The sequence below is a fragment of the Xyrauchen texanus genome, chromosome 38 (assembly GCF_025860055.1).
Source record: "Xyrauchen texanus isolate HMW12.3.18 chromosome 38, RBS_HiC_50CHRs, whole genome shotgun sequence".
Taxonomy (NCBI): Eukaryota; Metazoa; Chordata; class Actinopteri; order Cypriniformes; family Catostomidae; genus Xyrauchen; species Xyrauchen texanus.
In genome coordinates this window covers 17,981,909-18,270,266 of record NC_068313.1, presented here as the reverse complement: position 1 = coordinate 18,270,266, position 288,358 = coordinate 17,981,909, and the positions used below count along the sequence as shown (strand labels likewise).

At 38.9% G+C, this 288,358-nt stretch overlaps 9 protein-coding genes and 1 non-coding gene across 17 annotated transcripts in view; 4 read left to right on the top strand and 6 right to left on the bottom strand.

Annotated features, from left to right (window-relative positions):
• Positions 1-7,997, top strand: part of LOC127631855 (protein phosphatase 1 regulatory subunit 14A-like) — a 13,755-nt gene extending 5,758 nt beyond the window's left edge. The window contains exons 2-4 of the mRNA XM_052110231.1: positions 3,989-4,069; positions 4,355-4,387; positions 5,293-7,997. Coding sequence (XP_051966191.1) covers positions 3,989-4,069; positions 4,355-4,387; positions 5,293-5,418 — 240 coding nt within the window. The 3' untranslated portion in view covers positions 5,419-7,997. The remainder of the gene's footprint in view (positions 1-3,988; positions 4,070-4,354; positions 4,388-5,292) is intronic.
• Positions 7,998-9,501: 1,504 nt separating this feature from the next.
• LOC127631878 (tumor necrosis factor alpha-induced protein 2-like) lies at positions 9,502-51,544 on the top strand. Of its 2 annotated transcripts, none has more exons than XM_052110269.1 (13): positions 9,502-9,657; positions 21,884-22,366; positions 22,890-23,110; positions 34,863-35,517; positions 36,469-36,583; positions 37,775-37,885; positions 38,530-38,630; positions 39,083-39,196; positions 39,789-39,924; positions 40,395-40,517; positions 44,779-44,934; positions 46,376-46,497; positions 50,146-51,544. In XM_052110269.1, the coding sequence occupies exons 2-13, from the start codon at positions 21,906-21,908 to the stop codon at positions 50,423-50,425; spliced, it is 2,595 nt and encodes an 864-aa protein (XP_051966229.1). In that variant the 5' UTR covers positions 9,502-9,657; positions 21,884-21,905; the 3' UTR covers positions 50,426-51,544. The 2 variants fall into 2 exon arrangements, with proteins under 2 accessions (XP_051966229.1, XP_051966228.1); XM_052110268.1 differs by lacking the exon at positions 9,502-9,657 and adding an exon at positions 16,484-16,630.
• Positions 51,545-60,346: 8,802 nt separating this feature from the next.
• LOC127631879 (mediator of RNA polymerase II transcription subunit 13-like) lies at positions 60,347-105,328 on the top strand. Its single transcript, XM_052110270.1, has 31 exons — positions 60,347-60,796; positions 60,936-61,032; positions 62,408-62,642; positions 67,133-67,301; positions 72,569-72,714; positions 79,080-79,277; positions 79,622-79,813; positions 80,281-80,440; positions 80,553-80,660; positions 81,262-81,963; positions 84,865-85,081; positions 85,185-85,215; positions 85,600-85,721; positions 86,098-86,182; positions 89,299-89,507; positions 89,615-89,814; positions 92,607-93,508; positions 96,608-96,775; positions 96,855-97,078; positions 97,182-97,368; positions 98,544-98,871; positions 99,213-99,423; positions 99,522-99,713; positions 100,197-100,420; positions 100,511-100,653; positions 100,736-100,894; positions 101,074-101,220; positions 101,353-101,513; positions 101,844-102,008; positions 102,188-102,288; positions 104,467-105,328. Exons 2-31 carry the CDS (start codon positions 60,964-60,966, stop codon positions 104,597-104,599), a joined length of 6,288 nt encoding a protein of 2,095 aa, XP_051966230.1. The 5' UTR covers positions 60,347-60,796; positions 60,936-60,963; the 3' UTR covers positions 104,600-105,328.
• A 40,529-nt stretch (positions 105,329-145,857) lies between these two features.
• LOC127631933 (autism susceptibility gene 2 protein homolog) lies at positions 145,858-165,005 on the top strand. Of its 3 annotated transcripts, none has more exons than XM_052110350.1 (12): positions 145,858-146,314; positions 157,445-157,745; positions 157,866-158,059; positions 158,189-158,233; positions 159,028-159,123; positions 159,835-159,906; positions 160,808-160,879; positions 160,990-161,131; positions 161,350-161,430; positions 162,434-162,517; positions 162,638-162,848; positions 163,768-165,005. In XM_052110350.1, the coding sequence occupies exons 2-12, from the start codon at positions 157,649-157,651 to the stop codon at positions 164,879-164,881; spliced, it is 2,208 nt and encodes a 735-aa protein (XP_051966310.1). In that variant the 5' UTR covers positions 145,858-146,314; positions 157,445-157,648; the 3' UTR covers positions 164,882-165,005. The 3 variants fall into 3 exon arrangements, with proteins under 3 accessions (XP_051966310.1, XP_051966308.1, XP_051966309.1); XM_052110348.1 differs by having other exon boundaries at positions 157,866-158,080; XM_052110349.1 differs by lacking the exon at positions 145,858-146,314 and adding an exon at positions 153,257-153,480 and having other exon boundaries at positions 157,866-158,080.
• A 1,833-nt stretch (positions 165,006-166,838) lies between these two features.
• On the bottom strand, positions 166,839-174,640 carry zgc:112083 (uncharacterized protein LOC550461 homolog). Its single transcript, XM_052110289.1, has 10 exons — positions 174,357-174,640; positions 173,212-173,368; positions 172,285-172,511; positions 172,080-172,191; positions 171,828-171,980; positions 169,167-169,241; positions 168,917-169,037; positions 168,680-168,818; positions 167,807-167,931; positions 166,839-167,692 (listed from the first exon to the last, which is right to left on the bottom strand). Exons 2-10 carry the CDS (start codon positions 173,360-173,362, stop codon positions 167,284-167,286), a joined length of 1,512 nt encoding a protein of 503 aa, XP_051966249.1. The 5' UTR covers positions 173,363-173,368; positions 174,357-174,640; the 3' UTR covers positions 166,839-167,283.
• A 1,596-nt stretch (positions 174,641-176,236) lies between these two features.
• On the bottom strand, positions 176,237-184,028 carry LOC127632009 (microtubule-associated protein 6-like). 2 transcript variants are annotated; one of them, XM_052110460.1, is made up of 4 exons: positions 182,953-184,028; positions 181,006-181,222; positions 180,027-180,066; positions 177,619-177,704 (listed from the first exon to the last, which is right to left on the bottom strand). In XM_052110460.1, the coding sequence occupies exons 1-3, from the start codon at positions 183,675-183,677 to the stop codon at positions 180,031-180,033; spliced, it is 978 nt and encodes a 325-aa protein (XP_051966420.1). In that variant the 5' UTR covers positions 183,678-184,028; the 3' UTR covers positions 177,619-177,704; positions 180,027-180,030. The 2 variants fall into 2 exon arrangements, with proteins under 2 accessions (XP_051966419.1, XP_051966420.1); XM_052110459.1 differs by lacking the exon at positions 180,027-180,066 and having other exon boundaries at positions 176,237-177,704.
• A 7,134-nt stretch (positions 184,029-191,162) lies between these two features.
• Positions 191,163-194,988, bottom strand: LOC127631786 (52 kDa repressor of the inhibitor of the protein kinase-like). The gene is made up of 5 exons (XM_052110128.1): positions 194,734-194,988; positions 194,080-194,200; positions 193,820-193,927; positions 193,495-193,531; positions 191,163-193,407 (listed from the first exon to the last, which is right to left on the bottom strand). The coding sequence occupies exons 1-5, from the start codon at positions 194,820-194,822 to the stop codon at positions 191,516-191,518; spliced, it is 2,247 nt and encodes a 748-aa protein (XP_051966088.1). The 5' UTR covers positions 194,823-194,988; the 3' UTR covers positions 191,163-191,515.
• A 344-nt stretch (positions 194,989-195,332) lies between these two features.
• On the bottom strand, positions 195,333-195,404 carry trnap-cgg (transfer RNA proline (anticodon CGG)). Its single transcript has one exon. It is a non-coding gene; the product is annotated as a tRNA-Pro (tRNA).
• A 217-nt stretch (positions 195,405-195,621) lies between these two features.
• On the bottom strand, positions 195,622-213,083 carry LOC127631823 (dual specificity tyrosine-phosphorylation-regulated kinase 1A-like). 3 transcript variants are annotated; one of them, XM_052110183.1, is made up of 11 exons: positions 212,401-213,083; positions 207,112-207,308; positions 206,814-206,906; positions 205,710-205,898; positions 205,176-205,323; positions 204,788-205,074; positions 204,543-204,689; positions 200,986-201,126; positions 200,482-200,785; positions 200,120-200,244; positions 195,622-199,177 (listed from the first exon to the last, which is right to left on the bottom strand). In XM_052110183.1, the coding sequence occupies exons 2-11, from the start codon at positions 207,229-207,231 to the stop codon at positions 198,581-198,583; spliced, it is 2,151 nt and encodes a 716-aa protein (XP_051966143.1). In that variant the 5' UTR covers positions 207,232-207,308; positions 212,401-213,083; the 3' UTR covers positions 195,622-198,580. The 3 variants fall into 3 exon arrangements, with proteins under 3 accessions (XP_051966143.1, XP_051966146.1, XP_051966144.1); XM_052110186.1 differs by having other exon boundaries at positions 195,622-199,174; XM_052110184.1 differs by lacking the exon at positions 212,401-213,083 and adding an exon at positions 211,711-211,808.
• A 5,613-nt stretch (positions 213,084-218,696) lies between these two features.
• Positions 218,697-267,508, bottom strand: LOC127631993 (CD166 antigen homolog A-like). 2 transcript variants are annotated; one of them, XM_052110437.1, is made up of 16 exons: positions 267,299-267,508; positions 237,194-237,300; positions 236,814-237,018; positions 236,611-236,675; positions 234,929-235,016; positions 234,643-234,816; positions 233,989-234,113; positions 233,779-233,911; positions 233,537-233,649; positions 233,317-233,446; positions 228,842-228,963; positions 226,633-226,765; positions 224,499-224,528; positions 224,053-224,170; positions 223,363-223,479; positions 218,697-219,956 (listed from the first exon to the last, which is right to left on the bottom strand). In XM_052110437.1, exons 1-15 carry the CDS (start codon positions 267,468-267,470, stop codon positions 223,383-223,385), a joined length of 1,812 nt encoding a protein of 603 aa, XP_051966397.1. In that variant the 5' UTR covers positions 267,471-267,508; the 3' UTR covers positions 218,697-219,956; positions 223,363-223,382. The 2 variants fall into 2 exon arrangements, with proteins under 2 accessions (XP_051966397.1, XP_051966398.1); XM_052110438.1 differs by having other exon boundaries at positions 223,363-223,476.
• Positions 267,509-288,358: the final 20,850 nt, after the last annotated feature.

Here is a 288,358-nt window from a genome sequence, read left to right as displayed (position 1 = left end):
CACGCTGTATGTCTCTGATCTTAACACATATAAAAACTTACACAAATGTGCATTTGAATCAGTTGTACAGCTGTTTTAAGGAATGTAAACTCTGCATAAGAAGAAAACAGACTATAGTAGCTACTGGCCTGGAGGGGACTGAATCACAACCCTGGGGGAGTCGGCTGATGCTAAACCATTTGGAGTGATTCATGCTTTCAGTAAAAGGTGAAAGTGTCCATGTTTTATCAGAAGCAGTTTACCACAAAGTAAAGCCCAGAGGTGTCAGAGATCATATTGTACATAATGATCAACAAAAATAGACTGATTAGCCAGAAATGTAACAGATTTAGATAAACAAGATCATATGCATGCAGTTGACACAGGATGTGTTCTTGAGTGCATCTGCACTGTTTAAATGGTTACTTTTGTATAAAATAAAAGATGTACTTTTTTTTTTTTTTTACAAGTATGGGTTAGGAAATTTCTAATTTTAGCATGTAAGAAAGTATATATCATTTTTATTAATAATGCATATTAACTCTCAACACAAAGCGCAGTTTGCTATTTTTCTGAGAAATAGGTTGTTGCACCAAGACATTTGAAAAAAATAAACATTCAACTCAGTTCCTGCATTTGCAGTTTGGAGATTCCACCAGCAGGTGGTAAATAAAAATGTCCAAACTATAAAAAATATAGTGGAACATCAGATTATGTCTCTGACAATCCAAGTTGTAGTAGCCGTTTCACATGAAACAAAAATGTATAAGATTTGTGTTAAACTATCTATAGGTCATGGTTTATTTTTCAATTATTATTATTACTATGTTTAAATTTACAGTTGTATGGTCTAATTTGTAAGTCTAAAGGTATACTTCCAGCTGTTGTCGTAGAGTGATTTTTAAGTCACTGCAAAAAGGGCCGGTAGAAGAAGTTGGAGAGAGTAAAAAGCGTGTCACTGTTATAGAAATATTCCTGACAATGTATAACGTAATTTATTCTTCTAATTCATTGTATACAGTCCATCTAGACTGCCAGCTTCTTATGAATGTGCTGTCTTGGTCTATATCGTTGATCAGCTATATTGTTGCTTGAGGGAATGAACTATATGAGAGGATGCAGACAGTGGAATAATAACCGGAGAAAACTTCAGAATTAAATTGCACTTAATCCAGCCATTTTGTATGTTGCAAATGCTTTATGCTTAAGACTTATGGCATAGCACTGCGCTTGATGCTAGCTCTCTTAAAATTGGGCCCACAGTGTTTACAGTTTTCAAGAAAATTAACTTATAAATGGATTACTTCAAGTTGTCGCTGCATATCAAGATGGGATAGGAGAAGGTATTTTAACACCAAAAAAGTTACGCACTTCAGCTTTAAATGTCATTTTTGTCCTCCACTGAATGTTAGCTTTAGGGTTGGGGTTTGGGTTAGGGGTTAGAGTTAATAAAATATGCTTTCCTACTGACTTTATAACATCATGTACAACAAAAAATACAACTCTCTTTTGGCACCACTCTGTGGACAATTTACCTGGAAAAATGGAGCTAACACATTCAGTACGTTCAACACTTTTTAGCTTCAACCACTGGGGGCAGTGATTTGAATTTCATTAAGCACAAACTGATTTCAGCAGCAGAACTTTCAACCTACTGTTGCTAAATTGACCGTGATATCTGTCTGAAAATGTGTCCTGTGTGAAGGGCCCCTTAGATGTTATTTTCATTATGGAATAATTATGTTATCAAATGTAATGAAGCAATAATGTCAACAACCCTATTTAGTGTACTACTTTTCATGTGAGTGTACACAATTGGTTGAACACAGTTCCTTTGCTTAACCACAAAATCTAAAGCAATGTCATAAACTTACAAACTTACTGAAAGGTTGCTCAGTGTGTGAGGGGGCATGGTTGTTTCACAGCATTTCAGTGGCATTTGGAGTTAAAAGAAAGGTCACTGATGCCCCTGTAGGGGTTTCGGCTTGGATCTTAGTCTGATTGACCTTTTGACAGGGTGGTGTTAGTTTCAGAATTTGTAAAGTTCTCCCACGCCAACTTTGTTCCCTATGGTTCTCCATAACTTATTAGGAAACGCTTTGGCTTGCTTGACCAGCATTGACCTGTAGTGTGGGTGTACTGTTTAATTTTGTAATTTGGAACTTACCACTAACAAGTGATAACATTCTGTAAATGTGAAATTAATTGATAAGTTTAGATTAAATACCACCACATTATATGACTCTGCTCTTGTTCTCACTTATTTGATTGTCTAATTTATATTATGACTTGTGGGAAAGTATTTTGTACAACCCCCTTTTTTTTTTTTTTTTTTATTCCCAAGAACTGCTGTTTCACTTGAAAATTGGCTTTATTCATCTGTATAATGTGCAAACATTAAAACTGAAACAGATGGCTGCATCTTTTCCAAATTCCAGATATTTGTTTCTTCTGTGAAATCACAGCACTACCCAAGACCAGTAAGTACAGAGGTTATCAAGAATGCAAATAAATGATTACCCGATCAAGCCAATTTGGTATGAAAATATGGTGACTGGTGTTATGCTTTCATTTCCCAAAAGGCTATTTTATGTCACTGGTGAGTGGAGGGTTTTAAGCAGGTTTGGCTTCTGTGAATGATTTACAAGAGGGTTCTGAAAATTGCCCTTGGCCTACTTTCAAGTTGAGTTAACCCAACTTAAGCCACAACAGAATGGAACATGAAGCCCAAATAATTTTCCAAACACAGATGAGCACGGTACAAATATTGTGTGGCAATTCTGCAAGTACACCAATTTCCAATAGACAAAATTAAATTTCCAGTGCTGCAAAGATTTATAATATATATGTTGTACATTTATAGATTTATAATTATAATACAGCCAGGCATTTATAATACATATGTATGTACCTAATGTTCAGTCAGCTTGTCATTAGCACAATATAAACCAAGGTAGGGTGATCAGGACCCTGACGCAAAATGGGGCTCCTGAAGTGGTTTAATCAGTTGGCCTAGCAAATTTGAACATTGCAACAATATCAAGATTAACAACAAGATTAATTTTGATATTATTAGGAAAATTATCATAGCTATTGTTGCTATGGACTAACACAATCATCGACAATGTAACATGTCTTCCTCTATTTTAAGTTCTCCCCCATCTTTGTGTTTCTTAAAGGTGCTTTGTTCTTCAGAGCAATGTTTTTGTTTTGTTTTTATGAGCTTCTAGCCATTTATCAACCGATTTATGTTCACCATTAAATGGTGAAAGACTCCAATGAAGTTTTTACTACAGTCTCTCTTGAATGCTCTGAATCGAGTATTCCAGAGAGACAGTTTAATAATGTGTTAATTGTGTATTGCTCGCAGCACATAAATACATTCATATATAAAGAATATTTTTGTTTTTATATATATATATATATATATATATATATATACACACACACACTATGTGCTGTGAGCAATATACCACAATCCAAGTAAAATGACACTGAGTTTTGACATCAATGTGTTGTTTGGTTAACACTATAGGTGTATTTTGTAGGGTAGGGAGGGACTAGTTCATCCCAACACAATAGATTAGTGTTGAGTGACAGCTGCCTGGCTAGTTTGACAGTTAGTTTGACCTAGTTTGACAGCTGCTGAGTAGAGCAGGAGACAATGCTTTGATTTTAGCTCTGTAAGACCAAACGAATGCATGCTGTGCCACCTTATGATTTCATGAAGTACTCATTTAGTATGACATCTAACCTTTACAGACCACTTGGCAAGAGATTCATTGATTTCTGTGGTGGGCAGTCAATCGAGAATACATTATGAATGTGCATTATTAATGCAAGAGTTAATTGTGTAACACACTCTTTGCACTATATGTGAAATGATGCATTAGAAATCACACCGACAGATGTAAACAAGTAAAGATGTTGTGGAAGGAGTGCACAGCAGAAATGAAAAGGAACTCTGTGATGTTTAAGAGTTATTGTTTGACTGTTTCTCTCCTCACAGGAAGATGAGATGCCTGAGGAAGTGAACATTGATGAGCTACTGGATCTACAGAGTGATGAAGAGCGGACAAAGAAGCTGCAGGTATCTGCTCTTTCAAACTGTTGTTTCTATGTTGAGGAAACTCTGCTGTAAAGACCAGCATTGCTCAGTGGTCACCAGTATGTTAGGTGTTGGATGCTTGTTTCCCATGCACCAGGCTTCTCAATTAGCTTAACCAGAAATATTTCCATGATCAACATGCATCAGAAAAAACAAGCAGAAAGTCTAAGCCATTCTTTTCAGCAGGGAAGAGAACCCTGTCTAACACTGTCCTGCTGCATTTTGTTAATTTGTTTATTCAATCTCTTGATTTTCTTTTTCTAACAGGACATCCTTAATACCTGCAGTAACAACACAGAAGTAAGTCAGCATACCTGTTTTTCGCTCCCTTTTTTCTCCTGTTCAACCTATCAATTTTTACACCCTGGGAAATACAGTAAATGTTACCACATTTAAAACAAAGCTGCACTGTCCTTTTCTACATAAAGCCAATCTTTAACAAAATAACCCCTACAGTTTCAGGTTTACTATAAACCGAGTGATTCACTGACACACTGAGGGAAATAGTGTTGATGAAAACTCGAAACTTGAAGTCCCTTTATCAAAACATGCTTTTATATGTGGAAGGAATTATACACATAAAGTTTCCCCTTTGTTAGCAGTAAAATTACAATTTCACCACTGAAGAACAAGTCACATTTCATCACATTTCATATGCTTCAACAACTGTGCCATCGTCCTCTGCTGCCCCCTGTTGTTAAAGTTGGTAAAAGTTGGTAGTGACTGGTCAATGCTTTAAAGAAATTCAGGTATTAATAGGTCAGTTAGTTGCATTGTTCTTACCCTGAACTGCCCTAAATGTCCAAATTGGTGATGATTTTTTTAATACATTAACAAGTTGTTGAAATGCAGGATTAAAGTAGAATAAAACTGGGCTGCACCTTTTCTGGAAGAATTTAGTTGCAAGCTACTGGATTGTTTTTCATCTGAATGGTTTCATTAACAGTCAAACAAAGCTCAAGTGTTAACCATAAAAATTCTAGAATGACCAGAATGAATGAAAATATTCACTGATAGAACTGTTTTGGTACTGATAAACTATTAAGATCACAACCAAAGAGTTCTACAGTATAATACCTGGAGAGAGATATATGTTGGCATTCCTGTGATTGCATACAACATTGTCTCATTCCAATGCTGAATCATGTCTATCATTAATACATTTTTTTCTCTGATAATCTGCTTTTCCTCCTCATCCTTACAAGGTCTTCATCACAGAGTTGGTGAATAAACTTCATGGCCTCCAGAAACAAGAGGATCTCCACAACAATGGGATTGAACATCCTCAGCTTCACATCTTCCCAGATCGCCAGGGATCCTCTGAAACTTAGAGACACAGAGCACCTTCCCAAATGAACACATACGTTACCTATGACTGGTCAGTTTCCTGTTTAAAACATGTTTAATACTGGACATCAGCAGTATATGTGCACAGAAAGGGAAATTTTCCAGCTATTTTTCACACTTTCATTCACTTAATCACCATTTTGCCTATATATTTTTAATAGCTTCCCGCTCTTAATTAATCTACAAACAAATATAGAAAAACAAAGTTTATCCGGTAAGAATTTATTCCTTGATGCGTACAAGCGAAGTGTGAAAACTGTTTCACAAATCACAAGCCCGAAGCCCAAAGCCGAAGCAACATGTGAGTCTGAGCTCCACCCCGTCAATCCTTAAGAATTTCCACAGAATCCCTCAACAGTGCAAATGAATGAGCATCTAAAGTCAGATTGTCAAATTCATCAGCCAATCAGATTGATTTATTTGTTCTTGGTGGTGTGATATTTAGGATATGTCCCGGTCGAGGCCTTCTAGCTGGCCTTGAGTGACGCAATCACGCCTTAAGTGATGTAATTTTAAGTGAAGAGTGCAAGATCTTGCTGACAGTTGGCTGTCACTGTCACATCACCATTGAGAAAGAGATCCTTATGGATTTAAGGATGCATGACTGTGTGATAGCTTAATTTATTAAACAGGAAAGAAGGACTGATTTTCACTTCAAGTAAATTGGTAAGTGTTTTTTGCATTCTTATAGCAACATCAGGAGTGTAAATAAAAAATTAGGCTGCTGGAGCATTCAGTGTCAGATCAAGTTTTGAAAAGTTGTGCTGCATTGCATTCAACTCAGAAAGTCGGATTTTACAACTTGATAAGGAAAAGTGCAATGGATGCATCTTTAAGTCATAATTACATCTTGTAGGCTCGTGCAGAAATTCTCAACATATTTCGCCGAGATGCAGGGGCATGATGTCACACAAACATGCCGACACTCAGGGAGATATACAAAGTAAGTGATAAACATTCACTTTATTAAGTAATATCGATAAATGAGTCTGTTTCCACATTACATGATATTAAAGCTTGTTTAACAAACGCCTGCAGAAACGGGTGTATAAAACATAATCTCTTTTGATAATCGTAAACCTGAAGCACAAATGCTAGTGCTGCAGCATTGTTTATCAGTTGGGTTGCTAGGAGACATCTCTAATGAGAGTCAAACACTGCTAAGCTAACGGGAGCGCTGCAGTTCTGAATATCGGGGAATGGATTATGGAGATATCAAGTAGGAATATCCCACATCCAACTTGAATGAAATGCAGCATAACCGTGTACCCTGATGAAACGAAATTAATTGCATGTGATAAGGTGTCATCCTTATTTAAATTTTTGTATGTATCGAAAAATGAGATGTACATCCCTTTCACACTGAAAAATGTGAAAGTGTATTTATTACCTTGAGGAGCTATTTCTACCTGATCTTACCTTCAGACATTTACTGTCAGTGGTGTGACCCAATATATTTATGTTTATTCAAAAATATTAAATCATTTATTTGACTCAAATTAAATCAGTTAAATTTATAAGTTACCACATGAAGTACATTTTTAGTTAAATTTAAGTATCAACGCATTTTTATAGTGATTGTTATCTCTTTTTATCTGTTATTTTTTCCGTCTTTAGCAGTTGTTCTTTTCAAGTGTCGACCCATGTGGACAGATTTTTATCATGGAGAATCTGTTGATTTTTAGATTATAATGACTAAGATACAGATTTGCCACAATCGGGCCAAAGATTGTTGTCACTGTGCTTTTTTTTATTACAAAATGGTTCTAATGATTCCCTGTTGTGATATTTATCTGTAGATGTTAGATTTTGTAGAATTAATTTTTTTTACAAAAACATTCTTGAATATCAGTGAATGTTTTGCTGTTTAGATTAACACTGTCAGCTTTATCCATTATGTATGTAGGACTTTTTGAAGGCTTGTTTTTAACCAAGGTGTTGTTAATCATTTCTTTTGCTGCTACTGTGTTAACTGCTCCAAGTTGAGATAACTAATAGTTAAACAACTGGTCAAAATAAACATTTCTATTTGATGAAAGTTATAAATTTTGAAGGAATTACCAAGCATTTATATTTTAGCGCTTTATTCTTTGGTATGCATCATGCACCATTATATTTGTATGTGCAACAGCTGTGTCAGCAATTTATCTTATTGTGTTTTTTTTTTAGTAACTGTTTTCAGTTTTTCTTGTTTGCAGTTCCGTATTTGTGACTCACATTCCAACAATAATGAATCAAATGTATTATATTTTAGTCAGCACACACTCATTTTAAAGGCTGAACATAATACTATTTAAAAAAAAAAAAAAACTTTTGCATGAGTATTTGAATCTCATTTGTGTTTTTTTTTTTTTTATATTCAATGGAACAAAAGTGGTGGTAACATGGATATTCAATTAATTTCTGAAGTAATAATGGGCTGTTTGTTATATTTTGTGGGGCCCTCCCATAAAAATGTAACCTGATTTCTTTCAAATAAAAGAATAGCATTCAAGCTAAGGGACACAGGAATAAATTATGCTGTGTAAATTATCATTGCCCATTTCATCGTTGTCAAATAAAATTATAAATCTACTGTATGTCTGCACTTAATTATTTTGTATATTGGTGCTTTCTGTGCATGAATTGAAATAGATTTTCCTTTTTGTTATATGCAGTTTAATGCTCCCTTTTAACAATCACGCACAAACTTCAGTTAGAATATCGATGGATCGATACGTTTTGCAATATTTAATATCAAACAGACCAAAACATCTTAAAATGCTTTAGATGTTCAACTATTTTATTGTAAAAAATCTGTAACAACTTTGATGTTAACAAAACACGGCATAACTGGAAAAATATGCTTCAATACTTGATCCAGCTATTTGTTTTCCCTCTAAATGCACATTCCTGTTGGATCTTGAGAGTATCTTTAGTGCATTCCTCTGAAAAAGACAGCAGTGGGCAGCAAAGCAACTGTCCATTTCAAGAGTACATTTTTTAGCTCTTTTAGTTTGTTACACAAGCTTGTAATGTGTAAGATTATTGTATATGCTTCACTTGGTTTACAAACCATTTATAATCACAATTGATTGCATTTGACCTTCTAATAAAGTTCAAATTCTTGAAAGATTCTCAGATTGACTAATTCAGCTGTAGTACTCAACTTTGTATTTTGAAAGACGGGAAAACATGAATGACGGATTTGAACTCTGCACCAGCACTGTAAGATAGTAAGTAGTATGCAAATGTTTGTAAATGTATGAAAACACATAGCTGTATCAGAGACAAGGGAACAAAGAAAGAAAACGAAATGCAAAAATGAAATAAAAAAAGAAATCATTATTTAGACTAGGCAAATCATTGTTTTTCAGCCTGAGCTGTGCAAATTCTTTGAAGCGGCAGAGTCACACTTATTTCTATGATGTAAACGATATAAATAGCACTTATTATTACTTTGGTGATCAAAGCCCTGCGTCTTTTGATCTATGAGTCCAATACAATGCTGCGTCTCGCTGTAAGAAAACAAACAAACTACCCCTTGCAGTGCAGGTGCACTCATTGACCCGGGCACACCAACCCGACTTGTCTGCCCTGCTTATTTCAACCATGTGTTTCTGTTGTAGTGGGAAAACACCTTCAGATGTGCAAGGCCTGTGATGAGGATTAGCATCAACAAACTCCCGCACAAAAGCAGACAGAAGACTCCCACACATTAACTCTGCCCCCATTCAGATCCACTTCCTTCATGCCACACATACCAGTGCTGACCAATCATGTTAATCACAAGCATATATACATATGAGATAAGGTGCCATCTTTTAACCAGTCAATAATGAAATAAACCAAAAATATGACAGTACACTGCAAGGGGAACACTTTACTGTATTCTATCCACGCCTCCTTAATTAGTGGAGTCATAGTGCCCATGACTCCAAAGGCCAAGGAGGTGGTGGGAGATGGTGGAAAGGAAAGGGGATGGCCAGCTTCCTGAGGAAAAAGCATCGTCTTTTGCACTCCAAAACAGCTCAGGAAGTGACCACAGCTAGCCCCAGGGATCAGACGTGCGTTCATTTGGAAGAAAGCATATGTATGGTCAGCTACTCCTTTACTTAGACACTTACAGCACTCATTGACAAGCAAACTCACTAACAGACATACAGTTTCAAAACCTCTGGGACACTGGGATGTCCCTACTCAGAGACATTTAGGGATTTACTATTGGTTCACCACCAGATAAGGTAAGAGGAAGTGTTTTTCTGTTTTTTCAAGACTTTCAGTCTTTTTATCTGCTTTGAATGTTCTGATCTGAACTAGGGTTTCGATGAAGGTTCAAATGTCATGGAAAAATGTTTTCTCCATGTGTTACTTCTCTTGGGAAAAGCAGGTTACTGATGTCTTAGTAACCTGAGTGGATGATGTTGTGTAGGTTGCTAGCACAGCAATGATATACATTAACACTAAGTATATTCTTGAATGTTTAAAGCTTTGCAGAAATTAACTCCTTAACACACCTCTCGATGAAAGGTGTAAAGCTGCTTTACCCACTGTTGATGGTTGTGAAATATGAGTAAGTACATCTGCCAGATATGTTTGGTCTGTGACATTTATGATGACACAATACATTTACTTCACATTAATATGTATTAATTCTTATCTAATCAGTTTTAATGGAATCCCTCACAAGATCATCCATGTTGTTTAATTGGACCTACTGTAGTATGACGTTCAAGCAATGGGATGGGATCTAATGTTTTTGCTGCATATAATAATAGTTCCACTGAATATTTTGTGTCTTAAAGCTTCTATTAACAGACAGCATCTTGGTTTGTCTTTTAAAAACATTCCTATATGCTTTTATTTTATACAAACGAACAAACAAATTAAATGAATGTTCTGGGTTCAAAAAAGTTAAGCACAATTAACAGCATTTTTGGCATAATGTTGATTTCCACAAAATATAATTTGGACTCATCCCTCGTTTACTGAAAAAAAAAGAAAAAATGTAGTTACAGTATACCACTTACAATGGAAGTAAATGGGGCTAGTTCATGCACGTTAAAATACATACTGTTTCAAAAGATGCAACATTACAGTATACATGTTAGCATGATATTAGTTTGATAAAATCACTTGCTAGTAATAAAAAATCAGTTATATCTGATTTTAAAACGTTGTTGTCATGACAACTAAACCCTGTTATTCCTGTACTTGAATATAATAATAAGCAGACAACGTTAGTAAATTTATCATATGTTTCTCCCACTAAAATCATGTTAACACATATAATGTTTACATCTTGTGGCTATACTTTTGAAATTATTTATTTAATTGTTTATGCCCCTTTTCTTAAGTGTCTTATTGTCACTTCAATTTTTGCTTTTTTCTTCATGAACAAGGGGTGAATTGAAAGTATTTTTTAAGGTAATCAACATCATGCCACAAATGCTCTTTATTAAGGTTAAATTGTATTGTATTGAACCCAGAACGTTCCTTTAATACCCTGGTTAAACTTGTTTGGATGGCCTGTTTTGCTGGTTTTATAGATCTTTGGGATGTTTTCAGCTGGTCAGGCTGGGAGACCAGCTTAAACCAGCTAAGACCAGCAAACTACCTTAGGCTGGTTGAAGCTGTTTTATTTTTCGAGCAGGACATACATTCATATAATACACAACTAAATATCTGATGACATTAAAGACAATTCGGATGACAGAAAGCTCAACTACTGCAATAACACAACCATAAACCATTTGAAAGACAAAGCCATGTCATTATCAATCTTTCCTCACGCCACAAATTGAGCTTCATGCGTACTGACAACCTCCTCCACAACCCTCTTAAATTAGCTTTAACCTGACCCACTCATTGTAAAAGGTTAGCCTTGTGACGTCCATCCAGTTCATTCCCACTAGCAGCTGTTCTTACTACGGTGAAACGGTATCAGGATGCTACCAACTAAAATGGGTGCAAATAAAGGATAACCCCTTGTTCCTCTGCTGGCATTCACCAGACAGGACAGTGTCAGTAAGGCTGTGTCAGATTGCTCGGTTTGGCTAGGGCTGCTGTTTTAGTGGCATGAAATGGAGCCCTTCTCTCAGTACAGACCCAGAGGGCTTTTCCTGTGGTCCGTAGTTGAGCACCATTGCATAATGCAGGCAGGGTATGATTGGAGCATCCACTGCTGACCCCTTGCTCAGGTGCCGGTAAGTGGTTGCATAATTGTGATGACAAACAGGGATGTGAATATGCCACTTTGGGAGAGAGACTGAGAATGATGTTTTTGTACTCGATTGACTGTGGGATTGTACAAGTAGCATTTAACAGAAATCTGAGCTCATTGAAAACATGGTTGTAATCACATTATGTCCTTATTTAAACAACATACATACCTGTAAACCACTACCCTAAAAACACTCAGTTTAAGTTAATGGGAAGTTGATGAAATGGTAGTTGATAAATAACACGCATCACATTGTTTTTGTTGTGATCTGTTGTATAATCATTTCTTAAAGGGGTAATTCACCCAAAAATTTAAATTATGTTGTCATTTACTCACCCTCATCTTGCTCTGAAACTGTGTGAGGTCCCATAGAAATCTGATGTGGCAAAATATAAAAAACACATAATATGCATGTTCATTTTTACTGATATAAAAAGGTCACATATTTGTACATAAATGCAACATATACTATTAAAGTTCTACAAAAAAATAAATTTTTGCAGTACTTTAATACAGTGTATGTTGCATTTATGTACAAATATGTATATATGTGTGTGTGTGTGTGTGTGTGTGTAAATATATATATATACATGTATATATATACATGTATATATATATGCACTGGCAGCCAAAAGTTTTGAATAATGTACAGATTTTACTCTCAAGGAAAGAAATTGGTACTTTTTTTCACCAAAGTGCATTCAACTGATCACAATGTATAATCAAGGACATGAATAATGTGAAAAATTACTATTACAATTAGAATTTTCTATTCAGAACTTCTTAAACTACTTCAAAGAGTTATCTTCAAAAAAATCCTCCACATGCAGCAATGACAGCTTTGCAGATCTTTGGCATTCCAGCTGTCAGTTTGTCCAGATACTCAGGTGACATTTCACCCCACACTTCCTGTAGCACTTGACGTAGATGTGGCTGTATTGTCGGGCACTTTTCACACACTTCACAGTCTAGCTGATCCCACAAAATCTCAATGGGTTCAGATCCATAACACTCAGTCTTTTGGCAATTTCAAGTATTATATAGCCTTCATTCCTCAAAACAATGATTGACTGATGAGTTTCTAGAGAAAGCGGTTTCTTTTTTGACATTTTTGACCTAATATTGACCTTAAGACATGCCAGTCTATTGCATACAACATTACAGACAATGTTACACTTCATTTAATGAACCAAACAGCTTTCAACTGTGTTTGATATAATGGCAAGTCATTTTCTAGTACCAAATTAGCAATTTAGCATGATTGCTCAAGGATAAGGTGTTGAGTGATGGCTGCTGGAAATGGGGCCTGTCTAGATTTGATAAAAAATAAAAATAGTGATAGTGCTGTTTTTTACATCAGTAATGTTCTGACTATATTTTGTGATCAGTTGGATGCCACTTTAGTGAATTAAAGTACCAATTTCAGAAACAGTAAAAATGTACTCAGTCACCAGGATGTTAACAATAGATTAATCATGTTTTCCAACTATTCCCTATTGTACAGTGTGATTTTATATATAGAAAACCCTAGGGATAGTTCACCCAAAAATGAAAATCATCTCATCATTTACTCACCCTCATGCCAGCCCAGATATATATGAGTTTCTTCCTTCTGCAGAACACAAATTATGATTTTCAGAGGAATATTTCAGCTCCATAGATCCATACAATGCAAATGAATGGGTGCCAAAAATTTGAAGCAAATTGCTCAAAGGCATCACAAAAGTAATCCATATGGCTCCAATAGTTAAATCAATATCTTCAGAGGTGAATTGATAGGTGTGGGTGAGAAACGACATTTAATCAATATTTAAGTCCTTTTTTGTTAGAAATTCTTCTCCCTGCCCAGTAGAGGGAGATGTGCACGATTAATGTAAATCACCAACAATACAAGTAGAATGTGAAAGTGACCTGTTTCTCACCCAAACCGATCATATCACTTCTGAAGATATTGATTTAATCACTGGAGTCTTATGGACAGTACCGCCGCTCCCTACACGCATACTATGCAGTCTGCGTAGGGCACCAACTCCTTAGAGGGGCACCAGAAAGTCCACTGGCTGCCCTACTTGCACGTTATACTTTATTCAAGGACCCGAAAGCAGTTGTGGAACACGGACAATTTCTTCATGCTCATATCACGCAAACTCTGCGTAGGGCATCAATTTGGCCAGTGGCGGTCCTGCTTATGGATTACATTTATGCTGACCTTTGTGATTTTTTTTGAGCTTCACAATATTTTGCACCCATTTACTTGCATTGTATGGACCAAAATTATTGTAAAAACCATAACTTGTGTTAAGCAGAAGAAAGAAAGGGTAAGTAAATGATGAGAGAATTTTCATTTTTGGGTGAAGTGTTTCTTTAAGACTTCAAGTGTGGACTTTAAAACAGGTCACATCAACAATTTACAAGAATCAATCTGAGAAACAAACAAAATGTTAACATCAAATTAAACGTATCAGATTGTCCTTTTGGCCCGCTTGAGGTGTTGGGAAATATCTGAAACAATGCCAAGGTGAACTTCTTGGGCAGAGCAAGAGCAAAGAATGCACCAGCAAACATACACAACAAAGACAAAGTTAATGTTATGTGGTACTATTTCCTGCTGCCCAGACCAAAAATTCACCCCAGTTTGGAGCTTCTCTCTCAATACAGTCCCTCTTTTAGCACTGGTCTTAGATGTGGCGCCATTTGTGGTTTCCTGATGCTCTTTTTGCCCCATGACAACCTACAGGAACAAGAGTGTGATGTCCTTGTTCTGTTTCAACTCTGATTGCATTCAGCTTATAATTGATTATCATGGAGGTCAAAGGGTACATGAGAAATTGTGTTCGGAAGATAAGTGAGCTGCAAAAGCAAAGAAATGCTGTACTCAAATTCTGACTCTTTACTATGAAAAGGCAAAGGCATGACATCTTGTAATCTTGTAAAATTTTGTCATCATGTATTCACCCTTATGTTGTTCCAAACCTGTATGACTCACTTTCCTCCGTGGAACACAAGAGATGTTAGATGGAATGTTAACTTTCAGTGAATGGGGACTGAGTTTAACGTTCACATCTCATTTTGCAAGCATTGTAAGAATAGGAGAGCTCGTCAGACATGTTAATTAATGCACTGCTTACTTTTTAAGTGGTCAAGGCTCAGATTTATATACTCTTCATAAAGATGATTTATCTAAGAAAAATAAATGATACAGTTAAATAACTGTGCAAATTTTTCGACCTCCACTAATGTCCCTGAGGCTGTGAGTCTAGCTGACGGGAGGGGTGACTCTCAAGTCAGTCCTTTGTTTATCCATCATCAAATAAACATTTTTCTACAGTTTATGATGTTATTGAAGGAAACAGATTTCATAATACATATGGCTGCCTGATTCATAAGAAAACAAGTGTTTGGAGAGACACAAGCTCCTCCAAAGTGCTTATTTGATTGCAATGTGCCCTCCTTGATGCACTCCAGGGAAATTTCTATTGTTTTTCAGCAGAAATTATATAAATTTGCCTGATTCCCCCTTAGTATATGTGCAACTTGATTGTTTTGTGAAAAATAAAAGGTTAACAAGGGGGAGAGAAATAATAAGAGTTGTGTGTCATAAGCAAATAATGAAAATAGTAGTATTTAATGACCACAAAATAATATGAGGTTTCTTAAATGGAAACCATTTGTGTCCCAGGGTGAGAACCCAAAGAATAAAAACTATCAATTAATTTTAATTAATAAAATATGTCAATAATTTATATAAACTTATATTCCAAACAGAACACTTGCATGACTGCACAAAGTGTATCAACATTTACTTACATTTTTGATAATTTAATTTATTAATTTAAACAATTATAATTGGGTTGATTCACCCAAAAATTTAAATTCTATCATCCCAGATGTGTATGACTTTGTTTAACACAAACTTTCACAGACTTTCTGCTAAACACAAACAAAGATTTTTAGAAGAACATCTCAGCTCTGTAGGTCTGTTCAATGTAAGTGAATGGTGGCCAGAACTTTGAAGCTCCTAAAAGGACAAAAAGGCAGCATAAGATATGTGTGGGTCAGTATATAAGTACTTTTTTACTATAAATGATCCTTCCCAGTAGGTGACGATATGCAAATTAATGCAAATTGCCAAAAACATAGTAAAAAGAAAGTAGAAGTGAAAGTGGAGATTTATAGTAAAAAAAAGGACGTAAATATTGATCTGTTTCTCACCCACACCTCATATCGCTTCTGAAGATATGGATTTAACCACTGGAGTCGTGTGAATTATGTTTATGCTGCCTTTATGTCCTTTTTTGACCTTCAAAGTTGTGTCCACCATTCACGAGCATTGTATGGACCTACAGAGCTGAAGTATCCTTCAAAAAACCTTCGATTGTATTCAGCAGAAGAAAGAAAGTCTTACACATCTGGGATAGCATCAGGGTGAGTAAATGAAGATAATTAAAAAAATGTGTTTTATTATCGCTTTAGTAAGCTTACATCCTACCAGAACACTTGTATAGAAAAGTCTTTTGCATTATTACATCCAAAATTATGTTGAGAGTTTAATTAATTTAAATAATTTTAAATAATAAACTTACATCCTACCAGAACACTTGTATAGCTCAGTCTCATACATTATTACATAAACTATATTTTTATATCAATGTTTACTATGCAATAATTATATATTGCACAAATAATAAAAAAAATAATTAATATTTAATTAGTTTTTAGAATCTTCTAAAATATTTTTTTCATCCATCAACTGGATGAATTTTGTGATTCAGTTTATTAACACTTGTGAGTGCAACTGAGTGCGTCTCTCTTGGACCAGCCCACTAAACAAAAGTAAAAGAGCTGACGGAGCTGAGCTATCATGTGCTGCTCTACGCACAGTCACAGTCGAGGCATAGATGACTGAGACTTTGCACAAAATATAATTTGAAAATATTTTATTTTATGATTTATCTTTTTCGTTCCTGACATGATGCCAGATCGCCATGGGCTCCGTAAGTTTATATTGCCTCTTTGTTATTACCCAGTGCTGAAACTTTCTGCTGTCTCATGAAATCTGTGCCTATGATAACCATGGTAAAAACGTAACAGCGCGGTGTACCCGTTTTTAATGTTCTGTCAGTGGGCGTTTGGTTTAGATCACTGCATTAGTTCAGTCTTTGTTTGGATGAATGAAGTAATGGGATACCTGTTATTATTTTTGGAGACTATGTCTAAAAAAGAAAAGGAAAACAAGTTTCAAACGCTTATTAATATTGTAGGCAATATCGTTTTTTTTTTGGTTTTGGTTTTTTTTTTTCAGAGGACAGGGACTTACTGTTCTTTAACTGAATATGTGAAAAGAAACTTATTCTAGATCTCATATGGGATCAATTAAACTAAATACAAAAGTCGGACACGACCAGCACTGTCCATTCAGTCCTTCAGACTAATCATACTTCAAATCAGTCTCTGTTACCTCGTCACATGATGCAAAAAATAAATTAAAAATAGAAAAAGAAAAAAGAAAGAATCTAGTTGACTTATTTTTCGTTCCTGCTTGTCAAGTAAAATCTTGTTCCTTCCTGTCTGTAAGAACTATTTCAGTTCACATAAAATCTAATAGGACCATTAAAAATTGGTCTCCTGTGCACAGTTAAAGATTTACTCGCACCGTACGCAAGAGTAAAATAATATGTCCTTTACAGAAGGGCATATTCCAATGTCAAGCTGGTTGACTAAGATTTGCTAATGCTAGGAATGTCAAAACAAGTATCTTGACCTTGCAGCACCCATGTAATTTTTGGTTTGATTGTCTTAGGTCATCTTTAATATGGTGGTGGTGAATGATGGCTTGAGGGGCATTTTTTACCACTTCCTGCCTATCATCTGTCTGTCTGTCTCTCTATCTAGACAGTAGATTTATTAACAGTATTTACAGTAGCTACAGTGACATTGCATTGTACTGTTATGTCTCAAGTCATTAAGTAGTTTATTTTTTCAAGTATTCCACCTTATACCAGAATTTACTTCAAAGGTTATTTATAATTCCAGTCCTACACATAGCTCCATGAAAAGTTCATATTTACTGATTATCTGTACTGGACCTGTTCTAGATCAAGTGGATCTGTATAACCCCATAACTTAAGCACTTAAACCTTGCCTTGGGAAATTTCATACTGAGGTTGCCTCGGGACCTCTAGCATTCCTGCACATTTTCTTTAACCAGAGCCTGAAACCCAAAGCCAACACAAGAGCAGTGCCTCTATCTGACAAATATTAAGAACAGCCCTCCAATATTTCAGTGCATCGCATTGACCATCCCTTTTAAGAGACTAAATGACTATAGACTTTGAACCTAACTGGCACTGAAGTGTGCAGTTCTGCATTGTTTTGAAATATACAGGAGGTACAGGTGAGATGGATTATGAATACTGGCTAGAGTGAGACTAAGCTGTTCTAAATTCCTCAAACTGTGAATTTGCACCCTGTAGTTCATTTTAAGAAGTTGTCTTTTTCTGACACTAACAAAAAGTACCAAAAGTATGATGCAATACCTTGTTTTTACATGGCACAATGATGCCATTTTTTTGGGATAGTACCATGGTAATACCATTATATTTGGACATGTACCATTGTAATGTCATGGTTTTTGCACATGCATCGTGGTAAAACCATGGTTTATGGACATGTACCATGGTAATACTATGGATTTAGGACATTTGCTATGATAATACCATGGTTTTTGGAAATGTACCATATAAATATCATGGTTTTAGGACATGTACTGTGGTAATATCATTGTTTGGAGACAGACATACTATGGATGGTAGTGGGGAGAAAAAGGATTTTAGCCCTCTCACACAAGTCGGAAATCTGCTGACCTGAGGATCTATGCCTACAGACCTCATGAGTCATGAGTGTTTATTATGGTAGCGACATATACTTGAGTGTGGAGTCCTGCATCTAAACCCTTTTGCAGGAAGGAGAGCGGCTGCAGCTGCCATCAAGCCCAGCGCTCACTGAAACAAACGCAATGGCAGGGTTCTCTGTAGCATGACTATTATCAAGGTTTAGAAAAATGGACTGAGCATGTTAGTTGGTAACAGGTTACAGTGTTGAGTTTGTTTCCAAAGACTGAAACTTGCTGACTGGCCACTACTCACTCAATGTCTAGTGGTCTTTGAGGCCTTGAGGTGTTAGCAGCAGCAGGTCGCTGTGCTTTCACATTTGTACCTTCAATTTAGCTATCAGCAACCAATCGCTGTGGTAACACGGACACCTCTAGACGACCTTAGCAAATCGAGCCAAGGGCAACTGAAGTGTAGGACCTTGAAATGGAATTCAATTCCTTTGACAGCAAATCTTAAGAATGGCCTGCGGCAAAGGGCATTTGCAAATATGCGTCTAAAAATGTATTTAGTCAAAAGTGACAGGGAAGCAGAGAGAACGTCAGAGGGAGTAAGACCATGGTAAGACTGTGGTTTTTGGACATGTACCATGGTAAAACAATGATTTTTCGACATGAACACTAACAATATCATGGTTTGGACATGTACCATGTTAATATGATGGTTTTTGGACATGTAATCTTCTTTTTCTTCTTTTGGCTTCTCCCGTTAGGGGTTGCCACAGTAGACCATCTGTGATCTGCATATTTGACTTGACACAGGTTTTGTTTTTGGACATATAATTATTTGGGGCATGTACAATGATGATACCATGGTTTATGACATGTACCATGGTAATACTGTGGTTTTTGGATATGTATGGTAATATCATGGTTTTTAGAGATGTACCATAGTAATACCATAGTTTTTGGACATGTACTCCGGTATTACTGTACCATGTTTTTTTTAGGACATGTACAATGGTTATACCGTGTACCATGGTTAACTTTAAAGTACCGTGTAGTACCGTGTAAGTACTATGGTACATGGTAATAGTGTTATATATCAAAGTACTATGATTTTACCCTGTGATACTGTACCTTGGCATTGCCATATACTTTACTGTGCCGTTGTACCACCTACTGTACATGTTTATATGCTCCTCTTCCTGATCTTGACCTCTCTGTTCATTTATCCAGTAAACTAATATGAAACTGCCACTGGCAGTAGTGTAGGGGACCTGTCCCTTTTGTCCCCTACCTGTATGAGACAGGAAGAGGAGTTGGTCTGGGAAAGCGGTAACATGGCTGTTATATCTCACCCAATGATCTAACCTGATGGTCCATATTGGCTCCACTGTAAGGTTTATAATTAGAGCTGGAATTTCAGTGGGAACATAATGCGAATGAATAGTAAATGTGGAGAACATGTGAGGTCTGTGTCAGAGAGGATGTTCAATATTATAAGCTGTCAGAATTAATTCACAGTAGACTTCTCATTTGTTTTGCTTTATATTAACTTATAACCCAAACTTAATAAACCACTATTAATCACATTTATGATTATGCTGTTGCACAACATTCTTTCACCTCCGCAATCTCTCTTTGTCAGCTATGTAAGTTTCCTTGTTGTCTAATAATTACATACTATCCCAGATGATTCAAAGTTGAAACAAGTTATTGGCCACTTCTGGTATGTTCCCTACCACATGTGACTAATCATGAAAGAATAAACCTCAAATGTGGCTTATCCATATGGAAAGATCATGCAGACATAATTATTTAAAAGAGGTAGGAAGCCACAAACAATAGAGGCTCTCTAGGAATTTTTAGCTTGTTAGCTGTTACACACTGAAATTGGTCTTCAGTTCCAAGCTACTCTATGGAAAATTACTTTGATCTCAGAAATGTTAATGTCATTTTTTTTAAATACAAAAGCTATTGTTGAAATGCCAAAATGCAGTTTTTATTGAGAGGAAAACTGGCTACTGTTGTAAAATTAACCTGAAGTTAATGATTCATTGTTGGTATGAGCATAGTTTCCCCCTGTTACGCACCCACATACACAAGCCCACAAATCAGCAAGCCGGAAGTGATTCAGCGCTGTTCCTATCTCCTTTTGTCACTGTCCATAAATATCCAAGGGGCTATTCTAGCCAAGACGCCTTTGAAAGTGGCAAACATATTTTCTGGAAATAGAACAGGGAGTTCCTCACAGTGAAGCCTCCTTTTGTTTACTTACACAAAATGTCTTCTATTTGGGTTTAACATTGGGCCTTGTAATAACGTGTCAAAGTTGTGCTCATCCTTCTGACTGTATGGGTCATTATTGCATCCCTATTAGTTTTAGGGTTCGCATGGTCATGGAAATCCTGGAAATATCAGGGGATTTTTAATTTTTGCTTTCCATGCCTGGAAAAGAAATGGAATATAATCAAATAAAACAATTATAATAAAAAGTCATGGAAATTTCTATTAAATCAGCTATATTGCTAGATATTCATCGGCTAGATATTGTTTAGTTGTCTCATTAGTTTACAGATTTTATCACTATGGAAATGAAAAAAATAAAATAAAAATAGTAATAAAATCATGGAATTTGATTGATCAAAATGTGTGGGAACCCTGGAGTATAGAAAATATTGAATTACAATTTAAATGTAGCCAGGTCCAACATTAAATTCCAATTCTTCAAGATCAAACATAGGGTGTGATCCTGATTCTACCCACCATAAAATGAGTAATCTATCATATAAAACTGTCAGAACTGTCTTATCTCTATTGTTTAATGCTGTTTGTCTTGGAGATACCTCTTGGGTTGAAGTATAATATTGATTACATAACACGTTCAATGCAAAGTGTCAGTAAAAAAAAAATCCGTTTTCGGTTTAGCCAAAATAAGACACTACCCTGCTGAAATAAACAACCTTAAACAGTCAAATGTGGTTAGCTGGTCTCCCAACCTGACCAAGCTGATATGGCTGATCTGTTTTGATGTTTGTTTGTTTGTTTGTTTTGCATTTTTCACCTTGGTCAGGCTTGGAGACAAGGGGGATCAGCTATGACCAGCAAATCCTCTGAAGCTAGTTTAAACTGGGTTTTTGTGCATGATATTCACTTAGATCTGGTTGCTCTATGTGCATTTTACAAGATAATGTCAGCTCTGCACACTGAATCATAAGGATGTAAAAGATCTCTAAAAATGTAAAAGCTCTTAGCAGCATTATTGATGAACGCCAGTGCATTGGCCTGTGTGGCAGTAATTTCTTGTTTGTATAGGCGGCATGCATCTGTATTGGTTTAGTCAGTTTACACAATACAACTGATAGTGTGAATGCTGATAGATATGCGTTTACTAACTGATTTATCTTTCTTCCAGCATATATCCTCCCAGAGCAAACATGCCAGTCCTTAAAAACCTCCCAGCTCGTCTGAAGGTGGGCAGGTTTAGTGTGGACTTGGAGACTACACGCAGCGAGCTGATTCTCAGAAAAATGAGCCTGAACCACAATCTATTTGAGGAGCCTGGCTCCGATGAGGACTGGCCCAGAAGCAATGGAGGCTCACTACTGGATGGGGGTGTGCCCCGAGACAGGAACCCATTTGAGGATGAGGAAGATGAAAATGAGGCTAATGAGGTGCGGCGTGGAGGATCAGGGAAAGGAAGCTCCATCAAAGGCACACTGGAACGCATGAAGGGTGTATCTCCACTCAAGACCCTGGGCAAGCTGGGCAAGAACCTACGCATGTCAGCCAGGAGCAAGGGCAGGGACACCCCCTCACCACATGTCTCTATAGGTTCAGCTTCACCTATGTCGAGGAAGAAAAAAAGCAGACGGAGTTCAGAGGGGAGCCTACTACGGTACGATGGGAGAGAAAGAAAGTGTGGTGCCCTCTGAAAACTAATGTCTGATTTCTGTGATGATTTTTTGCAGGCACAGTTGATGGTAAGAAGTGTGTAATTGGTCGTATGTCAAAATATTTTTTCCTATCCCAGCTTAATATGCAGAGACATCTAAAAGCCATTCATATGTGGACTTTTTGGATATGTAACACTGTGTCTCTGTGGACTATCAAGTCATTGTGCTGATTGAATATCCCAACCAGCTAGACAGCATCATTGGCTCAACCAGTTGGTGTGAGTTTGGAGTGGGACTTTGTGTTTGGCTGACCATTGGAACATAGAGAAAGCCTGCATGAAAACATCATTTCTTTTTGCAGTTTTGATTAGTGACACTAGTAGTGTAGAAATTGCACACTTCACCTTTGAAAATCATGGATTTCTAACTATACTAAAATTATAGATCATGATTTTTATGCTATTGATGATTTCTACATATCACAATAAACCTCTTATCAATTGTCCTTGTCTCTTCTTTCTATAGAATAGCAGGAAAGTGTAAAGATCACAAGGAGAGTTTGACCAATGGTGACCTGTGCTCAGAAACTGATGCTGACTCGACCAGTCGTCGACTCTCCTTCCTGAAGATGGTGGGCAAGGGCAAGATAAAGAGGGAGTCCTTGCAGGACCACTCATCATCACAAGGGCCTGAGGAAGAGCCAGTGGAGGAAGTGCCAGAAGTCACACCCAGGGAGCCACTCTCAGGTGCATACAAAGTTTCCTGTAAAGCTGAATTGATTATATGTTTTCTAATTTAGGGCAAAGTAATTTTCTCCCAGCAATAACTTTTGACAGTGGCATTCATCAGAAAATCATGCCTTGAATCCCCTCTCATAAACACAAGAGATCCGCTTTACCACCAGTGACTGATTTTATAGCATTAGAAACAAGCAACACAATAAATACAGTACTTTTTTATTTTATTTGTTTATATACTGTTAGTTCCAGCTTTTTTTAATCCATCCTATATATCAGTACAATTGTACAATTATAAAACCATCATAGCTTATTCTGTCATAATAGTATTTTTATTATGCGCTTTTTGTATATAAAAAAAAATGCAAAGGCAATTTAGATTTAAAATAGATTTTTTTGTTCTATGATTTATCTATTCAGTTCTTGTGTGCCATGAAATATAGAGTAAAAACAATATTTGTGCATTGTTTGTAATTTGTATGACTCATAATTGTATTACCATTGCAGAAATATACAGACAATTATCATAATATGTGGTAATGCTAAACGTTAATAACTAACATCTAAATATTTATAACGCTTAAATGACTTGTTCCCAAACTTTTGGCTCCATCTGTACAACTCTACATGCTTGACCTGCATCAGCATGGTACATGCAAGGCAGGAATTTGGACATGATAGCATGATCAAGTTTCAAGTTTTTTTTACTGAGAGACTAAGAGAGATAAGGTTCACAACTGGCAGCAACTTGTAGGCCTTGTTCAATAAATAAAGAATACATGGATGGTGCTGAGGGATGAGATTGGCTCACGTGATCTCTAGTTTCTTGGGACCTTCAACATAGCAAAGTCAATCACTAACATCACAGGAGCTGATTATAGTGTCACACCCATGTCTTCCATTGGTTGGAGAAACAGTTCCCAAACTCGAGGGATTGGTTTAGCCAATGATTATGAATTTGGTTATGAATAACTTACTTGTTGTTGTCTCTGCACGTTTAAAATTCCACTGGCGAACCCTTTTCCTTAGTGTTTCTTCAATCTAAAAAAGGTCTCCCAATGATACTTCCCAATTATTTTGCTGACAAACTGTAAGTGTTTTGTCATAAGAAAACATTGCTCCATCTGTTCTCAGCACATTCCAAAGTAACGCAGAGTGAATTAGAATCATAACACTTTCCTTATTTCATTCAGAAAGAGTCTAGTGTATTTAAAGAGTGTTGTCTAACATCTTAGCAATGAAGCGTTGAAAATAATTATAAGACATTAAAAACATTAAATGAGCAATTAATGCTTCAAAAATTATGTAAAGTCATGCATGCATGTATAGGTCTCTGCACATGCAAGAAAATCCAGAAAATGGAGCCAAGAAAATTTTTATTCAACAATATTTCTGAATTTGCATGACTCATAATTGTATTGCCATTGCATAAATATACAGACAATTATGATAAAATGTGGTAATGCTAAATATTAAAAACTAACATCTAAATATTTATAACGCTTAAATTACTTGTTCCCAAACTTTTGGCTCCATCTGTACAACTCTACTCTGTGCTTGACCTGCGTCAGCATGGTACATGCAAGGCAGGAATTTGGACATGATTGCATGCTCAAGTTTCAGGCTATTAAGTTTTTTTACTGAGAGACTAAGAGAGATAAGGTTCAAAACTGGCAGCAACTTGTAGGCCTTGTTCAATAAATAAAGAATACATGGACTGTACTGAGGGATGAGATTGGCTCACATGATCTGTAGTTTCTTAGGACCTTCAACATAGCAAAGTCAGTCACTAACGTCACAGGAGTTGATTGTTTTGCAAACATGTCTACAAGTATTAGCTGTTGCTGGTGCATTTGTTGATTTGACAACAGACTTCATACCATAGTGCAGGAATGCTCTGTCCTACTCCTGGAGCACAAGAAGTCTTCAGTTTCAACCCTGCTCTTACACAATTGCAGTCATTTTCAAGAAACACCAAGATTAACTGTGTAGTTGGGTTCAGATGTGTTTGATTACAGTTGCAGAGTAATATATACTATCCAAGATCAGGACTAAAATCCTGAGTTGCATGGATTTTTAACAGACTTTCGAAGCTTCTTTGCAGTAATCCGATGTATGTCAATATTTATCAAACACATACAGTAACATGCATGTTGCAGCCTGATCTCATTAAAATTATGTGACTTTGGTGATATTTTTCCAAAATGATAATATGTGGTTCATTAAACGTATCTCGGCAGTTTCGAGATGAAATGCCCACTCTGTTGCTCTAAAAGTAAATTACATTTTCTCTAAAACAGATGAGGTTTTGAAGGTTAATGCTGTATCAAGTTTTAAACTAACAAAACTTACCTCCCCACCCTAAACCTTAAACCTATTCCTAACCGATATTGGCATATAATGCAAATGTGATGTGAAGAACACAATTGCTGAAGCAACAAAGTAATTTTGGGGTGCTTCTATGACACGTTTGGGTCACGTGTCAACGCAAGTGCAACACTCTATCAGTTTAAATACAGCAACATTTTATAATGCTCGAAAAAGGTTGTAAATATAGTTGGTTATGTAATGCAAACATTAAAATAATCTATGAAATATATACACTATAATTACAGTGTTTATATGACTAGTCGTCATTATGGGTGGAACGGGTGGGAAATGTCACTACCACATTTGGCCTTTACTACTTTTGTCCCCACCAGTTTTAAAAACATCTCCAGTTCTTGAGCAGGAGTTTCTACTAAGTTCTTATGTAATAATTAGTGTGGCGATCCAGCACTGGAGTTTGTTATTTTTAAATGTCCCCTCCACTTTTTAAAACAAAGTGACGCCTATGATTAGATGTCATGAGATAGCATTATGTGAGGAACAGGGCGAAAGTAAGAACTGATAATCTGACATTTTATTTGTAAATTATGTGAAAGGGAATCTATTGGTGTTGTAGAACATCTAGTGTTCATTTCACCTGGAAACTGCAGCGACAAGTACAACGAGTCGCATTAAAGTCGTTTTGAGAAAAATGTTGATATATTAACATGGTTCTATGAAACCAGGTTGGCCTCTTCATATATGGTTTTAATTATAAAAATGGTCACATCCTTGTACATACTGCATATGTAACATTTATTTTGAAATACTACAGAAATTGCAATTTTATATACTGTAGGTGTAACATATATTTTCCCAAATAAAGGTGACATTTTAATATATATATATATATATATATATATATATATATATATATATATATATATATATATATATATGCCCAATTAGATTAACTATAATTTTATATATGTGTTCATATATGGTCATATATCAGATTTCTATATCTTACCACTATATGTGGGCCTCCTGGTCCCTGAAAAAAATATTTTCACCACACGGCTATCACATCTGAAACCATCAATCTTGTTCCCCTTGTGTAAATGCAGCATGGAACATGATAAAAGTGCAATCTGAGCAAAGGGGAACTGAATGTGCCCCACAGTTTCATGTTTGGTCATGTTTTTGCTTTGTTTCAGCAGGGGGGGACAAGTTTAGTGATTCTCACTGCTTTGCATGTCCCAGCTGACACAGCAATAAAGCACTTTTTGTGTATTTAGCCACATTATGTTGATGGGAAACCTTCTGGTGACCTGCAACTGTCAAGCGGGTGTCCAAGTTGTGCGTTCAGCAGTTCTCTGCTCTTTACAAATTTAGAAGATACCACAGGTCACTTTATATTCCATCTATAATTTAGGTGAAAAACTATTTTGTTCATATATTCAACATCTGATTAGTTCACCAAACACAATACACTGTTTAGTGGATGAGGGTCAATGAAAGTAGATGCCACATTATAGTTGACTATAAAGTTGAGTATAGTGTCACACCCATGTCTTCCATTGGTTGGATAAACAGTTCCCAAACTCGAGGGATTGGTTTAGCCAATGATTATGAATTTGGTTATGAATAACTTACTTGTTGTTGTCTCTGCACGTTTAAAATTCCACTGGCGAACCCTTTTCCTTAGTGTTTCTTCGATCTAAAAAAGGTCTCCCAATGATACTTCCCAATTATTTTGCTGACAAACTGTAAGTGTTTTGCCATAAGAAAACATTGCTCCATCTGTTCTCAGCACATTCCAAAGTAACGCAGAGTGAATCATAACAATTTCCTTATTTAATTCACAAGGACTCTAGTGTATTTAAAGAGTGTTGTCTAACATCTTAGCAATGAAGCATTGAAAATAATTATAAGACATTAGAAACATTAAATGAGCAATTAACGCTTCAAACATTATGTAAAGTCATGCATGCATGTATAGGTCTCTGCACATGCAAGAAAATCCAGAAAATGCAGCCAAGAACAGGATGTAAATGCAGTTTAATGGAGGGTGTTTCATTGGTCAACTGTCAACTACTGGAAAATCACATCAGATTAGCAACACTTGAGGAGGAGTAAGCAGGCAAAACATGTTGAATGACTTTACTTCCTGTGTTATGAATAGCTTTCTTGAGCACCTTGCTTTTCTAATTTTAGATTCCATAGATCAACACAGAGTTATTATTTAATATGAAGTGGGTGGAAGACCTCTCTTTATCAAACAACCTTTTATGAAATTGTTTAATTGATTTTGAATGATTGAAGACTAATAAAAATATATAAATTCCATCTAGTGTGCTATGTTAAGTGATAGTTCCTTAAAGGGACAGTTCACACAAAAATCTAATTCTGTCATTATTTACTCACCTTTATGTTGTTCCAAACCAGTATGACTTTCTCTCATCTATGGAACACATAAGGAGATGTTAGGCAGAACCGTCTCAGCCACCCTTTGCTTTCATTTCATCTTTTTTTTTTCCCATACAATTAAAGTGAATGGTGGCTGAGACTGAACATTCTGACTTTTGTGTTCCATGCAAGAAAGAAATTCATACTTGTTCAGAACAACATGAGGATAGAATTGTAATTTTTTTGAGTGAACTAGCCCTTTACAAAAAGATTGTCTTTTCCATTATGTCACAACAATATGAAGAAATGGTTCTTGGAACACAATGAATGTTGCAGCCAAGCCCCCACTGTTGCTTTGCTGTGAGTTCCGAGGGTAAAGTCTGGGTTACGTTCCAATGGCTGGTATCTATCAGGACACAATGCCTTCAATTGTCTTGTGGATCGGTAGAGCATCTGATAGTTAAGATGACATTTGATTGCATTAATAAAGAAGCCATATAGAAGGGCATTTACTTCTCATCCTAATGATTTACAGGCCTCACCAAATTACATCCTACAATTTCCAACCATAAACCATAAACTACAGCTGAGACACATTTAATGGTGGCCACCATGTAAATGGTGTCTGAGCAGAACACTTGCAAATAATACTGTGGCATGGGGACTTGGTCATGTGTCCTGCGGGAGAGAGAGAGCGGTACAGCTTGTCACCTGGTTCATAATTACCCCTAACCGCTCTCGCTGTCTCCCGCAGACCGACACATGACCACGTCCCCATGCCACAAATACATTTACGTTATGATAGAAAATATTCAGCCATGCCAACTGGCAAAGTCACTCATAAAAGGGAATAGCCAGCATTTCCACTTTATCCAGCTGTAGTCCAGCACTTGGCAAGATGATTTATTCATGCATGTCAAATAAACCACGTGTAAAGTGAGGGCAGGGTAGCACTCAGTATAAGGTGCTGTGCATGTTTTCCAAATGGTCCAGTTTAGATTTGTTCTCTTGAAAATGGCCATTTCCAAATAAATCAAGAAGGGAGTGGAACCATTCTGACCTGAGAAGGGCTCATGTCATGTCATATCTTTTCATCTCATTGAGCCTGGAGTTACTCATGAGGCTGAATGTTTTGTTTCTAATTTATTTTAAATGTGTCTTTTCAGTTTAGTTTAGATATTGTTAGCTCTCACTCTGTGATTGTTAGTTTTAGTTTCACGTTAATTTTTTCTAGTTTCAGTTTAGTTTAATATTTCATCTGTATATTTAGTTTTAATTTTACTATTATTATTTCAGAGCTGCAAAGGTAATATTTTAACTGATGTGATTTAAGGACTTATATACTCAAAAAATTATTATTACAATTAAAGAAATGAAAGATTTCATAATAAGTAATTCATAACAAGTAATCTTTAACAAAATAAAATAAAAACGTAATGTTTTCAGTTTCATTAATTAAAAAAAATTAAATAAGTATAAAATCACAATTAAATTTGATAGAATTTTTCATGGAATTAAAATGTGTAAATCTTTAAAAAAATTTGTACATATTTTTTTAGAGTAACGTTTTTATTTTCTCAGGGCCGTATAGTTATCGCTATCTACTGGCATTTTTATGTTTACTGGTTCAAATGTTATAATATACTGTGTAACAAAAACTACAATTAATCATTTCTAGTCACGTTTATTTAATTTAATTTAATTTTTTCAATTATGTTCACTTTTATTTTTATTTCAGTTAATAAAAAAAACTGACTTCACATTTCCAATTATTTTAGTTTTACTATAAAAAGTTTTTGTTTTAGTTTTCATTAATATAATAATTAACACTGGTGAAAACTAAATTTTAGCTGTGGACGGTGTGGACCACCAAGTATGGCTCGACCCATCTGTGCTGATATGGTTTTTTGTTGCATGGACAGGAAATAAAATCATCCTCTTCTTATTAGATATTTAATTTATGGGTAAAATATGTCTACTCTGCACATGCTAAGCATTAAACAAGGGAAATGGAAGAATGAGGTGCATAGGAAAAGGGGAAGTATCTGTGAGCTGCATTTTCTCAAGTTCTTTGGTTCCTTTGTGTTCCAGTTTGTCAGAAAATGTGGTGTTTTACTGTTCCTGAGGGATCTGACTCTGAAACACAGGGGGTTTATGGAGAATAGTCCTGGACCTGTTGCACAACATAGAATAGATCATATTTCATTACATTCTTAGAATCCTTGCTAATCTTTTCTCTGTAACGGGTGATTGGTGCTGCTGAGAGGTGTTGGTTGTGCAGGTGTGTTGAAATCTGTGTTAGCGGATATCTTGCTTAGTCAGATCTTTCCTGTTTAGATGGTTGTCAGTCCCCACCCCTTAAAATCTTTGCCAAAATCAAATGGTACACCTCCACTTGGAAGTGTTGGTGGGGTTATATGTGCAGAATATGTGTGCCCTGTATTGGGGAGTAACAGAATACATGTAACAGAATTTACATGTAACAGGATTCACAAGAAATATAAGTAATTGTATTCCACTACAGTTACAATTTAAATCATTGGTAATTAGAATACAGTTACATTCAAAAAGTATTTTGATTACTGAAGAGATTACTTTGCATTTTATTGTCATTTGTTTAATTTCATATTTAGTCCTTTCAGATGGAAAACATTTATACATATAAATGATGTGATCCAAAGTGCATTTGAACAGTGGTGAAACACTTTCTGATGATGTGTTACATTCATACGAGCAGACAGAGAGTACGTTTGAAGTTTGGAGCAGAAGAAACTGAAATAATCCTTGTGTAAATTGTCATGTGAACATGTATCTTTATATCTTATTCTTGATGAGAATCCTGAAAGCATGATCAATTTGCTTTATCTTGTTTTAGAAACAACACTGCATAAGATATTTAGGTTTTTCAGGGAATGTATTTTAACATGTCTATTTTGTCTTACTGTACTGGCAGAATTTTTATAGTCAAAAATCTACCAGTGCTGAAGAAGTAATCCAAAGTATTTAGATTGCGTTACTGACCTTGAGCAATCTAATGGAATACGTTACAAATTACATTTTACAGCATGTGTTCTGTAATCTGTAGTCGAATACATTTAAAAAGTAACCCTCACAACCCTGTGTGTGCCATACATACCCTAAAAAGGCAACTCCTCAATCCCTGTGGTTTTCATTAAGGAAGGGTGGTGACATGTCCATGCTTTAGTAAAGTATGCTCCACACCATGAATTTAGAGAGTGAGCCTCACTGGAAACAAAGAACTAGTGTTGTCTTCTGTACAGCTCAACTCAGCACTCATGGCAACATTCCACATTTTAATGACTGTGGGATAAACCATTTAAACTCCTCATGGCTTCCAACATCTGGGGCTTGAATCTCAATGTTGTTTAAGGGGAGATTTGACAGTTCTTTCACTTTTCAGACAGAATCTTATAGGGGTAAAACTTTTCGTCCCTCAAAATTGAGGGTCAACATTTGTCCAGTCTCAAAGCCACACAAATAAAATAGTGACCACCCAGCTGTCCATGGGTGAAGGACTTTTCACGTGAATGAGCACCAGAGGAAGTGACTCTAATGATTTTTTTTTTTTTTTTATCAAGAATAGGCATTCATTTTTCCACCTCATCCATGACTGTAATTGTGATAAGCTTGACGGTATTGTATTTTAAATTTAGATCTCCTTCCGATGGACTGGCACTCGGGCTGGTTTTATGTAACGGGCCTGAGAAGTGTGGGGGTCTTTCATGGCATAACTGGACAGTCCATCCTTAATAGGGATAGGGCAGATGAGTCAGGCGCCAGCCAAACACCCCCACATCCTTCCCTCTAAGAAGAGGTCAGGAAGTTGCAGGAAATAAATGGGCAAATCAGCACTGGATTGTCCCCTGACTGTCAGTTCAGTGTTCACGAGGGGAATTCAACAGCAGGGCCAGTTATTTTCACAGCTGATCTGTGACGTATCTTTATTATGTGTGAGAGATGGTAAAATGGTCAGAAAGAAAGCACAACGCCAAAACTGCTGGGGTGTTTTTTAGGTCCGTGCCATGTTAAAAAGAACTTCAGCTTTTAAAAATGTGTCTTGAGACTCTTGCTTTTTGTTCTATTTGCTGCAGTGCATTTTCTTTTGCAAGAACACTTGTGGTCTGAACTTGCTCTCAAGTTATTGTTATGTATGCTTTATGATCTAATCATTTTCTTGAGTCTAATATTAGTCTCAATGATTCATTAGCAGATCAGACTTAATCTAAATTAATTTAAGAAATCCTAAAAATCATAACCATCCTTAAAAATGTATCAAAAAAGGGTTGACATTTTATTGAAAAGTCATGGGTTTTCATTGGTCAAAAGTGTGGAAACCCTACAAATTCTAGACTCTTTCACAAGCAATAGAGCTTTATGAGCAATGTAATAGAAGCTTTACTTGATTTCAAACACAATGCTAAGCATACTGCGAGTTAGTCAGACCCCAGAGTAATGTTCTTAATGATTCCTTCTACTGTGACCATTGGACTCACACCCTAGATTAATGCTTTTTTTGGTTAACTTATAAAGATTTAAATGTTAGCTCAGAGTTCAATGAGCCATGAGAGCTTCCATTTCCTCATGTAACCATGGTGTGAACAGATACAGGCAAATAGAAGATTAAGATGTGTACACTGCCCTACAAAGGAAAAATGCAATAATTTTGGCAACACTGTATCCTTTTAATAATGGTAATTGTAATAATATTAACGAAATCCAGTGTAATATCAGTTGAAACGAAGATATTATGCTATGGGGCAGAGGGGCTACATAAGACAAAACATTTTGCGAAACACTGTTCTAAGAGACACGATTTCAGTCAAAACTCAGTTTTGAGAAAATGTGTACTTTTCTTTGTCCCACAACACCATAGATTTTAATTTGCTGTAGAGATTTAGTCTGGTATACCTTAAGATTCTAAATATACAGTATAAGGAAGAACTTGGTGACCTCTTCTCTTTCCTCAAGATTGTGTTAAAAACACATCAAACTCATGTCAAAACTTCAGTAATCAGATGAGATTATTAGGTGAAGTATATGTGTTCTTCTCAAAGGAGAGGACTGGAAATTATGACGAATGGGTGTGAGCACACAATGAGAGGAGGTCTGCTTTATCAAAGATTTCTTTGGAATTTAACGAAGTGCTCCTAGACATCAGAAACACTTGTGAGATCATCACAAACCATTGCAAACAGACTGCATTGGCAATCCATTTGACCATCTGGAAGATATAATGCATTTTGTGTTTTAGCTTTAAGAGTTTGAAATCTACTAATGAGGAATTGAATGGAATGGCCAAAAATAGGATGGGATAGCCAAAACAATGTTCCCATATTCATGGGAACAGTTAAAAAAGGTGATATTCTCTAGTGAATTTTGATGAAATAATTACAGCACTGAGCATAATGTATATAATGAATCTTTTTGGCTGTATTCAGATAAGATATATAAGAGGGTTGAACAAGTACATTTTGTTGTTAGTTTAGTTTCTATGCAGTGAAAATGTTTTGTGCTTCCCATTGATAAACTGTTAGAGCATGTTGCTAGCAATTGCTAGGTCAAGGGTTCGATTCCCAGAGAATGCATGTACTGCTTGAATGCACTGTATGGCACTTTGAATAAAATAATCTTCTAAATGCAAAATGTGCTTGGCTTAAAGCAGTCCCTGATGATCCCTTTCATAAGCACAAAAAACAAATTGGGAGGAAACCAACACTTCCCCAGATAGGCTGTGAACCATTGTCCCTATACAACATGAAGAAAGTGATACCTCCATGTGCTGCATATCAAGTGAAACTAGATGATGAGAACAATGAGAATCTCTTCAAAACTGAAAAATATCGTCAAAGAGGTCTTTGGATATCAAATCCATCAAAGGAAATCAATGTTTTTTGCTCTAACACATCGAAAGCACATAATCTATTAAGTGGTATGTGCTTTGTGTATCTATTTGTTTTACTGAGAGTCTGCAGTGTTATATTCAGCTATTGAAATCATTTGACTGTTTAGGTGGATTAATGATGGTTTGATTTGGGGAATTTCCATCCTGGTTCAGGCTGGTTTGTACTGGTTTTACTGAAGAAGAAAAAAGTGTATTTCTTTCTTAAATGATTAGCAGACATCCCAAGTCTCACGGAAGTTTCGGAAGTCTCCCGCGTATTGATAGCGGCTCCCTGATGCCCGCAAATTAGTTAAAATCTCCCGGAATCAAGAGCGAGCGAGCGAGCGAGCAAGAGCGGTTAGACTGTGCTCCAAACCGTGTAGCGCGCACGGCAGAGAGGGAGAGAGCGAGAGACCTTGCGTGTGTGTGTGTGAGTGTGTGCATCAAGAAGTGCATGTAAGACAGAGAGCATCCTGATTGGCCTGTTTCGGTAAGTCAACCAATCAATTGTCAGTGTGGGCGGGTTTTTATCTCTTCTCCCGAACCTATTTAATCAGGACATACAGGAGCGCCATGGCAGAGGGATAGTGCCCCAAAAAGCGAAAATATAAGACACATTTTACGCCAGACTACACGAAAGTGTACCCCTGTCTAATAAGAGTGAAACATAATGACAGTCTTGGACGCTGTACAGTTTGTAACAGTGACTTCAGCATTGCCCACGGCGGGTTAAATGATTGTAAAAGACATGTTGAGGTGAGTTAAACAAGTTTCATTTCATGTGCATATTATTCAGGCCGGCTAGTTACCTAGGCAAAAATAGTTATTTTATTCATTCATTGTTCTGTTAAACTGTATTTCGGTATACAAGTAATGGAAAATGCTAGTATCATAGCATTTGTGATCAATGCATAATGATAAAACCACTCAGAGGAAAAATCTTAAAGACTGGGAAAAGCATGTGCAGTTTTACCAGACATGGTGACTTGGATTTAAATCCTTTTGATAAAGGACAACCATATACATTATGAGATAACAGTATCCAAGGTGAAATTGTCTTGGTGAAAAAATGAAAAAATGAATTGGTGAAAGAGTCTCCTATGTGTAACTAATGGATAGCCTCTCTTTTCTGTGTTTTCTCAGTATTGGAGATCCTGCAGTTGGTGACGAAAAGAGACTTGTTTTTGGCCGACACTCACATCCTGGAGCTGGAGCAGGAGTGTCGGGAGGCCGAATCTCCATCATCAGGAGGCCCTGAGGCATTTAGCAGCCCCAGCAGCAAAGACAGCAGTCGGCGAAAAGCCAAAGATGTGGAGCTGCTGTATGAGGCCCTGCAGAAAGAGCTGTGGGATGTGGTGAGGGAGTCTCTGCGTTCCTCCACTGCTGGGCCCAATTTGGGCCTGGTGGTACAGGTGCTTCAGCAGGAGGAACAGGCCGATCGGGACTGGGCTCAGAACGAGGGAGCCGCTTCAGGAGGCCCACGGCCGAGGGAGTTCAAAAAACGCTGGAGGGAAGCAGTAGTCGAGTTGGCTGACGGAAGCTTACCCCAGCATGAAGAAGCCCAAGAGGGCGAGCTGGTGGCCTACCTGAATAAACTCAGGGTCCGGATGGTGGAGGATCTAGGGGCGGCTCGTCGTAATGTGGTGTCTGTGTATCCTGCAGAATATGACTCCTTCCAAGTGTACACACAGAGCTATCACCAGGCTGTTACACGTCGTCTACAAGCTATCACTAATGAAGATCTGCAGATCACTGATATATACTCTTTGCTAGACTGGCTTTACAACATTTATAACAGGTAAAAACATACAGTAACTAGATTTATCTAGAGTTGATTAATAAACACAACTTATTTTATCAAGTACAGTTAGTGCAAACACCTGGGTTTAAAGTCAACATGAAACTCTATTTAGAAACCCATTGTACTTTGGTAATATGACAAATTTCCGAGGGAAACAGAATATTCAGTATAAGGCGGGACTTAATTTTGTTAGGAATTTATTAGATCGTGAAAGTGGGCGTTCCATACCAGAAAGGCGACAGATCTCAATGAGTTTGCCGAATTAATGCCTAAATAGCTATTTGCCTATTGAATAAAATCATCTAATTGGCTAAGTGCTGCCTATGTAACATCAGAAGAAAAGGGAAGTAATTTCAGAGGTGTAGTAGGTTATTACATTTTAATTGAATATCACAAATCCTGCTGGAGAAAAAAAACAGCTTGTTTGCTGGTCTTAGATGGTCTCCCAGCTTGATCAGATTGGTCAGTTGGCTGGTCATCAGGCTATTAGCTATTAGGCTTAGGCCTGGGCTGGTTTAAGCAGGGGGGTTTTTCCAACATGGGAGAATAATTTTTTTATATTTGGAATAGTGTGCATCATTCACAATAAGACCAGGAACATGCATTTAGAGAGTAAATAGGGTTAGCTTTGAATTTGATTTTAACAAATAAAACTATGGCATTACACATTCTTATTTTGTACGTCTACAGTTAACAGTGTTTTTTTTTTCTGTTTTCATTATAATCATAGCTCATTGTTGTTGTTGAGTTGCACTTACTGTATTATCTTATCAAGCCACATATACAAACAGCAAAGCTAAAACAGACTATTATTAATAGCTTCTGGTTGATATGAGAGGTGAAACCCACTCTCATACCTCCCCATTCCTGTTCCTTCATAATTAAATGTTTCCTTATAAGTGAAGTCCAGACTCAGTTTGTGATTTGCTCTTCCTGTTGTTGCTGCAGGGATGTCCTTGGAACAGTCACCATAACAACACCCATTAACCTCTCACAGCTCGGTCCACTGCTGCCAGCGGAGAAAGTTGAAAAACTGGAGCTTGACTGCCTCAACTCTGTGAGGGTAAGAACTGAAATTCCCTGGCATAGTGAAAGTTGTTAGCTCCCAATTGTCGGTAATATAAATCCTCTGAATTCAAATCTCTAATTCAAGATCTGGGTAAAAATTAGTGGGGGGGTACGAAAACAAGAAGTTGTAGTAATTTAAAATTTTATTTGAAAACAAAATGTCAAATGAAAGGGAATGAAAAAGAATCTGATGGCACTGAAGGGGAAGCAATATTAATAGATAAACATCTGGACTTCTAAGCAGACAAATTTATGACTTGAGAAAGACAGACTTGAGGTCACTCAAGCCTTTTCCATGTACCTTGAAAGTGTGCAACAACGGCACATCCTGTTCACTAACAGAGATGGCTGGTCGTTGCAACCTGCACGGTCAATTAGTGTGCAGCATTTCAGGGTCAATGCTCGGTTTTCCTGTCTACAATGAGCACCACACAATAGGAGTCGCTCTGACAACATCTTTTTCCCTTTGCTAATTATGCAGCTTGAATGTATGTTCTCTAAGGTATGTGCTCACTGGTATGTTAGCCGACCCAGACTCCAGACATAATAAACCTTGTGCCCATACCTGAAAATTGTCTTGAAAATAATTAGTGTTATGACCGTTGTCAGATTTTTCAATGAATCGGTAAAGAGTGTGACTGTAGTAAAATGTGGACGTAGTAAAAGGCCCTAGATGAATGCCCCCTCTTTCTTCATATTTTTAAATTCATTAGTCGGTGGGTTGTCTGAATGACTAGTCGAATACTCTGTCTTGAGGAGGCCCTGTATTATTAAGCTGGTTTCGTGTTCACCTGATCCTGATTGGACATGTTTCTTAGGGAGCATTTACTACATAAGACACCTTCTCGCTTACAAAGAATGTAACAGAATGGAATAGAATGCAGGAGTTTCAAGAAACTTGATTGAAAGTAGGATTATTTTAAATGCACCATCCTAAAAACTCAAAGCTTGTGGTGGGACGCTCAAAAAATAGTGCAAGACACCTGATGTAAAGGCCAAAAACAACTTTATGATATTTCAAGAAGGTTTTATAGTGACAAAATCTAGATAAACTAATGATGTTACTAATCAACTAGCTTATTGATGAAAAACTAGTTGATTAGTCGACCATCGTGGCCCATCCCTATTTATAAGTGTGTGTGGAATGTATTAAGTTATAATGGTAAGTTGAGTTGTTGTTTTCCAGGGGAAAGTGACCACTGAGCTGTCTCAGTTTCTGGAGGAGGAGGAGAAGAGATGGCTGGATACCCTTAACATCGAAGAGTTTCAGATACCTCTGGCCCATACTGTTATTAAGGTTAGCCTTGTGCAACAGAACATTTATATACATTCAAGTTGGTTCGGGTTCATGCTCTAGGCTAGACATTATTAAAGCTATCACATGCTCTGACATCATATCTCAAGCACAAATATCACATGTTGCCTTCTCAATTTTCTCCGTTTTGATTTTGTGCATAAATGGCCCACTGTTACTTACAATCAGCAGCATTGCCAGCAGGTTATAGACACTAGGTCCATTGTCAGAAAGAAAGTATGATATGTCGAAAGACGTCCACGCACCTCTGTGTAATTCAGTGAGAAAATAGGCTCCTAGCTGGAACCAAAATAAATAAGCACATCCCATTGCGAGCCTGTTTCCATCACAGCATACTGTTTTTTCAGGCTCTGCATTGGCCCCTAGTGGCCGTGATGGGTAATGGCATATATGCTTAGAAAATACCCTGAATTACAAATGGGATAAATCAACCTCTGAAGGGCACTTCTAAGGGAGAACAATCAGGACAGTCATTCTGTAAGATTTCTTCAAACTGAATTTCCAATAAAAAGGACTTATTTCGGTAGATGAGAGGCAAATGTGCTAGTGTGGTCATGGACATGGACATGTTTACTTATGTAATATACTTTATGTAATATAATATTTTCTTGTGTTTTTTATTACAGAGGCTACAGGAAGACCTTGAAAGATCTGCCAGCATAAACCGACATTTGGGCTCACGAGTAGCTCAGTGCAGTCTCAATGGACTTGCAGATTTTTTATACAGGTAGGAATATATTACACAGTACATAGAGGATAATACAATTATACTAATAATTGTAGGCCTTTATTTAATCTCGATTTGACTTTAGACTGATGTATGTAAACGTGAACATATTAATCAGATTTTAGTTTCTGTTCATTGTCTGTCAATCCGCAACAGAACTGATTTTAAAATATAATTTTTTGTTTCAAAGTCTTTAAATGTATTGGCACCTTCCCGTCTCTCTGAACATTTGAGAGTATACACAAGGTCTCTAAGTTCAACTGATCAGTGAACTTTCTATTACTCAAATAAGATTTCAACCAATTGAGGGTAAGACAGTAGTGCAAAAGAGAGGGTCAGATGAGTCATAAATTGAGGATAAAATCTTTGATCTAATATTATCTTTTCCTTTATCTTAATAATGTATCATTCCATTATAAATCATACTCGCATCACTGTTTTGGTTTGCAAAGCTTTCAGAGAAAGGTGGAGATGTTCCATGAGGGGCTAGTGAGTGGGTTTGGAGAAAATGAAGACGGTTACATAGCCAAAACCATTGCCCTTGTCAACTGCTGTCCACCATTCAGGTGGGTTTCATAAAGGTTCTAATGACAATGCTTGCAAGACAACACTGTATTGATATTTCTTAGAGATTCGGGTTCTGGTTTGTCCTAAACCCCTAACCCTAAATATTAAACGTCTGCTATTAATTCAGCCTGAACTGCTATAATAATTTCAGCCATAGAGATGTGATCTGTTTTTCATTTTGTAAACTTTATGTTTTCAAAATTTTTTAAATCTCCTACTGTAATATTGTAAAAAAAAATCTAATTGTAATGTTTGTATACTGAATTTCAACTGGTCTTGTTTCTTACATCTCTTTGCATACTTGTTATTGGTCTTTCTTACATCTATTAGACCACCTTTAGCCACATTTACACTGCAAAGTTGGAACAGAAGCTGTTATGAGTTGATATACATTCACAGCTGACATAATGCGGCTCTGATGCAGCATTTCATTTACGCAGCCTAAAACCTAAGCTCATCTAAAATGTTCAAATGGCCCCCTACACAATTTTTTTCTGCCTTGCAAGCCCTGTTACTTCTTTCAGTAAATGCAAATCTAGTCAGTTTTCTGTTTTAGAATGTTAATTATGTACAGTATAATGGTGTGTTTAGGAGCTTTGTGGAGCGTTGCGGGCAGTGTGACCCCTCAACCAGCAAGGACTCCATTCGGAGAGCCAACACTGCTCTGGACAGGATAGTCAACTTGAGTGCGAGAGTGCTGAATGACAGAATTTTCGAACATATCAGGGTGAGGCTGCCACGAATCACCCCAGACTTCCTCAAATAGACATGTTTTGGTGTATGCACGCAGATACACTTGAAATAACTTATACTTGTCATGTAGCTCTGTCCAAGAATATAAAGAATATCTTATCAGCATTTCCCCTATGGGTTGTTCTCAGGGATGTTGTTTTGCACATGGTTACTCCTGGTCTGAGACACTAAAATAGCAGTAGTGAGAGAAAAACACTAGTGAATTAGATGTTTTTGGCTCGATGCCGAACACTTTTCAATGTTTGCTGTACTGACTGGCATTACCAGCCCTCATGGGCCACATAGTTTTGCTGCATCCTTTTTACCAATATGGGAATTTGACAGGAAGTTAGCTCTCTTGAAATCTAAATGATCTCACATCCTGAAGTGGGCAAATATAGTACATTACAGTGTGTACTCTTTGTGTCATTTCTAATCCAGTGGTTTCTGTCTCATCACATACAGCCCTTCTTTGATAAACTGATTAAAAAGAAATGGCTAAGCAACACAGAGCCTTTCGAGCAAATCGAAGGACACATAAAAGAGCACTTCAAGAAGTTTCGCAGGATGGACAATCCACCCTACGAGGTACACAAAGATCATTTCCATTTTTTCCCTCTACCAGATTATCATGTGCTTAAAAGCACCTTGCAATTTTAGGGAATACTGCTTAGTGAAATGCGTTTTGATGCTTTATCCCTTGTTATTACACAGCTTTCTGTAATACGTGTTTATTATTGATCAATTGTGTTATTTTGTGGTCAAATATCTAGTAAACTCTATCTACCAGTAAACTGTATAATTGACTATTGTCCCACACAACCTATTTCCTAACCTGAAAAAATGTGCTTCATGTGAAAACATCTAAATTAAATGGTTTTATTCAATCAAAAATATTATTTAGCATCAATGAATCAACAGGAATACAATAGGTTACACCAGTGCTTTCCAAACTGGGGTACGTAAGGTGACAATGGGGTTACGCGAATGACATTCTGAGATTTACCGGTCTTTCAATTTCATCACATATTTTTTCGTCAGCCCAGTGCTAGGTGACGTAGCTAAGTGATAGCAAGTAAAATACTTAAATGTTTTACCAGACTCGCACATGTCAGTCGTCCATGATTTTAGTTTATTTTTATGTATTTTTTTGCAGTTTAAAACTTAATTTGTATTTAAGGTTAGATGCATAGGGAGTTTTGATTCAGATGGTATAAGTTCATAAGCTTTGATGACAGGTGTCAGACATTCAGCAGCACCAAATAATTTCCATATTCACACGCAGTAATTTTCAATCAATTTGCTCGCAAGGTAGAGACCTTTTTTAACATTGTTGCATGATATTTTTTCAGCAAATGAGCTCAACCTTGCTAACATTGTCAAATCCCTTGAGCTGACCGCGCAATTGCACGGATACTTAATGCTCGAATTCGGCCGAATTACAGGCCGTACCTGCAAGGATCCACAATTCCAGACACAGAACCGAACTCTATTCTTGCATACTGCGAAGCGATGAGGGGGAGTTTTCAAGTTATGCAGTTAAATCATATCTAGCATTCCCATCTCAATCAGCAAGCCATTTATTCAGTATACGTATATGTTTAATATAACATGTACAAAACATTTACATTACATGAATTTTATCTATGCGTGAGAGCTGTGTTTCCCATGAAAGCTTGTCAGGTGTGCCGTGGAAAATGTTCAAATTCCAGTAAATAAATGCATGAAAAAAAAAATTTCAGGGATCCAAACTCCTCCCCTTATGGAGAAATTCACACTTTTGAAACCATAATCGCTCACGTTTGTGATTGTGAAGAGCAATGATTAATGTGCAAAAGTGAGTGATATTTATAGACGTCAAGGGTCTTTCACATGACTCTCGTCAGCGCTGCAGAATACATTGAAGTCTATGAAGTGACTTTACACCAGTGTTTCTCACACACACGTTTTTGCTTCACCAACAATGTATTTGAGAGTACTAAGCAACAACAAATATTTAAAAACTGTCCAAATTTGTGAAGAGACATTGAATGTCTCATAATTTCTTTGAATTAAATCTTACATTATCGTTTACGAATATCAGAGACCCCAGTTATTGAATTAATTTAAATTCACCAAGAAAACACTTAGATTAGATTAGAACTTTATTACTTTCTGCTGTCAAAGCAACTGCAAGCTTTTTTTTACTCTCTTCCAAATACATGTTTTCAATGTTTATTGTGCACACCTCCTGCTTTTTTACGTTGGAAACTCCTAAAATAGCCCCTTTGTGATGTTTTCTGCCTCCAGAACCAAATTAAAATTGCCACGAGAAGTCATCTGTCTGAGGCAAGACACAAAATCTAATGATAATTGCCTAAGCATCAGTCTCCCATGATGCGTGTGATTACACACAGGCGAGTTTAAGTCGATGTGGACCAAGAGGAAGGTTTGAGTTCTGTTCGGTTCATTTTTGACATGTTTGGTTTATATTTTAATCATATTTGTTTTTTGTAATATTTCGTTGTTCATATTTCGTGTTTTAGTGGCCTCCGCTGTCACTGCGGGGAAAAAAACATTCATCCGCTTCATGTGGTGTCTCTGTTGTTCATCTGTTCTCTTCCTAAATAAATAAATGCATAATCCGCTATATGCGTGTCCTGTAAATTCAGGATTAAAAATGGAAATGTGAATGAAAATAAAAGCTATTAAATGTCTTATTATCATTAAAATATGAAAATTTAAATGATGGGTAATAATAGATTATGACAGAATTGTTACGAACCTGTCCGTCAAAATGATGGACGATGAGAAAGTCTAATGCAAGCACTGTATGTGACTTGTTTTTTTTTTTGTTTTTTTTGCATAGCCGAATTTCAAACATTACAATTAAAGACGCTACTAAGATGGACAGAAAACATGGACAAGTTCTTGAAAATGAAAAATATTGACGATGGTTAGCTTATGTGGGATAGTGGTGTGCCGCCATATTTTTTAGTCGTAAAAGTGGGCCGTTGCAGAAAAATTTTTGGGAAACACTGCATTAGAGAGGGGTACACGAAAGGATGTTGAATGTTTGAAGGGGTACACCACTGTAAAAAGTTTGGGAACCACTGGGTTACACCAACAAAACTAATTTATAGGATTAGATCAGGCAGAAATAGCTCTTAAAGATCACAGTTGCAGTTTACCACTTTTTACAGTGTAACTTTGTAACTTTATCTCTCGTTTCACTCTGCAGATTTTTTTTCTTCTCAGATAATAAAATAATTGAAATTGAAATACATTTTTTCAAGTCCATTCTATTTATTTGGTAAGTTTAATTGGGATAATGTACAGTAAGCTGCTCATTATCGCACAATAAACCTCTTGAGAAAATGACAGTGCATTCATAAAGTATTCAGACCCCTTCATTTTTTCACATTTTGTTATGTTGCAGCCTTATGCTAAAATGCTTTAAATCAGTCTACACTCCATACCCCATAATGAGAAAGTACAAACCAGATTCTGAAATATCACATTGTATTGTATAGTATTCAGACCTTTGCTATGACACTTGAAATTTTGCTTGGGTGCATCCCATTTCTCTGGATCATCTTTGAGATGTTTCTACACTTTGAAGTCCACCTGTGGTAAATTCTTTGGACATGATTTATTGGACATGATTTGTAAGGGCAAACACCTGTCTATATAAGGTTTCACAACTGAAAATGTATATCAGAGCAAAAACCAAGCAATGGGGTCAAATGAACTGCCTGCAGAGCTCAGAGACAGGATTGTGTCGAGGCACAGATCTGGGGAAGGCTACAAAATAAAATTGGCTGCACTGAAGGTTCCCAAGTGCACAGTGACCACCATCATCCTTAAATGGAAGACATTTGGAACAACCAGGACTCTTCCTAGAGCTGGCCCAAACTGAGCAATTGGGGGAGAAGGGCCTTGGTAAGAGAGGTGACCAAGAACTCGATGGACACTTTGGGACACTTCAGACAGAAGCCTCTCCTCAGGGCAAAACACATGAAAGCCTGCTTGGATTTTGCTAAAAAGTTTTAAAGGACCCCTCTGTGAGAAACTAGATTCTCTGGTCTGAAGAAATGAAGATTGAACTGTTTGCCCTCAATTCCAAGCGTCATGTCTGGAGGAAACCAGGCACCACTCATCACCTGTGCAATACCTTCCCAGTGGTGAAGCATGGTGGTTATAGCATCATGCTGTAGGGGTGTTTTTTCAGTGGCAGGGACTGAGGGACTGGTCAGGGTTGAAGGAAAGCTGAACGCAACAAAATACAGAGATTTCCTTTAAGAAAACTTGGTCCAGAGTACTCAGGACCTCAAACTGAGCTGAAGGTTCACCTTCCAATAGGACAATGACACCAAGCACACAGCCAAGACAATGCAAGAGTGGCTTAGGGACAACTCTGTGAATGAATGGCCCAGCCAGAGCCTGGATTGAACCCAGTCAAACATCTCTGGAGAGACCTGAAAATGGCTCTCCACCAACAGTCCCCATCCAGCCTGACAGAGCTTGAGAGTAACAGCAGAGAAGAAAGGCTGAAATCGTTGTGTAAAACTTTTAGCATCATACCCAAATAGATTTGAGGCTGTAATTGCTACTAAATGTGCTTCAACTAAGTACTGAGTGGTCTGAATACTTATGTCAATGTGATTTTTCTGTATTTTTAATAAATTTGCAGTCATCAAAAATCTGGTTTTGGCTTTGTCATTATGGGGTATGGAGTGTAGACTGATGTGGGAAAAAAGCATTTTAGCACAAGGCTAAATACCAAGGCACATGTCAAAAAGTGACAAAAATGAACAGGTCTGAATACTTTCTGAATGCACTGTATCTCCTGCTTACTGTGTTCTCTTAGGTACTGGTGGTGGAGGTGCACCGGCGTGTGATGACAGAATATATCCGGGCCATCATGAGGGGCAGAATAATTTGCACATCACTCAAAATGAGAAAGAGAATGGCTGGCCGTCTCCGTGACGAGGGAAAGCATCTAAAAACTCTCTTTAAAGAGTTGGTGAGTCATTGATCAGGACATTCATTTTAAAATATTTTGTATAAGGGTAAATGTTTAAACCAAACATATGATATAAAAATATTAAATATATTAGATTTTAGTAATCAGAAGAGGTATATTTGAAATCATTTGACCTCATAAGCATAAAGTTATTTACATCACATGTTACAGTAATATAGACATTATTGGACATTTAGGCTTTTTGTAAGAAAAAAAAGATATTATTATTATTATTATTAGCCAATAAGGCCAAATTAAATTTTCCAATAAATTATTCCTGCTTTCATCATACTTAACAAGATGGCCTTTAATCACCCAAGAATCATCTACAGCATAACAACAACAACATACACAACAACAGTTTTTTGAATGTCCACAACAACTTTCAAACAAAGGGAAAGTTGAAATAATGGGCACCTCTGGAATGGCTATAGAGCCAGTTGGCCAAATAGGGCATCTTGATGACCTACCCAAACTCTCCTTTCCCCTATGTAGCATCCGCCTTTTGCTCCAGTTAAAACATCCGTTTGTCACCTCTGTGGACAACAGGATGCCTTTGTTTATGGAAGAACATTCTGGCCTGGGCCTTTGAAGTCATGACTTGCCTCTAAGTTCAAACTGGGAGTCAGGAAGACCTGCCTTGGTGTAATGGGCATAGATATTTAAACTCAATTGGAATAACATGTGCTCCTATACTTAATCCTCTAGGCATGTTTTTCCAGACATGAGGGTAAAAATAGCCTTTTCTATGGCTTGTGATTTTCATGGTGGGTTAAGCCCACTTTGCTTTCTGTACATTGCAGCAGGGTTGTCACGATACCAAAATGACAGTTGTCAATACCATTACAATTCAATTATATAATTGTATGGATATTAAGAAAGTACCGGTAAATTTAAACATTGGCATTTAGCTTTAAGGTATTTTTCAATTAAATAAGCATTGCTTTTTGTTTTTTATTAATATTATTACTTGATCAATATAAGCAACATCATAACAGGGGCAAGTATTAGAACATTATTGCAAAGTAAACCCGTTTTTTGTTCTGTCTGTTTATGTTCAACTAAGATAAACCAACTGTTATCATTAATACTGTTTTTACATTTACACTTTGTTTACAATAATGTGCGTGGTCACATTACCGCGAGAATGCTTATGAGCATTCAAAACTACAGCGCACAGGTACTTTGATGATTTGTTTTACTTTACTATCATCAATTTACTGAAGTATCAGTACTTTTGACATCTCGACATTAAAGTTTTTGAAAATGCAGCACATTTATTCGATTCTTTATTACCAGGCAGTTTTAATCTAAGCTTTCATCTACATGGTCCAGAAACGAATGTTTTCAGGGATTAGTCTCGGCATTGGAAGGATTTAGCTATCTGATTTTGATGCATGACAGGGATCTGATGTTGTCATGTCTGTTTGCACCCACACAGGAATCCTCTGCCTCGTGGCTTGACAGTGCTATTCCTCACTTATCAGAGATAATTCTCCTGGAGGACACTCCCTCCATCCAAATGGAAGTTGGCGTGCTGGTACGGGAATTCCCTGACATACGGTGAGTGTCTTGAGGGGCCGAATGTTGCACAGCTGGGATTCCTTGTAGCCCCTGATATGATAGAGGTCAAAAAGCAGAGAGCTCTGGTTATTTGACAAAACACAGTCATTGCCATCTATTCTGTTTTTACAGCAAAAGAGGGGCTTGTAAAAGCAAACAAGACCTTTGTGGTTTCCTGATTTTATGGGAGATTGTTTATTTATCCAAGATTCTCATGAAAGGTGTACAGTTGTTAAAATCTCGATTCAGACAAAGACAAAGAAAAAACACAGGCGTCCTGCCAGGGCTTGACCTTAAGCTTCATAGCTTAACCTAGAGAGGGCAGTTGCTTAATCAAGAGTCCTATAAGACTGTAGACTCCTGAAAGCTCTCTTTTGTACAATGTGTGCTAAATTGAGCTTGAAACTTCAAATGTGTGACCTAGGTGTAAGTAACTTCAAATGTGGTGTGGGCTCCATTGTTTTGCATTAGCAACATCTTTGGGTTTTAAACTGAAGAACACTTAAAATTCTGTCTATCTACAGTTCATATCTTCACAAATTATCTACAGTATAAAGACTGTCTTTGAATAAACAGGAGCCAGCTCTGGTAATTTGTTGAGTGAGCATTCTTTGCCTTTCAGTGCACAATTTAAACATGCTTGCAGCAATTTTGTAGGACATTTTAGCATGGGATGAGTATTGAGTATTAAAAAAACTAAAAAGTCCAGAATGTTAAGACTTTTTTGCATGTCTTGCATATTATTTAATAGATTTTGTAATTTAGTCTACTGAGCTACAAATGTGAATTATTAGATGCTTTATCTATCTACTGACAACAGACTCTTTAAGAAATCTTTCATGTTACATTTTAAGTACTGACCACTAGGGCTTGACATTAACATCCGGCTAATGTGGGTAAAAAAACAGCAGTGGTGATTAACTCCGTCACTCTTACTAGCCATTTTAGAGGGTGACTGTTTCAAGGTTTTCCCAGCATTGAAAATTCTTTGATTGTCAGGCTGGTGAAGCAAATTAAATTAATCTTGCATTCAGTGTTTTATAGCACTAAATATTATTCAGAAATGTTACTATTAGAAATTAGAAATTCCTATTAAATGTATTACGGCAAATCTATTAGACATAATTTGGTTGCACTTTATTTTACAGTACCTGTATTTTCAGTAATACTTACCCAAGAAAGTACTGAGTAATATTAGGTAACTACATTTACCTAATATGGGTTAGGGTTAGGGTTGGTGTTAGGTTTAGTGCCTAGTAATTACTGTAATTGTTGTAATTATATAGTACGTAAATGTAGAACAGTACTGTAAAGTAAAGTGCTACCCTTCATTTTTATTCCAACTGTGAAAATTGTAGTTAAAGTTTCTAAATGTGTTTAGGCTATTATTATTATTATTATTAAACAAATAGTATCATTTTTTAGAAAGACTATTTACATTCATTGGTCTATCAATGGTCTTACTTGTGGTAATGGCCTTATTATTACAATGGAAGAACTTTGGAGAACTTTCATAAGGGCAATGATTTGATTGTTTGTATGAAGTATGATTTTTAATAAATTGGTTTAAGGTCTGGACTTCCATAAATTATGGTCAAATTATTAACAAAGTTTTCCTGTTCTATCCTACTGCTGTTCTAACTGGTCATGTTTGTTTTCAGATATTCCAAGAGACTACTTAAACCATTAGGCCTGAGTCCTGCTAAACTCATATCATTCTCATTCAAATAAAATGTCCAAACAAATGCATGCATTTAAAATCTCCAGTTACCTTTATCAGTTTTTGTGAAGTGGGAGATTTTCTCAAGTAAACATTATGAGTGGCTAATGATTTTTGAACACCACTAGACACAGTGGCCGGTGAGCCAAAAAAATAATGGAAAAAAAAAACAAGACCCTATTACCATTTTAAACGTTCTAATATATATATATATATATATATATATATATATATATATATATATAACTATATACACTGGTGGCCAAAAGTATGGAGTAATGTACAGATTTAGCTGTTTCATACTTTAATTCACCAAAGTGGCATTCAACTGATCATAAAGTATAGTCAGGACAGTACTGATGTAAAAAAAACAGCACCATCACTATTTGAAAATTTTCATTTTTGATTAAATCTAGACAGGTCCCATCACTCAACAGCCATCACTCAACAGCTTATCCTTGAGTAATCATGATAAATTGCTAATATGGTACCTGAAAATCACTTGCCATCATATCAAACACAGTTGAAAGCTGTTTGATTCGTTAAATTAAGCTTAACATTGTCTTTGTGTTTGTTTTTGAGTTGCCACAATATGCAGTAGTCTGGCATGTCTTAAGGTCAAAAATGAATGAAGGCTATACAGTGCTTGAAATTGACAAAAAATGAAGATTTCAAACAAAGGTGTAACTACAGTCTTCAAAGACAAAGGACAACTGGCTCTAACATGGACAGAAAGAGATGTGGAAGTCCAGATGTACAACTAAACAAGAGTATAAGTACATCAGAGACTTCATGTGCACTGAAATCAATCACATTCTGCCAAATAAATGTCAAGCAACCTGATCTCCCATCAAACATTTTTGCATCAATTCAAATACATTTATCTTTCCCTATTGCGCTACTAAAAGAGTGTTGCACCAACAACCTCTGAGACACAGGTTCTTGTCCCATGGAAACCAGGAAGTAATTGCGTTCTCAGAAGGGAAAGCTGTCAACGCTGGTTGAATTAGCACTGGTTTACACACCAACACATTTCCCTCTGCTTACCTGCTGGAGCTGTGGGTGCACACACGACCATCTAACACATAATTTACATTCCCCGACAGTCATTATACACCTACAGAACTAACACACACAGACACAGGTTTTGCCTACGTATTTTATCTGTTTTTATTGTACGTATCTTTGTGTTCTTTGTTGCGAAGTGTCTGTCTTCTGGGTTCGTGGTTGCGTCGGCCAAATGGCACTAGACAGGAACTTACTGGTTCAGATGGTGTGTTTCGAAATGGGCAGGGTTTCCAGTATTTAAGAAGCCCTCCGTTCACTGAGAAAGTTGTCTCTGTTTGAACCTTGATGTGGAAGTCAGTGCGAGACTTTTTTTTAGAACTGTTTGTTTGTTTTGTTTTTGTATATACTGTATGTTTTTGTATATTGTCCTCAGTTTTTGAATTTAATCAGCACTGTGAATAAAACAGTCTACTACTAATTCTGCCTGACCGCGGAAAATGATGAACAGGCAGACAGCAATACTTATTGGCTAAGTCTGGTGAATGTTAATAAAGTGCCTGAAATCGTTTATAACACCTTTTAGATGGATGAATGTATTATTTCAGTTTGCTAGTGTTTTTGTTGTCCACTGGGTGACATTATGTTTAAGTAATTAGGAATGTTAGCAATGTTAGGTAAGTCAGGAGTCTGGGCAATCAGATATTGTTTTGGGATTTACTAAAGAAAGGCATTATTTTAAAGCTACAAAGGACTTGGACTCTCTGAAAACTATTTAATTTATTGCTCAAATCTGGCTTTAGTGGAAAGGCATCATAGCTAGATTTAGCCATTCTGCACTGTTATCATGACTCTGTACATTAATTTAATATGATGTCACATCAATCAAGAATAATTTTTTTTTGGTGTGTTTGTGCTTGTAGGAGGAAACATGTCTCTGCCATACTAAATATCCGTGGGATGACCCGACAAACAGAGAGGCAGGAGATCTTGAACATAGTGAAAGACATCGAGAACAGCGACAGCCTCATGCGGGTGTCTCGTGACAGGGCTCTTTTCGCTGAAGTGCCGGTGACATCAGAAGTGCATTGTCTAAATGTAGGTTTGAGCCGCATCGCCCTCACCGCCTCATCACTCTTCTCCAGCATGCGGACCCAGCGCAGGAGGACTCCAACCAGGGAAAACCAGGATGACATGCTGTAACCCAGGGCAAAAGCTCTTGAGACTCTCAGAAGGGTTCCTTATTAAGTCTTCCAGCACATACATGTATTGTGCACTGGAGCTCAGAACAGAGAACATGACAGCATTAGTTGGCATCACTACAGTCATTTTGCACAGCAAATTGTGGAAAGGCATGTTTGAAATATACAGTGTGTCCCGTTTCAGTGGAATTGAAAAATGTTATCTTCTGAAGATACTGTATAGTGCAAGTGTCATTGAACTCTATCACTGCACCGAAGGCAGAAGTGACATTAGGTAACCGTCTCTAAGAAATGTCGTAAAGTGCAGGAGTCACATGAGTGTTTGTTGTAAAAATCAACTACTGATCAAAACACTGTTCGGTTTTGAGAACTAAGAAATATATAAATTAGGAAGTAGGATGTTATTTTCCTCTGAATCATGTCTTGTCTCTCTTAACTTTTTGACAGTAATTGATTGGAATGAAATAATGTTTATTTTTAGTTGCACATGACTGAAGACTTTAAGGTACTATGCAATTGCAGTTGTCTTTGATCTTTCAAAAAATTATTGATAATATTTAAATGAATAGTTTCATGACCCAGTCATCTGTTATCTTGTCATAAATGATAAATGTATTTTGTAATTTGTCAAATATACCTGAAAGAAATTACAAGGGGCTATTCAAATTCCATAAGGCTTATTTATTGCACAAATAATCTCATACAACAGTAGCGAACAACAACAATAACCAACATAATAACTAAAACCAAAAATAAATTTGCCTTAGTTAGCCTAGTTGCTTTAAAGTATCTGGTCTATACACAAACTTAGTACTAGTTTTGGGAGGTTTTACCTTAAATATGAATGGACCAAGCTGAGGTTTTTGTATTTGCCATGCCAAAGAGTTAACCTTGTCTTTCCTCCAACTTTTCTTTTCAGCGTGCGTTTGATTAGTTAATGTTGATGTGTGAGCACCACGGCAAAGAATTGAAAGATACATTTCAGTAAACTTAAGGGTACTCTGCATGTATACTGTATATACACAAATACTTAAGTATGAACTTTGACATTAACTGATATTTTGGTTATAGGAAAAACTATTTTACAGTGTACATATATTGAATAACATATGAATAAATGGCAGAAAATCAGTTGTTTGCAATTCTGTTTTATTATTATTATTATTAAATCACAAGGGCACTTTTCAACCTCAGCAACTTCAAGATGACCAACCTATATCAAACAACTTTTAGCCTGTTAGAGGTCCAATATAATGAACTGAAAAGCAACTTTGAAAAATACAAATATAAAGATGGAATACAAATATTATCTACTTTTTTCAGATCATTTTTGTTAATATAACACAATAAGGTAGTCTTTCATTTCACATTTTTATATCTGTATTCAAAGCCAAGTCTGGTCTCTTTCTTTCAACGTTATGAAACTAATTTAAATTACATTGCATAAGATGCTTGAGGTGCATCAGTAAATTTGATTGAACTGTGTTCATTGAAGAAGTGCAGGTAAAGTGTCATAGAGAAAGTTCAGTTGGGCACAAATATAAAATTAGTTCATGAAATAAGTCTGCCAAAACACCTTTGTTACAGTTATTTACACTACTAAATCTGTGATAACAGTGAACACTTTCATAAAAACAAATACTGTCACGATGCAGGAGGAGGCAGACAATGGGTTGGATCCAAATGCAGTGTACTTTATTGTAAATCAAAGTGAGACAAAACAAACAGGAACAAATTAAATGACCACGATGGGTAAAACGACACTAAAACCTGGAAACACGGAAAACATGAAAGGTAGAACAGGCAGGATAAACATCAGGGGGAGCACGGAGACAGGCATCCACAAACATCAAAGACCGACAGGGGAATGGTGAAACAAACCGGGTTAAATACACAAACACAATGACGACTAAATGAGACACAGGTGAGACCAATGAAGAGTGCAGGCAGTGAGAGAGGCCAGGAATTGTGGGAATTGTAGTTTTATACACAGACAGTGAAACACGGGGCGGAAAACAAGGAAAACGTGACACGGAATTTGACGTGCTGAGTGAAACAGAAAACACGGACCGGACCAAAAGGAATGTGACATGGAATGTGACATGGAATGTGACAGGTGAAGCGGAGAACATAGGCCAGACAACACAGGAACGTGACATAGCCCCCCGTCAAAAGGACCGGATTCCAGACGGTCCTAAGAAACAACAGAATAGGAAAAATAAACAGAGGTTAAAGGAGAGGGGGCTGGACAAGGGTGAAAACAGACAGACCAGAGGGGCACAAGGGACACAAAGACAGACTAAGGAGGCACAAAGGAACACAGAGACAGACCAAGGAGGCACAAAGGAACACAGAGACAGACCAAGGAGGCACAAGGGACACAGAGACAGACCAAGGAGGTGGCCACAGGACAGGGACAGGTTCAGGAGGCCTGGGAGGCGGCCATAAGACAGGGACAGGTCTAGGAGGCCTGGGAGGCGGCCTCAAGACAGGGACAGGTCTAGGAGGCCTGGGAGGCGGCCTCAAGACGGGGACAGGTCTAGGAGGCCTGGGAGGCTCTGGAGTCCCTGGGGGCAGAGCCGTAGGAGGCTCGGGAGGCGGAGCCGTAGGAGGCTCAGGAGGCAGAGCCGTAGGAGGCTCAGGAGGCAGAGCCGTAGGAGGCTCAGGAGGCAGAGCCCTAGAAGGCTCAGGAGGCAGAGCCCTAGAAGGCTCAGGAGGCAGAGCCCTAGAAGGCTCAGGAGGCAGAGCCCTAGAAGGCTCTGGAGTCTCTGGGAGTAGAGCCGTAGGAGGCGGAGCCAAGGAAGGCCTAGGAGGCGGAGCCGAGGGAGGCTCGGGAGGCTCTGGAGTCTCGGGGTGCAGAGCTGTAGGAGGCTCGGGAGGCGGAGCTCTAGAAGGTTCTGGAGTCTCTGGGAGCAGAGCCATAGGAGGCTCTGGACACGGAGCCATAGGAGGCTCGGGGAGTAGAGCCGTAGGAGGCGGAGCCGAGGGAGGCTCTGGAGTCTCTGGGGGCAGAGCTGTAGGAGGCTCGGGAGGCGGAGCTCTAGAAGGTTCTGGAGTCTCTGGGAGCAGAGCCATAGGAGGCTCTAGAGGCGGAGCCGTAGGAGGCTCGGGGAGAAGAGCCCTAGGAGGCTCGGGAGGCGGAGCCGTGGAAGGCTCAGGAGGCTCTGGAGGCAGAGCCGTAGGAGGCGGAGCCGAGGAAGGCCTAGGAGGCGGAGCCGAGGGAGGCTCGAGAGGCTCTGGAGTCTCGGGGTGCAGAGCTGTAGGAGGCTCGGGCGGAGGCTGGGAGGCTCTAGAAGGTTCTGGAGTCTCTGGGAGCAGAGCCATAGGAGGCTCTGGAGACGGAGCCATAGGAGGCTCGGGGAGTAGAGCCGTAGGAGGCGGAGCCGAGGAAGGCCTAGGAGGCGGAGCCGAGGGAGGCTCTGGAGCCTCTTGGGGCAGAGCTGTAGGAGGCTCGAGGGGCAGAGCCCTGGAAGACTTGAGAGACTTGAGGGGTGGAGCCCGGGGAGGCTCGAGAGACTTGAGGGGCGGAGCCCTAGAAGGCTCGAGAGGCTTGAGAGGCGGAGCCCTGGAAGATTCGAGAGACTGGAGAGGCGGAGCCCTGGGAGGCTCGGGAAGCTCGAGAGGCGGAGCCCTGGGAGGCTCGGGAAGCTCGAGAGGCGGAGCCCTGGGAGGCTCGAGAGACTTGGGAGACGGAGCCCTGGGAGGCTCGAGAGACTTGGGAGACGGAGCCCTGGGAGGCTCGAGAGACTTGGGAGACGGAGCCCTGGGAGGCTCGAGAGACTTGGGAGACGGAGCCCTGGGAGGCTCGAGAGACTTGGGAGACGGAGCCCTGGGAGGCTCGAGAGACTTGGGAGACGGAGCCCTGGGAGGCTCGAGAGACTTGGGAGACGGAGCCCTGGGAGGCTCGAGAGACTTGGGAGACGGAGCCCTGGGAGGCTCGAGAGACTTGGGAGACGGAGCCCTGGGAGGCTCGAGAGACTTGGGAGACGGAGCCCTGGGAGGCTCGAGAGACTTGGGAGACGGAGCCCTGGGAGGCTCGGGGGAAGGAGCCCTGGAAGGCTCGAGAGACTGAGCTCTGGAAAGCTCGGGAGGCGGAGCTCTGGAAAGCTCGGAAGGGCGGAGCTCTGGAAAGCTCGGAAGGGCGGAGCTCTGGAAAGCTCGGGTACTGGCACTGGCTCTTGGACGGTCACAGCTACTGGCACTGGCTCTTGGACGGTCACGGCTACTGGCACTGGGACGGACGAGACCACAGGCGCTGGCTCAGGGACGGTCGAGGTTACAGGCGCTGGCTCAGGGACGGTCGAGGCTACAGGCGCTGGCTCAGGGACGGTCGAGGCTACAGGCGCTGGCTCAGGGACGGTCGAGGCTACAGGCGCTGGCTCAGGGACGGTCGAGGCTACAGGCGCTGGCTCAGGGACGGTCGAGGCTACAGGCGCTGGCTCAGGGACGGTCGAGGCTACAGGCGCTGGCTCAGGGACGGTCGAGGCTACAGGCGCTGGCTCAGGGACGGTCGAGGCTACAGGCGCTGGCTCAGGGACGGTCGAGGCTACAGGCGCTGGCTCAGGGACGGTCGAGGCTACAGGCGCTGGCTCAGGGACGGTCGAGGCTACAGGCGCTGGCTCAGGGACGGTCGAGGCTACAGGCGCTGGCTCAGGGACGGTCGAGGCTACAGGCGCTGGCTCAGGGACGGTCACGGCTACTGGCACTGGGACGGACGAGACCACAGGCGCTGGCTCAGGGACGGTCGAGGCTACAGGCGCTGGCTCAGGGACGGTCGAGGCTACAGGCGCTGGCTCGCTGACGTCGGAGGCTACAGGCGCTGGCTCGCTGACGTCGGAGGCTACAGGCGCTGGCTCGCTGAAGTCGGAGGCTACTGGCGCTGGCTCGCTGACGTCGGAGGCTACTGGCGCTGGCTCGCTGACGTCGGAGGCTACTGGCGCTGGCTCGCTGACGTCGGAGGCTAACGGCTCGCTGGCCGGGGCAGGCGTGGGCTCTGGCTCGCTGGCCGGGGCAGGCGTGGGCTCTGGCTCGCTGGCCGGGGCAGGCGTGGGCTCTGGCTCGCTGGCCGGGGCAGGCGTGGGCTCTGGCTCGCTGGCCGGGCAGGCGTGGGCTCTGGCTCGCTGGCCGGGCAGGCGAGGGCTCTGGCTCGCTGGCCGGGCAGGCGTGGGCTCTGGCTCGCTGGCCGTGGCAGGCGTGGGCTCTGGCTCGCTGGCCGTGGCAGGCGTGGGCTCTGGCTCGCTGGCCGTGGCAGGCGTGGGCTCAGGCTCGAAAACCGGGATCTTGAGGGGTGGTTCGGTCGGGCGCGAGTTTCTTTAGGACGAGACTCACGTACTCCTCCACGCGTGGTCTCCGGTTCTGGCGCTTCCCACCACTGGCCTGATGGTAACCCGATCCAGTAGATGGTCTTCAGGGAAGCGTCGTCGAACCCGGAGTAGATGGCGACCGTGAAGAAGAGACGTGAGTACTCGCAAACGGTCAGATCAGCCTGGGCCAGTTCGGTGAAAACCGGCTGCTGGATCCATTATTGGGTCGGTCTTTCTGTCACGATGCAGGAGGAGGCAGACAATGGGTTGGATCCAAATGCAGTGTACTTTATTGTAAATCAAAGTGAGACAAAACAAACAGGAACAAATTAAATGACCACGATGGGTAAAACGACACTAAAACCTGGAAACACGGAAAACATGAAAGGTAGAACAGGCAGGATAAACATCAGGGGGAGCACGGAGACAGGCATCCACAAACATCAAAGACCGACAGGGGGAATGGTGAAACAAACCGGGTTAAATACACAAACACAATGACGACTAAACGAGACACAGGTGAGACCAATGAAGAGTGCAGGCAGTGAGAGAGGCCAGGAATTGTGGGAATTGTAGTTTTATACACAGACAGTGAAACACGGGGCGGACAACAAGGAAAACGTGACATGGAATTTGACGTGCTGAGTGAAACAGAAAACACGGACCGGACCAAAAGGAATGTGACATGGAATGTGACATGGAATGTGATAGGTGAAACGGAGAACGTAGGCCAGACAACACAGGAACGTGACAAATACAAAAAATGACACAGATTGTAAAAGCTTCTTTTGCATTTCAAAAGAGATTAATTTATTTGTATGTAAAATAGTAATAATAGGCTTAACTATAGTAGCCATGTGGTTAACATGGGACATTTTGTAATGGATGTTTTGGTGAGTAGAAGTTAATCATCATTCATTGTGCCAAACAAGTGCAACAGTCAAACTCTTACACCGACTGTGTATTCCTGTGACTTGCTAGTGTCTTATTGTTACGTCACTTTAGCACACAATAACGTTGGTTACTTGTATTTTTTGGCAGCTGCTTTCCCTGATCCTAGGCTACTTTAATCATTTTAAGTAGGCATATAACATCTCTAGAAAGCTGGTTATCACTAATTGAATTATGACTTGCGTTAAAGTCGTTCTGCATGAATATGTTGAATGTCAGAGCCAACGAGTAGGGGTCAAAGTAGCAAATTATGAAACACACAAAAACACAAGTTTGTGTTACTTATTTAGACATGGCTGTTAGAATTAGAGAGGGGGAGTTTGACAGCACTTACCCATGAGTCTTTCAATAAGAATTTTAGAATAGTTCTTATTTAACAGGATGTGAACACCCCGACTTTCACTAAGAAAATCCATAAGCATTTACAACTGATGGTCTGATGAAAAGTCTGGCACGCTGCCCTCTGGAGGAGTTTCCACCTTCTATTTGTTTTTGACGTGTAACACATCTGTACACCAGATGGCGCGCTTCTCAAACATCTTGGGTGCATTCCATACGAAGGGCTCATCCCTATGCCCTAATCCCTTCAGAGGGTTTGCTCTCCAGATTTAGGAAAAAGGGGTAAAAGGCTCCCAAACTTGGGGTAAACAGCTCCCTCCCTTGAGGTAAATGACTCTCACACTTGGGGTAAAAGACTCCCACACATGGGGTAAATGGCTTCCTTGCTTAGGGTAAAAGGCTCCCACACTCGGGGTAAAGGACTCCCTCACTTGTGGTAAAAGGCTCCCTCGCTTGGGGTAAAAGGCTCCCTCACTTGGGGTAAAAGGCTCTCACACTTGGGGTAAATTGCTCCCAAACTTGCAGTTAAAGTCTCCCCCTCTTGGGGTAAAAGGCTCCCTCATTTGGGGTAAAAGGCACCCACACTTGCGGTTAAAGTCTCCCCCTCTTGGGGTAAAAGGCTCCCTCACTTGTGGTAAATGGCTCCCTCCCTTAAGGTAAAAGGCACTCACACTTGGGGTAAAAGGCTCCTTCACTTGGGGTAAAAGGCTCTCACCCTTGGGGTAAAAGGCTTCCACACTTAGTGCAAAAGGCTCCCACACTTGCAGTTAAAGTCTCCCCCTCTTGGGGTAAAAGGCTCCCTTCCTCGAGGTAAAAGGTGCTCACACTTGGGGTAAAAGGCTCCCTTCCTTGAGGTAAAAGGCTCTCACACTTGGGGTAAAAGGCTCCCTTCCTTGAGGTAAAAGGCTCTCACACTCGGGGTAAAAGTCTCCCTTCCTTGAGGTAAAAGGCTCTCACACTCGGGGTAAAAGGCTCCCTTCCTTGAGGTAAAAGGCTCTCACACTTGGGGTAAAAGTCTCCCTCACTTGGGGTGAAAGGTCCTAGGGGGTTCCAACTGATTTTGTGTAGATACCAGGGTAATAGATATAGGGCACAATTTGTAAACTAATGCAAATAATTTTGAGACAGCGAGATGGTTTATTGAGTAACAAATTAAGATGATGCTCAATAAAATAACTAATTCAGAAAAGTAAACAATTTCCTGTTAATTTCAAACACATTTGGCATTTAATTACATCTCAAGTATTCTATAAACAACCCAATATCTATGATTGGATGAGTCTGTGTGAGACCATTTTGAACATTTATCATAAAAAATCTATTTGCTCCACTTAAAAAAAACTAATGTGTTTAGTCCCAGGTACAGGGGGACTTTTTACTCCAAATACCATCCTTTCACTTATTGGACAGTTATTAATGGCCTTGAACAAAACTGAAAATGATAACTTATTATTTTGTATCAAAAGAAATGTGTTAATTTCAGGGATTTTCATTAACTACATAAATCTGCAACCTTTTAAAATATATATAATTTTTTTTATCAAAATGCCTCAAAATCAACCTTTAGACACGACATGCAAATATCTCAAGGATCAGGAAAGTTTTGCAGTTCACAGTGACAAACAGGTGGTTAGGAAAGTACGGTGGTAGTTTTTGTTGCTATTTAGTATTTTGGGAGAAAATAAAATCAGTGGAGCATAATAACATTCATATTCAACATTTTCATTTAATTTCCAATGTGTTTTAATCAGTCAAACGAACCCAAAGAAACAATAATGTATTTATTGTGCAAATAGCTGATTAGTTTTACCATTAGGTATTATGTTTGTGGTTCAGACACATGCATTAGATTACGAAATATTATTAAGCCTATTTTAAAAACTTTTTGTTTTCAATCCTTAATCATTGGATGAAACTGTATTGCTGTGATATTTATTGTGGTAGCACTTTATAATAAGGTTACATTTGTTAACATTAGTAAATGCATTAAGTATCATGGACTAACAATTTAACATTATGTATTATTCTTTGTAAATGTTAGTTCATAAAAAAACAATTGTTCATTGTCAGTTCATAGTGCATTACGTATGTTAACATATAGGCCTACGACTTTTGAACTTTTTAAGTGTTAGCATATGTTGAAATTAACATTAAATAAGATTAATAAAAGATGCAAAAGTATTGCTCATTGCTAGTTGATATTTATTAACTACTGTTAACAAATGTAACCTTATTTTAAAGTTTTCCCTTTATTGCTGTCTTATAGAGATATTATTGTAATTTATGATTATAGCAGATAATTATATAGCCTATATCATGTTGTTTTTGACCAGGCCTATATTGTATCATGATATATAAGATTATATTATAATATAATATCATACTATCATATATCAACAGTGTTGGGGAGTAACAGAATACATGTAATGGGATTACGTATTTAAAATACAAAATATAAGTAACTGTATTCTACTACAGTTACAATTGAAATCATTGTAATTAGAATACAGTTACATTCAAAAAGTATTTTGATTACTGAAGAGATTACTTTGCATTTTATTGTTGTTTGTTTCATTTAATATTTAGTCTTTAAGTTTGAAAACATTTATGCATATAAATGATGTGATCCAAAGTGCATTTGAACAGCGGTGAAACACTTTCTGATGATGTGTTACATTCATACGAGCAGACAGAGAATTAAGTTTGAAGCAGAAGAAATAGAAATAAACCTTGTGTGAATTGTCATGTGAACATGTATCATTATGCTAAGCTAAAATAAACACTTTCTCTTTAGTAAGACTTTTCACATTAGGACAAAAATCTTATTCTTGATGAGAAACCTGAAAGCATGATTTGTTTGCTTCATCTTAAGATATTTAGGTTTTTCAGAGACTGCACTGGCAGAATTTTAATAGACAATAATCTACCAGTGCTGAAGAAGTAATCCAAAGTATTTAGATTACATTACTGACATTTAATAATAAATACGTTACAAATTACATTTTACAGCATATATTCTGTAATCTGTAGTGGAATACATTTGAAAAAATAACCCTCCCAACCCTGTGTGTCAATAAATTGTTGTCATTATTTTAAATTAAGATGTGTGGATGGGGCACTGGCAAAACTGTTTTGATATTATTTAGATTTTTCTTTTTCTGTTTTAATGAGGAACGTCACATGACATATTACTGTAAAGACTCTTTCAAAATGCTTTCTCTGCCAAAAAGGTTAGGGAGTCGATTCCGCGGTATGAACTGCAGCATCGACTCCTTCCTCGATCGAGTCGGAGCCGAGTAGAGTAGAGTGTAGTGTAGTAGAGTTGTGTCCCTGTGGCCGCCATTAAAGGATGAGACCAATGTATTCAAACAAACCAGTGAGACACAGCTGAGCGCTGCACAGCCTTTCCCATTTTAATCGTACTTTTTAAATACGAAGCTTTTACATTTAATCGTCGGTTTCGCAAGACTTTACATCTGACCGCATTCGGGTAACGACTGTAATTAGAGAGGGTTGATTTGACTGAATTTTACACCTGAACTCTTCTGGCTTGAACTGTTTGTTGCTGCCTCGCTTAGCCCGTCAGTTAGCCTGACGTTAGGCTAGGCTAAAGGGGGAGGGCTAAATTTGCCTCCATACCTCCTAATATACGCTTCAAATTTTTTATATTTTTGAGATGTTTCGAATCTGAGGGAGAAATATATCGCACCGTGGATCATGGTAAAGACGTGGCGTTTTTCGTGCAGGAAGTTTTTAGCGGATTCTTTAACGCATTCCTGGTAAGTGAGTAACCTTTAGCAGAGCTAAGCTAATTAGCCCACAGGACGCAAACCCGTCCTGCTGATTGTGTCTGAACGAGTGCGAGAGGGAGACCTGGTCCAACACCTCCTCACATTATCTGTTCCCGGGATCTGATAGAGATGATGGCTCGCCGGACTGGGCTCTGATGATGAGTTCTTGTTTTGTACCCAACGGGGCGAGCCTGGAGGACTGCCACTCCAATCTATTCTGTCTGGTAAGAAATTAACTGAGTGTTTGTGCGTGAGGGCCAGAAGCCATTTTTAGCCGGTCAACCAGAGGCCTGTTGATCTTAATACCACCACTAACATCTACTGTCATGTTTAATGTACAGTAATGTTAGGCTTTTGTTTGTGTATTGTCCTGTGTATATCGCGATTGGTGCTTGAGGTATGGTTTCATTGTGTTGTTATTTAGGTCGTGTTGAAGTGTTAGCTTACATTGGTAAACACTTGGTGAAATAAATTGCCACCAACAAGCTGCGAGTGGGTGGCATGTCGTATCTCTAAGTATTTAAACAACTAAAAACGGCACTAAGGACAGAATGAATAAAAAACACTTGCACGTTTTAATGCATTTGTCAGGTACTTTAAATACAAAGTGTCGGATCCTTTCGTTTTCATTACGGATTTATCTTCTTGCCTGTATAACATTTGAACAGTATGATAACTGTTTTAAGAATGGACCTGTTAGCCGTTTAGCTCAATATTTGTGCATAATATTATATGTTAATCTCTCGTGAACTAGTGTAACTAGCTGTTTGGCTAAGTATTAGACTAGTAAAACTCACTGGCGTTACAGAACAAGTTTCGTTTGCAGTGGGAAGTTTGCGTTTGTAATCTGCGCAGTAATGTGCGATTAATTTCCTTATATTCGCACCAAATTTCATTCCTTCAATTCTTGGCTCTGGATTGATATGTAAACATTGAACCTAGTATTCATGACAAGTTTGCTGTGTCTGTCCATATTTCACTTCCTAGCTCCGTTCTCCAAAAGCTTGTTTATTTGGACATGGTGGATAAACTGCTCACATTACACTAATCCAGAAAATAAGTGATTAGAGAAACTGCAAACTTGTTTGAATTGGATGTCTGTCCCCTTTACATTTTGAAATGCTTCCATGACAGATTATGTTTGGATTTGTAATGTCATCCCAGCTTTGATTTGTTAATGGTTTGAGAAACAGTCAGTAATAGATGAAGCGTATCAGAAAAGTTTCCAGATGCTGCTCTAAAAGGCATGTTTGTTCAACATGTTGTTCAGAAGTAAATGCTGACAGTGATTTTAAAAATACATGTCGATTCATGATGTATATTATTTATGGGGATGGCTAGATGGCGTCATCTTGCATTAGTCACAGCAAAGCATTCTACCCTCACAACTCTCAAGCTTAAATTTGTCCAAGTTACAGAACTTAAGTTGTTTGGCTTTGTTTTGGCATATGCATGTCCATTTAACCTTCATCCCACAACAGTCAGTCTTGTTTTCTAGTGCATCTCAGTGCTGTTTAGTGGAGTCGTCACTTTATCACTAGTTGCTGAGCCATGCCACTTGATGGATTTTTCTAACACATTCTCTCTCTTTGCCTTCAGGCTGACCTCACAGGGATCAAATGGAAGTGCTTTGTGTGGCAGGGCCCCACCTCGTCCCCCATCCTCTTTCCAGTCACAGAGGAGGACCCCATACTGTGCAGCTTCAGTCGCTGCATGAAGTCGGACGTTCTGAGCGTGTGGCGGAGGCACCAGACCCCAGGTCGCCGGGAACTCTGGATCTTTTGGTGGGGAGACGACCCCAACTTTGCAGAGCTCGTCCACCATGAGCTATCATGTATGTCTTCTTTCTTTTTAAGCTGACATATGATTTCCAAGCCATAAGAGGTATGCATACAGAAAAAGAAACATTGTCAATATGTTTACATGCTTCATTATAATCGAGCTACAGACAATTCGGGGTGTAAACAAGCCAAAGAAGGACGGACTTCAGCTTGGGAAGTGACGTAGAACTAAAATCTAGCTTCTCAACAGTGAAACCAACACTACTGGCACAATGTGGGAAAACTTTTCAGCTCTATACATTTCTTACTAATTTTAAACTTAAGTTTTTGTGAAAAATCATATGTATGTTGCCCTTTAGCTGCAATAATATGAATGTAGTCTCCTCAAAAAAAAAAAAAAAAAAAGTACTTGTGTTCGCCACAATATCACTACCTCGTTTGAGTTGTGTTCAACTTCCGGGTTAAATGCGCGTTGCATATCACCTCCGTCTTTCGGAGCATGTGGATAACGCCAAGGCCATTTGTTGTCCAATTAACATGTATAAATGCTGGATAAAGCCAAGCTGCAATCGCATTATCTTGGTCTTTTTGTCTGTGTTCACAAAAACTATAGTGCTTACATGACATTTTAAAAGGTGAGTTATTGTTTTAGTCAGACAGAAATTGTGCTTTTAAAGTACATGTTAACTTGCTGTAATGCAGGGCTCAACAATAAGGAGGGCCTTCTAGCCTGGGGCCAGTGTGAGAGAGTTTTGGGCCAGTTGAAGGAACTCTCACTTGCCCCATCAGGCCAGTGCTTTTACTAAATCTTACATTGATTTATCATGTATATGTTTTTATGCCTTTGAAGCATAAAGACTTTAATTTGCATTGAACATTTTTGTATTGACTTTTAATTATTTAAACTTGGTTTTGTCTAAATTTTGCAGATAATTAAATGTGATGGTCTTAGAAACATCAGTAAGAATGGTTTGAAAAATTATAAACCAATCATTAAACTGATCTGGCACGTATACCGATCAGCCACAACATTAAATCAACATGCCTAATATTTTGTTTGTCACCCATGTGCCACCAAAACAGCGCCAACCCGCATCTCAGAATTGCATTCTGAAATGATATACTTGCCACAACAATTGTACAGAGCTGTTATCGGAGTTACTGTAGACTCTGAGTAAATTCTAGAGACTGTTGTACATGAAAATCCGAGGAGATCAGAAGTTACAGAACTACTCAAACCAGCCCGTCTGGCACCAACAATCATACCATAGTCCAAATCACTAAGATCAGATATTTTTTCCCCCATTCTGATATTTGATGTGAACAACTGCAGCTCCTGAACATGTCTGTATGATTTTATGCACTGCACTGCTGCCACACAATTGGCTGATTAGATGATTGTTGGTGCCAAGAGCTGAAATGATTAGTCGACGTTATCGACAACGTCGACAATAAAGCATTGTCGACAAAAATGTTCATTGTCGAATAGTCGTTTGAGCTAATTTAAAGTAACATGAGATCACTTTAAACTCTAATGATGAGAGCAGCACTGCAGCTCACAAATGACTTATGAGAGGAAGAATTACACGGATCACAGTCCAGACGAACTCGAAACTTTCCAAATAGCTTCAGGTGATGTAGATCGCAAAGTATGAGGGGATTATAATGCAAAAATACAAAGTAAATACAGAAGCACTCTTGTTGTGGAATAAGTGGAGCTGGAGCTGCCACTCCGATCCGCTGATGCAAAACTTGTATGTCGAGCATCTTTAAAGGAAACACCCCCGATGTTACATCTTAAATGCAGTTATATTTAGTGCCTTATAGCTTTAATTAAGTCCAAATAATACGGAAGTAGATCATGTAAATAACTACAATCTCTGAAACTGGCATTTCTCTGTGCAGTCAGCACCTCTTCTATGAGTTGTGTAATTGTCTCGATCTAAGTTGGAGAGATTGAAACTGCACCCATCTGAGGCACACACTGTCGCAGGAATGCTTGTCCCTCGATCATGCATGCTTGCTGCAGCTAGATTATAACGTGATGGCTCGTGACTTATTGAATCATAATAAATGTCACTGTGCATTTCTTATCGTGAAGAAAATTGGCAATACACAGCTTTATTAATAAGAGAGAGGGTTTTTTTTTGTGAGTTAAAGATGGATTGAAGTGAACCAAAAGGTGAGCGAGTCTTCGCCTCATTATACACTGCAACAAAATATGTTTATGATTTGGCTTGTTTTCCAATATAAATATGTAAAAGTCTTTTAAAACAAAAAACATTTACTTTAGCAGCTATACTGCAGAATAAAAAATCGTTATCTGTAAATGTTGAATATAATATTAAAAATACAAATATTTAAAATATCTAAAAATCCTTTAAAAAAGATGCATTCATCTGAGCAGCAGCATATAAGATATTTAGACTTGCTTTCAGAGAATAGGTCTTGAATATCAGTATATTTTGTCTTTACTGCACTCGCAGAAGTATAACCAAGTAAAAAATACTTATATTTATGATACGTCCTCTTAAAGCAAGTCTAAATATATTATATGTTTCTTCTCAAGAAAATGTATCTTGTTTGACAGATTGACATTTTTATTAATGGAAAACAAGACAAAAACACTTGATGACAATATTTTTTTACTGTGAATTTCTGTAATTTTCCCTTTAATTCAGTGAATGTCATTAACCCTTTCCCCGCCAAACACGGAATTTTCCGGGTTTTATGAAAAAACGCTTCCCCGCCAAACACGGAATTTTCCGGGTATCCGTGTTTTAGGTGGTATATGGTAAGGAAGACCCGCGCGCATGTTTTGAAAACTCTTTGATCAAAGAAACAGACTGCGATCATCTCAAACGTGAAGTGGAACACCATACTAATACTAAAGCACTTGTTTGATAAAAATGCCTTTTTCTCAGCTTTTTGTCCGAAATGTTGTTTTTGACAAAACCTACCTCTGTTCAAGTGGCAGTAAAAAAAGAACAAATGAAGATGAAAATAAAATCGTTTTTTTTGCCTAAAAGCAGAGGCTCAGATCTTTATTTTGATATATAGCATCTTCATATATTCATGGAAGAAAATATTCTGCGGGCCATTAAATTTTAGCGAAAATCGTCAAAAACCCTGGCGGTGGCTGGCAACTTTTTTTAAAAACGCTGGCGGGGAAAGAGTTAAGAGTTATTTTTAAAAGATTATTTTTTTTCCTCTTTATTGTTAGTAAGCACGTTTAATGAAAACTTAAGTCGGGACACAAGCAGAATAATCGGTTAAGAGCTAATGATTAATCGCTGCAATAATCGCAACGAAGAGTTGACCTCATCGTGGTCGCGATTAAGGGTTCTCGCTCTCAATGAAGCGTGGTAAGTTGTGCTGCAGGGATCGTGGAGAGTAGCATGAGCCTCCACGTGCTTCGAGTCTCCGTGGTGTCATGCACTGAGCCACATGATAAGATGCACGGATTGACTGTCTCAGAAGTGGAGGCAACTGAGACTTGTCCTTCACCACCTGGATAGAGGTGAGTAACCACGCCAGCATGAGGACCTACTAAGTAGTGGGAATTGGGCATTCCAAATTGGGGAAAAGGAGATTAAAAAAATGTATTAAAAATAAAAGCAGAAGGAAATCCTTACTGTTGAGCTTTGCGTTAATGGTCACGTTTTGTAGTCTAAGATGGTGTGGCAAAGCTTGAAATTGATACTAAATTTGTAGTGGCAAAATCAGTGGCTAGACTAGAGGTGTTTCCAGACATTAGTCACAGACTGGTTATTGAGATTACAGTTGCTGAGGTTTGGTAACTGCATTAATTGCAATTACATAACAGCAAAACCATTGAAGGATTTCATTGTATGTCTGAAGTCTCTTACAGGGGAAAGATCAGGCAGACACTCAACTTTGGTTCTGTTAGAGATCCAAGTCACTGACTTTGATATTCTCAACTTAGTTTCAGGCAAGGCTGCAAGCCATTGATATTTTCAGGACAAATAAAGCCTTCCTCAATATCTTAGCAGCTCTTTAGCAGCCATTTAATTCAGAGAAAGAAAGATACAGTGGATGAAATCCGCAGATTTAAAGTCCTAGCTTGTCCTACTGGAAGCCTTTTCATAAGATGTGACTTGGCTCAGTTCTGAGGAGAATAAACATCTGTTCTCATTCGACTTTTATTACCATAACAGCTCGGTCAATGAAAGACGAAGTGAGGTTAATTTGCAAGTTCTTCAAAAAAAAAATGTCCCCCCCCCCTATAAAATCGTTTTCTCTTGTCCAACAACAAACAGTCTTGAGAGGTCCAAGCTAAAGTTATTGCCAGTTTTCAAAGTATGATTTAATTGAATTTGTGCTGGTAAAATACAGATGTATGATGACAGAAGTCAGAGAGTCCTCACTGTTCTTCAATGCTGGCTATCCATTCTAATGGCCATTGCCATGGCTGTGGTATCCCAAGTTTAATTCTGTATTGATTGTATGCATTATAGTAATACTCGGGGCAGCCGAAGGTGAGTGTATGTGGACAGAGTACTGATCTCTCTCTGTGAAACAGGTAATGAAGACGGTACATGGGAGAGTGGCCTGACCTACGAGTGCCGAACGCTGCTCTTCAAAGCCATCCATAACCTGTTGGAGCGTTGCCTCATGAACCGTTCCTTCATTCGCATTGGCAAGTGGTTCGTCAAGCCCTATGAGAAAGATGAAAAGCCCATCAACAAAAGGTAAAATACTCATTATAAATCGAATGTGCAAATAGGTGTCTGATATCATTGCTGTTGGGGGTTTTGTACCATGTTTATATCACAACGATTACTTGGTGTTTTTTCATACCCAGCAATACGAATACATGCCGTAAGCTGCTGCATTTAACAACTTGATCCTCATTGTTTGTCGAGCCTACGAGTGACATCAGTCTGTTGGCATTCTTTCGCAGTGAAGAGCCCCTGTTTCTGGAAGCCAGCGCTTCTAACATGTAACCTCCCGGGGTATTCTGTTTGTTTGTGAGAGTTGTTCCAGAGCATGTCATCGTCCCAGTGTAGCTATTTCTAAGTGCCTGTCTTGAGTGAAACATTCTAATAATGTTGGGAGGAGCAATTGATGAGCTCCTACTAATTGTCTGTTTCATTTGAATAGATGTCACTGCTTCCCTCAGGGCAGAGGTGTTGTGGTATGTCTGTGGGTGGGAGGATATGGCTCCCTGCTGCGGGTGTGCTTTTGCTCGCTCAGGCTGTGGTGTCAGTTAAGGATGCAAGAGCTGGAAAGCATGGCTGCTTCCTCTGACTAAGGTTTAATGAAGAGCTTACACTCTCTCAAAACACTGACATTGCGGTTTTACATTAGGTAGGTCAACAGGAACCACCATTTCGCTTTCGCTTGTTTAGCTCTGCCTTAACTTGCAAAGATGTCAGAACTCCAAAGTTCTTACTAATAAATAAGCCCATATGGAATATGTAGACTTTTTATGCACTGATTTTGAGGGAAATTCTTTGCAATTCTGCGGAATGGTTTTCAATTGTGAAAATGATTTGTGTTAAATGTTGACTTCTGAACTCACATTAAAAGCTGAAAGCACAATCACATTTGGCAACATATTAAATAAATGACTAGGGATGAGAACTGTGAACTAGTTTTTTTCGGAACAGGTTCCATTTAAAAACAGTTCTGGAACCAAACGTTTTTATTATTTTGTAATAGGGCTGAACAATTAACTGAAATATAATCGCAATTGCAATATGTGTAAAAATAAAATCGCAATCTGACCCAGTGTGATTTTCTAACTGCGATTTAAATAAATAGTCTTAAAATGCTTCCTGCTGTTCTGCGCCTATGTGCACTGCTGTTTTGTCTGTAGTGGGTAGTGCTTTCTTAAATGCATCAAAACTGAATCAGTGTACTAAACGTGGTTTCAGAGCAGTTCTGTGCTCTATACACACACATTTTATCTATCTGGAGTGACAGATGTGCTCTGCATTTGGTGCAGTGTGCTAATGTGCACTGAGCGCATTATTTAAAGTGCCCCATAATTACTTGAATTGCACATTTGCGTAATTTCAAATACCTTTATATTTTGCTGCTACAATTTATTATAAACATTTAAAATAACCTCATGACTGTCAGTTTTGTGTGCAAGGCAGAGCATTTCATTGCATTAAAAGGCTTTTGTCAACTCGTCTACAAACAACAGAAACTTCCATCCCTTCAGTTTTCAAAACAGAAGCTTCAACCGAAAAGAAGTTTGAGGGTTGAACCACACTGCATAGTAAGTTAAGAAATTATTAAAGAAACAAATTACTATTGGCTGATAATTATAATAAAGTATTATAATATTAATGATTATAATTGTACAACAATAGATTTCTATAATCATTTCTTAACATTATTTTTCAACAAAATAATGATAAATAGTGATCTGACCCTTTCACAAATTGGACAGTGTTTGGCTCGTTGGTAAGGTCACACGTCCTCCTCCACGTGACGTGTGAACTTACCAACGAGCTTACATCATCCCTCTCATGAGCGCGTCACAGAGAAGTACGGAAGCGATCATTTGTAGTTAAAAAGTATTTAAGTATTGTTTTGTTTCTAAAAATAATCAATCGTTTGGGTTCAGAAGAACTTTATTTGTTGACTGGAGTTGTGTGGATTATTTTGATGCAAACTAAATATGCATTTTGGACTGTCAAAAAATGGAGTACAGTCACTTGCATTTTTTAAAGGAGGAGACCTGAAATGAAATCCTAAAAATCTTTAATTCTGTTTTGATGAAGAAAGAAAAAGATTAAAATAAATTAAGTAAAGAATAAATACAAATAAAATAAATGGCTAAATAAACATTAGTACTGTTTAGTATCAGTCAAATGCTAACTATTTTAATACTGCCAGTCAATTAGGGTCAGGTTGTAAAACAAGAAGCATTTACACCTGCCGAGTCTAGAGATAAACAGCGTTATTTTTAGCCTTCACGCATTGCACAACATTTGAGCGCTACTCCCGAACAACATCTCCAATGTAGATGCTTAATAGTTTGGTTCACTTATAATATGTGTTTAGAATGGATGCATTTGACCAGAATTTGAATAAGAAGCGAATTAAACTACTACTTGCCTACAAACAGACACATACAGGACTTCCTGGAGAGTTCAGAATGTCAAAATAAAAGCGTGAGGGTTTAAAAGTTCGCGATTTGAGATATCTTACTTTTATAATATATTATTATCATTTGTTTACAAATGATAATAATATTTAAGTTGAATGGGTTGCAAAAAATAACTGTGTGAATGAAAAGTGAGCTGATATCTTGCAACTAAATTGAACAAAAAAGAGATCTGAATCCTTTAAAGTCCAGATACATGTTTTAAAAAAAATCTACTGATGACTAGACTGGAATTACTGTTAATTTTGCAGCTACATTATCCAGTATACTAGTTAAAGTTTTTCTTAATAAGCTATACATTTATATTGAAATAATGTTTAGTTAGAGGTTTGTGTTTATTTGCATAATAAAGAGTACTCCCAATTAGTTCAACACAATAATGTAAAGATATTCTAAACGGATTAGGCAAAAAAACAACAACACTGGTACCGAATCGGGATCGGATGATACTGAGATTTCCGATATCGGCTCAGAAGACAAAAAGTAGTATCGGTGCATCCCTAAAAAATATATATATATATATATTTTACGTGAAGGAGAGAACAAAACAAATGTATTCACACACAGGATGTATTTTTCCCGGACAACAAAATACCCGACCGTTTGAGAATGCACAGATGAAGAAGGTTCTTTGCCAGAGAGATGTTGACAAATGTTGTAAAACCAAATTTCATAAAGTTAAACAACACACTTTTTAATTGCAGTTTCATTTTTGAATTTTTAGTTAAAGTAAATAAAAAATCAAGTTCAAATTTGAATTGAAGGTGTCTTGCTTTGTATAGGCTTAACCCTAACCCTGCTTTTCGAAAATGACCCCATAGTACTACCTAGCGTCCAACCAGTGGTAACCGGTCAGTTTGAACGTGAATAATTAATTACCGCATGGACCAGCCGTGTAAACAATCATGTCTGCCTGTCACTGACTGCGTGACTTTGCCACTTCTTGTGGAGATTTATTTTCCTCCGACCAATCAGAACTTGGTCGACAAAGACTCTTCTCATCAACTAACGTTTGGTCGACTATTAGGGGGCAGCCCTAGTTACCAAATTGTCATGGTCTTTACTTCAAGTGCTGCATATGTGGTGAGATCCAGGATTAGAGAGTTTATTTCCTGATGATAGGCTAAAATATAAGTGCATTGTGTTAGCCTAGATGGTGCAGCCAAATAATTTTTCACATTTGTATGCAGTAATTTTTACTTGTAAATGCAAGTGTAGAGCCCTGATGTGTAGAGTACACTTACTCACAAAGCAAATCGATGACCAGTTTGTGAGCAAATCCTTTTTTGTGTTCGTGCTTTTCAGTTAATTAGTCAAAATGTTTCTTAAATTGGTCTGAATGATTCACTAGCAAATCAGTCTGAATCATATTATATAAAAAAAAACATGGTTTCCAGAAATCACAAACAACTGGAAAAGTCAATGGATTTAGTATTTATAGGAATTTATTACAAATGTATAAAGTCAGACTGGAAATCTTTTGTCAAAAAGTGTGGGAACCCTGAAACGAACACACAAGGGGTGGGCAATGTGTAGAATGACAAGCATTTCAACTCGGCGGGTGCAGATTTTGTTGCATTGATAACAGTTTGCCACGATACTCAAAAGCGGAGTATTTCAGGTGCTTTTTGTTCTTTAACAATGTAGGTAGGTGCACTTGAATGCTGTTAGGTCACGTTGAGCACTGAATATGTAGGGCTGTGCACATGCTTTGAAGTGCCATCTGTCTGAGGGATTTGTAGTGGTTTTCTGGTGGCATGCCTTAATGACACTCTTAAGTGAGCTCAGTAGACATATGAGGAATTCAGACTCCCCCATCTCTCTCCCTCTCATTTGTGCCCACTGTGCATGAGGTGATTCTGGATACCCTGGTGTTACCGGGTTACACTGCTCTTACCATCACTTGATCCCTCCAACAAGCACATGATGCACACTTCTGTTTGCTTAAAGGCAAGAAGTTCTGTTTTTTGTGCAGGTGTCACTTAATATGAGTGGGCTACAGTGTTCAGGCATGCAAAGAGACATGCCTCAAAAGAGAGAAAGTCATGTCCTTTTTTGCATGTTAAATGTCATGTAAGAGATTAGTTTTTTTTTTCAGTTGGACAAACTGTCCCTGATGTTTGCTTAATGCATGAAGTTGATAGCTGCATGTGTGGTTACACTGTAACAGCTGTTTACTCTAGCCTGCGGGTCACACACTCACAGGTGTTAGGTTGTTAACTTAAAGAATTTGTACTACAAAACAAGCCGGAGTGTGTTTAGAATGTCACTATGCATTTAAGGACTTAATCAAACACTTAAAAAAAGCCCTAAAGTTGAAGTTGCATTCAGATCTCTTAACTGATTGCTTTTCACAGACCTGTGCATTTTCACTTAAATATGTTGTTGTTGTTGTTGTGTAACTTTTTAAATACTTTTATTTTCTTTCTCCTATCTTAGCTTAATATGCAACTAAAAGTAAGCCATTTGTTGGCTATTTTCCCATTAAAGTGCTTCTGCTTGAGCAATATTGACTGTACCAATGCCTTGGGTTTGTGGTGAGTTGAATGGCAGATGGGAGTGTTCAGGAAACATGTTTGTACAGTTGCATTTGGCTAGTGCCGTAGAAATTCCACATTTCATCTTTTAATAATGTCTATTATTCCTTGACTGTCTTCCTTCCTGGTCGAGGTTCAGCTTCTATGTCACAGTAAGGCAGTAAGCCTATAATCACACTGTATAACTTCAGCTGTCAACACATTATTCCCAGAGACCTCCAGGAAGTGTGCCACTTTCTCCCAGGCTGTGATTCCAGAACCTTTGAGTCATCCTCCATTTGTCCCCCTTTCTCTGCAGTGAACACCTGTCCTGCTCCTTCACGTTCTTTGTACATGGAGACAGTAATGTGTGTACCAGTGTGGAGATCAACCAGCACCAGTCTGTCTACCTGTTGAGTGAGGAACACCTGACTTTGGCCCAGCAAAGCAGCAGCTCAGTGCAAGGTAGGAGCATTGCAGATAGGAATGTGAAGTCTGTCTTGAACTTGCTTAACATGCTGTTGTAGTCTCAGCTTCAGACTGTCCGTAGACCCATCGGATGGATGTTGCATACAAAACTGGCAAGATCTTTTTTTAATAAAATGGATACAATCTGATTGGCTGGCACAATAATATTGATTAAGTTACTTGACTGGATGATCATTGAAGGTCACCAAGCAACATGTACATGACTCGTACTATACTATACACTATACCATTATTGGATATTGTGGCTTACACACAGGCCATGTTCTTCTAGTACAAAAGAGTAACGCGGGCAGAGTTTGCAACAATCATCCATCATTTATTGAATTTTAAAACATTTACAGGTGCTGTATTTTAAATGGAGATTAAAAACAAGCAATAAAACTAATGATAATCACACTCTTCAATTAAATTTTAACCATCTCTAGGCCAATGTGTGTCATAGGCATAACACATATAGTGTGGTAAGGCTGTCAAATTAAAATGTGAATATTCATTGAATTTATGATAAAAATAGAGCATTTGAATTTTGTCACACATCGATGATGACTAATATTATTGGGCTTAAACCGAGTCCAATGAATAATACAGAAAGCGGGTGTCTCAAGACGTGTTTTATAGGTTGAATTCATTTTAAATTGGCACAGCGTCTAACAAAAATGCATTGTTATAAGCTATAAAAGCAGAAAGACACGATGCAACGGTCAAAGATTTTCGTCTTGTGCATGCTTACGTAAAAATAGACGGATGCTTTTGGAGTGAATAGCACTCCAGAATTGGAGTTCTTTGGCAGTTGTCTCTTGACTACGCCTTGTTCTCTTATCAGTGTCTCGCTGCATTAGCATTAGAGGTACGCACATACATCTGTATTTAATGAAAAACACTGGTACATTTTCTCCTTTGGTTCCCTTTTCAGGCTTGTATGAACACTGCAATCACACTTGTATCCACACTGTACAATCGGTCCAAGACCAATTGCAAACTAACTCTTGAACAGTTCTCTTGTGGTGAGAATGCAGTCCGGACCAATGAACCAAACCATATTCCTATTAAAACATACCTGATGGGTCTGCAGAGAACAAATCTGTACACCAGCTCGTCACTGTAATTCATCATTAAAATGTGAATATATTAGACATAGTTGCGTGTTTAAATGTGCAGTATGTATGATTCAGATTCAGAAACCCTTGTTATTAATGATACCTGTGGCCGTTAAGTGAACTGCAGCCAGATACCTATTGCTCGTGCTTGCGCTCGTGCACACACTCCATAGGGGAAAACAATGACATAACGTACAAAGAGACTGGGTTGTGGCAGAACAGACTGGTAGGATGGTGTTAGCAAATTTTTGACTGATAAAAATGTGGTCTCACTCTTTCTGCTTGTATGTGTGTTTGTGTGCGGGCATGACGGAGAGAGAGAGAGAGAGAGAGAGCTCTGGGACTGTGAGAACAGGTATTTTTAATGCAGAAATTATGCAAAGCAACTAATGAAGGATAAAAATAAAACATTTTCCAACTCATCCATCAATGTGATGAATGTTTATTTGCGGAGCAATGTCTGACTGGAAGTTGACACTTGTACAGGTGTATAATTTTAACCGATATGTTGATGTTTGAGCTAAATCCCACAACAACGTACAAACATCCTGATCAATAAGGGATCAGTTTGCTTATTTGTCACTTTTATTAATACAGTTTTGGCCTGTTTTGAAATATTCGCCCTCATGTGAATGGAGACAACATTGATTTAAAAATCAGCTGTCTTGTAGATTTTCTTTCTGCTTCCTGAAATAATGTCTTTTAAATTCAAATATAATATAGTTGGTAATATTTCACTGAAAAATTGGAAATTAGTTTCTCAATCCTGATGACAGCCCTACTAACCGGCATCACTCTCCGTGTGTGCGGCTCTGTTTGTATGAGAGAGAGAGAGATTGTGAGCAAGCGCTGTCAGCCAAGTGACAGTGAGAAGATTTTTTTATACAAAATTAACTTATGCGCTATTAAAATAATGTTCCTCAACTCCTTTCATCCAACTTGCGCTTATCATAGGTGATTTTAGTTGGTTGAAATGCAGTTTGCATACAAGGCTAGATGCAATATGGAGTTTCTATTTGGATGTTATTATATAAGTTCATGAGTGTTAAATGGGTGACAGATGTCAATCGCACAAATGTAAATTTCCACACTCTTGCACAGAAATTTTCACTTGCATTTGCTTTTTCTGTAGAGCCCTGCCCAATATTGTTTTTTTTTTTTTTTTTCTACAGTATTGTATCAGATTTCACATTTACCTGCCCCTAAATGCCATTAATAAAATTAAAAAAAGCTGTGGTTGGTTGGTTTACATATTAGTCAGGCATCCCTTTCCTGTAAAAGACGCTTGGTGGTTCTTTGGCCATGAATATGCTGCAATGTGGACCAGTCTTTGTACTAATAGCCTAAGTCTGTCTATGTGAGAATAATGCTTTTGTAATGTAGCCCTGCCAATAATCCATTGCTAAACTTTTCATTTACATGTTTTGAATGGGAAAATTCTAGAAGTCACATTGCTTTGATGACTTGTATTTATTTTTTTGGCCATGAAGCACATGATGACAGTAGGCATAAGAGGACATTTTATAGTTTAGTGCTCAAAGTGAAAAAGTCCTTCCCTTTGTTCTGTTAACTTTTTTGTGATTTGTAGTTGCCTCTATGCAGTCAGACTGGTGGAAAACACATGTTTTCTTCCTCTGCTCAAGGGTTTACTAATGGAAGTCCTACATCATGTTAACACCTCTGAGACACTGCTTCTCTTGTGGTAGTCATTATCTCCGTGTAGCCCCACTGTGGCCCTGATGAGGTGTTTTCCAGATTCAGTACTTCTCCTGATTTCAGATTTGTTACATCACCACTGGTCTCTCCAGGGTGCTGAGTTCACAAGCTTGAGGCTTGCGTTCATGCTTGGAATAGTAGGTTTTATCCTGAACGTGATGTATCTGTATTTCTCTTCAGCCTGTTCTCTCATCTGTCTGAACCACATCAGTCCCTAACACACTTTTGTGTGTTCTTTCTTAATGAAATATTGACTGTTGGACTGGGTAAAAATAAAGATTTTCTTATTCATTGCATTCTTACTTTGAACAATCTTGATATTGATTCTTAAATCCCAAGATTGATCTTTTACTCAATTCACAACCCTCTACTACAGTGAGTAAGTCACTCGCATTTGGAACACATTTTGCAACTAAAATGTCTGTGATTAGCCACTGGCTGGTAAATATTCATATTTCACTCACCAGTGATTGTGTAGTACAGTGGGGGGGAAAGTTTAGCAGCGTTTTCAGAGTGGTTTGACTCGTTCCGCATGTGTCCAAAGTCGAAATACGTGCAATCCATTTGTCATTTGTAATGTCTCTTTTAGTACTCTTTATGTTCTTAACAGTTAGTTATCACCAACATGTCATTCTAATCATGCATAGCACAGATGAGGTAAAGCCCTTCGAGTCCTCTCTCATTAATATGTGCTCATTTAGAGATGCTCTTTACAGAACAGCTGGTTTTCTTAAAGAGACAGTACTGGTTTTTAGCACTTGTTCAACAAATCAATATAAATACTTGTAAATAGTAACAAATTATGCATGTATATAATAAACATGTAACAAAATATTAAAATATGATTTTGTACTTATTGATGGAATGCAGCGATTTGTTCATTTTTAAAATCCATACATCCTGTACATTTTCATAATGTACAGTTACAGTCCCCAGCAATTAACAGCATTATCTTGGAAAGGATTTCTTTGATTTTTAAGCAAAGTGAACATACCTAAAATATACCCATGTGAATCGACATCAAATCTAGCTCTAATCTTATCGAATCGAGAGCATGTGAATCAGAATCAAATCGGGAAAATGGTATCAATGCCCAGTCCTAAATTACAGTTATACACTTACTTGTTGCCCCATAGACTTCCATTGACACTTTTTTTTTTTAACAAATGTAATTGTAGTTGCAATGCCACAAATGCTGTCAATAGGGCTTAACTTGTATTTAAACAGAACTATTCCTATTCCATATTTCTCCTTTCTGCACAAACATTGTTTTTTCAGTACCAGTGATTACTAGCCCCTATATCTGAAATATTTTGTGCTGCGTTATAACTGGCTATGTGTAACTGATGGATTGTTTTTATTTCTTTATTCCAGTTTCCCTCACTGTAGTGGCTGAAGATTGACATTGGCATTGCTTATTCATAGGGCATGGTCTCAGTTGTCTGGCATGTGTTAGTTCATGAACACTCTCCCTGGGGGTGATCTAATGCTTATGTTAAACGTTTGTTATGTGCATCTGCAACGATGTTGAATGGCAAGTGCAACTGAGTCTTATTCCAATTAAAATAAACTTCATATTTTATTGTGTTTAGGCCTACTGCAGCCAAAAGTCAGTTTGAGTTAGGCTTAAAAGGATAGTTCACCCAAAATGATGTTTATGCTGACTGTATTTGATTTTTGGAGCTTAAAAAATCAGATCAACATTCACTTTCATTTTAAGGACCTAATGAGCTGAGATCATTTTAAAATTTTCTTCAAATGTGTTCTGGGGAGTCGCACATATCTAGGATATCATGAGGGTGAGTAATAGGGCTGCACGATATAAACAGTGAAACAAAGTCTTCTTCATATCCAAATGTTGCCATCCACCGTGTACCTGTTTTTGTCCATTTTGTGTCTGGATCTCAGCCCACTAATCATGAACATTAGTTTTTGAAACACAGTCAACTTGAATATTAGGGATGCTCCAATCAGGATTTTAAAATCTGACACCGATCTCCAATTTTCATCTCATCAATCGATGCTGATCATTTAACTTTTTATCAGCAGCTGTCAAAACTGGTTATATGTAAGTTTTCTGCTCAATGTCACTGTTAACTAAATGTCCCTGTTTCCTTCTGGATCCCTGTCCCCAACCATAGGTGTTGCCTAGTTTGTGCTGTCAAAAATAATGTTGGTTGATTGAATAATTCAGTATAAACAAAATATAATTTTAAAATATAAATGTAACTCTTTATTCTAGGCCTTAAAATCTAGTAGGCTTATGCAAACTATTCGTTACTGTATATAAGATATTCCTAAAGAATGAGGCTTAATGTCAGACTGAAGTTGAACTGATAACCCATAGGTGAAATAAAATTTTAAGTGAAAATTTTGGTTAGTTTGTCACCATTTCATGTAATTATTTTCATTCATTATATTTAATTTAGCAATGCATTATATTATAGTAACACAATATTTGATATATATTTATTATACGCATGTTCCTTTTAATTTTGTTGGATGTTGGTAATATTAGTTCCGCTTTTACTTGTTTCCGTGGGGAGTGTAATAAGTGCGACACGCTCTCTCGTGAGGTAAACAAATAACAGGAGAATGACGAGCGCATGTTTCTGGACTCTACAGGTGTTAATGTTAATGCTGTTTGCTCAGCAATCATTTAATAAAGATGTTTGAATTATACCCCATCTTGTATTCTGCGGTATTATTATGATACCAGTGCTTTGCAGAGACTGAGATGCTGCTACCGCAGATAATAAAAAAAACGCTTCACACGAAGTGCCAGTTTAATGTAAATAAAGTGTTTAGCGCATGTAAGCAAACCGAACCGAACTCTGAGCACTTCTGTTACTCCAAGCATGAGAGGGAGTTGTGGAGCACAGAACCGCTATGAAAACACTGTAACCTTGCACTAATTTAATATAGACTGGACTGACCGCAAATAAACTTTGAAGGGAGCAGACTATTTATTTAATTAAATCGCAGCCTTTGCAATTTAATAATCGCAAAAGGTCATATCGCGATTTCGATTTCATTTCGAATAATTGTGCAGCCCTAGTGAGTAAATAATGAGAGAATTTTCATTTTTGGGTGAACTATCCCTTTAATGGGAATTTACTGATAATATTGCCTGTACTTATTTTTCTCCTTGACCACAGTTCTGCAACACGCATCTCACACTCACAATATGCTTCATCAGATGATTATAAACCGCTAAATCTTACATGTTGACACATACAAAATATTCATTTAGCTCCAGTGATTGATTTGTCTTTAAAAGAGTATGCCCCTCTTTCCTTTTTTTTTCTTCTTTTTTTTCTTCTTCCTGTTTTAGATCTACTGTCTGTGAACGTACCAGTCTGAAATAATTAACACAGCTCTAGACTTTCATTTTATGGCTTACTTTGTAGCCCAAAGCATTGTTCTCATGTTACCACAAAGTGAACAGGGAGACTTTACCAGGAAGTATCACTCTTCTCATTACACTGACACTCACTAATATTTCATACACTGCCTGTTTTCCCCCAGTGATCCTCTCTCCATATGGTTTGAGTGGGACTCTAACAGGCCAGTCCTTCAAGCTCTCTGACCCACCAACCCAGAAGTTGATTGAAGAATGGAAGCAGTTCTATCCTATAGGCCCCAACACCAAGGATGTCACGGACGACAAGATGGATGACCTTGACTGGGAGGATGACTCCTTGGCTGCTGTTGAGGTTGTTGTTGGTAAGACTGAAACTCAATTTGCACATATTTTGGATTGTTTTATGATTGATGAGTTTTTATCTTAAATGGATAGTCAACACAAACATTTCACCATTTACTTCCTTCAGTGGAACACAAAAGGAGATTTTATGCAGAATCACACCTTTTTGACTGAGGCTGTCATTCTGTCTAACATCTCCTTTTGTGTTCCATGGAATAAAGAAAGATATATGGGTGTGGAACAACTTGAGGGTGAGAAATGATAACAGATTTTGTATTATTGGGAAAACTCACTTCATGCTATCTGTATTTTTTTCGCAATTAGTATCAATAGTAATTGGGATGTAATGCCTGTGGTTTTGCAGCTGGAGTTAGGATGGTGTATCCAGCCAGCCTGGTGCTGGTGGCCCAGTCGGACATCCCGGTTGTGGCTACAGTGAGCTCCTCTACCTCTGGTTCTTACTCGGGAGGTCAGCACAGTCACATGGCTCATGGAGATACTGCCATCTCTTCAGTCACCCTGACTCCTCCCACATCACCTGAGGAAGCCCAAGCAGGTACCAGCACAACCTTTTCCTTTATGAGTGCTCCAGGAAATATTCTAAAAACTAAGTCATTGGTAATTTTAATGGATACACTAAGTGCCTGCCAATTTTGTGTTGTAGAGATCAGACTTCAGTAAAGTCATCAGCATTTGCAAAACATTTAACTTTGGCAGTGTGACATAAAACAGAATATTCAATAGGAAAGTTAAGTTGGCGTGACTTGATGTTGTCCAATGGGATTTGATTGGATAGAAACATGTTAAGCTGTGATATTATTGCCTAAAATTATTTTTTTACCACCCACAGTGCCTTTCATGTTTAATGTTGTCTTTTAAGTAGCTATTAAAATTCCTTTTTCTTTTTGATGTCTCACACTGTTGTATAGTCAAACCATTTTAGAATTGCTATTGTATGCCAGTCTAAAGTCATTGGCACAGTCAGTCTTGTAAAATTATGATGGTGTTTTTTCACTGCTGCAGTCTCTCAGCCTACCCAGAAGTGGTTGAAACTTTCAGCGATGTCAGGAGGCTTTAGCATGGACAGCAGCAGTCATCACGGTGGCAAGATTCCCCGCCAGCTCGCCAGCCAGACAGTGGAGAGAGTCTGGCAGGAGTGCAATATTAACCGAGCCCAGAACAAGTATGTATAAAAACTGCTGCTTTTCAGCTTGACCAATCAGCCAAAACAAATTGCCCATCAGTGAGAAATTTATTGAGCAACTTCAGGTATTTATGTTGGTTTATTTTTACAGGAGAAAGTTCTCAAACATGTCCAATGGAGTAAGTGAAGAGGAAACCGACAACGCTTCTACATGGGAGTTTGTTGAGCCAACTCAAAGGACACAGTGCAGTTGCTCAAGGTGTGCAACAAGCTCTCAAAAGCAATGCGGTTTTAAAAAATGATACTCACCTGTGTAATGATTGATATCACTCTTCCATGGAACATAACAGGAGAAATGTAATGCCTCATAATTAAATATATAATTAAAGTAAATGGTGGCTCATGGCTGTCATGTTTCAAAAAGGATGCCATAAAACCCACTGGATAAGTAGTTGATAGAACATTTGCATGATCGATTTGTATGACAGACCAAAATTTAAGTCCTTATTCACTTTTAAACCAAATCATTGAATACACCAGTTCAAATATGGCGACTAGGGTGCAGCTCTGACGTCAGTAACATCAAACCTCACTATATCTTGATTGCCTCATGGCCAATCATCATGATGTCCGACCTGCGACAAAGTTGCCATATTTGATTTGAGCACTGCCAACGGGAGTTGACCAATGATTTGTTTTCAGAGTGAATGACAACTTAAATGTATATACCTTTTTCTACGTATGTTCTATGGAAGAAGTCTTTCTATATTAAAGTGAATATATAATGACAGAATTTTCATTTTAGGGTATATTAAATTAAAGCCAACTGATTAAATCTGAAGCTTTGCTTTTTGCTCCAGGCTTAAAAACCAGAAACAGCGGGCATGTAGCACCCCAGGGCACCCTCCATCTGCTGGCCAACCTTCTCAGCCCTCCACCAAACACAAGATGGCAGAGAAGCTGGAGAAGGGGGATAAGCAGCAGAAGAGGCCTCAGATGCCCTTTCATCACCGCAGCTCTCTGTGTGAGGAGCCGACCCTGGAGCAGGGAGATGGTGTTCACAGGCTTTGCCTTCAAAGTCATGAGGACAGCTGTTACCCCAGTCTCCACCATGCCGACATCACCGCCAGCAAGACTCCGATTCTGCACGGCACGGACGACGAGATGTCCGGTTCCCCTCAGCCCCCGCCGCTCAGTCCGCACCCTTGCAATCATGGAGATGAGGTGGCCGACGGCCTGAAAAATTCCTCTTCTCCCCTTAACCAACACTTCTACCCTCGTTCCACAGAGCCCTGCCTGGTACCCCAGAAACCCAGTGATGATTCTCAATTAGATCCACTGCCCTTACTCTATCCACCCCCATTTCCAGAGTCCCTGGAGCCCACTGTATACATTGGCTCTGCCATCAGCCCCAATGAGGACACAACACACAACCCCTGGAAGTACTTTAGGGTGCCTGTTGGGAGGAACACAGATTTTCACACGCCTCAACTTCCTGTGGTCATGCAGTTTGAAGATGGTAACAGGAGTGGAGGCCAGGACTGTATTGTGTCAATTACAGAGTGAGTATTCCAGCATTGTGCACTTAGGCTGGTCCCAAAAACTTGTAGGGAGCATTTTAAGGCCTAAAAGGATTTAAGGTATTGATAAATATAGTAAAAAATAAAAACTGTTTTACCCAAAATGTGAGTGCTATGTACAGGTGAAACTCGAAAAATTAGAATATCGTGCAAAAGTTCGTTAATTTCAGTAATTCAACTTAAAAGGTGAAACTAATATATTATATAGACTCATTACAAGCACAGTAAGATATTTCAAGCCTTTATTTGATATAATTTTGATGATTATGGCTTATGAGCTTATGAAAACCCCAAATTCAGAATCTCAGAAAATTTGAATATTGTGAAAAGGTTTAGTATTGTAGGCTCAAAGTGTCACACTCTAATCAGCTAAACACCTGCAAAGGGTTCCTGAACCTTTAAATGGTCTCTCAGTCTGGTTGAGTTGAATTCACAATCATGGGGAAGACTGCTGACCTGACAGTTGTGCAGAAAACCATCATCGACACCCTCCACAAGGAGGGAAAGCCTCAAAAGGTAATTGCAAAAGAAGTTGGATGTTCTCAAAGTGCTGTTTCAAAGCACATTAATAGAAAGTTAAGTGGAAGGGAAAAGTGTGGAAGAAAAAGGTGCACAAGCAGCAGGGATGACCTTAGCCTGGAGAGGATTGTCAGGAAAAGGCCATTCAAATGTGTGGGGGAGCTTCACAAGGAGTGGACTGAGGCTGGAGTTACTGCATCAAGAGCCACCACACACAGACGGGTCCTGGACATGGGCTTAAAATGTCGTATTCCTCTTGTCAAACCGCTCCTGAACAACAAACAACGTCAGAAGCGTCTTACCTGGGCTAAAGAAAAAAAGAACTGGTCTGTTGCTCAGTGGTCCAAAGTCCTCTTTTCTGATGAGAGCAAATTTTGCATCTCATTTGGAAACCGAGGTCCCAGAGTCTGGAGGAAGAATGGAGTGGCACACAATCCAAGATGCTTGAAGTCCAGTGTGAAGTTTCCACAGTCTATGTTGGTTTGGGGAGCCATGTCATCGGCTGGTGTTGGTCCACTGTGCTTTATTAAGTCCAGAGTCAACGCAGCCGTCTATCGGGACATTTTAGAGCACTTCATGCTTCCTTCAGCAGACAAGCTTTATGGAGATGCTGACTTCATTTTCCAGCAGGACTTGGCACCTGCCCACACTGCCAAAAGTACCAAAACCTGGTTCAATGACCATGGTATTACTGTGCTTGATTGGCCAGCAAACTCGCCTGACCTGAACCCCATAGAGAATCTATGGGGCATTGCCAAGAGAAAGATGAGAGACATGAGACCAAACAATGCAGAAGAGCTGAAGGCCGCTATTGAAGCATCTTGGTCTTCCATAACACCTCAGCAGTGCCACAGGCTGATAGCATCCATGCCACGCCGCATTGAGGCAGTAATTAATGCAAAAGGGGCCCAAACCAAGTACTGAGTACATATGCATGATTATACTTTTCAGAGGGCCGACATTTCTGTATTTAAAATCCTTTTTTTTTTATTGATTTCATGTAATATTCTAAGTTTCTGAGATTCTGAATTTGGGGTTTTCATAAGCTGTAAGCCATAATCATCAAAATTATATCAAATAAAGGCTTGAAATATCTTATTTAGCTTGTAATGAGTCTATATAATATATTAGTTTCACCTTTTAAGTTGAATTACTGAAATTAATGAACTTTTGCACGATATTCTAATTTTTCGAGTTTCACCTGTATACTTAAGCTCTTTGAGTATTGTATTATTCCTTTCATGTCACCTTTATTGAAATCAAATATGAGTAGAATTTTCTGTGCGCTGAAAACGAAGAGCCCAATTTAAATGGTGTGCCGAGTTGCTGACTATGTTGAGCATTCCAAATCACTCCCTTCCATTCAAGCTCCATTTCAGTTAGGATACTGCCTTAGAAGGCAGCTGCCTATGTAGGTAGGAGACATCTCACTAGGTTTTGGAACAGACCATGTGACAGTGTAGTAAATTACGTTGTACTTAAACAAAATACTAAGAGCATTTTTTACTTTGTGAAATGAAAAGTAAATGTTGTTTTTGTTGGCCTGGTAGTGGAACTGAATTCTAACAGTCTTGGCAGACAGAATGGCTTCTTAAGAAAAGCAGTTGAATCACTTCTCAAAACATGGCCTTGCCTTTTTGAAAAAGGAGGCTTTTAAACTTGCCTGAGAAATAGGTCAGTCTTTTAACATCTTGACTACAAGCTGTAAATGTAAAAGGGAGGTTACGCTTTTACAGAGAATGTTTATTTGGCCCCTTTGCAACTCATTTTGCTTCTCCGGTTATCGATCACATCAGGCACTTTTTTGAAAAGCTGCTTGATTTCCACACTGGTAATAGGTTAAAACATGTTTCCCACTAGTGGAAGGCGGCTGGCAGAGGGGCTAAATTGGACCCTGTTGTTTTTCCTGTATTGCAGTATGCTCTGACCTAGTGATGTTTTGCTTGGACTGATTAAAAAAGGAGGAGTCTGTAGTTATGACTTTTGTGAGTGTTAACTGCTCTTCAGGTTTTTTTCATTAAAAAAGATTTCACACCTGATGCTTTGATTTAGTGCCCGTGGCTGGCAGAGTCATCTTAGGGTTATAACCTATATTATAAATATTTGGCCAATTTCCAAATATGACCAATATGAAAATGTTGTTATTTTTATAATTTTTAAGTAATGCTTATGGTGCATAAATTACACACTTTACCTTTTGAGTTATTTCTTCATCTTCCTTGGAAATAATGCAGATACGAACCTGATAAAGGAACAAACATTCCTTTTTAATTTGTCATAAAATTACAGGTATGTTATTTACAAGGAAGACTTGCTCATTCCATAACGAGAGGTGTAACACGATGTGGGTGATTTGGTTTTCAGGAGAATGTCCTCTTCTAAAAGACCTCTGAAGGTATCAGAGGAACGGGTGAAGATGTACGAGCAGAAGAAGAATCAGTATCTCTCTGCAGCTGTGTGTGATGGAGACCAGGAGCAAGAATCTGATCCTTATGCTTTTGTGGAAGGAGATGAGGAGTTCACCTTCACTGATAAAGAGAAAAGGCCTGGAAACGAGAGGGAGACGGGGAAGAGAAATAAGGTCAGGCATTGCCAGTGATGCTCTTAGAACAAAAACTGTTCCTGCAGTGTGTTTGTTTTTTCCAAAGACAATTGTTATAATTTATTTATTTGTTTACGTTTAGAGGGATGATGGCAGTTTATCGTCTTCTGATGGTAAGTATTATTTCCTCGGTTGCATGCTATTAAGATAAAATACAGTATATGTTCAATGTTTATCATGTTACATTATGGTTATATTTGTTAACAATGAAATCATGCATGCTAATTTCTTATACTGCTAATGCATTTTGTTACATTTAAAAGTTCCATACTTCGTTAATGCTTTATGAACTAACAGTAGTATATTTATAAATAAATATTAACCATGATTAATAAAATTAAGAAGAATTTATTTTTTATTATTGTTAATGACACCTAAAGCATGAACTAATGGTTAGAAATAGAAATTTAAAGTGTTACCAATGTGTGATATTTATGCAATACATGATGAAATGTTTTTGGAGACCTTATAAATTGCCTTTGTCTGTTTGCTTGCAGAAGGTCAGGGTTCGGCTGGCAGTAAACCACTTCTCACCACTAGCTTGATCCATGAAACAGACCTTGCTGTGTCCATTAATGACCTGGACAACCTCTTCAACTCTGACGAGGATGAGCTCACGGTTAGTACTAGTGATGGGTAGATATAGTGATCAGATATGGCCGATAGATAGGACTCTCTGTGCACTGAGCACTTACTAAACTTCAGTATCATCTTCTGAATCATAGGTGTCTTTTTTTTTTTTTTTTCCTAAATACGTTTAGTATGCTGCACTAGGCATATAACCGTTCTTTAAAGCAACTATGATATGAGTATATGATCATATACATATCTGTGCCTTATTAAAGAACTCTCCAATTGTTTGTTGGATCTTCGGTCTCCTGCCTCATTAGAAAATCTCTTAGGTGGTCATAAAGTTCTTTATTTGCTGAACTAGGGAAATAGTAGAGCAATTAAAGTGAGCAGCCTTGTTTGTCTTTTTTTTGTACTCCAAACAGCCTGGGTCCAGGAGAGCTGCCGGAGGAACAGAGAGGAAATTTGGTGGGAAAGAAACGAAACCTGCAGTGCCAGACCCCCTGCCTTGTATGTGCCCCGCATCCTGAGCCCTGCTAATAGTTGCTTAACGTCTTTTTTTTTTTTTTTTTTTGTGCATAGTTTTTTGCATGAACTCTGCTTATACCCATTATTACTCATTTATTTTAGCTAAAGCCAGCACCACACTAGCAGACTCCAAACAACTAGATTTTTGCAGAGGGTGTCACATGTGGACTGTTTTGCTGATATCTTGCTCTCTTCAGTCAGAGTTACGACACACTTGCCAATACAAAATGGTGGAGGGGTGACAAACATACCAAATCTCCGCAGTTCTCTGAGTCCATATCACGTCGAGCTCGCCGAAATAAAAACAGGAGTATTTGTGTTAGTATAAACAATTGTAATAGAGTGATTTAGGTTGTTTTCCGACTTGATGCTTGCTTGATTTGTTCTGAAATGGGCTAAAATAGTTAGTATGTTGCATTTTCTTCATGGTTCAGTTTGCTTTCACAAGATTATATTTTAAAACAGACCAAAACTGCAAAAGTTCTGTTGTGGTCATTTTTATCCGACATTAGTTGCTTTTACAATATTTCTGCATTGAAAAATACCTCAGTCACAGATCTCTCTCCATCTTGCATCCGTGTTTTGATGATGAATTACAGTGACAAGCTGACCTATAGATTTCTTCTCCGTCCAGGTGGTCTCGGACCGATTGTTTTGGTGCGGATCCAAATGCGATTGCCGTGTTCAGATATGCCTACACAAACCAAACTAATTGAGAAAATCCACCAGGTTCCAAAACAAATGCTGCAAAGAACCAGGTGTGAAAACGCCTTAAGTGATTCATGTAACTTTACCTTATCAAAATGCGTGATTGTGTATTTATCCCATCGAGGCTTGCAGTAGAATGCGTATGTCCATATGAAGCTTTTAGTGAGTAAAGAAATTAGGTTCAATAATAACAGACTGTTGTGGCTCCACTTTCTGATGTCATTAGTCATTTTAGTGTGGAAAAACACTTGGTGACAAAATCACTATGGTTTACAATCAGGTTTTGCGATGATATGCAGCTGAGTGCAGTTAAAATGTTCAGATTAGCACCTTGGTGACAATGTTTTTTTGTTTTTGTTTTGTTTTTTCTTTTTTTTTCAAGCCACTATCTCCGCAATGAGTCCCGATGGTCAAGAGATTAACAACCTCTTGCTGATAGATGCTAGTGCGTGCTTTGTCTCCCTCTGCCTGGCTGCTGATTATGTTAAAGCTCACTCCTGAAAATCACTGGCAAAATCAGCTATTGTGGTGCCGGCTTAAGTAAAGATATTAACTGTAAGCATGTTGCTTTAGAATATGTAAATGTAAATTCATTTTGCTTTTCATTTTATATTTTAAATTCATTTAGTGCACAGGCTTGTGCTTATGGCATAACTAATACAACCGTGGCCAAAAGTAATTGACAGTGACCATACATTTTGTGCATAAGGTTTTCTGCTTCAGTTGTTGGGGTGTTGATTCTCATTGTTTCTAGATTATTGTGCAGAGTGATCAGATGCAATTTTAAATAATTGCAAAAAGCTTCATCGGCAACTTTATCACAAAAAAACTAATTTCACAGTTTTTTTGCCCCGGCACAAAATGACGAGCTAACATCATTTCACTAATCATATCTGCAGCACCTGGGAAAGTGTGAACGAGTACTAGTCAGATGAAATCACTCTATCATTCTGATTGGATTATAAGAGCAGACTGATTGCTATAAAATGAGGGAAGAAGTGCTTCCAATCATTGTGTTCTTGTTAGCAATGGTTACCTCTATAGAAAGACGTGCAGCCATCATTCCTTTGCATCAAAATGACCTCACATGCAAGGAAATTGCTGCAAAGAATATTGCACCTGAAAGAGCCATTTACTGGATCATCAGGAACTTCCAAGGAGAGAGGTTCAACTGCAGTGAAGAATGCTTCAGGACATTCCAGAATGTCCTGCAGGCACCAGGACAGTTTTCTCCTGAGGAGTAAGCTACTAAATCGTGTCACCACCAGTGCAGAGCTTGCTCAATATTGGCATCAGGTTAGTGTGAGTGCATCTGCATGCACAGTGAGGCAAAGACTTTTGGACAATGGCCTGGTGTCAAGAAGGGCAGCAAAGAAGCCACTTCTCTCCAAGAAAAACATCAAGGACAGACAGAAATTCTGAAGGAAGTACAAGGATTTGACAGCAGAAGACTGGTGCAAAGATATTTATTCTGATGAAGCCCCCTTCCAACTGTTTGGGACATCTGGAAAATCGATAGTCTGGAGAAGAAAAGGTGAATGCTACCATGAGTCCTGTGTCATGCCAACAGTAAAGCATCCTGAGACCATCCATGTGTGGGGTTGCTTTTCATCCAAGGGAGTGGGCACTCTCACAATTCTGGCCAAAAACACTGCCACGAATAAAGAATTGTATCAAAACGTCCTGCAAGAGCAACTTATCCCAACGATCCAGGATCAATTTGGTGATTATCCGTGCATTTTCCAGCATGATGGAGCACCATGTCACAAGACGAGAGTATTAATGAAGTGGCTCGGAGATCATTACATTGAAATATTGGATCTGTGGCCAGGCAACTCCTCTGATCTTAATCCCATAGAGAACCTGTGGTCAATCCTCAAAAGGCAAGTGGACGAGCAGAAGCCCACAAATTGTGATTAACTCAGAGCACTAATAAGGCAATAATGGATTGCCATCAGTCAGGATTTGGCCCAGAAGCTGATATCCAGCGTGCCAAAGTGAATTGCAGATGTTATGAAGAACAAGGGTCAAAACTGTAAATATTGGCTCTTTGCACATATTGAGTGTTTTTGCCAATAAAAGCCTTTAAAACGTATTAAATGCTTATCATTGTTTTCCAGTATACAATAGAAACATGTGAAAAAATAATCTACAAATACTGAAGCAGCAAACTTTGCAAAACACAAAATTTATGTCACTGCCAATACTTTTGGCCACGGCTGTATATTGTATATGAATCCAAGAGCTGCATGGCTTTTAACACGAGCAGTTAATGTTGCACAAGTTATCATGGACTGAGACTGTCAATGGCAAAAGGGAGCATCTGTTACCTATTTTTTCTATATAGTGCCAGAAGCCTGTTCCTTCATTGTGCTTGTTTGTTGATCTAGGCTCTGCAGACCTGCACCAGATGTTCCCAACCCCTCCATCTCTGGAGCCACACATCATGGGCTACTCCCCTATGAACATGGGCAGTAAAGAATATGGGAACATGGAGTCAGTGGCCGGACTGTCTTTTCTGGATGGTACTGCCATCAGTGGTAACTTCAAGATGGAGGTAGAGGAGGGTTTCTGCAGCCCCAAACCCGCAGAGATTAAGGTAGAACTATGCTGTGAATTCCTAGCAGTTACTCACATAATTTTGCTGTGAAAATTTATATTTGGTTACTCTTCTCATTTATCAATCTTTATTTATCATATTTGCAGGACTTTTCCTACGTGTTTAAGTCAGAGTCTTGCCAAGCGCTGATCGGCTGCTCCCTGTACGCCCCTCTGAAGATGCTGCCCAGCCAGTGTCTGCTTCCCGTCAAGCTGCCAGAGGAATGTGTGTACCGGCCCAGCTGGGCAGTCGGCAAACTGGAGATGATGCAGCCAATAGTGGGAATGAACTTCCTCACCAAGGACAGGTACTCCAGCCCAGAATTAATGCTTTGGAGCAGGGGATTTGTCTTCCTTACGAACAGATTTTTCATATCGGTCCGATGAGCCCGATCCAAATCTTATACTGTGTGTTATAGTCATTACTGTGAAGCTCCAAAAAAGATATTAAAGATCCATAAAAGCATCATTAAAGTAGTCCATATGACTTTTATTCAAAGTGTCTTGAAGACAAACAATAGCTCTGTGAATCGCAAATGGTTGCATTTGATAAGTAAATATTTTGTCTGAATGAGCAGCGCTTTTCAGTGAAATGCATGCTGCTCTGTTGACACTCAGCATGCGCTGCTGTTTTCAGCTCTCAGAGCAGCGAGCATCTCGGATGTAGATGCTCAATAGTATTAAAAGCATATTAAAATACTGTGAGTTAGACTACACACACACACACACACACACACACACACACTCTTAGGAATTTCTGGAGTGTTCCTACTGTCAAAATAAAAGCCAGAGTGTTTAAAAGTTAAGAAGGTTTGACTGAATATGTATATATTACTATTGTGTAATACATTTCTTGAAGTTATTATTATGTTTACAAATTATAACCACACTTGAGTTATATGGGTTTTAAAAAATATTTCTGTGAATGAAAAGTGGACTTTATCTTATTACAAATAAATGAACAAAAATAGATCTAAATCAAGTCCAGAGACAAGTTGATTAAAAAAGAAATTGCAAAGAGAGCTGGCATATATTCTGCTGGAGACTGCCATATAAATTACTGTTCATTTTGTTTCTGTATATCCAGAAGACTAGTTAACAATTAATTCAAGTGTTTTTCTTAAAAGGCTACACATTTATATTGATATAACATGTAGTTTGAGGTTTGCTTCTTTTCATATAAAAAGAGTACCCCCAGTCAGTTCCACACAATGAGGTTAAGGTATTTTATATTGATAAAGAAAAAACTACACTGGTGTCAGTTTGATATTAGCCGATACTGAGATTTTAGGTATCGGAATCGGATTGGTAGGAATCGGATCGATAGAGAAAAACTGGTACTCAGACAGTCTTGTCAGTAAATATAGCACATTTTCTTTTAAATTTATTTAGTGAGTTTTGAGTAAATCGGGTATAAATTAAGTGGTCGTTTACACTTTGGCTGTGTTTTATTTTCTTCATGAAACTGTGAAATATCAGCATTATATTGACCTCTGACCCACTGATCTCTAGTTATCGGATCCGTATCGGCCATTGAAAAATCAACCACTAGTCATAGGTTGACACAGGCATTGATTAATTTTAGCTTTCATTGGCTGGCTGGCATATATATGGAGGCTTAAAAGGCTTTTTAAAAGATTTATTAACCACATTTAGGAGGGGAGTCTTACATATGTTGCAGGTGGTGGTTGAAGTAAGTGGGTCAGGTTTTTAACAAGCACAGAACACATTCTTCTCTGCTGTTTGTGGTCCAAGCAGCTGTCAGCCTAAAATAGCCATTCAATATTAATGATAGTGCAGCCCTAATTGAGGAATGTGTCCACAGCATTGATGCCAGGCATACTCAACTATCAGGATTTTTACCTGTTTTAATGCAGCAATGTTTTTTTTGTCAGTTGTTTAAGAGTTTGGCTTGTAGTATTTGGACACTAAAAGGGTTAATTAACCCAAAAATGTATATTTTCTCATGATTTACTCGTCTTTAAGCCATCCCAGATGTGTGTGACTTCTTCAGCAGAACCAAAGTGAAGATTTCATAAGCAGATTTCAGTGTTGTTTGTCCATACAATGGGTGCCATCAGTCTGCTGGCTGTTTGATGGTACAAAAGGCTTATTTAGCCAGCATAAAAGTAACCGGTCGACTGGAGTTGTGTGGATTAGTGTCTTCTGTAGCAAACAGATAGGATGGTTTAAGAAACAAATCGATAATTAAAATGTTTTTAACTTCAAATTGATTCCTCTCAGCGCTGTATTACTGTTTGAAATGAACTAGCTCTCATGTGACATTCGTTCCTCTGTTGCGTACAAAGCACACCCTTCCAACTTCTCGATTGAATGTGCCATTGCGCTTACGTCACTGATTCGTCAACTGGCAGTTTTAATTATCGATTTTATTTTTTACACAAACCTATCGATTTGCTTCAGAAGACATTCATTGATTGAGTGGAGTCATGTGGATTACTTTTATGATGCCTACATATGCCTTTTGGACCATCAAACATCCAGCAGCCTGATGGCATGAATTGTATGGACAAACTGAGCTGAAATCTGCTTTATAAAATCTTCACTTCAGTTCTGCTGAAGTAGGAAAGTTATACACACCTGGGATGGCTTAAAGATGAGTAAATCATGAGATAATTTTCATTTTTGGGTTAACTAACCCTTTAAGCTACACTTATAAATTAAACATTATAATTGCGTAAGAAACAAAAAATCTATTTAGACTTTTAAAAAAAAAAATGTATTAACTTTTCTCAGCCATTTCTTTCAATTACATTTAACCAGCTGGTTCCAAGAATGTATGGATGTATGAAGTCAGTTCCCCTCAAGTTCACACAGGCATTGCTGCAGAGTAACTACACATATAATTCATTACATGAACACATATTCCACTAAGTTTGAAAACCAAAAAGTGTCCAAATAATTTTTGGCTGTCTTTTGAACAGTACATCTATTGTTTAATAATTTAAAACCTAGAAGACTTCTTTTTATGAAAAGCTTTTCTTGAAAGGTGTACTAGAGCTAATTTTTCTTAAAATGAATGCAACTTGGTTTGGTATTTTAGCCACTATATGTGACCGTTTCTTCTCTTCTTTCACAGTAACATCCCTAGTGTAGGAAGTACAGTTGAACAGGACCAGAGCTGCACCCCGCAGACACACACCTTCATGTCCAACAGCGCCCCACCCAGTAACAGCGGCGCTGGTATACTACCCTCCCCCGCTACCCCTCGATTCTCAGCGCCAACCCCACGAACTCCCCGGACCCCACGAACTCCCAGAGGCCCCGCCAGCGTCCAAGGCTCGCTAAAATACGAGAACTCCGACCTCTATTCTCCTGCCTCCACGCCCTCCACCTGTCGACCCCTAAATTCAGTGGAACCGGCCACCGTGCCCTCCATCCCCGAGGCACACAGCCTGTACGTCACGCTCATCCTCTCAGAGTCAGTTATGAATCTCTTCAAGGACTGTAACTTTGACAGCTGTTGTATCTGCGTCTGCAATATGAACATCAAAGGGGCCGATGTGGGCGTCTACATCACCGACCCCAACATGGACTCACAGTACTTCAACATGGACCCTTGCTCCTGCGGTTTTAGCGCAGTCATGAACCGCCGCTATGGAAACGGCGCTGGCCTCTTCCTGGAAGATGAGTTAGAAATCGTGGGCCAGGGCTCGGATGCCGCACGGGAAGCGGAAAAGCACTTTGAGGCTGTGCGTGCAACCTCGCTGCAGAGAGGGGTGGACCTTAAAGAGCAGGTCCCAGATGATCTTGTCCTTCTGTTGCAGGAACTGTGCACTAACCCTTTCTCCCCCATCATCTGGCCAGAGCATCTGGGCATCAGTCATAAACTCCCCATGCGCCTGGAGGAGAGGGACTATTTCAGTGACTGCTACTTGGCTCTGGAGCATGGCAGACAGTTCATGGATAACATGTCTGGAGGAAAGGTTGATGAGACACTTGTCAAGAGCTCCTCATTACATCACTGGGCCAAGCGAAATGGTGAGGCTAAAGGCCACAGTATACTTCAGTTGTCCGCGTTGCTGATTGCTCGACACACAGTATGCGTGACGGAAATTTCGTCATCAGCACAGTCCATGTGCAGCACAGATATTCTCGACACACGGGCAGTCCTCGTATGTGTGCATTGTCGACGCAAGCGCCTGCTGTTGATTGTACTAAAAGAGAACAAAGCAGTTGCAGTTGGCAGCATTCAGTTTAACTCTTGCCACACATTTATAACTGGTCTCCTGAATAATAACTAGGGATGCGCGCTATATCGTCGGCCGATATATGATTGTCCGATAACCAGAAAAATCTAAATATTATCATTGCGGCGATTAATGGAATTACCGGCAATAATTTGTAATGGTTTATTTGCTTGCGGCTGATAATCTCTGACTGCCTGCAGCTTCTTTCCTTCAGGCAGAGACTTGGGCAGCCGCAAGTGACAGTGCATGTTTGTACACACAACGTGTCAGACATTGAGTGCAGGTGAGAGTCAAGCTCATATCGCTCTGAGGATTATTTCAACTTCTCTGCACCTTATGTTGTTTTGGGGCTGGATTTAGTCATCTGCTGTAAGTAATGACATGCCATTTCCCATATTCTGTTTGTTTCATGAGGCAATAAACAGAAACATGTATGTTACATGGGGACAATCATTTTCATTCATGAAACAAACAGAATTTGAGAAATCGCACATCATTACTTACAGAACAGCATTGTGTTTAAAACAAGTCCAAATTCAAAACTAACACAGTTAATTTATCTTGAAATAATTCTCACAAAGTGACTCAAAGTTTTCTTGTAATTTGATCAGAATGATGTTTTTACCTATTCCCATTATGATTGTTGTGTTCACATTTAATAAGTTATACAGTGGAACTGTCACAGATGGGAGCTGTATTAATCATCTGTCAATTAAATGCGCATAAGCACAATGCCACACATACAGTGCATCCGGAAAGTATTCACACTGCTTCACTTTTTCCACATTTTGTTTTGTTACAGCCTTATTCCAAAATTTATTAAATTCATTATTTTCCTCAGAATTCTACAAACGATACGCCATAATGACAACGTGAAAGAAGTTTGTTTTAAATCTTTGCAAATTTATTAAAAATTAAAAAATAAGTCACATGTACATAAGTATTCACAGATTTTGCTCAATACTTTCTTGAAGCACCTTTGGCACCAATTACAGCCTCAAGTCTTTTTGAGTATGATTCTACAAGTTTGGCACACCTATTTTTGGGAATTTTCTCGCATTCTTCTTTGCAGGACCTCTCAAGCTCCCATCAGGTTGGATGGGGAGTGTCGGTGCACAGCCATTTTCAGATCTTAATACATTTTTAATCAATTGAGATGTTCAATCGGGTTCAAGTCTGGGCTCTGGCTGGGCCACTCAAGGACATTCACAGAGTTGTCCTTTATCTTGGCTGTGTGCTTAGGGTCGTTGTCCTGTTGGAAGATGAACCTTTGCCCTAGTCTGAGGTCCAGAGCACTCTGGAGCAGGTTTTCATCAAGGATGTCTCTGTATATTGCTGCATTCATCTTTCCCTCGATCCTGACTAGTCTCCCAGTTCCTGCTGCTGAAAAACATCCCCACAGCATGATGCTGCCACCACCATGTTTCACTGTAGGGATGGTTTTGGCCAGGTGATGAGCGGTGCCTGGATTCCTCCAGACATGATGCTTGCCATTCAGGCCAAAGTGTTCATTCTTTTGTATCTCATGGTCTCAGAGTCCTTCAGGTGCCTTTTGGCAAACTCCAGACGGGCTGTCATGTGCCTTTTACTGTGGAGTGGCTTCCGTCTGGCCCCTCTACCATACAGGCCTGATTGGTGGAGTGCTGCAGAGATGGTTGTTCTTTTGGAAGGTTCTCCTCTATCTACAGAGAAATGCTGGAGCTCTGTCAGAGTGACCATCGGGTTCTTGGTCACCTCCCTGACTAAGGCCCTTCTCCCCCGATCGCTCAGTTTGGCCGGGCGGCCAGCTCTAGGAAGAGTCCTGGTGGTTACAAACTTCCATTTACGGATGAAGGAGGCCACTGTGCTCATAGGGACTTTCAATTATGCAGAAATTTTTCTGTACCCATCTCCAGATCTGTGCCTCGATACAATCCTGCTTCGGAGGTCTACAGACAATTCCTTGGACTTCGTTTGTGCTCTGACATGCACCTTTAACTGTGGGACCTTATATAGACAGGTGTGTGCCTTTCCCATTGGAAACAGGATGCACCTGAGCTAAATTTTGAGTGTCATGGCAAAGGCTGTGAATACTTATGTACATGTGATTTTATTTTTTTCATTTTTGATTTCTAATAAATTTGCAAAGATTTCAAGCAAACTTCTTTCACATTGTCATTATGGGGTATTGTTTGTAGAATTATGAGGAAAATAATGAATGATTGTGTTTAATGTTTGTTCCATGCTGTTTATTGCCTCATTTAAGTTGAATACATTATTACATTAGTTAGATATTCATTATTCTCCCTTTGTGAGCAACTAATCAGTATTACTGTAAACACTCATAAAAATGGGCACCATACAATTTATGCGAGTGTATTGTCATTTATTTGTCATTGCAATCAGCATACATCTGTAATATAGGCACATTTCTGGTTATTAGAAATGTTATTAGCACCAAACCATAAATAGATGCAATTCTAAGCTTTTAAATGAGAAGCTTTGAATTAATTAGCTAGCAGTTCCAGGTTAAAGGATTGAAAATTATTATTATTTGTATTTTTTTATATCGGTTATTGGTATCAGCCACAATGAACTATATATTATCGGTTATCAATATTGTCCCAGAAATTCCATATTCCACAATTAGCATTTTTGGCTGGTCATATAATCTCAACACGGTGGCACTCGCAATTACAAAAGAGTCCACATTAAGTATTTTCAATGGAACAGTGTGATTGCAATTGCCACGAAGTTAGTGTCTACATTTATTTACTTGCTTGGAGTATGTTTCTAGTCTTTCAGACAAACCAGCTATTCATTGTTATTTGTTTAACAGTGTTTTGCAGTGATCTGTTGGATGACAATTCTCTGATATGCTCCTAAAACTTTACTCTCGTTGTCCTTTCAGCTTTCGATATAAGCATGCTGTTCTCCCAAGACGTGCTGAGGATGCTGCTGTCTCTGCAACCTGTCCTACAGGATGCCATTCAGAAGAAGAGGTCTGTTCGCTCATGGGGGGTCCAGGGCCCCCTCACCTGGCAGCAGTTCCACAAGATGGCTGGCAGGGGATCGTACGGTATGCTTAAGGGGAAATTTTTAAACTCTGCATTATACATTGGTGTTCAGTTATATAAATAATGCAATTATTTTCTTAGGCACTGATGAATCTCCAGAGCCTCTACCTATCCCCACCTTACTGGTGGGCTATGAGTATGACTTTGTGGTGCTGTCTCCTTTCGCTCTGCCTTACTGGGAGAAGCTTTTGCTGGACCCGTACAGCTCCCAGCGGGACATTGGATATATGGTGTTGTGTCCCGACAACGAAGCCCTGCTTAATGGAGCCAGGACTTTTTTCAGAGACTTGACTGCTGTATATGAGGTTGGAACACTTTGATGTGCACTGGTTTCTCTGAATTCACACACTTGAACAAAAATTGTTCATGGTAAATATTGAGAGATTGCGTTTTGTCATTTTTCTGTAGTCCTGTCGACTCGGTCAGCACAGGCCCATTGCCAAGTCTTACGCTGATGGCATTATGACTGTGAGTGATAGTGGATTCAAGCCTCTTGCAGATCAGCCTCTCAGTGACTGGCTCCCGAAAACCAACAACAGCAGTGAGGCTTTCAGCAAGCTCAGACTCTATGCTCAAGTGTGCCAAAATGACTTGGGTATGTTTACAGGACGACACTAATTTAAAGAGTTCGTTATCTAGTGTCATGCAGAAGCTTAAGTTGAAGTACGATTTTTTCTGTGCCATTACTGGTACCAAACAGAATTGCAAAAATAATGACCCCATCTGCTATTAAGCCAATTTTTTATAACAGATTGCAATTCCATTTGGTGCCATCAGAGCCACCTGTAAGATTAGAAAATAATCTTGAAATTTTGAATCTTTGTAGAAATATATATTTTTTTTTATAACTACACAACCAGGGCTGGTAGATTTGGCTAGTGGATAAAATTATCTTTATTTAATAAAAAATCCTCAATATCGATGATAAACATTTGAGTAATGTTCTCCATGACAGTCAGGTGTTGCTAAAAACGCAAGCAGTTCAGCAAAGTTATACATACAACTAGCTAACTGATTCACAGTCATGAAATCAGCCATGTTTTTGCTTGCTAGTTTGTATCTGGCAAAAGTGCAAGACTATCGACTGAACACAACAGCAACTCTGACATAAACACCATTGCTGTTCATTTATGTACTTTTTAGTTAAACTTGTTTTCGTGATCCACTAGTTTTGTTACACAGGCAAGTAAGTCTTTCAGTGGACATAATGAATTTTAGGCTTCAGCAATAATGATCAGTACAGGTCACTACATAGTTGACATAGGTCGGGCCAAAACCAAGAGGAAGAACATTGTTTCAGACTTAAAAATGAATGACTATGAGGAGAGTCAAACATCGGCTGAAGATGATGAAATTGTGGCGAAAAGTCACTTCTCATCAAGGATTAAATCCTAAACTAAATACTACTTGAACTCCTCACAGGGAAAAGCTACTTTTTAATTTGGAGTTTAATTTTAATCAAAGTTATCTTTTCATCTTTTGTTATCTTGAGGTCTAACAAACATTTAGCATGCATTTCCTTCCTCAATAACGGTATGAAATTTACATCATGGTAAATATCGAAATCAGATGATATGGGAAAAAACAAAACATTGTGATATTTTTGGCCATATCGCCCAACCCAATTGTTGCCATTGAATGCCGTAATAAACAGATTACAAGGACACAATGGTCCAACCTGGGATTAAGTATGTTATACAATGACACAATGATGATGACCAAAGGAACAGAATAGATGAGGATTCAATAATACTTGTTCTGTCTCTTTAGCTTCGTGTCTGGCATCCCAGTCCTTGGACAGCTCACTACTTTCCCAGCGAAACCCTACCAGCCCTTCACAATCTTCCAGCTCCAGCAACCCTGTCACAGCTACTCAGAACACCACCCCCACCACCAACACTAACTCAACTACCACCCCCACAACATCCACCTCCTCTTCCAGCTTTCAGGGCATAGGCACGTTGCCTTCTGTGAAACCCAATTCCATTCCTCCCTTTGGGGCTCAGGGCTTGCAGTCCAACCAGCAGAGCACAGGGACTCTGGGGGATGGCACGTCATCCACCAGTCAACCTCAGGTCCAGTCTGAGCCTGCAGAGAGGTACAGTATTAATATTTCCCCATAAATAGTGATATTTCAGCCACCTTGATATATTTGGCCATTTTAAGATTATCGGCATCTGCCGATAACTTTGCCCGATTGGCGAATTTACAGAAGTGGTCCTTCTGGCTAGTTTCAGTTCCAAAAACTACAAACAGCCTGGTCTGTAGTTCTTAAATATTTTAGTTAATTTTAAGAAAATAATTGGCCAAGTAAGTGTTCATTTATATTCTTACATTTTGCGTTCATCTTAGTTGCTATCATTACATTTGTATTGCATCATATCAGCCATCAGCTATCCAGCTTGTCAACCACTCATCTGTAATTTGTCTGCTTCACAGCACAATGGAAAGAGAGAAGGTGGGTGTGCCAACTGATGGAGACTCCCATGCTGTCACCTATCCACCTGCTATTGTGATCTACATTGTAAACCCCTTCAGCTATGAGGAGACAGGGACCAGTTCCAGTATGTGGACTCTTGGTCTCCTGCGTTGTTATCTGGAGATGCTTCAGTTTCTCCCTCCACACATCAGGAACGCCGTATATGTGCAAGTAAGACAGAATCAATCCGACAGTTGAGCGTTCTAAGTGTATAATTTAGAAACTCAAGAGTTGATTGGATCTAAACATGCTGCATTATATTTTACCAGATAATTCCCAGCCAGTACTTGCTGCAGCCAGTCTGGAGTGAGGAGCGGCACATTTACGCACAGCATCTGAAGTCTCTGGCTTTCTCAGTTTACACTCAGTGCAGGCGGCGTCTGCCAACCTCCACTAACGTCAAAACGCTAACCGGCTTTGGTCCTGGCCTGGCCATTGACAATGCACTAAAAAGCCCAGAGGTACAAAAAGTTATTTTAACAACCAACGATTAGGGCACTTGGGGTCAGAAAGACTTGAGAAATAATTGGGAGTTAATTGAGTGAAACAAAAGATCATGTGTTGGTCATATTTTACTCCCAGAAGCAAAATAAATTAATTTGTTTTGCATGATGTCAATGAAGCCTATTTTAGAACCATAAAGAAATGTTGCATTGTGGCATTATATTCATGATAGTAATAATTATCTATATTTAAATTATACTACATTAAATTAAAGGAATATTTCACCACATAATTAGAAAATGTGTCTAGTTGTTCTGAAAATATCACAATGCAACCCTAACACTTAATTTTCTCAATGCAAAACTCTAATCGAATTAAATTCAAATACACCTATACATTTTTATTAGAAGGTGGCATATGACTTGGATATGTTTACTAGAGATCCACAGATTTGGTTATTACACCTTAATATTTACCTCTTGGTCCTTGTTTCCCCACAGAGACCAGAGTGTTTACATCTCTATGCTCCGCCATTCATCCTTGCTCCAGTGAAAGACAAACAAACAGAGTTGGGAGAGACTTTCGGAGAAGCCGCTCAGAAATACAATGTACTGTTTGTGGCCTATTGCCTGTCACATGACCAGAGATGGCTCCTGGCCTCATGCACTGACCAGTACGGAGAGCTGCTTGAAACGTGCACCATCAGCATTGACGTACCCAACCGGTAAGTGCTTGGAGTTGATTTTTGAATGGCTAAGTTTGCTCAAGCCCAGGCCTCTCTGTATGACTGTGATGTTTGCGCCTATTCACACAGAGCTCGGCGTAAAAAGGGCTCTGCACGGCGACTGGGCCTTCAAAAACTGTGGGAATGGTGCCTGGGTCTTGTACAGATGACCTCACTGCCTTGGCGAATCGTGATTGGCCGGCTTGGAAGGATAGGTCATGGGGAGTTACAAGGTAAGTTTCGTTTTCCTTGAATTTTGTAATCATTCAAAGCATTTTGAGGCTTTGATCTAAAAGCTGTTTTTGCTCCTATCAGATTGGAGTATTTTGTTGAGTAGACGGAACCTGCAGTCTCTCAGCAGACGACTGAAGGAGATGTGCCGAATGTGTGGCATCTCTGCCGCTGACAGTCCCAGCATCCTCAGTACCTGTCTAGTTGCTATGGAGCCCCAGGCTTCCTTTGTCATCATGCCAGGTAATTCAAAAGTTTTTGTGCATTGGACCTGGACTGTTCCTGATCAGTGATGTGCACCTCATTTTAGATCTTTTTAAACATTTGTCCAAAAGCAAAGGCACTGTAAATGTTTGTTGCAAGTTCAGTTAAATAACAGAAAACCTGGTCACAATAACCCTCCTCTCTCTGTCTCTTTTTAGACTCTGTATCCACAGGCTCCGTGTTTGGCCGCAGCACAACCCTGAACATGCAAACGTCCCAGTTAAACACTCCTCAGGACACCTCTTGCACTCACATCCTTGTGTTCCCCACCTCTGCCGTCCTCCAGGCCTTTAATCCCATCAATGGTCAGACACTTTAAAATCCACATCATCAAGCATATCTAGCTGTATTTGAAGATCATTTAATCTCAAATATCTTAAATAGTGTGTTTATAGTGGACTTATCAAATGGTCTTTTGTTTCTCATTTTCATCACAGATGTCTCCGATGGAATGGGGGGCATGGATGGGTTTTTGGACTTGCTGTCAGAGAATGACCTGGTTGATCCTGATCTCATTAACATACTACCCAACTCTCCCACGACCTCCCCAGTTCATTCGCCAGGCTCACATTACCACCACGGAGGAGACGGCAGCAAGGTAAATTGATTCACTCTGCCCTAATGCAAAGATGATACAGCAAAAAACACTTCACAATTCACATTGCTTGAGCTAATGATGCTACGTCGAGCTAGTTCGGATGCTCAAACAGAGCAATGTTTTGATAACACCACAGACTGACAGTTTTAATACTTTTGGGGACAATTAGGCTACAAATGGCTAACTTTTAGTTGTCTCTGCATATTGAACTGGGATAAGAGAAACTATTTTAAAATTACATTAAAATTGTGTCACCTTTATGATGCATGGGAAATCTGAATCAGGTTCCACAAAGTAACCCTCTCATCATCTTTTTTTTCCCATCTACAGGGCCAGAGCACAGAGAGGATGGAGTCTCATGATGAGTCCCCCAACATCCTGCAGCAGCCAATGGCTCTGGGATACTTTGTGTCCACAGCTAAATCGGGTCCACTGCCTGACTGGTTCTGGTCCTCCTGCCCGCAGGCAAAGAACCAGTGTCCTCTCTTCCTGAAGGTGAGTGTCATATTTTCAGAAAACATCCTCTCCGTAGTAATAATCAGTTTCCCTTCAGAGAAATTACATTACAGGTTACATTATACAATCTGTGTTGGACAATAAAGCTAATCTAATCTATTAAACAGTGCTGTAAAGGTCATATGTAATGAATGTTACTCTCTCTGTCTCCCTGTCAGGCTTCTTTGCACCTTAATGTTTCCTCATTGCAGTCAGATGAGTTATATCACAGTAAACACACTCACCCTCTGGACTCCAGCCATACCTCAGATGTGCTCAGGTATCATCCATAGGCACCTGTCTATTTAATTTCTATTCATTTCAAGAATAAAGTGGTTATTTTTTTGTGTTTTTTTTGTAGCAGCTATCAACAGATTAAAATTATAAATCAATTAATCATTTGTTTTTGTTTTTCCCGATAGTGATTATTTTAAATGTTCTGAAATTATTTAAGGAATATGTATACTCTGGTTTAGAATTAGGGTCCTGAAACCCTGTCAGAGTGTAACTTTTGATAATGACCTGCTGGCTGTACATTCACATATATAAATATATACAGTAGTGGCCAAAAATATTATCACACTATTTAATATGTGCAAAGAAGGCATTGTTTATCCTTTTGATCTTTCATTAAAAAAAATATATCCTTTAACTGAAGTAAAACAATTGAAAGAGGGGAAATAACTCATTAAATATTTTCCTCCAAAACATATTGGCCACAATTATTGGCACCCCTAGAAATTCTTATGAGTAAAATATATCTGAAGTATAATGTTTCCATTTAATGTTTTTTATTTTTTTAGTAAACCTGGGTGACTGGGAATATTAAATTGTGTAGCCATAACTTCTTATTTCACATGGGTACAAATATGAGGCAACACACAGGCACAAATTCCCTTAATCATCAATCACAATGGAATAGACTAAAGAATATAGTTCTGATGTGCAGCAAAAGGTTGTTGAGCTTCACAAAATGGGAAGTAGCCAAAGCATTGAAAATACCCATTTCCACCATCATGGCAATAATTAAGAAGTTCCAATCAACTGAAGATATTACGAATTGGCCTTGAAAAGGACGTGTGTCTATATTGTCTCCAATATAGACACATGTCCTTAGATAAAAGGTTAGATTTTTGTCTAAAAATTTTTTTAATGAAAGATCAAAAGGCTATACAATGCAGATTCTTTTTTTCACAGCCTTCTTTGCGCATATTTACCAAGGGTGCATATATATATATATATATATATAATATAATGTAATATAATATATCTGGGCGAAAAAAAAAAAAAAAATGGACCATGCCCAAAATGAAAAACATTAAGATTTTGGTCAGGAAATTAGCAAGAATTAAACAAATGCCCTCCTGGTGCTCTACTGTGCTTCCATTTGCACATTAACTTTTGCTGTTTGGTAAAAAGCTTGAAACCGGGAATTTCACGTGTATGAAAAGGTAGAATCATGATAGTGATTAAAATCATTATGTGTTCAACATTAGGTGTTCAACATTTTCAAAATGTTTTTATTTTTTTTCTTAAAAGATTAGTCATTAGTTGGTGATTTGCCATACTTGATGCAGCCCACCAATTGCCTGATAACAAGCTCATTAAGAGAAGAGAATATTGCAAAAAGGCTTTCTTCCCACAACTGAAAAGTTGTTTTCAGCAAGACAATGCTCCTGCCCACACTGCAAAGACCACCAAGAAGTGGCTTGAGAACAAGTCCATCAGTCTTATGTTTTGGCCTGGTCAGAGTTCAGATTTTAACCATATAGTGAATATTTGTACTAATCAACTGTTTGAAGCCAACAACATTGAGTGGAACAACATGGACTCTTCCTATACCAAGTTACTTTATCTACTTGTTCAATTCTTGATCATTTCCTGACCATTGATTTGTGGTTAAGACCATTAAAAGCTTAATGTTTTGCCATTTTGGGCTTGGCACATTTGGTTTAGCCAAGGTGTGTGTGTGTATATATATATGTATGTATATATGTGTGTATATATATATATATATATATATATATATATATATATATATATATATATATATATATATATACACAAGCATATTGTGTGTGTGTACACACATACACAAGCATTGTGTGTGTGTGTGTGTGTGTGTGTGAGTGCACATACAGTGTATATATAAAGCAATCCATTACATTTATATATTCATATATAACTTAACTGTTTAGAAGGTCTTTCACCATCATTTAATGATAATCAAACCGAATAAAACTGTTGTAATATCAAATTAGGCAAATGTGTTAATTTAACAGTATTAAATATATTTAATACATAAGTAATCTTAAAATTTAACCCGTTGATTTCAGCAACCGTATTCTGTAGTTATCGTGTATTTCATTCAAACAGTGTCCATCGCAGTCTGTCTGAAAATATATTCCTTTCTGTTAAGCAAAAAACTGATTTGTTTCTTTTGTTGTTGTTGTTACAGATTTGTGCTGGAACAGTACAACGCCCTCTCGTGGCTGACGTGTGACCCAGCAACTCAGGACCGGCGCTCTTGTCTGCCTGTGCACTTTGTTGTGCTCAACCAAATGTATAACTTCATCATGAACATGCTTTAACTAACAAGGGGTTCTGTTGCCATGGTTTCACAGAACAGACCCCACTGAAACATCACTGCACTGCCGCAGCAGGCCTCCACACTGTGGACATGGCTTGACAAACCAACTTCAGTCAGACAGTGCACTTAAGACAATGCCAGGCTGCCCAGTTTATGCCAAGTGTCCATCTCATTACAAACGGAACCAGTCGATCTCAATTAATTTGGCCCGAAAGTTCAGTTTGGGTCAGGTTTTATCCATTTATTATTATTGAAATGCCTGCATTCATCTTATTTATTGTACGTTTTTAAATGTGTAATTTCTTAATCTTTTATATTATATAAACACAGGAAGCTGCATATTGCCTTCCCAATTAAATAAAAATGGTTTGTCATGTATGTAATTAATTGTCTTTATTACAGAACCGACAAGTGAATTTGCTGTAGGTTGCTTTTAGAGGAATATTTAGAGAAATATTTTCTCCACAATTTTTACTGTCACAGTGTACAGATAAAGTATACAGGAGCTCATGTTCTTACATTTGTGTGGCGTGGACTTTATGATAGGATGTAGCAACAAATTTCTGTACAGCAATTTAATGTGTTCAAATAAGAGGACAAGAGGTACATTGTCGGATTATATATTTTATATTACAGATTTAGAGAATTGTGTGTGTATATAAATGTGTACATACAATCGTGTGCCGCTATGGATGGTGCAGCCAATGTTTTAGGAATAAAGTGTGTAAAACCTGAAACCTGTGGCCCTCGTCATTCCGCATCTTCCTTGATTTCGAGCAAATATCTCAAAATAAAGACACCATATTGCAGGAGGTTTCATCATACTCTCCAGGTAAGATTAGCCCTCAAGGGAGGAATTGCAGTGTATTTATTCTGCTCAAATCCCTTTGAAACGATATGGTACAATTGTCATCAGGCCTGTTTATGTTAGTGGCTGCTTTGCATGATCGTTCATTTCCTGATGCAACTGAAGTGGAGGCTGAGGTTGGTTGCATAACATTAGCTGTTGTATTGTGCTTATAGTAATATTATTGTTGTTTATTGAGATCCCCAAGAGCACTGCATCTCTATCACCATCACCATTCTTGACATGATTATGGGACCTGGAGAATTAGTGTAACTTTTCTCCTGTCTGCAGATAAAATCTCTACTGGTGGGAAAATATATTTTGATTTGGTTTTAAATTTTGTCATCTGGAAATTTCTACTAAGAAAGATTACAGGTTAAAGGCACTGATACGTACTTAGATTACACACAGAATTACACGCAGAATGTGTGTGTAATGAGTCATGGTGTAAGATCTCAAAGTGAAAACAAACAGAACAGAACCAAAATAAAAATTGTGACAAGTTTATTCACATATGTAGGACTTGTGTTGTAGCATTAATTTGCAAGTAACTTGACAAGGTGTCAGCTAAATGAGTAAATCCTTCCAAAAATATATGCAACATGGTAATCATGTTGCATATATTTAATTAAAATACTTGCCAAAATACTTAATTAAATATAGTATGTACTTATATATAAAATATAACAAATGGTAGCTTTTGAAACAAACAATTTTAGCCTATTTTACAAACGTATGCATTTCAATTTCATAACAGAATTCAATCAAATAAAAACATATTATTTTGTTAAAGATTAGCCTACTCTAATTTTTTTAAATTAAAATGCGTAATATAAACATTTTTTGTGAAGAGATACTTTTTAAAAAAAAATTATAAATATATGTAGCCTATATGAATTTAATTGTATAGGAGTAACAATAACTGTTGTACCTTTGATATTTGCGAATTTTACCGTTACAGTCAACCGTTGCTATAAAATAGTTTAACCCTTACGAGAATTCGTCATAATTTAACTGTTATAAAACTGCAGCAACCATGGCTGTAGTATGAAAAAATGTCATGTTGCATATACCTCAACAAATTAACCATGTGTAACTATGATAAAACGGTAGTAAACAAACACGTTTTCCTGTATTACTACGAATACAATACAAATATCATAGTTCTAATATAGTTGCAAACCATGCTAATTATTGTGGTTACTATGGTTTTTCTACAAAACCATAATAGAACTATGATTACTGTAGTAAAATCATGTTCATTTTGTGGTTACTATGGTTTTATTACAAAGACCAGTGGTAGGGAATGACAAGCTATTTAAAAATGTAATACTTTCCATGTCCCTTAAGAGGCTCCGTAGTATTTCACATTTCTGTCATGTGATACCTGCGTAGCTACATTTGGACAGCAGGTGGGGCTGTTACGCTTTCATGAGATGCTTAATGAAGTATCAAAAGTATTTTCGCGTTTTCAGGCGGGAAAATCTCATCACATCCGTCTTCAAAGCAATGAAGTTACAACGAAAACGTATTTATATACATTTCTTCAAGTGTTTCAAACATTACTCTGTGAAAACCTATACATTATAATAGGCTATATTTTAGGGTTCAACTTTGTACTCATGAGTAATGACTTTCAACATTTCAACATGTTTTATGGCCAAGTAATTTTCAAACGTCATCAGTTGTTGAGTGTAGCGTTTTCTAACTTAACACTGCTGACAGTTGAGATGACCCGAGAGAGTGGAGGATATCGACTACTTGCCACTCAAGCATCCAGCAGATTCCTTGGACAAAACCTGTTAGGCCTTTAATAGCCGAGTTCATGGCCTTGTTTCAGGCCCAGGGGAAAATTACCTTTGGCTCTTTTCCATGCCAGGGTCTCTAAGATTGGACTGATAGCAGAGAAGGAGTAATCGGACTCCTATAATTGCCTGTCGGGGCTGACATTTGTAGTTAGGGGATCTGGGAAATGGGCCTCACCGACCACAGGATAACAAAGTCATCATTATCTGTGTGTAATGCACTGTTACCACGTTCGCAAAGGAATATGTTTCACTGCGTAATGTGAGGCACTTTGGAAATGAAGTAGCCTTCTAAATGTGATGGTAATGACTTCTACTACATAGAGGAAACATCTGGTAGTCTAAGTTCATTTCCATATTAAGTCTCCTTTATGAATGCTTTTCAATATCTACTCAAACGATGTCTCTCTTTTACCTCATTCCATTGCACAAATTGAAAGCGCACTTGAGGTGTCATTTTGCCGTCCTTCAAAATCGAAGCATGGCTTTCTGAGCCCTTACCCATCAAGGAAAGAAAGTGTTTTTCTCACCCCGAGCCATTGACATAACATCTGTGTTGGCATCATCTCGATTAGCGACCTCTGAATAGCTGTATCTGTCTATCGTATTTCAGCCCCATGTGACCTGGTGTTAAGTGTCTCAGGAAATTGCTCTGTCTCCCCACATCAGTCAAGCATAATGCTGGCATCATATTGCTGATGGAAAATGAATGGCAATAAAAAGAGGAGAAGAGGGCAAACGGGAAGCGGGGGGCTTTATTGAGGTTCACGTCTCTGGTGATGTGACCTGGCATGGCGACTGCCGCATCCGAGAGCTCCCTTGAAAGCTGATATTAGACTAATGACTGCCAGGCACGGACATGGGAATTTAATTAATTGCTTACAAATTTCTTGGGAGAAGAGATATAAGGGGAGACAGACTTAATATCATGAACTTGCTGTGCTGGAGGAGTGACATTTATAAAGGCCTGTGATTGCAGTTGCTTACAGAAAAGGAGGAATATACTAGATTTAACATTGCTGAAAAGATCTTTTAAGCGAATGCAAAAAATTATTGTATAATCTGCTTTGCATCTGAGCAGACCCAAAAGCTTTTAGCTCCTCTCTGAAAAATGAGGGAAACGCAGAATACCTTTCCTCACTATGTGTCACAGGAGCAAAATGTCATTGAATTTTTATGGAAGGAAATCATTGGTGCAGATGAAAGAGACAGGAAAGCATGATTAGCTCTGTTTCATTTGATCATAATGTAGCTGTCTGTCAAATCAATGTACAATTACAGGGTTGGGACTCTGAGAGGAGGCAGGTGGACTATTTGGATTGCCAACATGCTTGACAGTGGCCATTGTGTGTCAGATTTTAAAGAGATCCATCAGCTTCGAGGAAATTGTTAGAGAGTGCTAACATGTAGTTTTTTATGATGTCATCTACAACACCCCTCTCCCAAACAAGAGAATTTAAAGAAAATAAACAATACACAACTCAAGCTGTAGGAAATGTGGTTGCTGGATATGCTAAAAAAAATTTTTTATCTACCTCCCAGTGGATGAAAAAACCTCCCCCACTCTTTCCAGTAAATGGTAACTATTACAGTCAGATTAACGATTTTTGTCAGAAGGGGTGCTATATGATATCCATTTAGGTATGACCTCTGCTGTGCTAATCATGAACATGTATCTTCTATTCACTTGTGCTCAAGTTCTCATGCATAAATACCTTTAACAAGAATTGTGTTTTATTTATTAGGATTAGTGATCCACTGTTCTGCAGTGCAAAGACAATATCCAGTAACTGCACATTTTGTCAAAATTGAGTCTCTGAGATTATGATCTGTCCTGTGATCAGCATAGTTTCATGACATCTTCTAATAATTTGCTCCAGATGGCAAAATCGTAAGAAATTATATTACTTGGCTAGTTAAAAAGGATCGATATTTTAACCCATACAGACCAACTAATCAACAAACTGAATTTCAGATTGATTCAATACATACACCAAATGGTAGCACGCCTCCTTTCCAACACTATATTTTAAGAAAGAAAACATCTGTGAACAGATTAGGTTGCTCATTGCATAAATATTTATGCATTACAAATATCTGATGTGTGTCATTAACCTGTAATATGATTCTTTTTACTTGTGATCACACAGGAAGTCTGCATTTTGTTTCTGACAGTTGCAGTATCCTAGGTTCGGCAACATTATACCGACTTTCTGATAAGTGGTATCTACTAACCGACATTGTGGGGTGACTGGAAGTGTGTTGCATCAGCAGTGTGGGAGACTTGTGTTGCGATCATGCGTAATTGCATTTACATAATCAATGATGAGCTTGATGTTGATTTGTTATATTTTGAACATTATTTTACTCAACTGATTCCACAGGTTAAGGTTTGGGGTTTGGGTTGGTGGGGTTCAGTTTATAAAATAATCATTCCACTTCATAAAACAGCCTGTACAGCTGAAAAAAAAAAAAAACTTACTAACAACTTGCTTTTGGCACCCCTCCCTGGACATCACATTACACCCACAAAAAAGAGCTCACACGTGCCCATATGCCCAACAACACTTTCCGCTTTGGCCATTGGGGGTAGTGATTCAAATTTTGGTAAGCACAGACAAATTTTAGATAAAGAAATGTCAACCTACTGTTTTGGATTTCACTGTGATATCAGTCTGGTTCCAAATGCAATGTTTTTTTTATTTCCGTGTTACACGAAAGTTATTTTCCAAATAAAATCATGGTTATGTTTGGGTTAGGGGGTAAATTTAGGAAACATTTTAATACTTCACTTGTTGGTTTGCTTATTTTCTTCTATGGGAGTAAAAGTTGTAAGTTTTTGTACGAGCCAACTCTGCCATTTTGCACCATAATTACTATGAGACCAGGTTGCCTGTGACAGATGGTTTGTCTCAACTATGCTCAGATTCAGAGAAAACAAAGTGTTAAAATGACAGTAACTACAAAATCCACACTAAAACCATTTTTTCTCTCAGTTTCAGTGTTGTCGTAGTTACTGCATTTTGCTTTTGTAGGTCAGAAAAGCGAATGTTACATTTTTCTTCAGGTTGTATGAGTTTGGCTATACTATCCTTTCAGAGCAGTTGGTGGGGGAAGATCCATTAACCCCAGCTTGGTTTTAACAGATTAGGCAGGTCAGAAAGAGTGGAATTAGCTTCCCCAAGAGAACATCACAAGCCTCATCCAATTACTGCCTTATGTCTCATCAAATGAGATCCATGTGTAAACAGATACACTTTGAAGGTGTAGACTGAGCCAAGGTGTCCTAATGAGTCAAAACAGAGACCAGGATGACAAACGTGTGGATTTTGGTCACTTTTCAAAATCCGCTCGACTATGATTTAGCTATTTTGGTCCATATGAATGCAGGGGAAATACAGATTTTTGTTGTCCAGAAGATACAGAAGCATTGTATTTGCATTGTACTTTAGATTTGTCAATACTGTAGGTTTGAAGGATTCAGTCATTTTGATAGTTGTCAATTTGGACTCTAATGTGGTCTCATCTGGATTTCATTGTAAGTCCATAAACAGATGATGCTGGATATGTAGAAAAGGCCATCTGCTCATTGCAGGGCTCCACAGAGAAGATTTCATGGTTTCTCAGGATAATACTCTGTTGGAGACAATGCTTGAAGTGTTGCTGTGATCCCACATCACTCCCCCCTCGAACTAGGAGTTTGTAACCAGTTTGCAAAACCACTGCTAGAGAAAGCAACTATTTGTGTAATAAGCTCTTTTTAATCAAAACCTTGCAGTTCCTGAGATAAAACTCTTGTCTCAAATTTCCAGTGTGGCAACTAGCCCATGCCTCCTCTATACATTTATATACATATATTATTGTATGAGTGTATTGAACTGAAAATCTGTCTAAATAAATATTGTTCCAATCATGCCATATTTGCAGCATAAAATGTTAGCATGTTGAAATTGTATTTAAACACTCGCAAGACCCAAGTGCAGGTACATTAATTTATTATTGAAAATGACAGAATCCAGCTGAGAAGGAGATGATTAACTGGAACCACCCAAATCTGCTCATGGCTCGTGGAGATAAATGATGAGCCGAACCAGGTAGGCAAGCCCCTCCAATGACCAGCTGGCACAGAGAGACTGCCAAGTCAACTGGGTCTGGGAGGAGATTGAGGAGGCAGACACTGGCAGTAGAGAGGAAGAACAGGGTTAAAACTAAGGTAGGAAGCGAACGATCGCTAAGAAAACACAAACAGAAAAGACGGAGAGTGAACAATCGCTTGAGAAAATAATCAAACTGTTTCTTCTTATTACAAACAGGAGACTAGAACAGACTTTGCAATCTTGAGACAAAAAGCCGCACAGAGAGGAAAGATATACATGCCGCAGAATGACACACAGGTTAGAACAATCACACAAACGAGCCAGGCAACACGTGTGCCGGCAAGTGACAACTGTCAAACACAACAACATAATCAAAGTCCACGTGGCGACACACACACATGCAGAAGCAGACGATCCATCCAGAGCCCCAACAGTAATGGACAGACCGAGGACACTGCTACATAAGGTTCGAGCTCTAGAAATAATGGTGGCTCAAGAAATAATGGTGGCTGATACCCAACATTGCACTGAAATGGGAAGAGGCCCATAGATTATGCCGTCTGGGTGATATAAGCATACTCTATCCACTTGAGCTGCTTGCTTCAGGATGAGGGGTTCTTAGCGGCCACACAACAAAGCATCCCCTCTAAGCTTTGGTCTGACCATTGGTCTGGTGGCGGAACCGAGAGAACAAACTAACCGATGCCCCCAAATGCTGACAGAACTCCCTCCAGAACTGGAACACGAACTGAGGACCCCTGTTGGAGAACACATCCACCAGAATACCTTGAATGCAGAAGACACAATCCACGAGAGTGATAGCTGTCCCATGAGCTGAAGACAGCCCCGGATGCGGAATGAAATGGGCTGCCTTCGAGAACCTGTACACCACCGTTAGCACAATAGTATTGCCACGGGACACAGGAAGCCCCGTGACTTATTAAAATTTCCACCAGGGGATGGTTAGAGTGTTTACCCCAAGCACAAACGGAACAGCCCAACACAAAAAGTCATACGTCCTGTCCCATTTCTGGCCACCATAACTGATGCTGAAAAATGAATGGCCTCTTTGTGTCTCATACATGGATGACAGGCCACACTGAAAGAAAAACCCCACTGCAGGACAGAGGGGCGGACTGACTGTGACACAAATATATGACCCGCTTGTACTTCCTCCAGGATGTCGGTCCCTGAAGCGCTCTCCGAACTACTGACTCGACCACCCAGGACACAGCAGCCACCACACGGTGCTGAGGAATGACTGTGTTGGGAGGATCAGAGTGCCCAGAAATCTCATAAAGATGAGCGAGCACATCAGGTTTGACATTTCTAGATCCTGGCCAGTAGGAAATGGTAAAGTTAAATCTACCAAAAAAGAAAGCCCAGCGAGCATGTTGAGAATTTTATCTCTTGGCTGACCTGATGTATTTTTATGGTCAGTTCACACCAAGATAGGTGATTTATTTCACCCCAACCAGTGGCGGCACTCCTCCAAATCAAGCTTGACTGCCAGCAGCTCCCGGTCACCAACATCGTAGTTCCATTCTGCCAGTGTTAGGCAGTGCAAAAAGAAGGCACAGGGGTGAATAATGCCATCCTCGGATGAGCGCTGAGAGAGAACCAGACCAACGCCCACATCTGATGTGTTGACCTCCACCAACAATTAAAATATGGCCAGAGTAAACTTGATTTTGATTGCCTCAAAATTCTTCTGTGCTTGATCAGACCATAAACACCTGATGCGGGTGGAGGTCAGACTCATGAGAGGGGAAAAAATTGCATATGAAATGCCGGTAGAAATTGACGAACCTCATAAGCCTCTGCAAGGCTCTGTAGGACAAGGGGGCTGGCCAATTGGTGATGGTTCTTACCTTAGAAGATGGAACTCACATGTATCTGCCTTCACAAAGAGCTTGTTCTCTGGCAGCCTCTGCAGCACCCACCTTATGTGCACTATCTGTACCCGGATAGACAGGGAAAAAATCAAGATGGCCATGTTTTTTTTTTTCTAATACATTTTTTTTATTCATTCATAAAAAACAACAGAGAATAACACAACACATACACATTTAACCCCCACTAATATCCCTCCCCAATCACCAACCTCACACTAGCCCCCAACGAACACCCCTGTTGTCACATAAAATAATATATACATAAAAAAACCTCTCTCTCCCATCCCTTCCCCGAGAGTCCCCCCAAACTTCTAAATAATTACCCCGTTTTCTGAAAAACAAGTCCCCAAACCCCAGCCTTCTACTTGACACCTCCTCAAAGCTGCCATCCTCCCCATCTCCGCACACCACTATGGAAATTATAGCACTCTGTCCGACTTCCAACCCCTTAAAATAAGTTGTCTGCCAATCATGATACTGATCAGAACCCAATTTGTTATATGTTTGCCTCCCAAATTTATGACCGCCCCATCACCCAAAATACAAGTCTGGTGCAAAGTCAAATTTCGGCGCCCAAAAATGTCACACAAACAACTCTGAACCTTCAACCAAAAATGTTTAATATTAACACACCCCAAAAAGACATAGGTTGTGTCTCAAACTTCTGATTGGCATCGCCAGCAGGCAAGTGTGTCTTTAAGACAAGCCTATACAATCTAGATGGGTCCAATAAAATCTATGTAAAATCATGTATTGCATAAGGTGAACCCTTTATAGCATCTCTATATGCAGACTTGACATTTTTTCGAATCCTAGCCCTCACTCCCTCCTCCAATACTAAATTTAAATCTTTCTCCCATAATCTCTTGAGGAAAGTTCAAGCTCTGTCCCCCAGACTCTGAATTATCAGGGAGTAATACACAATACAGAGCAGGTGTCGCAGCTGTAAATACCTATAAAACTGAGATCTGGGAATCCAAAATGTTGAACCAAATTCTCAAAAGATCTCAACATTGCACTCTCATACAGGTCTCCGAGTGTATTAACCTCCCTCACAATCCACTCTGACCAGCAGAAAGGGAACTTATTAATACATAGGGAACTTATTAATACATTATTTAGGGTTCAGCCATATGCTTGAGGCAACATTTAAATACATGTCAGAATTAAACAATGTGGACACTTTTGCCCATACCAAGTGTAAATGCAAGATAACAGGGTGTAACTTAACTTATCCGATTTGTTTGATAGAATTGCAAAATAGGGGCAAGAATTTCCTGTTCAATATAAAACTAGGGAGGGGCTCTTTCAGGTAGAAGTGACCAATGAGCCAAATGTCTGAGACTGAATGCATGATAATAAAACAAAATCTTGTGTAGGCCTAGCCCACCTTTGGCAATCAGCCTTTGTAACTTATTGAATGTAATCTGGGATGCATACCATTCCAAATTATGGACCTCACTTTGCTATCAAATTGCTTGAAATAAGAGAGGGGGACATCTACAGGTAGAGATTGTAGAAGGTAGATGCATTTTGGAATACAATTCACTTTAATTACATGAACCTTCCCAATCATAATTAAATGTAATGAAGTCCACCTGCCCACATCGCTCAATAACCTTTTTATTAAGGAGTCAAAATGAACTAACTAAATCAGACAAATTTGCTGGGAATAAAATGCCCAAATACTTAATGCCCTGTTTAGGCTACTGGAAGGTGCCCGGCTGGAAAGCTGTTACTGGGCAGTACTCTGTCAGAGCCAAAGCTTTTGATTTAGACCAATTGACTCTGTATCCTGAGAACTTAGAAAAGGAATTCATAATTCTATGGAGGCAAGGCATAGATCTAATGGGGTCAGATACGAAAAATAAAATATAATCTGTGTAAAGCAAAAGCTTCTGCACCATACCTCCCACCACCACCCACCACTTCGCTTCTTATCGCAGCTGCTAATGGTTCCAGGGCAAGACAGAACAATAATGGGGAAAGAGGGCAGCTCTGCCGGGTGCCCCTATCCAGAGTAAAATAATCTGAAATGAATCAGTTTGTTTGTACCACCGCTACCGGTTGTCTATAAAGTAACTTAATCCATCCAATAAAAGTATTCCCAAACCCATATATTTCCAAAATCTTAAAAAGATAATCCCATTCTACCATATCAAACTCCTTTTCGGCATCAAGTGAGATGGCCTTGACTGGAGTCTGATCATTCGCCACTGACCACATAATATTGATGAAACGCCTAATGTTATCAGAAGAGCTGGGCCCTGAATAAACCCCACCTGATCTTTATGTATAAGGAATGTTATAACTTTACTTAATCGGTTATCCAGGATTTTTGACAATATTTTTACCTCTAGCTGGATCAGGGAAATTGGACGGTAACTCTTACACTCTTTGTCCTTTTTAAGGATCAGACTTATCCAGGCTTGAGTCATGGTTGGCAGAAGCTTTCCATTCTTTAATGATTCCGTATAATCTTCTAACAAAAGTGGAGCCAATTCTGTAGCATAAGATCTAAAAACTTCAGCGGAAAAACCATCTGGTACCTGTAGGCAAGGCCTTAAGTTCCTTGTCAAGGTCTTCCAAGGTTATTTCAGAATCAAGATAATTGTTTTGCTCAATCATCAGTTTAAGGAGTTCTAATGGTTCCATGAAGTTCCTAATATCTTCATCAGTAGATGAAGATGTGGAACAATAAAGATCAAGATAAAATTATTTAAAAGCATTATTAATATCAATGGAGGTTTCAATCAGGGAATGGTATAAAAAGACTCTCTCTGCTTTAGGTATATAGCCAAAAGCTTCCCTGCTTTGTCCCCAACTCAAAGTATGACTGTCTTGCCCTGAATAGCCAAAACTCCAACGTCCATGACAAAATAGTATTATATTTGCATTTCAATCGGGTCAATTCTCTGACACCATCAGCCAACATTCTGTGCTTCAGTTCTGTCTCTGCACTTTTAATATTCCCTTCCAACTCCACGAGTTCTCATGCTTTGGTTTTTTTGGTTAATGATGCACACTGTATGATCCGACCCCTAAGAACCACCTTATGTGCCTTCCAAGCCATGCCCACAGAGAACACTGAGGAGTTGGTCTCCATATAAACATTAATTTCAGCATTTAACATTTGTTGAAATTCAGGATTTTGCAAAAGGGATACATTAAAGCTCCAACTATATGATTTCTTTTTCTCTGTATGTGGTAACACCTCTAAACTCACCATGGTGTGATCTGAGACTAAGATGTTTCCAATTGAGCAATCGACTACAGATGAAATGAGGGACTTAGATACATTAAAAAAAAATTATCTGTAAGACCAAGATTTTTACATATCCTTTGAAGTGTCAATGTTGCTCTAGGGGGCTTGCACACTTTTGCTTCACTATGATCAAGGACTGAATCCATCAAAATATTAAAGTCTCCTCCCAATATTATATCATGAGGGGTGCCAGTGGCTTGCAACATCCCTTCAAGATCTATAAAAAAGCCCTGGTCATCAGCGTTAGGTGCGTAAATATTAGTCAAAACCAACCTTTACCCCTGAATTTCTGCTGAAACGATAATTACTCTAATTTATCTTTAATCTATTTGAGACATTTGAATTGTAGCTGTTTACTTGTGTGACTCCCCTGCTCTTACTTGAGCCAGCACTAAAGAAAACATGTTCGCCCCATATCTTACCAATTTTTCAGCTTCCTGCTGGGAAAGATGCTTTTCTTGAAGAAACACTATATCATATTTCTGGCGTTTAAGAAAATAAATAACCTTCTGTGGCAGGGCGGAGGGCGGGGCCGAGTCGTGATCCTATGCACCCGGTCCCGTATTAGGCTAATCAAGCCTCTGAGGTTTAAAAGAAGACACAAACACACACATGACGGACATGTCCGCTAACGATCTCTCTCTCCCGCACGACACCCTGCAGTCAGCCTTTAAACCTCAGAGGCTTGATTAGCCTAATACGGGACCGGGTGCGTAGGATCACGACCCGGCCCCGCCCTCCGCCCTGCCACACCTTCCTTCTTTTTATAGGGTGCCCCAACACACTCCACGTGGCTCTATATATATAATCCATGAGATAATCCACTCATATTAACATTTGACCTATTAGCAAAAATTTATTGTGTCAAAAACAATATTATAAAGACCACATTCCAACATTAGTGTAACAATCAAACCCTAGACTTCCCCCCGAACCAAACAAACAGAAAAAAGAAAAACGTGTGCATTAACCCCACACAGGACAGCGCCAACCGGCATCCATCCTGTGGAAGTGATCGATCAACGTATTACAGCCAGATCCTCCAAGTCTGCAACAACCTTCTCAAGCATTGCAGACATGCTCGCCAGTTGCCGCTGAATTTCTGTGGCCCTGTCTGGGGTATCAGCTTGAGCACGTAAGTGTCTTTTAATATCTCCAGAGCCTGAGGATAATTAATTCTTTGACATATTGTCTTCATAAATACAGTTAAGAATCAGGGTGTATCGAATCTCACCGGTTTATGACATAAAAAGTATTAAAAACTAGTATAGTGCGAAGAGCTCGCTGTTCACACGTCCAAACCTCACATGGTGCCACGTGACCCCTGTGGCCATGTTTAACACCATCTTCCACTCATCCCCCTTCTTGATCCTCACACAATGGTATGCATTGCAAAGTTCCAACTTTGTGAAAGTGGTCGCGTCCTGCAGCAATTTAATGGCCGAAGACATCAGAGGTAATGGGCACCATGTCATTCAGCCCCGATAATCGATATAGGGGCACAACAAACCGTCCTTCTCACCCACAAAGAAGAACCCTGCACCGTCCAGAGAAGAGGAAGGGTGTATGAGGCCAGCCATCAGCAACTCACTCATGTATTTCTTCATTGCCTCTCGCTCAGGAGCAGAAAGGGAGAAGAATCGCCTGCATATGCAGGAAGTGCCTGGGAGGAGGAGATCGATAGCACAGTCGCATGGGTGGTGAGGAGGTAGATATGCAGCCTGAGACATACTGAAGACTGCTCTCAGATCATAATACACTGCAGGAACCCCTGACAGATTGACCCGTACTCCTAAAACACACAAATAGAGGGAGAGACAGGAGACAGTGCAGATCATAGACAGTGGGAACAACAAAAGAGAGAGTTTTATTATTTGGAGTGCTTTAATTTTTTTTAAGGATGTTTTCTTTGGTTATCAACGGTTACCGTCAAGGGTGTGTGAAAAACAAGAATGAAAAGACTGACCTTGAACCTGCTTCGTTGTCTCCTGACTCCTCCATTGCCCACGAACTACAGGTGTTAAGACAGGTGTTATGGATAATTGTAAACCAAGTGACAAGGCTTACTACTCTCTCTCTCTCCCGCAGACCGACACATGACCATGCCCCCTACAATGAGTTAGACATTGTGGCACTCATCAGCCGTCCCCTGGTCTCTGGTGAGCGCCTGGCTTTTACTGGGCAGACGGAGGCGATGTGTTCCTCTCCTTCGCAGTGCACACACATACCCATACGATGCTAGCCTCGTTCTCCAGTCACGTGCCCACCCCGTAAGGTGCATGGTTACGTATGCCACCCTGGATGCTTCTGTCGGGAAGGAAGATGTCTAAAGAGAGAAAGCCAGTGAGCATTGTGACAAATGCTCCGGAGATGGTTCTGGGATGGGTAACAGCAGAGCAGATGTGGATGTTTCTGTGGCGGAGGAGAGACAAAGATCCATAACCTGGGTGGATAGTTCGGAGAGTGGGGCAACTACAGGCTTCATGTGATCTAGCCAGTAGCTCCAAATGATGTTCCAGTAATTCAGCCTGCTGGACAACTGTAGACTGAATGGGATTAGCACCTGCTGGGTCCATGATGGCTGGTTAATCTGTCATGAAACACTTGCAAGTCCCAAGTGCAGGTAAATTAATTTATTATTGAAAATTACAGAATCCAGCTGGAAAGGAGATGATTAACTGGAACCACCCACAGTGGCTAGAGATAAATGATGAGCCGAACCAGGTAGGCAAGCACCTCCAATGACTTGCTGGCCCAGAGAGAGTTAGACACTGCCAGGTCCAAGGGGTCTGGAAGATGGAGGAGGCAGACACTGGGCTGGCAGCAGAGAGCACAAACAGGGTTAAAACTAAGGTAGGATGCGGAAGATCACTAAGAAAACAAACAAAAAAGACAGAGAGCGGATAATCGCTCGAGAAAATTAGCAAACTATTTCTTCTTATTACAAACAGGAGAATGGAACAATGGAAAAAAAGCTACACAGATAGGAAAGATATACACTCTGCCGAATGGCACTCTGGTGAGAACAATCACACACACGAGCCTGCTTGCTGATTATCCAGACGTGATAACTATCAAACACAACAACATAAACAAAGTCCATGTTCACATGCAGAAGCAGACGATTCTTCCAGGGCCCAGACAAGATTCAATAATGCATTATAGACCCTCCCCCTCCCCCCCTCACTTTGGGTAGGTACAATTTTGAGAGATTGATGCTCATTCCAATAAAAAAGTATGAGAATCTCCAGAGCTGCAATATGACCACAAATGAATAGCGGTTTGCTGTAATCTGACCAAATGTATTAGAAAGATGTGCATGGTGGGGTGTTTGTCCTGTACTATCTCTCATTGATTGAGATAATGTTTTATCAGGTAACTGTCGGCCGTACAGCTCAAGCATCAATGTTATCTGAGACAGCAGTTTATTTTCTCATCCCTGTTATCCTCCCCCATTCGGCTTCACCTTGAGCTGACTGGCTAGCCAAGGAAACCTCAGTGATCTCTTTTGATGCTGGCTCCTTGGAGAGAGGTGAAATGAAAAAGTTACCCGCTTGAAACGGCCCTGATAAGACCTAATCAGCCATTGTGGTGACTTCCATTTAGTGCACGGTGTAACAAATCATCTGTCACTAAGCCCGTTTGCGACTCATGTCAGTCTCCATATTCCTCCAATGAACACATAATTTTCTCTGCCAGAGCTGGATTCATATCCCCTGTGAACACCTCCTGACAGGTTTGTTATCAGTCGGGCTGGCTGGCAAAACCCCAGGGAGATGGAGTGTAGCTATTAAAGGATGGGAATTGGAGTGTGTAAATGTCAAGTAAGCTGTCATCAGTGGATTTCATTGCTTCCACGGAAGTCAAAAGACATCAGCTCATATTCAGGGTGTTAAACACGGTGACAGTTCTCACCTGTCAGGAATAATTTGCAGACTCCATTTTGTGGCACTGATAAAATCGAGCAGACAGTCAGAATAATGCTGGGTTTCCTTTGTAAAGGACACCATCTTCGGTTCTGCAGCTAATATTCTGGGGCAGAAAAGAAGATTTCAAAAATACATGGAGTCATATTAATGCATCAACCATGACCAGCAGCCTTGGAAATTCTATACTCTGTCACCATTGTTTCTCTGTCTTCCTCTCAGTGAGAAGTTTTGAGATAATAAAGCCTTGCTTTCCACTACATTGAGCATGAGGAGCCCCTGCCACCAGCCATAAAGTTGATTGATGTAACTCACTGATTCCTGACCCAGCCTCTGCAGCAGTGCCTCACAAAAATGAGCAGAGATTAGGGTCAATTGTTTAATGAGAGTCAACCTCACCTCTGAGTAATTCCCATTCGGACCAATTTGACAATCGTAATCAACAACCAATTCCCATGTCTCTCTAAGAAAATACATGCATTGAAAGCTGTTGGTCTTTCATTTGACTTTTAAAATGAACTGACATTAAAATGTACTGTGACAGTTTAGGGAAAGGAGAGATCATCTTTTTTTTCTTCTTTATATACTGTATATAATGGCCCCAAAAAGGTATTTGGACACTTCAGCCACATTCATTATTTCATGTCATTCATTAGATAAGGAAATAACAAATGCAATTTATTGTAAACAAAGATAGAACAAGCTGACTTTTCAAGCAAAATATTTCACAAAAAGATGTTTGTAAGATATTTTTAATAGATAAAACATTAGATATTCTGTTCAAAATTAGGATAAATAGTATTTGGACACTTTCTGGTCATTAAATCAACAATGATGAGATATTTTATATAATACAAAGCTTTTGTTCTTTAGCCACACTCACACGGCCCACCTGTTGGCCAGTGACAGTTAACAGATTTAAAATGGGCATGTAATATGGCTTCTTTAGCACCTCCACATTCACCTACAGTCACTTAAATTGGTACGTATATAGTTCTCATACTTATAGTCATTAGCTTGCCCAATAGGAAGTCGGCCATTTTGGATTTTCTGAAAATCGCAGGCTCTGAACTTTTAAATATTCCTCCTAGGGGATTCATGTGACTGGCCTCAAATTTGTGCAACATTATGCCAAGACATTCTAGATGCTAAATTGCAAACTGATTTATTATATTTTGAACAGTGTTGCCATGGCGAGGCATTAAATTAATGGTGAAAAGTGTTCCATATCTTCTGTGTGCAATGTGTGATTTAGATCAAAATTGAGATATATGTTTAGTCTTGGAGACTAATTGATGGATGTTACTATTTTGGGCCAAGAAAATAGGGCCACCACCTGGCAGCAAGAGGTGTGGCTCTTACAACAGATTTTTAAAATAGTTCTTCTTATATTTACCCAAATTGCTTCAATAGTTTAGAATAATGTGAAATGCCAATTGCATGTGTCCACCTTGCATTTTTTTCTGAAAGACACTTGGTGGAAATGGGCCCATGGTGCTTGGGCCCATCATAGCTGCTTGCAGCTATTTGTTCTTTACAATGAAACATTCCAAAATTCTGAATGCAGTAAAGTACCTAAAATGTTCCGTTCCATTCTGTGTTTGCTTTATAATGCAGTGTATCTGTGCACAGTGATGGGACTGCCAGATGTTAAGCATCCCAAGGATGTTAGTGAAGCCAAGACTCATGCCGAGCCATCGCAGAATACAATTTGTTTCATTGTAACAGTATGCCAAGGCAGGCTCAGCAGTGGTCCTGTGTGGTTTATGCTCTCATATGTATGCAAGATCAGAATGAAGTGAGGCTTCGTCATACATAAAGTCCCTTTATGGTTTTGTAGAGAGACCTACGTAGTAACCGATATGCTTAAAAAAAGTATACACAACAAGCAAAAGGTAGATTTTGAATCTTGTCCCTGAAATCTTAACAGAAGAGGAGTGGAGGTTAGGAGAGGAGAGGTTGTTTCATGTCTCAGTGAGAAGATTTACTGTACCTTGGAAATGTGAAGTGTTTTCTTGCTTTCCGAGCTGGTAACAGGGAGCGAAGCTTTGAAGACCCCATGAGATCAAAAGTGGAGTCTTATGGCTCCATGTGTGTCCACTTTAAAGCTATCTATATCCTAGTGTACTAGTGTAATTTGACAGTCTTTCTCTTCCAAGAAAACATACCAAAAATATCATCAGTTCATCTTGCATTACGCAGATTTTCATCCAATCATATGCTTTCTAGAATGAGAACATCCTTCCCCATAAATCTGCATGCAACTATGGACCGTGGTGCTTTCTGAGGCGCAGGCCCCTATCTTAGGGCGCCCTACCCTTCACAAAGAAATGAGATCTTCCTGGAGCACTCGCTATCTTCTCCGTGTACGGTCGCCTTAACGCACTGGATGCCTCGCGGCGCCCGTCCCGCCACTCCGGGTTCGGGGATCTGAACCAGAGTCCTTTTCGATCAGCCGTGGGTGACGAAAGCCATTGCCTTTCCCTACCAAATGGCATTTGCCCAACCCTTAGGAATGACTGACCTATTTTCAACTGTTGTACACATGGAATATTTCTACTCTTCTGCCTTTAAAGCTGTCCTTTGAATACCAGCTACTACCACCAAGATCTACACCCAAGGTGACTCCACCTGTGCCCATGCCCAAGGCTTCCAGGCCAACATGGCAGCCCACCTACTCGTTGAATTTTAGCTTGGTTCATGAGAGTCTCGTCTGCTGGTGACAGCTGAGTAGCAAATTATGGTTCATGGCTAAAGTAACTAAAGCTTAATGGCTTAATGGGGGGGGGGGGTCCTTTTATGTGTCTCACCCAAGCTTCCTGGTTTAATAGGAAATGTCAACAGAGGAAAGAAAACTGCATCAAGTGATTTCATGTTTTTTTTTTATTAGCATTACATGTGATGCAGAAAATTTGAAGAACTACACATGGAATGTAACTAAATGAGTACCTGAAATAATACTTTGTCTCTTCTCTCTCCATCACGTCATCACATTTTCCTGTGCCTGAAATGGAGAACAGCTTCATAGCAGGGGAGCAGTTACCCACAACAGCCCAATTGATTCTTTCCGGTCAGAAACACAGACTGGGCTGGCAGTGTTTTCCTGATCTGTCTCTGCTTTCTCCATAATGTATGAGCTGCTGGAGAAGCCCTTCATTAGTCTCTGTTGGGCTGGTTGGGCAGGCCTGAGATGGCTCCCGGGGCAGTGTTGGACAGAGCTGTAAATTGGATGGCCTGCCCCTGCTGAGCCAGCAGCCAAATATGTGTGTGTGAATTAAGGAGTGTGTGCCAGAGAGCAGGCTGCAGCGTTTGAGCTCTGTAGGGAAGCTCATGGCTGTCAATTACTCTGCACCAATGGAGCCCCAGCGCTGGCACAGTGATGGGCCAGTTCAGCACTGCCATCATTTCCAGCTCTAGTGGACTTCCAGCCCTGCGCCATATGCACCCACTCAGGGGTATCTGTCTGTTCAGCATGGCAGGGCCCAGGGATGAGGAAGTAAATGGACCTTGAAATTGATATTGGGTGGTAGATCTCACAAACTCCTTTATTTTCTTCACAGGCGAAATTCAAAACTAATTTATGTAGGATTTTTGTAATTTCTTGTATGGAAATAGCAGCCTGTTATTACAGTAAATGATACATGATAATGGATACTATTCATCACCTGCTAGTTTCTTCTCTGTTATAAATGATCAGGAGATTCATTTTCCAAAGAGAAAGAGAATGACCACGGCACTATACCATTAACTGTCAGTTCAGCTGCATTTCAAGAGAGCTGTGCTCAAACAAAAAGTCCAGGCCAGCAGTCACTAATAAGTTTATTCAATGACATTATTCAGTGGCCTAATATAATATAATATAATATTTAAGCAATATCACACAAGCAAGAGTGCGATATGGCCCTACATCAGCACTGCTGTGATTCGGCCGTAAGTAATTACAGCAGTGCTGATGTAGGGCAATATAGCATGATTGTGAGTGTGATATTGCTTATATACAACAGTTCAATGAACAAGTACATTTAAAAAAAATTTGGAAAAACTGAGTACGGTCATAAAAAACACATTTGTGCATGGAACTACTTTATTACACGACCGATCAGAATCTGCAGTTGCTGGTTCAAAACAAATGATGCGTCAAAGCCTTCGTTAGTAATTAAAAAATGTGTGAGAGAGAGAGAGAGAGAGAGAGAGAGAGAGAGAGAGAGAGAGAGATGGAGTGTGTGCAATCAACTGTTGCTACACCCAATCAAAGATGCTGTCAGCTTTCTGACGGTCAGCTTTCTCAGTGGAAAATAGATGTCCAAGTGGGGGTATTCCTCTCTATTTCGCAGTAGCCGGTGCGTAAGAGTCATTCACTATAGAAACAGCGATGTCATCCGCCATTTTAAACAGTATGTATCCAGTGTGGAATCTCAGATAAAAGGTAAGCATTTGAGTTCTGTAATAAATCAGTCTGTTGTGTCCCTCAGAATGAACCTTAATCCTGAAGTTGTCCGTTTAAAGCCGTTTAAAGCTATTTCCTAGCGTTGGTAATGTATTAGTAATACAGCGATCACAGAGCGCAGTTCTATGTAAACAATGACTTACGGATTCACTTTACGTCACCAACTGGCTCATATTACACACAAAAATTATCTTTTGCCACCACCTGCTGGCTAACATATGTAATTTAAAAAATAAAGCCAGTAACTCCTAACAGATACACTTTAGTTTAGAACAGCATGAATGCAGAGCGGAGTGATACACACACAGTGAAGCGTCTGAGTGCTGATGCTGTCACACCATCAGTGCTCATGGAATGTCTCTCATCCAATTTGATTTGAGGACCGGAACTAACTGTGGTATATAATATAATATAATATAATATAATGTCTTTTATGCCAGCAATCTTATGTTTTATATAGGAAAAACAAATAAAGCAGAAATGGCTAATTGCTACCATTAATAATTAATTAATAAAACACAAAAATACATGTTTAATACTTGAAGGTATGTATTGGTATTTATAGCATTGCATTTTAAAACATAACCAATTCCTGATAACAAGTACCTGCATCAGTCTGTATTAATAGATGCAGTAGATAGGGAACATTTTCCAAGACAATTTTGTCAAAATTTAAATTTCATAATAGACGATTCTATGGAGATGGATAAATCAACACGTTGTATTACCGTTATGATTGTCTAAAATGTGAGTGAGGGCAAATTATTAAATCATTAAATCATTCAAGTCAAGCCATTTTATTTGTATAGCGCTTTTCACAAAACACATTGTTTCAATGCAGCTTTACAGAAAACCATGTTGTAATGTCTTAAATGTCTTAAGTTCCTATTGAGCAGTGTCATTGAAAAAACGTAATTAAAAGTCATGCCTTAAAATTTGTTGTCTTTAGTCCCCCCAGAGAGCAAGCCAAACTGGTGACTGTGGCAAGAAACTCAAAAAACTCCAGTCCAAACCTTTCTCTCTTTTTTTTTCACCAATTTGGAATGCCCAATTCCCAATGCGCTCAAAGTCGTGGTGGCGTGGTGACTCACCTTAATCCAGGTGGCAGAGGATGAATCTCAGTTGCCTACACATCTGAGACCCTCAATCCACTCACCTTATCACATGGCTTGTTGAGCGTGTTACCGCAGAGACATAGCACGTGTGGAGGCTTCACGCTATTCCAGCTACATCCATGCACAACTCACCACATGCCCCACTGAGAGCGAAAACCACATTATAGCAACCACGAGGAGGTTAACCATATGACTCTACCCTGCCTAGCAACCAGGCCAATTTGATTGCTTAAAAGACCTGGCTAAAGTCACTGAGCACACCCTGAATTCGAACTCATGACTACAGGGGTGGTAGTCAGTGTCTTTACTCGCTGAGCTACCCAGGATTCCCTTTAGCTTAGCTCTTAACCTTACTATACTGTTTGTCATTTTTGAGTGAAATCATTTTTTTTGGCAATACATACACACACAAACACACACTGGTGACACTATAACACACAGCAATTGTTTTTTTAATTTTGTCAAATAAAATCTATGCAAACCAGCCACTATGCAAAATACACACGTAAATTATGAAGTGAGACCATGACACACCAACAATGCAGCGCACACACATAAAACACTAAAATAAATGGGTAAGACTAACACAGCCAGTATGCATAATGCAGAACACACACAGACAGAGAGAGCGAGAGATAGATAGAGAGCGAGTCTGATCCTAATGTAAGAATGTTTACCTATTCCACTTTTCCACCAGTTTACCCTTAGGTACAGGAGCCTCCATATTCAGACAAAAAACTGCGTCTTTCTAACGTTAAAAATAAAAATACAAATAAATAAACTTTGACAAATAATTGTTTGATAATACCTTAATATATAGCCTAGTGCATAACTAAAATTGGCTTACATAGGCATTACATAGAACACTGCGACCATCTACTGGCTATTATTGTTATAACATGATTTTCAAGTCATGATATCTTTCTTTTTTCACCAGATGGCACCAGATTAGAAATTCTCATATTTTCTTCATGTTTCAACTAGGTTTTTACTGTAGTGAAGTTCATAAATTTGATAATATATTTGCTTATTTGCAATTTAAAATGAAAGGTGAAATAGAGAAATATATATGTAAATAAGAAAAAAAAAAAACATAAAACCCAAAAGAAATGCATTATATTTGTTTTAATTCAAGGAGGACGAAATTTTGTAAATTCATAAAAAAAGAAAAAAGTTGCATCTGTAATGTTTCTGGTCAAAAATGACCATGAACATTAATGTAAGTGGCTCTACTTGAACAGTCTTAAATGGTGGTGATCGTATCTGAACATAGAGAATTCAAGGACAGATAATGAATAGAAACAGTCAAATAAGATTTTCTAAGGTGTACGTATAAAGTAGATTTGACAGTTCAAAAACTGTCAATATTCACAAAGTTGCAAAAAGATGAATATAAACAGTCAAATAAGATTGTCCAAGGCGTATACAGCTGATTTGACAGTTCAAAAACTGTTAAGATTAACAAAGTAGCAAAAATAACATCATTATTTGCATTGCCATTAGCACTGTTCCATGAGATGGTGTTTGTATATATGGCTTCACAGCTAGATCAATTGTACTAAGCCACAAAACTACAATTTTGATATCAAGGGTCTTAAAAAAAATTATATACTGTATGACAAAGTGGAATACATTAGAAAAATTAGCTAGATACAAATAACAGATAGACAATGTAGTAAAACACAGAACACACACAGAGAGAGAGTGAGAGAGAGAGAGAGAGAGAGAGAGAGAGAATATTTGAATATTAGAGAGACTTTAAATAATTAATTACATTAAAAACTGAGTGCTAAACGGCAAACATTTGAACATGCCATTTCATGACTGATCCCTTTGTTGTGTAAATGCTATTTGCCTGAATGAGATAGATTTAAGTGCACAACCTTTCCTGTATATTTGCTTCTGTGTGACAGCCTGCACAAGTGAACTTAAGCATCCTGTAGGATGATGATTTCTCAGGTGGGTTTTTATCTGTGTTACACTGGAGGGCATTGTCACAGATGACATATCACCATCTCTGCGCTTCCATTTTTTTTGCTAGTAATTTAAATGTGCGGAGGGGCCTGTAATTTGTTCTTCATGGATAATATGACCCTTAGCGGAGCAAGATCATGGGTCGGCTGAAGTGATATTTTCTGGTAATGATGGTCATTCATCATTCGCAACGGCGTGGGTTTTGAGGCTAGCACATCATTGCCGTGTCGTCTGAGACTCGCTGCCATAAACAAGTAAGACATGAGCGCACTGTGGAGGGCTGTGCAATTTTTACGAGCTTATCCTGAGCCCTTGGTGGCTGGGGGGCTGAGCCTTTCACTGTCGTGGTGATTAATACCTCTGAAGTCCAATCATCTTTCTTCATGGTCTTCCACTGCTGGGGCACTACATTAGTGCTAGATGTCCTCAAGGTGATCTGCTGCAATCACTCTCACCATGTTCCAGTTGAGGATTGTCTAGAGTACTATGAAATGTAGAGAGTGCAAGTAGAGCGCTAGATTTTTAACTCCATAGTGAAATAGAGGTGGAAGGGTCGTATTGCTACTGAATGGCTAGTACTGCCTGTAAATAGTGTTGCAGGTTCACAAGCTCTAGAGGTTAAGTTATGGGTTGATCACCATCAGTGTGGCAGGGCGGAGGGCGGGGCCGGGTCGTGATTCTCCTCCCTGCCACAATCAGCCATTTATTATACCCTGCTTAGACCAGCATTGATTTCCAGAGACCAGGGTGTTTATTTGCTGGTTTGGTGCTATTATAGTTGGTAGATAAGCATAGCCATACAGTATATACTGTACATACATGCATATATGTATTAGTGATGCAACGGTACACAAAATGCATGGTTTGGTACGTACCTCGGTTTTGTGGTCATGGTTCAGCACGGTTTTGGTACAGCAGAGAAAACAAAGAATCTTTCTTTAAATTATGTACAGCCATGGCCAAAAGTATTGGCAGTGACATAAATGTTGTGTTTTGCAAAGTTTGCTGCTTCAATATTTGTAGATTCGTTTTTCACATGTTTCTATTGTATACTGGAAAACAATGATAAGCATTTAATACGTTTTAAAGGCTTTTATTGGCAAAAACACTCACACAATTTATGCAAAGAGTCAATATTTACAGTTTTGACCCTTGTTCTTCATAACCTCTGCAATTCGCTCTGGCATGCTGGATATCAGATTCTGGGCTAAATCCTGACTGATGGCAATCCATTCTTGCCTTATTAGTGCTCGGAGTTAATTACAATTTGTGGGCTTCTGCTTGTCCACTTGCCTTTTGAGGATTGACCACAGGTTCTCTATGGGATTAAGATCTGGGGAGTTTCCTGGCCACAGATCCAAAATTTCAATGTAATGATTTCCGAGCCACTTCATTATTACTTTTGCCTTGTGACATGGTGCTCCATCATGCTGGAAAATGCACGGATCATCACCAAATTGCTCCTGGATTGTTGGGATAAGTTGCTCTTGCAGGACGTTTTGATACAATTCTTTATTCATGGCAGTGTTTTTGGGCAGAATTGTGAGAGTGCCCACTCCCTTGGATGAAAAGCAACCCCACACATGGATGGTCTCAGGATGCTTTACTGTTGGCACGACACAGGACTCATGGTAGAATTCACCTTTTCTTCTCTGGACTATCGATTTTCCAGATGTCCCAAACAGTCCGAATGGGGCTTCATCAGAGAAAATATCTTTGCACCAGTCTTCTGCTGTCAAATCCTTGTACTTCCTGCAGAATTTCTGTCTGTACTTGATGTTTTTCTTGGAGAGAAGTGGCTTTTTTGCTGCCCTTCTTGACACCAGCCCATTGTCCAAAAGTCTTTGCCTCACTGTGCATGCAGATGCACTCACACTAACCTGATGCCAATATTGAGCAAGCTCTGTACTGGTGGTGACACGATTCTGTACCTGACTCCTCAGGAGGAGATGGTCCTGGCACTTGCTGGACACTCTGGGACATCCTGAAGCCTTCTTCACTGCAGTTGAACCTCTCTCCTTGAAGTTCTTGATGATCCAGTAAATGGTTCTTTCTGGTGCAATATTCTTTGCAGCAATTTCCTTACATGTGAGGCCATTTTGATGCAAAGCAATGATGGTGGCTGCACATCTTTCTATAGAGGTAACCATTGCTAACAAGAACACAATGATTGGAAGCACTTCTTCCCTCCTTTTATAGCAATCAGTCTGTTCTTATAATCCAATCAGAATGATAGAGTGATTTCATCTGACTAGTACTTATTCACACTTTCCCAGGTGCTGCTGATATGATTTGTGAAATGATGTTAGCTCGTCATTTTGTGCTCAAGTAAAATGCATCTGATCACTCTGCACAATAATCTAGAAACAATGTGAATCAACACCACAACAACTGAAGCAGAAAACTTTGCGAAACACAAAATGTATGTCACTGCCAATACATTTGGCCACGGCTGTATTTGGAAAACAGTGGCTGATGGGCAACAATTCTTATTGTGAAGGCTCATTTATACATGACTGCACTATTTCTTCATGAAATTACAATACAAATCTCTTTGTATTGAGTCTCTTATATGCACATTGTAGAAAAACCTAAATAATAATAAAAGTTTAAAAAGTGCAATTCAATTAATTGTAACAAAATTAAGACATTAGCAGTGCAGATTTCTGGGTCTTTTGCCTCTCAGCTCACCACATGTACTTATCACTCAATTGTCAATCTTTTTCAGGAAATCAGAATAGCTACATTATCAGAAGAGAGGGTGGATCTATTAGCATGGCCAATATCCCCTGCTGTTGAAATATTACTCCTATGGCGTTCGTTATCGCTTTAGATCTGTCTGAGCTTGCAACAAGAGGCTGCTTGAATGCCGTCATGAGACCAACTTGCACAGTCTGTTTATGCATTGCCCATAAGCTCAAGAGACACATGTGATGATGTCACTGCAAATCATCATGTTAGATGTGCTTCATGACACACCTAACTTCGGTGAAACAGAGCCAACACACAGCCTTCATCTTGTTCACTACTCGTTGCCCAGTATTACTGTAGTTTACTGCGAATCCATAATGCTTCAAAATGGTGGTGGGTCTTTAATCTCTGGTTATTTAAGTCTAACATATTTATATTTTGTTTAGTTTTATCAGAGTTGGGAAAAATAGCGAGCTAGCTATAGAAACTTCACGTGAACCGCAGTTTGTACTGTACCTTGTGGCGCTCTGTTCTGTTAAGTTTTGGTTCTTTGCGGTCCCGTGTTGCTCCGCAAAAGTTTTAAATTTTAGTTCTATGTGGTTTGTGTTGACTGTATATATGTATATAGCACTACTTTTTCTTAAAATTAGACTTAAATATGTGTATATATGGTATATATATATGTATATATATATATATATATATATATATATATATATATATATATATATATATATATATATATAAAAATATTCAGATAATTAAAATGCGTTACATTCTTGTGGCAGAAGAGTTAATCATTGATAAGACAATACAAAAAGCCTCTTTAGAATACAATGTATTGTTTACTATCATATTATTGATCATAAGTCAATCATTGGCATCCAGTTCACAGCAATCCATTTCACAAGTGAATCTGTCAATCAGTTCGAGATTTATTATGAGGGCTTGTTTAAGGACCCGTCAATGTACACCTGGATCAGACATCCTTGTGTAGTGTCTCGTGTGCGTTGCATCATAAACATAAAATGTTTAGGTCATTGTGTCAAGTTAAATATAGTTTAATACTTAATCTTTAAACACATCTTGAGATCCCTTAGATCACATTTGTGCTGCTTCAAGTGCTCTGAACGCAAGAACGTAACGCATATCTGTGTTGATCTGCCTACTGAAGTGTTTTCTTCACTGTATAAACTGCGTGTTGCTCATATAGATGAAATTTCACTTACTGCCCTCTGGAGTAAACAGGTGGTACTACAAGCTTGCATTTCTCAGGAATCTTCCTTATTATGGTCCATGTGCTTTGCGACTAATTGCATTATTTTTTGTAAAATTAATCGCACTTAATTAAAGCGTTAAATCGACAGCCCTAATATCACCTAAAGGATTATTAGGAACACCATACTAATACTGTGTTTGACCCCCTTTCGCCTTCAGAACTGCCTTAATTCTATGTGGCATTGATTCAACAAGGTGCTGAAAGCATTCTTTAGAAATGTTGGCCCATATTGATAGGATAGCATCTTGCAGTTGATGGAGATTTGTGGGATGCACATCCAGGGCACAAAGCTCCCGTTCCACCACATCCCAAAGATGCTCTATTGGGTTGAGATCTGGTGACTGTGGGGGCCATTTTAGTACAGTGAACTCATTGTCATGTTCAAGAAACCAATTTGAAATGATTCGAGCTTTGTGACATGGTGCATTATCCTGCTGGATGTAGCCATCAGAGGATGGGTACATGGTGACCATAAAGGGATGGACATGGTCAGAAACAATGCTCAGGTAGGCCGTGGCATTTAAACGATGCCCAATTGGCACTAAGGGGCCTAAAGTTTGCCAAGAAAACATCCCCCACATCATTACACCACCACCACCAGCCTGCACAGTGGTAACAAGGCATGATGGATCCATGTTCTCATTCTGTTTACGCCAAATTCTGACTCTACCATCTGAATGTCTCAACAGAAATCGAGACTCATTAGACCAGGCAACATTTTTCCAGTCTTCAACTGTCCAATTTTGGTGAGCTCTTGCAAATTGTAGCCTCTTTTTCCTATTTGTAGTGGAGATGAGTGGTACCCGGTGGGGTCTTCTGCTGTTGTAGCCCATCCGCTTCAAGGATATGTGTGTTGTGGCTTCACAAATGCTTTGCTGCATACCTCGGTTATAACGAGTGGTTATTTCAGGCAAAGTTGCTCTTCTATCAGCTTGAATCAGTCGGCCCATTCTCCTCTGACCTCTAGCATCAACAAGGCATTTTCGCCCACAGGACTGCCGCATACTGGATGTTTTTCCCTTTTCACACCATTCTTTGTAAACCCTAGAAATGGTTGTGCGTGAAAATCCCAGTAACTGAGCAGATTGTGAAATACTCAGACCGGCCCGTCTGGCACCAACAACCATGCCACGCTCAAAGTTGCTTAAATCACCTTTCTTTCCCATTCTGACATTCAGTTTGGAGTTCAGGAGATTGTCTTGACCAGGACCACACCCCTAAATGCATTGAAGCAACTGCCATGTGATTGGTTGATTAGATAATTGCATTAATGAGAAATTGAACAGGTGTTCCTAATAATCCTTTAGGTGAGTGTATATATATGGCGAATCCTCCGAGTAGGCAAGGGAGGCAATGTCTCAAAAATTCAGGTGAGCAATAATAAATGTAGTTCGGGTGACTACATAAATAAAACAAATAAAATATTACGAAACATGAGCTCAAACAACATGTGTAGCAGTCATATTTCTGCAGTCACCCAGCGGATAGTTTCAGAGGGAGGCTGCATCTCTCACGCCTTCCTTCATGAAAGGGTGTTCATAAAGCGTGTGGTGAATGGGAGGTGGGGTAACTGCCGATTATAGGCGATAAGTCACATGAGGGGAGACGTTGGCTCCAACCTTATAGCTCCATGGCTCCAACTAGCTGTAATTTGTTCAATACACTCTCAATCAATCAATGTGATAGGCTGCCTCTCATTCTCTCGTCCTCACAGCTGGGGCTAGTTGCATAAAACCATTTTAGGTATCACTTTATAATAATGGTCTGTCATTAATAGGTAATTATGCAGGAAATAATGCAGGATTAATGAGTAGTACCACATTAACACTTTAGTTACTACTATTAACTAATATGGAAACATGATTAACCAATCAATAAGTAATAGTGAACTGATGACTGTGGTAGTTCACTGTTAGGCAATCAGTAGTTACTAAATTAGATTTTCCTCATTGAGCACTATCAATTAACTATGGCTAATTTAAAATAACTACTAATGAATTACTCATCAAAACATTAACGTGTCAAAAACGTGAATGATTATGTTTTTATTGTGAACATGATCATGAAATGCACCTTCAGAGAAACATGCGCCTCACGTGTGTTCTTTGCTGGAATTAATTTATGAACATATCAGCTCTCTAAATCATGTCTGGTAGAGTATCATAGTCAGCTTACAGATGTATGTGCCCAACATGTGTATTCCTTGGGATATCTCTTCTGTTCATTACAAATTATTAACTTCGGCAGGTTTGATATTGCTGAAGGTCTTTTTAAAATAATTTAAAAAAAATTTTTTTTATTCATAGATACTGTAGGTCAATCTTACAATAAGTGTTTCATTTTATGTAAAGTGCTTTTTTTTCTGAGTAACTTAATGAATCCAATGAAAACAAAATAATGAGTGTCTGGTCCATCAAGCTTCTGATCCAATCAGGGTTCGCCATTTTCAATGCTCGCGCTGAAACTTGCAGCGCGAGCAGTGTGATTTTGCTCTGCCCTCCCGTCGATCCTCCTGTACGTGGTAAACTTAACATACATTGTGATCAGACCGAACATGTCCTGAAAGGAGGAAACATGACAAATTAATTTAATAAAAACTGTACGTATTTACAGAGTGGGCTGTCTAGGGCGGAAGTACACAAGTGGAATCGGCCTCATGCTGCACGCCGGTTTTCTCTGGTTTTGTGTTGAAGTCTTGTGGAGATCAACACACTTGTCCTTTATACATATAATTTTATAATTTTACTTTGTTAAGAGATAAGACTTTTAAAACATGTATTAACTGTGAGCACCAGCAATTAAAAGCATTATCCTGCTAAAGTCTTGTAGCCTATGCAATTCTGTTCAATGATTCATAATTTAATGCCAGAAAAAAGGGTTTTGAATGTCTGTAATTGTTTGTTAACCATTTGTGAATGTGTGTTAACCATCTGTTTGATTAAATGAATAAAATGTAGGAACAAACACTTCAGTATTCATCACTAACTGACAAGTAACACCTCAGTTACAATTAATGGTTTATAATGTGTTTCCCATTAGAATAATGGTCCAGATAACCTTTAACTCCCAAGGAAGGAAACAGTAAGATCTCCTTAATTAATAATGTGTTACCATGATCCTCAATTTAGAATAATGGTCCAGATCATTAGTAACTTCTTGACTCATTACTTCTGGGTTACCAGAATTATAAAAAAAAAAAGACCTTCAGCAATATCAAACATGCCGAAGATAATAATTTGTAATGAACAGAACAGATATCCCAAGGAATACATATGTTGGGCACATAGATATGTAAGCTGGCTATGATACTCTACCAGACACTGTTGTCATGATTTAGAGAGCTGATATGTTCATAAATTAATTCCAGCAAAGAACACACGTGAGGCACATGTTTAGTAACTATTGAATGCCTAACAGGGAACTATCTCAGTCATCGGTTCACTATTACTTACTGATTGGTTAATCATGTTTCCATATTAGTTAATAGTAGTAACTAAAGTGTTAATGTGGTACTACTCATTAACCCTGCATTATTTCCTGCATAATTACCTATTAATGACAGACCATTATTATAAAATGTTACCCTGTTTTAGACTAGTCTTACTAGTTAGACTTCTAAAATTTTGGTCTTCATTTTTTCAGTCAGTTGCATAAAAACTTGGATCGGCTAATTTAAGACCAAAATGTAAGGTCAAGGCCAATTTATTTATATAGCACATTTAAGAACAACTAGTGTAAACCAAAGTGCTGTACATATGCTAATAAAACAATAACAAGATACAGAAGAATAAAAGACTAATAAAAAAATAACACAAAAACAACTAAATGCAGATACTAAGACAGCACACACCTAGGCTAACTTTGGTTTACATTTTATGATGCCAGGGAAAATAACCTTCAGCTGAACCAGTGGGGGCTTCAGCTGAGGGCTGAATGGGGCTTTAGTTGAGACTTTGACTTCTATGATGGTAACAAAATGTCATGTGTTTTTTATTATTTGGTTAAAATCACTACATTTGTTTATTAGAATCAGTTTTGAAGCTCTGTAGTCCTCTAATAAGCAAATATTTTCAGTGAATGAAAACTGTATTGAGCATCCACTATCAGCCATTTTTAATTCTTAAAATTCCCACAATGCAGTGGGAATTAGACTGTCTTACTAAAGACAACTGTGATCTTGTTTTATGCAGCAGGCTTTCTATGGTGCCTTTAGCTAGTCAAAGTAATTGTTAGACACAGTCTGAAGTTAATGGCTATGTTTATGCAACCAACCCCTGGTCCCTGCCGATTGCTATGAATGGGACACAGACAACCGCACTTTCAGAGTGACATACTGTTTAGTTAGTTAGTGCTTTCTCTTAAAGGTACATATACGTCCTATCACGAACCCTGTGTTGTTTACCAAGTAGATGATGGATGATCCAAAAATAAGATTACTATAAAAATAATAGGTTAACGGATTAAATATCTATGAATTGAGGCAATTAAATAAATCATTATTATAAAACAATGCATATACTAGATGAGTCTTTGACTTGATTTAATAAATAGTGTTAATATAAACTTACAAAAATAAGTATTTCATGTTTATTTACAGTGTAAGTTAAAATGTATTTCATATGCCTTCCCATACAGAAATATGATACACTATATGGCAATTAACATATATAATGTTCATTTTGTTTGGGGATATACAGTATGTACAGAGCCTATACATATTTGATGATAATAAACTGTTAGAAGGAAAACATATAGCACAACACCCATTTTTAGTGTTTTATTATTATTTTATTACATTTATATGCAAAATATGTGACTTGTTATCTATTTTTATGCAGGCCTACTTTTTCATATCATATGTTATAATAATTCAGATTTCAGATTTGTATTGGTTTAACCTGAAAGCTGTTTAAATGTTAACTGGAACTGAAATAGGAATAAAAAAAAAATATGCCTCCACATTTCAAAAGTCCACCACACGCCACTGATACAGTATATATATATATACACACTCACCGAGCACTTTAGTAGGAACACCTGTTCACTCACATATTCATCCAATTATCTAATCAGCCAATCGTGTGGCAGCAGTGCAATGCATATAATCATGCAGATACGGGTCAGGAGTTTCAGATAATGTTCACATCAGCCATCAGAATGGGTACAAAATGTGATCTTAGAGATTTCAACCATGGCATGATTGTTGGATTGAGGATTTCTGTAATTGCTGACCTCCTGGGATTTTCACACACAACAGCCTCTATAATTTACTCAGAATGCTGCCAAAAACAAAAAACATCCAGTGCATGACAGTTCTGTGGATGGATGAGAGACAGATAATAGTAGTAGGATAATAATTTTAACATAAAAGTACAAAGAGGAAGAAAATGTGTTCCATTCTTTATTACTAACAAGAAGAGCTGCTTATTTCATTTTTAAAAAGTGTTTAAATATTACACAAATGAAATGAACATTAACTCTCACAGCAATGACAGTGCATGGCCAAAGTTTGTTAATTCAAACATTGTTAAAACAATGAGACATCAAGTTCATTTTAAGTGCATAAAACAATAGCAGCATTATGAACATCAATGGCCATGAAATCAACAGCAGCAACGTTGCTAGGTCAAAGCTTTCATCTAAAAACACTGAAACACTTTTAACCCTTACTGCTTACTGATAGTTCATCACCTATTCCAAAGATGAGGTGCAAGATATTATCTTTTGAACAGCAAGAATGTTTAAAAAAGAGAAGAATATTTGAGTTCCAACGAGTCACACAAAGAACAGTTGTGTCAAGTTTCACGCAGTGGACTCCACTGGATCAGCAGCAACAGTAGAGCGGTGGGCTTTGTTGGCACATTTTGTATTTGAACTAGTGTATGCCCTGCCGGTAGGATCCTTAGAGATGGCATCCACTAGAATAGGTCCTTTGAAGCAATTCATTTCAATGTGTGAGATGCACACTATTGGTGTAATTTCATTCTTAAAAATGAAATTATTTCTATAGATCCAGTGGTTAAATGCTGAGGTAGACCGCTCTATCTTCACCTAACTGGCTAGTAGCGAGTATGCAATACACACAACCCCCCTCCTCCTCTCTTCCGAAAACACTCGAAGATTTACCAAATATATATCAGCGGTGTGCTGATTTAGAATGAAAAATGGAAAAGATTGAAAAAAAAAACAATGATAAGGATGGTCAATAAATTACTAACAATTTACTGCTTTGTTAATATGTAATTATGTAATCTGTTAAAAGTAACTGTAGTCCTATTACAAGTATTGTAAAATGTAACAATCCAATTACAAGTACTTGATTTTTGAGTAATCTGATCATGACGTTGCTTGTTAATACCAGCTATCTCGTATAAGAATATTTAATGGACCAGAGAAAATTCCAGGGGAAAGGCCAATTTAGGCTAATATTGATTTTGTGCAAAATCCTATTGACAAATTTGTGAGTCTCATAATTGCTTTAAAATGCACAAACCTGTCAGAGTTTTTCATAATTATTTGTCGTTTTAAATTACATGAAAGAACCAGGTCAGGTTTCACAAATTTGGTACATAAATGCTAGTATGTGGGATCGATTGTCTGGTCTAAATGACTTCCCTTTAGACTTTAACAGACTTTGTAAATTAGTCATCAGAGTAACTGCAGCAAGTTATAAAAGCTGTTCACATTATTCTTCCAAAATTGCTGATAGAGAAGGCATGTAAACCACCCCCTGCCTCTCAATTTTGGAGACGAAAAGTAGCTTAAAACCTTAATTTTGAAAACCTTAATTTTGATGCAGACAGAGAAGAACAAATCTTCTAAAATAAGAGCAAAAACTGATTACAAATATTTTGATTACTTTAATGCCTGGGGCCAGATTCACAAAAATCTTCTAAAGAGTCAAAGTTCAACAAAGTTCTTAGGATAAATTATAAGTTCATAAGAAGCTATATATTTTGACGGTTAAACAAGAAAAGATAAGGTAATTTTTGGGCCAAACAAAATATTATTTAAAAAAAAGTAGTTTTGAGTAAAATAGTAGTAAAATAGAATTTTACTCTTTCGACTTTTTCGTGAATCTGGCCCCAGCTTCCTGCCTAATGGGGGCAATCCTGATTAGGTTTTGTTCGCTTTGTAAGTTCGATCTGAATCATTAATAATTAGTTATTCAGAATAATCTTGCAGAGTTTGTTCTGCATCCCATTTCTGTAAGTGTAGTTTCCTAAATCGTAAAATACAGCGAGAATTTTGTGATTAGGCTACGCTCCTAAAGAAAGCACTGGCTTTTGAGTTTGCCTTCACATAAACAAAGCTGAAGAAATGCACTTTGCCCCGTTTGATAGCTCTTTACCCACTCTCCTCCTCCATCTGCACTCATGACTGCTGTGGGAGCCCTGCGATTATGATGGAAATCTCACAAGCCATTACCATGAAGAGGCTGGGCCTGATGTAGACAGCTTAATGGACTCATTTGTAATTGGTAGGGGGCAATGGCTAAGCTACTGTGGCTTTTGTGTGATTGAGTGCAGAGGCATGCATGCAAATGTGACAAATGAATAGGAATTGAGCCTCTCAGGTTTTTGTGCGGCTTTCTCCGGCTCTCCATTCAGGCAGCGTGACCTTGAGAGGGAGAGCACTAGGTGTTAAGAATCATATAAAGAGGTGTTAACACTGGGGGTAGTGAACGGAAAGGGACAATTCAGGAAATCTAAAGTACAATATTCATTAGCTGCCATATAAATTGCTTTGGAAGGAAGCTGTTGTGCAAAGCTGTGAGGTACACATCGGTTATGAGCACTTCATAAGTGGCATCAGAATACTCCATGGGCCTATTTGCCCATCTGCTAACTGAGTATAAAAGGGCACTTAATGCACTTGCAGTTCAAAAGCGTATGTGCCAACTCTACTGAAGGCCTTCAATCAAATCTCAAAACCTTTCATTCAATGGAAAATTCTTAAGTCTAATTGTTAGAAACAATAGTGCTTGTCTACAGCTCAGTGATGATCACTGTGATTTTCCCATACAGATATCTGATTTATGGCGATATATGTAAATCATATGCTTATATAATGTGTTAAAAGTCACATACTTAAATAAATGCAACATATATTTTCTCATATTATAGTGGGAATTTAATTTGTACTGTGAATCGACATATGTAAGCTATCACATGAGCTTAGTATTGTTGATTTTATATTGGGGTTTATGAGACTTAGTTTAGTGTTTTCTCATTCACTGTGTGTAATTGTGGATGCTGTGTGTTTCTCTATGCCCGGTTAAGGTATTTTTTTGTATGGCATTGGGAAGAGAGCCTGTTCGCCACAGATGTCCAGGAAAATTTCACAAATGCCTCATTAATGAATGGCTCAACAAACTCTGGAGGTGGCCTCAGAGGCAGTTTTTTAATGAGCTGGGAACTCAAACACTGCCAAGGTTTACCTCGACCCTGCCTCTTGCACTCGGTTCAGTCGGAAGAGCAATTCAATTCAGGCCCACTGAAGCAGAGGGAATGGCCTCATGCTGATTTCTCTCTCGCGGCTCCAAAGGCAGGAATAATACACTTTTGTCACACGCATCCTGGGGAATTACAGAGCCTAATTTGATTAGAGGAGATTTGATTAACTGGAAAATGGGGATTTCACTAAAACTTTCACATGCTTAATTTATCCCTTGCCGGGCAGATGCAACATTGTGTCATCCGAATGAAAGGGCGTATGGGAACTCTATTCACTGGAAAGATGCTCTTTGAAATCCAAGACTATTGGTATTTTTCTATGGCTGTCACAAGTCAAATGCCTTTGATTATCTCTCCCTGGAAATAGCAGTGATTGTCATGCAAGTTTCTGTAAGCTGGCTTGCAAAGTGTACCTTTATCTGACAGCAAAACAGCCGGATGTGATTTTAGCAACTTCTCGCTGTGATCATATCTGTTTATGGGCTGAAAATTCAAGTCATTCTATTCCACGACCGAATGGGTTGCATTGAGATTATGTGTTTCATTTCAAGGCCAATTGGTTCTTAGTAATAGTCTCAGAAGGAACTTGCCATTACAGACCAGTGGTTATGGATGACAGAAGATGCTCCAGAGGGCAAGTATGGAGGAATCCATCCCCATTAAAAATGATCTAGTTAAATCAGCTTTCTCTCATAGGGCCATGGGCCAAACCTGCGCTTTGAAATTAATAGCCAGACTGGAGCTGAAGCGCTAGGGCATCAATTTACTTCTCCTTCAGACAGAAAATCAGTGAAAACAATCAGGCCACGTTTGCACTAATGACTTTGCCTTTGAGGCAAGTCTACAAGAATCTTTCTGTGTTAAAAAAAGACAGAAGGGTAAAACTTGCGTGTCTGTGTATGCTCATTCTTGATTTGATTTCTTAGATTTTTAGGGTGTTCAGGGGAGTGGCTAGAGCAGGGACAGAGTTATTATGTAGTATTTTGAAACAATGTTTTAGAATGGACTCAGTGGAATGAGTTATTACACAAATGACTCATTTGAGTAATTACATCTGACTCAGATGTTCTGCGTGTGATTTATTTTCTAAGATTAACACAAAGGAGTAAATCCCTGTTAAATGTTATCATCATCAATGTACTCTGTCAGCTGAGAGTATATGATTAAGATTATTTTAAATTACTTCAGCTGTGATGGCACTGTTGAAAATATTGCCTTTATGATTATTTCAGTGTCACGTTAATCTTGTATTAATCAGAATATGGCAGAAGATCGTGTGCAATCAACGTAAATCCACGCTGAACAAAGCAAATGTATTTTGGGGGAAATATGTTTGTTTGTATGTTTATGCTGTTCATATATTTTATTTGGTAATGAAAATATAAAAGCTAATAATTAATTTATTAATAATAATAATAATAATGTTAATTCAAATCAAAAGGAATACTTTTATCAAAACTATGTATTGTAGTTGCCTACCGCAGATATTAACATTAGAATGTTAGTTATTAAAACATAACTACAGTATATTTACACTTACTATAATATGTGGATAGTATGTTTGCAAGATACTGCAGTATACAATAAGTAAAATGTATATACATTAATATCAAATTGAATAAAATATACTTTCTATGGGTCTTAGTTATTGTATAAAAAAGAACTGTTCATGTTAGTTTTAACCTAGTAGCCACTCCTGAATGGAACCTGACTGTTAAATATCCATCAAATATTTTTATAAAATTAGGGTTATATATTAGGTTTTATATAAATATAGGGTTAGGCGATGATGATTAGAGTAAGGTCAAGTTTAGGGTTATGCTTGCAGTTCAGGTCAGGCTTACTTCTGGGGTTGAATCTTTGACTATATATTATTTCATGACTATGTATTAGTCATAGATATTACATTTTAACAATAGAGTCATAGATAATATATTTAACTATAGCGTTTGAGTGAGAATAGATATTAGAGATAGATTAAGAATTCATGACAAGAATATTGTTTTATTTTAAAACGCATTTAAAATGATCTGTTAGAAGAGAGAAAAGACAAGTTTAACATCTTAATGCATACATGTAACACACTAGCATACTCCTTTAAAACAGCTTTTATGTGAAAACTGAAAGTGTTTGATTTGAAATACCTCGGTGGTAATGTCAAATGCAGTAGTATTCTCAAACATATGCATGTTGCATGTCTGATTTAAACAAAATGCAGGACCTTTCTATCAAAAACTAGTCCATAAATCAGGACTTTGCTCATAATAGACATCAAACTACCACAGTCAGAATAAAAAATACAGCAATAAGACCCAGTTGAAAGTACATTCGCTGTTATTGGGAGCTTGTAAATTATGAAAAGAAAACCCCCTAATCTTGTGCTGTTTGATGATATTTGATGGCCTGCATATGATTTTGAGTCTCCTGGGGTAGCTCTGAATTAATTTTTCAAATCGAGCCCACATATCTGCCTCCAGTCCCACACATGAAAGCATTCTGTGGGGAGATTGAAGGTGTCACAGCCGCCTGTGTAGCCACCTGCATGTTCCTTTCATTTCTTTCGATGATCAGTGTCCCGGTGTGTCTCATCAGAAGAAGGAAGTTGAAACTGTTTTTCGCCGTTGTGCTGGCATGCCAAAGATCCACGTCCCACTGAGGAGTTGCAAATCACAGCTATATCCCAGTAGGAGGACCAACTTCAGCTTGAACAAGGCCTTGTTTTGTTCAGGGCCTGTGAAATGCAATTAGAAACCCCCTCAGGGCCGACAGGGGCAGTGACTGAATGAGACCTCCCTGCAGTCCTGGCGGGCTGTGGACTTTGAAGTCTTGTACTATATCCCCTAGAGAGCCCATCCCCGACTCTTCAGCAGGGCCACGGTTCAGAGAGGACACAGCATTAGCAGTGGAAGACATGAGGGCTGGAGGCAGACAAGGGCAGGGAGCTTTCATGCATTTCCTCCTCCCACAGGGGTGTTGACGGTTATAATAAATTATATGATATATCTGTTGTGATAATTTACCTGTCTTGTGATCTATCATCTTGCAATGCCCTTTTCCTGCTGACATTCACAACTCTCGGTTCGATGAGGTGGTCTGTGATTGGCTCATTTCAGTGATGGTGTGTGAATTAATTTACTCTAACATGGTGCTGTGAGAATTCCACAACACAGTGTGCATGGCATTAAACGAAAATTATTTACTCACCCAGGTTGTTCCAAACCCTTATGGCTTTCTTCCGTGGAACACAAAAGGAGTCATAATGTGTATAGCAGAATGTCCATGGTTTATATTTTGTCCTTTTTGAGGCTTGACCAGACTGACCACAGAGCTTGTTTACATGGACACCAGAGAGCTGATTATTGAGAGACAAAGACAGGAAAGCATCATTTGCATTTACATATACTGTGTTGTATGCATATACTTTACTCTTGTATGCAGATGCAGCACGGTCAGTAAGAAGCTTTATCCACAGCCACATAATTTCCCCGCAAAATGTGTAAACATGCTACTGACTTTATTTTCAGATATTCCAAAGTTGTTGCTGTGTTTGTTTCATGAACTTTCCATTGTGACCTGCAGCGGAATTGCGCTGCAATAGTGGGGTTTCCATCTTACTCCAAACTCCGCTATTCCCTCAATGTACTTGAGCATGTATATGCGGACGTTAGGGGCAGTAGTCGATATGTTAAAGTGGTTTGTGTAAGTTGTTATAGTTTATAGTGTGTGTGTGTGTGTGTGTGTTTGTGTGTGTGTGTGTGATCCCTTTTCCCAATGTACTCCAAGAAATGTTAAATTCTTTACGCTGTGCTGTGTTGTTGATGTGATGTAGCATTACATCCTTTGACGTTAATGACACCTCCTTATAGCTGTTCGTGCTTTTTACAAAAACTCAAATAAACTGTTCTTTTAAGTGCATGTAAACAGGGTCTCTGTGAATTTCAGCAACAGTAAATAGAAAATTCTTCAACTTAAATCGATCCGTGTTTACCACAATTAGAATCACCATCCTCCAGTGGCCAATGCGGGAAGTGTTGTTGAACGTGTAAGTTCAGTTTACCTGTGAAATGTCCACAGAGTGTTGCCAAAAGTGAGTTGTATTTTTAGTTTAAATATTTATTAAAGTCTACCCCCTAACCCAAAGCCCAACCCCAACCCTAAACCTAACCATCAGTAGAGTAAACATTTAATTCTAGAGTGAAAATGCAACCTCAGAACTGTGCAAACCATTTATTTTCTTTTTTTTTCAATTTCGAATGCCCATTTCCCACTGCTTACTTGGTCCTCATGGTGGCACGGTTACTAACCTCATTCCAGGTGGCATAGGACAAGTATCAGTTGCATCCGCTTCTGAGACCACCAATCCTTGCATCTTATCAGGTGGCTCGTTGTGCATGACACCACAGAGACTCACAGCATGTGGAGACTCATGCTACTCTCCGCGATCCACGCATAACTTACCACGCGCCCCACTGAGAGCGAGAACCCCTAATTACGACCACAAGGAGGTTATCCCGTGTGAGTACCCTCCCTAGCAACCGGGACAATTTGGTTGCATAGGAGACCTGGCTGGAGTCACTCAGCACACACTGGATTTGAACTCATGACTCCAGGGATGTAGTTAGCGTCAATACTCGCTGAGCTACAACCCCTGCGCAAACCATTTTAATGTAATGACTTTTTCCTGGTTCCCATGAAACCAGAGCCCGTGTCTTTGAGGCTAGCACTAGAGGGAAATGCATTCAGACTTAAATTGGTGCAGAAATGTGTGATGCATGGTGCATGTCAGTAATTCGTTGAATGGGCGTGATTTCAGGGTGCACAACTAGTCGATTTTCCATGTTATAATGTTGACTTGACATCCCCTGGTCCCCATATAGTTTCATTGAATTGAAAACGGCAGCTCAGACATTCTGCTATATTTCTCCTGTGACGTTTTATGGAAGAAAGTCATTTAGGTTTCAAACAACATGAGGGAGAATAAATGATGACAGAATTTAATTTTTTTTGTTTACTACCCCTTTAACATTTATTTGAAGCATTTATAATAAGCTGACAGGCACACATGCAACCAACATATTACATCATATTGTCCTTTTCTCGCCCTACAAAGGACCAGGGTGGCATACCAGCACAGCAGCATTAATTGGAACTGACACTGTCACCCAATGAAAGTGAAGTCTCATTTCAGTGTGAGGTGGAACCATCTCATCAGCATTCTGGACTTGTCCCCAGTCCCCTCTGGTTATTCTCAGCCTGTAATTAAGTGGATGGCCATAATCACTAGACTGTCTATATGTATGTGTTGAGGAGAGAGGAGTGTAGTAATTGTCCTGCCACTGGGGTGCTCAGTCTGGGTTCTCTCGGGGCCACAGGGAGACGAGGAGGGCGGTGTGGAGGCAGTGGGAGGGTCTGCTGAGGGAAGGAACAGAGGAATGCACAGATCGCAACTGAGGGATCATTCTTGGAGCAGAGCGGAGTGTAGAGAACAGGCACACAGACTCTGGAAAGGATCTCATGCTTTAAAGAGGGCATGACGTAATCTGTGATTTCACCTGGGTGGATTTGTGCTTAAACCTCCTGTTTGAAGGATATCATTGGATATAAATTCCTTTTCATCAAGAAGGATTGGTGAAAGATGGACATGGTAAACATCAATTGTACATCACCCGTGTGAAAAAACAAGACAACATTATCAAAGCTCCTTGAGGTACACTGTGATTCATATTTTAGGGTCTTTGTCCATGTAGCAAAGCAACTTTTAAGACAACACTCTTATGTACTAAAGCTGGAAGGATCCAAGTCTGAAAAGCTTTGGATAGTTAAAAAGACCACTTTTGGTTGTATTGAGTTTCTGGATTGCACCGAGAAAGACCAGAGAGTTTGTCATTCTCCTCTCCCATACATTCATCACTATTTTGGGTAAGTAAACCTCAAATGTCCTAATTAAATGTAATTTTACAAATGTAGGATTTGGTTGATTAATAGCATCCATTCATATAGCCTTTGATTTGTTTGCCTATTCATACTGTGAAATATAGATTGTGACAGTGCATAGAAGCACTTGAAAAATGACTTAATTAGTATCTGTAGAAAGTAGTTAAAAAATGTAACTCACAATAAAAATATTTATTTTCATTTTGCTCCAGTTTGTGCTTTGTTTTAATTTTTTACATATTAGATTTGCGTTTCCTGATGTTAACAACGGGTAGTGATTATTTCAGTCAGTGATTTCTTTGAAAGCATGGATCTTTAAAACAGCAGAGCCGCTTGTCATGTTTTGAATTGATAAAACAGTGCCCTCTTGTGGCTGATAATAGTATTATATATATATATACATATATATATATATATATATATATATATATATATATATATATATATATATATATATATATATATATATGACTTTCATTCTTCTGCAGAACAAAAGTCATTTAAAAAAAATATCTCAGCTCTGTTGGTTCATACAATGCAAGTGAATGATGGAAGAACTTTGAAGCATCAAAAAGCCTATAAATTCAGCATGAAAGTAATCCATATGACACCAGCTGTTAAAAAAGTTATTTTTTCTACAAATCTCCACTTTCACTTCCACATTCTTTATTTTTTTTAAAAAAAAATTGTTCATATTGCCACCTACTGGTTGGAGCTGGTCAAAAGTGGAGATTTATAGTAAAAAATTACATGTTGAGAAACATTGATCTTTTTCTTATCCACACCTATCATATCACTTCTGAAGACATGGACTTAACCACTGGAGTCGTATGGATTACTTTTTTGCAGCCTTATGTGCATTTTGGGCAAACTGTTCCTTTAAGCTCATTCAATAATGTCGATATAACCTCTCAAATTATAACAAATTCCATTGTTATTGTTCACATTACTGAATTTGCATTATCTTTGTTTATTTTCTTCCCTGGATGAGACTTGTTAAGCAAACATTAAATCTAACACCTCTGTACAGGTTTGATAGATTTTAACAGATAGTCATCCAAGGACAGCATCATTACCGCCAGCACATATTCCAAGGAGACAGTCTCTTCTGAGTGATCCTCAGAGAGTGAGCAGTTTTACATATATTTGGACTCCATAATTATAAATTATAAAAGAGAGCTCTTATGCATATGCTACAAATCAGGTGACTTAAAAAGCCCTAAACCCACTAACCCTTTAAAATTGCATTATGTTTGATCTCACCTTGTGCAATATATGTTGCACCTCTGTTTTGTTAGAAACCTACGGTATTTATATTTATTGGCAACCATAAAGTGCATTTAACTTAAGTGCATTTCTCTGGAAGTTGCTTGTTCTTCTATCAAGTAAACGTTCCAGATTTTAAAGCTTCTAAGCCTTTTATTTCTTTTGATATGCAGAAAAAGTTTGTGGCTTTTTCCCAGTCTAAAAATCTTTCTTGCATTGAAGACTTGCATTATCATACTGTAAAGGGATTAATGGAAACGAGGAGGAGAGAACCAGCTTGACGATATAAATAATAGTTTAATGAAGAACTAAACAAAAAGACAAACACACAAAGGTGTCGGACAGCTGCCCGTAAATCTCTCTCTGTCCCACTGCAGTCTCCAGTTGGCCTTTATCCCTCTCTCACACATACCATTACAGTTCTGCAATATGATGAACGGTGAAATAAAAGATAAAAACACTTTCCTTTGGCACTGAGCAGATGGCATGATGAGAAATACCTTGGATTGAGTACAAGGATGTAAAACACAATACCCTTTGAGCCAATTAGCCTCTTGATGACTTTGGAGGTGGGTGCGTTCGGGCCAAGTACGTGCTGGTAATCTTCCACATAATTGGATAATGGGGCCGGTCCCTCCACAGCCAGCCTGCTCGCCCAAAAACACTTTAACCTTGCTGATTTATTTACTTAAACGCTCACGGTCCTTGGATTTATTTTTCTTGGCACAGTTCACATTTATGTCATGAAGCATTAATGAAAACCATGAAAAATTCTCTCTTTGTCACTCATCACCATTCGTCTCATGCTGTTTTTGCTTCTTAATTGTGCTAGAATCTAATCAGAGGCACTTAAGAACTTAACCAGATTACATTTATAGAGTCACCAGCAATAGTTAATGGAATTTACATCTTTAAGTAAGAGCGGGTGCTTCGGATGCTCCTGTCTAACACATTTGTCAGCAGGGGCCAAGGTCTAGCCGCCAGCCCTGGGCTGCAGTCTCAGTGGACTGATGGGTAACAACCTTGGGTCAGCCTGCTGCTTTGTACAGGAGGCAACGTTCTTGGAGGTACTGATTATTATGTTTGAATAACAACAACATCTTCTAGACTTTACATAGTGATCATATGCTGCTGACTAAATGCTGGATAATCAAGGTGGATGCAGATGATGGAAAGATTCACCCAAAAATTAAAATCTTGTTATCACATATACTCACCCTCATGTTGTTCCAGACTTGCATGACTTACTTTCTTCTGTGGAACACACAAGGAGATATACTCAGTCACCATTCACTCTCACTGGAGAAAAAACATACAATGAAAGTGAATGTTGACTGAGGCTAATTTTCCGCCTAACATCCATTTTGTGTTCCATGGAAGAAAGAAAGTCATATGGGTTTGGAACAACATGAGGGGGAGTAAATAATGTCTAATTTTCTTTTTTCATTATTAAGAATCCCTTTATGTGCAAAAAGATTTTTGTTTTAGCACCACTTTTGAAAGAGGAGGATATTTTAAGACTTGTTATTTTGCTGAACTCCGCACTGTGGTTGACTTTTTTAAGTAATGGAAAGGATGCGAGCAGATAGTGCAACGATGTTTTGGAAGCCTATTAGACCTTAAGCCATCTTAATACAATTGAGTTAAAGGACGCTTGTCTCAATCACAGGGGATTAGACAGCTTTTATGGACGGTTTTGTTCTTCAGCATTGTGCCAAGTGCTTCTTGGAATTTAGTTTTTAATTAGACATCATCTCCTTGAATGACACATCATATTTGTAATTAGCTTTCTCTGGACGTGGGCATTTTTAGACCTGACACTAAAGCACAAATGACATTTGCAGACCTACAAAGTAAACTGTTAACAAAAAACATGGACACATGGACACGCTTCTGTTGTTGTGGTTGAGTGCTTATTATACTGACATGCTAATATTTATAACATTGGTTCTAAAATGATTTTGCTTCAGGGTTTTTTTTATTTACATTGGATAGTGGCGACCCAGCACAGTACAAAAATTGTAGGCCTAATAATATGACAAGGCTGAATCTGAAAATGTACAATTTTGTAAATGCATAAAACAGCAGAAGAGCATAACACACAGAACAAACACTAGGGCAAATATTGTGTTAACATTAGACATATGACCAAGTGTCTGATACCGAAGAGTTTGATGCAACCTGGTCTTTCAGAATCATGTTCACATACTTATATTTTTGCAAAATAATTTTTACAGGCTCGTTGTATGTATCACATCAGTTTCCTGGTTTATAAACACTACAGGTGCTAAAACTACAATGACCTTTATTCCCTTTAACACAAATCATGAATAAAAGGCCAGATTATTCATTCATAATCACTCATTTTCACCCTGCTCTTTGCACAATGGATAACATTATGACATCAAAACACTTTTACTTTAGCGCATGACTTGTAAAGCGATACTTTTAACATTTGCATTACATAACTAACTACATTGGGGCTGGGGTACAAGTCCTGAAGAGCGAGTGAGTCAACAAGCGAGTCAAAAGTGTCATAGAAACACCACAAAATTATGTTGCTTCAGTAATTGTGTTTTTCATGTCACATTTGCTTTATATGACACAATCGGTTTAGATTAGGTTTAAAGTTTAGGGTAGGGAGGTCAGTTTTGTTTTATGTTAAATTCGGTAAAGCATTAACTCTATTTTTCATCTCACATTTGTTTGTTTTTGTGACACTACTGGTTAGGTATAGGATTACGGTTTAGAATAGGGAGGTTTTGTTGATTTTGTCAACTGAATATGTATCTTGCTTCTAGCACACAGTGGACATGATGATACGTGTAAGGTCACATGTAATTTTCACGAGATCAAGCTGGTTTGATTGGAGTGTACAACAGTGTACATCAACAACAAAAGAAATGAGAAGCCTTTTAAAAGTTGATATCCTTGTTTATAGTGTCATTCTAACTATACACGATAAGATAATTAATACAATTTAAATAAATACAAATAATAAATTTTTTGCTTTTAGCATTGTTTATTCCTAGTTGTCCTCAACCCTATCAGAACACACCTGCAACTCATTTTTGGGTCACGGCCCACCCGTTGAGATCCACTGATTTAGAGCAAGCTTGCTTGAGGGTCATCTGTTTCCCTGACACTCGGCTGTCAAAGTTTGACTGCTTCCCTCACCACTCACTGTTGTAACTTGTCTCATCCAGGAATAACTATTCACTATTTGCAGAAAAGCTTTGGCTTAGCCCGCAGTTTTGGCTGAGGTGTGGTAACTGGCCGGTATAGATAGTTCTCCACATTCTTGTGATGCTTATGAAGCTATAGAGGGCTCAGAATGCATTTCACAGGCAGTATCACTGTAGCCACCTTCAAAGTTTAGTGAAACTATTCAAGGCCATAGTATAATCTGTTCATCCCTTGTCCAGTGCAGACATAGGGATACATGTTAGTGCATCAGAGTCTTTGGGATAGGCAGTCAGAACAGTGTTCACGTTGTTCCCGTTGTAACCCGAGCCGGGCCTGGCACAAGCGTTGGGGGAAAGTGTTTAGCTGGGATCGGCGTTGTTGAGAGATCAGCGAGACAGCTGTCTGTTAAGAGCTTTCAACACAACTCAAATAAACACCTTCGTCTATTCAACTTTTGAGCTCACATTGCTGTGTTTAAGGGATCGTTAACACAAAAATGTTAATTCTGTCATCATTTAGTCACCATTATGTTGTTCCAAAACTTTATGACCTTCTCACTTCCATAGAACACAAACAGAGGTATTAGGCGGAATCACAGCCTCAGTCACCATTCACTTTCATTGTTTTGGAAAAAGATGCATGATGAAAAGATGAAAGTGAACTGTGACTGAGGCTAACATTTTCCCAACATCTCTTTTCTCTTTCATATGGGTTCAGAACAACATGAGGATGAGTAAATCAGGACAGAAGTTTCAATTTGCCTGAAATATCCCATTAAGGCTTTAGCATAAGCACAGCTGATCCCAAGCTCCTTAATTATTCCTGAAGTTGATTTACAAGAGATCTATTATAGGTAAGGTTCTGAGTCTCTAGCGTCCTCCACGCTACTGATTGTTTTACTGGTGCACCGGGGGCTTGGTTTTCTCAGAAGCGGGAGTTACAACACATCCCATAAGCATCAGTGAACATTGTGTCTATGGCCGGCCTACATCCCCATCACTAATCCCCGACTGAGCGAAACCTGACCACTGAAAAATGAAATAGCTCAACGGCGAGCATTGCCACCCATTGTACTGACTGTGGGAGAACACAGTCTTTTTGCTCACAGCAATTTATACGTCCTTAGCTTGTGTCCTGAACTGCTCTTTCACATCATCCATTGTAAGGGGATTACTTTATAAAAACAAGAGATGAGTTGCTTAACTAAGGCTTTATTCTTTGTTCATGTGGATGACGAAATGAGGTTGTGAAGGGGGAATTGCACATTTATAAAAAACTTTTGGATTTAAAGCTTTAAAACTGAAGGGATGTGCAGGATATGGGGTGAATATGTTTACCGAAAAGACAATGAGATAATTAAAAATAATCCTTGTTATCCCAGAGATATGGTGCTTAATGTATGACCTGCGTGCGACATAGCACGAGGAAATATAGACATTATTTTTAATTTGTTGAGCGGAAATCATATACTCATCAGTGAAAAGTGTTACTTTTTGAAAGTAATGTAAAAGTAAATTACCCCCACCCCAAACCTAAACCTAACCATCAGTGGAGTAAAATATAATGTTAGTGGGAAAAATGCAACCTCTGAGACTGCTGACACAATGCACTTGGAAAGTAAACAGCCAATGACAATTGGCTAACAGCCTGTAAACAACTGGTGAACAGCCTGCAGCCAATGCAAAAACGTCTCATAGGAGATGGCGTTTGTCAGTGAGTCTGCATAATGTGGCCGATTCTAGGATACAGGAACTGTTGGAAACAACACTTCAAACTCCCTTGTGATCACGTTGGTAAGAGTATAAAAGAATTTGATAAGAAAAAGTTTGAGTTCACATTGGAATATGACTTTTTAAAGCAAACCTTTTTTGAAGCAAGATTTTCACTACAGCCAATGATGCCACTAGACATGCTTCTGTCACACACAACAGCTTCCTATCATGTTTACACACTCTATTGATTGGTTAAGTTTAGTTAAGGGGTTTGGGTTAGGGCATAATATTCAGAAGTATGTCCTTAACGCCTCGTGCGTAAAACATATGCATTAGACATCTGGGAATTTGTACAAGATGAAGTCGTACGAGTTTATGCGAACCAACTTGTAAATTCTGTAAAAAAATGTATGAGATCGAGTTGCTTCTTGTTCATTGAGAACATTGTAAAAAAAATAATATATATATATATATATATATATATATATATATATATATATATATATATATATATATATATATACAATTCTTACATGGCCAAATAAGAGTATTTATTTAGTGTAAATAAATCAAAATAAGAGTGAAAATCCTGTATATACACCACCCAACTGGCTTACTGATTTGATGTGTTAACTTAGAGTTGGGAGGTAGAGAGAGAGAGAGAGAGAGAGAGAGAGAGAGAGAGAGAGAGAGAGAGAGAGAGAGCAGCCAGGCATAAAGGAAGTGTTCGCTTAGTCTGTGTGATACCCAACACCACAGCCTGTGATCCCGCAGACAGACTGGCAAGTTGAGAATAGAGAGAGATACTGTTCCCCTGTGTCTTATTCAAGAGCTGTTGAACGCCTGCTGATTGCACCAGAGTGAACTTTGTCAACCTGGCACATTACAGCTGGCTGGGACTGACTGGAAAGGCTGTTTTTCAATGGATTCTATCACGATTCAAAGAAGTGGACATATTACAGTTGAGAAATATAGGGTTCTTAAGAGGTAGGAGTCTTTTTTATGATTTTTTTAAAACTTCAGTTTGAGTAATCCTAAAAATGTTCTGTTCTGACAGAATTACAATTATTGTTAATTTGTTTATTTACCCAAAGATTACAATTCTGTCATTGTTTACTCGCTCTCATATTATTCAAGCCCTGTAGAATCTCTTTCTTCCGTGGAACACAAGAGGAGAAATTTGAAGTATGTTGACGTTGCATTTTTTCTATACAATGAATAGGGAATAGGGCCATCAGTCCTTAACATTCTGCCTAACATTTTATTTTGTGTTCCATGGAAGTAAATAATGACAGAATTTTCATTTTTGGATGAAACATCCCTTTAAGGCTTGAATATAATTATTCATTGGATTATCACAATATATTCCTACATACACAGGTGAAAATCCAAATGCATTGTGTCGGCCACCACAACGTAGCCACACTGTGTTCACTGTATCAGAGATCAGACAAATGTCGCTAAGTGTCAGAGAGGTTCAGCCCAACAGATGCACCTTTAACTGAGTGGGCTTCATTCATAGCTAGCTAAAACATGTCAGCAGATAATAACAACTGTTTCACTCATTAAGTCATTTGCCAACTGGACCCAGCAAAAATGCACACAGTCCTTGATGCCACAGTATGATTTATTAGACATCTCCCGCCATCTGTGACTGACTATAAACCGCAGAGGGATCGCCACAGTAAACACAATCTGATTCGAAGATCATGGGCAGTATTTAAGAGGGCTTACCTGCACTCGGCCTGAGCCTCCCTTGTCTACTTTTGTGTGCACACAAAGCTTGCTCCAACTGCCCCTTCACAAGATTAAGAGCTTTCCCTGGCACCCTGTCAAGGACAAAATTTAAAGAACACGAGTGTTTAACCTCCAGCTAATCTTGTCTTTGTGAGAATGGAGGGATTAGGCCATTCTTTTCTGCATGCCTCGAAGGGTTAGGCCAGTAATGGGGTTGATGAATGACAAAAATGGCTTGGAGAAGGGAGCTGCCAACTGACATAGGAAGACAAATTTGCTGGTGGCCCGACAGCTCCAAACAGAGGCTTAGCCTAATTCCTGACCTGCATCATAATAGAGCATTACTGTGGTATGACACTAATTGAAAATAAGCAGTTTAAGCAAAATGATGGAAGAGTTTTTGAATATGAATATGGTGAAATTGCCCTGGCCAAACATTTGTATTTATTATGCTGGCATAAAATGCCAACATACTGTTCTACACTTAAGACTTAATACGGTTTTTCCACAATCTCTAAACAAAGACCAAAACTATTAAATGGAACTCTTCCTTGTGTTTTCAAGCTACATCCACAAAATTCAGCGCAGACTTCAAGACTATTCTGAATTAGGCTACGTCTACGTTAATCCAGATGCATTTGAAAACTGTGTTTACGTTTTTGAAACGCTCTCCGTCCACACTGCCTTTATTAAGCGTTTTCCAAAAGTTGCTCGTCCACACTGAAACGTATGAACACACTTAAATCATGTTACTACGCATGCGGAAAATCCATGTTGCATTTACCGTTGCCGGACACCCATTCTGAGTAAACTTCCCTTTGCCTTTGAAGGAACGCAATGTGATGGTTGTACAAAGTAACATTTATTTTTTAACAACACTATCAAAGTGAGGATCAAGTACAACAGCGCCGCTATAACACAGGTCATTGTTTTGGTTGGATAGATCACATGTCTGCGTCACATGACAACAAATACCTCATCAATTTCAGATATATCCGTTTTCACAGACCACACTACAATGTGAAAACAGCGTTTTCAAATTTAACCACTTTGGAGTGCGTTTTCAAAAAGCTCAGTTTTCGCGGACAAAAACGCTGTCTCAGTGTGGACGGAAGGCCAAAACGGAGAAAAAGATGCGTTTTCAAACGAAAAAGTATTAGTGTGGACAAGGCATTAAGCTCTTTTCGGATAGCAATTATTTTACATGGGGACGTGAGGCAGCATTTACAGGGGGTAGTCAGTGATTTTATTGCCGTCCAAATCTGAAATATCTGTGTTTTTCTCCCACCTTGAAGTATTCAAACACCAACTGTTAAAAAATTCAAAAGTAAACAAGACTATTCAAACTCCAACTGTCAAAAAAATCGAATGTATCAAGTACATCCGTCCGTCCGTCCGTCCGTCTGTCTGTCTTACTGCAAGGTCTGTTAAATCTTTAAACCTGAACTTTCAAGCCAGGCTTTGTCAAGCCAGCATCAAAGTGTGTCTTTTTAATTGTATTAAATTTATTATTACTTTAGTTTTTGGAAGTACTTAAGTTTTGTTTGTTTTTTCATTAGTACATGCTGTTCTTTGATTAAAATGGATGCAAATTAGGTTTAAATACCATTTGCATTATGATCCGAGGGCCTATTAAGGACTTTCTGGGCTTATTATTTAACTTTACATTATCTTTTTGTAGCTGGTCGAGCTATTGAGCTGTGCCATGTGGTCTAGATTGGGACTGTCTGTTCTCCTCTCTGGATACTTAGGAATTCAGCCAGCATTACATTTCATTATGAATTAATATTCCTCTTTGTACTTTAATAAAATATTGCCGTTTGGACACAATTTACCATCACAAGCACTAGTTCAGCAGTATTACATTATAATTTCAATTTCATATTTAATAAACAGGGGAACATTATATGCACTCCTAAATTCCTCCAGAGATAAGTACTGTTCCAAATGTTTAAATGACCCCTGAAACTGTCACACCTAGTTCAATACAAACAGCTTATCACAGGGGATTTGGAGATCAGCTTGGGCGAATAAGTTGCTCCTTGTGTTCCCTCCTCCACAGACCCCTGGTGTTCACGAAAGGAGGTCTACCCTCAGAGAAGCTAACAATCCATTATGTTGCTCTCAAAAGACCTTTCACTATAAAAACAGCAGGCACTGGAGAAAAGGCCGAAATTGACAGCTCGACACAAAAGAGATTTACTGCTTTGCTTTATGTGCATGAGTGCTGTTCAAAAGGAGGTAATTGCAGGTTGTATAGATGGGCGAATCCCCCAGGGGATTTCAGCCCTTCATCACATTTGCATTCACTATTAGCGCCCCCCCCTGGGAGGGACCAGTAAATGTCACTGTGAAACCAATGTCACCCATTACATCCTGCAGAATGGCAGCTGTTTAAAGCACGTGAAAAGGGTGATTCTGTAAAAAGAGAGATGTTTTGGTCTTTTATTTTGTTAGCTATGCTTTATGAGCTCTGCATTCCACATTTTGTCGTCTTTGCCTTGACTCCATCACTGCAACATGCTATGCCCTGTTTAAAAACATGTACTTATTGCCTTAGAACTCATTATCTTTCATTGCACATGTTATTTAAGTAAAATTAAAGGATTTATTTCTGGATTAAAGCCCTATACTGAATATTTTCCCAATTAGCCAGTCTTATTAATGATGCTTGCTAAGGCTACTACTATTGCTCAGACCTAGGTTTATGGATTTGAACAAACCCTAACCATAAGTATTAAACTTCAGTGCACAAACTGTCCCACACCAAATCATGTGGCTTGTTAAGGAGAGTGTCTACGCAATCAATCTGCCTGGTGGACGATAAAATTGGTAAAAATAAATCCAGTAAGATTACATTGAAAGAGGAACCGGAGTCATATCAAGGAACCAGAATATCATAAAGACTTGGTAGTGGACTCTCTTGTCTTGGAATAGTAAGCAAACACACAGAACACCACAGCAACCACATAGCAATGCTCTGGTAACCTCCCTGAACACTCTAGGATTGTGGTGGCAAGTTTTGCATGGCAAGCACCACTTACATATTCTACAGAAAATGCAAACTCTATGGAAATGTGCCCAAAGTAAAGAGAATTATAGTGACTACATCACTATTCAGTATGGCGTGGACTCAAATTATTGTGTCTTTATTAACATGGCTTTGTATCCTTTTTGTTAACTTAATTTATTTTTTGTTTTTTTTGTCTTCCAGATCTTGTTAATGTTGCCAATACCACAAATGCAACAGCATCAGATGACGGGCAGGATGCCTCAGGGAGAAGTTATTTAGAACCAAACCATCTTCCAAACCAGAACAAGTCTTGCACCTTTCAAAGCAGCTTACAAGAACTTACCAGAAGCACAAGCTAAAGAAGAGTAGAGCATTATAACCATCGTCTGCTCCAAACATCTCAATATGTTTGCCCCAACAACAGCCCTGCCTCCACCTTCACCCCTCTTAACAGGAAGTGCACTGCCTGTGCCTGGTGCGCCATCTACAGGCCCCTACATAGGTGTAGTAGCACCTCTTATCATTCCTTACATTGCCATACATTATGTTATGACTGTGTCTTATTTACATAGCGCATACTAACTATGCCATTTTCATGTGATTTCTGTTGTGGACTCTCTAGAGCAGGATATGCTGCGACAGGAGTTAAATTCTCGCTTCCTGGCCTCCCAGACTGTCGATCAAGGTGGCGCACTGGCCCCTCCAGCCTACCTGCGCACAGAGTTCCACCAGCACCAGCACACACATCAACACACACATCAGCATACCTTCACACCCTTTCCCCAATCCATCATATCCAGCCCAACAGCACCACTGGTGCGTAACCCTGCCAGACAAGTGAGGATGCTTGTTTATGCATTATGTTCGTAATACATGTTTGATTGAAACACTACTATTTACAAAGTGCAAAATTGCTAAGTGCAAATATTATTTTTTAATTTGCAGCTTGACAAATACCCAGCTAAAGTGGACACCTTTCAAAAACACAGTGTAAGTTACATCAGGAGTATATCCTGTGATTTGAGTGACATGGTCCCACTGGGTTACCACACTTTTTGACTAATACTTTTTACATTAATTATCCATGACCACTTTAGTTGTTTGTGATACTGGATTTAAAAAAATAATAATTTTATTCAGACTGCTTATAAATAATTCTGACTGACTGAACTAGTCTGAATTGAAAGATGTGACTCACATTAAGGACAATTTGCTCATAAAGTCGACATCATTATGCCTTGTGAGCAAGGTTTACTGTACACACTTAACACAAGAGCAAAATGTTGCTGATTAAATATTTAGTAAAGAGTAACTAGAAATTTCTATTTTCAGTATTGAAATGACCATAACCTTTCCATGATTTTTGAGATTCAATTCTATGAATTTTCAAGGCCTGGAAAACAATTTGAACATATTTTCATGTTTATTTCATTTCATAAGTTGACATAATTCAGCATTTATTATGTTTTTGATCATTAATAGTTTATTTTAAATGTATATATGATTTATATTTTATATCATTGTTAATTATATAAATAATATAATTATTATATAATATTATAATAATAATTAATAATAAACACATTAAATAATTAATCATTCTTATTTTTATCAGAATTTTGGCTAATGCTACGTCAATATTTTTGAATAGTTTGGTCGCTTCTCATGAACATTTGAGGTGAAAGTAGTTTGAGAATGTGTTTTAAAGGCCAGAAATATCCTGAATTGGCACAAACATTCTTTTCTCCTGAAAATAATGACATTTTTCTGCTGTTTCACTACAGTTGGTCCCATCCTATCCATCAGTAATGACTGGAATACCTCCAATGGTTCCACCTGCTGGACCATTCAGCTCTCTCCAGGGAGCTTTTCAACCCAAGGTTTGCCTGCCACTCCGTCTCTCAGCTTTCGTTTTTTTTTTTTGCCAATTGACAACATTGAAAGAAGGCTGTGAATAACTTGTTATTTCTTGAGATAAAAAAAAAGAAAAGAAAAGAAGAAAAGAAAAGAAAAGAAAGGTTCTTGCTGAGGTCCTGCAATATTGTTTGCCTGTTATTTGGAAAGCTTCATATTTTTTAAAAGACAAGGGCCGGATTCACTAAATGAAATGAAGAAAGTTCTTCTAGGAAAATTATACGTTTGAAAGAAAGTGCAATTCATGAAGAACATTAATAAGAACTTTTTAAGAAGTCTGTTCAGGAATATAAAATATTCCTACATTTTTTTTACATTTGAAAATTGAAGTTAACAAGAATATTTTTATTTATATTTTATTGAAGAATTTACTATATATTAAATCAAATGTAATTTAATGTTTTGTAAAACTGGCCCCTAAATGGAATAAGAAATAATAAACCTAGACACTTGAGTTCCAATCAGACTGATTGATAAGTCCAACCACACAATCACAATACACTTATATAACTGATCATACTGTATGTAATATATTATACTGTATGTTCTGAGATGTGCTGTGGACTATTAAGAAGTTTTTTGGATTTATGGTTATCATAAATATATATATTTAGAATGTAACATTTATTAACAATTTAAAATGGACCTAGTTTTCACACAGTCTTTTGTGTTTTCAGGCTTCCAACCCATTAGATGTGGTGCCAAGACCAGGATCCGTGCTACACCAACTTATACAGAAGGAGTCCAGAGTAAGCATTTGTTTAGCATCAGTTGCAAAGCTATGAAATGTGTCACAAGATGTGTCTCATGAAATATTTACAGCTGTTCGTCCGTCTTTGGGGAAAATATAATTAGTATCACTTATTGTAACAAATGTTTTAGCTTTTGGATCCCATGTGTCCTAAACCAAATGTAAGGTTCACATGTAACTGTTAAGCTGTTATAAAGAAATGTTCCGGGTTCAATACAAGTTAAACTCAATTGACAGCATTTGTGGCATGATGTTGATTTCCACAAACATTTATTTTAACTCGTCCCTCCTTTTCTTAAAAAAAAGAAAAAAAAAAAGAAGAAGCAAAAATGGAGGTTACAGGGAGGCACTAACAAGGAAAGTGAATAGGGCTAATATTTGGAGTATTACAAATTAGAAATGTGAAGCTAATAATTTTTTAAAAGCACTTACATTAATTGTTCTGTCAAAACGTAAGTATTATTTGAGCTGTAAAGTTGTTTAAACAAGTCTTTGTAGGGTTTGATCATATCATCATGGCAACAAAGTTGTAAAATTGGCTATATCTTTACATAGAAAAGGGTAGTAAGTGATTTTATCACACTAATATCATGTAACCCTAACACTTACAGTATATTGTTCATGTCTTTTGGCTACTCTTTTGAAACAGTATGTATTTTAACGTTCATGGTTTGGCCCCCATTCACTTCCATTGTAAGTGTCAGACAAATTTTCACTGTAATACAGATTTGAGCTTTTTTTAAAGAAAAGGAGGGACGAGTTAAATACATATTTGTGGTAATCAACATTATGCCACAAATGCTGTTGATTGAGCTTAACTTGTATTGAACCAGGAACATTCCTTTAAATTAACAGAATTCTTCCCCCATTTTTTTTTACCCCTGCTTTTTCTTGCTTAGAAACCTGGGAAGTGGTGTGCAATGCATGTCCACATTGCATGGCAGGTTTACCATTATCAGCAAAAAATAAAGGTATGTTAAAATCAAACCAATAGTTTTTAATTTAGCATTTTGACAGTTCAGTCTAAGTAATCTGTAACTAGGCCTAGGTTTAACCTTCCCATTTTACACTTGTGTTACAGAAACAGATGCAGACTGAGCCACATAAGCTAGACTTTAGGTTTAAGCCTGAGTTTCTGAATCGATCGTCTAGTTCGAACTTCCTGGGTTTGATACAGCAGCCACGTGACTTACCCCGACCCTCCACTGTCCTCTCCAATGCAGGTAAGGCTTAAAGCTTGTGTTACATCAGATGGCAGAACAAAGCTGCACCAACATTAATACATGTCAATGATCTCAGTGCTTTAGTGCTCCAAACCGCAAATGTTATAATAGCCATAAAAGTTGTATTAAATTACAATTAGAGTGGCTTTACTGATTGAAACAAGACAGTGCTTTTGTCAGCAGTTTGAGTTATTTTTTTCATCCATCTCTCTTGTTAGGCCCCACACATCCTTTAGGTTCACCCTATGGACCCTTATCGCACACCCCCAACATCCTCCACAGTCTAGTCCCCCATCACGGTAAGGCTTACTTCACTCATGAGATTATTAAATTCTGGCCCCAAAAATGTATTTGGACACTTATGATGCTCTTAAAAATGCACAAATTTCATTGCATTAGTCAAAATATATATTATATAAATAATAAATTGTTTATTTCCATATTATTGAACACTGGCCTGTCCAAAGCCATCCATTTTGCAATTGAATTCAGATGTCAATTGAATTGAAGTCAGAAGGACACTTTTGGATCGTCTCACTTTGGCTGCGTTGCATCATAAACACTGTATTTTTAAGGCGCAGCTACTTAAATGTAGTTTGAAACTTTGAAAAGCACGTCTAGGAACCCCTGCATTCAGAGTTGCACTCCATCAAGCTGAGAATAAAAATGGTTGACACTAGGTGACGTCCCTATGGGATACAAGAGGGAAAAGTCTACTCGGGCATGCCATACACTTTAAGTTCTCATTTAGAAAGTTACTAAGGGAAAAGTACCAGGACTGTTAATGGGAAAGGGACTATAGTTCTGGGATTTAATAGTAGCCAATCCTTTTGATGAAATGCTTTAGTTCTGCTTACTGTTCTGAAACAGGTGGTACATAAAAGGAATATTCCTTATTATAGTCATGATTAATTATCAAGGACATGATTAATCGCATACATTTTTTTTTTTTTGCATAATTTTTATTTTAAATAATTAATCTCACCAAATTAAAGCATTAAATCGACAGCCCTAGTTTAAGTGGATGTATGTTGTCAGTTCTCCTTAAATTCACACAGGTGTCCTTCATCACATTAACTATGAAAGTGTTTCACTAAGTCGGTCAACCAGAAAGGTTCCAAATACTTGTGAAACATTTTACATGAAAAATGAGCTTGTGCTATCTTTCTTTATATTTTGTTATCTAATGCAAAGACATTCATACAATTTCAAGTGTGGCTTAAGTGTCTAAATACTTTTACGGGCAACTGTACTAAATTAGTTCTCAAAATCTGAAACCATGTCTCTATTGTTGCTCTATAGAGTCTTCTAATAAGCCACTGTCCTTTGGAGGTCTAAGGACACTGAGTACATCTGCTTTTGGAGGACTAGGAAACCCAGCACTAAGTAAGGACATGTATACTGATTATACTGATATGCATGAAGATGCTTGTACAAAGATGTCTTTATTGATGTAGAGGTAAAATGCATTATTTGCTGACAATAATTACTCTCTGGCATCCAAAGCACCGAATGCAGCACATGGGACTAAAGATGGTAAAACGATTCCAACCCCAAATGGGCCACAGGAGCACTGGAACAGACTGCAACAGACCCCCTCATCTTTCCCCACACCCCTTCTGTGTCCAAAGACATCTGAATCTGAGAGAGCTCCATCTGTACCAGACAGAGCATCAAATAAGAGAGACTCTATAATCAACAAAGATGATCTGGAAAGGTTTGCAATCGCTATATTGTCACTGACACTGAGAATCAACCACTAGCATTCCCATCAATTTCAATGGCAGTTGCTCAGCTGGTGCATTCAGCCCAGAAAGACACAACATGGATGCTACCATCTTTGTGTAATGGACATTCAGTTCCATTTTTTATCTTAACCATTAACTCACCTGAGCCTAAATGAAATGTGACTGACCACACTATAGTAGAACACCTCACAGGACATTTAAACCCACAGTACATCTATTTGACACGGTTAAGAGCCCTCCAAAATTTGTTTCCAGTGAAACGTCTACTATAATATAATGAAAGGTTAGGCTAGGGTTAGTATAGGGGTCTGGGTTAGTAAGGATTTGTATAATATAATAGCTAAAACAGCAACATTTGATTGGCCATCAATGGAGAAAGATACTTATTGCCCGCATAATAGTGTAGTTAACGCATCTACCAGCAAGGACTAACTGCCAAACTAAGGTAGCATAAACACTAGAGTTTAAGTTTAGTCAGAGAATGCAACAAATGCATTAATTTCAATGGGGATGGTGCATTGCATTGATAGAGAAGAAAAATTCAAGGGTTCGCGATAGTGACTTTGCATCACACGAAACCAAGCATTTCAACTTTTCAACAGCCACAAGGCACGTACGCATCCGTTGATCAATGAGAATTTCAGAGACGTCTAGTTGTGCTTTTTCAGGAATCCAATTTGCTGTATTCCAGCTTGAAGCTTTCACGGCTGTTTCCATGCCTTCATAACATTGTTGACGCATTGCTATTCATCAAGTTTAGGCACCCAAACTCTCAAAAACCTTGAACCCCAGGATTTTGAAATGTTTTAAGAATGACATCAGTTGACATGATATTGATTACCAAACTAAATATTTAAATAATCTTTTCATTTCAATTATGCATTGCAGGGAACCAAAAGAGCCAAATGGGAAACATTTGTCCCCTATCAGAAAGAGTGCACTGGATAACAAACAATCAACAGCGTCCTTTAAAGGCCCTTCGCCAGATGAGCCAAAGGATGAGGACGAGGTGAGAGAGAAAACGCATGCAAAGGAGCCCCTGCAACAAACCCGAGGAACTGATGAACAGAGGCACAAAGAGATCCAAAGTTACAAAAGAGGAAAGGACGTGGAGAGTGAGCACCATGCCACTGAAGACAAACCTGCAGGAAAGGAGAGTTCATCACCAAAACAACATAGAGAAAATATTAAGCGACCAAGTAGTGATATTCAGCACTGGGAGCCAGCTGAGAAGAAGAGCAGAGTTGAGTATGAACCTCATGGAAAGACCAGCAAGGTGAAGGTCAAGGAGGAGAAGAGAGATGATCAGGACCAGGATGTTACAACCATTCAAAAGAGTGTGGAAAAACCCTGGCATGGTCCCAGAATGCCTGGTATGAACCCTTCACCTCTCTCAACTCTTCCTTTGCCTATTGGAATTGCCGGTGGACACCCCGGTCTTGACAGGACTAGGCTAGTCTCACCTTTCCTGGGAATGGGTCCATTCCCTGGAGCCGAGAGGCTGCCTTACTCCCCGCAACATTGGGAGACCATGCGAAACATCTACAGGGGATTAGACCTTCCTCGGAGAGACTCCATGGGCAAGGATCTCTTGATGAGAACTGACCCACTGCAACGTGCGATGATGGGCCACCCTTCTTACCCACGGGAGCCATTCCTGCAGTTCATGGCCCTGGAGCAGAGGAGTCAACTGGAGGAACGACAGCGTATGGCCTTCTTGAGGGAAGAGAGTGAGAGGAGCCGCCTGCTGGCCATGCATCATACTGCACTGGATCCTCACCTACCTCCACCAGGGGTTCTCAGGACAGCTTACATCAACACAGGGCTCCCACACGGCCCTCATTACGGTTCTCTCAGTAGGACTCTACATAATGCCTATGTGCATGCCCAACCACACCCACTTTTCCCAGTGCTGGCTGCACGGCCGGGGTCTCCGAGAAGGATGACCCCTCTTATAGAGAGACCTGCATTCCACCCACACAAAGACACTGAGGCTCGGTGAACTGAACAATATCTGGATTGACAGATTCGGCCTATATCAAGCACTTGATGTGTATTCATGAAATGTACAGTGGTGAAAGTCTTGAGATAATATTTCTTTTTTGTCAAAAAATATTAAAATTAATTCTGAGAAAACTTCCTTTTTGTTTACTGTTGACAATATTTCGGAGGATAATGGCTGTTAAATCACTGTACAAAGGATCAAATGTTTTCCAGCTAGAGCATGATAACTGTTTATAATGAAACGAACATATAGCACAAATAAATTAGATGGTAACAGTAACACTTTACAATAAGGCTGTATTAGTTTATATAAGTTAGCTACATAAGCCAACAAAAAGTAACAATGAATAATACTTTTACTCCACTTATTAATCTTGATTACTGTAAATTTCAACATATATTAATTTAAAAAATTACAAGTTTTATATGGTAGCATTAGTTAATGCATTAGAAACTAATATGAACCAGTTCTTGAATAAAACTAATATTAATCATGATTAATAAATGCAGTAAATATGTATAGTAGAATTCATTGTTTGTTTACTCAGTGTTAGCAAATAGAATTTTATTGTTAAAGGAATATTCCTGGTTCAATACAAGTTAAGCTCAATTGACAGCATTTGTGGCATAATGTTAATTACCACAAAATGCATTTCAACTCGTTCCTCTAAAGAAAACAAGCAAAAATCAAGGTTACAGTGAGGCACTTACATTGGAAGTTATTTTTGGATGGTTTACTTTAAAGGAAGAAATGTGAAGCTTAAAATTTATAAAAACACTTAAATTAATTCTTCTGTTAAAACTTGTGTATTATTTGAGATGTAAAGTTGTTTAAATTGTAATTTATAAAGTCTTTTAGGGTTTCACACATCGTCATGGCAACAGAGTTGTCAAATGAATATAACTTTTCACAGAAAAGGTTAGTAAATAATTTAAATTGCTCTAAAATCATGTTTACATGCATATCGTTTATGTCTTGTGGACTTTTGAAATATTACTATTTTAGCATTCAAAAATTTGCCCCATGCACTTCCATTGTAAGTACCTCACTAGAACCCAGACTTTTGCTTTTTTTTCTTTTAAGAAAAGGAGGGGTGGGTCAAAGTACATTTTTGTGCTAATCAATATTATGCCACAAATCCTGTTGATTGAGCTTTACTGGTATTGAACCCGGAACATTCCTTAAAGTGTTTCCAGGTTAACATTAACACATTTGGTATCGTAAACCAACAATGATCAATACTTTTTAGAGCATAATCATAAATATTCGTAAATGTAAAAAAAAAAAAAAAAAACATTAAATCTTGTAAACATTAATATATATAATGTTAAAAATGTATTAGTATATGTAGAAATGACCAAGAATGAATGTTATAAAAGTATTGCTCAGTTTTAGTTCTTGTTAACTATCAAGTTAACCAATAGACACAACATACACCGATCACCACAACAAAAACCACCTGCCTACAATTGTGTAGGTCCCCCTTGTGCCACCAAAACAGTGCCAACCCACATCTCAGAATAGCATTCTGAGATTATATACTTCTCACCACAGTTGTACAGAGCGGTTATCTGAGTTACCGTAGACTTCTGACAGTTCAAACCAGTCTGACCATTCTCTGTTTACCTCTCATCAACAAGATATTTCTATCCACAGAACTGATGCTCACTGGATGTTTCTGGCACGATTCTGAGTAAATTCTAGAGACTGTTGTGTGTGAAAATCCCAGGAGATCAGCAGTTACTGAAATACTGAAACCAGCCCGTCTGTGACTGCTTATCACATGCTATTCTGAGAAGCGGGTTGGCGCTGTTTTGGTGGCACAAGTGCGACCTACACAATATTAGGCAGGTGGTTTTAATATTGTGGTTAATCATTGTGTTCATAAGTTCATGAATTTAACTTTCTTGTAATCTGTTAGCCATTTACTCTCAAACACACTGTATTTTTCCAGATAATTTATTTTTACAAATTCTAAAAGCAAAAGTACATGTTTTTAAAAGAGTTAAAACATCAAAAATGAACATTGACTGTAAACTCAGTCAGTTCCCACTTTAACCTTATAAAGAAGAATGCTATGTGGAGCAGATTCCAGACAAAACATATTTCATTTAAATCTGTATTAGACACCTGAGATAATAAAAACAACTAAAACGTCAAATAAAACACTCAAAAGACAATGTCACTATCACCCTTTGAACGGTGCATATTAGTTTATAGAAACATTATAATGTTATCTAATAAAAGAGGAATCTATTCCACCTCTACAGAGGAATCCAGGATTCCAAGTGTTTTCTTAAACACATTATCTCCCTTTTCAGGGGTTCCTCTTATTACATGATAAAATGGTGTGCCTGCACTGTAAAACTGCATTAGATGGATATCTATGGCTACGCGGGTTACACCACATCCATTCCTAAACCTCTCGCCACTGCAGCTAGAGCTCTAACAGCTCCTGACGGCCCACTGTGCTGTCCCATTTCCTCTTGCTCCCCATTCACCTCAGTCACATTGTTCAACACACAATACACTGAAGTTTCATCCCCTTTAACTGCACTGCTGTCAGCCCCCTCCAATAGCTCTGAGGTTGAAGAGGATGAGGAAGGCGAGGAGGGGGAGGAAGAGTGTTGGGGAGTGCTGTTGCTGCTGTCGGGATGCAGCGAGGCCTCCTTGGAGTGAGCGGTTGATCCAGAGACTTTGCGAGGTGTGCGTTTTTCAGCCATGTTCTTTATCAACTCTTCTGTCACCTCCACAGTCTCGAAGCGCACCATGTTGAGTCGCAAGTATCCGTCTTCATCCTTCTTGTACCTGTAACACCATACCGACAATTGTCACTACATGAGGGCAAATGAATAGCTTGAAAGCAACACAGTTCTACTTCAAGATCACTTCAGTTTTACTTTTTTGTTGCCTTCAACATACCTAAAACGGGAGTGACCAGATGGCCATTTTAGTTGATGCTTCTTTCGAAGGTGGAGGGTGAGAGTGTAACACCAAGAGAAGGTCTTGTCACAAAGATGACACTTATACCTCGAGACCATGTTATCCTGTTACAGACATCAATATCAAGTTTTCTTTTTTTTACATAAATAACAAATACTGAAAATATTCCTTTGTTTCTCTATGGATAAAATGTTCTTGGTTAAATACTTTATAATAGTATTAAAAAATAATAATATTACATAAAAGTTATACTTCATTGACAGCATTTGTGGCATGTTGATCAATTTACATTTTAAAAATAATTGTGAATTGTTCCTCTAAAAAACTTTGAAAACAAACAGAACAGTTACAAGATAAAAAGCAATAAATTCATTAATAAAATAGAAACAAATTGAAGTAATAAAGTTAACATTTTTATTTATGCACAACAATTATTTAAAAATGATTTATTAAAAAATTTGCCATATTTCCATATCTCATATTTTGCACCTCAAAAAGATATATTTGGACAAACCAAAATGTGTTTTTATTAATAATTGATTAATTTTCTGGTTACGAATAAAATCCTGTGGGTGGAATTTGCTTCATTTTCCCCAGTGCTTTATGGAAAGATCACATAACCTTATCCATGCGCATATCATGGTCATAAAATGTCTTGTCAATAAACTTTTTAAACAAATTGTAGATTCATATTTTGGCCTGTGCACTTTCATTGTAAGTGCCAAAACAATGTTTTGTGGCAATCATCATTATGCCACAAATGCTGTTGATAGACCTTAACTTGCACAGAACCTGGAACGCTCCTTAAAATATCAAACAAAACTGAGGTAATAGTACCCTCTGCTGGCTGACCTCATGTACTCGCTTGTAGTGCTGGTTCATGGTGTGGGCCATGCGTGACGAGTAGCCACATCCCTCGACTGTGCAGTGGTAAGCTGCTCCCTCATTGTGGGTTTCCATGTGTCTCCGCAGATCATGCTGGTTCTTGAAGCTAAAATGGAAGAGGTGAACAAAGCAGAGTCATTGAAAAATAAGCAGTTTGTTCTTACTTTCATGTGTGTGGACAGCGTGCAAGCTCTGACCAGTCACCTGCTCTCACAGAAGTCACATGGGAAGGGCCTCTCATCGCAGTGACGGAATTTGATGTGGATCTTTAACGTGGAAAGGGACGGGCATGTCATGTCACAGAGAGGACACTTTATGTGATTCACTGCAAAACAAAAATCAAACAGTTAACTTATAGAATCTCATTTTAAAGCATCTGTTCGTGGAACAAATTTATATAGTTTTTCATTTCACATTGAAGTTTAAAAGTGTTTTAAACTCTAAGTGAACTCACCATGCTGACGAACATGATCTCGCAAAAGCCTCTCGTTGGCAAAGGCCTTGTCACAATGCCCACATGTGAGAGAATCTGTGATGGAAAAATGTATTCATTAAACAATGAACATAACTATTCACCCTCATGATTTACAAATCTTGGGTAGACATATTCTCGGCATCAGACAGCAAGTCCACAGACCGCCTGATGCATATTGTACACAGAAATGGCATGAGTCCCACAATCAAATTCCCAGTCTGCTATTAAGAGTTTGCAAGCACCATAAGATCCATAGTGTCCAATTCAGGACTTAAAGGCAATTTTAGTAGTCTTTTAGCCATGCTTTAATTCACATAAGGAGGTTTTAAGATTTTTTCAATTGAGACAAAAAATATTTTTAAAAATCACTGAAATGGAAAGGTTGCAGTAATCATAACAACCACAAGAGTTTTCAAATGTGGAAAAAAATCCTAAAATTTATTTTAAACTGTCTGCAATGTGGACTAGACCTTATGCCAATGGTTGAGATAGTTAACCCAAAAATCAAAATTCTCTCATCATTCATTCACCCTCATGATATCCCAAATTTGTATGACTTTCTTTCTTTAACAGAACAAACAAACATTTTTAGAAAAATATCTCAGCTCTGTAGGTCCTCACAAAGCAAGTGAAGGAAACATAAAAGTAACCCATAATACTCCATGTGGTTAAAGCCATATTTTCAGAAGTGATATGATATGTGTGGGTGAGAAACAGATAAATATTTAAGTCCTTTTTTATTCTAAATCTCAACTTTAACATTCAGATGTGAAAGTGAAACTGAAAAGGCACCACATGGGACTTTCAGATGTAAACGTGAAAGTGGAGATTTAGAGTAAAAAAGGACTTACATTTTGATGTTTCTCACCCACACCTATTATATTCAGTGTTGTAGTCGGGGACCATATGCATGTATATGCCCTATATATACACTTTTCCCCAGGTCTGTTTGCATATAATGACTTCTAAGGATCAATATTTGCGTATTCGCCATTATCAACCTTGAATCTGGACCACTTCCAGCTATTTTAGCGATACAAAAATACATTACACTACTTTATATTACAGGATGGCAATATATGTTGTCATATTATTATCATTAATTATGATTTTCATAAACTCATTGGTTTTGAACTTATATAGTTTTACTGTATATTGTATTTTGCCTTTGTTTTATCACACACTGAAGCACAGGGAGAATGAATGAGATCAGGTGCTGACAGGAAAGTCCTCCTCACTGTCTGACATGCCTCCACAAACTTTACAAACCCAAGAGAAACTGCTGAGCAAATGCTGCTTTAACTTTCTTTGCAGCAAAACTACATCTTGTTTCATCTTGGTAAAATAATAAATGCATTTAACTCTCGTGCTTGTCAGAGAGCATTCTCTCTTTTTTAGCAGTGTATAGTAAACAGACACGCGGATTAAGGAATTAAGGATTAATGTAAATTAAGGAATCATCCCATAATTAAGGGAAAAAAAATTGCGTTCCATATGAAATCCATCCGCGATGCGGTTTGTGCCATATTTTAAAGCCTCAAAACCAAAATGCTGAGAATGTTTCACAAATCGAGAGAAATGGACCCAGGTGTGAGAAATACACACACCTTTTGTGGGAGTTGTGTGAGATATCGGCTGGTTTTTCCACAGACACATGACCAAATATTTTCTTACATTTTCCTTGGGATAAACACTATTTACAGGCAAAACAACGCATACAAAGAGAAATACACTTCTTTCATGTTTGCCTTTTCGCTCCCTTTCTTCTTCCTGGTCGTTGTATTAAAATGTTTTTCATTTTAAGTTTAGCATTACATCCTCTCACTAACAGTCATTTGTGGTAAATGTGTAATTTTAACACTGATAGTGGAGGTTTTTTGTGTGTCCCTTGATTTATTTTGCACCCTGTTATGTCATGATACTATGACCTTTCATTGAAGATATACAGTGTTATGAAATAATATACACACTGGAGGTGGACATTAGCCGTTCTGCTAAATTATTTTGAGTTATTTAAAATTTGTAACTCTTTTTTTTTTTTCCTTTATTTTGTGGTGTTATGTGGTCAAGCATAAAATATCCACCATGTTATGGGAAGATAAATAAATGCAATTATTTATGTTAAAAAATAAAATCAACCTAAGTTTACAAATATGCTAAATCTCAATAACAGACCATGTAGTGGCTAATTTATCCACTGAATGTCCACTCTGTTATTGTCTGATGCTGTCCATTTAACTGGATGGACATCAGACTTTTTTTTAGTAATTTAGCTTGACCTGTATGACAAATAAAATATGGATTACTTTTATGTTTCCTTTATGTGATTTGTGATCGGTCAGGTCTGATCACCATTCACTTGCACTGTATGAACCTACAAAGCTGAGATATTGTTCTAAAGATCTCCGTTTGTGTTCAGCAGAAGACATTCACATCTGGGATGGCATGAGGGTGAGTAATGATGAGAGAATTTTCATTTTTGGGTGAATTGTCCCTTTAAAAGCCTTGCTAGACATCTACAATCTTGCCATGTAGCCTTTGGTTAACATATCATTAACATTACAGTTATTATATTCTTTGCATGGAAAATTTGTGGGAGTAATACAGAGAGTGGAGAAAAACTATCCAAAATATCCTGACCTTCTGGCTCTGCTTGTCTCTGGATATGATCAAAGAACTTGGTGTTGCTGGAGAACATACAGCCGCAGGTGGGGCAAGCGACCAGTCGCTCTTGTGTATGACTGCGCAGATGTTCACGTAGCCGGTACTTGATCTTGAAGAATGCATCACAGCCTACAAGGAAAATAAGCAGATGTCAATGATAAGAAGAGCCCCAAAGCTTGTTAAAAGTAGACAGAATATTAACATTCCTGGGTTGCTTAATTAGCCTACCTGACCAGCTGCAGAATAGAGCCTGCTGTCGATCAGGAAGTGGCTGAAGCTCGGTGCAGTGCGCATGCATGTCGACATGGCGGTAGAACCACTCCGGATTGTTAAATGAACTCTGGCAAAGCAAAACATTAGATAAGCGCATTATATAAGGTCTATATATCACTGAATGAGAGGTTAACACCTATGAGTGTCACTCCATACTAACATCACAGTGCTCCCATTGGCAGACAAATCCCTCCGAGACATCTAGTACAAGGTTGGTACTATGGAGATCCTGAGTGCAACTAGGCAGTTCGGGGTGGGATTCAAGAAGTTGAGTACCAATGTATTTCAGCTTGCTGTGGAAGATGTGGAAATGTGCATGAGCAACAAGCTCACTTTGGCTTCCCATTGCCAGGAACTCACAGCCCCTCCACAGACATGGATAATCCTCTAAAAAAAGAGGGAGAGAGAAATGTCTTTAAACACTGCCTGGCCAAAAAAAAAAAAGGTCACCGTTTGGATTTAAGATAGTGTTATGATCAGGGGTTGCTTCACTTGGTCAGGTCTAGGCTCAGCAAAGTTATGCAGCAATAAAGTGAAGTCAGCAGACTATCTGAATGACTAGGTTATCCTATCAATGGATTTTTTTCTTCCCTGATGGCATGGGCATATTCAAGGACGACAATGACAAGATTCATCAGGCTCATATTGTTAAAGATTGTTTTTCACACGTGACTTGGCCAGCACAGAGTCCTGACCTTAACCCTATTGAAAGTCTTTAGGATGTGCTGGAGAAGACTTTATGGAGTGGTTCGACTCTCCTGTCATCAATAGAAGATCTCGGCCAAAAATGTATGCAAATCTGGACGGAAATAAATGTTGTGACGTTGCATAAAGTTGTCGAAACAATGCCACGAAGAATGCACACCATAATCAAAGTTAAGGGTGGTCCAACTAAATATTAGTGTATGCAACTTTTTTTTTGGGACAGGCGGTGTATATATATATAAATTATATTATAAAATGCACTGCAATTTATACGCATTTCATGAACGCAATTCATATTCGTCCACTGAATTTTAAGTAGTAAGACTCATTTAATATTTCAGAAATATAATGCATGCATTATAATATCCAGTCAATCTCTTACCCAGCTCTTCCATGGCATCTCCATCCCCAAGATGCTCCTTGAGATGCAGAGACATATGGTCGCTCATCTCCTCCATGCTTTGACTCTTAAAAGTGCAAGATGCCCACTCACATGCCACCACAATTTTTGAGACACTTCTTTTTTTAGCCATCGTAACCTAGGGGAAGTCATGAAATGATGCACCTTAAGAGGACAGTTTTAAAAGAACAGTGTACCCTAAAATGTAAATTCTCTCATAATTTACTCTCCCTCATGCCATCCCAGATGTTTGGCTTTCTTTGTTCTGCTGAACAGTAACAACGATTTTTAGAAGAACATCTCAGCTCTGTAGGTCAATACAATGCAAGTGAATGGTGACCAGATCTTTGAAACTCCAAAGATCATATAAATGCAGCATAGAAGTAATCCATGTGACTCTAGTGGTTAAATCCATGTCTTCAGAAACGATATGATAGGTGGCGGTGATAAAGTGATCAATATTGAAGTACTTTTTTTAATCTAAATTCTCCTCCCTGCCCAGTAAGTGGTGATATGCACAAAGAATGTGAATCACTACAACAGAAAACAACAAGAATGTGAGAGTGAATATTTATATCTAAAAAATAATAATATTGATCTCACCCACACCTATCACATCAATTCAGAGACATGGATTTAACAACTAGAGTCATTTGGATTACTTCTATGCTGCATTTATATGATTTTGGAGCTTCAAAGTTCTGGCCACCATTCACTTCCATTGTATGGATCAACAGAGTTGAGATATTCTTCTAAAAATCTTTGTGTTCAGCAGAAAGAAAGGCATACACATCTGGGATGGCATGAGGGTGAGTAAATCAAGAGAATTTTCCTTTTTGGGTGAACTGTCTTTTTAACATCCAAGTTATTGTCTCTAGTTATGACAACATACTTGACACTTTGTAACAACGTACAGTAAGCCTATGTCAGCTCGGTTCGTGACAAGTAAATAAACAAATAAAGTCTCAAATAGTTAATGCGTCATCAGTTAACAAGAAGCCCAGAATGTAAACAAGAGCGAATGCAGGTGGTTTGCTGAAAAAAAACACAAGCTAATAAATGTCATAAAATATTTTCAGATATTTCTGCTCCGGACAGATCGTTTATAAATGATTAAATTCACTCACTCTGATGTTAATGAATCATAGGCAGGTTTGAATAGCAGCTGCTACTTCAGTTTCATCAACTGCTCGAGACTCAGCAGCGAGCACACAAATAAGACATCAATGTAAACGGAAAATCACGATGTATCATAAAAATAATGAGCAGCTGCGTGCTGTTTTGTAAAACTGTTACATCTTAAAAGAAATGATAAAAAAATAATAAAAATAAAAATCACACACACAACTTCATGTCCGTAGAGCGGGATGAGGGAACACACTTGAACGCGGGTGATTTGTTTCAGATGATGGAGTTGGTCACGACGTGTATTTCCGGGTCAGATACAAAATAAAAGTCCTGACTGTGCTAAGACAGTTTATTTTGTAGAAGGAAAAATACACTCTACTCTGACATTAATGGCAAATGGTCCTAATCACAGTATACGATTAATTTATTATGGAATATACCAGGGCTAAATGGACAAAATAGAAATCTGGTGAAATTACTTCGATGATTAGTTATATTTGTCCCGTTCAAAAGAAAAATAAACCTAAATGGCTCTGTAATGTTTTTTAAATTCTCTCATCATTTACTCAATCTCATCATGCCATCCCAGCTGTGTATGTATGACTTTCTTTCTTCAGCAGAATACAAACAGTTTTTTTTGTGTATTTTTTTATTTGTTTTATAAAACATCCAAAGATCCAAACAATGCATTTTTTAAATGCAAGAACTTTGTATATCCAAAAAGCACATATATCAAATATAAAGGTAATCCATAAAATCTAGTGGTTTAATCCTTCTCTTCTGAAGCGATCCAATCAGATTTGGGTGAGTACAGACCAAAATATAACTCTTTCTTTTCGCTGTGCTTCTTGACATTGCAGTCTCTACACAATCGTAATTTCAAGATCGATTACACTTCCTAGTGCTAGATGGCACTAGGATGTTTAATCGAACTTGAAATCATGATCGCAAGGAGACTTCTGTCAGTATTTATAGTAAAAACAGTGTTACATTTTGGTCTGTTCCTCACCCAAAATCGATTAGATGCCTTCAGAAGACATGGATTAAACCACTTGAGTCTTATGGAGTACTTTTATAATGCCTGTTTAACATTCACTTGCATTGTATGGCCCTAAAGAGCTGAGATATAAAACAATAAATAAAAAATCCTTGTTTGCACTCAGCAGAAAAAAAGAAATTCAAACACATCTGGGATGGCATGGGGGTGAGCAAAAGATTAACAATTTTTTGTTTTTGGTTGAATTATTCCTTAATAAATTGGACAATTCAAAGGAACTGTTTGTAATCTGAATCTTTATTATGGGCTTAAATGGATTAAAGAATGTAGCATCAGAGATTATTTTATACTGACATTTCAGCCCTCACCGATTTACCATATGAGAGAGCATTAATGGTCAACTCTGAACACAAGTTTTTCTTATCACACTGTCCCTCTTCATTTTCCCTTTCCAGCACCCAAGCCGTTTTCATGCACTAACTCATTGAGACCTGAATTATTTACTGAATTTTGTAAGGCTGACTGAACAGTGAGTCTGCCATGTTCTTTTTTGACATGCAAGGCCAGCACCACTACCACAATCATGATAGTTTTGGAGTATGTGTTTGAAAGCCCAATAGTACAATTTTACCAATAGCATGAGGGTAAATCATTTAAATATATTTATTTTGCATCTAAAAAAGCTTGTGGATCAGTATACATGGTAACCTCATGAATATATCCACATTATATATAATATGATGGAGAGATAATTAAATAAGACATACATTAAATATATATAAAAATAAACAACATGAAAGGGTACTGTGGCTTTAAATGTACAGACTACTGATAGGCTGTATAATTACAAGTAACAAACCACAAAACAAAGGTATTGCCTCAATGATTTTAATCATTTTCATTCAATGCAAGCTCACAACACAAGCACATCACACAGAATAACACTTGGTCATCTGATGGCCCTATATTGCTCAATATACAGGCACTACCGTTAATGGAAAGCATAGCTTGAGGATAGCACCTAGAGTGGTGTGTGCACAGCACGTGTTTAGGACAACCCATGAGGAGCACAGAACCAAGAGGCTGTATAATTTCACTGAAAGGGCTCCCACCCCTCTGGAGAGATTGGACCAGAATGATGATTCACATAGAGATGACAATGATGGGCATGCTTCTGTCTGCAAGAGCTTGTCAATCACACCTAATCCCAAAAGATGGACCTAAAATGCATGGTTAGCAGCTTTCTGCCCATTTCTATCATCAATTTTATATGTAAGGAAGGAAGGCAGTTTTAAATGTCTCATTACATAGCAAACAGATGGGATACCACATTTGGATGTCACTTCATTGAGAGCTGAGCAAGCTGAGCATAAATATGTTTTGATAGCATAATGCTCTACACTACAAGGAAACAATTACACTTCAAGAGAGACCAGGCCTCAAATTGTTAAAAAAAAACCCAGTTATGATTGCAGCTGATGTTGAAATAATTTTAATATCCCTTTTAATTTAGCTAAATTCTTAAACATAGTGCTGGAACTGTGCACTTGTTGGCTGGTCTAGAGTACTGTCGCACGATCTATAAACATGGAAAGTTAAGACTTCTTGTGTTCACTGTAGATTGAATGTGAGGAATACTAAATTGCTACAGTCAAAATGTGTGTATTCAACAGTGGTGAAAAAATATCTTAGTGTTTGAGCAATGCTAGTAGTGCATCTATTTTGGTGTGGTCCAAAGATTTCAAATAAAGCCCATATCACAAATGAGATTGCTTGAAAGAAAGGACCATTATTGATTGCAGTAAATATATATCAATGCAAGATAAAGCAAAAACCTTATCTTATATAAGGCTTATGGACATTTGCACAGAGGCAGCATGCAACAAGGTTCCATGAATTATTTTTGCCACAGAGAAAGCTGTTAATGCATATGAAAAGGGAGCAGACGCAGGGCCAAAGCATAGGTGGATTCATAATAGACTGGACACTCAAGGCAAATCAAACCGACAAGTCTTGATTCACTACAGTAATTAAGTTGATAAAGACACAGAAGGCAGGGCCATAAGAGTAAGGTAATGAACAAGGGCATGAGAGTCCTCTATTCTGTATCGTAGCCTCCACACACCCTATCACAAAAGTGCACTTAATCTTTTGCCTCGGCTAGTCTGTTGATCATTTCTTTGCTTTTCTTGGTGACCCCTCCCTCTGGCTTTGGCTCCTGGATGCCCACTGAGGTTTTCTTCTTGGCAGTTTGACTCCCAGTGATTTGCTTCTCCTTTGCTTTTTTCACTGTTTTGCTATGGCTTGTTTTCTTTTTTGGCTTGGACAGTGATACATGATGCCTCTCCACCTAAAGGAATAAAAAATTAGACATTTTGGCACATTATTCCAATCTGCAAAACAACACTTTTTCACAACACAATTTGTTTGCATAGGAATTTCATAAAATCCTTCAACATACGGGTCATTAAACAATGAATAAAATGTTCCTTAATCTTTTGGCATATACATGCTTACATGCTGTAAGTTTCAGAACTCAAAACTTCCTCTTTACTGCAAAAAAAAGAGCATTTGTTGACATCAAATCATTCTCTACTTCTCTGCACTGTGATGTCACACTGTGGTTGATATTTGCATCTTACCGCCTCCACAACAACATATAAACTTCACCTTATCACTTCCGTGGCCCCGCCCAGTAGTTGTGAGCAGTGAGATGTCAAGGAGGGAGAGCAGGTTAGTCAAGAGCAGAGAGCCAATCATAACAGAGGGCGTTTACTAGTTTACAAGTCTTAAGGGAGAAGAAGCACCAAAACATAATTTCTGACAGAGGATGTCGGAATGAGGGTGGAAAATTATCATGTTTCACTAATATATGACTGTTTTGTTGTGCAAAAAATAGTGTTTTTTACTAATATGTCTTATGACATGTCATGACCACTTTAAAGAGTTTTAAGCCATGGACCGAACCTTCCAGCTCCGAGGTGAATCACAAGATTCCAAACTTCGATTTGAAGCATTATACTTAGTTAACTTTACGTCTTTAATGAGGGAATGAACTACAATCTGACGAAGCACTGCGAATGACGTAAAATTGAAACAATGGGAATAAATAAAACTACAAATTTTAAGTTGGTTATAAATAAAAAAATATATATTTTAAGTTTATTGCAAAATATTCCAAAATATGCACATTTAAAGGTAAGTAGTTTGAGAGTATATGGGAGATCCCCTTGATTGCATCATTCACAGTGTGTGTTTACTTTTGCTGCAACTCTCAGACTGGTGGATCTTTCTCTTCAAGATCATGGGTAGTGAAGTTGTTCACCGGGAATTCCGCTTTTAAACACCTTTTTAAAACATGAAGTAGAACTAACACTTCAACTGGAGCAAATAACATTGATTAACGACCTCTGAGCTCACGGTAGGAAAAATATTTATGGGATTTTCACTTCCGTAACCTGTTTGTTGTGCTCTATTGAATATTCTCTATTTTCCATTTAAAGGCGAATAGTGTAATATCTAAGCCACTAAACGGAATTGCAAAAACAATAACTATTTTCTAAGTGTGTCCTGAACGCTCCCTCCTTCTTCCATTGTTTGCCCAAACAGGTAGTCCCAACCTACAAAAGCTGAGATAACAAAGTATTTTAACATTTAAAAAACTATTTTTACTCACACCATCTTTAACTGTTTCCTGTTTATCTTATTCATTATGTCATCATGTTGCCATATTGTCATATTTGGCTATTTGAACACAAATCTTTATGGTAAGCACTCTGAGCACCATATAACAAATATCAAATCTCGAAAAAGGGGTAATTTACAAACACAATCAGTGGGCCTGAAGTAAATACTGTACATCTAAACAAATAAAAAAAGATCATCAGAATAATTGGGAAAATGTGAATCATATTTCAATTAGTGTTGTGGCACCAAGTTAGTCTCTGATGACAGATATTTGTGTTAGGATGATATATTTGGGCCCTATGGAATGTCCAAAAAGCAGATGATATTTTCAACAAAAGATGGTTTGTTTTGCTTACTCAAAATAAGAGATGCAGTTAGTTTTTAGTGACAGCTTTATCTAAGCCAAGGCCTTTATGCAAACTAAATGTCATAAATATGTATATATGTACTGTATAACATAAAGTTTATAGCTATGTCAATGCCATTCCACTATTTTATGCACATATAAATTGTATAAATCTAATACCAGTTTAGCTGTACTTTAGGGCTATGGGGGATTTCTGCTATTTTGCAAGGTTACTGTAGCAGAAAAGTTGCCATGTTCTAGCAACTTTTGAGGTTCATTCAAATGTCTTGCACAACAGCATGATCACAGTGATCAATGAAAGGTTAGTTTTAATACTAATGGGGTGAAGCCCTATTAGTATCTTTTGGCACTCAACCACTTCTGCTCTTTCACAAAACAAAAGTGAATAACCTTGCATAAATCTTTTGCATTCAGTTACAATGGAAGCCAAATAGAGCCCCTCTTTATAGTGAAGATACTATTTTATTTCATGCAACAACAAAAAAGCATAGTGTTCGGCAAATCCTCATGGCGAGGATTTAATCAGAATTGGTCCCAGTGAGGATCTCTGTGATGATGCAATTATTGTATAGTGAAAAATTGAAGATCCATGCTTTCCAAAAGAAGCACTGAACACACCTGACTACAGAACAGAGCGGCTGTCACTGTCAGAACAGTCCTATAAGAGTGAGAGAGGGAGGGGCTACATCAACACATAACATGCACAATGTAAAATGTAATAAGTTGACATTACTTAAAAAGTGAGGAAACCAATTACCTTAAAAAAATCAAGTAAATATATTTATTTGGCTCAAGTTAAGTGGATTTTTCTAGTTCACTTTACTTGAGCCAATAAGTACATTTACTGCTAAGTATATTTACTAGATTTTTTAAGGCAATTGATTTACTCACTTTTTAAGTAAAGTCAACTTATTACAAAATGTTTCTATGCATGCACACTAACACATTTGGTAGCTGCACTCAGTAATTAAAGTTATTTGACTAGTATGTTTGAAATAGTGTAAGTTTGCATGAGATGAATAATCCAGTCATATCGGTAACTTAATAAGAGCTGTTTTATTTTAACTGGTGAGGGTTGCCTCATGAGTGACGCTATGTTGAGATCACAAGGACTGCTCCTTTTAGCCTCCTATTAGCAGAAACTTTCACTCAAATAATACATTTATTGCGGTTGACTGTGAATGTGGCATTTCTACAATAGCATTGATAACCTAAAACAAATTATTTTGCTTGATGCAATACATCCACGCCCTTAGGTATCATTATATGCCTAAGGCGACTGACATGTAGACTTGCGCCACATAAAAAACAAATTACTGAGTGCAATTTTTAATATGTTTCCTTCAAGAAGTGCTATTTATTTGAACTCTTTCACACTGCATTTTTATACCTCAGAATGAGTATTGAGTATTTAGGATTAAATCTCCAGTCTGACATTTTTCACTCATGAGTTGCAATTTTAACACACACTTGAATTCAAATTTTATCAACGCTGTAATTTCTGAAATTGTAAATACTATGGTAAAAATATAACTTTTCAATCTCACAAATTGTGAGATTAGCTATAGAACTGATGATCTGAACAAACATGCAGTACCTTGCTGGATTCTTTGCTAGGTTCACTATACAGGCTTCGTATCCGACGGCGATCAATCAGCTTGTTATCTGTGGCGTGAGGTTTGACCTGCTCGCCTTTATAGGTGGCACTGTAACTGGTCTCCAGCCTGGTCTTTTCCTCTACTAAGAGTTTGTACTGAGATTTTGCTTTGATGACTTTCACAGGTTTGACATCTGTGTAAGCCTTGAACTCCGTCCTGTGGAAACACACCAGTGATTTATTAAAGGAATAAACTTTTAGGCTACTAGAATTATACATACAGTACAGTGTTGGGCAGAAAACTTTTGAAATGTACTCTGGTACTGATTACAAATTACACAATTAAAATTGGAAACAGTAATGTAATCTTTTTGATTACACTTTTTAGGTAAAATTTGTACTTTTAGATAATATTATAATCTACATGTAGTCGTGTAATCTAATGTAAACAATGTAACAGTAATATGATTACACACATTATGTTTACAAGATTACGTGTAATCTATTTCGACCCAACTCTGTATACATGCAGAGTCATGTTTTGTGCTGCAATAACAATAGAAAGACCTATGCAGACAAAACAATAACAGACATTCGTCTACATCCAAAACAGCAAGGAGAGAGAGAATTCACAACCATGTTGCATTATATGCCTGACTCAGAGAACAGTTCTACTTACAGGCTCTGACCTGTTTCAAGAGATTAAAATCAAAATCGCCATTTTGACTCAACCAAAACTGACGTCTTGTGTCGAAAACAGGACAAACTAATTGGGACATTGGGCTGCATTTGTTGTTTTACAGCTGTATGGAGAGTGAGTGTGGACAATAGGGAAATACTCTGAAAATTCAGGAATGACTCAACATATTTCAGGGTAAATAAATAAATAAAAAAAGCCACAGACACCAAGAGGGAGGAAATGACATTACTTTGGTGTCTTGATATTTTTCTAAGACTTGATCTAAATTAACTTATTATCTTCTTCCTACTAAAGTTCACTGATTGCATTTTCATTTTATTTTACAGGTCTCAGTGGTTTTTTTCTCTCCATACAATGAAAATCAATGGGGTTCAGTAGTTCTGGATCCCATTGACCTTTATTGTATGGACAGAAAAAATGAAAACACACTTCAAAATATCTTCTTTTGTGTTCCGCAGTACAAAGTAATACTGGTTTGGAATGACATGAGTGTGATTAAATGATGACATAATTGTCATTTTTTTATACTAATGAAGTTCTTCTGAAATGGGGTTTTCAAACAGGGGTCTGGTCACCCCCAGGGGGCCACTAGGGGCTTATATGGGGTACACAGAACATTTCAGGAAATAAATGGGTATTATTACTTCTTCATGCTGCTTTCTAAAGACTGCAAATACATTTCTGCTGAATTATGAATGTGTTTCCTTAGGTTTATACTATACATGTAACATTTCTCTAATAGTGGGTATAAAAAATACATTGTCAACTAAATGCAATATAAATGGGTTTCCACATAATATTTTAAACCTTTCTTTTGGTTTTAGTACAATATCAATAAAGAAGTCAATAATTTAACTTTGCAAACAACATGTCTTTATATCACGCTTACTATTTTTTCCTCAGTCAGTATAAATGGGATTTAACATAGAAAATATTTAGCTGCCTTCATGGAGGGGGTCCCTCTCAAATTTGGCATCAAAAGGTTTGAAAACCCTTGGTTTAAGGGACCAAGAGTTTTTTTTACTTATTGATGATAAATTCATGGTACTCAGGAAATGCTTTGATTGCTAATATATTGGATTGATTAAGAATCATATAGTTTTGATACACACAAATGCTCAAATGATATGACTAGCAAATGTTATTGAATGAATTACATGCAATGCATAGCAATAAATAAACCAAATATACTTACAGACAATTTTGTGTGATTATTGACAATCATTAGACAAAATATCAGCATCTACCTATATGAGCTTCCAGATGTGACTTCTTGCTTTATTTGCCTGTTCAGTGCATCTGCTGCCGACCTCCTCTTTCCTTCCACTGCAACATCTGTCGGCCCTTGCTCCACTTTGACACACTCTGGGACATTTTCTTTCTTATCTAACTTCTTTCTCTTCTCTTTACTCTCTTTTTCATGCAGCTTCTCTTCAATTTCACATTTCTCCATGCCAGTTTCAACCCCAGAGGTGGCTTGCTCTTGTTTTGAGAACTTGCTTTCAGCTTTCACGGATGCAGCAGAAGTAGGAGTGGGTTTGGGAATCCATGGATGGTCTCCCCTTCTCGGAATGGGCCACGGTTTATAATCTTTCTGATACTGGGTTTTATTGTTGAAAGGGGTCTTGGATGGCTGATAATCGTTTCTGGGTTTACAGCTTCTCTCTGGACGCACACTCCAGGCTTTGAAATCCTCTCGCATCACAGAAGCGCTGGATCCGTCTTGAGATGCTGCTGATGCTGATGCTGCGGCTTTGGCCGACGCCTCCTGATGAGCGCTATGGGCAGGCTGGCTTTCAGCGGTGACTGGTGGCTTCTGTGAAATTAACGTTTTGGGTTGCGGGTGCAGATGTTGCACCTCGGCCACATCTGAATACTTAGTGAAAACCAAAGGCACTGCAATGTCACCTTTGTCCAGCTCACTCCAGAAGCGGTTGATGCAGCAAGCCCTGGTGATACAGGGCCATGCCATGATCGATAGCGACGAAGCGAAGGCTTGCGTTTGAGGAGAAACGATTCTGAAATGATCAATACAACGCTTCAAACCTCCTCTTTTATCACAACAGCGATGGTCTTCTCCTTTAAATGTATCTCGAGACGCGAAAGATGCGAGAAGTCCTTCGCGAGGCTCGCAGTTCCCTGTATCGTAACTCACGCGCTTGCGCACCGCTGTCAGCAGCGACCAAGTAATTTCAATGTAATTGTCTTATCTCAGTTACAAATGTAAGTCCTTAAAAGACACGATTCAGACGAGTTCATTTGACAGCTGTAAGAGAAAGACCGCATGCACCCCGGCTCTCGTGTCCTCAGAAAATGCCCGGGTCACCTGCAGCCGTCAGCGTTTAGCATCGGGTGGAGACGATTTAACCATTTAAAGACTGGCACATGTTGCATCACCCCAGTACTTCACAATTTTTTCCTACTGTTTGCAAAGGCTCAGTTTGCATTATTCATTTTAACAAAAATATTGCACACATACACAGCCAAAGCACATAATAATGGGTTTGTTCTATTGCACTGGTCCTCTGGAACTTCATTAAAATAATAATACAGATATTTGCATTAACTGCTGTTAAGGTTCATCATAAGAAAAGATCTTAAGAGTTTTTATAAAATAAACGGTGATAAAAAAAAATTCCATTTACTTTATTGTAACTTGTTGATGTGATGGTGGGTCTGTAATTTTTTAATTTTTTTAATTTATTTATTTTTTGTAATCAAATAGCATTCAACAGTCTTCATGATTTCAAAATGTAAATAACGTAATTGGTAAGGTTGTCTATTCTAGGTATATTGCAAAAACACAAGCTCAAGTTAAAATTCCATGTTAAATACTTCCACATACTGTACCTTATATATACCGTATGCATTTTGTTTTTGTAATATGGGGTGAGTGGACCCACTCTGCATTAAAAAGAGGCTACTTTGTCTTTTGTTTTGGCTGTGGTTACCTGTGGTGTAGTGCAATGATAGCAGTATGTCTTGTGCATGTGTGTTTTGTGTGATCAGCTCACTTGTCTGGTGATGCAAATGTGTTCTGCATCAAACTGGACATTGTATGGCACATTTTGAAGTAATGCATAACCCCAGTATATAGAAATATGACATAAAATTCATAAGTATATGATCAATAGACACAAAGCATCTGGTTCTGAATATTTTTGAGTATCTCTATTTAATAACTTGTTATATAAACTGATTTCAAAGCATATAGTCTCCTTAAACCCCCACAGTTCATGTTTTTTTCTCTCCTGACATTTTGGTACGTTTATTTATTTTGGTACGAGAGGGGCAGCATCAGAATTGGCTATATTTGGATACAAAAGTAATTCCAGAAGCAGACTTGAAACAAAAGTGAAAAGTGAGGGGAATCACTATTTGTGAAAACTCATCTCAGCCCTTAGGTGGCTGATGGAGTTTTTGGATGACAATTAAAGAGGACATAGGATTTGGTCTGATGCTCAGTATACTCAAGTTTCAACTCTTACTTTACAGAGATCATGTCCCTCAAAACTTCTCCCTCCCTCTAATCACTAAGACAGCAGGATGTTAAACCTTATGTTGTGTCCCATCATCATCTTTGAGGAATATTTCAAGATCTGCTTATCTTGTTATGTTTTGTTGGGGCTTGTTTTAATCGGGAGAGTCTGCTGTAAGTTATGATATGTCATTGTCTTTGTTAAATGTATGTTTCAGGAAGTTGTAAGGAAAAGAGTGACACTCCTGTTTATGTGTGTCTGTGGAAATGTCATTCACTAATACTCACTGCTGTTTGGATTCTGAGTGATACATATGTGCTCATTGCATTCTACCAATTAAGACATTTTCATTGATATATATAACACATGGCTATCTTATCTTTTTTATTAATATAATTTCTCTCTGAATTTAATTGTTGTGATAAATAGGATCAGCTATATGCATTGTAAAGTCCAGATTTGAAGCTTTGTTATTCATTTATAATGCAATTATTATTATTATTATTATATGGTTTTCTGCATGGCGTGCCCTCTACTGGCGTGGTAAACTCAGTTCATGTTATACTTCCAGTAAAAATAAATAAATAAATAATAATAATAATAAAATTATATATATATATATATATATATATATATATATATATATATATATATATACTCTCTCTCTCTCTCTCTCTCATATATATATAAGTTGACAAGTAGAGTATTTCCTCTTTTGAACCCCCATGCATATCATCACTCTCCCACCTCCGTGCTTCACTGTCGGGACTATGCATTCAATTTAAAATCTGCAATTGTCCCCAAATACTTCTATTCAGAGACAGTCTCAATATCCACCACCTGTATAGTTGTATGAGTGACAGGGGTTGCAGACCTTCCAAAATCTATCATCATGTATTTTGTCTGTATTTATGATCATACAACTACTTCTGCACCATGAAGAAAAATCAACCACCACCGGTCCATGAGACACCTCATCATCCTTCAAAAGACTTACAATGACAGGGTTTACAGGGTTCCAAATAAATGACAGACTTCATTCTGATTAAGTGCCCTCCATTTTCCCCCGCCAAAGACAGACCATTTCTGTTTCAAGAAAAATCAGCCATTTTCACAGTGCCACTAAGCGAGCATCACGTGTAGTGCCAACAACCAAAAAGAGTATGAAACAACGCAAGAAATCCAATGAGGATAGAGGAACCTCCGTTTGTGAGCCAAGTGCTTCTGCTTTGTTTGACGGGCCTGACGTGGATGCTCAATATAATGTTGATGACAATGCAGTTGGTTTCCAAAGGCCCTGTGTGGAGAGTGAGAGGGCTCAGATGATTGCTGAAATGGATCATCTAAGATGAGAGAGAGATGAAGCGAGAAGAGAGAGATGCTGCTAAGCAAAATTGGACAAAAGAGCACCTGAGTGCCAATGCAGTGAAAGTGAAGATACATGCCATGACTGGGCTCAGCTGGGCAGTTTTTTTTTCATGCTTACACGAGTATCTTGTCCAGTTCATTAAGCCAAAGAGGGTGTTCAAATTTCCCACTCAAGACCAGCTTTTCCTCACCTTACTGATCTGCACCAGAATCCATTCATGGCACTATTATGCCAAGTTTTGACACTCTACTGTACAGGGCATGTCCACAAGTTGACTAAACATGATGTATGCCAAGATCACCTTCCTCATCCACTGACCTGACAGGGAATGCATCTCAACTACTGAGCTGCCAGAGATGAAAGCAAAATTTCATCATCTTACATCATTGACTGCTTTGAGATTCATATTGAATACTCCAGGACACTAAAGGCAAGGTAAGTACAAATAAAAATAGAACTGTGAAATGTGCATGATGCTTATGATTAAAATTTTTCTACAGAAAATAAATTTGCATAGTCTGAAATGACTTGTTTTTTAACCCAGGCCCTATTTAAACATGGTCTGGCATGATGTTAACCAATACAGCCCATAATTTAACTAATTTGCTTTATTATAGAAAAACTTTGCTCTCCCCTCACCAGGCTCCAATCCAATAGGAAATAATTTGTATCCTCCAAAAGCTATGATACATGCCATATTTAAAACCTGGAAGTTCACAGCATAGGCTATAGTCAGATATGTATTAATATACTGTATTCTACTGAGGAAATGGTCACTAACTGTACACTTTATCAAACATTATAGTGAGTTTCATAGGCCAGATATGCATGTAACTGGACAACATTAATGGTACAAAGGTAACGTAATGTTTGATACAATGTACGGTTTACAACCATTACATTAGTAGAACATACAAATGACACGTCTCACTATATTGTGGGCTTACAATTTTAGAAAAAGATACGTATCATGGTTTTTAAATGCTTAACCACTTTCCCCACTTATTTGGTGAAAGGGTGCAATACAATGCTTAATTTCTCAGTGCAAAAGAGCTAGGTTAAATTATGGCCAGTCCACATCATGCCAGACAATGTAGATATAGGGCCAGAGTTAAAAAAAATTTGATCCATCTTTTTCCATCAGGGCAAAGACTTACACTATAAAAAATGGACAAAAGTGAAGAACTTCATTGCCTGTAGCCCAGCTGGAGGTATCACATTCCTCTCAAAATGTTGGGGTGGTAGAGCGTCTGATGTCAAGATCATCAGACAATCAAAAGTCATATCCCCACTGTACCACCAACATGGAGACCAGGTAACATAGACTATTTATTGATCTAAACCTCAGAAAATGAAAAAGTGCTGCATGCTTATGTACTCTAACATAGCTGCTTTGAATGAGTCAGGGTCCTTTATTTGGTCAAGCCTGATGAAGGTGCAAAGACATAGGTGCATATGTGCAATGATGTAGGTGCAATGATATTCTCCAGCAACGGTTTGTTTGGGCATATGACTGTGCATGCTCGTTTTCCTTTTTTAATGTGAATTTGTTGCCCAGCACACATTAAGTGATCCACATTCTTATACATGGTCCAAGCCCTCTCATTACTTAACAAAATATAAAAATCTGGCCATATCACATATTAGATTAAGCTTGAAGTGAATTCAAATATCAAATCTTTACAAATATTTTAAAAAATAATATGGAAGATATGTGTTATTAACATGTTCCAGATCTTGGCTGATCGGGGGTTTACCTTCAGGAGGACTTCACTCTTTTAGGTGTCAGTCTAATTACCCCAACGTTCACCAAAGGGAGGAAGCTGCTGTCTGGGAGAGAGGTTAAAGGATCCAGGGTGGATTCTCCCCTTTTTCTCCCCAATTTGGAATGCCCAATTCCCAATGCGCTCTAAGTCCTCTTAGTGGCATAATGACTCGCCTCAATCCAAGTAGCGGAGGACGACTATCAGTTGCCTCCACGTCTGAGACCATCATTTCGCGCATCTTATCACGTGACTTGTTAAGCGGATTACCACGGAGATGTAGTGTGTGTGGAGGCACTGCAACTTCCAGCTGAGAACCGTCTGGACTACGTCAAGCTAAAGACCGCTCTCCTACAACGGGCTGGCCAGAACCCCAAACAACACTGTCAGCGATTCCGTTCCCTCACCTTGAGCGACGCCGGTCACCCGTTCGCATTTGCCCAACAGCTCTGTGATGCCTGCTGTAGATGGATGCTGGCCAAGGAAGGGTGCAGCGTGGAGGATCTTATCAACCTGATGGTGCTGGAGCAGCTAACTGTTCGCCTGCCCCAAAGAACAGCGGAATGGGTCCAGTGCTATCACCCCAAGTTGGTGGATGACGCTGCCCAGCTGGCTGAAGCCCATAGGTTGAGGAAGCCTGGGCCGGACTGTCGGTGTTGCGAGGAGCCAGGTCACGTCCAAGACCAGCTTTCAGTGAGTTGGGATGTTGATTTGGGTCCCCGACATGCCACAGTCTGCCCCCAGTCGAGCAGGGATGTACAGGATACTGGTTAAAATGAATGGCCGAACATACCAAGCCCTGGTGGATTCGGGTTGTAATCAAACCTTGATCCACCACGTCTTGGATCATGACAGGGCTTTGGGTACAAAACACAAGATGATGGTGAGGTGTGTGCATGGGGATGTTCGCAAATTTCGGCGAGTAAAACATAGAGTGGAGGCTGCGGTTAATTCCCCCCTTACCCATCCACTGATTCTGGGAACCAATTGGCCAGGTTGCAAAAAGAGTTTGCGAATGTGTTTTCTCCTCTTCCTGGTCAGACTAACCTCATACAGCACCATATCGAGACCCCACCATGAGTGGTAGTGTGTAGTCGGCCATACCATGTACCCGAACACAAGAAAAAGGTGATTCATGACAAATTAGAGGCAATGTTTGAGATAGGGGTAATAGAAGAATTGCACAGCGATTGGGCAAGCCTGGTTGTTCTTGTACCTAAGAGTGACGGGTCAGTCCGATTCTGTGTTGATTTCCGGAAAGTCAACGCGGTGACTAAAAATGACGTGTACCCGATGCCCTGAATTGAAGAACTGGGTGTGGCTCAATTTTATTAAATACTGGATTTAACTAAGGGATATTGGCAGATACCCTTAACTCCATTATCTCGAGAAAAAACTGCCTTTTCCACACCGTTCGGATTACACCAATTCGTCACTCTTCTGTTCGGTTTGTTCGGGGCTCCCGCCACGTTCAAGCACTTAATGGATAAGATCCTCCAGCCACACGCTGCGTATGCCGCTGCCTACATAGATAATATCATTATAATAAGTAATGATTGGCAGAGGCATATGCAGCATCTGAGAGCTATCCTGAAGTCACTGAGGTGGGCGTAGCTCATGGCAAACACGAAAAATTAATTGGGCAGGTGGAAGTACGGTATCTGGGCTTCACTTGGGTCATGGGTTGGCAGGCCGGACATTGCCCGGGCCTGAGTCGGCTGGTGGGGGTCTGTGGAGCGGGACATGGTCATGTGTCTGTCACTGGGGTGAGATGAAGTGGCAAGGGCCATCAACTGGTGCTTAATGATACGTAATACGTGTGTTTCATTACAGTGATGATGGAGATGGGCTTGAAAAGGCCACCTAGAACAACAGTGTGAGGGAGAGTCAGAGACAGACCCACACCCAAATTTGCAAGCTGAAATGCCAATACTTTGTTTGTTTAGCTGAAAGGCCAATGCTTTGAGTGTGGAGCTGGAAACAAAAAGCTTGATTTACCTGGACTGCCACACCACTTTGTGCTTATTGTTGATTCCTCTACAGATGCCTATGGATTGTGGAATTTGACCCATACATATAAGGACTGTGTATATTTAGAATTATCCATATCTTATTTAATGATTTATAGCCCAGTGGTTTCCAGTTTAGTAAATAAGTGCAATACATGTTAAATGTGGAAATATGAAAACTCTATTGTTTTAAGCATGTCTTTAAAGCCTGGTTAAAAAATAAGTAAAATGCTCTGAATTATTTAAGCATGTGTTAAATGCAGAAAATGCTGTGGGCATGTATTTGGGGTGATGTTTGCTGAAGCATATAGGTAGGCTAATGCCCTGCTTGTACTTTCTTCTGACATTATCAAAATCAAATCAAATCAAATCTGATATTAACCTGTTAATCTGACATTAATTACATTTTTGTTTTTTCTTTTTATATAATATATGCCCCATCGACCCCCATATAACAAAAACACCATCAGAATAAAAACCCAAAATATATTTTTGTTTCCTGTGGTGATTATTTTCAACTGGCTACATTTGTATAAAAAATAACTAAATTTTCTTCGTGATAATAGTGTTAAATAAAGCTAATGTTAAATAGCATTGCTTCCTCATAACTTCCCCAAATGTAAGAGTTATAAGTTCCCATTTAACTCTGTTTTTTGGTGCAGAACTCAGGATTATATAGCACGTACCTGGCACAGTATGACACAGGTAAAACTGTATTCAGCAGAATTCCAATGCTTGGGGTTGACAGCAACATTGAATAACTTAACATTAGTAGTGTTTACCCACAACAGTACGTCCACGACAACACCAGGAAATGAAATCACAATTAAAGGACAACTTGCATTTTATTTACAATTTGAACTATGTCCATATTCGAACATGTCAAGTTCTTACAAAAGTCTGTAAATGTCGATTTAACAATCCACTGTCACACAAGACAGTCAGGCAAATAAAACAATGAACGACCCCTACTTTCAAGTAGACAGACACTTTTATGGTGAACATTTTTGAAGGTTCTCACAAATGTAAAAAATAGTACAATATTTCTCCATGGAAAAGTGATTCAATCAAGGACGCAAAGCAATTCAGAATACTTACAAAATAGAATGCAGAACAAGTTTTACAAAAGTTTTGAATAATACAGTTTTCTTCCAGTTCAAAGCAGTGTTGGAATCAATACTCTTTATGGGTTAATCATTCTCACTTTCTTCTGGGTAATTTTTAATGTAACACTGAACCATTTCTTCCAAGTCTGTTTTGATATGATAATTGATGTTTAGCACAGCCAGACTCTTACACCTCTGATTTACTGTGGTGTCTATGAGGTAAGCTTGCATGCGTTTATAAGCAGTTTCACCCAGACTTCCGACAAGCTTCTGCAGCGGCAACGTGGCTAAAATTTTCAGAAACGCATTAACGTTTGGGAAGAATTTAACATCAGAGTGCTGTAGGGTTTCATGAATGGTGCACGGCAGGCTCACTTCCTTGCTTCTGTGTTTCCATTTTATCCTCCAACAGTGAAGCTCAGCAGGCAAAGTGTCGGGATGGGGTAGATCACTCCTGTAGATATCCGCATGGGTCTCCTCTGAAGTATTGAACTTCATTTGTCCCATGACTTGCGGGACAAGAGACAAGCACTTGAGCGCCTTCAAATGATTCTCAGAGAAGATGTCCTGCACCTCCTGTGTGACATACTCAATAACTGGGAGTGTAAGGTATTCTTTAAAGAAAGACTCTGCCTGTATTTCCGTGGTTTCCACGGCCTGTTGCTTCCGGAGGAACAACCTTGGGACTTTTACTGGGACCTCCATTGCCGTGGCCAAATTGACAGCCTCTTCAAACCAGAATTCATGGTATACTTCAAGATTGTCCATTACCTCATGCAATGAATGCATTACTGCTGTTAGGCTGTTGGCAGCAAAAAATACATCAAGGGTTTCTCCTTGTAGGTTCTTGCCAAAAGCTCTTGTGAAAGATAGAGCGTTCTTCAATACAACCAACGTCACGACAAACTCAAAATCTGCCAGGGCTTCTGAAATGGCATAGGCTTCACTGATGATTTGGTCACTCCACTTTAGTTCTTCATTGTCGTGTATGCTGTCCATACAAAGCAGAAGTGGTTCCATCAAATCGACAGCCATCTCAAACACATTATGAAGCTCAGTCCAGGTAGAATGTGAAAGCTCCTTGAGATCATTCTCTTTTTCCATGCTTCCCTGATAGAGAATGGAGATGGCGTTATCAAGCTCAGTCTGCAGCAACGGAGATCCTTTAAAAAATGCATTAGTCTTTTTCAGAACTGCCATCACAACCTGCACTCCAGTCAGTGACATGCCATTAGCAAGGTGAACGTTGAGTGAACAGGTAGAACTGGGGGTGATTACTGCCGTGGGATATTTCTCCTTTAGCTTGGCAGCAATGACTTTCATCTTGGTGGCAAGTATTCCAGAACCTGCATGTGCTTGTCCTCTGCAACACTCCAAGCTCAGGCCCCATTCCTTTGTGATCTGAGACTCCAACCTCTCAGCAACAGAGACCTCCTCTCCTTCAAATGAGAGGAACTCTATGAATTCCTCTCTGAGAGTGTTGTCTTGGTCTACAAAGCGCAAGAATATGGGAAGATGCTTTCCCTCTGGGAACTCCACTAACTCCCCGGTGACAATTGAAAAGAAACGGCATTCACGGACTTGCTGAAGAATCTCTTCACGGACACATCTCTCACAGACCTCTAGAAGTTGCTTCTGCTGGATAGCCGGGCAATATTCCTCATTAACAGCTGCTGCCTCAAACCTCCTTCTAAGAAACGTATCACCAGCATTGATGCGGTTTTCTAATAATGCCTGAAAGTTACTGGCAGACAAGAGCTGTTCGGCCTCTTTTGCTCTTATTTCATCTTCTTTTCCATTGCACCTAAACGGAAAGTTTTGTTTTCCTATTAAGACCATGACTTCAAACAAAGACCTTAAGAACTCTCTCAGATCTTTTTGTTCTTGTGTCAGCTGAGGAATATCATCAGTGGTCTCACTGTCATCCTGAATTTCACATTCTTTTTTTGCAAGCAACTGTTCCATTGAAGCCTCCACTAGAGAGAAAATATGATAATTTGATATAGTAATTTTATTCGCTGCTATTTTGGTAATGATTTGAATTACTTATATACCATACTTACATCGTCTTTCTTTTATTTTCTGAACCTCCTCATCGGTCTGCAAGGAAGATAAGAATAGGAAAAGATATTAATTCAGTTAGTCCTACTGAATATAAATATTACAAAATGATGCCAATGATGATGATAATTTTGAAATTAATGAATTAACTACTAGATGCAAAAATAACTACTGTGCATTTATCTCACGACATTTTGGGCTTTTATTGGGTTGCACTACAAATGTAAAATATATATATAAAATTACAAATGTATAAATCAATAAATCACTTATGTTATCATTATGTAATTAGTAGTTATAACTGTAGGAAATTCCCACATATTCTACCAAAACTTTGATGCGCTTGCGATGTCTGCTGTGCGGGTTGCTGAGGTGGCTGGTTAAATCAAATATAGTGGGAATAGCAGTGTCCCTTAGTACTGTCCTATAAGGGCTCTGAAAAACAACAACACCAACACCTTTCTGTTAACTAGACTTTATAGATTTAGGAAGAAAATTCAAAGTAGGCTATTCAAAGATAGGACAAACATATTCAGATGCATGCTGCATTTTAAATAACTTGCTTTGACAGTTTAGTTTAGCATTACAGTTTTGCATATCATCGCTGGTTCAAAGTGCTTTGCACATAGCCGGTAGTGCTTGTTCAATTGATCAGGAGTTTTCTCCTCAAGATCCGCACGCCGACAGTTCTCCACCCACAGCCTACATCTGTACAAAAAAAAAAAAAAAAGGTTTCACAAAATAAACAATGATTCATTTCTAACAATACTTCACAAATGCAGGGTTATTCGGTCATTTTATTAAATACATTGTAAATAACATTCAAGTGCTATATATTTATGTATGTGTATACACACACAAAACAGATAAAGAATAATTTGTGCAACTGACATTGGGGACAGAAATACAAACCATAGGAACATGCCATTAATATTTAGTAGATCATAAACTGACTACATTTGCACTTGTCATCTTGTAGGTATTCTATATGCTAAGTTCTGCATGCATGCAGGACAATCTAGATCGCCAAATAACAAGCACAAACAGACTTATTTGAAATACCCCTGTAAAAGTTATCTCTGATCAAACATGCATTAACTTCAATTGTTGTCACATGTATTCAAGTATCTATCATAAGTGTCGCGCAAATGCAAAATCGGCTCGTGTTGCTCGATAAGGATTCGTTTAAAATGAATCGTCTGCTTATAAAAACGACATGCAGATCGGCGTTAAAGCAATACCTCTCAGGATCCCTTGGAAACCTAAAGAAAGCTAAATCGGATTGGGTGCTTTTCCTGGTACAGTTCGGAGCGGCACAAAAATTTGGCATTGTGCATTAAATGTCAGTCTGATGAAATTCTTTCGACAGCTTTCTGGACGCCCTATTAGTTATGCACGCGCTTATACAATAACGTTGTTTTCAACGCGATATTAAACCGCTGCAACATTACAGATTGAACACGGCGCGCAAATATGAAGCACTAGTATTGTTGGCATGCAGTCCCAGAATGCAACTCGTTTCAATCCCACAATGCAACTTGCATACTACAACAACAACCTCTCATATGAAGATTAAGATATTAGTCACATTGCTATAGTATGCTTAGAGACGCAGAGGATCTGTTAGCACACTTAAATACAAACAGATATGTGCTTTCTACAAAATGTACATTTGAAGGCTGCAATGGAGGAGTTGAATTACAGAATCTAAACAATCCATTTGCACACTTAAATAATTAATGCATTCATATCTCAGCGAATCAACATCGCGTATTATTTGTCATGAAATATGTTGTTTAGAACGCGTGTAAAAGAAAAGACAAACAATAAAAAGAAACGAGGGCTCGTCCGGGATTTGAACCCGGGACCTCTCGCACCCGAAGCGAGAATCATACCCCTAGACCAACGAGCCATGCATTTCACAGCGGACACATCCGGTGTCTTATTCTATATTAATCATATATAAATAGTATCATGCACTACATGATTTACTTTATAAAATACCTTTTTATTCAATAACCTAAAAAACGTTTGCATAGGTTTAGAGCAAAGTACCGTCGACACTACATACACAAGAGCTGTGTAGTGTAGCCAGGGAATAAATGAAGAAAAAAAGCCAAGATCGCGTCAGTTAAGTTATTTTTTATATATCATACATAATACTGTTTGAATATAATACAAAGGGCATTTTCATATACACAGCAAAGTCTTGACTAGATCTTACAATCTGTGGACAATTATCACTTTCCCCATGCTGATCAATTATATAGTGCATGTTGCATGAAAAGGGTCAAGAAAATCTGAAAAAGAAAGATAAAAAAGGCAGAGGAATGTATAATTAAAATCCATGATCCTGTGTATCAGTGACAATTACCTTTAATGCATTTAAGAAAAAGGGATAACAGAAGACATGGCAAACCATGAGCATTATATAAAAAACTGTGGACACACATGCGTCATACCCTATGAAAAGACTCCCAAGTACAAATTCTAGCCTTTTCTTCCCAGTACACCCTACCTTTAGCGTTGTCCTGTTGAAGTTAAATGCCTCCAACTAAAAGCAATTTTTGGGCCAATGACCAAGGCAGACGAGGAGGGTTAAAAAGAACAAATTAAAACAGGTCATTGAACACATGGCAATACAATTGACATACCAGCAGGAGCAATGTAGTGAGTTCTATACTTCCTTTATTTAAAAAAATATAAATATATACATAAATTCTATTTCAACTATTAAAAAGGGGCTGCATTTCATGAAAACCGCACTAAATCAGACCTCAATTAGTAACAGCTGAAACAGGTGCACTCTTTAAAATTACTGTAATTTGTCGATTTTGATTTTTGGAATGTTTATGTCATCTTCCGCAAACTGCACTCAAAATGTTTTTATGTATAAAAACATTTTTTTTTTTTTTAATCAAGCTAACATTCTGTTAAACCTTTTTCATCTGATTACATTTGCCATTGTGATATTTGTAAATATATCAAATATGATTCCGTTTGTACGTGATGTCTTAGCAAAAAAAGAAAAGGTACTGCAAGTCAACACCACACATTCTGGCAGGATAGTGTCCCACTTATTTGTGACGAACTGCTAAATTCAGAGAAGTTCTTATACTTTACGTTGATTTTAAGAATTGAGAACTAATGCAAAGTGAGAAGCTAGGTGGGGGTGCTCACAACCTCAGATAGAACAATCCGTGTAAGTTTAGCTATCCTTGACGTGACAGAATAGTGACTACAAACACTTATTCTCTTCAAAGCAACATGCATGTGCCCAGTGCCTGTGTGGCAGTGCTTCACCTCTAGTTTCCCTTTGTATACTATATCTGAGGCAAGCATTGAACCAATCACTTGATAACAAATTCAACTCAGACTCTGAGGTCACAGTAGCTACAGTAGACTGCCTGAATAAATAAATTGAAGTAGCCACTTAGATTTAAAAAGGTAGAAATTAGCATGTTCATCAAATTAGGTATAAAAGGCAGCGTCACTGACTAACACCAGGTAAATACAAAACAAAAGACTTTTCTCTCCTCAAAATAATTTGTGATCTCTTAGCTACTCTGTAGCCTGCAGAGTAACTGTCATGGTCCCTTCCCTCCCAAGATATTTTCCTTAAAAGGTAAATGGGGGGGGGGAAAAAAAAAAACAAATAAGGGAGGTGTATCCATATATTAACCAGCTTCGGTATTTAGTTAACATGAAAACATGAAGTTCAGAAAAGTTCCAGTTTGAGAGTATACAGACTAAATTAACTTTGAAAAACATCGAGCTGAAGTGGTGAACTGCTACATTATTTCTTACAGACACCTAGTGCTATAAAAAAAAACTGCTTTGGTATATCAAAAGAAAAGACAACAATAAAGAAGAAAAACTAATTTGTGTAAAATTAACAGCATAATTCAAGAGGAGAAAAAAAATAAAAGAAATGACAGTCACAAATTTCAGTACATTTCTTATGTGTTCAACACAAAGAGGCAAATTTGTGCAGATGGGTTTTTTCCCACCCCCAATCACAACCACATGCTTGACAAAAAATAATAATAAAGCCAATTAATGAAGTGTCTTAAATGGGAATGATTACCTTTCTATGTGAAATTCCACTTAGACGAAAGAGAATGAGGAAGTTAGGGACATCTGAACAAGACCCTGCAATTTGGAGTCCCTTAAATTAGAAATCTTTGCTAAATAAAGGCCTCTGAATAACCACTCTTATTTAACTTTCACTAACCATTTAAGGACTCTTAAATCTTAAAAATAGAGGACAGCCATCTCTATTTTATAATAAAGTCCAGCTCCTTTTTCAGTCAAGGTCCAAAAGTCATAAGGCCAAAGGGTTGATCTGGATCTTTCCCCCTGTTGCTCTTCAGTGTGCCTCCACAGTTGCTTTACGTAGTCAAAGCCACCTTGGTCTGGAGGACTGCACCTGCCTTTCTAAGCCCTAACACTAGGCCATAGGTCGCCACCGGAGCTCCAAAGCTATGTGCCCTCTCTTGAAGTGTTACACAATACCGACAACACGAAATATAACTGCAAGTACTGCTTCCTTGACACGCTACAGGTTTAAACACACAGCTCTTTAGAGAAGTTTCACTTAAAGGGTAAATAAAAGAACAATCAGCCAAATTATAAATGTCCAATGTTTCACTTGTTTGAACCCAAAATATTTTGCATTGCTTCACATATAAGAAGCTGTAAGACAGCTCACAGATCTGAAATGCTCACTGTATTGGAAAGAAAAGGGAAAAATAAAAACCAAATAACAAATCTCCTAGTTTCCAGTGTAACAGATGGTTAAGTACTAAATGCAGATGAGTGAATCGGCAGATGGATGTCTCAGTTTCACTATGGTTATTTGTAGTTTTACTAACTTCTCTAGAAATTCAAAAATGTAAAAATGTAAAATACATATATACTTTTTAAATACTCTTCAATTTGTAGCGGTTCAGTGATATCTCCCCTCAGAAGTGAGCAGCTTTTATTCTCTATGCACCTTTTGAAAAAAAGGAGAAAAATAACACCATTAAAAAAAATGGGAAAAAACTAAAGAGATCACACAGAAAAACAAACCCATTTCAGCTAAAGTCACGAGCTGGCCATTGAACTCTGCTGAACACAGACTTCAGTCATTGGAGAATCTTCCCTATCAATGCCTTGTCTTATGCCCAGGTGTCCCTCTGATATAAAGTGACCAGTTCCTGTGTTTGTAGCAACAGGGTATGAAGAGTGTCCAGCCATTCCAGTCTCCTGGCGAGGATTTGAGAAGGCACCCAAACCCATACTCATACTTCCATTTTGGCTAAAGTCCAGGGTGTTGGCAGGAAGCAGGCGAAGCTGGTAAGCCTGGTTGCCTTGGTTTCCTGTGGAAGAGGAAGATGTGGAGGAAGAGGATGCGGAGGAAGACAGCGATGTCATGGACAGATGACCGTGCACCACTTCCATGGAATCCTGTGTGGAGGCGCTGTTGGTGGGCGAGTTGTAGAGTCGCGGTCTTGGTCGCGCTGCTATGACCTGTCCGTGGTGGTGACGATGATGATGGTGGTGATGGGGGTGCAATGCCTTGGGATGCTGGGGAGGCACATGAAAAGTGGTTTCTTGGACTGGATAAGTCTCTACAGTGACAGGTTCTGGTCCGACAATTCCAGGCCATACTACTGGCGGATGAAAAGGAGGTCTTGTCTGCTGGACACACACACACACACACAACCCCCCACACACACACACACACACACACACACAATGAAGGTATTTCAGGAAGTTAGTCCACAACACACTGGTGACTAAGTGTAATATCTATGTCATTTCTTCTAGCAGAACCTACATTTGACCAAATACAGTATAATCTAAAAGCACATGGGGCAGAAGTGACAGAATGTTGCAAACCACCATATACCTTCAATATTTAGATTTTACACAAATAGCATCAGCACACAAAATCTTTTTTTTTAATTTTTTTTTTTTAAAGTGGTCATGACAAGGAATCAAATTTTCTCTTGACATACTGTATAAGAGTTCATCACTGCAGAAAGAGCATTTGCTGATCAAAGATGCCAAATTGACTTGCTCTCTACTTCCTCCACAATGTAATGTCACACTTGGGTTGACATTTGCATCCGCCCACCTCCACATCAATGCCTACGTTACCTTATCACTTCCGTAGCCCCACCCAGTAGTTGTGAGCAGTGACATGTTAATGAGAGAACAGGTCAGTCAAGAACAGAGAGCCAATCATAACAGTGGATGTTTACTGTCAAGTCTTAAAGGAGAAGTATCATCAAAACAGAGTATTTTGTGACAGAGGGTCAGAATGGAGGAATGTGATCATGATTTAGACTGTTTTTGTACAAAAAAAACATATTATTAATATTATAACTGAACCTCAAGGAACATATTAAAATAATACAAAACAGGCATGTCATGACCCCTTTAAAGATTAACTCCACAATGATTACATGAAAATAAGAGTAGCTGGCCTTCCAAGGAAAAACAAATTTTATCTCAGGGTAAAATATTTTAATGACTCTTTATGGCTTTATGTTTTAGTTCATTTTCAAAAGAAGAAAAAAAGTTCTTGATATTGATACTTTTTTTGTTCTAAAAAAAACTTGGAAAAGGGGGATTAACCTGAGGGCAAAGGTTGTCACAGTCTATGGCTGGCATGACTGTGCCGAAATGCCCACCACTGTGCCGATGGTGGTGAGTTGGATCAGATCTTGCTCTGCCACTGGTGCTTGTTCCAGATGATCCTCCTGAAGCAAAACAAAATGAACTGCAATAAGCTTAATCCTTTACCCTGAAACACTATGGCAGTAAAAATACAATTTTACAGTTATTCAGCCAGTTATCTTAAAGTATATAGATTAGATACTAAAAGAAAATTAAACCTACATTTAGGAACATTAAGATTTTTTGCATTGGGGATTTCTTTTTTTGTTGTGAGAAACCCCCAGTATTCAATTCTCAAAAAGTATAAAACTTAGAAAAACCTGAGCTTGAGGATGTACTAGAAGTGGTCCCTGATGACTGTGAGGCCTCAAGCGCAGGACTTGTTGACACACTACTGCTTGTATTGGTTCCTTCATCTGCAGTTTTCTTGAAGAAACTGTGCTGGAGGGCATAGTAGGGCTGAATTCGTGTCTTGGGGTCATAGTCCAGCATTCTGAGGATAAGGTCCTTGAACTTCAAGTAGTCAGCTACAGCATGGCCGGATTCTCCTGCACGACGACCGCCTGGTCCTCCACACTCCACTCCCAAGATGGCATGGAGTTTTCGAGATGCCGGAGGTTTGTACTGATCATAGAAAATTAAGAGACATAACTAACAAGCATTCCCCCCAAAAAAAAATGTACAACAGTGAACAGTCTGCTACACTATACAGTATACTGCATTCTATTTTAAAAAAATCATAATATGGTCAAAATTACTTAAAGGTAGCACAAATTGTATAGTCAAACCCAAGTAGTATTTAAACACTGATCAGTGAAACATACCCTTTTTCCATCTTTGGTCTTCTTAACACTCCATGTCCCATCTGACAACTTCTCAAAAAACTTCCTGGCTTTTGGTGCTAGGTCCATGATGTGACTGGGTGGGATCCCAAGTACTTCAACAATTTTGTTCATTTGGTCCACCTGATGGGGTTTCATTTAATGAATAGGTTTGTTTTGTAAGCCCAATACCTTTTAAAACAGTCAGTTCAGATTATGCAGAATTTTCCACAGTCAACCATTTAAATAAGACATGAGTTAAAAACACAGAAGCTATCTACACCACGCTATCGTTCAGGTAGAACTATTCTTTCAAACACTAAAGATAGCTTCACTAATAATATTCCAGAATTGCCGGAGTGGTGGTGGCGTAGTGGGCTAAAGCACATAACTGTTAATCAGAACTGTTCAGAAGGTCGCTGGTTCGATCCCCACGGCCGCCACCATTATGTCCTTGAGCAAGGCACTTAACTCCAGGTTGCTCCGGGGGGATTGTCCCTGTAATAAGTGCACTAAGTCGCTTTGGATAAAAGCGTCTGCCAAATGCATAAATGTAAATGTCTCACATACTCAGTAAACCAAAAAGTCTAGAAGAACTTGATGAAATAACAGAAAATATAAATACAGTCTCCTCTAGCACTCTTAACAGTGTCGCCCCATCGATTAAAGAAAAAAGCCCTGTGCCCATGGTACAATGATCACACTGATGCTCTCGAGAGCAGCTCGGAATACAAAATTAGGAGGTATTTTGTGGTGTATGAAAGGATAGTGTCTGTAGCTACAGACTGGCACTAAAAGCTGCCAGGTCAGCATATTTTAGAAAACTCATAGAAAATAACCACAACAATCCTAGGTGTTTATTCAGTGCTGTGGCTAAATTGTTTAGGAATAAAACATAGACTAAACCAGATATTCTGTTGCAGCACAATAGTAATGACTTCATGAATTTCTTTACTGATAAAATATAAATAATCAGAAATAAATTGGGATTATGCAATCAACTGTCACAGCACCTCAAACAAAACAGTGTCTCATAATTTTCCTCACAAGCCACTTCAATCCTTCACTATCATAGGTCATGAAGAGCTAACAAAACTTATCAAAAACTCAAAGAACATCTTCTTAATATTAACTTTTGCTCTCCTTAGGACATGTTCCGAGAAACATTAAAAATGGCAGTTATCAAACCGCTTATTAAGAAGCCACAGTTTGATCCTGGAGAATTGCCTAATTATAGACTGGTTTCAAATCTCAGTTTATGTCGAAAATACTAGAAAAGGTAGTGTCCTCCCAACTATGTTCATTTCTACAGAGAAACAATTGAACAATTGTTCAAATTGAAGGGGAAAAAAAATATGAACAATTTCAGTCAGGATTTAGGCCTCATCACAGTACCGAGACTGCACTTATCAGAGTTACAAATGACTCGCGCTTCTCATCTGATCGTTGCAGCATTTCTCTTCTAGTGCTTTTAGATTTTAGTGCTGCCTTCGACACAATAGATCACGACATTCTCTTGAATAGGCTGGAAAATTAGGTTGGCATTAGTGGACTTGCATTTAGCATGGTTCAGGTTCTATTTATCAGACTGCTACCACTTTGAAGGTGTAAATGAGGAATTCTCAAATCAAACAAAAGTATGAAGTGGCACAGGGATCAGTTTTAGGGCCTCTCCTTTTCTCCTTATATATGCATCCCCTGGGAGATATTACCAGGAATCATGGAAGTTTTCACTGTTATGCCAACGATACCTAACTTTATATTACATTAATGTATCAGTGAAATCAAGGATTGGACGGCCAGAAATTTCCTTCTACAAATTTCTGACAGAACAGAGGTACTGATTATTGGACCAAAAACCTCTAAAAATAAGCAGCTAAAATATAATTAGACTCGATGAATGTATAGTTACGTAGTCTTCTACAGTGAAGAATTGTGTGTTATATTTTATACCAATCTGTCCTTTGAAAATCAAATTTCCAATGGTGGTAGAACAGCATTATTCTACCTCAGAAATACTGCAAAGTTCAGACACATTCTCTCCATTGCTGATGCAGAAAAACTAATTCATGCGTTCATGACCTCAAGACTAGATTATTGTAGCGCATTATTGGGAAGATGTACTGCAAGGTAAATAAATAATCTTCAATTGGATAAAAATCCAGCTGCCAGAGTGCAGACTAGAACCAAGAAATATGAGCATATTAGCCCAATTTTATCATCGTTACATTGGCTACATGTAAAATTTCATTTTAATTAAAAAATACTGTTAACTACATACACAACTTTGAATGGTCTAGCTCTACAGTACTTAAGTGACCTCCTACCACACCATATTCCATCACATTCATTACAATCACAAAAGTCTGGCCTGATAATAGTTCCTAGAATATCAAAATGCGCAATAGGAAGATTGGTAGATCCTTTCCCATTTGGCTCAAAAACTATGTAAAAGTCTCCCTAACACTGTTTGGGAAGCAGACACACTCACTCCGTTTTAAGTCTAGACTAAAGACTCATCTAATTTATCAGTCATCTCACAAATAGGCTGCTTTAGTTAGGTCTGCTGGAACCAGAAACATTTCTCAGAAACATTTCTCAATCTATAACTCTGCAATAAATTGAAATGGCATCTACGCCAATATTATTCTATTTGTTTCCCTGTCTCAACTTCGGGATTAATATCCCGAGGTTACCAGAGCAGGCCAGATCCAGCTCCATTCCTGCTCAGTGTTGGACTCCACTCGCTGAGTGATTATGACAAACTACAGCCGGTGCTAGCCAGACATCACTTCAGTCTTTTAAGAGGGACTTCAGAGGATGACCTGATGTCAACTCCAACTGTAAGACATCAGATCCTTCATATGCCACTGTCTGAACCTTGGACTTAGGATGGACCGCACCTCACCTCACCGAAATGACTTGCCGGTTGAACTGCGATGCACCTCATTGATCTCTGCCTGCATCACCTTTGTTTATTGATGGACTACACTTTTGAAATGGAATACATAGACTATCAATAAATTGCCAACAAATGTCTTCATCAGCCAACTAACAAAGGACAATGCATCTATGTGAACTCCTTCAGTTAATCCAGGATGGACTTCAAAGACATTAGTCATTAATCTTACAGTTCATACAAACTCTTTGTTTAAACACGGTCCCTTAACACTTACTTGGTTTACAAATTTTAAACTATGACTTGCACTGCACACAAATAACTAATATTGCTATTGCATTTATGCCGTTTCTCCCAAAGTTAGTTTTCTCCATTAACCTACATTTTATGGAGTTTTCTGCCCTTTCTACAGTTGCCTTTGGCTTGCTCAATGGGGTTCTAAATAAAATTGTTATGTAACTATTTATTTTTAAACACAATTTACAATTACACAATGATGACTCCAAGACTTTAGGTAGTACAGTATAATTTTCTGTTAAAGCATGATTTTCTGTAAAGCTGCTTTGAAACTATGCGTGTTGTGAAAAGAGCTATACAAATAAAAATGACTTGACTTTCAGGAAGGGGTAATGAAAATATGTTAGTAATTATTTAACTTTACCTCATTGGCTCCACTAAACAAAGGCTCTCCAGTATGCATTTCCACCAGAATACATCCCAGTGACCACATATCTATGGCCAGATCATATGGCATTCCCAATAAAACTTCAGGGGAGCGATAGAATCGACTCTGGATGTACTGATATATCTGACAGAGAAGGATAAAAAAATAATCAATGTTTTGTACATTTGAACACACTTCCTACACACACACACACACACAATAAGGCACACTGGTTACCATACCCTTTGTCCAAGTTGGCAGGAGCTCCCGAAGTCCACAATTTTGATGGCACTTCTCTTGGGGTTACATAGCAGGATGTTCTCTGGCTTTAGGTCACAGTGGATGATGCTGAGCTCAGGTGTAGCAAGAAACAATAGTGCTGTACACAACTGCTGGGCAAACTTCCTTGTCAGATTCAAAGAGACACCTCTGAAGTTCGTGTTTCTTAATAAGTCATAGAGGTTGTATGACAACATTTCAAATACTAAGCAAAGATGATTCCGGAACATGAAGTGCCGTTTCAAGTGTACTGAGGAAAGAGACGATTTGACAAGATACATTTAGTTAAGTTACCAACTAAAAATGAAGGAGTGCATGTGTGTAACAATATAATGATTAAAAAATTCTTACCTATATAGTACTTCATCTCTGTGTCATGTTTGTTCATGAGCTCGAGAAGCCGTACTTCAATCTGAGCTTGATTGAGAAAAGCCTTCTTGTTCTTGATGATCTTAATGGCAACCCACTCTTGCTCAGCTCGGTCGTAAGCTTTTACAACCTAAAAGCACATGACACGACAAAAAACAATACAAAACACAATTATCTATACATTATTCCTTTCCAAATAGATTCCTTTTTATAATGAAAAAGGATTTACACTTCACGTGGCTCTGGTAAGAACAAAATCTAAATGTTGTGTCATTAAATGATACAGCTATTCTGAAACAGTGATTACATGGAGCATCATTTTACCATTAATGGATTTCATTTTCAAGGTAAAAAACAATAGTTTTAGCCTCAATTTGATCGGTTTTCAAATTTTATCACATCAGATCAGATTGCTGCATTGATAGTCCAAAATTTTACCACTCTTTGAACCCCTAAAAAAAGAATGTTATAACGTTTTATAAAACACCTCCATCTTAGAGACTAGAGACATCATACCTGTCCAAATGATCCTTTTCCAATTAAGGAGTCAATTTCATAGCGGTCCATCCATTTTTCCCCATTCTTGACAATGTAGTCGTAGTTCTCATCATCGTAGCCATCATTGAAGACTTTTCTTTCTTTCTTGTGGCTGGAGTCCTCACCTTGACCCTGTTGATGCCGTCGTTTCTTTTTTGCATAATACACCTACACAAGGAAAGCACAAAACCAATACAAATTTTTTGTACAAATCATAACTTTCTCATGTATTAGTGTAAGAACTTCCTAGCAGTAAATTTGACTTCTCTGGTGACACCAATTTTTCTTGAAGTACATGGGGAAATTTAAAGAATGAACGAGTGTGACGTAATTTCAAATAAAATCTGTTTTTGAGTTTGTTTCGGTGGTTGGAAACAGCTCGCCAGTGCAAACTCTGAAAAAAACGTAATAGCGGCTGCTAAACACATTTATACTACCATTGGTCAAGGTTATCAGTGGGTGAGACCCAGTGGTCCACCTACTTTGAGGCTGACAACTAATTCCAGTTACATTCTTCAGTCACACACCGGAGTGCAGTTACCAAGCTGGGGCAAACTTACCTACAACACAATGTTTTTTTTGTCTACAAAAGGACCCATATCTCCTCAAATACTCTAAAAAGCCCCTTCATGTTGTTGTATAATATGCTGCTTTATATATGTGCCTATATCTTTGATATAGGGTACATATGGTAACCAGTGCATATTATGGCCACATATAGAATGTAAGCGCATGCATCTAATTACACACACTATACGGCAACGATAATACATTTTCATGTCACGTTAGTTATGGTTTTACATGTAGTCTTGAGTTTCCTCATATTGAAATGCTCCTCTAAATCCTTCCCCTAGTGGAATGGCCGATGTCTGAATGTTTGCAAACAGTATACACCATTGCGTGACTGTTTCAAACTTTTAAGCTCTGAGCAAAGAACAGCTTCACCATAGGTTTATTGGAGCTTGTAAACTGTATTAAGTACTTCACTACTGCAATAATACATGATACTGTATGATGTTATATTACAAAATACAGAAATGAGAACAAAACATTTTCACAGGATCAATGGAAAACACACTTTACCTCATTGATGTGTTTGTAGGTTTTGATCAGGTCTATGGAGAGCTTCCTCAAAGGAGCTAAAGTGGAGTCCCGAAAGCTCTGGGGCATGTGCCTCTGCAATAAGAGGGAAACACAAATTATTTAATAATTGGCACATTCCTATTTTTAGAACAAATCCAAATAAATAACTAATAAAAACAATAGCTATAATATGATGAAAAATGCTGAAAATTGGTTCAATTAATTGTACAAAAATGCACATATTTAGTGTGCATTAATCCATATTTAAGTGCATAAACAATCGCGGAGTATCCAGTACCTGGCTGGCAGTGAGTGCTTTTGTCTGATCACTGTATGGCAGTACAGTGACAGACTGGTCTGTACTCTGCTGGTGACAGTCACTGTACTGCTGGTGCGAATGAGGCATGGGAGCAGCCATCTGAAGACCAGCAGCATGGAAAGAAAGAGAGGGTGCAAGCCGGACAGACGAGGGTTTGCATGCTGAGGTCTCTCCCCCTGGAGGAAATTTAAGCTAAATTAGTGTGCGTTACAAAATTTTCCTCATGGTCCTTTGGACTGAAAGTCTGTCAGGTTATTATTACCTGAAATTTGTTATAAGAGAGCAAACCCCATCACTGAGACTTTTATGTAACCAAATAAAGCTTAGGCTTATAATAGCACTAAAAATGGACAGGAATTTCTCCCTTAAACATGGCACATAAATACATTAATTTACTAAATGTAATTAATCAGAATAAACAGTAAGAAACAAACAATACATGTAAAGGCATAATAAAGCTGAACAATATTAAAAAAAAATGTTATTGAGAATAACTCTTGTATTTTTCTTTTCTGTACAGTTATCATATAAATAAAAAAAAATAATAATAAAAAAATACTGAAAAATCAAGAGTGCAAATTTCATGACAAGTACAAAAATGTTGTGAGAAATGTTTAGCTGTAAATTCTGATAATTATAAAAGGAGCTTGCTCATATATCAGCATCTCTTGCCAGGCAACACAAGGCAGCACAGCCACACAGAATCCCAGCAACAGCACCTAATTATCATAGCCTATCACCAAGAAGATACAGTGTGATTTGGCAAGCCCATCAATGTTCAAGCCAATCACAGAAGAGTATGCAAATAGCCTACTTTTGTTGCCAGGGCAGAGCTGCTCCAATTTTCCAATAAGAAAGCAAGAAATAAACAAGAAATAAAATTGAACTTTGGCACACTTCGATGAAGCATCCACCACATTGGAGCCTGACAGCAAAATCGCAGCTCAGACCCCACTCATGGTGTAGGAGCGAAGAATGATTCAGCTGACCTAACTAAGGCAGGGCAAAGAATTCATGTGATGCACAAAATATCAGAGGATGGAAACACTTCAACATGCTTGAACACAACCATTTAAAAATAATTCTAAGATACAAAAGGAAATAAAATAAGAATACATATTTGAGAATTAATTTTATGTTCCTGTACAAACAAAGCACACATGGAAAAATGAAAAACAAATAAAAAAAAATGGATGCTTTAATTGAGGAAAATTTAATTAAGATGCTTCTTATTGTTAGCCTACCTGTTCCGCAACATACTTCTTAATGAGATAAAAAAAAATGAGCCAGGCTTGATGATTCATGTTATCAAGGACTGTATGCAATTCACCAAGAGAAATACTGATGAAGGATCATTTATATGGTCATAATACAACCAGAAACAACACTATATTCTGAACCTCAGAATAAACAGACCCTCTAAATGTATATACAAAGTACTGTTTTTGCTTTTATTACAGTCTGATTTATAGGATGCCATTAAAACTCAAAGAAGAAAGAGAAATTAAGAATTCATACATCATTAAAAATGGTAAAGTTGGTAAATTACAAAATCAACAAGCACTTCAAAATAAACATAACCCCTCAGAACACATATTGTCTCAGCTAAAATGTATATTTATGGATTTGATAAATAAAAAAATAAAAAGTAGTTTACATTTTTTATATGTATAAATATTTTTGTCCCATCAAATGCGATGGGACAAAAATAGAATTAATTAGGACATAAAGCTGGACACAAGTTTAGTTTGTTTTTAACAACTTGCGAAGTCTAGTAACTAATAGATAATATGATTTAGGCTGCTATAATATGAAAATGTATCTCATTTCCTGAAGAGATGATTATAGAGCCAATCAGATGTTGATCAAAATAAATAAAATAATTACCAAGATCAAAAACTCAATCTATTTTATTATTATTATTAAGTATTCTAAATAATGACAGGTCAGGTTTTAGTCAGGGCTTCATTTATAGCAGGGGTGGGGAACGTCAGTCCTCAGGGCCATATAAGGCCCACGATACCATTTTACCCGGCCCGCGAGGCCATTTGAGAAATCATTTGAAAAGCAAAAAATGGCCTTGATTCAATTAACCTGAAAACAGAAATCCTTTCAAATAATGTAAAAATAATTTTAAATGATAACAAAATATTGTATAATAGACAGACCTTTTAGTGTTTTTGGTGTGTGAGCACGTAACTGAAAGTGTACATTAATTTCAACCCACACTCAGAAATGGCAAGCAACTGTATTGGCCATGAATAATTTTGTAAATACTCAAATGGCCTTTAATGGAAAAAGGTTCCCCACCCCTGATTTATAGGCCTTTTGAAATTTCTAACATGGCTATGTCAAACAAACATGATGTTGAATATACCATCTTACATGTAGAAAGAACTTTGCTGACTAAAATGATGTCTTTCCATCAAACATTTGCCATTATTAAACTTATAAATCAACATAAGAAACTGTCATTTGTACTACTTGAGTAGCTTTCAAGGTCAACAAATTCCCAAGTTTGGCACTGCCAGTGACAACTTCTCGAATTGCTAAGATATGTTTTGTGTCCCAGGAATTCTGCTTTTTTTTGGACGAAGCACAAAAACATACAGGAAACACATCAAAACTTCTGAGTTCAAAAGAGTTCTGACTAAGCAACAAAGAGAAAAGAAAGCCAACTCCATGATAGTTCCATTTTCTACCCAATCAATTTAAATTAAGGGCTGAGCACTGAATCCTTAACACTGTTCAACTTTTACAATTATTTTACACTGCAACATTTGGCCAACTACATTTGGAATAAAGAGTAGGGAAAGTGCACACCAACTTCTGCTCCAAAACAAGAACAGATCATTGCAGCTAACGTTGCATGCATTATCGCCAGCAACATTTCATGTTTAATTCACTTGTAATAGGAGTAAATTTGCTTTGGTGTCACCAATAAAGTGACCAATAATGCAAAGTTTCCTTTTAGACCAACACTGATTTATTAGGAGGGCAGAAAAAAAAAAATAACCTGGACTGAGAGAAAGAAGAAAAAAAAAAAAAAACACGAAAAGGAATAATTTAGGAAATTATTACATTTCTTCTCCATATTCACAAAGAGAAAATACTTTGCTTTTGTGACTGCTTGTATTTTTCAAGTTTAAAACTTGAGTAACACACATTATATTCAGAAACTACCAGCAACCACCACTGGAGTCAAGTTCATATCCAGGGTCTGCTGAGTGACTCCAGTCAGGTCTCCTTAGCAACAAAATTGGCCCGGTTGCTAGGGAGGGTAGTCACATTGGGTTAACCTCCTCATGGTCGCTATAATGTGGTCCTTGCTCTCAGTGGGGCATGTGGTGAGTTGTGTGTGGATGCCGTGGAGAATAGCGTGAAGCCTCCATACGCGCTATGTTTCCACGGTAACGCGCTCAAGCCACGTGATAAAATGCACGGATTCACGGTCTCAGACGCGGAGGCAACTGAAATTCGTCCTCCGCCACATGGATTAAGGCAACCTTAATCACTACACCTCCACGAGGACATAAAGAGCGCATTGAGAACTGGAAATTCCAACTTGGGGAGAAAAAAAAAAAGAAGTTACGTTTCCTCAACCACAACTAAAGTTTGATTGCCCAAAAGCACAAGTTAACCAACAATACTTGTGCAGAGATCATTAGTGGTGGTCATGTTCCCCAAAACAATTTTCTGTACAACCAAGTTACAGAAAGTCTTTTCTAAACAACTATTTGCAACGAAGCCCTCCAATGATGCCACAGCAAACTGGAATTATCTCAATTGCAGGACTTCTAAAAATCCTTGGTTAATAGGGAAATTAATCAAATAAAACCTGTCAAGAAAAGGTATAGCCTATGGGATGGTGCATGCAGCTATAAAGGGAAACCAAATTTATGTGACAGTATGGATCCTGGTGCCTTTGGGCCAGAAGGCCCATTAATTAATATCTTGCTAAAATGCAGTCAACTTTTTCTTATGGTGTGACTGAAATAAAGCTTTTTCAAAACAATAAATTAAACTGCATCATAATAAAAGGTACCACATATCAACAAATGACAAAATGACTGTTAAAAGTAAGGACATTGTCATGTGCCATCACTCGCTTGTTTAATCTGCTAGCCTACATTTTGTTTTTGAGTTGATGATGGACAAAAAAAGTGGCATCTTGCATAGATCTACCAACTCAAAACTCTTATGGTGAGGTTAAATTCCTGACCATATTTATGAGAGCCCCATGTCCTTATTCAAGTGACTTTTTAATAAAAAAGTCAATTCATTCTCTGTTATATTGTCTGACTTTTATTAGGGCCTCAGGTATTACAGCACCATGCGACTTGAACCCTCAGGTTCCAGTTTACTGCATTTACCTGCTCAGACAGAAATTAGATCATTATTCAGCTTGCTGGCAAAGTAAAGCTTTGCACAGATTAACAAATGACAATCCGAGCAGTTTTGATGCGTGCCTTCAATTCTTTCATATTAACTATAAACAACTTGATCACTTGCCAGCTAATCGCCGAGCAAACTAACCAGTTAAACTGAGTGATGGTGGCAGGTAAAAGCGGACCTTACCTCTCTAGCTGGCAAAGCCATTCATCGGGCTCGGCTGGACTCGTTTTACGCCTCCACCGTCATCCTATAACCCGCACTACATGACTGAGCAATGTTTGCTGGATAACTCTGGTTAGAGCCCGAGTGGAGGCATCACATCGCTGGCTAATGTCAGCCCCCCTCCCCCGACAGGAAAACAGCCTGATGGCTAACTGACAACACGCTAGTCATGGGGCATCATCACCTTCACAGTTACCAGCAAAACACTCCCATCAGACTGATGTGATATTACAGTTCTCGGAGCACCCAGATGATTGACTTTCTGTTAGTGTATAAAATCGTTAGGCTGAGCGAACGAGACACATTTGCTCTGGCAGTGTGACCTAGCGGTGCTACATGAAGGGTTTGCCTGCTGAACGAGTATCAAACGACTTGTATACTTAAAATCAGCACCACTATTTACTGCAGGGCCTCTGGAGTGTAAAAGCAGGTGAATGCAATTGGGTATGCTATTTAACAAATTCACAAATGTCGCTTACGAATGGAAGTTATTAATCGGCTAGCCAGCTAGGCCAAATCAACCTGCTAGCGTCTAACAAACCGACAAGTACTACTACCAAATAAACAGTTTGTAAACAAAGCTACACAGAACAGATTTCATTTAGACCTCTACATTTGATCCTAACATGACCGCTACCGCCAAAGACTCACCTTTGATGGTGTGATCTTCATTTAGAGTCCCAGATCCAGTAAAGCGAAGCGACTTATCCAGTTTCTCTACGCTGCTTCCAACGAAACACCCCTAATGTACCGAGCCAAGTGTCAAATACGTTCCTATTTCAATTGGCAGGTAAACCAGAGGATTTCCAGTCTAGTCTTACCCGTGTCAGACGCCTTATGCGCTTTCATTATGGGTTATTGGTGGTAAAGTGAAGGCTAGCGGCTAGTTAGCACTCTGTCTGAGTGACTTTAACTCGCGCTCTGCAACGCACGTTCACGGATTGTTCGCTTTCTGCGCAGCCGGGGACGGAAATTAATGATCTTCACAAGCACAATTAAGGATGGAAAAAGAACGGCGTGCAGAAATTATGAAAACGTCTGCGTAAGCGTACATCTTTTTCCCGTTAAGGTTTTCTGTCAGTTTTCACAAAATGGCGCGCGTTCCAAACCTGCGCAGCGGACCGGCCCGGCGGACCCGAGACACGGACTACTAGCGCTCTAAATATATTCCTGACATTCCGATTATTTGTCCCGGTGTCGTTTTCAATCCGATGCGGTTGATGGATCCAGTCCAAACCTGTCGCTGTTACGAGCGGGTGTATGCATTATTCCGACAGGAAGCGAAAACATTTGAAAGATTAAAAAAGCCACCGACAAAATGGCGACAGCCTGGCTTGTTGCTATGGCAACTGTCAATCAAGCAGCCGAGTACCCGGATGTTCCAATGACGATTTTGAAGAGGGGGGATAGGGAGGCTGCACGGAAAGTGTCAATCAATTAAATCGGTCCAAAACACTGATCTATATATATATATATAACTGGATTGCTCATAGAACATTTTTTTTTAATTTATTATTATTGAACTATATCATGTACAAACAACATGGCAACAATCATATATCTTTGCAATATAACACTGAAATCAGGTGCAAAAGTGCATTGCAGAAAAATAACTAAAAAAAATAAAACACTGTTAGTTTATAGAAACTTGATATCAGTTTAAACTTGATATCAGTTTTTCTCAAAAGAAACGTTTTACAGGTTACGAACAAATTATTTAAAATTCCCATTAACCCCCAAAGCTAAGGAAATACATTCCAAAATTGTAAACGATGTTTATTCTTCCAGTGAATTTGTATGACAAAGATTTTGAATTGAAACTAGTAATTGTGTATTTTGTGATGAGATTGAAACTACTGATCATTTATTTTTCCATTATGTATGTAGAGGCTTTATGGCTTGATGTTCACGAGTACCCAAAGGTTCCTCTTCTTGCAGTTTTCTCTCATAAGGACATTGTCTTTGGACTTGTTATGAACAGCAACAAAGATGATTTTCTGGTTAATGACATCCTTATTTTTGGGAAATATTTTATACACAAATCTAAATATTTTAAAGTAAAACCCATGTGTTCTGTATTTCACAATGCGTTTCTTTCTTACACAAAGGCCCTTCAAAGGATTAAAAGTAAAAATGCACAAACATTTTTTGAAATAATAGAAGAAAATACGAACCCTAACTTTGTTTTGCTCGTAGAATTCTAAACTGCCAGCAGTGAAGCAACCGGAAGTGCTCTGGCGGCCATTTTACTATTCCCTACCGACAGAGGGCATCGCGGCATTTAACCGCGAAACAACACTCATTAAAGGATGTGGCAAAAGTGCCCACAGGTTGTAATTTATACAGACTATGTACTTATTAAGCACAAATTAGTCGTTATCCCCATGTAGAGTGGCCATAACGATCACAATCTTTAATAATCAACAGTAAAAATACAACACTTAATACCCCTTTTTAAAGTAAAAGTAACCAATAGCGACATGTGCAGATTGTTACAGGATGCAATGTTTCTCTGCCTTTATAGTTTAAATCTGTTGATGCTCATTGTTCATAATGTTGACAAATTATACATCTGCATAATTTGCCAACATTATTAACTCTCTTTTTTTTTTTTTTTACTAGATTATATAGTAAATGTGAACTAATTTAAGCAAAGACAATATGCAGTATGTGTGTGTGTATATATATATATATACACACACACACATACATTTATTTACCTTTAATTGATGGAATTATCCATTTGCATTCATTTCTGGGATATGTACATACAAGCTTGTGAGCATTTAATTATTTCAACAATCCCCTGATCTTTTAAATCATAATCAGAAATAAGTTTATTGACATATGCACACTCAAGGAATTCATACATATTTGTTCAATAACAAAAGCTTCCAAGTACACACAAAAATTGACTTAAACTAAACAGTGGCAACTGTTCTCCACCGGACAGCGACGCTGGAGGCAACATCTTCTGATATGCTGGCATTTCAGGCAGTGATGTTCAGCAAAAACATCACTGTATGTCTTCCCAGCTTGTCCATCTTCAAAGAGGCTGTGGTGGGGTACATAGCAGGCTTTGCAGATAAAACAACTATGAAGAAGATTCTGTGCACTACCTGTTTATCAGCACTCCATGTCGAGCGCTCTTCCCAAGATGAACACACTGATCGACATGAAGTCCTGAGGTGGATTTATCAGACCGTAGACAGCGTCCTGAAAGTCTGCAAGACAGCTGAGAAGATTCTGGAACTCCATGATGGTTCTGCATTCAAGGAACTTGAGGCACACATGTTCAACCTAGAACCATACAACAATCACATCTTCATACTCAAGTGCATTGCAGAAAGCTGCACAAATATCAGGCTCCACTTCATTGCCAGGGAAACATGTGCTGCATCACACTCCAAACGGCTTAGGAAAACTCTGGGCAAGCTTGTACAGCAAAAAAGAAGAAAAAAGAAAAGTTTGATATAAAGATCAGGAGCCAAATGCACCAGCTATATGCAAGTTAAAACTTAGCCTAGTTGTGGCGTAAATGGGCACTAAGTCACAATTTATGCACTACTCGATATTTGAGCATTGTACCATTAAACTTTGGTAGGATGTAACCCTACATATAAACAAAATATTTATGGTAGACTCTGACCAGGTGTAACTGATGGCATAAAAAAGCAGACTGATATTTTATGACATCAATAAGCTTATGTTTTGCATGACAGGCATCAATCATTTCGATATACATTATGATGTTGACATTTACGAGAGAGAGAAAACCTTACTTTTAAGCTTCTCTTCAGCATGAAACCGTTCAAATGGTGGAGTTTTCAGGATGCGTCGCCCGGTGTCAAGTTTCAACACAGTTGCTCAATTCTGAGTAATTCTAATTCTGAGTAATTCTTACGCAATTTTAGTTTTATTAGTAGATTTTGTGCTGTCTGCATTAATCCGCATGTAATAGTAGTATTTAAAATGCAGCATTTTGCAGTTTTAGTACTTTCAACCCTCTACAATCATGTTGGAGAAAGAAGTGTCATTAATACATTTTTGTATTTACTCACCAGTTTTGTAAGCATAATATAACAAACAAAATATATATTAAGCAAACTGAGGGGGACACCTCATATATATTCACGCAATATAGTATATTGCAATTTATATATATATATATATATATATATATATATATATATATATATATATATATATATATATATATATATATTGAATTAAATGATATTAAAATCACAAAGAAATATATATATATATATATATATATATATATATATATATATATATATATATATATATATATATATATATATATATATTTCTTTGTGATTTTAATATCATTTTAGCTTTTAAAAATTTACAAATTTCACATTTTATCAATTTATATGATGTCATGAAATCACATTTTTAATAATGATAAAAGCTGTTGTCAATGTTTGAAATTTCATACACATTTTTAACAAAACAATTCACAAGGTAGGAACCTAATAATGAAAATTAGGGGTCGCGATTGTGAAATTTGGCTGACAATTAATTGTCAAACTAATAATTGTGATTATGACAATTAATTGCCTGTTTTCGATGTTTCATGAATATGACGATTAATTAACATAATAACTCACAAATAATTTATACAAATTTAGCTTGAGTCATATAATACAATAAGGGTATGATTTCCTTTTAAGGCTTCAAAAAAATGAATGACAATCAAATATAAAAGTATAACAATTATAATATTTTAATTATCAAAATATGTCTCTCAAGAGAACTACTCTTGTGACAGTTGCGTGAGCAAACGAGGTTTGAACATCAACCGTAACAAAATCAAATTGAAGTTCATGGCTTTTTAATACTTCTGTGTACAAATATGAAGGCTGCTTATTGGATCAATGCAGGTAAACGTCATATTATGCGACTACGCATCACTTGCTGTGAAAAAACTTGCTGTACACAAAGCGAGGCACGCACCTTCCGGGGCAGTCTAGCAGCTAATATATAATATATATAGGCCTATGTATTTGTATAGTCTAGCACTATTATATATTACAAAAAAAGATCAGTATTATGTAGGACTATCTCATGTTCAGCTTAGCTCCATTTGATCCATATTATTCTATTTTATTCAATACATTTTTAGGGTGATGACGCCATAAAATATGACGACAGACATTAGAAGCTTCATTCTAAAACCTCAATAGAAGTTTCGAATGTAAATATGACATGACATTTGGTACAGTCTAGTATGAACGGTCAGAATGACCACTATGGCCATTCTAGTAGTTATAGACTTTCGGTAGTTCTAGTGTTAAATGCAAACAAGTCTATTGCTTGATTAGTGTCCTTTGGAAGATCAAAGCGTGTCTCAGCCATGACAGTATTACAAATGTCATAGACAGTAATGTCTTTGTATTGAAGGCCAAGTTTAAAATATATCTCTATAAATTCATGCGCATCCATGCTCTCAGTATCTTTGAGTAAATGAATGATGGCAATGACGCAATCGGAAAAGAGCTATACACACACCGGAAACTGTAACGCGTGCGCACGCGATAATATCTCGTGCGCACCCGCGATAGTTTCTCGTGCGCACGAGAAAGTCTCTTAGATTTTTTTTTTTTTGCACAGGTCACTTCGGGGGCTCCGTATTAATATATATATATATATATATATATATATATGGTGCTTTGGTAAGTGATAATTATGACATACAAATTATACATTTTTATTAAGTCATTATTTTGAGTTACTAAAACATGGTTATGAAAACTTTTATCTCATAATTTAGATTTTATTTTTTGGCTCATAATTTTTACTTTTTTATCTCAAAATATTGACCCTTTATCTAATAATTATTACAGTATTTCATAATTTAGAATTATATCTCATAACTTTGAGTTATATTTCATAATTTTGATTTATCTCAAAATGTGGACAGTTTATCTCATAATTATGACTTAGTATCTTATAATTTTGAATTTTTTTCTTATAATTTTGACTCTCAAAATATAGAATTTGTGTCTCAAAATATAGAATTTTAATCTCATACTTTTGACTTTTTATCTCATGATTTTGACTTAAAGCACTTTTTATGTGGCAGAAATACAGTATCAATGAATGCAGAATTAACAGTTTTAAGCAACATATTTATTTATTGCCTGGACTGTGTGTAATGTTTATAGTTTGCTACATTATTCAAAAATGTATGCGGTCTTGCAATTACTCAAGCATGACATCTAAAAACCAAATGAAGGCATGCTTCATGTGAGCATGTGTAACACCGGTTCTATTAACCTGAGCTTAATTCATATTAAAGTGTTTAAACACCGGAGTGCATTCCAGGTATTAGTGAGTTCGCTGGTGCACTTGATTTTCCTGTTGTTCTTTGTCCAGTTGAAGATCTAGTTGTGTGAAGTTAGAAATCAGATAAAACTTTAAGCATAATTTGCCTGAGCAGTGTTTCACTTAGGTCTTAGTGATACCTCATCTTGCTCATTTGGCACTTGTCTCACTCATTTTTTACAGCCGTTTTATTCTCTGGAATAGATCTGGTCCTAGTTAGGTATTGCATATGGTGAATTTATTTAAATTGAGACTAGGCCTATAATAAATGCTAAGACAATATATGAATCATTCTTGCTGCACATTACAGCACCATGGACAGCAACAGGTGCAACACTGGATAATAACCATTTGGATGCATTTCTACCATTCTCAAATTTATATGATGATGACCCTTTTGAGTGTCTAAGTTGACTCCAGTATTCATTATGCAACTACTTAAATTACCTATAATTCGAAGGCTCCATCGTGCTAAAACAGCTTAAAAATTTTATCAATACTGTATATTCTAGTGATTTTACATGTAGTTACAGTGTAAATGTGGTAATATAGAGTGGAATGGTAAAAACAAAACAGGAAGAAGGAAAAAATCCTCCCTAAAATGTACACTTTATTTGAACTAAAAGTACAAAACAATGGTCAGTATGAACAATACTTGCATGGCCTCATTCAACCTCTTTGGTCTTGAAGGTGGTTTGAATTCACTCCGAATAAGCACTGAACTGTGGAAATGCAGGAACACCATGATGCAAAATGTAAATCTGAATGATTAAACTTCACAATTTCAAAGCCTGCAAGTAAATATAAATTGTACTGTACCATTCAACAGATATGGAGGTATATTTTCAGAAAAAATAACTAAAACTAACATTGTTGAAACACTGCCACTTATCTAAACCGTAACAATATAAATAGAACACAAAAGTTTAACATATTTACAAGTAATGCTTAAAACCACATACAATTCTGCTCCAAAAAATGGTACAGAGAACATTAAGGAATAGGTGATAATCTGAGAAAAGAGTTTGTTTCAGAATTTCTTTTTGAAAAGCAACATATCAATACAAATGTTGTGAAATGATTCTAATTCAACATGTTTTTGTTTTGTTGTTTTTTTTTACTTTATCCAAAACAAAGCACAATACAAGCATAGGGCATGGTTTTCATAATCAAACAAACATTGGTCCCTGTATTAATTCTTCTATAATATCCAAAATCACAATTTTCCTTCAGCATCCATTTTATAGGTAACAGTCTTCATTAGACAGCTTAAAAGGTCAATGTAAAGTGGTAACTAATTGTCTTATACATTCGGATAGGTATAATATTAGGAAGTAAATTTAGCTCCTTTTTACAGTTTGACAATTTTCATGTGCTTGTTTAGGCCTGAAAACCACCCAAGTGCTCAGTATAACTGCGAAAATCATGCCACACATCATGCAACAGATTAGGTACTACATAGAATTACAGTACGAAGGAAAGGAGAATAAAAGCCTCAGTGTTTCTGCATATCATGTGACAATGCCAAAATGAGTTTGCATGCACTAAATGATTGGGGCACAGAAAGAAAATAAAAACAGAAAATAACTTGTATAACAATGAAGAAACCAATATGAATGAACACTTTACAGACACAGTTTTCTGACTTGATTTTCAATGCAAAAAAATTAACATATTATACAACACACATTAATTAAATCCCCCTTTACAGGAGAGGCAAAGACACATTACAGATGATGGTGGAGATGTAACTGACACAGTTACTCAGGCTCTCCATTACACTTTTTATTTTTTCCACAGATATGACCAACTGCTCACTTCTCTCGTGGATCAAAGGGACTGTATTCAAATAAATCCTAAGGAAAGAGAAGATATCTTAATTAGGGCTGTCAGTCGATTACAATTTTTTTATCGAATTAATTACATGGCGACCCGATTAATCATGATTAATCGCATATAAAAATACTTTCTGAGAAATCTATATTTAAATATTTAACAATATATTTCTATATATATTAAAAAAATATTCAGATAATTAAAATGCTTTACATTCAGAGTTAATCATTGATAAGACGATACAAAAAGCGGCTTTTGAATACAATGTATTGTTTACTACCATATTATTGATCATAAGTCAATCATTGGCATCCAGTTCACAGCAATCCATTTCACAAGTGAATTTGTCAGTCAGTTGGAGATTTATTATGAGGGCTTGTTTAAGGACCCGTCAATCTACACCTGCGTCAGAAATGCTTGTGTAGCGTCTCATAAACATAAAATTTTTAGGTCACTGTGTCAAGTTAAATATAGTTTAATACTTAGAACACATCTTGAGATCCCTTAGTTCAAATTTGCTCTCCATCAAATGTTTTGAACGCAAGAATGTAACGCATGTCTGTGTTGTGCTGTCTGCTGGATGGTTGGTTTTTTTACTGTATAAACTGCGCATTACCACACAGCTGACGTTTCACTTACTGCCCTCTGGAGTAAACAGGTGGTACTACAAGCTTGCATTTCTCAGGAATCTTCCTTATTTCAATCCGGGGGCATTGCGATTAATTGCATTCATTTTTTAACCCATTATTTTGAATAAAATCAATCACACTGAATTAACGCGTTAAATCAACAGCCCTAATATTAATACACACACACACACACACACACACACATATATATATATATATATATATATATATATATATATATATACATACATACAACAGTTAATTAATGTCCTCGAATCTGATGGGACGTTCCATGAGCACTGATGATCTGACACCATCAGCACTCCGACGCTTCACTGTGTATGTCACTCCGCTTGTGTTCATGCAGTTCTAAACTAAAGTGTAAGAGTAGTGCAGATCTGTTAAGAGCTTCTCTCTTTTTTTTATATTACATATGTTAGCCAGCATGTGGTGGCAAAAGATCATTTTTGTGTAATATGAACCAGTTTGGAGACGTAAAGTGAATATGCGTCAGCTAGTGTTTACATAAAACAGCTCTTCGTAATCACTTGTAGTACTAATACTAAAGTTAGGAATAGCTTTAAATGGCTTTAAACAAACAACTTCAGCATTACGGCTCATCACAGCTGAGAGAATCAACAGACTGATTAATTACACAGGACATTGCGGTTCCGGCTACCGCAAAATAGGGAGAATTACCCCCGCTTGGACACTATTTATCCACCGTGAAAGCTGATCTTCAGAGAGCTGACAGCATCTCTGCTTGGGAGTGGCAACAGGTGATCACACACACGCTCCATCATCTCTCTTTCTTTCTCACTGTCATACACACACACACACACACACACACACACACACACACACACACACACACACATCCTTGTTTATCCAATAACTTGGTAGAAACAGCACAAGCCGTGATACTAATTACTAACGGAGGCTTGGACACATCATTTGTTTTGAACCAGCAATGGCAGATTCTGGTCCTTCGTGTAATAAAGTAGTTCCATGCACAAATGTGTTTTTATGACCGTACATGTTCATTGAACTGTTATATACAGTGCATCCGGAAAGTATTCACAACACTTCACTTTTTCCACATTTTGTTATGTTACAGCCTTCTTTCAAAATGGATCAAATTAATTATTTTCCTCAGAATTCTACAAAAATACCCCATAATGACAACGTGAAATAAGTTTGTTTGAAATCTTTGCAAATGTATTAAAAATAAAAAATGAAAATAAATCACATGTACATAAGTATTCACAGCCTTTGCTCAATACTTTGTTGACGCACCTTTGACACCAATTACAGCTTCAAGTCTTTTTGTGCATGATGCTACAAGCTTGGCACACCTATTTTTAGGAAGTTTCTCCCATTCTTCTTTGCAGGACCTCTCAAGCTCCCATCAGGTTGGATGGGGAGCGTCGGTGCACAGCCAGTTTCAGATCTCTCCAGAGATGTTCAATCAGGTTCAAGTCTGGGCTCTGGCTGGGCCACTCAAGAATATTCACAGAGTTGTCCCGTAGCCACTCCTTTGTTATCTTGGCTGTGTGCTTGGGGTTGTTGTCCTGTTGGAAGATGAACTGTTGCCCCAGTCTGAGGTCCAGAGCACTCTGGAGCAGTTTTTCATCAAGGATGTCTCTGTATATTGCTGCATTCATCTTTCCCTCAATCCTGACTAGTCTCCCGGTTCCTGCCGCTGAAAATCGTCCCAACAGCATGATGCTGCCACCACCATGCTTCACTGTAGGGATGATATTGGCCAGGTGATGAGCGGTGCCTGGTTTCCTCCAGACATGACGCTTGCCATTTAGGCCAAAGTGTTCATTCTTTTGTATCTCATGGTCTCAGAGTCCTTCAGGTGCTTTTTGGCAAATTCCAGACGGGCTGTCATGTGCCTTTTACTGAGGAGTGGCTTCCGTCTGGCCACTCTACCATACAGGCCTGAGTGGTGGAGTGCTGCAGAGATGGTTGTTCGTCTGGAAGGTTCTCCTCTCTCCACAGAGAAATGCTGGAGCTCTGTCAGAGTGACCATCGGGTTCTTGGTCACCTCCCTGACTAAGGCCCTTCTCCCCCAATCGCTCAGTTTGGCCTGGCGGCCAGCTCAGAAGAGTCCTGGTGGTTACAAACTTCTTCCATTTACGGATAATGGAGGCCACTGTGCTCATAGGGACCTTCAATGCTACAGACATTTTTCTGTACCCTTCCCCAGATCTGTGCCTCAATACAATCTCGGAGGTCTACAGACAATTCCTTGGACTTCATGGCTCAGTTTGTGCTCTGACATGCACCGTTAACTGTGGGACCTTATATAGACAGGTGTGTGCCTTTCCCAGTGGAAACAGCATGCACCTGAGCTAAATTTTGTGTGTCATGGCAAAAGCTGTGAATACTTCTGTACATGTGATTTTTATATATTTTTTTTATTAATACATTTGCAAAGATTTCAAACAAACTTCTTTCAGGTTGTCATTATGGGGTATTGTTTGTAGAATTATGAGGAAAATAATTAACTTAATCCATTTTGGAATAAGGCTGTAAACATAACAAGATGTGGAAAAAGCGCTGCGTATACTTTCCGGATGCACTGTAAGCAATATTACACTCGCAATCGTGCTATATGGCCCTAAATCAGCACTGCTGTGATTACCTACAGCATGAGGCCATGGGCGAATCACAGCAGTGCTGATGTAGGGCCATCTAGCACTCTTACTCGTGTGACAGTGCTTAAATATATCTATTGTGTTGTTCCTGAATTCACAGAGCTAGTTTCAAAAATCTTTTGCTGTCTCACCATGAATGGCTCCGTTGACATTACACATCTGCTTTTTGGCTCTTATTTTCCTCAAGTTTCTTGCTCTCCTCTGCTGATCCATCCTCCTTTTCTCCAGTTTTCCAGGAGCCTTGCCTACTTACAGATTTAAGTTTACACAGGTGTTATTGTCATTATGAAAAACTAAAATGACAACTAAAATCAAATAAAAAATAGTGTAACTGGAAAACTATACTCCATTATATATTATTATATATATTGGCATAGGCCATGACTCCAAAACAAACTCAAATGAAATTCAAATGACCATGAGTTTCAGTTTTTAATACTCAGTATATCATAAAATTTTAAATCTTTATAACCCACCTTCATTAAACAATGCCAATAGATGGTGATACCGGTAGATTGTAAATGTCAATAATCAGTAAACACACATATTTACTTGTGTAATGTAATACAATAATTTAATGACTTAAAATGTATATATATATTTTTTTAGATTATTCAATTAAATTTGATTGTGTAACAAAAACTAAACTGAAGTAAATATGTAATATAGTTTTTAATTCAAAACTATAACAACCCTAGTTAACACAATTAACTTTTAATGTAACAAATTTGAATGTATCTCAAGACATAGGAAATGTAATTGTGCAAAAAGTTCTAAATGCTGATGTCTTTGCTGTTTAATGAAAAGCAGATTCTAAGTACCTGAACTTTTTCAAGTACAGCCAGTATGCCAGCCCTATTGCAAGTGTGGCCAGTATCAGGCCAACAACAATGCCAACCGCCAGAGCCGCTTGGTCACTATAGTCATCTTTCTGATCTTCTAAAAAAACACATACGAAAAACAATTAGAAGAGAACATAAACTACTGGCGAGAAGGGAAAGACTGACAATTGTATGAGTACTGCAAACAATACATCCATTATCAATAACTAAACAAAAGCAAAAAAATGATGATGGCTGGTACAGTTTTTGTCAGGATGCTGGACATGTCAGCACCTTTAACCTTTTTCTTATGATAGGCATGTATCCTTGTACACAGGTACACATAAAAATGCATCTTACATAAATGAAAGAGTAGGCACTGTGATCTTTTGAAGATCAGTGCTGTAGTGCCAGACTCAATTGTAGATAATAGCTCAATATCTTACCTCTTTTGTCCATTGTCACGTCATCAACAACTGTAATCAGACATGAAATAATATTAACTTCCATTTGTTTTTAATTCACTTGGAATGAAAATTCCCACACTGCATAGCACACAGCATTATAATTGAATTCATTTGTATCTAGAATGGTCCAAAAAGTATTTACAAGAAAAACATTTAAACATGAGTGTTTTTAAGTTTCAAATAGTACAATAACAGATAAATTGTTCAAAAGACAAACGTATTAAATGGAAACAAATTAATTAAGTAAATCCACTTACAATGACATTAAGGCCATATGTTTTAAAGTTATTGCAAATATGAAAGTGTTCTGAAAAAAGGTCTAGCATCAATTGTTTGCAGATGCCACTTGGTTTTGTATTTTGTTATCTAATGCAATGAAATTGTAATTAACCACATTGTGCCTTAAAGGGATAATTTACACCAAAATGAAAATAATCTCATAATTTACTCACCCTCATGCCATCCCAGATGTCTGTGACTTTCTTTCGTCTGCAGAATGCAAATGCAGATTTTTAGAAGAATATCTCTCAGCTCTGTAGATCCATACAATGCAAGTGACTGGTATCCAGAACTCTAAAGCTCCAAAAAGCACATAAAGGCAGCATAAAAGTAATCCATATGACTCCAGTGGTTTAATCCATGTCTTCTGAGAAACTCCTTTTCATTGTATATCTTGCCATTATAGTCTCTCTAGGAACAATCATGTTTTTCACTTCAGAAGACATTGAGTAAACCACCGGAGTTTGATGGATTACTTTTATGCTGCTTTTAAGTGATATTTGGACTTTCAGAGTTCTGCCCACCATTCTCTTTCATTGTGAGGTCCAACAGAGCAAAGATATTTGTAAATCTTTGTTTGTGTTCTGCAGAAGAAAGAAAGCCATACACATCCTAGATGGCATGAGGCTGAGTAAATGATGAGATAATTTTCATTTTTGGGTAAACTACCCCTTTAGGTGTTCACAGTTGTCCCAAATCCAGATGCTTATTTTGGGATCACTCTATCTTTTGTTTGCCCAAACGACCCCAAATGAATCTCTTGAAACAATAATGCTTGTGATTACAGAAATCCAGATGCTTATTAGTTATAAAATAAAACACTTTTCGTCCAGGGTTAGCTGAAAGATATTTCAATCATACAAAGTGAGAGGATGTTAGAGAGTCAGAGAGAAAATAGACCAGCATCCCGACAAACAGAACATAAATGAAAACAAAAGTAGGAAAAGTGAGATCTCATAATCAAGATCTCATCAAGAGACTAAAAAAGAAAGTTCTGCCCAAAATAAAAATTATCTCATCATTTAATCCCCTCATGCCATCTCAGATGTGTATGACTTTCTTTCTTCTGCAGAACACAAACAATATGTTTAAAAGATTATCTCAGCTCTGTGTGTCCACACAATACAAGTAAATGGTGGCCAGAACTTTAAAGCTCCAAAAAGCATATAAAGGCAGAATACAAGTCATCCATAAGACTCTAGGGGTTTAATTTGTGTCTTCTGAAGCATGCACGATGAATGCGAATTGTCAAAAGCAAAAGAAGAAGAATGTGAAAGTGGAGATTGATAGTAAAAAAGGAATTAAATATTGATCAGTTTCTCAACCACACATATCATATCTCTTCTAAAGACGTGGATTAAATCACAGGAGTCGTATGGATAACTTTTATGCTGACTTTGTGCTTTTTGGAGTTTCACAGTTCTGGTCACCATTCACTTGCATTGCATGGACCTACAAGTGCTGAACTATCTTTCTAAAAATATTGTATTTTTTGTTCTGCATACGAAAGAAAGTCATATACATCTAGGATTGCATGCGTAAATAATTTGAGAATTTTCATTTTGGGGTGAACTATCCTTTTAATAATGTCTGTTATGTTGTTATTTTATATCATCTATACTTAACAAAACTGTAAACACAAAACTTATGAAAAGCAAAAATATGTTTGTAGGGTCAATGATATTCTAGATTCCATTAACTGATATTTTTCTGTAAATAACAGTTTTGTCTAAACAGTTTTTAAAAAAATAACCATTAAAAAACTTTAATAAACTTCAAGAAAGTCATAAAAAAGCAGAGATTCAGTGAAGGAGTAGAGAGGGCTAACACTTACATGCTGACACATTAATGTTCTTAATGTCAGACCCCAAGACATTAGAGACAGTGCAGGACACAGTGAGATTGACCTTTACAACAATAGTGATGGAGTACATGATTTTGCCGTCCACATAAGCAGTCTCAGCGACCTGCAGTTACACCACAAAACATCTATTACATTACAAATCAATATTAAACATTACCATTGTTGTCTTGACAGTTATACTGTATGTAATAGCGCGTTATAAGCAATAGTATCATGCTCGTGCAAGTTTGCAGTCTCCACAAGAGGGCGATATTGATCTACCTTTTATCCCATGTATGCAATTAGATCCCTTTTAAAGGAGCATGTACTTACACAAAGAGATAGCAGACTGCACACATGAGGCAGATAATGCACTTCAGTTTGTGCCATTACAAAACCACATAATACAGGAAGTATGCATAAGGCTCATTATCTCATGACATGAATTGCTTTGTACACACCTGCTCAGACACACAAGTCAAATGGTTTGTTTGAATTGTGAGCTCATCCTAGTGCTTACAGATATAAGTAATATAGGCGCTTATGTGGGAACCTATGGATCACTTTCATTGACAAAGTTACTGAGGTCAATGACGCAGATGCTGTGAGAATATCCTTATCAGTTTAAAGCGTGTTGCTGGTTTATCCTTTATAAAAGATTAACAGTTGTTCCTGTGTCAAGTTCTTTTACGGCTAGAAAGGGGATTCTAAAGAGCACAGATGTTTGAAAATTTCATAGCAAGAGCTTTATGGATGGGACAAGTTCTCTGGTAATTCTTGTCATTGGTAGAACAGGCACAGTAAAAATGACATTTTAAATTGATCTCCTTGCTTCTCACAGTTTTTTGAGCCTCAAGTCCAGCTATGAGAGTTCACCCAAAAATAATAATTCACTCATTCTTTATTCACACTCATATCAACCTGATGTGTATGATTTTCTTCAGCAGAAGACTTTCTCAGCTCTCTTGGTCCATTCAGTGCAAGTGAATGGTGAAAAAAGCTCCAAAAAGCACATAAAGGCACCCTAAAAGTATTCCATATGACTCCAGTTGTTCAATCCATGTCTTCTGAAACGATCCAATCAATTTGGGATGAAACAGGCCAAAATATAACTATTTTTCTCTATAAATCTTGAAATCAGCATTATACTTTCAAGCTACTTTCAAGATTTCAAGCTCGATTACACTTCCTAGTGTAATCTATGTGTCAAGCACTAGGAAGTGTAATCGAGCTTGAAATCATGATCATGCCTACAGACTGCAATGGCAAGATGTACAGCAAAAAGGAGTTACATTTTGGTCTGTTCTAACCCAAAACCAATTGTATCGTTTCAGAAGACATGGATTTAAGATTAGATTTTCTTCTAAAAATCTTTGTGTTCTGCAGAAGAAAGAAAGTCATACACATTTGGGATGGCATGAGGGTGACTCAATGATGAGAGAATTTAAATTTTTGGGTAAACTGTCCCTTTAAGATAGGGTGTCAAACACTTTAAACATGTGTTTCGAGGGGCCTGGTAGCTCAGCGAGAAAAAACGCTGACTACTACCTCTGGAGTCGCAAGTTCATATCCAGGGTGTGCTGAGTGACTCCAGCCAGGTCTCCTAAGCAAACAAATTGGCCCGGTTACTAGGGAGGATAGAGACACATGGGGTAACCTCCTCGTAGTCAATATTATGTGGTTCTCGCTCTCAGTAGGGCACGTGGTGAGTTGTGCGTGGATGCCGCGGAGAATAGCATAAAGCCTCCACATGCACTATGTCTCCATGGTAATGCACTCAACAAGCCATTTGATAAAAATCACAGATTGACGGTCTCAGATGCAGAGGCAACTGAGATTCGTCCTCCACCACCCGGATTGAGGCAAGTCGCTACGCCACCAGGAGGACATAGAGCGCATTGGGAATTGGGCATTCCAAATTGGGGAGAAAAGGGGGGAACACCCCCCCCCAAAAGAGTTTCGGGACTCCTGCGTTCTGTTCCATTTTGTTGTGCTTCGTCTTCATTTTTGAATGCAAGAACATGTCTTATGTAAACACCCCCTAAGACACATGTCCGATCAGGGTCAGGTGAACCTAACTAAAACTAGTCTAATATTACATGAAGACCGGTTTTTAGACAAGTCATTCAGGAAACCAACCAACTAGGTAATTTTGAAAATATGTAGTTTTGCAATCCTGAGTCAGAGAGTTCAGACTTACATTTGTGCCATTGACACTCCAATGCACAGTGGGTTTTGGAGAGCCTTCAGCCTCACAGCTCAACACCTTGTTCATGCTTTCATCACCACGCTTCTTGATCAGGCTCTTGATCACCGGAGGACCTGCAAACAGACTCGTGTCATGAGCTATCATAAGAACATAAAAGATCCTCTAAATACTGTACCTGTAGCACATTTATATTTCTTTGATTAACAATGCACTGTAAATTCAGACTTTGCCCAATGGTTTAAAGGGATAGTTCACCCAAAAATTTTTATTCCGTCATCCTTTACTCACACTCATGTTGTTTCAATCCATATGACTTTCTTCCGTGGAAAACAAAAGGAGATGTTAGGCAGAATGTTTGGGTCTGAAGGCCTTTGCATACACTAAAGGTGAATCGTCGTCACGATTTCTCACTGGGATTAACATTTAGAATCAAAACAATGGATTCCTAACGAGCCATTCTGACCTGGAGCGAACATTGACGCTGAATCGAGCACCAACAAAACAAAGCTTTTTTTATGGTGTGGGCCAGAAATAGTCTGACTAATAAAACATGAGCCTTGGATCATGTGTCAGGAGCTGCTGCAGTTAACGTCTAGGTTACTGCTGTAATCTCCGTTCCATGATGGAGGGAACGATACGTTCTGCCCGTATGGCTGCGAGCGGCGCACAGACCCGAGGAACCAATCATCCAGCCGCGGAGGCTGTGGGGAGGACGGAGGGTTCCAGTCCAACCCCATGCTGACAGCAGCCCGGGCAAGCATGTCTGCCATCTGGGCGTCAGCCTCTGACTGGGTGTGCTGACCCGAGGGTGCCAGCCCAGTCAAGTCTTCCGCGTCAGATGCCAGAACACACTCCGATGCAGCGGCGAGCTCATCATCCAGCTCAGGGGGCTCAAGAGGATAGGCAGACTGGCCGTGAGGCGAGCCCCTGTCACCCCAACCCCAGGCGGAAGTCAACAAGCGTGTCGGGGGCCGGGTGGTTCCTGGGGATGTACCCGGCGAAACCGAGCCCGCTGCCATCCCCAAATCGCCTCCATCTAGGGCTGGGACAACGCGTCAACGTCATCGATGACGTCGACGCAAAAAATACGTCGACGCAAAATATGCGCGTCAAAAGATGAGACAAAGATGGCGGCGCCGGCGAGTATTAGAAACACGAGTGGCTCCTAAGACTATCAGAAGTGCAAGGCGGCATGCACTCGTTCCTCTAAAGTATGGGAATTCTTTAATTTAAAAGGAAACAATTCCGTGATATGTCGTCTTTGCAAAATGGAGATGGCCTTCCATTCTAGCACCACGGCAATGCACGAGCACCTGAAGAGGCGCCACCCGGTTGCAGCTGCAGATGACAGAGCACCGTACGTTTTTTTTCAACTCCCCACTTTGCACTCGATGTTGGAGGTGGCGATACGTTGTCGACACCTAAAGTTTTCACTTATAGCTATTAATAATGCGCTTATAGCTATGAATGTCGTGAAAAATACATAGAGGACACTGACAACGCGCTGACAGACATGACCAAGCAGGTAACATTTAATAAAGTCTCAACTTTCAAATTTGGTCATTCAAAGAAAATGAAACCATAAATAGGCCTACTATTTTGTGGCTCTTTAATGTGTCGTGACAGATTGCCTCAGTTAAAGCTGCTCGTGAACCGATCATCTTTTCCTTGGTTAATTTATAGCATCAAATAGGCTAAACATGAATGCAGCCTACATCAGAAGGACTGTCGTTTTAACCGCGGAAAGATGTTAGTACAGTAGCCTACAGTCCATTATTCAAATTCAAATCCACCGACGTTAATCTTCTCTCTCCTGACTACTTTGTCGGACAAAAATGGCGTATTATGATTGATTGATCAGATCGCCAGTCAATCAAACTCCCGGCAAATGTTTTTTTTTTACATTTTATACACCCCCACCCCCGATGAAACCGGTATTACCGGTGTTGTCACAAGTCGATTAATCGAATCGAAATCGAATCGGACTGAAAAAAAAATTAATTGTTAGATTAATCGATGCATCGAAAAAATAAATCACTAGATTAATAGTTTAAAAAATAATCGTTTATCCCAGCCCTACCTCCATCGCCAGCCGGGTCGTCCTCAATCCTGTGGGAAGAAGGAGTGATGCGGGGAGCGGCATTCCTTTTTAGGAAGGAAAGCCGCCACCGCAACGTTGCCATGGTAAGGTTCTCGCAGCGAGAACATGAACCATCCACAAATGCTGCCTCAGTGTGATCACGGCCCAGACACATGAGGCAGCGACTGTGACCATCAGGATCGGAGAGCACTCGACCGCATCCAGGAACTACACAGGGGCGGAAGGGCATCTTTATAAAGATGCGTCCTAAAAAGGATTTTCAACGCCGCTATGTATTGCTCTTTTAGAGAATGCAACTCTTTTACAAAAATTTTCTTTTAGAGAGCGCTCTAGAGAAGGAGAAAGCCGCTGATATGTGCCGTAGATCCAACAGTATACACTCTGAGAGATGAGATGAACAGTCTTGTGAATCGCAGCTCGCTGTTCACACAACCGGTCGGCTCCGAAGAAAATTTCTGAATGAACAGATGCATTTCCCTCCCTTTATACCCGTATTTCCGGGGGCGGGACATGCAAATTCTGTCTGCCAATTTCTCATTGGCCTTTTCTCAAGTTCAGAGATGCACGAGGCTCTCAAGATAGACCCCTAGTGTCGCTTATTCGACACAATGTCGAAGTGAGCGACAGACGGGGAACCAGTGCAACAGGTGGCACTAAAGCACAGAAAGCTGTTTTGACCACCAACATTAAACGCTAAAGGAACTTGAGGAAGAAATCCTGAACCAGCAGTGAGGATGTGTAGTTAATTTACATCAAATGCCTTAAAAACAAAAAAAATTATCATATGGATTCTTGTAACTTGTAAATTATACTGCTGCATCACTGCCTTGTATCCCTTAAAAAACTCTCAGATCTTACATGGATCGTCTTCGTTATGCCTTTGTATACCAAAAACGTGTTAGTGTCTCCTCAAAATAGTTATTTCTGCGCAGCTGGTAAAAGTCGTTAACAGCTGTCATTGGCAAATATTAAAGTATCCAGTAATGGATCAGACTGAAGATGGGTTTTGTTGGGGGAGATCTGTGTTGTATTTCTCGCATTATATAGACTCTTTGAGCGTTTAAATGTCATCACGTTTAATTAATAACATGTTTTGAGCAAATACATTTAGTATTGTTCAAATTGACAATGAGCGTTACAACAATGATAATGAGTATGCATTACACAGAGATTTTATACAATTGTACTTAAAAGGGATAGTTCACCTAAAAATGAAAGTTCTCTCATAATTTCCTCACCCTCATGCCATCCCAGAAATGTATGTCTTTTTTTCTTCTGCATAACACAAATTAAGGTTTTTAGAAGAATATTTTAGCTCTGTAGGTCCATACAATACAAGTGAATGGGTGCAACAATTTTGACAATCCAAAAATCACATAATGGCAGCATAAAAGTAATCCATATGACTGTTTCTCACCCACACCTAACAATTCGCTTCTAGAGACATTGATTCAACCACTGGAGTCATATGGATTACTTTTATGCTGACTTATGTGATTTTTGGAGTGTAGAAATTTTTGCACCCATTCACTTGCATTGTATGGACCAAAAGATATTCTTCTAAAAATCTGCATTTGCGTTCTGAAGATGAAGGAAAGAAGCAAACATCTGGGATGGCATCAGGGTAAGTATGATGAGAGAATTTTCATTTTTGTGTGAACTATCCCTTTAACACAAGTATAAAGAGAATGCCTGGCAGTGTCAAGTAATCAGCATTGTTCCAAATGATAACATGTTTTAACCATTTATATTGTTTGTTTTGTTTACACTCGATTCTTTCTAATCACCCCTCAGACTGTGTACACATGATAATACTGCCAGTCAACTTGTCCAGCAAGTAAACTGAAATAGTTTGTGGAGTGTCTTGAATGTTTTCTTTCTCGTTAAACAAATCAACAACAAACTCTTCATTACTGCTGCAGATTGTAGAGAAATGTGTTTTCTTTTTTCATTCAGCTTGTCAAGTAGTACTTCTCATCCGTTAAAGGCAGAGAGCAGATCAACTCAAATTAAGCCACCTACCATTCCAGGGTAAAACTGCTTGTCAATTGTACAGGTCTGAATGTGCTAATGGCAGTCATTTGGTCGCTTTCTATGTGCAAGGGCCATTCGTCTGCGATTCGCCTCTCAAAATTGTGTTGCCTTTGGTGTGCACAGCCTTAACGATCTCAGTCTCCATTCACTTTTATTGCACCTTTTTTTATACAGTGACTGAAACTGTCAGGCCCCTATTTTCTGCCCTACATCTCCATCGGAATAACATGAGGGTGTGTAAATGATGACAGAATTGTAATTTTTGCGTAAACTATCCCTTGAAGAGAATTTATATATAGATAATTATGTACAAATACTAATGCAAACTTACTTTCAACTATTAATTCAAATGTATGTGTTTTCTGGAGGCCAGCCATGGAAACAACACACTCATACACTCCTGCATCAGAGTACTTCAACTTGTCAAATTTGTGCAGGAAGCTATCAAGCTTTGAATTACCCTAAAACAAAGTTCAGTATTGAATAATGACAAGAAATAATCCAAAAAGTAGAATTTTTAATGGAATGAATTTGATAGATTTTTTTTCTACCTTTCTCCAGGATACTTGATGCTTTCCAGAGGCATTAACATTTAGAGTAATCTCAAAGCTCTCTCCAAGTTTCTTTGTAATTTTTCCAGTGGTGCTGAGGACCACGTCAAGATCTTTGGAGGTAAGAGACAAAATCACATTGTTAGCTTTGAAAATCAATCTAATATCTGTCATTTAAGTAAACAGCTAGGCAATGCGTGTGTAGCCAAGTATGGAAATGAAATGTTTTTTTTTTTTTTTACAGTCAACAGTGATGAAGGCAAAAGATGCCATTTCTTCATTGTCCACCAGTGAGCATTTGTATTCCCCAGTGTTAGCCCGAGTGAGGTGGGTCAAGTTATATGTGTTGGAGTTCTCCACAGTCTTTTTCTCATCCTGCAGAAAAAGACAGGCACATTTAGTGCTGGAAAGAGACCAGAGTTGAAGCCTTGATTTACACTAAGCAGACTTACCTTGATGTAGAAGTTGTAGCTTTTAGGAGGGGGGTTTCCGTCTGCAATGCATTTGAGGGTCACATTGTCCCCTTCCTTAAAAGGACCATGGGACATAACCTGGAGACTGACCGTCTCAGTGGGGTCTGTGAAAAGAAAGCATGTATGAAGTAGGAAGCGCGGCTTAGAGTGGGGCCATTGAAGACCTGATGGAGGCCATGCAGATAAGGTCACTTCAGAGGACCTTCTTATCATCCAGAAGAGGCCCTTAGCTCAAGAGTAGACCCATTGAGTGTGCTCTAGTGATGAGAAATGCTTTTGAGAGTTAGTAGTGGGACTAGTTCCTTCACAATAATGCCCACAGGCAGGACTAAATGGTCTTGCTCGAGAAAGCCCAAATTAAATATCGGCGAAACCATTTGATTCTGATAAGGCCTTTTTTCATAGGCACTTCAAATGGTCATTCTGAATAATCCTGTGAATTATCTCAAACATTAGGCCATTAACCACTTCAATTTTGAATACATTTGTTCACAATGCCATTGTTTGGTAGGGAGTCACAGAGGAAAATAATAAAGTATTAGGATTAAAACACAATTTGAGTATAATAAATGCCCCGAATAGGAACAACACTATCCAAAGACTTTCAATAGGCAGTGAAAGAAAGAAACGTACAGATAACATTGAAGTGTATAGCCGCAGACTCCATTTCAGCAGATCGGATGTGTTCAACTCGACAGGTAAACTGGGCATCAATGTCTTCCTTCACTGCAGCATATACAAGCTTAGAGGTTGTGGTGGACAGTCCTGTCCTGCTATCAACATCCACAACTGTGTTGATTACAATCCCTAGAATAAACAGAAAAAACACTACAGGTTATTAAAATCTAAATACCTTCGAGTTTACAAAACATGAACTTTAGTGTATCAGTTTTGAGAAGCCAAAAAGACAGTTTTTTACCCATTTCATCAGGCACAAGTGGAGTCTTGTTCTTGAACCATGTGATGTTGGCTGCTGGATTTGCTCCTGAAGTACGGCACTGCGCTAGCTAAAAAAAGTTACAAAACCGGCTGAAAATGGCTGATCATCAAGGAAACAATCCATTATTTTGACATATACTGTATATAATGGCAGTGCTGGGTAGTAACAGATTACATGTAATGTCTATATATTTAAAGCAGCATACAGCAGATATTCGAATGATAAGTCTTAAAAAATTGTCCCAATGGAGGGGGGTTGGGTGGAATTACACATACAGCTCTGATACTAGCCACCACCCATTATTACACTTTAGATGGAGCTGTAATCCACACATAAATGCAGATTCAATTGCATTAATGTGGTCGAATTTTGTTTAGTTTTGTGAACCACTTTTGTACTCTGCTACAAATATTTACATGAATTTTTTGTGATGTTGATTCACAAATATAACTGGTCTGATTGTTAATCACACATTAACAGCGTTTGTAATGGCAAAACTGCCTGAGTAAGAAAATTTTAAGAACAAGGGCCTTTTTTTTTCTCGCTCAGATACAAATAGCAAGTGAAACACACACACAAAATCATATCAATTGTCATATTTTGATCCATTATGTATGTTTTGTACTTTTTTTACTTTACATTAAGCAACATTATGTCAAAATGGTACAATCTGTTCCTACTCAAATGCATCAAATCATATAAATAAGAATAAGGTCTTAAGTAATCCTAAAGTGATCATATTAGATTACCTTCTAATGTAATCAATAAATGATGCTACTGACTACATTTTTAGTCATGTAATTTGTAATCAGTGCCAGATTACAATTCAGAAGTAATCTACCCAGCACTTTATATTGATATCTTCTCTTCAAAAATAAGTCTAGAAGCAGCAACCTTTGTTTGAGGGGTATACAATAAAGAATTCGTTCATCCAAAAATATGCAGAACACAAAAGGGAATGTTTTAATGAGCATACTGGTGAGAAACAACCCAAAACTGATTTTTTCAAATTGTTCACTGTGAATGAGTTTATCTCATAGGACTAATGAACATGTTTTACTGAAAAATTATTACAATTTCATGTTGTTTCTCACCAAATCCTTTCGTGTGCCTTCAGAACACTTGGAATATATTGCACGAGTTGCACAGACAACTTTAATGATTCTTTTGGGTGAGTTGCTATCATAAATGGTCTGCACTTATATAGTGAGTTTTTTAACCTTAGAAGTTACCAAAGCACTTTACACTGTGTCCCAATTACCCATTCACACACACTCACACACCAATGGCCGCAGAGCTGCCATGCAAGGTGCTAGCCTGCCATTGGGAGCAACTTGGGGTTCAGTGTCTTGCCCAAGGACACTTCGGCATGTGGAGTCATGTGGACTGGGAATCGAACTGCCAACCCTGCGATTGGCAGCCGACCCGCTCTACCACCTGAGCCACAGCCGCCCCACCCCTATCAACTAACATTGTATTAAAAAGACAGACCTTTTGTTTTCTGTATAAGAAAGAAAGTCATATGGGTTTGAAACATCATGAGGGTGAGTAAAATATGACAGAATGTTTGTTTTTGGGTGAGCTATTCCTTTAAACAAAAGAACATATTAGTCAATGTTCATATAATTGGTTATGTGCAGAATTCAAATCACAGAACCCACCGTAGTTAGTTTTCCAGTCTCCATCACACTTGCTTGCTGTGCAATCTGAGGTTGCGAGGGGGCCTCTGAAGAGAGAGGACATTTTGTTTGGCAGTGTAATAGATAAATGCATCCTTTTATTTAATCTTTATCATTTATTGTTGTTTATTAGAACCTATCTAGAAAAAGCTCTAGTTTTTTGGTCACTGCTATCGTAGACATACTATAAATCACCAGTTGAACATTGTTTTCCAAAATGTCTCCGCTTGTCACCACAATGCATGTGAAGGTTTTCTGATCGCCCAGTGTTACTTGCTTGATGATGAGACTGAAGTCCTCTTTAATACTGACTCTGTCTTTGTAGATCACATCCTCTGAAATGTTGGCATTTTGACCTGCTTTTTTTACCAGTATTTTGATATCATTGCCCTAGTAAAACATTAAATAAATAGCATGTTTAACGGAGCAGTTTAACAGAGACAACTATAATTATTTTTGTTTGAGACACTCGTTATTATTTGAACTCCATTTGGTGAAATGAAACTGTAACTTGAAATTCACTAATATATGACTCATTGAAAAAATAAAAGAACCTCTAACTTACATATTTCCATTTGGCCACTGTGACGTCCTTTGCTTTGTCACGTCCATTCTTGCATGGGATTTCAACTGTCTCTCCATACTTGCCATTGACAATTTCCAAGCCACTCACTAAAATACACAATTTAAAAAAAAGTAAAAGAAAAAAAAAAGAAAAACAGTGACAGTAAATATGTGCCGTGAATGTAGCAAGATATACAGAATAGCAGAAAAGCCTTAAAGTAAACAGATTCACATACACATACTTTATGAACACCAATATTTTCATCATCATCATATTGTTTTAGGTTATATTTTGTATAGTGAGATTGAAATCAAGACTTTGGGGTGAATCTCTGATACTGATTTTTTAAAGGGTGCTTAAAACATTTTAATATTATTTAAACCACATTCATTTTGTCTGGTTTTCAGGCAAAGCAGGCTAAAAGTTTGAATATTCAAATAGAGACAACTCATGTTTTTTAAGTACAAAAGTCTGTATTTCACTGACACAGTATGACTCCATACTAAATAATGCAATTTAGTATTGTTACAACTTAATTACAAAATTTTGAGCAGATAAAGTAACAAACTCAGGTTTCATGAATTTTTAAGATTTATTTATTTGATTATGGGAGAGGCTTTTTTTGTCTTCTGTGCCATTCTGGGCAGATTGAGACATTTTTATGATAAAGCTAGCTAAAGCTCATTATTGAAAATGAAACTAAAAATTAGTTAAAATTGTAGGATAATGCAGATTTTCATAAATGTTTTGGGTCATGATGTCAATTAGTCTGTTTGTGTATTCTGTGCACTTGTGTTTGTGAGTTTCACATGAGTGTCTCCACTAAAAATTTTATCATATTATGATTTAAACATGTTCTTCACGTTTAAATCATAATACGCCAATTAGTTCCGAATCCAATTAGTAGACAAACTGGAAACTTCAAAGCCAATAAAACTGCACACATCTCCAATTCTAAGGAAGGGACCTTGTCAACAGTTTAAAGATAACTGTCAACACAACATCTAATAAACGTATATGTGATTACGAGAATATGGATTTACAAAACCACTAGGGCTGCCCTCAACCAAAGATTTTCCTAGTTGACTAGTAGTCTTAAATTTAAGCCATTAGTCGACTAGTCGCACGTTTATGATATTAATTTAATTACTTATATATATATATATATATATTGGGGGGCATCAGAAAATAGTTTGAGTTCCAGGGCTGAGAAAGAATGTGATACGTAACAATGCTAACACTGTTCTACAATACAGAGAAAAACTAATCCGTAATAATGAGCCTTTAAAATATTGATTTTACAAGCGAGTGCACGAAGCGAGCCGCAGCGACACCGGCAAAAGCGGTAATGATTCTGAATGTGTCGGAAAAACCAGCAAGGAGACTGTCTGAACATTTTGTTCATTTATAGTGATAAATGCACATTAAGTTTATGCCAACTGACGATGTTCTCCAGGATCGACGATGGTCAGAGTGATCGCCAATAGCCGATGCCTATTTAGACGATATTTGGCTTGTTTTTCCATGTATTCAATTTTAATTATTATTATTAGGCTAATATTATTATCAAATTTAAATTCCAAATAATTTGCCCATAGACACACAAAGAAACACACTTTTTTATATTGAGAACAGATGACAGAAAAGCCGTCTATGCTCACATATGTTTGAACGGAGACGTGCGATCTCGTGGAACACACACATGTAAAAGTTTCTCACTCTTTCTTTTGTGATGTTTTTTGCAAGAACCATATCGTACATGAGTGCTGCAAATGACCTCAGACTTCTCAGCTCAGGAGGTGTTTTGAGTTCAGTTTGCTTTATTTCCACAGAGCAGTTCATTGTGAATGCAAGTAAACTTAGCAAGCCAAGACTTCTCATCAACTAAGGTTTGGTAGACTATCAGGGGCAGCCCTAAAAACCACATCTATTTCAGAAAATTCCACTGAAACCTGAGCATGTCTGAACCTGCCATAGAAATCTCTATTTAGAATGTAAACATGTAGATGATAGTAAAATCTGTGGCTGTTCGTGACATGATGTTTGATTGCAAGATAACATACCAGAGGAAGAACCAAACACATTAACTGACTCTGGCAAGAATGTTTAATAATAATACAGCCTTTGGTTTTATATGCATAAACCAGAAATCAATCTGTATACTTTGCTCTATAGTCTCATCTCAGGTCCAGAGAATTAAAGAACACAATAGAAAACACTTTTCAGCGTAGGCCAACAGGTTCAATAAGTGTCAGATGAGCCCATTGGGAGAACAGAATCACTCAAAGCCCTCCTTGCAGCCTTTGGCCACACAGGTATTAGATTCATTCATTGTTATGCGAAGATGAAGTTCTATCTCATTGCACAGTGAAAATGAAGACAAGTCTCCCCCTTTATATTCATCTTGCACAAATACGCATAAAATAACACTTAATTTTACATTGAACTGTACATGATGACAAATTTTTCATTTTTAGGTGAACTATGCATTTAAGAGAAACAGTAACTAATAACAGGAACTAAGAACGAGACTTTCCCTTATACATTCATTTAATTTTTAACCTAAAATCTTAATGTTGATCATGAAAAAGTCCATGGACACATTAATGAGTTATCTACCCAAGAACAACATTTTAAGGAACACGTCTACACCATGAGATTTTCTCAGCAACAGCTGTCTGTTTTGAACATGATTCATAACATGTTTTCTTGAGTGACACTGAAGTACAAGACTGCATTGGGATTGGGATCCCGTGGGACGCAACACAAATCTCGTGGGAGCGGGTGGTTTTTACTTTGTTTGCGGGTGGGAGTGGGTGGTCAAAAAATATATCGCGGGATTGACAAAAAGGATGGTATCAACAAATGAAGTTGAAAAGAAGATTAAGCAGGTTTTTACTATACAAAATCAAAGAAATGCAAGTCTGGACATTTGGACACATTTCTCAGTTGTTACTGACCAAGATGGAAAAGAATCAGACTTTGTAAGTTGTGACTAATGTGCAAAAGTATTGATATACAACGGGCAAAAATCTGGCACCTCTGGGTAGAGGTGGCACAACCGCTCTGTTCTCCCAAGTCAAAGAAAGCTCTCCTTCAAAAATAAAGCACTTCTTCATGCACCTATCAAACAAGATACTACCAAGAAATGTGTCACACTTTACTGTAGAGACATTCGGCCATAGGACTTTGTTGCCGGGAAAGGCTTTGTTGACATAGTGCTAAATATGGCAGATTTAAAGTAAAAGATTCTCTGTCTCACCCAACCACTGTATGCAGACATTTCGAGGGGAGAGCACAGGCACTGAGGCATCGTGGCAATATATAGACTGAGGATTACCATAAAACGTCATTCATATCCAGCACTATCATTACACAAACAATGACTTTGTTCTTGTTTTGAGGGTGTTGTTTGCGGCTCCCTTTAAAGATGGTGTGTCAAAAACTGGAGAGAACATCAGGAACCTGTTGTTCCAGAAACTATATGCATTTGGAATAGACACGTCACCGCTAGTTGGAAGCCAACATAGTTGCTACCCTGCATGGATAGACCAGGCTGAACTGCAGTGCACACATCCTGAACGTCACACTGTCCAGCGCATTTTCCCCACACATGCTGGCCAAGACACCAAAGCTGTCTGAACTGTTGACCAATGCAAAAGAATTGGTCAAATATTTCAAACATTCAGGTCTGCAGAACAGTTTGAAGAAATCCCTCAAGTGAGACCTGATGGAATTCAAATTATGATATGCTAGATTCCATACTGCAACAATACGTTTGGTTACGTATGTAACCTCCGTTCCCCGAGGGAGGGAACGACACGTTGTGTCGGAGAAGCGACACAAGGGGTCTCTCTTGAGCGCCGATATTCACCTCTGATCTTATTGAAAAGGGCCAATGGGAGTTGGCAGTCAGTATTTGCATACCCCGCCCCCGGACATACGGGTATTTAAGCGGGGCAAATACGGGAGTTCATTCAGGATTTTTCTGAGGAGCCGGAAATGGTCCGGCCACAACAGTGGCTCGGTTCAGCAACATGGCGGAGGAAAGACACAACGTGGAGAACGGAGGTTACATACATAAACAAACGTTCCCCTTCTGTCGCTCTCTCCACGTTGTGTCGGAGAAGCGACACTAGGGGACCCATTCCAATCTTGCCATGCGCTGAACCTTGTACGTGGACCGCCGATACAGAGGCGGGCAGGGATTTCATCCAGTGCCACACATCGACTGTACCTGGCTGCACGTACCCTTCCCCAATGCCCCATAAGAACATCGGAGTCCTTCTAGTTACCCTGGGAGGGGAACAAGGCGATGTTTGCCAACATGGGAACGGGCCAGCCTGGCTGGGCCTCTTTTCTCTCTATGTTTCTCGCATAGAGCAATCACGGCCGGGGCCCTTACACGCATATAGGGAAGGGGGTCTTACCCAGACCCTGCGGAGACCACACCTGCCCTTTTTCTTGGGGAGGAAAAGTGGTAGACACGTCACACGGCCGTCTTAGGGCTCGTGTGGAAAGTATGGTGCGGTGGTAGATCCAGCCTCGAAAGTTGCTACAGCACGGCGACCGAGGCAGCTGTAACTGCCTAAGGGAGACACGGGGGTCCGCTCATAAGGGGACAGAACCGTGGAATTACACACAGGAGGAGTCCGAGCAGGAGGCCTTACCTGTGGAGCACCTATACCAGTACAGGGTAGCCATCAGGGTACCCGCAGTGGCTTGGGTCGGCGAGTTCCTCCGGTGAACCGCGGACCCAGAGGGCTGGGGAGGAATCGACCAGGGGCCCTACTCGGAGTGGGGCGCCCTGGGAAGAAGGCGCACTACTTTATCTTGACGTCAGGAAAAGGGCGCTGGGCGCAAGCGATCCACCCGGCCGGTCGGTCTACGTGTTACCGAGTTCTACGGGCTCGGACCTGAGAAAACACGAGACGCAACCGACTCAACGCGGAGGTTGTAAAACCTCGCGAAGGTGTTGGGTGTTGTCCAACCCGCGGCTCTACAGATGTCTGCTAGGGAGGTGCCCTTGGCCAGTGCCCACGAGGACGCAACACCCCTTGTTGAGTGAGCTCGGACCAGCAAGGGTAGGGGCACGGCCTGGGTGTGATAAGCCAGTGTGATGGCGTCGACAACCCAGTGGGCGAGCCTCTGCTTGGAGACGGCATTCCCTTTCTGCCGTCCCCCAAAGCAGACAAAGAGCTGCTCAGAGCGTCTGGTGCTCTGTGTGCGGTCCAGGTAAATGCGCAGGGCGCGCACTGGACACAGCAACAAAAGGGCTGGGTCTGCCTCCTCCCGGGGCAGCGCTTGCAGGTTCACTACCTGATCTCGAAATGGTGTGGTAGGAACCTTGGGCACATAGCCCGGTCGCGGTCTTAGGATCATAGACGTATCTGCCGGACCGAACTCCAGGCAAGTGTCGCTGACAGAGAACGCTTGCAGGTCCCCGACCCTCTTAATGGAGGCGAGCGCGATCAGCAGGGCCGTCTTAAGAGAGAGGGCCTTGAGTCCAACTGATTCGAGCGGCTCGAAGGGAGGTCTCTGGAGTCCTGCCAAGACTACCGAGAGATCCCAGGAGGGAACTAGGCCTGGCCGGGAGGGATTCAACCTCCGGGCGCCTCTCAGGAACCTGAGGATCAGGTCGTGCTTACCCAAAGACTTGCCGTCTACAGGATCGTGGTGGGCGGCGATAGCGACGGGGACAGCCTCCTGTCCAGCCTCTCCTGTAGGAACAGAAGCACTGACCTAATCGCGCATCTCTGCGGGTCTTCGGCTCGGGAAGAACACCAATCTGCGAACAAGCGCCACTTTAGGGCGTAAAGGTGCCTGGTAGAGGGGCTCTGGCTTGGTTGATGGTATTCACAACGGTCGCCGGTAAGCCGGCTAGCTCTTCCGCGTCCCGTCCAGGGACCAGACGTGGAGGTTCCAGAGGTCTGGGCGCGGGTGCCAGAGCGTGCCCCGTCCCTGAGAGAGGAGGTCCTTTCTCAGGGGAATTCGCCAGGGAGGAGCTGTCGCGAGGAGCCTGAGTTCCAAGAACCAAGTCCGAGTGGGCCAGTAGGGGGCCACCAACGTGACTTGCTCCTCGTCCTCCCTGACCTTGCACAGCACCGGTGCAAGAAGGCTCACTGGGGGAAATGCGTACTTGCGCAGCCCCGAGGGCCAGCTGTGTGCCAGCGCGTCTGTCCCGAGGGGAGCCTCTGTTAGGGCGTACCAGAGCGGGCAGTGGGAGGTTTCCTGGGTGGCGAAAAGGTCTACCTGGGCCTTGCCAAACCGTTCCCAAATCTGCTGGACCGACTGGGGTGAAGCCTCCACTCCCCGCCGGGCAGGCGTTGTAGTGATAGCGCGTCCGCTACGACGTTGAGCTAGCCGGGGATGTGAGCGACTTGAGTCGCTGCTGGCTCCATAGGAGGAGACGGCGGGCGAGTTGTGACGTGGCGGGAGCGTACGCTGCCTTGGCGATTTATGTACGCCACCACCGTGGTGCTGTCCGATCTCACGAAGACATGTTTGTCCCGAACTAACGGGAGGAACTTCCTGAGAGCAAGAAGGACGGTCAGCAACTCCAGGCAATTGATGTGCCAACGCAGCGGGGCCCCTTTCCAACGGCCCGCTGCTGCGTGCCCGCTGCACACGGCACCCCACCCGGACCGGGAGGCGTCGGTTGTGACCAGGACGCATCGGGACACCTGCTTCAGGGGCACTCCTGCCCGTAAAAAGCAGAGGTCTGTCCAGGGTCGGAGTGTTTTGAGGCAGGCGGGGGTGATCCTTACCCGATGCGTGCCGCGGTGCCATGCTTGTCTCGGGACTCGAGTCTGGAGCCAGTGCTGGAGTGGTCTCATATGCATCAACCCCAGCGGCGCGACCGCCGCGGAGGACGCCATATGCCCCAGGAGCCTCTGGAAAAGTTTTAGAGGGACCACTGTGCCTGGCTTGAAGGAAGCGAGGCAGTCCAGCAACGACTGAGCATGCTAGCTCGTGAGACGTGCTGTCATTGAGACTGAGTCTAACTCCAACCCGAGAAAAGAGATGCTCTGAACCGGAGTGAGCTTGCTCTTTTCCCAGTTGACCTGAAGCCCCAAGCGGCTGAGGTGCCAGAGCACCTGGTCTCTGTGTGTGCATAGTAACTCTCGAGAGTGTGCTAGGATGAGCCAGTCGTCGAGGTAGTTGAGAATGCGGATGCCGGCTACTCGTAGCTGGGCAAGGGCCGCCTCTGCGACTTTCGTGAAGACGCGAGGGGACAGAGACAGGCCGAAGGGGAGGACTTTGTACTGAAACGCCTGGCCGTCGAACGCGAACCGTAAGAAGGGTCGGTGTCGTGGCAGAATTGAGACGTGGAAGTACGCGTCCTTCAGGTCCACCGCTGCGAACCAATCTAGATGCTGAACGCCAGCCAGAATATTTCTCTGCGTAAGCATTTTGAACGGGAGTTTTAACAAGGCCCGATTGAAAACTCGCAAGTCCAGGATTGGTCGTAAGCCGCCGCCTTTCTTGGGTACAATGAAGTAAGGGCTGTAGAAACCCTTCCTCATTTCGGTTGGAGGGACGGGCTCTACCGCGCCCTTGGCTAAGAGGGTCATGATTTCCGTGCGCAGGGAACTGGCGTGCTCGCCCTGTACTGCGGAAAAGCGGACGCCCCTGAAGGGGGGCGGGAGCCGGGCAAACTGAATTGCGTAACCGAGTCGAATGGTCCGGTGCAGCCAGCGTGATGCGTTGGGAAGCGAAAGCCACGCTTCCCAGCTCTGCGCTAGGGGTACCAAAGGGACGAGTATTTTGGACGTACCCGGCGGGGCCTCGCAGCGGGGCAGAACAGGTAATGCAGCGTCGGGCGGCTTCGTTGTGGCCTGAGGCTGAGGTGCTGAGAATAGACTCAAAGCACTTACCTTGCTCCGCGCGCCCGGCAGGGGGCAGGTTCTTGACTGAGGAGGAGGTCTGATGTTGGCGTCCTCTGGACTCGTCTGAACCGGCCGGCCGGGGGACAGTCGTGGGCAGGCGGAAGGTGGGATCGCCGCGTCCAGTGTACCAGGACTGTTGTGATCTGAAAGCACATTGCCGTGAAAATGGCATTTGCGGGCCAGGTGACCCAGAGGCAAAGGAAATAGCTCTTTTATTGAGAATGTGGGTACCACAGCCCCCGTCAGGGGGTGTGGCAAATGAAAAAACAAAGGATTCTCCTCCCGGCCCTCCACCGGGGGACGGAGCGGTCTTACCACCTCCGGAGCTAACGTCTTCGGCTCTGGGTCGGCTGTCTCGGGAACGCTTGGGAGCCTTCCGGGTCCTGGAGGGGGTTCGTGAGACAGGGGGCGTGCGCCGCCTGCGGAGTGCTCGACGCTGGGGCTGAGAGCTGGGCCCGGGTTGAAGTGGAGCAGGAGCTGGTTTCCTCGCAGGGGGACGCCCTTGGCGGGCAGACGGGGCAGGGCCCGTGGCGGCAGGGCATGATGTGCGAAATGGCCTCCGTCTGCTTCTTCACCGCGGAGAACTGTTGGCGAAGTCCTCGACGGTATCACCGAAAAGGCCAATCTGGGAGACAGGTGCGTCCAGGAAGCTTTTTTGTCAGCCTCACGCATCTCGACCAGGTTGAGCTAAAGATGGCGTTCCTGGACCACTAGGGTGGCCATCGTCTGTCCGAGTGCCTGCGCTGTGGCCTTCGTCGCTCTCAGGGCGAGGTCGGTCGCTGAGCGCAGTTCCTGCAGCACATCAGGATCAGGTCCACCCCCGTGCATGTTTCTGAGAGCTTTGGCCTGGTGGACTTGCAGGAGGGCCATCGCATGCAGGGCGGAGGCAGCGCGTCCAGCCGTAGTGTAGGCCTTCGCGTTAAGCGAGGATGTTGTCCTACAGGGCTTGGATGGGAGTACGGGGCGACCCCGCCAGGAGGTAGGGCTACCGGGGCATAGATGGTGCGCAACTGCCCTATCAACCTGGGGAATCGCGTCGTACCCGTGGCGCTCTCCGCCATCGAGGGTGGTGAGAGTGGAGCGGGTGGCACCTAGACGAGCGGAGAGCGGGGCTCTCCACGTAGACGTCAGCTCATCATGCACCTCCGGGAAGAAAGGGACCGGGGGGATGCAAGGCCTCGAACGGCGCGCTGCCACCAGGAACCAATCATCCAACCGAGAAGGCTGTGGGGAGGATGGAGGGTTCCAGTCCACCCCCACGCTCAAGGCGGCCCGAGCAAGCATGTCGGACATCTGAGCGTCGGACTCAGCCTGGGCCTGCTGGCCCGAAGGCGGCAGTTCAGGGGAGTCCTCGGCATCAGACACCGCACTCTCCGATGCAGCGGCGAGCTCATCTGCTTCGGACTCGGGAGGATAGACAGCCGGGCCGTGAGGCGAGCCGCTATCGCCGCTATCGCCACGAGCGTGGACGGAGACCAGCGAGCGTGTCGGGGAACGGGAGGTTCGAGCTGGGTTACCCGGCGAAACTGCACCCGCTGCCGCCCCAAATCGCCCCCAGCGCCAACCGCACCGTCCTTAATCCCGTGGGAAGGAGCAATGCGGGGTACAGCTGGGGTGGCTTGCTTTCTGTTGAAAGCAAGCCGCGACCGCAACGTGGTCATGGTCATGTTCTCGCAGTGAGAACATGAACCATCCACAAACGCCGCCTCGGTGTGATCGCGGCCCAAACACACGAGACAGCGCCTGTGGCCGTCTGAAGCGGAGAGCACTCTACCGCATCCAGGAACGACACAGGGGCGGAAAGGCATCTTGAAAAAGACGCGTCCTTAAAAGGACGTTCAACGCCGCTGTGTTTGCTCTTTTAGAGAAAATTACTCTTTTAGTAAAAACTCTTTTAATACACAGTGTGTGTGTGTACGTGTCTGCGCTGTCGAAGCGCTCAGGGGCAACAATGCACGCCGTGCACTGAGAAGGAGAAAGCCGCTGTTGTGCGCCATCAAGATCCAACAGCATGCAGATCGTCAGAGGAAAACAGGAACGTTTAAGTGGCGTGTAACTCGCAGCAAACTGCAGACAGACCATCGGCTCCGAAGAAATTTTCTGAATGAACTCCCGTATTTGCCCCGCTTAAATACCCGTATGTCCGGGGGCGGGGTATGCAAATACTGACTGCCAACTCCCATTGGCCCTTTTCAATAAGATCAGAGGTGAATATCGGCGCTCAAGAGAGACCCCTAGTGTCGCTTCTCCGACAAAACGTGGAGAGAGCGACAGAAGGGGAATGAGGAGATCTCCACATTACTGGTGACTAATAACCAGTACGAAAGAATTGTGCAGATCAATGCAAACACTTTGAAAACAGAGGTTGCATTCTTCAAGGATGCTACTGATGACCTCGAGTCTGAAACTACCCTCCCTGCACATCACTTGCGCTCAGTGGTTAAATTGGCTTTTGTAGGGAGGGGGAGCCCTTATTTACCGTGAATGGTCATCATTCAAAATCCCGCCGTAAAATGACTTAGGGTTTTTACACCAATGGGGCTCTTTTTCTAGTATTAATATGTAAGGTAGGGTTGAGTAGTTATTCAAACAAAGACAAATACTTTACAATGAACTTATTTTATTCTAATTTTTTATCTTGAATGTTAACAGGCAGGCAACGGATTTCAACGGAACATGTTTGAAAATATTGCAAGCCAGAGACGAATATGTAGCTAAATGTATTTTTTATTTGTACAATTTAGAAACGTTGAAGTCCCTTCGCACCTGTATGTAAATGTAACTCTTGCAATAATTATTTATCATATTCATGCAGCCTGTGTTATTCTGTTGAGTGTTGAAAACCATCAAGGAGAAACGCATCATGACACTTTTAGCATGTAAACGGGTAAAGAAAAAAAAAAAGAGTAAACTCGCCCGCTTTGCAAGAAACATTAAACGGTCTATAAAGTTTTTTTTTTATTATTAGTAAAACTGAATAATAAATTAACAGGGAAGTAGAGTTGGAAAAAAATATATAATCTCCTTTATTGAGTTTTGTAATGCCTGATAGAAAAGTATTATCTTTGAGAGCAATATAATACTTTAGGCAATTGCAGAATATAGTCCCATTAGTCACAGACACTTCAGAAAATTGAGTACACAACTATTTCTGGCCTTAAAAGTTACAAAAACCAAATCAATGCAGAACATTGTATCACAAAAGCATTACAATGTGGCCCCCCCATGCACTACTTAAAACCCGATGTGGCCCCTTTACCAAAATAGTTAAAAATATGAATAATTACACACATCACCTTTACAAATTTGTTTCAGGATTTTACAGTAAAAGTAACTGTTATATTTTGACAAAATATTTCAGTTTCAAATGAAATAATCTAAAGGTAAAATTTATTAGACATCAACAGTGGCAGTTTAAAGTTTCAAGATGTGTTTCAGCTATTTTTCATAAATACATTCATTTATTATTATTATTACTATTATTTAAGACTAGCACACTGACCTAACCATGGTAATGAGGAGCCTTTCCTTCTGTGTAATATGTGTATAAATATTAGGTAACAAATGGGATAATAATGGGCTCATGTACAGACAGGAGCAGTCTGGCGTCACTGTCGTGCACCTACAGTATATGCAAACTGTTAAAAATCAATATATTTCTTTAGATGCTCACGCAGCTGATGTTATTCTTCATTTAGTAGTTCATTTAACATGTAAACTAACATGCTTTAGTTATATAACATGTTCTAGCTACATGCTATTTTTATATTCGATCGCTCTAGCCGTTAGCGGGATTCCATGGTAACGTCGCTGTCTTAGAATTGTGACAGTTTTCCCTTGATGGTTGTGGGCGGGGTGCTGAACCAGCGATTAATGCATTTATGACGTCTGATAATTCCATGTAGCCTGGGTGTCTCTGTGTAGTCTTGCTAATTACTCAGTCTCATATGCCATGTATTTGCCAGGAGTCAGGAGATGAAAAATAATTCAAGTGGAATAACAATATTTGGTGCTGAAGGAGACGGAGCTGAGCTCCGGCAGGGTGTGTTGTGGACCTGAGGAGGCGGAGCTGCGCTCCGGTGCGCTCCGGCCCAATTTAACCTCTGCTTGCGCTGCCGTGGTCTGTCAGATTCATTCAGATTCATGAACACTGCCAAGCAGCATCCCTCGATCCCTTGCTCTCCGAAGTCACCAGTGTGTGTCCCTCACATCTGGAAGAACTGATGGACACTAGTGACACATCAGCAAATCCCCTCTACATGATGTACAGTATTGCAATACTCCTGACTCCTAAAATGTGATTGCTACGTATGCTGGGCCCAGATGCAAGAGACGACGTGGTCAAAGGTATGTAATATGAATGCTTTAAATAGGCTATATAGTTTTAAATATGATGTTGTTTGTAGCCTTATTTTAAAGTGAACTTAGCCTATTTATATTTTTAAAAAAGTCTAGGCCTATAATAAAATAATAATAGGCCTGACAAACTTTATTTACATAGCACTTTTCGAAAACAAGTTGGCAAAGTGCTTCACAGACATAAAAACTGGAAATACACAGTGCAATTACAAATTAGAATAAATTCAATGCAGTCAAGAAATAGAAACATAAATAAAAGACAATGAATACAAATCTTAAAAATAAATAAATGAATAAGAGCATAAACCAAAAGAAAACTAATTAAAAGCCATTTTAATAAATCGAGATTTTAAAAGAGTTTTAAAGCAATCCAATCCAAAGGTGCAAAGGAAATTATCCACAAGATGCGGTTTGACCTTGTCCCGGCAGCAACAGAGGATAAGCCACCACCAGCCAAAAAGCAAAGCTCCTCTAACCGATTCACAGACTGGGAAGACAGTGCATTCTGCGTTTCAGTGCTAAAGCCTGTTGATGCTGAAATAGCAGAAATATCTCAGCAACTGACTCTCGGACAACCCAGACCCAGTCAGTGTGCTTAAATGGTGGAAGTTCAACATTCAAAATGTGCACGTTTCATCTTGAGTTTCCCTGCATCTAGTGCGCTGTCAAGAGAGGTCGGTCAGTAACATTCTCTTCCTCCACAGCAGTCTTAAGTAGACCAAGTGATTCATTAGTTTCCTTCATTCGTTATGTTCGTTTAATTTATTAGTATTATTTAGGCCATTCATATATCTCTTTTTGCTATATGTTAATTACATAAACAGGTGTGATGATGTCTGTGTTGTTGAGCATAGGCTATGCAAAACTTCTTTTTTTAAGAACATACTTTGAGCTAATAATTGTTAAGCTGCTGTTGTTCGTTTTATTTCTTATTTTATTCTTTATTTGGCTATTACTCAGTCATCTGGCATTTTAGAGGCCTTAATTTGCGTTTTAAAGTAATTCATATAAATATTGTGCCCTGTTAGGCTATCATTGTTTAACTTTTACAGGAACAAATGAAACATCCATGATGGGAAAACAAAAATAAAACCAAAACACGAAAACATCCAAAGAGTACACAGGCTGGGGAAACATCCACGGAGGGCAAAGGTAACAATAACAAACACATCCAAGAATCTACATTCAAACATCCACATTCAACAACCGACAGGGACTGAACAAACAACGGGGCATAAGTACACAGGGAGAGTGATGATCAAACGAGACACAGGTGAGAACAATGAAGTGCATGGGCAGTGATGAGGGCAGGGAATTATGGGAAGTGTAGTTTATGACAGTTGACAGGTGAAACACGGGGCAGACAACAGGGGATCGTGACACAGGCCCAAGTTACTTGTCATGTGTGGTGCTTTACTTTAGCTTGACGTGAACACATTTATCTTATGGTCCATTTAATTGAATGCAATGTTTTATGTCTGTTATTCTGAACATTTAGCATGCCCTAACATTTGTGTAAATTCTTCACTATCTCCTGGGCGGTAGTGGTCAGAAATTCAGTGGGAGCGGGATTAAGAAACACTGAAGTGTGTAGAACGGTGGCTGATGCACTAAAAGAGAAAAGGATCATGTGTCTGAGTAAACAAATGACATTGCTCTACTCCAACCCCCATCTCTGTACTCTTTGTTACATGAACAGGTGCTCTGCTGCAGTAGCTTCTTCATACATCTGTTATTAAAACCCTCAGCCGCTGAAAAAACTCTTAATGGAAAATATCAAGCCCTGTAGCCTGTGGTGTTGTACCAAGTCATTTGTTTACAGCATTTGGAAAATGGACTTTCAACTGTTTTCACACTGTTGATAAAAATTTATAGAAATTCTGTTCTGAAGTAATATTTAAGCCATTTAAAAAATAAAAAATAAATCCACTTGGCGTTTGTGAGTGTTATGAGGGACTCATTCCTGCAGGAACTTAAAATTTTAAGCACTAAACATCACGTGAGCTAATGTGAACATGTTTCTCTAATAGTGTTATGAACGTGTAAATGCACAAAGAAAAAATTTAATCCTAGATTTCGGGTTCTCTCTCACAAAAATATCATATGCCTTTCTGAAGACTTGGAGTATGACGTACAAGTCACATGGACTACTTTTGTGTCCTTTTTATGTTTAAAGTATGGTGCTATCCACTGCTATTCTACTGAAAAGATATACATATAAAATAATTTTTAGCAACCAAACATATAAAATCTCATAAAAGGCTCAAGGAAACAATATGTGAAGAGGTTCAGAACAGCTCTCACAGGATGAGAAAATGTTCGTAAACCATTAACAAGAGGATGAGTCAGTTAAGTGATTGTGAGTGTGTGTGTGTCCGTTGTAGACAGGGACACAGGGAGTGGTTTAATTCTTTACAGACTGCCACCATGGTGAATATCCAGGAGACAAATGCAACCCAGGAATTGATTTGGAGTCAGCCTTATTACACTGAATGTCCTACTTTAATCACTCTAACACGCAGGAGCCATTAGGCTCTCTTAAAAATGCCATAAATTTAATCTAAGATGGGCCTGAAATTGCTCTCAAAACAAAACTCATTAAGCAGGTTCCACTCATAAGTGATAAGTGCACTCAGAGATCACATCCATTAAGTTCTAAATTATGTACTTGATTGCTGGGGCCCCCTGGGGACTTAAAGAATGTCTGCGTCTGACGGGCAGATCATGGCAGATTCAATACTGGCCCAGAGGATTTGCTGAACCAGCCCCCATTCGCAAGCAGCTATTAAACTAAATAGAGAACTATTAACAAAATACAGTAAAGCATCTTCCGCTGAGGTCCATTAACCATGAATGCTATTAACTAGCTCAGGGTTAAAACTGACTGTTCATTCTGCTGTCACTGCAAAAACTCAAATTACATCATAAGAGGGGTAGCTCACCGAGAAAAGACGCTGACTACCACCCCTGGAGTCGCGAGTTCAGAGGGTAGAGTCACATGGGGTAACCACCTCGTGGTCACTAGTAGTAGTGGTGGTGGTGTAGTGGGCTAAAGCACATAACTGGTAATCAGAAGGTCGCTGGTTCGAAGTGTCCTTGAGCAAGGCACTTAAATCCAGGTTGCTCTGGGGGGATTGTCCCTGTAATAAGTGCACTGTAAGTCGCTTTGGATAAAAGCGTCTGCCAAATGCGTAAATGTAAATGTCACTATAATGTGGTTCCCGCTCTCTGTGGGGGATGTGGTGAGTTGTGTGTGGATGCCGCGGGAGGAAAGCGTGAAGCCTCCACACGTGCTATGTCTCTGTGGTAACGCGCTCAACAAGCCTTGTGATAAGATGTAAGGATTGATGGTCTTAGACGCGGAGGCAACTGAGATTCGTCATCCGCCACCCAGATTGGGGCATTGGGAATTGGGCATTCCAAATTGGGGAGAAAAGGGGAGAACTCAGTTGATGTAATTTTTAAACATATATATATTGATGTCATTTATATATATATATATATATATATATATATATATATATATATATATATATATATATATATAAATGACATCAACTGAGTTATGAGTCAGAACATGCTAACACAGAACAAATTTAGGTCAAAAGCATTGAGGCAAGTTGCCAAGTTCATTTAGGCTATCACTTAACCAAGGCTTTGTTTCTTTCATGAACATACTTAAAGGGCCGTGCACAAATGATACGTGTTTCTTTGCGTGCTATTTTTTTAATTCTTGGTCTAAGAAAACATGAGCTAGGCAGAGAAGTTTTTGGTTATTACACCTCACTGTTATTTCACTGTCTTGCACAATAAACACTATTATTAAGACAGATGTTAAAAATAGTCAACTTTTGACATGCAATGCACTTTACCAGTCAGTTTGTCAGTTGGACAAATCAGATGAATCTCGGAGTCTGACAAGTATATATAGACAAGCGTACTGTGTGTTTACTGTATAATAGCAACGGTACATGGGAGCTAATGTTCCCACAGACACACCTTCTGGTCAGATCTGTTACACTCAATCTAACTATTTTTAGCACAAGAACATGTCTGATATATCGTATAAAATTAACAGACACTTCTTAATGTACAACTAAAGATAATGTTGTGTCAGTAAAGGAGTCTTGACTTCAAATCTTCTTAATTTGTGTACTTTTACTGCACATGTAAAACTAAAGAGTTTGTTGTGACAGTCAAAGAATCTTGACTTCAGATCTTCACAATTTATGTACTACTATGTGTACAACAAAAGATTATGGTATGCCACTAAAGGAGTCTTGACTTCAGATCATCACAATTAATGTTTGAGCAATTAAGACGGCTCAGGAGCTTCGTGTGGTCTTTGATTAACAACATTCCAAACATCAAAGTCATCCTGTCGAACATATATTTTTTTTAAAAAATTCACCAAACAGTAAGGTGTCTCATGTTTTGCATAGCTAGAGACTGCACATATATATCTTCCACAATCCAGATTCCCTGCTCCAAAATGCCTCTGGGCTCAGAGCATTTGCATTCCACAGGGTCCTGCAGGGCCCCTTGTGTTCATAACATCAGCGTTTGCTTGCAGGCACTGAGATACCGATCAAATCCAGTGCCAAAACACAGAGGCCAGCTAGCTTGTTTTGAGAGTTAAATAAGCTATTTCTCTACACTCAGCTTTGAAACAGGCCCCCTCCTATGTTGTGTGGGGGCCCATGACAATTCGGCGCCGAAATATGTCCACCTTTATCTGCGTAAACAATAGCAGAGCAAATATTGATTTCAGAAAGCATGGCCGATGGGTGTGTGCGCATCGCAACAGTTAGCACCCCTTGGCAGGGAGTAAAACAACAAAAAACACATTGGAACTTGAGGAGTACAAATACCTCAATGTCTTTTCTATTGGAGCTGTCAAAATCGAATTAATTATTATCTGTAAAACTCTCTGACATGATTGCTTCTGAATATCATTGCTAATGAGACAGTTCTCAATATTTGTCTGCAATATGGTGCTGTTATACAAGAAAGCAGATCTTTCTCACATTCCTGTGTAGTTAACGACATAGCCAGGTCTATAAAAGAGGTCACAAGGTCCTTAAACCTCTGGGGTCTGAGGGTGTTTTGGGCCCTGGAGAAGTTTTGACATGCCTTGATATTTGTGCTTTTTTCAGTTGCTTAAAAACACATTAATGGCTGAAGTCTGTAAAACACTGTATTCAGCACAAACTGGGGTACAATAATATGTGAGCAACATGTGTGTACATTTTTGTATTTTTGAGAAAATAACGTTTATGCTGGGTTTTTGAAAAAACTAAATGTTTAAGTAATTGAAATAAGGCCATATAACACATACTAAACATTTGTCCACAAGCCTTTTGAGAACTGGATCTTGTAGCTTAGAATTTTTGCTACAAAATGATGTGAAAACCATCCTGATCACTCATTCATACAAAACAATATAGTAATTGAACTTTTGTAACACACTTTTAGTGTTAGAAAGGTCATATGCGAGGAGGCGTGAACTATCATGAATATTAATTGTAATTCACACCTGAGGAGAAAAAGACCCCTCCCCTGGGCCTATCAATGAGGAATGTGACAGAAAGAGAATGAATGTGAGGAGATTTAATGATCAAAATCAAGTTTTAAGTTAAAAGAAGTTACATAAAAGTTACATCTTTACATAAAGACTTTACTTAATTTCATACCTACACTACCATTTAAAAGTTTTAGAAGAAGTCTCTTCTACTCACCAAGATTGCATTTATTTGATCCAAAATACAGTAAAAACACTGATATTGTGAACTCATTTTACAATTTAAAAGAACAGTTTCTATTTTAATATATTGTAAAATGCAGTTTGTGATCAAAGCTGAATTTTCAGCATCATTACTGCAGTCTTCAGTGTCACATGATGCTTCAGAAATAATTATAAGATGCTGACTTTCTAATATGGGCATATTTAAAGTGCATTTTACTCATTTAATCTGAACACATATTTGCAAGAACCAGCATTGATGATAATGAGGCAGTATAAACACTAGTTAAAATACAATCTATACATTCATATTATTTTGATATCATATTGCGTAACATATTTATATCATACAGCATACAATTTAAATACCTGTTTTAGCCGAAACATCATTTACATGTAACTAAAAATTGCTTAATAGGACATATTTCAAATTTTAATACTCTGAATCCTGGCTGGCAAGTCTGGGAACAGTCCCACTAGTAAAATATTTATATGTTTATATAAAATAGCATGTCAACTAATTAAAACTAAATGACTTACTCGTCTGAAATTGTATCCTTAGCTGGATCAAGTCTCTCTTGAAAATACAAACGTTCATCGGAGTCCCACTCTTCTCCTGAGGAAAATGTTAACTCTTCCTTCCTATCCAGGAGTTTCATCGCCTGTGTATCATTACAAACCCGCGTCCGTCGACCCCAGACGGTTAACTGTCTTTCACTCCTTGATCCATGTACACTGCTGTGAAAAGTATTTGACCCCATCCTGATTCCCCGCTGTTTTTGTGTATACCTCATCCTAAATTGTTTCAAATATTCAACCAAAACCTAACAGTTTTTAAATGATAATGTTATTTATTGAAGCAAAAAGTTATTCAATACCAACTGGGCCTGCGTGAAAAAGTATTTGCCATCTTAGTTAGTAGTTACTAAATCCCCAAATCTATGAAACTACATTCATAATGGGGTTCAGCTGGAATAGACACACCCAGGCCTGATTTCTGACAGCCCTGTTCAATCAAATCAACACCTAAGTAGAAAATTTAGCAGCATGAAGTTGGCTTAAAGGTCTCACCCAGTAGCACACTATATCAAGGTCGAAAGAAATTCCAGAAATAATGAGGAAAAAGGTGATTGAAATACATCAGTCTGTGAAGGGTTACAAAGCTATTTCAAAAGCTCTGCTAAAGAACCACAGTGAGAGACATTATCTCCAAATGGAGAAAACTTTGCACAATAGTGAACCTTCCCAGAAGTGGCTTTCCAAAATTCCTCCAAGAGCCAAGGACAACATCCAAGGAACTGCAGGCCTCTCTCGCATCAATAAAGGTCACTGTTTGTTACTCCACTTTCAGAAAGACATTAGCCAAAAATGCCATCCATGGAAGAGTGGCAAGGCAAAGACCACTGCTAACCAAAAACAACATTAAGGATTGTCTGAATTTTGCCAAAACACACCTTGATGATCCGCAAACATTTTGGGAGAATGTTCTGTGGACTGATGAGTTAAAAGTGGAATTGTTTGGCAAAAGAACATCATACCTACGGTCAAGCATGGTGGTGGTAGTGTGATGGTGTGGGGATGCTTCAGGGCCTGGGAGACTTGCAATAATTGAAGGAAATACGAATTTTGCTCTCTAACAGAAAATCCTAAAAGAGAACATCTGGTCTGTGAGTTGACGTTCAAGCTCAACTGGATTAAGCAGCCAGACAATGATCCAAAGCATAGGAGTAAGTCCACCTCTCAATAGCTCAAAGTAAGCTTATTAAAAAGGTTTTGGAGTGACCTAGTCAAAGACCTGACTTGAAACCGCTTGAGATTGCAGGAACTTAAACGGGCAGTTCATGCTCGAAAACCCTCCAATGTGGCTGAAAATTACACAAAGAAATAAAAAAGAAATCAGGAAGGGGCAAATACTTTTCACAGTACTGTAGCCTGGAGGACTACATCTGCAGAAAAAGCAACCTGAAAAGCTACCTTAAAACAGCCTGAATGCAGTTCAAACACTGGAAGACTATGGAGAATTATTTTAAAGGTGCACTCAATAATGCTTTTCTCATTAAAAGTTTAACTTCAATTTTTTTTTTTTAAATAATGGTAATTTTGAAACATGTATAAAATCATGAGCACTCACATGAGATGAAGACTCCAGTCATATCACTAATCTTATAAAAGCTGTTTTATTCTACATGAAGTGGCCCACCTCTGATGGGCTATTATAAGGCTGTACGATTGTGTGGAGTACTGGCGTTCCAACTTGAAAGTAATATTGGAATCATTATTGTGCCAAAATGCAATTATTAATTACAGGAATTAGTATTATCTGATTCCATCTGTATTTTAGTTGTTACTTCAAGACGCAAATGTTCCTGTGTAGCTAGCTGAGCACTAGCCAACGACTCTTCGGCCACTTACACATTATCTGCAAATGGCAACAAGAGTTCACTTTTTTAGTCATCTTAGTAGTTTCTTAGCTAGTTGTGTATTAGACTAGTTGATTGTTGTCTCTGTTCGGACACTGTTCTGAACAACAAGCAGAACTGTCACAACTTTATCTCGCTGAATTGCACGGGATGTTTCTCCCGCAGATGAGCAAACATGTTGGAGGTGTTCCTGGGTTTCGATGCCACTTTTCTTCCGCATGTTTTACACAAAGGGAAACCATCAAACCCTTTGCATTTTTATGGAACCCAAAACATTAATTTATACTGCAAACATGCAGTGTTGTGAATCTTGATTTGTTGATTGGATAAGAACTACTGTGCGATCAGAAACAATTTTGCAACAATTTTGCCAAAAGTTTATCTGGAATTATTTACGGTATTTTGAAGTGCCCACAATAACAATATCGTGCATGTTAATTACTGTGATATACAGTATAACCGAATACCGTTACATGCCTACCCACATCTATCATATTACTTCTGAAGATACTTATTAAAACACTCTTATCCAATCCACTTTTTTGCTGTCTTTAGGTGCTTTTTGGAGCATTAACATTTGTGCACAAATTCACTTGCATTTTATGGACCTACAGAGCTGAGAGATATTCTTCTAAAAATCTTTGTTTGTGTTCTGCTGAAGAAAGAAAGTCATACAAATCTGGGATGGCATGAGGGAGAGTAAATGATGAGAACATTTTCATTTTTGGGTGAACTATCCTTTAGGTGGTAATGATCAGAATTAGAATGAGCTTTATTGTGTTCTCACGTACACAAGAGTGTTTTTTGGTGATTGGAGAAACAAGAGCACACAGAACATTACAAGTGAGACAGAATATAAAACATGTTAAGAGTTTAAATGGACATAAAAACAATAGGGGTTTGGCCTGAGTGCAAAAACTGTTTTTGTGCCTGGATGTCCTGGCGCTGAGTGCTCTGTAGCGCCGGCCAGAGGGCAACAGTTAAAAAAGGGAGTGGGCAGGGTGTGTGGAGTCCAGAGTGATTCTACCTGCACGTTTCCTCAATCTGGAGATGTACAGATCTTTGAGGGTGGGCAGGGGGAAACCAATAATCTTCTCAGTAGTCCTGACTGTCCATTGTCTAATTTGATGGCTGTAAATCTACACAGAAAAGACTCAATGACAGCAGAGTACAACTGTATCAGCAGGACCTGTGGCAGGTTGAACTTCATCAGCTGGCAAAGGAAGTACAACAGCTGCTATATAAGAGAAGACGTGATCATACTAGACAGTCCTTGTTTAGTTAGTCAAAATTAATACCTCTTTTATGATTTTGTAAATGTATAAATTCAACAGATGATCCACATCCCTTATCCAGGAAGTGCAGGCTGGAATACCCTAACTGAACTCCACTGATCGTTGACTAAAATCAACCATTTAAAACATGCTGCTCTTGAAGACACTAGAAACTGTGCCATTTTAGAAAGCCACCAGGTACGACTCTTATGCCATCAGAGAGCACATACACCTGGGACAGGTGTGGCTGTGGTTCACTACGACTTGTGTAGGCTTGCCAGTTCAAAGTAGGAAACATCAAAGTTCCCACAATTGAAAGACAACTAAAGACAAGCTTATTCCTCTTTTCAGAAGCTAGACTTCAAAGTAATCATGTCAAAGGTTTGGCTAATAGCTTGCTTTCCAAAGAGTAAAGCCACCGCTTAATTCTGTTTCTGTATGTGGAATAGTATCAAAAGGAGCAGACAGATACAGATTTCAAAAACAATAGAGTGCGGGTTTGAAGGACATTTGTTTTTAAACAGGTTTGAAGCTCAATATGAATTACTGATGAATATGAATAAGTAAAAGAAAATGTCAACACGTTCAAATTGTTCACTTGATAACAAACATGGGTTTAAATCAGATAAAAAACAAACTTACAAGTAAGAAGGGGGTTCAGCTAAATTTTATAACAGTAAGACACTTCGATATGTATCACAATATACATTTACATATTGCACTTTCTTTTTTTATTTCAAAGTTGACAGAAGAAAAGAAGAAAAAATTAATTCTAAATAGTCAAAATAGTCTCTACAAAACTGCACAGGGGGTCCAGAGACGGCCAAAGCAGATCTTTTACCAATTTTACCGTATTTTACCGTTTATCAATTGAAAATGAATGTTAAAAGATCATCTGTTTGTTCTGAAGCATAGTGACAGCAGTCCAGTATTTGTTGGAATATTTTTACATTAAAATGAAATATTTTTTAAGTAGGGGCATAGAAGCCCTTGTGACTGTGGAATGATGCTGAATGTGGGTTCAGGGGTGTCCCGAGAGAAAATTTAGAAACAGTTTTTTTTTTAATTTATTTAAAAACATTTGTATATTTTCATTAAAGTGAGAGGCTAGTCTACCAACTAGTAATTTGAGTCTTTCCTTATCCATTCCAGACATCTAATTAATTTTCACAAAACTAGAACTGAAATCGATTTGTTTATTCGATTTGTTTATTAAAGGCTCGTAAAATAATGATTAATAAAGATATATTTAGAAGGGAAAAACATTATGGTCTAAAAGGTGCTTTGAAACCACGTTAACTCATGCGGCACTTCATGTCTACACAAATGCAGGGAAAAGCGGCAACGCGTGCGGAGTGGAAAAGTGGAAAAATGTCTACACAAATGCAGTGGAAAAGCCCCATTAATGACATCACAACCTGATTATGGTTTACTAAAGACTGTTGATTCCAGTCTGTGTTTATTTGCTGCTCAACATAGTACCCTGTCTGGTTGTATAAATCAGCTCTGAAATCCTTCTGTTTTTCAATGAGATCTGATCTCCCCAGGACTCTTCATAACATTTGTTATTTTACATTGGTACCACAGCTTCTCACGAGACAACTTCCATCAAGAGTAAAACGTTTCAGTGGTAGAGCTCTAACTGATTCACCTTCTCAGTTCCGACAGCACTGGTGAGAGAAAAAAAAACACTATGTCTATGCACAGCATACAATATGGAAAATGTGGCTTTCAACCACTGAGATAATTTGAGCACTTCTGCATTGTTCAATTGAAAATAGGCACATTTATATAAGATTGCATTTAAGCCTAAAGGTTTTTATTTTTTTTATTTTGTGACAAATAAATAAACAACCAAAAACTAGAAGGAGAAGGAGTAAAAATGATTTAATATTCTGCCTCTGGCCTCGTGTTCCCTGAGACAGAGAAAGGGGGAGACAGAAGTTGGGAAAGGGGGGAAGGCAGCTTTATTGTAATAGCTGGTTTCATTTCCTGAGTCCTGGAGCGCACAGTGTGGGATCAAGAGCTTTCAATTGTACAGGTCCTTCCTCTCAGGCTATTGTGAAAAAACACAAAGAAAATCCAACTAGCTGTATAAATATATATATACACAGATAGTTGGATTTTTTTGTGTTTTCTCACTATATATATATATATATATATATATATATATATATATATATATATATAAATCTACCAAAATCATTCACAAATATAAAACTATTCGGACTGACCACCCAATTGAAAATTACTGTTAAACCCAGACTAAAATGGGTTGCTGGTCTTAACTGGTTTAAAGAGGCTCTATTATGCTTTTTGGAATTTTACCTTTCCTTAAGTGTATAATATAGATGTTTGTGCATGTAAAAGGTCTGCAAAGTTACAAAGCACAAAGTCCACGCCAAAGAAAGTTACTCTCTCCCAAAAAAAACACTGCTCCTGAACTGCCTGAAACGTCTGGTTTGCAGTCCAGAGATTACTTCAGTGACTTAGCTATGTCACTATGTAACACATTTGAATAATGCCCGCCTAAGGGCTACTTCGGTTATGGTAAGGCGCATTACATTTCCAACACATGCTTTAAGCAGTTGACCAATCACAACAGACACAGCAGACTGGGCCAGCTGACCAATCAGAGCAGACTGGGCTTTTCAGAAAGGGGGCTTTAAGGTGACAGGAGCTAAAACAGCGTTTCAGACAGAGGGAGAAAAGAGGTGCTGCAGTATATTATGAGAAAAAGAATGTGTTTTTTGAACATTAAAGCATGTAAACCTATTCTAGTAGACCCACAAAATAAAATGATTAACCTCTAAATGAACATAATATGGGCTCTTTAAGATTTTCTTCCAGCATGGTCAGCTGAAATATGCACAAATCCCTCTAAAGCCAGTCAACTGATCAGCCTGGCCAGGCTGGGAGACCAAACTAAGACAAGCCAACCAGCTGTTTTTTAAACACGGCAAGTTCCAGACATAATGTATATGTATTCATAATGGTGAATTCCAGGGAATACTTGCGTATATGCATTCGCAAAGCAAGCCCAGTAACATCAACCTCTTACAGCACATACAATTCAATATTTTAGTCTCAGTGGTGCTTTTGAAATGCATGATGGTAACAGAGGTATGAGCTGCAGCAATTCAAATGGTAACCCGAGGCCTTTTTCAAGAAAAGGGCATGTAAAGTATAGCAGTTGGAGCAGATAATGTCGTCTCGGTGGGGAGTATACAGTTGAATTTAATTACATATGGACATGAGTCTGTGGGAGATGTCGCAATCGTACATGCATTAGTTAAAGAAAACCTGCCAAACAATATAGTCGGCAGGGGTTCAGAGGAGGTCTTGTAGAAACAGAATAACACTGGACTGCACTGGAGGTAACAGAGCCATGGGGGACTTCATGCATCTCAATGGAAGCATTTCTGCAAGGCAAGAGCACCAATGCTAAGCACACACATGCCTATCCTGTTGTAAAACAATGTGTCTCCCTCTCTTTTAACACAAGACAATTGCTCTGTTGTCCTGCCTGATGACAGATAAACTGGTTCTTATGAAGGCTACTGTGAAGGATACTGCTCTGGCAGAGAGGAGAGAAGAATGCAAGATAGGAAAACAACATGATAAAAACACAACAGTGCTTTCAATGAGAGACAAACATAAAGAAAATTCTTGGGTTGATGAGTCCTTGATGAATCACACTCAATTCTTCTAATCTAACCAAACACACTTTTGTTGAGTTGTATTTACTTTCTTTTTGAATGGCACTACAAAATCAATTGTTTTGGACGGTGCAATAGGGTGGATAGGTAACTCTTTACCAGCTTCTAAGTGGGTGATTTGAGAAGTTTGAAAACGAAAAGTATAAAATTACATCATTAAAACACGAATACAATGAACATTACATTTAATGCTTTTAAAAAATTTCCTTCCATGTTCCAAATTGACTTGAAACAGAAAAGTAATTAAATTAAAGTAGAATTTATATATACAACCCCAATTCCAAAAAAGATGGGATGGTATGAAAAATGCTAATAAAAACCAAAAGTAGTGATTTGTAAATTATATTCACCCTTTCCTAAATTAAAAACTACACATGATATGTTTTACCTAGTGAATTTCATAGTTTTTTTAATGAAATTTTTTTGCAAGTGTGACCTGCCATTTCCCATTTTCTTTCTAAGAACTATTATTGACCGCATATACAAACAAAATCTACCTTTCTTCAATGCAACATTTTATTTTCATAATAAAATAAATTATTAAACATTACAATTTCCCCCAAACTGCACTAAGTTACAGGATCTTCTCTCACTTAAACAACTCTCAAAATAAAGTGCTCTGTGACTGGAAAGAGGTAGAAATAATAATTGACTGCAAATAAGTTGCTTTATATAACAGATGTCATTTTCCACTATTTTTATAAATGGACCTTTTTGTCTTTATTACTCATCTAACAAAACAATTCCAAAGTTCTGAAAAACCGAAGTGTCCAATACGCTCAACTTACGTGAGATGTACAAATATCAGTTGTAAAACTGAGCACTGCTTCAGGAACGGCTTGCATACCTGTCAACACTCCCATTTTCCGGGTGTCTCCCGTTTTGTTATTTCTCCCAAAAAAACTCCCGTAATTTGTATGGCCCAAACCACGTTATATGAATAATCACATCAATATATTATTCCAAGGTGGTCCAGTTGCCAGATCTTGAATGAAACGCATCCTACTCACACAATCGACACATCATACACATTACAAATCATTTATGACCACAATCTGGCAACCTACAACCCATTTGCGCTGTTGATATCTGCGCAGGCAGTAGACGCGGGATGTTAAATTAAGCATCACTGGTAGATGGGAGGAGAAGACTCAGCTGGTGCTCCGGTGAAAAAAACAAAATATACATGTACATTTACAACAGCTGGATGGAAGAATTTAATTTCATATCCCGAAGCCATATCGACAATGCCCACGCCTTTTGCAAAGTGTGACACACTGATTGTAATATCGGACACGGTGGGAAAAATTACGTTACTCAGCACATTAAATCACAACGGCACAATTTCTATAGTATTTAGCCTGCCTCTGCCATCCAGCACCCCACTTCTCCTCTCCCGGATTTGTGTACCCAAATGTTGACAGATAACAGGCTGCGTGTGTGACATGACACGACGTCGGAAAGTACATCCTACTCTGTATCGGGGAAATGTATCAGATTTCTGAACCCTCTGTCCTCAACTATGGAGAACGGCTGGTCATCCAGGGCCATGAATTCCATAATTTTCCTCGTAATTGCTTTGGTATTTTCGCTGCTCATGCCAAGGGATGATAGGAGAGGCTGCTGACTTGTGACTGGCTCTGAGCTCTGGCTAGCTTTAGCCGCTTCCCCTTTTTGGCTTCTTTTTTAAAATGGGCATTTTCAGCTGGGTGATGGTGTTTTAAATGTCTAATTAGGTTTGTTGTTCCGAAAGTTATTGTGGTGGATCCCCCGCGGTTTACTTTGGCCTTACAATTATTACACATTTCGAACTTTATGTATTCTTCACTCACAGTGAAGATCTTCCACGCCAATGACATGTTTACGTGCAGCTGTGACATTATTGCCTGCGCCGCTGGCAACAAAACGGACCGGCTTGGAATCGGAAAAACGTGAGGCTGACCGGCCGGTCACCGGTCCGGCCGAGCATGCGGAAAATCGGTTAATTCCGGTCCCTGGCCGGTCGATCGGCGCATCTCTACTAATAACAATTTGACGAGTTGAAATAACAAGGCGATGTGAAACAGGAGAAGTTAAACAGGTCAGGCAATCATGTTATGTATATATGGAGCCTTCAAAAACAGCCTAGACCTTCAAGAGCAAGTATCATTCCAGACTTGTCAATTTGCCAACAGATGCTTCAGCAAACAATACAGCATTTTGAGAACGATGTTCCCCAAACACAAATTCGAAGGATTTGGGGCATTTCACCCTTAAAAGATTCAAAAAATCTGGTCAAATCTCAGCGCGTAACAGGCAAGACGAAAACCACTTCTGAATGCGTATGATTTCTGATATTAAAGCACGGACAATAAAGCACGCCAACTTTTTAAGAACTCCAACTGGTGACCTCATGTTGGTCTGTTCTCCCTTGAGGTAAGGACGAAGTTCTCGAAGTTCATGCCTATAGACTGAACACATAATACGCACGAGCATGACGTCATCGATTTCACAAATTCGTGTTTTTGTATGTTTACACAGAGAGTGCAAATGGTGTAAATGGCATAGTTTTCAAAAATATGCACATTAAAAACTGTTTTCAAAAGTTTGCATTTTCAGGCCCAAAAACACTGTTGTTGTGTAAACGAACAACCAAAACACATAAAACGTTTTCCATTTTAAGTTGAAAACTTTGTCGTGCAAATGGCCCCTTAAACTTAACAAACTTGTGTCTTCAGTGCCTAAATGCTTAATAAGTGTTATTAGAAGAAATGGTGATGTTTTACAGCAGTAAACATTCGACTGTCCCTACTTTTTTGGAGTGTGTTGCAATCATCCTATTTGAAATGACTGTACAAAAAAAATGAAATTCACAAGGTAAAACATTATATAACGTTTAGTTGTAGTGCTTTCAAAATAGCAAAGGTTGAATATAATTTACAAATCACTCCTTTTTGTTTTTATTAGCATTTTTCATACTGTCCCATCTTTTTCGGAATTGGGGTTGTGTGTGTGTATATATTCGGGGTATGCAAAAAAAAACAATACGAGTAAAACTTTTACAGTGTTGAATGAAAATATGCAAACTAGATTAACATTTGATTTTACTAGATTAAAAAAAATACAAATGAATCCATGACAATGCAATGTTGCCTAGGGACAGTTTCGCAATATAGCCGCAGAAAGACTGAGTCTTACAACTGAATTGAAGTTTGAACTCAGTCCAACATTTAAAACAGTGTTTGTTCTCAAAGCAATGTTTGTCAAGACGATGCTGAAGTGCAGATTTCTCAGGAAATGTTTTTTAAATTGTGCAGCAAGTGACAGACCCACTGGCTGAACTAGTAATGCCAGGTGTGAGATGTGGCTGAGGGGAGTTGTGGGGGAGGGTTGGTGAGAGTGCTGTAAGAACAAAAAACCCCAGTTTTGCTCTCAAACCCTTAACTAGTATACAAACAGTCACAGACTTGAATGAAACAGCCTTACTGAGACTCACTCAAACGCCCATTCAAACAGATTTAAGACCCATAAAATTACCAATTCTGTGCAATTTGAGTAATTCAGTAAGATTGCAAGGAGCACTGGATAGAGAACTAGTGGGATTAAACCGGGAGAAATTTTAACATATAGGGGTAATCCATTTTTGTACGACAAATGTATACTCATTCGTACCAGAATTATTATTGATTATATAAATGAGTTCAAACTCTTGCCACTGTTATAACGATAGAATTACACTTTTCTCTCTCTTTCTCACAACTGAGGGCATGGGAAGACCGTCACAACACATTGAAGTTTGTACAACCAAACAATCACTCAGCGCGTAACCCACTAGCATTATGTTGTCTTTCTTCCTGCCTAAAAGGCAAATGACTAACTTTAAAGTTCTATAGACAGACGGGATGGGGCTCCTGGTGTCTCATAATAACAGAGCCGTGCTAAAACGCAGAGGCTTTTGTGTCGTTTTATTACCGGACAATGCTACAGATGCATAGATTTGAACAAATGCTATAAAAAGCAACGCCCTCATATGCATGTCTTGTCACCTCTTCCAACACACGCAAAGAGACATTAAAACGAAAGAGAAGCTCAAACAGAAAAGCTCATTTGAATTATTAATAGGTGGTTTAACAACAAGTCAAAGTTCAACTATGTGCATATTAATCTATCCAACAATTGTTTCATATGTTGTTTTTCCCAAGGAGAGGAACAGGTGCAAGATAGAGAAGGGAGAGGCGGGGGTCCAGAAAATGTATAGGCTATGTACATTTAGCTACATATATATTATGATTTTATTTATTTAATTTTCTTAGTTAATTTGTATCTGTTCCTGATAAAGATAGTAAACAATGATTCAATGAAAGCAGTCCATTGAAAGACGTTCCGAAGTCTAATCATTCTGGCGGGCATTCCTTTAATGAATCATCATGTTTTATGCAGTCTTGTTCGATTAAACAGCATGTTTCTTTAGAAAACAAGATCTATAACACCGTACTGAAGCTATAATTAAGTTAAAACGGCCCATAATTTATTTTAACTTCTTTTAGTCCTAACTTATTTCCTTCTAAAAGGGAGACATTCAAAAATTACTTATTCAAACGTTCTACAGTTAAAAAGTTAGAATTTACATGTTACCTTGATTCTTTTAAATGTATATAGCAACATTTTAACATTATGTAACAAATGTTCTAAAAAAACAATTTTTTTGAATTTTCACGTTACCTTGATTTATCAGGGATACGGTGAGTATACACGTTAACAAGGCACTCCAATGCATCCTTTGGCAGTCAGGAATTGTGTTCTTGGACTTAGTCGCTACAATTCTTGTGAAATAATATCCTTGCGTTAGAATGTATATAATGTAATATTCTGTAGTGTACAGCTCACACCGCATGCGTCAGTAAATTCAAACATCGGGGTTTGTTCTCCACGTGTAGCTCTTCAGTCTGTTAAAGATGTGATGGGCGGTTATAGATCTGCCCTGAAGCTCCTCCCCTGTGTTGTACCTTCATAGAAAAATAAACCAATTTAACCAATATACACTTGATGACACCCATCTTATCTTGTTGTGTGATCTACTTTACAGTATCATTTTCTTGATGTAAGGTCAGGTAAAAATCAAACCAGGCTGTGCTGTATTAATTTGAAAGGGAAAAACTATAGCCTACTATGGAATGATATTCCGGACATTATTCAAAAGGAATTGCAAATTGTATTTGCAATTGCGTTTTCACTTTGTGGACGCATAAAATGTGACATAATCCAAACGCAATTGCAAATCGCGCATTACCGTTTGCGTTTTCGTTTAAGCGAACGCACAGTGACTGCCAGATTTCAAATGGAAAAGCAAAGTCCGTTTGCAACTGTGTTTCCCATATCTTACGAGTTTTGGCCCTGTCATATTTAAATAGCAATTTCAATTACCACGTCTGCTTTTTCACTTTCTCAGCGTCGCGTATGTAGCCAGCCAAAACTCAAATGGAATACTAATTCCCTTAGTATTTCCATTTCCGATGCCTTACACAGAAACCTGTCAATCAGGGTCAAGGGTGGGATTATGCTATGGGGCGTGTTTGTCTTGGGAAGTGACATCACTCACAGTCTATCAGGATCAATAATTAGCACTGCACTTTATTCATCTATAATCTCACACTGGACTGTCAACATATTCTCCTCAATATACTACTTCATAGATATATATATATTTCATATACTCCTACTTATTGTATTGTATATTGTGTGTATTGTTTACTGTACATTGTATATAATTATTGTGTTGTGTAAGTATATGTACATTTGATTTGTAAATTGTGTTGTGTAAATATGTTGTTTACTGTAATTGGTATATGTCTCGTCACTGTCATGACTGCTATGTTGCTCGGAACTGCACACAAGAATTTCACCTACTGTTGCACTTGTGTACATGGTAGTGTGACAATAAAATGATTTGATTTGATAAACCGGCGTCTGTTCAGGGCATCACCTCTTGACCGTGGACTGTGAGTGACGTCACTTCCCAAGACAAACACGCCCCATAGCATAATCCCACCCTTGACCCTGATTGACAGGTTTCTGTGTAAGGCATCGGAAATGGAAATACTAAGGGAATTAGTATTCCATTTGAGTATTAGAAAATCAGTTATTTTGAATTCTTATAATAAAGGTGGCTTAAATTTCATTGATTTTGATTCTCTTAACAATACCTTAAAAATTAATTGGCTTAAGCGTTTCCTTCACAATCAATCTTCTATTTGGAGTATAATCCCAAGATATATTTTTTCTCAATTAGGAGGTATACATTTTCTTTTAATGTGCAATTATTCAATTAGTAAACTTCCTGTCAAACTTTCCAATTATCATCAGCAGATGCTTATGGCTTGGAAACTTATTTACAAGCATAATTTCTCGCCACACATTTTTTTAATTTGGAACAACTGTAATATTCTTCATAAGAGGAAATCTTTATTTCTTGAAAACTGGTTCAATAATGGGGTGATATTTGTAAACCAGCTATTTGATAGTGAAGGTAATTTATTTAATTATTCCGATTTTGTTTCAGGATACCAATTCCCAGTATCTAGTAAAGAATTTAATATAGTTTTCAAGGCCATCTCTTTGGAAATCTGTATGCTGTTTAGAAACAATAATAGTGCTACAGTGACTTCTGTTTCTCCCCTAGCCCTGAATCTACTGTGGTTGGTTCTATTTGTTTTTCAATACATAAATCCAATTATAAAATTAGGTCATTATTTTTGGACCCTGTTACTTCAATTCCTTCCTCCATTTCTTATTGGAATAACCTTTTTGATGATATTAAATGGTCATATGTTTGGTCACTTCCTCAGAAATTCTTTCTAACTAATAAAGTTAAAGAAATATCCTATAAAATTATTCATAGATTTTATCCAGTTAAATACTTTTTTAAAGAAATGTAGAAATGTGAAGCCTCCTCTGAAACTGTTGATCATTTGTTTTGGGAATGTCTTTTTACTCAGTCTTTCTGGAACAATATTGATGCTCTGATTGTCCAAAAGGTTTTATGTAACTTTTCTTTATCATATAGACACATTCTTTTTGGATTTTATGTTAAAGACAAGAATCTAATTAATGCATGTTTTTGTATAAACCTTCTTTTATATATTGGAAAGTTTCATATCCATAAATGTAAATATATGAAAAGTAAACCCCACTTTAGCTTTTTCAAAGAAGAATTGAAGATGTATTTAAATACAATTTCAACTTCTGTTAACAAGAAAGCAATGAAAACATCCAGAATTAGTGCCATGTTTAATATTCTCTCTTAATGTTTTTTTCTTTTGTGCCCTCTTCTTCTTTTTTTTCTTTCTTCTCTTACTCTCTTTTCTTTTTAGACTATTGTTGAATATATTTAAATTTCTTTCACATTTCCTCTCTTAACTTTTCCTTTCTGAACCATAATTTCTCTTTTGTTTTGAAAGATTGTTTATATTTCTTGTATGTATCGTCTTGTTCTGTTTGTTAATATTGCAATAAAAAAAAAAATAGTATTCCATTTGAGTTTTGGCTGGCTACATACTGACGCTGAGAAAGTGAAAAAGCAGACATGGTAATTGAAATTGCTATTTAAATATGACAGGGCCAAAACTCGTAAGATATGGGAAACACAGTTGCAAACGGACTTTGCTTTTCCATTTGAAATCTGGCAGTCACTGTGCGTTACGCTAAGCGAAAATGCAAACGGTATTGCGCGATTTGCAATTGCGTTTGGATTATGTCACATTTTATGCGTCCACAAATTGAAAACGCAATTGCAAATACAATTTGCAATTCCTTTTGAATAATGTCCGGAATATCATTCCATAGCCTACGGTTGGCGACCGCGGTAAAGTTAGTTCAACTCAGTTCCCTTGACATTGCGTATTAACGCATATGGGGCGTGCCTTCATACAGGACCTATCTGAAAACTCTCTATAATAATGCCAATATTTTAATTCCGGCTATGGTGTTTGAGCCCCGCCTGTTTTGTCGCGAAACTGACCGCTATAAAAACAGGTGCACACCATTTCCTCTGAATTTCTTCTTTCAAGACAGCGATCATCTTTTGTCTCGAAGCCCTCTACCTTTCACCATTGATACACACGAGCCAGCGGACGGAATCTTCATGGCAGCGAGAAGACTCTCTGCTCCCCTGCAGTGTTCCTGGCGAACATCTCTCCGCCACGCCGCTTGACGCTTCGCTGGTGAACGGACCTCAGCATCCTGATTCTCCGCAGCGCGTCGGCAGGTGTAGAGCATCCTTTTAAATATTGTAATTTGTGTGATATATAAATTATATGAATATACAGATATATATATATACATTTATATATTTCTATATATCTAAAAGAGCCACTTACGTGTCACGTCTTTTTCAAGATGTTGTTCTGTAAGTGTTCATTGTGCGAGAGACACATCCTGCCATCAGACAAACATGAGAGCAGTGTTTTCTGTCTGGGCCACACCCATGCAGTGTCAGCTCTCATGGAGACAGACTGTCCTCACTGTGAGTACTTGAGTCTCAAGTGGCTTCGCTCACGAATCGCCCTCGTTCTGAGGAACGCTTGAGCCTCTCGTGCCCTCCCACCGCCTCTTCTGTGATACCGAGGGTTCACACGAGGAGGCACAGCGGGGCTGAGAGGTCAAGCAGGATGAATTTGAGGTGGATCATGCCGGCACACGCCCCACGAGCCCCTCAATCTCCCTGAAGTGCATTTTTCCCAGTACACTATGTGCGAGACGAACTCTGGCGCTCTGAAGATGCGTGTGGCCTCGTCTCGTTTGGTGGATCTTATGCTGTGGATGATGACGATGTCATGTCTCTTGCTGCATCAGGCGAATGATGCTACCGCCCCTCCCCCCAGCGAGGACGAGGACCGCGTACGCACCGCTGACAGGGAGATGCTTCGTGTCCTTACAAGGGTGGTCGAAGTACTCAAACTCGAGTGGTCTCCTCCAGAGGAACCTGAGCAGTCTCGCCTTGATGAGTGGTTCTTGCAGTCCAGATGCCGTCAAGTGACCGCATCCCACAGATCTGCCCCATTTTTTCCCGGAGTGCACAGCGAACTATCTAAGTCCTGGCATGCCATGGGGAAAACAACAGCTATGCCCAACTACCCCTGTGGAGGAGGCAGTAGTGGCACATCTCTGTCCTACAAGTAACAGGGCTTGGAAATCAAGCCCTGTACATCCTTCTAAGCCGTGTAGATGGATATCCACACTTGCGGGAAAAGCCTACTCGGTGGCAGGACAAGATGGATCAGCACTCCACGCAATGGCAGTGCACCAGGTATTCCAAGCAAAGCTCCTCAGACAAATGGACGAGCAAGTCTTTGATCAGGAGACTTTCAAAGAGCTACGGGCCGCTACAGACCTTGCCACGAAAGTCACGACGCAGGCCATCGGCAAGTCCATGGGCAACCTGGTCGTCCTGGAGCGGCATAAAACGATCGATCATGGTTATACGATCCAATTTGCATGCCGGCCACCCCTTTTTCATGGCGTTCTGTCTTCCACAGTTTCATCCGAAGACGCGCCTGTGTTACGAGCCGAAATGCACAATCTCATCGTGAAAAACGCAATAGAGATTGTGCCAAATTGTCAAGCACAAAAAGGGTTTTACAGCCGTTAATTTCTTGTCCCAAAGAAAGATGACAGACTTTGGCCAATCCTGGATCTGAGATATTTAAATTGTGCAGTTATAAAGCACCCATTCAAAATGCTTACTCAGAAACGGATCTTATCGCATATATGCCGTCGATAGATCTGAGGGATGCGTACTTTCATATCCAAATTGTACGACACCACAAAATGTTTTTGAGATTCGCGTTCGAGGGAACAGCATATCAATTCAAAGTCCTACCCTTCGGGCTGTCTCTGGCACCTCGCATATTCATGAAGTGCATCAATGCGGTTTCCGCCCCTCTGAGACTGAGCGGTGAACGCATCTTGAACTACCTCGATGATTGGCTGTTACTTTACAAGAATTCTTGTGATCGCAAAATCCTGGAAGGACCGGTTAATTCTCTCCAGTATGGCAGGGGATGAAATGTAACACAGTGTCTACTGAACCAAAAGTAACAAACATATGACATATCTTACAAGACCAACACTTGGCCCAGATGACATACATGAACATTAGACCCATGTATTAATTCAAATAATGTCATGGTTACTGTTGTAACCTCCATTCCCTGATGGAGGGAACGAGAAGTTGTATCAAATGTAGTGACACAAGGGGTCTTTCTTGAGAGCCTTGCGTACTTCTGGATTTGAGGATAGGCCAATGAGAAATTGGCAGGGAGAATTTGCATGTCCCGCCCCCAGATATACAGGTATAAATGGAAGCGGATGTGCTTCTGTCAGTCAAGTTTTTCACTGAGGAGCCGAGAGTAAGATTCGGCCGTTTACAGTGGTAGGTCTAGTGTCGGGGCAAGGAGTACACATCATCTCGTTCCCTCCATCAGGGAACGGAGGTTACAACAGAAACCATGATGTTCCCCTTCTGTCACTCATTTGACATTGTGTCAAATGTAGTGACACAAGGGGTCTCATTTAAAAATGCCATGCACTAGTGGCCAATACATCACATGGGTTGTCAAGCCACACGTGGAAGTGGCCCAGTGGTAGGTCCTACCTAGTAAGGGAGGAGCTCTACAACACAGCGACCGGAGGCAGAGAGACTGCCCAAGGGAGACGCGGGTCCGCCGACATGGGGCCGGACCGCAGAAAATACATCTCAGGGAGTTGCCTGAAAAGGGAATTAGGCTTGTGGAGCCCTACCACAGTACAGAGTACTTGAAACTCGTAGTGGGTCTGGTCGCAAATTCCTCTGCTGAATTCGCAGGCCAGAGGTATAGGGAGGAGTCATCCAGCCGAGTTAATGGGATCTCCTGGGATAAGAGAGAACGTGTTCGTCTCAGTGGAGGGGAAAGGCGCTAGGTACAAGCGTTACACCCTGTCAGAGTTCTACCGGCTCGGACCTGAAAAAACACGGGATGAGACAGACTCAACGCTAAGATTACAGAATCTCGCCTTTAGGTATTGGGTGTTGCCCAGCCCCCATGCTATTAGGAGGGCCGCCTTCGAAGAGAGGGCCTTGAGCTCATCTGAATCAAGCAGCACGAAGGGGGTTCTCTGAAGGCCCGAGAGGACCACTGAGAGATCCCAGGAGGGGAACAGGCTTGGCCGGGGAGGATTCAGACTCCGGGTGCCTTTTAAGGAACCTGATAATCAGGTCATACTTACCCAAGAACTTTCCGTCCACTGTGTTGTGGTGGGCCAAAATAGCGGCTACATACACCTTCAATGTGGAGGGGGACAGCCTCCTCTCCAACCTCTCCGGCAGGAATGAAAGCACTGACCGAATTACACATCTCTGCGTGTCTTCAGACTGGGAAGAACACCAATTTGCGAACAAGCGCCACTTTAGGGCATAAATTGCCTGGTAGAGGGAGCTCTGGCTTGGATTATTGTGTCTACAACCGCAGGTGGTAGGTCACTCAGATCATCCGCATCCCATCCAAGGGTCAGACGTGGAGGTTCCAGAGGTCTGGGCGTGGATGCCAGAGGGTTCCCTGTCCCTGAGAAAGCAGGTCCTTCCTCAGGGGAATTTGTCAGGGAGGTGCTGTTACGAGGAGTGTGAGATCTGAGAACCAAGTCCGAGTGGGCCAGTAAGGAGCCACTAAGGTGACTTGTTCCCCCTCCTCCCTGACCTTGCACAGCACCAGTGCAAGAAGGCTCACTGGGGGAAATGCGTACTTGCGCAGCCCCCGGGGCCAGCTGTGTGACAGCGCGTCTGTCCCGAGGGGGGCCCCCGTTAGGGAGTACCAGAGCGGGCAGTGGGAGTTGTCTTGGGAGGCAAAGAGATCTATCTGTGCCATGCCAAACCGGCCCCAAATCAGCTGGGCCACCTGGGGGTGCAGCATCAGCTGGGCCACCTGGTGGTGGAGCCTCCACTCTCATCTGAGCGAGACCTGTCATGACAGCATTTCCGCTGTTGTGTTGAGGTTGCCCGGGATATGAGTGGCGTGCAGAAACCTGAGGCGGGCGAGTTGTGACATATGACGAGAGCGCACGCCGCCTTGGCGATTTATGTATGCTACCGCCCCGGTGCTGTCTGAACGGATCAAGACGTGCTTGCCCTAAATCATCAGGAGAAACCTTTGCAGGGCAAACAATACAGCCAGCAACTCTAGGCAGTTGATGTGCCAATGCAGCAGGGGCCCTCTCCAGGAGTTAGCGGCTGTGTGCCCGTTGCACAGGGCACCCCAACCTATTTGCGGCAGGAAGGGGTGATTAACACATGGTACGTGCCGTGGCACCATACCCATCTCGGGACTCGAGTCTGAAGCCAGTGCTGAAGCAGTCTCATATGCATCAACCCGAGCGGCGCGACCACAGCCGAGGATACCATATGCCCCAGGAGTCTCTGTAATTGTTTTAGAGGAACCGCTGTGCCGGGATCGAAGAGAGTGAGGCACCTTAGCACCGACAGCATGCGCTTGTTCATGAGGGCTGTCATTGAGACTGAGTCTAACTCCATGCCGAGAAAAGAGATGCTCTGAACTGGGGAGAGGTTGCTCTATTCCCAGTTGACCTGAAGCCCTACACGGCTGAGATACCTGAGCACCTGGTCCCTGTGAGCGCATAGTAACTCTCGTGAATGAGCTAGAATGAGCCAGTCGTCGAGATAATTGAGTATGCGGATGCCCACTTCCCTTGGCGGGGCAAAGGCTGCTTCTGCGACCTTGGTGAAGACGCAAGGGGGCAGGGACAGGCCGAAGGGGAGGACCTTGTACTAATACACCTGGCCGTTGAATGCGAACCATAGGAAGGGTCGATGTCAAGGCAGAATGGAGATGTGGGAGTACGTGCCCTTCAGGTCTACGAACTAATGCGAACCAATCTGATGCCGAACGCAGGTTAGAATGGGAATGGGTATTTTGAATGGGAGTTTGAGAACTCACAAGTCCAAGATGGAGGAACAGGCTCTATCGTGTCGTCTGCGAGGCACTCGATGCTGGGGCTGAGAACTGGGCCCAGGTTGAGGTGGAGCTGCCTGACGCTTGGAAGTAGCTGCAGGTGGACGCCCTCACGGCTGCCCAGGAAAGCATAGCGTACATCCGCATGTCAGCCTCAGACTGGGCGAGCAGAAATGAAGGTGGTATCCCAGATGAGTCATCAGCACCAGACGCCGCTGTGACGCTTTCCAATGCGGCGAAATCATCATCCAGCTCTTGCGTCGGACCCGGATGGAAGCAAACAATGGGGTGAAGGCGATTTGGGGGGGCGGGTGGTTTGTGGGGATTTACCTGGCGAATTCGAGCCCGTTGCTCTCCCCAAATCGCCTTCATCGCATGCCTTAGTTCCGAAGGAAGACTTCATTACAACATCCCCCACCGAACACTGGTCTTGCTCTCTCGCATCAGTATTTACACATTTTTAAAAGTAGTTGCAAAAGTCAAGGCGTGAAGATCTACATTTGCAGTGCCAGATTTGAGAGATTGGAAGTCCCGATTTGTGGTTGTACTGCGAAAAATGAATTAAATTACAAAAGTTAATGTGTACTAAAAGTTTGTGTCTGTAGTTGTATTTATGTGAATGTCATTTTACACATTTAGGACTACTTGTCTGCACTTTGAATTATTGTGTGTGAGTGCAGATTGCATCATTCAACTTAACATTTTTATTTTACAAGTTTTCACATTGGTTCTGTAAGTATACATTTCAGCTTACAAGTACAAATATTTATTGTACAAGTTCTCAAATCCAAATATGCAAGCTCTTGATTTACCTTCATAATATTGCAGTGATGCATGCTTTACATTGTGAGGTTGCAGCAAGTTATCATGTGCAAAAGATAAGGTAAATACAAGAGAAGTGCATATGAAGAAGTGCATATATACTGTATGTATTAAGTAGAGTGTATAGACAGTGTACACATGCGTATTTGGAAATATGAAATTATATATAGAGGAAATTGTATTGTATATATGTATCGTATTGCTTATGTTTATGTGTATATATATTGTTTATACATTAACGGAGACAAATCACAAGGGAGACGCTTTTGACTGTGACCACGCAATTGACAGGCAGTGGCAGGCCAAGTGGGAGCTCTCCCTTCCATGGACATTTTACCTCTTGCCAATTTACAACTGTTTTGATATGCATTTTAAAACTTTCGGGCATAAGTATGCCAAAGGCTATAATAATTTAGAAAAGTAATACATTTATCAAATTAATTATTAAGCCTGATCACATAAATAGTCATAATAGCATGAACTGGGTGCATCTAAAAATGAATTAAATCATTTGCAGCTCTCCCACTATTATCATTCCCTCCACCCTCTCAGCCACCAAGCCATTTTTTCTCCTCCTTTGCATTTTATTGCCCCAATATTAGCTGAAACCCCCCATCACACACACAAGTGGCATGTGGGCGCATGTGGTTTGGTGTTCCCTCATCTAATTTAGTTTGCATTGTACTTCCTCACACCTTCTAATGGCCTGCCTGATAGATACGAGACCAACATGAATGCCCAAAGAACAAAGGCAAACCATGACAATTCCAAGGATAAAGAAGATAAAGATAAAGGAGTGCCTACCACTGCTCAGAGAGAGTTCATAAACAGGGCACAGTAGTTCTCTAAATGCACATTCTTACCTAGTTGTTTTAGAGTTGTCGTTAATAGGGGCCCCTTGCTAAGTGAGCAATTTTCATATGATTTTGTTCATGTTTATTGGATGTGTTGATATTAAATTTACCAGATTCTTTCGGAGAAGAGATTAAAAAAAGACAATTTAATTAGCAAGCACAATCTCAAGGGGTAAAGATTTGCCTCTCAGAGCCAGACAACCGAAGCAAATAAACAAAACAAAGCCATGAAATATTGCATTTAGGATCAGAGTGTGTGGATGGACTGGCTTTTGAGTACACACACGTGCACATGCACACACACTCACGCACACACATATAGTTTTTCCAGTGAGGGCATACCTAATATTTCTATAGTTAATTTATAAAGCTAATTGCAAATACTACAGACAAACCCAATCCCAATCCCTTACCCTACCCTTAAAAGAAAACTGTTTGCACATCACCAAATGTGCCCAAAGAGAAGTTTTGTCCTAAAAAGTAGTCATAAATGAATGCAGTCCAATGTGTATTGCTAAAACGTTGACTAAAAACTCTGACAGGGTGAAATAATGCTGATGAGAACCATTTGCCTAAAATTTGTACCTGGGCTTCACAAAAGATCATCAGCACAATTATAAGTGAAGTGGGAAGCTCTCCTCCAGTATGCTCAAAGGGACATTAATTCACTCATTCCACAGAGTGTGAATGAGAGACTATAGCAGCAAAGCCTCATTATATTGAAAGCAAAAGAGAGTGCAAGGGTGCCAAGAGTGGAGGGTGGCACTATGACCCTGACGTAATCTCCAGGTCTGTAGGAGGTGTGGATCCTCTTAATGACCTGCTCAGTGGCAGTCAGTAGCCAAAACTCAAATGCATACTGTAAACGTAATTGTCTAACAATATATATATCTATATATAAAAAAGACCAGACAAAAATTAGAGCATGTACAGTGAATATCAATGAGTGTTTTTAGGGGCGGCTGTGGCTCAGTTGGTAGAGCGGGTCGGCCACTAATTGCAGGATTGGTGGTTTGAATCCCGGCCCACACGACTCCACATGCCGAAGTGTCCTTGGGCAAGACACTGAACCCCAAGTTGCTCCCAATGGCAGGCTAGAGCCTTGCCTCCATTGGTGTATGAACGTTTGTGTGAATGGGTGAATGAGTCACAGTTTAAAGTGCTTTGAATACCATTAAGGTTAAAAAGGCGCTATATAATTGCAGACCGTTTACTACTACTAATATTTTATTTTTGCCATTTTTGCTATTTACTTTTCTGATAGTGAAAAAGAAATCACCTGTATGAACTCATTTAATATAATTTATCATTAAACTTAAAGTGGTTCTTACATGATTATATTTATTAGTTTAAAAACTTTATGATGGATCTTTACAGCCCTGTTTAAATATGAATATTAGAAAGGCTGCACACACAATGGAGTTGTGACACTGTTCAGGTGAAATATGAACTTGAGCACATCACTCTGGATTATAGCCCTGTAAGTGTACACATGATTTTTATACAGCCTTCATTAGAGAATGCTTCAACGCTTTGATGCAGAGACCTCCAAAAAAATATTTTATTATCTTGGCATTAATAGCAAAAAACAACTTACTCATAATTTTGATTATTAATTTTTACGAGCATGTCTGTGTAGAGAGTTGTTTTATGCTCTTTATTGCTTAAATAAAAAAAATGAAAAATAAAATAAAAACAAAGATAGAAGATTACTGCCTGCAGTTTCCACGAGGCATGTTTGAGGCATGGACATGCAGTTTTATTAAAGTTTATTTATTATGAGTTTTTAGTGCAGATTAGCTTTTTTAACTGTGCAGAACTCCTGCTATTGTGTTCTGAGCCCTGAGGGAGTCTTGATCCAAGACCTGGTCCAGGTGACACTTGAAGAGATTAGTGGCTGTAGACTTGGGGCATGAGTTGAAGCCATTCCAGTTTGTGTTTTAAACTGCAGTGTATGAGAGAGTGCCCGGAAGAGAATGACCCAGGCTTTGAATAACAAGGTGGTGTCTCCTGCATGCATGTGCTCCCTGTAGAAATGTTTGGCTTTTTTAAAAAAAAAAAATTTGTTCACAAACAATCATTAGTATGTTAATGACAAATCTTCTGAAATAAACTGGAATGTTAAAGAGTATTCATGCCTCCATAACTGGAATGGACTGAAGTTATACAAATGTTCATGCAGTTATTTTCACCTAAATAAAAACGTTTTACACATAAAGCAATGAATAGTCATTTTGCTTTTTAATTTATTTCTGTAACCCCGTTATTGGACATTTTCACTCATGTGAACTGGAAACTGGAAACTGAAAACATCGGCATTTACATGATCCTAAAAGGATCTAAATGGCCGAACACATGTAATGCAAACCAAAGTATTTATTTATTTGATGTTTTAATACTATAAAAGCAATCATTCCCCCAGATTTGTACCTTGCTCCAATATATTCTAATCTGTCTTAGTTATAACATTACTTAAAGAGAAAGTTCATGAAAATTCTGTCATCATTTAGTCACCCTAATCTTGCTCTAAGCCCGTATGTCTTTCTTTCCTCCATGGAACACAAAAGTAGATGTTAGGCAGAATGTTAGCCTCAGTCTCCATTCACTTTCATTGTATGGAAAAATTATGCAATGAAAGTGAATGGTGCCTGAGAGTAACTGCTTAGGGCTAACTTCTCATCCAAAACAAGGGTCTTCAGCAGGTAAAATGGAATCTTTACATTAAGCTGGATTTTGAGAGGAAACTTAAAAGGGATTGAGTGAAGGGAGTGTTTTTAGTTGTCCTGCAGTGTCTGGTCTCTGAAATGTCCTTTAGTTCTGATTTGTTTTTCAGTGGTTTATTGTATAAGGTTTGAAAAGCAGATTTACCATTAATATATGTTAATTTCATTATAATCTCCAGAGCAACCTAAACCCATATTTGAATAATCATATCATCAAATATATCTCACACAGTTACCGTGGATAATGTTTATCAAGTTCTTTGTGCATCAAAGCGTTTGAGACGTTACACATGCTCTTGTGTCCTGATAAGTGGAATTCTGGAGTCTGTCAAACCAAGACCAGACGTCCAGACAAAGACCCAATATCTAAAACTGAGATCAAGATATCTGACAAAAACAGGCCGAAGCCCTATAAACAATAATGTAGAGTGGTATCTGTTGGGTGGTTGTTGGTGTTTTCCTTTGATGAGCACCACATTTTGTGTGAGATTGAGAAAGACCAACAGTGACGAAATGCTGAACACACTGATCACAAAGACATGTGGACTCAACATCGGCTGATCAATAGATACAAAAAAAAAAGTGACTCACTAATGAATCCTTTCAGAACAGGGTGTGTCTGCTAATGAAAACTAACAAAAAAGCTAATGAAAGTATTCATATTTCAGGATGGGATGTGACAGTTGTGGTAAAACTAAAATACTACTGAAGTCATGTGGCGCCATGCAAGGAGTGGAAGTGTGAGCTGCGTGCTCTGTGCACTTTGCTAGTTTTATTACTATTTGTGTCATAAACTGGTGAGATTCGATACACCCTGATTCTTAATTGTACTAGGAAGACAATATGTAAAACAATTCAAAATCCTCAGGCTCTAGAGATATTAAAAGACACTTACATGCTTAAGCTGATTCCCCTCAGTGGCAGGCCGAAAGCCCCAGACTCAATTTGGATGGTGAACTGAAAGAAATCGGCATGAATTGATGAATGTTTCGACGAAGGTCATTGCAGGCGTGGAGGATCTTGCTGTAATACGGTGATCAATCACTTCATGGGGGTGAAATTCTCTGAGTTGGTTACAAGATTATCAGATGTTGAGAAACGGATCAATTATGGATCTGGAGTCAATGGGGAGGGAATTAGCTGCTAATCCGCTAGCAACCAAGATGGACTTTGAATGCATTTGGGAAAAGCTGTAGGATTTGGAGCGTTATAATTGATGAAAAAACATTTGAATCGTTGGTGTTCCTGAGCATGAGGAAGGCCGAGATATGGTGAAATTCCTAGATGAGCTCTTCCTGAGTCTGCTCGACGTAACAGGCCATAAGCTGGAAATCGAATGAGCTCACAGGTTTCCAGCTCAGAGGTCCACAGAGGGAGACAGGCACCAATCATCCTATAAAGATCTCATGTTACGTGAGGAGAAGTGTAAAGGAAAGCTTTCTTGGAAGAACCACAGCATTTTCTCATTCCCAAACTTTGCGAATTTAACAAGAGAGAAATGCGATCATTTCAAGGAATGCAAGAAACACTTACATCAAAGGAAGATCGCTGTTGAACTGATGTTTCCAGACAAATTGAGAATAGATACTAAGGATGGCCGTAGAGAATTTACATGCCCACAGCAAGCATTGTCCTACATAAAAACATTGGAGTGAGTAAGCCATTTGGTGATTTTCATGTTGCTGCCTAGTGGACCTGTCTCAACATACACTTGACTGTCCGAGGAAACTGGGTGCCTTTTTTGTTTTGCTTTGTGCTGGTTTCCGCCTAGCGGCTGGATTTTGTGTTGTGTAGTTTAATTTCTTAATGAATCTGCTCATTTTGGGTGCTTATGCCTCCTGTTGGCTGGAGTTGGTTCTGTGCAATACTTCTTGCAGTACATTAAAGAGTGAGTTTGACTGCCTGAAGAACTGAAAGGCCTTTTTTTGTGCTGGTTCAACTAGAGGCTGGAGCTTGTTTTGTGGAGGAACACACCTTCGAGTCAATTGAGTGGATGAATCTACATGTTTTTTTGTGTGTGTGTTTATTCTGCCTATGGGCCAGAGTTTGTTTTATAGATTATCTTCTGTTGTGTAATTATGGCTTACAAATTTTTGTATAGAGGCACCGGACTTGAGCAATCTAATGGCAAAGTTGTCGCGGGGGCTCTCGTAGGCGTACACGGACTGTTTGAGTTTAGAGGGATGGACGCTAGTTGGCACTGTCGTGCGCGGGGTTAATGTGCACATTTTTCTTTTTTCTGTTTGTTTTGTACTGGGGAAAGTTCAGAGGTTGATTGTTGCATCAATGTGAAATGTGGTCTTTATTATTTTATTTTTGACACACAATCAAATTTTTCAAATATGTCAAAATGTCAAATTCTAATATGAGTGGATTATCTTTCTCCACGTGGAATGTGAATGGGTTGGGGCACCCCAAAAAAAGAACGAATGTTTTTTCTTTTCTTAAATGTAAGAAATATGATATAGGTTAAACACTCTAATATCTATTGATAACACTCTTTTGAGAACACCTGCCAATGCTGCACACTCGACTCTTTCTCTCTCCCCCAGTCTCTTTTTGGCTCTTTTATGCCGCTCTCACATTGGAAAACAGATGGCAGGGCAGACACTGAGGTTGATATGAGGAAGTACAATTGACAACTCAATAAGAGAGAGACATTGGAAAACAATGTGATTTTTTTTTAAAGATCACAGACATAAAGATCTTGGTCGGAGAGCTGCAGAATACCACAGATCTGCTGAAATTCATTGGCATGTTTTGTCCTGTTGGGTTCATAATTCTTTGCAATCCTCTGTTGTGGAACCATGGAAGTCTGTTTGAGATCCTGTCATGCCATTGACTGAATTTCACAAGCCCTCTGGAAGTTTTTCAGACAAAAAAAATGCCTTTTGCGCTTTTCAGACATATTCACATTCTAACAGAGGTCAATCCGCTCTAAATTTCCAAAGCCCCAAAACATCTGCACCCAAAGAACTTCTTGAATAGAATGACAATTGTCACTCACTAAACCCTCCACCCCCCTCTCATTCTCTGTATTTTTCACTTCCCCACCATGATCATTATTAGATAGTTTTCATATATCTGTGTAGACTGACAAATTCCTCTTGTAGATTCATTCCATTCTTGTGTCTGTTGTCTTAACCTTTTCGATACCAAACTCCAGTAAAGCTACATAGTCTGAAGGAAACATATGAAGAACATTCTCACAGAGTAGTGTAGACAATACTAGTGTTTGTACTCTTAACTATATATATTATTTATATCTTTATATATTAAAGATATCAATCTTCAATCAAGTGTTATTTGCGACTCACAGTACTCTGAACCCCTCAGCCCCAACCATCCCTATCAAAACCAAAACAGTGTCTAAGCCACTTTGGAACCGGTAAGACTTGTTTTGAGTCTGTCATAATGACTGCGTGCCAAGTTACTGAGTCCTGCTCAAAACGATGTTGTAGTTTAAGCATTGTGAAAATTTTTAATTAATGATATTCCCACATCTTTTCACCAAAGAATGATTTTTCTTGTCATATTCTGTATTTCCATATTTTAAAAACAAAACTCAAATATTTAGTGCATGTACTTAAAAAGAGCACTTTCTAGCTGATTAAATGTTACAGCTGAGCTTTAGAAAAAAATATATATTTAATATACACAGAAGAAATGCTAACCTAAAAATGTGCTTTACACATAAATTAATTGGTTTTGTTCAAGTCAAAAATATTTTTTAAATCACTGAATAAACCTGAATAAATTAGGTACCAACTAAATTAATTTGAAGGCTTGGATCAGGTAGAAATAGCTCCTTAGGGTTACAATTGTGGGTTACCACTTTTTTCAGTGTAGAAATTTCCAGGCCTTTTCCATACATTTTCAATATTGGATTTTTTCAATACTTTTTCAAGCCTGGAAATCACTTTTTTTTAATCCCCTAATCTTCTATCCTCTAATTTGCTTCAAATAACTACTGTAAATTTAAAACTTCATTCATTTCCTGGTACATTCACCAAAAGTGAGGTACATTGTCCATTCTTAATACAAGGCTGTCGTTATTGATACCTCTCTCTCTCACACAGCAACAGTTCCTCACTTAGCCTTCCTGATAATTCTATGATCATTCTTGTGTAGAATTCTGCGTAGTGACAGTTTCATGCTGATCAGGTACATTATTTGTGAGGAGCATTTTCACAAATCATCTGGGTCACCACAACACAAATTGACATTTGCACTCTCTCCGAGTCACTCAATGATTCAAAGGCCAGACCTTCGCTCAGTCAGAGACAGAGAACATAACATATCTTATGCATTATACAACACGTTGGCTTATACCCTCATTGCATAGCCCGCAGGCAGCCTGCATTGTGCCTAGGCATCACAATAAATAATGAAAGACAAGCAGCTCCTCAGCAGCTGGAGCATTTTGAGTGATGTGTGGCTAGGGCTGGTCTGCTCTCAGTAGGGGGTCTGCTATAGGGGCAATCAGCCATCCCATAACCAACTGCTGGCATGGTCTGGCACCTCGGTCTTAACTCTCCTTAACATCTGGGTCAGAGGCGGTAAATGGGCATGCATTCCTCTGGTGCAGTATATTGTAAAGTTGGTAAGACCACATGCTGCTTTCATTGTTAACACATTAAGCATCCTAAATCGAAGTAATCAAGAAGATTAAAAAGAAAATGGTTTGGGTCTTGTGTGGCCAAAAATCTGTGCATTATATCCTGTGTTCTTCAGAACTATAAATACCAATTGCCACACTGATGCTACATGTTCCAAGCAGCTTGTGAGTGTCTAAATGAGTTTACATCTCCATGAATGAAACCAGTTTTGCTAGACTTGCCACTGCACAGCACATTACAGAATTTAACTGCAGAATCTTCAAATGGAAGTTGCGTCATTTGAGAAGAACAATAGAATTCAAGAGAAAATGTAAAAATTTGGTTTCCATACTTAAAGGTGATTTAAGATTTGCCCATGTTAGACTTTCCATGGAGCTGGGCTGCCTCACGGGAGCCGCCATGTTGAGATCACATTACCAACGGAATACTACTTGCTTTATCCCTGTATCCACACGATTTCAGACACTTTTGCTGACTGTTAATAACACATTTTAACAATGGAATTGGTAACTGAAAATGTTTGTTTTGGCATACTACATCCAAGCCACTGGGTGTCAGTATAAGTCCAAGATGACTGCCATATTGGCCAACACAGTTCATGTATCCTGAATCCCAATTTGCCAAATTACTGACAAGCACCATCCCCCATCAGATATTTCTGCATCAATTCAAACATGAATACCTTTCTCTCTAGCGCTAATTATAGGGTGTCAGATAAGCAACCTCTAAAACATGTGTTCTGGTCTCAAGGAAACCAGGGAGTAAAATACAAACAGTGTTGTGTGCAGTTACTTCTGTCAGCAGCAGAACTTTCAATCTACTGTGGACAAATTCATGGATAAAGTCTGGGGGAAGTTATTTTCATGCAAAAAGCTAAAGGTCCTTGAAAAATTATTAGAAACATGCAAAGAAAATGTACACACATTTTATAAGACTTTATTTTGTGTTTTGAGCTTGTGAATTTTGATAACCATAGGATTGGTTTTGCAAACACAGATTAACCCTGGTTTTAAATTACATACAGTTTTTAATAAGAACTTTTCATTCACACTGTTATTTAGTCTACGCCTCACTCTTTGTCTGGGTAGTTGTCCCTTAAGGCTTTGTTTGGGTAAAACATATAAGCTAATTTTCCAGCAGACTATTTTCCCATTTCGTCATTCTTAGAACAAATCAAGTTTCATTATATTGCCCCAAAATAAAGAAAAAAGAGCTTAACCCAAAATCAAAACAATATAGTACAGGCTCTAATAGACAGAATATTTAATTTGGTGCTAATGTTTTAGCCACAGTCTCCAGAAACAGACAGAGGCAGATAGACCCATCTGTCTAGATATGGTACAGTGCATCAATGTTTCATGACTCTTTTCCTGTCTGGTAATTTCTCACAAACTCCATCTCCCAAAAAAACACCACATGTCTACTTTCAATATATCTACTCTCCATTAATTAGCTTAACCCTGACATGTAATTTAACATCACATGAAATGGCATCATAGAGAATTCCATTATGACACCATAAATCACCTCTCTCATATAACCTTTATCACTGCAATTAGCACATTGCATTGCAATTGAAACCGTGTCATCCTTCTAACTAATGAAGGCACACCAGTTTCTGTAAGAGGGATACTTCACCTAAAATGAAAATTCTGTTATAATTTACTCACCCTCTGTTGTTCCAAATCTGTATGACTTTATTTCATGGAACACAAAAGGGGATTAGGCTAAATGATATTCTCAGTCACCATTAATTTTCATTACATCTTTAGTCAATACAATGAAAGTTAATATAGGCCAACATTCTGCTTAACATTTTCTTTTGTGTTCCATGGAAGAAAGTAAGTAATACGGGTTGCAATGACTTGAGGGGGTGAGTATTATGACAATACTAACAGGTATTGTTCCAGTGACATTTCATGGACAAACTCACTCTCCAGTAATTCAACTTGACCCTGTGTAGAACTGTCATATTTACCTCTTATAACCTTCTTCCCCCTCTCATATATTATTCTCATAAATTAAATCCCTCTCATGACCGTATAATGAAAGTAATTTTTCTATGCATTTATCATGACCTACTTAGCACCATTTAATTTTTAATTTGCAGTGGGTCTTGCATTAGAGCAAGTCGTCTCGTTCCTTAAGAACACTTGAATATATCTAACTGTACTAAATGCTTCTCACAAATGTAATGTGTGGCATATAGCATCTATAAACAGGGATAAATTTGCACTTTTAATATGGTGCAAATATCTAGTGTCAATAGAGAGTCAGTACTGTATGTGTACTTAAGCAATAGTAGTATTATATGAAAGCAGCTCCAATTCGGAGAACATGAATTTGCTTTTAGCTGAAACAACATCTCTGCTTAAATGGACTGCAATATTCAGACAATTGACTCACTTAGACAATAATCTGAGAAGAAATTTGCCATGTAAACAACATTTTCTAATTGTTTTAACATGAAAAAGTCATTTTTGAAATAAGAATAATCGAATAAAGGTGTAAGAATAAAAGTAATCCATGATATGGTTAAATCCATGTCTTCAGAAGTGATATGATAGGTGTGGGTGAACATTTGTGTTCAGCTGTACACTTCTGGGATGCCATGAGGGTGAGTAAATTATATAAGAACTGTTCCTTTAACATCTCACTAGAGGCGCTAAAGTGCTGCAGACATATTGGGATAAAAATAAAGTTGAATTCAATTGGCAGTGTATAATTGTATAATTATGATGCAATAAAGAAGTGTGACTGGTATGTTGTTTGTATCTCTCATATGCAAATAATCTCTAAATGATGTGGCATGGAGAAAATATGCTGCAAGTAACATTAAACCGGGTAACAGGATAAGGCATTTCCTATACATTACTGTCCCGACTGTTCCCTTCATAATGACTAAAACTGAAAGTAGGAAAAGGTAACGTCCATCTGTGAGAGAAAGTTGCACATAGCAGATCTCAATAATACCAAGGAGGTGGGAAATATTCTACTTAAGACAGGAAGATTAACAGATCAGTGGCCAGGTGGAAGGAGTAGGTTTTGACGAAAGCTTTCCTTCATATAGATATGTATGTATAAAATAATTATAAAGAATATTAATAATAAGAAATAACAGCTCAAAACACAGTTTTATTTTGAAAAAGATTACTTAAGAAGATACAACTGTAACAAGACATAAATAAATATTTAAAAACTTTATTAAATCATTTAAATACTTAAATACGTAAACTTTGTGGAGGACATTGTGTTTTCAGGCATTACTAACGACAGTTTCCGTAGTACTTCAAATATAACTCTGACAGTTCTGTAAACAGATAGTTTGGGAAATGCTCGGTGTGCTCGGTCATTGCTAGTCAACACGCTGTTTCGCATGACGGTGAGGCTCCCCCTCGTGGTGTTCAGTATTAATAGGAACTCATTAAGGATGTTCATACAATCATTTAACAGTTTAGAATTTGTTGTGGGGTCCCCTGGACCTTTAGGCCCCTAGAATCGTTACCACCTTTCACCCCACTAGCTTTGGCCCTGCACCCAGATATAAAGCATTACAATAGTCAAGACATGAAGAAATAAAGGCATGGATTACTTTCTCCAGGTCAATAAATGATAAGACAGATTTAAGTGATATTTCTCAGATGAAAGAAACTATTTTTCACAACTGAGTTTATCTGCCTGTCAAACTTTAGGTCTGTTTAAAAAATAAATCCAAGAATTTTGACATAGGCATGCAAATTAGACGACAGAGGACCCAGACTCTTTG

Excerpts from the sequence above, each read along its gene's own strand:
- LOC127631878 (XM_052110269.1), top strand. The coding sequence starts at position 21,906 with ATGCCAGTCCTTAAAAACCTCCCAGCTCGTCTGAAGGTGGGCAGGTTT. Across the intron at positions 39,925-40,394 it reads GAATTTTCGAACATATCAGG|CCCTTCTTTGATAAACTGAT; the intron begins GTGAGGCTGCCA and ends CATCACATACAG. Across the intron at positions 44,935-46,375 it reads AAACTCTCTTTAAAGAGTTG|GAATCCTCTGCCTCGTGGCT; the intron begins GTGAGTCATTGA and ends GCACCCACACAG.
- LOC127631823 (XM_052110183.1), bottom strand. The coding sequence starts at position 207,231 with ATGGCTGCTCCCATGCCTCATTCGCACCAGCAGTACAGTGACTGTCAC. Across the intron at positions 205,324-205,709 it reads GAAAAGGATCATTTGGACAG|GTTGTAAAAGCTTACGACCG; the intron begins GTATGATGTCTC and ends ATGTGCTTTTAG. Across the intron at positions 205,075-205,175 it reads AGAGATGAAGTACTATATAG|TACACTTGAAACGGCACTTC; the intron begins GTAAGAATTTTT and ends CTCTTTCCTCAG.
- zgc:112083 (XM_052110289.1), bottom strand. The coding sequence starts at position 173,362 with ATGGCTAAAAAAAGAAGTGTCTCAAAAATTGTGGTGGCATGTGAGTGG. Across the intron at positions 172,512-173,211 it reads AGATGCCATGGAAGAGCTGG|AGGATTATCCATGTCTGTGG; the intron begins GTAAGAGATTGA and ends CTCTTTTTTTAG. Across the intron at positions 168,819-168,916 it reads TGTGACTTCTGTGAGAGCAG|CTTCAAGAACCAGCATGATC; the intron begins GTGACTGGTCAG and ends CTTCCATTTTAG.
- LOC127631879 (XM_052110270.1), top strand. The coding sequence starts at position 60,964 with ATGATGAGTTCTTGTTTTGTACCCAACGGGGCGAGCCTGGAGGACTGC. Across the intron at positions 81,964-84,864 it reads TGTATTGTGTCAATTACAGA|GAGAATGTCCTCTTCTAAAA; the intron begins GTGAGTATTCCA and ends TTTGGTTTTCAG. Across the intron at positions 97,369-98,543 it reads AGTGTGCCAAAATGACTTGG|CTTCGTGTCTGGCATCCCAG; the intron begins GTATGTTTACAG and ends CTGTCTCTTTAG.
- LOC127631933 (XM_052110348.1), top strand. The coding sequence starts at position 157,649 with ATGTTTGCCCCAACAACAGCCCTGCCTCCACCTTCACCCCTCTTAACA. Across the intron at positions 157,746-157,865 it reads ATCTACAGGCCCCTACATAG|AGCAGGATATGCTGCGACAG; the intron begins GTGTAGTAGCAC and ends TGGACTCTCTAG. Across the intron at positions 159,907-160,807 it reads TTATACAGAAGGAGTCCAGA|AAACCTGGGAAGTGGTGTGC; the intron begins GTAAGCATTTGT and ends TTTCTTGCTTAG.
- LOC127631993 (XM_052110437.1), bottom strand. The coding sequence starts at position 267,470 with ATGCGGTGTGAGCTGTACACTACAGAATATTACATTATATACATTCTA. Across the intron at positions 234,114-234,642 it reads TATACACTTCAATGTTATCT|ACCCCACTGAGACGGTCAGT; the intron begins GTACGTTTCTTT and ends TTCTTTTCACAG. Across the intron at positions 233,650-233,778 it reads TGCCTTCATCACTGTTGACT|ATCTTGACGTGGTCCTCAGC; the intron begins GTAAAAAAAAAA and ends TTACCTCCAAAG.
- LOC127631786 (XM_052110128.1), bottom strand. The coding sequence starts at position 194,822 with ATGCCAAATTTTTGTGCCGCTCCGAACTGTACCAGGAAAAGCACCCAA. Across the intron at positions 193,928-194,079 it reads CAGCGATGATATGCAAAACT|AGCCCTTATAGGACAGTACT; the intron begins GTAATGCTAAAC and ends GTTGTTTTTCAG. Across the intron at positions 193,408-193,494 it reads GAAAATAAAAGAAAGACGAT|TGGAGGCTTCAATGGAACAG; the intron begins GTAAGTATGGTA and ends TTTTCTCTCTAG.
- LOC127632009 (XM_052110459.1), bottom strand. The coding sequence starts at position 183,677 with ATGGCATGGCCCTGTATCACCAGGGCTTGCTGCATCAACCGCTTCTGG. Across the intron at positions 181,223-182,952 it reads ACATCTGGAAGCTCATATAG|GACGGAGTTCAAGGCTTACA; the intron begins GTAGATGCTGAT and ends GTGTTTCCACAG. Across the intron at positions 177,705-181,005 it reads CTAGCAAAGAATCCAGCAAG|GTGGAGAGGCATCATGTATC; the intron begins GTACTGCATGTT and ends TTATTCCTTTAG.